We start from the raw sequence: 288,358 nt of genomic DNA, 5'->3' as shown, positions 1-288,358 counted from the left end.
CTGTCCCTATATACACAACACACAGCAACAACACAATGGTCCCTACAATACCGCATGGGACAGAAGCTAGACTCCATTTTGGGAAAAACTCCCATGATTCCAAAGTCTGTAACATATGATTTAAAAGGGAATGCTAGCAGCCATTTTAGATTTGCAAGTCCAAACACATGGCATTCTTTGCTTTACCATAATCACATAGCAGAAGACATAAGACTCCACTATATTCCAAAATGTCTAAGCTTCAATATAATGCATATGTTCTGATTTTACAATTCCAAACCATCTAAATCACCTTTCACAATTTCAAGCCAATACAGTATCTCAATAACCAGAGCATATGAGCCATCACAAGACCAGATCACCAGGTACCCACAAGTATCTGCCTGCTATTGCTACAAGCACATGACTACAGTAACAAAAGGAAGTATGTTTTGACTTCTAACCTTCAGCAAGATGTATCATGTAAAACTACTATAATCTGTTATAAATCACCATCCATAAATGTATACCAGAGATGCTATGCTACAGATTGTCTACTGTTCCAATTCATTACAGATTTCATAGAGTATCATCCCAAACACCCAACAATCACACAACTGCACAAGCATCATTAACCTTAAGCCATTTGTATCTCCAAACTAACTATTCTATGCCAATCATTTCACAACTACTTTACCACAAACACATATTTAAACTATTCTATGCCAATCAGCCATGTGCATACAATACTTAGCCTTTAGTAAGGAGGTCAGTCCTGGTGATGAGCCAGCCATGCTTCAGGGTGCTAGCTTGGTTCTGAGTGAGTGTGCCCTGTGATTTCCAGTGGATATATCATACCTGCATTCCAGCTGTGGGGGTGTGTCAACCACAGGAAGTGTGTGTCTTTCACAGCATGTGGGCTAGCTGTATCAGTGAGCTGAACTGGCCATGTGATCTTGGTTATGCAAAACGTTGGGTGATGACTAACACATTCCTGTCTTGTGGGAAGCTATTGTTTGGTGGATACTGTCTCACTGTCCACTTTCAGTTGAGACAATGACATCTCAGCAATCATTCCTCTGGAGAGAAACCCAGCCCCATTCGTATACACAGGTGTTGGCCCTCTTCATTGAATCTCAAAGCTTAGTGTAATTTATTCGGAATACAATTTAATCTTCAATTACTATTCCTGTGCTTAACTATGCATAAGAACATGTGAAGCCCTCCCAACATGAAAGCTATTGTTTGGGGAATCTCTAAGGTCAAAGAGCCATCTTGAGACCCACTGATACCTGTTGAACTCAGGGGAATATTAACTTATAAAATACATTATTTTGATTAAATATGCAGCGTGCACACGCATGAAGTGCATATATGGCAACGTGCAGCGTGATATTTTTCTGACTTTGACAGTCCACCCTTTGGCAGTCACCAATAACTGCCACTTCCTAAAACATTTCAAAAAGAGAAAAATATATGTCATATGTAAATACATTTCTATGATTGGGTAAGGGAGGAGAGAAGAAGGTGGGAAAAGGGTATGACCTAGTGAGATAGCAGAAGCATGTGTGTATGAATCCATGTTTGGGGGGTCATGTATCATCGTGCCGTACGTGTTTTAAAATCAAGCTTCGAGGTATTGCGAAGTATACATTTGAATTCCTTCTTATCCCGTATTAAGGGTCTGTGGATGGGCTGTCAAACTTTACCGAGCTCTTTTCGGCTTTTGGTTGCAACAAAATGGGGGAGCACATTTTAGTTGATGATACATGAATGGGGGGATGTGTGAGTGCTGATATCTGTGCCTGTATTCCCTATCGACTATGTGTGTCATTACCTGAAGGTTGTAGAAATGAAGATAAGGAGCAATTATGGTAAATGCAGTCATAAACTATGTGAGTTTAATATACATTTGTTGATTGAAGTCTTGTCTGGTGTCTTGTCTTGATGTACATGTTGACTGTAGTCTCTTTGGGCTTTTGCCAAAATGCAAGCAAAAAGCTTTCTCAATGTCCATAGACTTACAAAAAAGTGTTGGGCTAGCGTAAAATTAAAGTCACTAGGGATATGGGGGGTCTATGGCATAGTCCATCAGTTGTCTGTGTAAAAGGTTGTCAAATTCTTCTTCCAAGCGAGTCCTTGTACCTTGGAGGAAAACAAAGGAGAAACGGGTGAAAGAAACAGGTCGTGGAATCACCTTTTATCACAGCGTGGTTTCAATGGTTGGGTCGTAAGTCAAATCAATTTTGTTATGCGATACAGTCATTACTTCAGGCGGTACTTTTTCAATATAACATAATCCCTCTGAGTTTGGGGCAAGCCGCTCATACGCCTTTCTCCCGCATATGAAATATGCATCATCGGGGAGAACATATGGGACTGAATATGTCATTACCATGTTACACATTTTCCATGTGGACTCTCCTAACCCTAATTCTCCCATCTGTCTGGTACACGTATCCGATTGTATGATATGTGCACAGTATCCTGGTGATACTTCTCCAACTCTCATGATCCTACTTCCTAGGGTATACCTATATCGGAAATATTTTCCACTATCGGCTATGTGGCGTATGAGCTCTGTATCTGTAGGCATTCTATCAGCTCTATATGAAAAGGTCATGGTTTTGTTATTCCATGACACTTCCCAATTTCCCGGCTTTCGGGGATTGGAAATGTTAAAACACACTAAGGACCTATCCACATGATATTGGTGGAGCTTAAAACTAGGAGGACTAGAGATATTAAACCTCTTGTCCACCGGTCTCCCACCACTTAACTCAAGTACCTCTCCTATAGTTAAATGGAATGGTACTAATCCTGATTTGCTATGGCCTTGAGGTACTTGAGAGCATACCCAACAGTCTGTTTGGTTTAACACCTTACCCACTAATGAGTGATAGTCACCCAATGGATGCCGATCCATGTTAATGTTAAAACTGGACTGACATTTCTTGATGCACCCATCCTCAACTAAGTTATCACAATGCCTACAGATGCAATTTTCTTCAGCTAACAATCCTTCACAATTCCTTCTATGGTCAATGCTACCAGATTGTTTTCTGATACTCGCCTTTGCTTGGTGATTATGTTGTTCTTGGAAATCTATGCCTCCATCTTTGTCATCAGAACCTTTCTGGATCCTTTCTCGACCTCACTGGTACTCTCACCGAAACAGACTGCTCTGGTCAACATCAGGGTCGACATGAAAACACGGATCACAGTCTCTTGAGGCGAGTCCATCTTACAGGAGGAGAAAGGAGAAATTTGTAATGGGGGTACAGGAAAACAGTTTGAGGGGGAGAGAAACTTGTTATGATAATTAGTTCTCTAGTCTTGTTGTTCTTCTTGTTCTGCTGTCATCTCAAAGGTGCTGTCTCTCAGTCTTCCAACCGAACATTCTGGTGATACAATATTTCTTCCAAACCAGCGCTCTTTCTGTAAGGAGAATAAATCTTGCATCACCATTTGTCTAACTGATGTGTGACATACCATCTTTAAAACATGAAAACATGAGTGAGAAGAGAGAAAACAAAAAAAAAAAAAAAAGAGAGAGAGAACAATTCATATACATATATATTACATAAACCAACAATAAACAACAACAGGAAAAAAAAACATTTTTCAAACATTTTAGAACATTGTCAGATCTGCCGTTCATCATCAGGCTGTCATATCTACATGTCCAATGGTATCCTTGCTCAGTCCCTCCCACCAGCACCTCCATACTCCACCCTTTGTATCTGGCCAGGATACATTGATGCGGGTAGGTCATGCTGGGGTTTGGTAGACTTCTGCAAAGACCAAGTAGCTATGCAATGTTTGAGTCCTACCGATGACCGTCAGAGATGGGGAAAAAAAAACATTTCACAGATACATTACAAATTTTACCCGGTCATTCCTGTGTCTTCAGGGAATGACCTCCCAATTTATTAACCGTTACCTCAGGCTTACCATCAGTCCTAATGATCACCTTTCCTGACTACATATCATGGGTGTGGCCCAAACTCCTTCCTATGTGATCTCTGATTACAATTTGGTGTGTCATAACTTTGCTCATATCTTTGTCTAGGGGGTTTATATGAATTTGGTCTACTTCTTGATCTACAATCTCTTGCAAAATGACCTTCCTTCTGGCAATTATAACACCTTTTCACCTTTGACTTACCCACAGGGATCTGGGGCTTCTTTGTTTCCCTGTGCTTGATGATGTTTTGCTCATGCCCAACAGCGTAGTTCCTTAATGCAGTTACTGAGTTATTTCTCCAGTTAGGTAGAGAGGCTTGTATACTCGTTCTTAATACTTCCTTTAAACCATTTATTAACACCTAAACTGCTACTTTCCTGTAGTGTACATTTGTTTTAATATATTGTGTTCACCCTGACAGGATTTTGTTCCATTATGCTATTTTGTGTTAACTCTTTGGTGTAAGATGCATTTGTCTGTGAGTAACATACAATACCGTACTTACCTGTTGACACGACCTCACCTGACCCTCCGTTAGGGGGTTCTGCTATTGCCTTTACCAACTTGGCCGTGTCCCTCTGGGTGTCTCGTATGATGACTGCTGGGTAGAGTGTTGACATCGTGTTGGTTTCACCTTCTCGCTGGTAATCCTGAGGGGAGTTTAACATGGGGTGCGACTTGCACAGGTTAACATTTGTAATTTTGACACTTTCATTTTTATAAACATTATTACATTTGTTACTTTCATTCTTAATACAGTTACTAAGTGCATTTTTATCGTACACCATCGCGCCATTCTCTGCAGCCATAATCCTCTCCATTGCCATGTCTCTCTTCCCAAGATGAGAGTCAGATATGTAAGTTAAATTTCTTTGCATTTCACTTTCCTGTTGCCACAATTTTAAATAATCATAATGTCTAATACGCCTTTTTGAAGACTTAATCAGGCACACTCTTCTCCTTAAATTCTGTAACACTTCTGGGTTAAAAGTACCTACCCGGGAAAACTTTTCCCCGTCATGCACAGTCATCCTTTCCCATTCATTGCATAATATTTCTGTGTGATGACCATCTTGGTCTGATTTCTCACACATGACCTTGCCGACCTGATTGATCGGTTTCAAATCAACCTGAACCAGGGTTGATCGCCCCTTACCTGAACAAGTGGCCCCCATCTCTGCAGGCGTTGCTTTCACTACCTCTGACTTCCAATCAGGGTCTCCGGCAACCCTCACAGAAAACCAAAATGCTCGGGGTAAGGCTGCGGTGGGGGTTTTGCAACGAGGTCCGCCCACTTAACTCCGCCCACGCTGGCCAATACGGCGACCAAAGTTCCCAGAGGTTCCGTACCCAACCTAGGGCACCTAAGTACGTCTACTTGCTCGGGCGTGTGGGAGTGTCTTACCCTCCCCAGCAAGTGTCAGTCGCTGGAATGTCCCTGAGTGATCAGGCTACTTCCCTTAAAATAAAAAAAAATACACAAATCACGTTAACAATGTGCAAGTAGCGTTCTTCTGAATTCAAGACACGCTAATGCACACAATCACATGTGGTACAATCGTATCTGCACACAAGCAACTAATCTTATGTGCGGAACGATCAGTGGAATCGAAAATTTCTGCTGCAAATTCCTTCAGCGATGAGCTTTGTTGGCCTATATGGGTTTCGCACCAACCCTCTTCGGTTGTGCTCTCTACTTCTAGTCTGCTGTACCTGAACCTCTTGTTCTGTGACCTCCTGGTCCGTGACCTCCTGGTCTGTGCCTGGTCTGTGACCTCCTGGTCTGTGACCTCCTTGTCTGTGACCTCCTTGTCTGTTATGTACAGCAGACTCTACTGCTCATTAATGTGTCGAGTCTAACAAGGGACGCCTCCCAAGCCACCCCACGATATCACTCTCGCTGGTGTATCTCTTTCTACTGGCCTATGGTTCCCGCTTCCGTAATAAAAGAGAATTCTTATATATACACACACTCTTACCACATGTACACTTTAATTTTTATTTCTGCGCAGAAATCCTTTCATTCAGTATTAGCCTAACCCAGAAGAATTGCAATAGAGAAGGTTTTTTTTCCTTTTAACTTTAAACTTTTGGATTTGAGATAGATCTGTGTTATTATCGCGTTATTTCCTTATCACCTACTAGAACAATACTATCGTGCGGTTTGTATTATGTGGGCGTATCCGTACGCTCCGTGCGTCGACCCTTGCGTCGCGTACGCTCTGTCCTTGTAAGGACACGTGTACACAGACCAAGTACGTCCACAGTTACACACTACACGTTTATCAATGTGAATGATTTTTAACTGTAATCATTCACTATACACCACCCAAATCTCCCTTGTATTCTTAGGCGAGACTGTGTGCGTGCCTTTTACAATTATACCCTTAAATATTACTTTTTATCTTTTAACTATTAATAACAACAAATGTCTCAGCGCTTTACCAATGGTATGTGGCAATCAGGAGAATGAGATGTGAAAATACACAGATGAACACGCAATTCTAAATTAATCTAATAATCACTGCTTGCAATAGTATGATTCTTGTATAGCTATCCTGTAGAACATACATTGATGTCACACACATATAGATATTACATCTATGAGACCCATTCACTTCTCTAATTTGCATATGAATGTGCCCTTGACTGTGTGTGTGAGGGTGATTTTCTTTACTGCTTGGAGAAAAAAACAAACAAACAAACCAGTCACACAGGTTCATTTGCATTTCAATGGCCATCCTACAAGTAGCAGAGTTAAAACAGGTTCTTGAAGAGAGACAGTGACCAAAAAAAACAAAAAAAAAACCTACTTTGTTTTATTTGTGTATTTCTTAAATCAAATATTTAATGTATTATTAATTTTTTATTAAACTCTATCTGAACCACTTATGATTGACTATGATATGGACTAAACAAATGCATTAAAAAAAAACTAATTAAATGATGATTTCTTTTTGACAACGGATGGCTGATTATTTCCTGAAAATCAGCCATTTTAGAAATTTTTTTTTTGACCTTCCCAAAATGGCCGCTGCTCCTCCCCCTTCCACATCCATGAGGTTTACACAAAATGGGGGACAGACCTTTTGTCACAAAGAAAATCATCATGCCAGCTCCTTTTAGTTATCACACTATGCAGAGCGATTAAAAATAATTTTTAAACCTATTTAAACAGACACCATCCAATCTGCATGTGTAGTTGGAACCAAATAGAAATAAAAACCAGATTTACAAAGACAATAACGTACTGTTCCTACCTTCCGGTTCCAGATTCCCTCAGCACTCCTTACTAAGTGAAGCAGACGCTTATCTGGTCAGCACTGCGAGGGATAGCACCTTCCCGCCTTTTGCTGATCGATAATGTCTGCTAAAGTTACCTAGTGCAGATATGTGAAGACCGGAGGAGCCCTCAATTGACAAAGCCTATATGTTTATCCTATTTAAAACACTTTAAAGGGTTAAGAGACACAGTACGCAATTGGCGCAAAAGGTACCGCAAGGGTACGCCCTTAGTGTAGCAGACGCTGTGCACAGGGTGTGAGCACAGGCGTCGCAGACACTTACAGAATTAAACTTTTATAACTATACCATAAACAATGTACTTATACTGTAAACCCTTGTGCAGTGATAAGGTGTAAATGCAACACAGTGTAACCTTGTTAGTTTAAAAGCTGTATGAGCGTATGTGACGCTCTGAGAACCCCTTAGCAATATAATAAACACTCAAATACCGGTCTAAGGGTCTAACGCCTTTTAAGGAAATGAATGAACGTTCAATTGCAAAAGAATAATACAATACAAGTTATACACTACCAAGATAACATAAAATACCTAACCGAATCACTACACATAAAATACAATAAAGATACAAATACATTTAAGGGGGAAGGAGAGAGAGAATGGCTTATAACATTAAAATAAGAGACAATATGGTTGCAGAGAATTTACACATGTGGGAGCGATCGCTGCGCAGTTAGTCAATGTTGAGAACCCTTGTGTTGAGAAACTTGTGCTCACCCAGGCTGGCTGTCCCTATATACACAACACACAGCAACAACACAATGGTCCCTACAATACCGCATGGGACAGAAGCTAGACTCCATTTTGGGAAAAACTCCCATGATTCCAAAGTCTGTAACATATGATTTAAAAGGGAATGCTAGCAGCCATTTTAGATTTGCAAGTCCAAACACATGGCATTCTTTGCTTTACCATAATCACATAGCAGAAGACATAAGACTCCACTATATTCCAAAATGTCTAAGCTTCAATATAATGCATATGTTCTGATTTTACAATTCCAAACCATCTAAATCACCTTTCACAATTTCAAGCCAACACAGTATCTCAATAACCAGAGCATATGAGCCATCACAAGACCAGATCACCAGGTACCCACAAGTATCTGCCTGCTATTGCTACAAGCACATGACTACAGTAACAAAAGGAAGTATGTTTTGACTTCTAACCTTCAGCAAGATGTATCATGTAAAACTACTATAATCTGTTATAAATCACCATCCATAAATGTATACCAGAGATGCTATGCTACAGATTGTCTACTGTTCCAATTCATTACAGATTTCATAGAGTATCATCCCAAACACCCAACAATCACACAACTGCACAAGCATCATTAACCTTAAGCCATTTGTATCTCCAAACTAACTATTCTATGCCAATCATTTCACAACTACTTTACCACAAACACATATTTAAACTATTCTATGCCAATCAGCCATGTGCATACAATACTTAGCCTTTAGTAAGGAGGTCAGTCCTGGTGATGAGCCAGCCATGCTTCTGGGTGCTAGCTTGGTTCTGAGTGAGTGTGCCCTGTGATTTCCAGTGGATATATCATACCTGCATTCCAGCTGTGGGGGTGTGTCAACCACAGGAAGTGTGTGTCTTTCACAGCATGTGGGCTAGCTGTATCAGTGAGCTGAACTGGCCATGTGATCTTGGTTATGCAAAACGTTGGGTGATGACTAACACATTCCTGTCTTGTGGGAAGCTATTGTTTGGCGGATACTGTCTCACTGTCCACTTTCAGTTGAGACAATGACATCTCAGCAATCATTCCTCTGGAGAGAAACCCAGCCCCATTCGTATACACAGGTGTTGGCCCTCTTCATTGAATCTCAAAGCTTAGTGTAATTTATTCGGAATACAATTTAATCTTCAATTACTATTCCTGTGCTTAACTATGCATAAGAACATGTGAAGCCCTCCCAACATGAAAGCTATTGTTTGGGGAATCTCTAAGGTCAAAGAGCCATCTTGAGACCCACTGATACCTGTTGAACTCAGGGGAATATTAACTTATAAAATACATTATTTTGATTAAATATGCAGCGTGCACACGCATGAAGTGCATATATGGCAACGTGCAGCGTGATATTTTTCTGACTTTGACACGAGCTACTCAGAAACTGCTAAGAATTATTTATTCGCAATTCTGCTAATCTTTCATTCGCAATTCTGCTAAACGAAGATACACTCCCAGAGGTCGGCGGCCTAGCGTGTGCAATGCTGCTAAAAGCAGCTAGCGAGCGAACAACTCGGAATGACCCCCACTGTGTGAGGTAAAGTGCATGGCACACTGTGTGAAGTAAAGTGCATTGCAGATGGCATACTGTGAGGTAAAGTACATAGCACACTGAATTACAAAGGTTTTATGTAAAATGGATATAAGCAAATTCATCTGAGCTGTCTCCATCGTCTATAGAAGCTTCCATGTTATACATTCCTGAGTTGAAGCGCTGAAGCATATTGGTAGTTGGTTTAAAATCCTTGCAACAAATACCCAAGCGTCTTAAACCATATCTGACATAAAGAATACCACATAAAGTGGTCCTGAATTGCTTCACTGTTGTGTGTCTGGTCAGTGTCTTTGTTGTTGTCATTGTTAAAAACAAATTAGCCCTACTGAATACACACAACCGGCAGTCGGCAACAATAGACATAATGAATGACTCATCATCATTTCTTTAAGACTCTATTCATCCACAACGTCTCACCCACAGTATGTCTGTGTGAGGATCTGTGTTATATGGATGAATGACTAATTATCTCTGAAAGTCGGTGTCAGTGATACCTAAAAACAAAAGAAGCCCAAAAACAAGCAGCAAAAAAAATTATAAGCCCAAAAACAAGCAACAAGCAACCACCCAAAAAAATAAGCAACCAGAAGAAAAAACAAGCCCAATTCCGCTTGTTATAAGCTGAATTGGCAACTATGGTCACTGCTGTACAGAGGCAGCATGTATAGACTTCACCCACAGCTTAGCACAATGACATACCTCCCAATTTTGTGCTGCTCTCGAAAAAGGGGCGGGGCTATGGAAAAGGGGCGTGGCTTCGCGGGAGGACCCGCGATCGCGAGCCACGCCCCCCGATTTCGTCACTGAGGGGGCATGCCCAGCGCTCTGTGAGCCGCTGGCATGCCTCCTCTCCCCCTGTCTGCACTGAATAGACGCTGTGCGCATGCGCACAGCGTCTATTCACCGCTGCTCTGCTAAGCAGGGCAGCGAGAGACAGAGCCTCCCAACTGTCCCCCCCCACCGCGGGACACTGCGACCCGCGGGTGGGACAGCGGGACAGTCCCCAAAAAACGGGACTGTCCCGCGAAAATCGGGACAGTTGGGAGGTATGCAATGAGCAGAGAGACAGCTGCTGATCACAGGTGACTAATCAGGAGATTTCAGCAGTAACACAGACTGCAGCCTGTATGCTGGGTATCCGGTCTTAAGTCAACCACACTTAGGTCGACAGTCACTGGGTCAACATGTACTAGCAGGGCCGGTTCTAGTGATTTTAGCGCCCTGGGCGGGCAATAGGGGAGAGGCTTCATACAGGGGGCGTATGTACAGTAGTAGCGCCGCTGAAATGATGTGCGGTGCGCGATGACGTCATCGCGCACCGCACAGCAAAGGTCCTCTCCACGAAGGGAAACTAGATGCTACGCGTCTAGTTCCCTTCACAGTGGGGGGCAGCGGGACAGAGCGGGCAGCGGGGGGCACAGCAGCAGCGGATCTTGCCATGGTGCGGCGCCCTCCGGAGGGCGCCACACCATGGCAAGATCCGCTGCTGTGTACTAGGTTGACATGAGTTTTTCACATTTTCATTTTTTCCCCCCACTTTTCATACTTTACGATCCACGTGGACTACGATTGGGAATAGTAACCTGTGTCGAGCGCAGCGGTAGCGCGAGCCATGCGAGGGGACGCGGTGCACTAATTCAGGTTCCCGGTCACTTAACGAAGAAAACGACACCCAAATTGTTTTAAAAACTCATGTCGACCTTGTTCTTGTCAACCTAATGACTGCGTCGACCTCTTTCAGATGTTGACCTAGTCGCTGTCAACCAATAGTGGTCAACCTAATGACTGTTAACCTAAGTGTGGTCGACCCTATGATTCACAGCCTGGGGGTCATTCCGAGATGATCGTAGCTGTGCTAAATTTAGCACAGCTACGATCACTCACACAGACATGCGGGGGGACGCTCAGCACAGGGCTAGCCCGCCCCGCATGTCAGTGCCGCCCCCCCCTCGCAGAAGTGCAAAGGCATCGCACAGCGGCGATGCCTTTGCACTTCAAGAGTAGCTCCCGGCCAGTGCAGCTTTAGCGTGCTGGCTGGGAGCTACTCATTGCTCCCCGGCCTGCAGCGGCTGCGTGTTACCTCACGCAGCAGCTGCGGCCCGCCCCCCGTTCGATCCGGCCACTCCTGCGCTGTCCGGACTAAACCCACGAAATGGCCACGAAATGCCACGAAACCCACGAAATGGACTAAACCCACGAAATGCCAAACGCCGCTGTTCCGCCCCCTCCCGCCCATCGATAGCCTCTGCCTGTCAATCAGGCAGAGGCGATCGCATCCCTGCATGTGCCGGCCCATGTGCAGCAGTGACCCGTTCGCTCTGCTGCATTAAAACGCAGCGAGCGAATGGGTCAGAATGACCCCCTCCTGTATGCTGAACGGCAGGAGTGATGGCAGAGGTAAAACCATGGGAAATCTAGTCAGGACTGTGACACTTTCCGTGTGATAATCAGTGAACAGAAGGTGAGAGAACATCTGGCTGGTCTGATAGAGAAGACGATGAGAGTCAGAAAAAATAGTCCACAGGCGCTGACCGCTATTTATACTACAGAACACAGGCTGTAAACTATCACAGACAATTATTTTTGAAATCTACTTTTTGAGAGGGGGATTGATTTCTGACGTTGTGTAGATCCGTACCTAGAGATGTGCTCTTGTTTGGGTTTTGGTTCTAATTTCATTGTCATGTTTTGGTTTTGCAAAATCATCCTCAAGCGTTTTGGTTCAGAATTCGGATTTAAAATCCAAACCTTGGGTTTTGGATTTCTTGAAAATAGATAAAAACTTCTAAGACCTTGTAATTTTTTTGCAATCCAAAATTTGAAATTCGGATTTAAAATCTAAATTCCAAACTGAGGGAAGATCCCAACCAGGGCCAGTATTTACTAAAAATCCGAGTTTGGCCGATTTGTGTTTTTTTTTCTAAGTCCCAATCCGGGAATTCACTAAGCACCAATCTCGGCAGTGTCTGGTCTATTCGTAATGGTTTGAATGACAACGTTCCGAAATACGAATGAATAGACCATCGGTCAAACGCGGCTGTTATTTCATAGAATACGGGAATTCACTATTCATTCGTATTTGGGTGTTAGTCTCTGAGTGCTCAAATGCGGTCGTATTTTTTTGCGATTCGTTAAAAAAAGCGGCAAAAAAATAGACATGCTTTTTTCAGTAGTGTTTACATGTGTTGCAAATAAAAAATCACTCACACCTGAATTAGGATGCCTATAAAAGGATGTTAGGCCCATTTCAATACACCTACACTCAGAAATGGCAGCAGGACTGTGGGCCAGTGATCTTTTGTGTGCTGTGGGATTCCTCAGACTCAGACATCAGCCTGTAAGTAAACAGGGCCAAGAAACTGAACATGGTCAGCAGGTTGTACAGGTTCCGCGGAGGCTGCGCAGGCCTCGTTTTTTTAGGGGGCGTTTAAACTTGAACGCATTGTCCGATGATAAGGTCATACAGATGTTCCGTCTAAATCGTAACAACATTTTCCGTCTGTATGACCTTGTCAAACTGGGCCTAGACCCTGAGACAGCACGCTCTCGCCCTGTCTCAGGCCTGCACAAACTCCTGGCTGTGTTGCACTTTATGGCTACTGGCAGCTTTCAGGCTGTGTCTGGGGATGTCATAGGAATCTCACAGCCCTCATTTTCAAGAATCTTAACACAGGTGATGTATACCTAACGACCTCTTCTGTTTTGTGTTTGTTTTAATTTCTCGGTGGCCAGTTCTGTCCTAAAATCTCTTGTTTATTGTTCTTTAAAATGTTCACACAGGTGTTGGCTGTTTTGCAGCCCCACATCGAGGCCTCAATCTGCTTACCTACCCAGGAGTCTCAGTGGCATGCCGTCAGGGTAGATTTCTATGAGCTGGCTGGCATGCCCAATGTGCTTGGAGCCATAGATTGCACACACATTCAGCTGAGACCACCTAGGGGCAGGCAGCACATATATACAAACCGCCATTTCGAACACTCCACAAATGTGCAGGTGGTTTGTGATGCAAATCTCAAAATAATAAGTGTTGTTGCTGGTTACCCTGGGGGCTGCCATGACTCCTTCATCCTCAGTCAGTCATCCCTCTTTGATAAGTTTGAGGACGGACAAATGCCAGATGGATGGCCGCTGGGTATGTAATTTGATATGTGTAGGCCTGCGTATACTTTGTCCAAATACAGGTGCAGATGTATTAACCTGTAGAAGGCATAAGGAAGTGAGAAACCAGTGATCTGTGCAAGGTGATAAAGGCACCAGCCAATCTGCTCCAATATGTAAATTAACATTTAGGAACAGATTGTCTGCTGCCTTTATTACCTTGTACATATCACTGGTTTTTCACTTCCTTATGCCTTCTACAGGTTAATACATCTGCCCCACAGTGTGTTACTTATGTGTTGCTGTATCTTAACATGAATCACGTTACTATATCTGTCTTTTAGGTGATGGAGGATATGGCTGTTTCTCTTGGCTTCTAACTCCATTGTCCCGACCTGATACCCCTGCTGAACACAATTACAATAATGCACATAAGTCCACGCGGAATGTGATAGAAAGATGTTTTGGTGTGCTGAAATCTAGGTTTCGTGTCTGGATAAGTCTGGTGGCCTTTTGTTGTATAGTCCCTCCAAGGTGACTCAAATTGTGTTCTGCTGCTGCTTTCTTCATAACATGTGTTTGCAACAACATCTGCCACATGTTGAGGAGGAGGAGGAGGAAGAAAGCAGCCAGCAAGCAGAGGAATTAGAGACATCTGGTGATACTTGGAGTACTGATGTAGGGAGGCAGGTTAGGCAACAGATCATCAATCGCTATTTCTAAGGTAAGCTTGGTTTGCTTATTTCATTTGTTGTGTAATCATAAATAGATGTTTTGTCTTTTTTTCAAAAAACCATTACTCAGAATGTGTCTGTCTCCTTGACACATACAAACATACCCTCGCTACATGAAAAACAAATGTTGCATGTGTATTGTGTGTATTTTTAATCTCAAAACAACAGATTTTGAGTGGCATGCATTAAGTCTGGATAAGTGATCGTAAACTTGCAGTGCTAATTTCTTACAAGCCCACATCATCCATTTAGTATTTCACTTTATCATTGTGTGTAACGTCCTAATGCACAGGTTCATAAACTTGGCCCTCAGGACCACATACAGTGCATGTTTTTCTCGTAACCCAGTAGAAGCACAGGTGTATGAATTACTCACAGACATATGTTAAAAGGTTCACAGGTGGAGCTAATTATATCACTTGTGATTCTGTGAGTAGACCTGCAAAACATGCACTCTGTGGGTTCCTGAGGGCCGAGTTTGAGAACCTGTGTTTCAAAAAAACACTCCTCAACATATAATATGTTAGCCTTGAGGAATACATGTGTCCTTATGTGTGATGCACCATCATATTTAAAAATCACAAACTTACTGTAATCAGGAAAAATTTAATTCCTAATGTTTGATGCTGTAAACTTGGTGATGTGTAAGTAAATACACAGTTTGCCACACATATACATTATTATACACAGTTTTTGTTTTTTGATGGAAGAGTACATATTTGTTTGTTTCAGCATCATGTGTAAAAACATGCTTAATATTTTAAAACACACACAAACATGTCCCAACAATACTGACATTCATTTGGACAATCTTTATCAAACAAAACAAAGGCAACATATTACAAGCTTTTTACGCAACTCAATTGTGTTCTTCTTGTAATGTTCTATAGATAAGATAGCTAAGATATGTATCACTAACATTGTAATTTGGATTGTCTGCAGGCAAAGAGAATGATTTGAATCTAGAAAGAGTAATGATTAGAAAAAAATCAAGTGGTCAGTTTACTTCCTGCTAAAGACATTCTGCCTGGCTGGCAATTATTGTATCTGCAGGCAAAGAAAATGATTGGAATCTAGAAAGAGTAATGATTAGAAAAAAATCAAGTGATCAGTTTACTTCCTGCTAACATGTATGTGTGGCTCCATCAACATTTCCCTCCTCCAATACCAAAAAAAAATGTTAAGGAATAAATGTGCGTACTATTTTTTATTTTTATTTGGCCCACTTATAATTAATGATGTTGAAAAAAGGGTCAAGGAGCTAAGTGTTATATTTTTTTAAGCAACAAAAACACTTGCTAACTATTTTGAGTTACTTATCACAAATGTCTAACTTGTTTTTTTTTCACGTTTTTTTGGGTGGCTGCTTGTCCTGCCCTTTGCCTTTAGCACTGTCATGTTGGCGTGCTCTGGTGGACAATCTTGGTGGTGTTGAGACTGGCGTGATATTTGGAGTAGTCGTACCAGAACTGCTGCTTGTTTGCTGTTGGTGCATGCATCTGAGTGTTTCATTTAGGTTAGTGAAGGTGGCATTGAGTTCACGTGTAGCAGCATTTTGATTGTCTACTATTCGGAATAAACTTTCATTAATCTTTTGATTGTTTTGAAAAATGCTCATATAACTTTGCTGTTGTCTGTGCTGTTCTTCCATTATGCGCTGTAAGTTGCCCATGACCTGTGTAATGTCTGTACGCATGAGTTCCATGGTATTGCCTATTCTGGTTGTTTGCTCATTTTGTCTACTCAGATTTCTTGAAATTCTTCTGAGGTGAGATGGTAGGCTTGCAAACATTTGTGTCTGCTTACGCAGGCAATCTTCATTAGTGGCCTGCTGTCTAGCCCAAATAGTCCAAAACACCTGATCAGGGCCTTGTGTTCCTGGTGTTGTTGGGCTGTGTTGTGGTGGTGGTGTGCTTTGCTGTGGTGTTGTACTCACAGGTGCTGGGGGGCTCATTCCTTGCATTAATGGCTGCATTTCTAAGATGTTTGTCTCCTCCATGTCACTGTGTTGGTGTTGTTGCGGAGGGATGCTGTTCCCAGGACTCGAAGCTGAAATGTTAAACAAATTTCCGTTAGCTATCCATATGTTTGTGAAATGTTAAAAAATCACTACACATGGAACACATGTCATTCACTGTTGCTTTCAACTATTCTGGCTAGCAACATCATCACTCATAGCTTAAATACATACATATGCCTGTTTGAGGCAAATGTGTCTGGTTACTTAATTGTGAAAGCAAACACTTTAGTTTTATTGTAGCTCACACATACTCCACCATAAAAACACATTGGAATACATAATGATAAAGCTAAATATTTATCGTATATAAAACCCTTTATGAGGTCTAAGAACACTGTACGCTATTTATGTATGGAGTACCGTAAGGGTACGCACTTTGCGTAACAATCGCTTAGCCGTAGTCGAGACGCTCAAGCGTCACGTTCGCTCACGGCCAAGAGATTACAGGCAGGCACGCTATTGGCTGCCGACTAACGTAATGATTTGCTATAGCGTAGCAGACGCTCGGGACCACGAGGAGATCACCAGCGACGCTGACGCTCACAATGTTAAACCTTTATATCTAAACCATAAACGGTGTATTATGCAGTAAAACCTTAGTGTAATGATAGAGTGTAAATGCAACACAGTGTAACCTTATTAACTTCAAAGCTGTCTGAGCGTCACCGACGCTCCGAGAGTACCTAACACTATAAGAAATACACAGATACCTGCGCTTAGGGTCTAACGCCTTATATATATATTATGGATGGTATGCTTGCAAAAGAATAATACAATACAATTATACACTACAATATAACATAGACTACCTAACCAGATAACTACACAGGAAATACAATACAATACAATACTATTTAAGGGAAAATGAGAGAAAGAGGGGAAGAGAGAGAGAGAGAGAGAGAAATGGCTCACAATAACAAGAAGATCAATATGATTGCAGAGAAGCTTACACATGTGAGGAACAATCGCTGCGCAGTTATTCAATGCTGAGAATCTTTGTGGAGAAAATACTTGACCTTACCCATACTGGCTGTCCCTATATACACAACCCTACAATACCGCATGGGACAGAAGCTAGACTCCATTTTGAGAAAACTCCCATGAAGACTGCAACACATGGTTGAAAGGGGGAAGGGAAAACACCCGGCAGCAGCCATTTTAGATTTGCAGGTCCAAACACATGGCACTCTCTACTACACCACAATCACATAGCAGAAGACACAAGACTCCATTTTATTCCAAAATGTCCAAGCCTCAGAACAATGCATATGTTCTGATTTTACAATTCCAAACCATCTAAATCACCTTTCACAATTTCAATCCAACTTCCTAGAACCATCTTATTCACTTTCACATTCCAAACAACTTCCTAGAACCATCTTATTCACTTTCACATTCCAAACAACTTCCTAGAACCATCTTATTCACTTTCACATTCCAAACAACTTCAGTATCTCAATAACCAGAGCATATTCATCACAAGACCAGATCACAATGTAACCACACATCTCAGCCTGCCATTGCTACCAGCACATGTTCAAACGTAACTGCATGGTGGTATTTATGATTAACAAGATATATTATAACTAACCAGCACAATCTATTTTAAATCACCATAGGCAAACAAATACCACAAATACTATGCTACAGATTGTCTACTGTTCCAATTCATCACAGACTTCACAGAGTGTCAACACAAACACCCAACAATCACACAACCAAGTTACAATATCCTATTTAATCCAGCACCATTGACCTTAAAGCAATCTATCTAGATTTCCTTATCTAGCCATGTGAATTCAATACTTAGCCTTTAGTTTGTAGGTCAGTCCTGGGGATGTAGCCTCCATGCTGCTGGGTGCCAGGTAGCTGTGTGAGTGAGTGAGTGAGTGAGCCCTGTGATCTCCAGTGGGTATATCATACCCTCATTCCAGCTCTGGGGGTGTGTCAACAACAAGATGTGTGTGTGTCCCTCACAGCATGTGAGCCAGCTGCATCAGTGGCCTTGGTTATGCAAAACAATGGGTGATGACCAACACATTCCTGTCTTGTGGGAAGCTATTGTTTGGCGAATACTATCTCACTGTCTACTCTCAGTTGAGACAATGACATCTCAGCAATCATTCTTCTGGAGACAAATCCTAACCCATTGGTAAACACAGGTGTTGGCCCTCCTCATTGAGTCTCAAAGCTCAGTGTAATTAAAGGCTATTGTACTCCGTCTGCGGGAAAGATACTGATTTGGAATACAATTAATCTTTAATTACTATTCCTGTGCTTACCTATGCATAACACCATGTGAAGCCCTCACAACATGCAAACTATTGTTTGGGGGATCTCTAAGGTCAAAGAGCCATTTGAGACCCACTGATACCTGTTGGACTCAGGGGGATATTAACTTATAAAATACATTATATGGTTGAATTATGTAACGATTGAGTCGCACGCTGGGCACACAGAAACTCTACCGTAAATGCGCATACAGTGCGCCTGCGGGTGCACGTAACAGCGGGTATGCGCACGCACGGGAGAGCGCTCGCATGCGCAGCGCGGACATGTATGAGGTGCAAATATGGCAGTGTGCATAGTGATATTTTTCTGACTTTGACAGTCCACTCTTTGGCAGTCAACAATAACTGCCACTTCCTAAAACATTTCAAAAGGAGAAAAATATATGTCAAGTGTAAATACATTTCCATGGTTGGGTTGGGGAGGAGAAAGAGAAGGTGTGAAAAGGGTATGACCTAGTGAGATAGCAAAAGCATGTGTGTATGAATCCATGTTTGGGGGGTCATGTATCATCGTGCCGTACGTGTTTTAAATCAAGCTTCGAGGTATTGCGAAGTATACATTTGAATTCCTTCTTATCCCGTGGTACGGGTCTGTGGATGGGCTGTCAAACTTTACCGAGCTCTTTTCGGCTGTGGTTGTAACAAAATGGGGGAGCACATTTTAGTTGATGATACATGAATGGGGGAATATGTGATTGCTGATATCTGTGCCTGTATTCCCTATCGACTATGTGTATAATTACCTGAGGGTTGTAGAGATGAAGATAAGACATAATTACGGTAAATGCAGTGGTATTCTATGTCAGGTTAATGAACATTCGTCGATTGAGGTCTTGTTCGGTGTCTGTTGAATGCAGTCTTCTTTGTGCTTTTGCCCATTAGGTGCGAGCAAAAAGCTTTGTCAATGTCCATAGATTTACAAAAATGTTGGGCTAGCGTAATTTTAAAATTTCTAGGGAAACTGGGGATCTATGGCAAAGTTCATCAAATCTCTGGGTATAAGGTTGTCAAAACTTCTTCTTTAATCCATCCGTTGTCTGTATACAGGATCATCAAACTCCTCGTCAAAAGTGGGTCTTTTTACCTAGGAGAAACCGGAAAAACAGGTGAAAGAAACGGACCGTATAATCGCATTTTCATCACATCATTGTTTCTACCGTTGGGTCATAAATCAAATCCATTGGAATTACAATTTCCCCACTCCTTAGACTCATTACCTCAGGTAGTACTTTTCCAATATAACACAATCCTTCTGAGTTTGGGGCAAGCCGCTCATACGCCTTTCTCCCGCATGTGAAATATGCATCATCGGGGAGAACATATGGGACTGAATATGTCATTACCATGTTACACATTTTCCATGTGAACTCTCCTAACCCTAATTCTCCCATCTGTCTAGTACACCTATCAGTTTGTACGATCTGTGCACTGTATCCTAGTGATACCTCTCCAACTCTCGTGATCCTATTTCCTAGGGTATACCTATATCGGAAAGATTTTCCTCTACTGGCTATGTGGCATATAAGCCCTGTATCTGTGGGCATTCTATCTGCTCTATGCGAAAAGGTCATGGTTTGGTTACTCCATGACACTTCCCAATTTCCCGGCTTTCGGGGATTGGAGATGTTAAAACATAATAGGGACCTATCCACATGGTATTGGTGGAGCTTCAAACTAGGAGGGCTGGAGATATTAAACCTCCTGTCCACCGGTCTCCCACCACTTAACTCAAGTACCTCCCCTAACGTTAAAGGAAATGGTACTAGCCCTGGTTTGCTATGACCTTGAGGTACTTGAGAGCATACCCAACAATCTGTTTTATTTAACACACTACCCACTAAGGAGTGATAGTCACTCAATGGATGCCGGTCCATATGGATATTAAAACTGGATTGGCATTTCTTAATGCACCCATCCTCCACTACGTTGTCACAGAGCCTACAGATACAGTTTTCTTCAACTAACAATCCTTCACAATGTTTACAAATAACATGGCTGCTAGATTGTTTCCGGTACTCGCCTTTGCTTGGTGGTTGTGTTGCTATTGGAAATTTACACCTCCGTCTCAGTCATCGGAACCTTTCTGGATCCTTTCTCGACCTCACTGGTACTCTCGCCGGAACAGACTGTTCTGGTTAACATCATGGTCAACAGGAAAATCCGGGTCACAGTCTCTTGGGGCAAGTCCATCTTACAGGAGGAGAAAAGAAGAAATTTGTAATGGGGGTACAGGAAAACAGTTTGAGGGGGAGAGAAACTTGTCACGATAATTAAGTTCTCTAGTCTTGTTGTTCTTCTTGTTCTGCTGTCATCTCAAAGGTGCTGTCTCTCAGTCTTCCAAACGAACATTCCGATGATGCAATATTCCTTCCAAATCAGCGATCTCTCTGTAAGGAGCAAAAATCTTGCATTACCATTTGTCTAACTGATGTGTGACATACCATCTTTTAAACATGAAAACATGAGTGAGAAGAGAGAGGAAACAAAAAAAAAAACAAAAGAGAGAGAGAGAACAATTTATATGCATATATAACATAACACATCAATAAACAACAGAAAAAAAAAGAAACATTTTTCAAACATAAACATTTTCTAAAACATTGTCAGATCATCAGGCTGTCATATCTACATGTCCCATGGTTTCCTTGCGCAGTCCCTACCCCCAGCACTTCCATATTCCATTGTCTGTATCTGGCCAGAATACATTGGTGCGGATAGGTCATGCTGGGGTTTGGTAGACTTCTGCAAAGACCAAGTATATATGCAATGTTTGAATCCTACCAATAATCGTCAGAGGTGGGGAGAGAGAAAAAGAAAACATTTCACAGATACATTTACAACGTTTCACCCGGTCATTCCTGTGTCTTCAGGGAATGACCTCCCAATTTATTAACCGTTACCTCAGGCTTACCATCAGTCCTAATGATCACCTTTCCTGACTATATATTATGGGTGTGGCCCAAAATTCTTCCTATATGATCCCTGTTTATAACTTGGTGTGTCCTAACTTTTGCTCATTTTCATGTCTAGGGGGTCTGACTTTATGTGGGCTGTTGCAGTTACTGGCATAATGCCCTTCTCTTCTACAATGATAACAAACCCTGGGTTTCCTCCAAGTGTCAATGACCTGAGGTTTTGGTTGATTTGATGCCTCCTCAAACGCTCGGATGCTCATCGCCATCAACCGCTTTCCCTGTGCTTCCCTGCTTCCTTGGATATCATGGTTATGTCGTTGTCTAGGGCGTTGATATACCTTCTGTGAATCTTTGATCATACACTTAGATCTTTCCTAGGATCTGGGAAATCAGACATGATTGATCTCAATTCTGTCCGGGACCAGGGATGGCGCATTGCACTGTCCTTGACGGGAATGATTCCCTGATCGTCAGTCTTCCCATTGGGGACTGTGATCACCCTGACAGGACTAAACTCAATTACATCACCTTGTTTTGGTCTTACAATATGGGGTACATTTGTTTGTGCGTGATATAAAACATTGTACGTACCTGTGGACACGACCTCACCTGACCCTCCGTTAGGGGGTTTGATTATTGCCTTTACAGATTTGGTCGCGTCCACCTGGATGTCTTGTGTGATGGCTGCTGGAAGAGGTGCCGACATCGTGTTGGGTTCACTTTCTTGTTCGTATTCCTGAGGGAAGTTTGACATGGGGTGCGACTTGCACAGGTTAACATTTGTAATTTTTTTACACTTTCATTTTCATAAACATTGTTACATTTTACACTTTCATTCTTAAGACAGTTACTAAGTGCGTTTTTATCGTACAACCTTGTGCCTTTCTCCGCAACCACAATTCTCTCCATTGCCATGTCTCTCCTCCCAAGATGAAAGTCAGATATGTCAGTTACCTCTCTTTGAAATTCACTTTCCTGTTGCCACAGGTTTAAACAATCATAATGTTTGCTCCGTCTCTTTGCTGATTTGATGAGACATATCCTCCTCCTTAAATTTTGCAACACTTCTGGGCTGAAGCTACCTACTCTTGGGAATTTCTCCCCGTCATGTACCGTCATTCTCTCCCATTCATCACATAAAACCTCTGTGTGTGAACCATATTTTTCACACATTACATACCTTGCCGACCCGATTGGTCGGTTTACTAAATCAACCCGAACCGAGGTTGATCGCCCCCTACCTGAACAACTGGCCCCCATAACTTGCAGGTGTTGCTTTTCTTCAGCGAACCCTTACAAAAACCAAGATGTCCGGGGCAGGCTGGCGGTGAAGTTTACCGAGTACTCCACTCACTTCTCGCCCACGTTGGCCAGTAACACAATCACTGTATCCAGAGCTGTTGTACCCAACCTAGGGCCCCTGTGAACCTTTATTTACTGGGGCGCGTTCCCCAGCAAGTATCGGTTGTTGGATAGTTCCTGAGTGACCAGCGAACTTCCCTTAAAATAAAAAAATTTCACAAATCACGTTAAAATGTACAAATAGCGTTTATGACCTTCGTACACAAATAGTACCGGTCAGGTTTACTAATGCACACAATTACGTGCGGTACAATCGTTCAGCACATAAGCAACTAATCTTATGTGCGGAGCGACCAGTGGAATCGAAAATTTCGGCTGCGAATTCCTTCAGCCAGAGCTTAATGGCCTATATGGGTTCCGCACCAACCCTTCTTGGTGTTGTGCTACTTGTCTCTATAGCGGACTTCCTTGTCTGCTGTACCTGGACCTCCTGGTCTGTTATGCGACCTCCTGGTCTGTTACAGTATGACCTCCTGGTCTGCTACACTCTAATGCTCAAATTTTATGTTTAACCAGGGATGCCTCCCTAGCCACCATGCACGTCACTTACATGTATGTACCTTCACGAGAACTCGATACTTTTCTTGTGGTTCAACCTCAAAATTGTATATAACACACTCACTCACCACATGTACACTTTTGTTTCTATTTCTATTTCTGCGCAGAAATTTTCTTTAGACCAGATGTGTTGTGAATTTGGAGAAGGATCTGTTAATCTAAATTTCGGACACTAAAATAGACTTGCGCTACTTACCACGTTGCCACCTTTCCGCCTGTTGCAATAACACTATCGTGTGATTTGAGTTACGTGGGCGTACCCGGACGCTCCGTTGCGTAATATACGCTGCGTGCGTCGGCCTTTGAGTTGCGTACGCGAGTCTCAGCCCTTTGTTAGAGACACGTGCACGCAAAGCAAATATCCACCGTAACACAATGTACACTTTTATCAATGTAGATGATCCTCGATCATCTACCGCGCACCACACCAATCTCTCCTTATACCTTAGGTAGAGTTGCGTGTGGGCTTTTTACAATTATACCCTTAAATATTACTTTTTATCTTTTTAACTACTAATAGCAACAAATCTTTCTTAGCACGTTATCAATGCAAATGGCAAACAGGAAGGTGAGATGTGAAACTTACACAAATGAACATGCAATTCTAAATTAATCTAATAACATATATTGATGTAAGCACACGCATATAGATATTACATATATGAGACCCTATTAGTGCTTCTACTTTGCATATGAATGTGCAATTTCTTTCACTGCTGGGAGAGAGAAAAAAAAAACAACAACAAACCAGTCCCACAGGTCATTTGCATTTCAATGGCCATCCTACAAATAGCAGCGTTAAAACAGGTTCTTGAAGAGAGACAGTTACAAAAAAAAACAAAAAAAAAAACTACTTGTGTATTTCTTAAATCAAATATTTAATTATTAACTGTTATTAAACTCTATCTGAACTACTTATGATTGACTATGATATGGACTAAACAAATGCATAAAAAAAAACTCATTAAATGATGATTTCTTTTTGACAGTGGATGGCTGATTATTTCCTGAGTCAACTGAAAATCAGCCGTTCAAAAAAAATATATATTTTTTTTGACCTTCCCAAAATGGCCGCTGCTCCTCCCCCATCCATGAGGTTTACACAAAATGGGGGACAGACCTTTTGTCACAAAGAAAAATCATCATGCCAGCCCCTTTTAGTTATCACGCTATGCAGAGCGATTAAAAATAATTTTAAACCTATTTAAACAGACAAACCATCCAATCTGCGTGTGCAGTTGGCACCAAATAGAAATAAAAACCAGATTTACAAAGACAATAACGTACTGTTCTTACCTTCCAGTTCCCGAATTCCCTCAGCACTCCTTACCAAGTGAAGCAGGCGCTTATCTGGTCAGCACTGCAGTATCCCCGACCTCCAAACGGTTTAACGAGGGATACTACCTTCCACTCTTTGCTGACCGATAATGTCTGCTGAAGTTACCTAGTGCAGATATGTGAAGACCGGAGGAGCCGCCAATTGATAAAGCTAAATATTTATCGTATATAAAACCCTTTATGAGGTCTAAGAACACTGTACGCTATTTATGTATGGAGTACCGTAAGGGTACGCACTTTGCGTAACAATCGCTTAGCCGTAGTCGAGACGCTCAAGCGTCACGTTCGCTCACGGCCAAGAGATTACAGGCAGGCACGCTATTGGCTGCCGACTAACGTAATGATTCGCTATAGCGTAGCGGACGCTCGGGACCACGAGGAGATCACAAGCGGCGCTGAAGCTCACAATGTTAAACCTTTATATCTAAACCTTAAACGGTGTATTATGCAGTAAAACCTTAGTGTAATGATAGAGTGTAAATGCAACACAGTGTAACCTTATTAACTTCAAAGCTGTCTGAGCGTCACCGACGCTCCGAGAGTACCTAACACTATAAGAAATACACAGATACCTGGGCTTAGGGTCTAACGCCTTATATATATATTATGGATGGTATGCTTGCAAAAGAATAATACAATACAATTATACACTACAATATAACATAGACTACCTAACCAGATAACTACACAGGAAATACAATACAATACTATTTAAGGGAAAATAAGAGAGAAAGAGGGGAAGAGAGAGAGAGAGAGAGAGAAATGGCTCACAATAACAAGAAGATCAATATGATTGCAGAGAAGCTTACACATGTGAGGAACAATCGTTGCGCAGTTATTCAATGCTGAGAATCTTTGTGGAGAAAATACTTGACCTTACCCATACTGGCTGTCCCTATATACACAACCCTACAATACCGCATGGGACAGAAGCTAGACTCCATTTTGAGAAAACTCCCATGAAGACTGCAACACATGGTTGAAAGGGGGAGGGGAAAACACCCGGCAGCAGCCATTTTAGATTTGCAGGTCCAAACACATGGCACTCTCTACTACACCACAATCACATAGCAGAAGACACAAGACTCCATTTTATTCCAAAATGTCCAAGCCTCAGAACAATGCATATGTTCTGATTTTACAATTCCAAACCATCTAAATCACCTTTCACAATTTCAATCCAACTTCCTAGAACCATCTTATTCACTTTCACATTCCAAACAACTTCCTAGAACCATCTTATTCACTTTCACATTCCAAACAACTTCCTAGAACCATCTTATTCACTTTCACATTCCAAACAACTTCAGTATCTCAATAACCAGAGCATATTCATCACAAGACCAGATCACAATGTAACCACACATCTCAGCCTGCCATTGCTACCAGCACATGTTCAAACGTAACTGCATGGTGGTATTTATGATTAACAAGATATATTATAACTAACCAGCACAATCTATTTTAAATCACCATAGGCAAACAAATACCACAAATACTATGCTACAGATTGTCTACTGTTCCAATTCATCACAGACTTCACAGAGTGTCAACACAAACACCCAACAATCACACAACCAAGTTACAATATCCTATTTAATCCAGCACCATTGACCTTAAAGCAATCTAGATTTCCTTATCTAGCCATGTGAATTCAATACTTAGCCTTTAGTTTGTAGGTCAGTCCTGGGGATGTAGCCTCCATGCTGCTGGGTGCCAGGTAGCTGTGTGAGTGAGTGAGTGAGCCCTGTGATCTCCAGTGGGTATATCATACCCTCATTCCAGCTCTGGGGGTGTGTCAACAACAAGATGTGTGTGTGTCCCTCACAGCATGTGAGCCAGCTGCATCAGTGGCCTTGGTTATGCAAAACAATGGGCGATGACCAACACATTCCTGTCTTGTGGGAAGCTATTGTTTGGCGAATACTATCTCACTGTCTACTCTCAGTTGAGACAATGACATCTCAGCAATCATTCTTCTGGAGACAAATCCTAACCCATTGGTAAACACAGGTGTTGGCCCTCCTCATTGAGTCTCAAAGCTCAGTGTAATTAAAGGCTATTGTACTCCGTCTGCGGGAAAGATACTGATTTGGAATACAATTAATCTTCAATTACTATTCCTGTGCTTACCTATGCATAACACCATGTGAAGCCCTCACAACATGCAAACTATTGTTTGGGGGATCTCTAAGGTCAAAGAGCCATTTGAGACCCACTGATACCTGTTGGACTCAGGGGGATATTAACTTATAAAATACATTATATGGTTGAATTATGTAACGATTGAGTCGCACGCTGGGCACACAGAAACTCTACCGTAAATGCGCATACAGTGCGCCTGCGGGTGCACGTAACAGCGGGTATGTGCACGCACGGGAGAGCGCTCGCATGCGCAGCGCGGACATGTATGAGGTGCAAATATGGCAGTGTGCATAGTGATATTTTTCTGACTTTGACAGTAATGTGTTACCTTATAGCTTTGTTCAAACAAACATAGTAATGTTTTTATATGTATTTTGCAATGTTAACTCAAGCACACATGTGATTTTTGGAAAAACAAACTTACTTTTTGCAAACAAACCAACATGTTTTTTTGTTGCAGCATCTTATACCCAATGTCATACTGTGTGGCTCAAGTGGACATACATATCTTTACTGGATGTGGACAAGGCCATTCAGTTTGGATTCCATTTCTGCTTTTACTTACTGCAGTAAGTATTTTAGTTTTGGATGTGTTATGACTGATTTTGATTATGTTCTGACATTTTACACGTTTTTTTCAGTTTGATACTCACAATCAAGATGAGGGGAGTGTGGATGACGTCTTGGAGGTGTGTCCAAAATTTGGAGTGGGGGTACAGAACATACGGACGATAATCTTCGTGGCGGGGTAGCCTGCTGTGTTTGTGCTGGGACATACAACCTTGCTTTCTTTTCGGCCACAGGTTTCTTGTGGTGATGTCTTACAGAAGTGCCACTTCTGCTGCTCCATACTTCTTTTGATGGACCTTTTAATGAAAGTGCAATTTTGTTATGCCCATTCCTTTACAAGCATACCCTATACTACAATGGACACTTTACCTGCTTCCGCAGCGTCATCATCATCAGATGTGATAGGAGTTACTGGCCGACGAGTAGTACTGTTTTTTTCAGACACTGTATAAAATTAATTATAATAAAAAATCATGCTATTGTGTATACATCCACCCATTATGCTTATAAACATTTATTCTTTTAGAAATGCTTGGTTTTTATTAAAAACAAACATAAGGACCAGAAATTAAATTAAAAAAAAAAAAAAAAACACATGCACTATGGCAACATCAACACAGGAAAACATGTACAGGACACTGACATAGGCCACAAGTTCAAGGAAAGTTTTTTTTCTAAAAAAAAAAAACCACAACTTCATTTTGTATTGGAAGGAAAAATATTACAGATGCAATATCTAATTTGCTCTGTGATGTGGCACTCCAAAGACACATTACCACTATATGAGCAAAAACAAAATGCTGCAATTTATTAAAAAATTACACTGCAGTGTGGTGTCACGGTACAAATACAAGCAAAAAAAATAAATGTTCTTTAAATTAAATAAATAACATTATCTAAAGATGACATTACACATGTAAGTGGTTTACAAACCACTTTCCAGTACTCCAGCCTCTAACATGACAACTACTTTTTTCTAAAAAATCAACATGGCTCACTTATATATAAAACATAGTCACAATTTTTAAAAACAAAACGCCCAAAAGGAATACATTATTGCAGGACAATGCAGAGACACACCAAGTCCAAACTACACATGCAAAATATCTGTCTGAAAAATACATGACATACAATAAAGTGAGATGTTACATTGGCTTTTATATAAAACATTAACCAAAACAATTTATTTGCTGACACACACTTGAAGATGGGAGTAATATGCAACATCACATGACACACATTACAAAAAAAAAGTAAATGCAAATACACATGCTCACCATTCTTCCTGGGCCTATCTGAATCCCGGACATGGGTTGCAGAGACAACTTCTGGAGGGTGTAGTACTGGTGACCGCCGGTCACCTTACCGACGCCGGGATCCCGACAGCATACCGACGCCGGGATCCCGGCGGGGAGGGGCGAGTGCAGCAAGCCCCTTGCGGGCTCGCTGCGCTCGCCACGCTGCGGGCTCGGTGGCGACCTGCGGTCGCCACGGGTTCTATTCCCACTCTATGGGTGTCGTGGACACCCACGAGTGGAAATAGTCCCTGTTGGTCGGCATGCCGACCATCGGGATGGTGAGCCGTAGGGCTCACGGAGGAGGTCATGTGACTGTCGGTCAGCCGACCGGCGGTCACATGACTACCACCCCTTCTGGAGGTATTACACTCCGCATGGGCTCCTCATACTCCAGATAACTTGCAATATAGGGCTGCCCACCACCGGTTTTCCGAGCCGACTTGGCCTCCTTGGCCATTTTGAACTTGACACGTCGCTTTATGTCACAGTACCGTTTGCGGCACGTGTCCTCCGTCTGCTTGACCACCCCCTCACTATTGACAGCAGCAACTACTTTCGCCCACAACACCGTCTTCCTCCGTGTTGGCACCTTGGCGGACTCAGGACCAAATAGCTGCCTCTGATACTTCATCAGCTCACGCACCAATGCCACATTTTCAGCAAAACTAAACTTAACATTCCGCCCAGTCTTAGTAGTTGTGCATGGCTGCGGAGCACTCTGACTGTCACTATCACTTGAGGCTGCTGCAGCAACCTCACCCACCTCACTAACACTCACCTCCTCCACCTGACCAACCTCCTCCCCCTCACTCACACCCTCCACCTCTGAGTCACACATAATTGTGTGTCTAAACAGTAAACACAGGGAAAAAAAAGACAAACAACACACTCCTCCACTACCACTACACAACTCACACACACACACACACACACACACACACACACACACACACACACACACACACACACACACACACACACACTCTGACAAGGGACTATAAAGAAAAATAACTAGGACTAAAAATGAGACCAAACCACAAAATACAAGACAACAAGAATGACAAGACGACTTTCAAACACAATGCCACACTCAGAAATCGCTACCACCACTCCTCTTCAAACCACAAATTCACCTACCTCCACAGCACAACCTCCCTCCTCCTCACGACTAACTAAACCCACGAGGTGCGGACGGTTTGGGGCGTATTTATATGGTTGCGCACAGGCACTCCTACCATCTGAAACACAACCAATCACGAACGGGGATGAAAATCGAAACTGAAAGTGAAAATGCGGCCGCGGGAAAAAAAAAACCTGCCGCGTTTAACTTAGGAAAAAACCCAGCAAATACAACAAAAACACGTATGCAAACGACAATGACGGCCGTAAATGTGGCAAAAAAAACCCGACTGGTATCGACATCGGAAAACACGAAAACCATAAAGTCGACTGCTTCGTAACTTTGCGTATATGGATTCAAAAAGTTGCATGAAAATGCACCCGATACAAAACGAGTTTAAACACTACACAAACCGACTCAAACACGAATATTAGTAAATATTGCCCCAGGACTCCGTTCGGATCGGATCTCCTCAGGAGATCAACCTATATCTTATAGGGTTGTGGATTATTAGCTCTACAATAAAAAGGTCTACAGTCAATAAGTATAACACTAATGTTAGACATGCATTAGGTCTAAAGGGTCAAAAGGTCGACATAGAAATGGTCAACACAAAAAAAGTAGACACACATTTTTTTTGTGTGGTGTTTTGTCACTTTTCTGCCACAAACAAAGCCCATTGGTGTACTGCGTTCCCTCGCCATGCTTTGCGCAAGGTGCCTCGTTCCACTACCGCTGCACTCGCCACAGGTTACTATTCCCAATCGTAGTCCACGTGGATGGTAAAGAATGATAAAGTTGAAAAAATAAAAAATAAATAAAAGAACTTGTGTCTACCATATGTGTCGACAATTGTCACATCGACCCTTTAACCTTATCGACCTGTTGAACTGTCGACCTTTTACATGTCGACCTTTTGACCCTGTCGACCTAATGCATGTGTGCATTAGTGGTTAGTGGTAGACCTATTGCAGGGGCGTCTTAAGCCAGGAGGGCCCCATGGGCAGACTCCAGGTGGGCCCCCTCCTCTTCATGGTGCCATAGGCTCTGATGGCCAGAATCCCGACAGCATAATCCCGGTGAGTATTCTAACCCTAACCGTCCCCTCCCGCAGCTTAACCCTAACCCTTCTCCTAGTGTCTAACCCTAATACTTACCGTCGAGATACGTTGGCATTCTGACCATCGAGATTCTGCTGTTAGGACTGTGACTGTCAGGATCCTGATTGCCGGGATCTTTACTGCATCACATTTAGGGATATCATTTGCAAAGTGGGCACTTTGGAATCTTTATTCCTCTTCTTCAAACCATGGGAGCAGGCTATTTCTAGCTAGAGTAGAGGCAGATGCAAAGAAAACATACTTTCCCTGTAATGATTCGCTGCTGCGACTCATTCCTGCATATATTCCAGCAATTTCCTAACAACTAGGATGATGGCTGCTACGTGCAGCAGCACACCTGTTTGGAATTTCTCGTTAGCTGACTCCAGCCTGATATCTCTTGTGATTGGTCTAGCTCCCTTTCATTAAGGATTCTGGCCAGTTCCTGTTGCCAGTAATATTCCCTTGTTCCTGCACCTAGTGAGTTCCCAATATGCATTCCTGTATCTTGCTTCAGTCCTCTGTGTGTTGTCCCTGCCAGTCCTGCACCTGTGCCCTGTTAGATCCTGCCCTGTACATGCTATTCTGTGTCCATACCTGCTTAGTGACATTGTCTTGCTGTGGCCCTCCAGTTACTCTCATGTCTTGTCCTGATCCAAGTCCAGGCTCCTGACAAATCTCTGTGATTGTATCCTGCCAGCTCTGGTTCATCCACTCAAACGGTGTCTGTAGTCACAAGTCTGCAACAAACTACAGTATATCCGGAACATCTGAACCTGTATTCCAGCTACAGTCTAGCCTCAGAGTTTACATCCTGTCTGTTATTGAAGAATGCTAATCACATTATCTATTCAGCTAGTTTCTCTGCAACTAGGTCCATGCTGCCAGTAATCTGCTTTCAAGCACTACACAACCTGCACCCATGTGTTTCCTAAGCAGTTAACCATTGCTTGGCTGTGTTCACCTACAACAAACATCTAGTCCCTTCAGTTATCATTTCCTGTAACCAGTGCATATCCAGGTCTGCAATCTTCCATTACCATATCTTCTCAAGCCTGTCTGCATTTATAATTTCTGTATCCAGTCTGCCTGCAATTAACCCTTGTTTTGCCAGCTGCTACACTCCAGGTGTATTACCTTGTGGCCTCCAACCTATTGTGTGAGCCCCTACTGCTAGAGGTTTAAGTCCAGGCAGCATCTCAAGAACCGATGACTGCATACAGTTCTAAAGGAACAGGAATGGCTGTTATAAGCAGTAGACCCTCTTACCGGCTCTATAGGTCTCACACACATAGCGTTAGAACTCCATAACATTATAACTGCCCGCACATTACTGGAGAATAGCAAGATGGGTCCTGCTCCTCAAAATCCTGTCCGGTCTTCAACCTCAAAGCAGAATCCTGAAGAAGTTTCATTTCTAGACCTGTTCAGAAGACTGAAGACCTATGAGGACAAGCAAAATCTCACATCACAAGCCTTCTTAGGGCTTTCAATTCGTGCAGATGCTCTGCAGCAGCGGATTTCTGCACATACATTTTTTTCTGACAATTTTAACCTGTGCTATTCATGTGGGCAAAGAATTAATGGCACCTCTCAAAATGACTGCTCGCTGCCTTCTCAGTTTGCCAGCATTGGGAGTCCTGACAACTAAGGATTCTGCAGTCTCTGATTGAGGTTTCCTCAGATATCCCTAGAACCATAGCCAGAATAGGTGTGTGTGTGTGTGTGTGTGTGTGTGTGTGTGTGTGTGAGGGGGGGGGGGGGGGCGCAGGAGATACTGTACCCTGGACCCCATCTGTCAAGGGGCTCACCTGGCCGGGGCACATTGACATCGCTAGCTCTCCCTCTTGTGCAGCAGCAGAACCAGACATCCAGAATGCGAGGACAGTATGCAGTGCAAAGACACAGAAATATCAGCTTTCATGACCTACCAATTGAACTTCACAACCAGAGGAAAGATAGGAGGGGGAAGAGAGCTGTAAGTGACCAGGGATCCCAGCCTCTACTTACCTATGTTGAAATACCTTTCCTACAGTATCAAATAAATAGTTCAACAAAGGTCACGCCAATCATATATTAAGAGGGAAGTCCAGGAGCAGAGCATGTCCCTCCTGGAATGGGTCATGTTGGGAGGTATGCATAATATAACCCCCCCTCCTTCCCCTCAAGCACCCCTGTTTTAAGTGCTCCGGCCCCCCAAGGCTTAATCTGGCTCTGCGTGGAATGTCCCTCCTGTGGCACCAACTCTCCCAGCATTTCATGTGAACAGGGCAGAAAAGTCTGTAGATAAAGAAGGTAGAGCTGCAAAATTCTTCTCAATTTGACTCCTTTTGAAATATATTTTATTAAAACTGTACATGTCATATAAAACAGAGAATGTAAGTCACACAGAAAACATGACCAAGGAGAGTGCGATGTACAAATATGAACAATGGCCCTCATTCCGAGTTGTTCGCTCGCTAGCTGCTTTTAGCAGCCGTGCAAACGCTAGGCCGCCGCCCACTGGGAGTGTATCTTAGCTTAGCAGAATTGCGTACGAAAGGATCGCAGCGCTGCTACTAAAAAAGATTGTGCTGTTTCTGAGTAGCTCGAGACCTACTCCTAGCTAGCGATCACTGCAGACTATTTAGTTCCTGTTTTGACGTCACGAACACGCCCTGCGTTCGGCCAGCCACGCCTACATTTCACCAGTCACGCCTGCGTTTTTATCTGACACGCCTGCGTTTTTACACACACTCCCCAAAAACGCTCAGTTACCTCCTAGAAACACCCACTTCCTGTCAATCACTCTGCGGCCAGCAGTGCGACTGAAAAGCGTTGCTAGAGCTTGTGTAAAACTGCATCGGCTTTTGTGAAAGTACGTTGCGCATGCGCATTGAGCCGCATGCGCAGAAGTGCCGATTTTTAGCCTGATCGCTGTGCTGCGAACAACGGCAACTAGCGATCAACTCGGAATGACCCCCAATATGCATTACCAACAGCACAACTCATTTCACGGAGAGCATAAGCAAGAGTTCACTTGCGTAAAAGGATAAAAAGAAAAGAGGAGAAACAAAGACAGACCAGCAGGACAATAAACAATTTCATAATGAACATTTAATTAGAAGGGGGGACTACCTGAGGCGAGTATTTCCAAATTATACCAAGACGTTAATGAAATTGCTTTTCGCAATGAATCCTTGACAGGTAATGGGAGAGAACGAATATGATGTAACCAGACACTAAAAAAAATTTCAGCTCGCTTCTCTTTATTGATAGACATTTCGAGCCAATCCATTGAGAAGAGGTAAGACATTCTAGGCAGAAGTATAGATAACGTCAGTGGTTCTGGTGAAATCCATTGGGACAATATTGTCTTCTTTACAGCCGCTGCCAATTTGGCTAAAAACAACCTTTGTCCCAATGTAAGTCTATTCCTAGCAGAAGACGTATATATATCCCACAATGCCCATTCAGGGGTCAGTGTAATAATAATGTCATACGTATATTTAATATATTGACCCACCAGCACCCAAAATGTATACACTTCTGGGCAACTCCACATGCAGTGAAATAAATCTGCATCTGGTGCCGCACATTTGAAGCAGTTTGAATCAGTGGAAACGCCCATTAATTAGCGTAGTTTTGGGGTATAATATGCTCGGTGTAACAGTTTATAATGCATTTCCATGTAAGATGCAGACACTAAAGTCTTATTAAGACGTGTAGAAGCATTAAGAAGAGTCACAATGGGAACATCAGGTAGATCAACTACCCATTTCGCCATAACAGTCTGCAAACCATCCAGATTAAAGCACCATTTAATGTGCATATATAGCGAGGAGGTTGAGCACCCGTTATCAGTAGCATTTCTAACCATAGTATCAAACTCATTGAGAGTATCTTTATCTGTTAGTTTGGAAAGCACACTATGGGCGAAGCTGCAGAGTTGGTAATAAACAAACAATGGTATAGACAAATCTGGGTATTTATCACGTAGCAGATGAAGTGGTAGTAACGTCAAACAATCCCCCTGCAAGGCATGGAAAATTAAGCTAAGGCCCCTCTCATGCCAAGACAGTAATAATGAAGAACCCCACAACAAAGGAGTACTCAAAGTGTCAGTGGGAAAAAAGAGAGCAAAAAATAGGATTTTGGTACTTACCAGGTAAATCCTTTTCTTTGAATCCATAGGGGGCACTGGAGTACTCTTGAGATATGGACGGCTTCTGCAGGAACAAGGCACTGAATAATTAAATTTAGAACTCTCCTCCCCTCCATATCCCAGAGTACCTCAGTGTTTTTTACTGAGCCGAACAGGAGCGATAGAGAGGTTGACAATGGAGAATTACATATAACATAACGGACAACAATAAAGTTGACACATAACGTTACTGACAACTAAACAGTTGACACCATAACCGATAGAACTTGATCATTTTAACCAGTCGGTGAGAGTGTGTTACCATAAGATCCCCTGAACTTACCACAAACCAGGTAAAACTGCTCTGGGTGGGCGTCCAGTGCCCCCTATGGATTCAAAGAAAAGGATTTACCTGGTAAGTACCAAAATCCTATTTTCTTTTTCATCCACTAGGGGTCACTGGAGTACTCTTGGGACGTGCCAAAGCTTACCCCGTGGGCGGGAGAGCTGTTTGGCACCTGTAACACTAGGCGGCCAAAGGTAGATGCTGATGCCGCAAACGTATCAAACTTGTAAAAGCGCACAAACGTGTGCACTGAAGACCATGTAGCCGCATGGCAAAGCTGCGTCGTAGAAGCTCCACGACCAGCTGCCCATGAAGTTCCCACAGATTGTGTGGAATGAGCTGTTACTGATGTAGGCGGCTGTAACCTAGCATGAAGGTAAGCCTGACGTATGGTCAGTTTTATCCATCTGGATAAGGTCTGCTTAGAAGCTGGCCAACCCATCTTGGCAGCATCATAGAGAACAAACAACGTATCCGTCTTACGAACTGTAGACTTTCGGGATACATAAACGCGTAGTGCGCGTACCACATCCAAAGTTCCAGAATCTCCTGTTAACACAGGAACTACTATTGGTTGATTGATGTGAAAAGATGACACTACTTTTGGTAAGAAAGCGGGATTCGTCTGAAGTTCCGCTCTGTCATCATGAAACACCAAATACGGTGGCTTGCATGACAAGGCACCGAAATCTGAAACACGCCTTGCCGAACCTAAGGCTAGGAGAAAAATTGTTTTCCAAGTGAGAAACTTAATATCCACTTGTTATAAGGGTTCAAAATATAACGACTGTAAGAAATCTAAAACCAGATTCAAGTCCCATGGCGCTGTACGTGGAATGAATGGAGGCTGTACTCTGAGGACACCTTGCAGAAAAGTGTGTACCGACGGCAATAGAGCCAATCGTCTTTGAAAGTAAATTGACAACGCAGATACCTGCACTTTTAGTGTAGATAAACGCAGTCCTTCATCTAACCCCGTCTGTAGAAATAACAAAAGACGGGATAACTTGAAAGATGATGTTGGAAACTTCCGAGCTTCACACCAACCTATATAGGCACGCCAAATTCTGTAATAATGAGCTGCCGTAACCGGCTTCCTAGCTCGTAACATGGTTGGCATAACCGATTCTGGAATGCCCTCTCTTCTTAAGAGGGCGGTCTCAACAGCCACCCCGTCAAACGCAGCCGCGCTAAATCGGGGTAAAGGAATGGGCGTAGTGGGAGCAGCCAAGGATCGTCTGCGAGTAGTCCGCGGAGATCCGGTAACCAAGCTCTCCGAGGCCAATGAGGCGCCACTAGTATGACTGTGACGGACTCTCTTTTGATCCGTTTTAGCAACAGAGGGAGCAGCGGAAACGGTGAAAACAAATACACGAGGCTGTACGGCCACGCGATTGTGAGAGCATCCACCGCCACTGCCTTTGGATCTCTCGTTCTGGACACATACTGGGGCGTTTGATGATTGTGGCGAGATGCCATCAGGTCCACTTGAGGGTAACCCCACCTCTGGACCAACATGTGAAACACTTCTGGATTTAATGCCCATTCTCCTGGATGAAAATCCCGACGGCTGAGATAATCCGCCTCCCAGTTGTCCACTCCCGGAATGAACACTGCCGACAATATCACTTGGTGATGCTCGGCCCAACTGAGGATTCGAGCTACTTCCCGCATTGCCATGCGGCTTCTCGTTCCTCCTTGTTTGTTGATGTATGCGACCGCCATCGCATTGTCTGACTGCATCTGAACAGTCTGAGACCGAAGCATGTGCACTGCTTGTCGTAGCGCATTGTAAATTGCCCGGAGTTCCAGGACATTTATAGACAGCAATCTTTTGTGATCCGCCCAGTGACCCTACAGCTCCCCAACCTCTGAGACTCGCGTCCGTCGTTAGAATTATCCAATTCCAGGCGCCGAACCGTTTCCCTGCGGTTAGATTGTGTACTTTGAGCCACCAGAGTAGAGATACTCTGGCCCGTGTAGACAACCTCACCCTGTGGTGAATCTGCAGATGCGAGCCCGACCACTGTGCGAGCACATCCAGTTTAAAAGGACGTGAGTGAAATCTTCCGAACTGAAGAGCTTCGAAAGCCGCCACCATTGTGCCTAAGAGGCGAATGCACAAATGTACCGAGACTGTGCGTGGCTTGAGCACTAATTGTACCAGATGACGAATGACCTGTACTTTCTGTTCTGGTAGGTAAATTCTTTGATTTACCGTATCGAGAATCATACCTAGGAATTGAAGTCGTTGAGACGGAATCAGATGTGATTTCTTGAAGTTGACAATCCAACCGTGCTGAACCAGTACATTGTATGTTAGCAACGCATGTTGGAGGAGCATCTGTTGAGACGGAGCTTTGATGAGCAAATCGTCCAAGTACGGAACTATTATCACTCCCAGGGATCTGAGATGAGCTATCATCACAGACATCACCTTGGTGAATACCCGAGGCGCTGACGAGAGGCCAAACGGTAGTGCCTGAAACTGGTAATGGTTCTGCCGTATTGCAAACCGCAAGAACCTCTGATGAGGTGGCCAAATCGGAATGTGTAAGTACGCATCCTTGAGATCCAGTGCAATCATGAATTCCTGTGGCTCTAAACCTGCAATTACTGACCGCAGAGATTCCATCTTGAATCTGTAGTAAGTGACGTACTGATTGAGACCCTTTAAGTTCAATATTGGCCTGACCGAGCCATCCGGCTTTGGTACCACAAACAGACTGGAATAATAACCCTGACCTTGTTGGTGTACAGGGACCGGAATCAAAACTGCTGCATCCAGCAGAGACTGAATGGCAATTTGCAGAACCGCCTTCTTGTCGTCCGACACAGGCAGCCCTGTCTTGAAAAACCGCAGTGGCGGGAGACAGTCGAACTCTATTTTGTAACCTTTTAACACTAAATTGCGGATCCACCCATCTGTGGACGTCTGGAGCCACGCCAACTGGAACGTCTGAAGGCGTGCTCCCACAATTGGAGATCCGAGATGGGCTGGGAGCCCGTCATGCCACTGGCTTGTCGGTGACCTTAGCGTCCTGACGACTGGTGTTGGTTTGTTGGAAACCACGTCCTCGACCTCGTCTACCAGGCGTGGCTGTTCCTCTGCCACGCCCGCGAAAGGACTGTGGTCTAAAGGATTTGAACGCAGGTCCAGAGTATCTCCGTCTAGGTACTGTTGGAGGCAATGGTAAGAAAACAGACTTTCCTCCCGTGGCCTCAGAAATCCATTTGTCCAATTCAGGACCAAACAACTTCTCGCCACCGTAAGGTAACGCCCCTATACCTCTTTTGACCTCTGCCTCCGCTTGCCAAGAACGCAGCCAGAGTGCTCGTCGCGCTGTAACTATTGACGATGAAAGGCGAGAAGTGAGCTGACAGACGTCAGTAGAAGCTGTACATAGATAATCAGCAGCTTCCCAGATTTGATCAGCGAGAAGTATAAGGTGATCGTCATGTAGGGAAGACTTGAGTTCTGTTATCCATACCATTAGCGCCTTAGTTACCCAAATGCCAACCAACCCAGGTCTAAGCAACACTCCTGCTGCTATATACAAGGACTTTAGCATAGCTTCTATTTCACGGTCTGAAGGGTCCTTAAGCGTAGTAGCAGTTGGTACTGGTATGGTTAATTTCTTTGTAAGTTTAGACACAGACGAATCCACCAATGGCGGATTCTCCCATGTAGCTGTCACAGACTCTGGAAACGGGTAACTAGACAAATCTGCGAGGTATAGAAAACCGTTTATCTGGATTCTTTCGTGTTTCTAGTAACATCTTATTAAGAGATTCCAAAACAGGAAAACACATTGGAGTTCTCTGTCGTTTAGTAAAGACGACCTCATCATTTGTCAGAGGCTCCTCAGTTTCTGTAAACTTCAGAGACTGACGCACCGCTCTGATGAGATTATCAATGCCCGGGCTGTCAAAATCGTCACTATCTGACTGCTGGTCTACTTCGCCCTCCTCACCCTCATCCTGCGCAGTGAGGTCTGGCATAGAATCGTCAGAATGCAACATAGCAGAAACTGGTAAATCATAAGACAAATGAAACTTATCCCTTCTACCCAAAGTGGACTTGGACTTTTAGTAAGGCTGAGACCCCTCCGGTAGTTCTAGCGGTCTCACCCTAGACTCAGATCTTGCCGCTTCCCGCTCTTGTCGAGCGGCGGCCAATTCTAATTGTAATCCAGCCAGGATATCTGCTAGCATAGCCCATGGAGGGTCCAGGGACGAAACCGGCTTTGAAACCGGAGCCGAACTTGTATTCGTAGCTGAATCCACAAAACATACTATACATGTGGTAGATCCATCCGGTAACACACTCTTACAGACATGGCAGTGAAACTGCTTTTTTGTTTTTGCTGGTGCCTTACTCATTATGCAGACAGACAACACAAAATACAAAGACAGACAACTTGCACGACTCAGTAAAATAGTACTAAGGTGTCTCTCTATATATATATGTCTGGCCAAGTCAGTGCACGCCAGTCTATATGAAATCTGATCCCAAACTCCCCCTAACACCCCTGCGCCTTCGGTGGAGTAGAGATGTAGTACAGGAATTCTGGAATCACAACAGGAAGAAACAGGAAGCATGGTTAAAATGGCCCCCCACCATGCTTACAGTATAAAACAAAGTGCAGATTATAACTTTTCAAAACAGATATAACCAGTGAATAGTCCTGTTAAAAAAGGCTTAATAGCCTATCTATCTAATAACCCATGCAGCGTTCTGCTGCTGCTATGGGCACACTTCTCCCCCCTTGTGTGTGCTCCCCCCCCCTTCCCGTGCTCCGTGTACCGCTCTCTATTACATGGAGCCGGGGCTTACATGCGGGGAGCTGAGGTAGAGGGAGCCGGGAAGCGGTAGCTGGAGCCGGGGAGCGCGCTGCATAGAGCCTTGGAGCAGCGGCTATGTATGGTGAATGCGGCCGGCGCGGCTCTGTGAGCGGCGGGAGGCAGCATAGCGGCAATGACCAGGTAGCGGCGGCGGGCGCTCACATAGCGGCGGTGTCCTGGAAGCGGTGGCGGGCGGCTCTGCACTTCAACAACAATCTCCCCACACAGCGGGGTGGCAGCGTGAGCAGACCGCCCCGTCCCCAACATACCTGGACGCCTGTGGTGAGGGGCTATAACGGGGCTTCTTCTGTAAGCTCCGTCCAGCCTTCCCTGCAGGTAGTCCTGCACGTGGCTGTGAGGGAGCTCTTTTAGAGAGGACCGACACGCCACAGCTGCTTGTAGCAGCTTCCACTATCCTGGACCCACGCCTATTGGAAGGGGGGAAGGGATGTGGAAAATGTTGTAAAAATAAAAATATTCAAAATAAGTGTGGATAAGCTCCAAACAAGTCCTTGTTGCTACTATGAGCACAGAAAAAACACTGAGGTACTCTGGGATATGGAGGGGAGGAGAGTTCTAAATTTAATTATTCAGTGCCCTCTTCCTGCTAAAGCCGTCCATATCCCAAGAGTACTCCAGTGACCCCTAGTGGATGAAAAAGAAAATTGTGTTGTGAGCTGAAAGTTTTAGGCCTGATCTAGCCAGACGCCAGGCGGTACAAGTAGTAGTAAGTAAAAGGTTGTCAGATACATTAAGGGGTGGTCTGAAGGCTTCATATGTAACAAACTAGGCAGAGCAACATCCGAGCAGGAGGCTTGTTCCAAGGCAGTACAGGCATAATTACTAGTGTTATGAAGCCAGTCCACCGCAAAACGATAGTTAGCCGCCAAGGTGTAACTGCGTATACATGGAAGATTTATACCCCCTAAAGAGGGAGGTTGGCTCAATTTAAATAAGGACATTCTTGGCTTTTTCCCGGCCCAAATAAATGTACTAATAGCTTTATTTATAAGTTTTAAGTCTGAGTCTTTCAGTAAGACGGGGAGCATTTGTATGGCATATAACAGCCTAGGAAATGATACTGATAGAGTCCGTTATCTACCTTTTAACATTAGCTATATACTAATACCGTGTAGCCGTAATGGCCGCTAAACCTCGTGCACGTGCTATGCACTCCGTACGCTATTTGCGTATGAAGACCTCACACGTGGTACGCAAGTAACGTACACACACTGCGCTGGGTGTATGGAATACACACAGCGAGCGTACACACAGACAGTACTTTATAAACTTTAAACACAGAGCCTGATTATACTGTAAGTCTTAGTATTGAGATACTGCAATGATATACCACTGGTTAACCTATTTATTTAAGCAAGCTGTTTGAGTGATTGAGATACTCAGAAACCCTTTGTACTAGCTAGAGAAACACAGACACCTTGCTGAGGTTCCAACACCTTTACTAACGAGATTTAGCTATGTAAAAAGGGAAAAATACAGTTTACAGCTTATACATTACAGCACTAACATAAAACACCTACACAGAATACTAGACATAAATATACAATAGCGTCTTAATCCTAAACAATAACAGTGAGAGAGAGAGAGTATGGCAAATATAGACAGAGATTAAGTTGGTCACAGAGAAAAACTTACACACTGGGGAATGATCGCTGCACAGTCCTGGAACCAGCTCTCAAGTTAGTCAGTGATGAAAACCTTTTGTGGAGAGTAGACTGAGCTGGTCCAGCCTGGCTGTTTCTTATATACACAACATACAGTAGACTACAAAGGGCCCTACAATCTCATTGTTCATTGGACACAGTAATCTGTCTTCACATTATAACAAAAGGTCATAGGTTTGTTTGAACAGGTGGGCTGTGACTATTCCAGACTGCTCAGGTGGGAGGGAATCTCAGGTTTCCCCCCACATGTGTAATAAAACAGCAAATACTTTTAAAGTCCATAAACTACTTTTATATATAACTATACGCTGGAGCGACCGATCTCTTCCTAACCAACACCGGAATGTTTCTAATAAAATACTCTTCCGTTAGGTACTAAACACCACTGTTCAGACCCTGTCTGACCCTTCGTATCATGCAAAGAGGAATTCCTTTGTTCATGAACCAGTTACACTAAACATACTTACAGATATTATTAAAGGGACCATAACCTATAAAATATACTATTTGGATTAACTATGTAACGATCGAGTCGCCCGCCAGACGCACACAAACTCTACCGTAAATGCACATACCACGCGCCTGAGCGCACGACCGTGGAGGTGCCGTCACGCAACTGCGAATATGCGCACGCGCGGGAGAGAATGTGCACGTGCAGCGGGCAAGCGCATGGGGTTAATACAAGGCATCATAGGTCGCTATATTTTTCGACTTTGACAATACCATTTTAATCAAGTAGCATCTACTTATATAAGATAGCGGTAAATGACGCCAACGTTTGAAATCCAACATAATGCGTGTTATCAACCCAGGGAAGTTTGCCATATATAAATCAACTGGCTTTATCGTTATGTTTAAACCAAGATATTTAATGGAGGAGTCTGCCCATAAAAATGGGAAGCCTCCAGTCCAATGATCTCTTGCACCTGGCTGTAAGGCTAACACATGGGTTTTAGTTTTATTAATCATAAATCCTGAAATCTGTTCAAAATTATCCAATATGTGTAGGAAGCCTGGGAACACCTCCTGGGGATTCGTAAAGTATAGAAGAAGATCGTCAGCATAGGCTGAGACTTGTAGTGTTTGTGTGCCCACCTCAATCCCACGCCAGGGGGTGTGCATGTAAAATTGCCTAATCAAGGGATCTAATGCAAAATGAAATAACAGAGGGGATAGCGGGCAACCCTGTCGGGTGCCACGGGATAAATGAAAGTTTGAGGCGTTCAGGCCATTAATAGTCAGAAAAGCGGTAGGAGAGGCGTATAATTTACGGAATAAACTAATGAATCCCACCCCAAAATTTTGGAGATGCAACACTCGGAGTAGATGTGCCCAGGACACCCTATCAAAGGCTTTGTCCGCGTCACAACTAATCAATAATGAATTGTGTCCCGAACCATGTAAAGATTGGGTTAGCGCAGCCACCACCTGTCGAATATTATGTACTGATGATGAGCGGCCTTTGACTAAGCCATTTTGGGATGGATGTAATATGTTAGGCAATATACTTTGTAATCTTTGAGCTATTATGGTTGTTAAAAGCTTAAGGTCTTGATTTAAGAGAGATATAGGGTGATAGGATGTGACCAGTGTGGGGTCTTTATCCGGTTTAGGCAATAGAATTATTCTGGCTTGTGTGAAATCATGTGGAGGCTCTCCTCCTGAGAGGATCGAATTGAACAAATTTTGTAAGAATGGCAACAACTGCGGGGACAGCAATTTATAATAATCAGCATTGAGGCCATCGGGGCCCGGGGCTTTACCCTTGGACAGTTGACTAATGGCCACAAGAAGTTCTTGTTCTGAAATAATACTTACAAGTGCCTTACCTTCATCATCTATCAAGGATGGGGCTCCAGCTTTCCTAATAAAGTCCATACCCAGCAAAGGATTATCAGTGGGGGCTGTATATAAGCGTGTGTAATAATCTGGAAAAGACGCAGCAATATCAGGTGCAGACAGCAAAAAACCTGTGTCCGTGACTATCTTTGGTATATGTGTTGGTTGTCGCTGGCTTCGTATCACAGACGCTAGCAATTTTCCGGCTTTATTGCCCCATCTAAAGTAAAAAAAAAACTCTCTGACGTCCTAGTGGATGCTGGGTACTCCGTAAGGACCATGGGGTATAGACGGGCTCCGCAGGAGACTGGGCACTCATAAAAGAAAGATTAGGTACTATATCTGGTGTGCACTGGCTCCTCCCTCTATGCCCCTCCTCCAGACCTCAGTTAGTATCTGTGGCCGGCCAGAGCTGGATGCACCCTAGGGGCTTTCCTGAGCTTCCTAGAAAAGAAAGTATTTGTTAGGTTTTTTATTTTCAGTGAGATCTGCTGGCAACAGACTCACTGCTACGTGGGACTGAGGGGAGAGAAGCGAACCTACCTGCTTGCAGCTAGCTTGGGCTTCTAAGGCTACTGGACACCATTAGCTCCAGAGGGATCGAACACAGGCCCAGTCCTCGGTCGTCCGGTCCCGGAGCCGCGCCGCCGTCCCCCTTGCAGAGCCAGAAGAACGAAGAGAAGTTGAAAATCGGCGGCTGAAGACTCCGGTCTTCATTAAGGTAGCGCACAGCACTGCAGCTGTGCGCCATTGCTCCCTTAGCACACCACACACTCCGGTCACTGATGGGTGCAGGGCGCTGGGGGGGGGGGGCGCCCTGGGCAGCAATTAGATTACCTTACTTGGCGAAAAGCACATAATACAGTCTGATAAACTGTATATGTGCATTAACCCCCGCCATTAAAGTACATAAAAGGACAGAAGCCCGCCGCTGAGGGGGCCAGGCCTTCTTCCTCAGCACACCGGCGCCATTTTCTCTTCACAGCTCAGGTGGAATGGAAGCTCCCCAGGCTCTCCCCTGTAGTATCCTGGTACACAAAGGGTAAAAAAGAGAGGGGGGGAACATAAATTTAGGCGCAAAACTGTGTATATAAGCTGCTATAGGGGAAAAATCACTCAGTATAGTGTACATCCCTGTATTATATAGCGCTGTGGTGTGTGCTGGTATACTCTCTCTCTGTCTCTCCAAAGGGCCTGGTGGGGGAACTGTCTTCAAATAGAGCATCCCCTGTGTGTGTGGTGTGTCGGTACGCGTGTGTCGACATGTCTGAGATAAAAGGCTCCTCTAAGGAGGTGATAGAGCGGATATGTGTGTGGGAGGGTGTCTCCGTCAACAACGCCAACACCTGTTTGGATATGTGTAAGTGCTGAGGTAAAATTATTGCACAAAAGGTTAGGGAACAGAAAGGAAATCTACCCTGGTCTGTCCCTATGTCACAGAGTCCTTCAGAGTCTCTCTATGTTCACTATCCAAAATAACAAAGTATCGACACGGAGTTTAACTCCACTGTCGACTACGATAATGCAAAGTTACAGCCAAGATGGCTAGAAGGTATTCAATATATGATTATTGAAATAAAAGATGATTTGCATATCACTGATGACTCATCTGTCCCTGACACGAGAGTACACATGTTAAGGGGAAGAATGCTGAGGTAAATTTCCCTCCTCTCATGAGGAAAAAGAGCGGGAATCTCCAGACAAGAGACGGCAGCTTCCCACAAGAGAATTCTCAGGCTGTATCCTTTCCCCACTAGGGCCAGGATGTGTTGAGAATCTTCCCCTTGGGTGTCCTGTTTGCACTAGCTATTCTCAGGGATCCTGCAGATAGTGTGCACATTCTAGTATACTACCCAGACCGGCGATTGCGTCGGCATGGGTTTATAGCGCTGTGGTAGCGTGGACAGGTACCTTATCAGCAGACATTGAGACCCTAGTATGCATATAAATATTTCTCTGACGTCCTAGTGGATGCTGGGGACTCTGTAAGGACCATGGGGAATAGACGGGCTCCGCAGGAGACTGGGCACTCTATAAGAAAGATTTGGTACTATTTGGTGTGCACTGGCTCCTCCCTCTATGCCCCTCCTCCAGACCTCAGTTAGATTTCTGTGCCCGGCCGAGCTGGATGCACACTAGGGGCTCTTCTGAGCTCCTAGAAAGAAAGTATATGTTAGGTTTTTTATTTTACAGTGAGACCTGCTGGCAACAGGCTCACTGCAACGAGGGACTAAGGGGAGAAGAAGCGAACCTACCTGCTTGCAGCTAGCTTGGGCTTCTTAGGCTACTGGACACCATTAGCTCCAGAGGGATCGACCGCAGGACCCGTCCTTGGTGTTCGTTCCCGGAGCCGCGGCGCCGTCCCCCTTACAGAGCCAGAAGCATGAAGATGGTCCGGAAAATCGGCGGCAGAAGACTTCAGTCTTCACCAAGGTAGCGCACAGCACTGCAGCTGTGCGCCATTGCTCCTCATACACACTTCACACTCCGGTCACTGAGGGGTGCAGGGCGCTGGGGGGGGGGGGGGGCGCCCTGAGCAGCAATAAAAACACCTTGGCTGGCAAAATAACCACAATATATAGCCCCAGAGGCTATATATGTGGTAATTACCCCTGCCAGAATCCAGAAAAAAGCGGGAGAAAAGTCAGCCGAAAAAGGGGCAGAGCCATCTCCCTCAGCACACTGGCGCCATTTCTCCCTCACAGTTCCGCTGGAAGGAAGCTCCCTGACTCTCCCCTGCAGTCTACACTACAGAAAGGGTAAAAAAGAGAGGGGGGGCACTAAATTTAGGCGCAGTATAACTTATAGCAGCTATAAGGGGACATAGTTCAGTTAGTCCCTGCATTATATAGCGCTCTGGTGTGTGCTGGCATACTCTCTCTCTGTCTCCCCAAAGGGCTTTTGTGGGGTCCTGTCTCCTTTAAGAGCATTCCCTGTGTGTGTGCGGTGTGTCGGTACGGCTGTGTCAACATGTTTGATGAGGAGGCTTATGTGGAGGCGGAGCAGATGCCTATAAATGTGATGTCACCCCCTGCGGGGCAGACACCGGAGTGGATGGACTTATGGAAGGAATTACGTGCAAGTGTCGACTCCTTACATAAAAAATTTGACGACATGCCAAATGCGGGACAGCCGGCTTCTCAGCTCGTGCCTGCCCAGACAATTCAAAGGCCATCAGGGGCTCTGAAACGCCCACTACCTCAGATGGCAGACACAGATGTCGACACGGATACTGATACCAGTGTCGACGACGATGAGTCAAATTTAATGTCCACGAGGGCCATTCGTTGCATGATTGAGGCAATGAAAGAGGTATTACACATTTCTCTGACGTCCTAGTGGATGCTGGGAACTCCGTAAGGACCATGGGGAATAGCGGCTCCGCAGGAGACTGGGCACAAAAGTAAAGCTTTAGGACTACCTGGTGTGCACTGGCTCCTCCCCCTATGACCCTTTTCCAAGCCTCAGTTAGATTTTTGTGCCCGGCCGAGAAGGGTGCATTCTAGGAGGCTCTCCTGAGTTTCTTAGTAAAAGTTTAGTTTTAGGTTTTTTATTTTCAGTGAGACCTGCTGGCAACAGGCTCACTGCATCGAGGGACTAAGGGGAGAAGAAGCGAACCTGCCTGCTTGCAGCCAGCTTGGGCTTCTTGGCTACTGGACACCATTAGCTCCAGAGGGACCGAACACAGGCCCAGCCTCGGAGTCCGGTCCCAGAGCCGCGCCGCCGGCCCCCTTACAGAGCCAGAAGCAAGAAGAGGTCCGGAAAATCGGCGGCAGAAGACATCAGTCTTCACCAAGGTAGCGCACAGCACTGCAGCTGTGCGCCATTGCTCCTCAGGCACACTTCACACTCCGGTCACTGAGGGTGCAGGGCGCTGGGGGGGGGGGGGCGCCCTGAGCAGCAATAGAAATACCTTGGCTGGCGAAAATACATCACATATAACCCCCAGGGCTATATGGATGTACTTTAACCCCTGCCAGAATACAGCAAAAAGCGGGAGAAAAGTCAGCCGAGAAGGGGGCGGAGCCTATCTCCTCAGCACACGGGCGCCATTTTCCCTCACAGCTCCGCTGGAAGGACGTCTCCCTGACTCTCCCCTGCAGTCCTGCACTACAGAAAAGGGTAAAACAAGAGAGGGGGGCACTAATTAGGCGCAGTATAAATAAAACAGCAGCTATAAGGGGAAAAACACTTCTATAAGGTTATCCCTGTATATATATATAGCGCTCTGGTGTGTGCTGGCATACTCTCCCTCTGTCTCCCCAAAGGGCTAGTGGGGTCCTGTCCTCTATCAGAGCATTCCCTGTGTGTGTGCTGTGTGTCGGTACGATTGTGTCGACATGTATGAGGAGTAAAATGGTGTGGAGGCGGAGCAATTGCCTGTAATGGAGATGTCACCCCCTAGGGAGTCGACACCTGAGTGGCTGAGCTTATGGAAGGAATTACGTGACAGTGTCAGCTCTCTACAAAAGACGGTTGATGACATGAGACAGCCGGCTACTCAGCTCGTGCCTGTCTAGGCGTCTCAAAAGCCATCAGGGGCTCTAAAACGCCCGTTACCTCAGATGGCAGATACAGACGCCGACACGGATACTGACTCCAGTGTCGACGATGAAGAGACGAATGTGACTTCCAGTAGGGCCACACGTTACATGATTGATGCTATGAAAAATGTTTTACATATTTCTGATAATACAAGTACCACTAAAAAGGGTATTATGTTGGGTGAGAAAAAACTGCCTGTAGTTTTTCCTGCATCTGAGGAATTAAATGAGCGTGGGTTTCCCCCGATAAAAAACTGATAATTCCTAAAAGGTTATTAGCATCATACCCCTTCCCGCCAGAGGATAGGGCACGTTGGGAAACACCCCCTAAGGTGGATAAAGCGCTCACACGTTTGTCAAAACAGGTGGCACTTACCGTCTCCTGATACGGCCGCCCTTAAGGAACCTGCTGACAGAAGGCAGGAGAATATCCTAAAATGTATATACACTCACACGGTTGTTATACTGCGACCAGCAATCGCCTCAGCCTGGATGTGCAGTGCTGGGGTGGCTTGGTCGGATTCCCTGACTGACAATATTGATACCCTAGATAGGGACAGTATATTACTGACTATAGAGCATTTGAAAGATGCATTTCTATATATGCGTGATGCACAGAGGGATATTTGCCGACTGGCATCAAGAGTAAGTGCGCTGTCCATTTCTGCCAGAAGAGGGTTATGGACGAGGCAGTGGTCAGGTGATGCTGATTCCAAAAGGCATATGGAAGTATTGCCTTACAAAGGGGAGGCATTATTTGGGGTAGGTCTATCAGACCTGGTGGCCACGGCAACTGCTGGGAAATCCACATTTTTACCCCAGGTAGCCTCTCAACATAAGAAGACGCCGTATTATCAGGCGCAGTCCTTTCGGCCCCATAAGGGCAAGCGGGCAAAAGGCTCCTCATTTCTGCCCCGTGGCAGAGGGAGAGGAAAAAGGCTGCAGCAAACAGCCAGTTCCCGGGAACAGAAGCCCTCTCCCGTTTCTGCCAAGTCCTCAGCATGACGCTGGGGCTTTACAAGCGGACTCAGGCACTCCCCTAAAGTCTGCTTTACCGACGTCTCCCTCCGACAGGGAGGCGGTATTGGAAGCCATTCACAAGCTGTATTCCCAGCAGGTGATAATCAAGATACCCTTCCTGCAACAGGGACAGGGGTATTATTCCACGCTGTTTGTGGTACCGAAGCCGGACGGCTCGGTGAGACCTATTTTAAATCTGAAATCCTTGAACACTTACATACACAGGTTCAAATTCAAGATGGAGTCACTCAGAGCGGTGATTGCGAACTTGGAAGAAGGGGATTATATGGTGTCTTTGGACATCAAGGAGGCTTACCTCCATGTCCCAATTTACCCTTCTAACCAAGGATACCTCAGGTTTGTGGTACAGAACTGTCACTATCAGTTTCAGACGCTGCCGTTTGGTTTGTCCACGGCACCCCGGGTCTTTACCAAGGTAATGGCCGAAATTATGATACTCCTTCGAAGGAAGGGAGTTTTAGTTATCCCGTACTTGGACGATCTCCTGATAAGGGCAAGATCCAGGGAACAATTGGTAGTCGGGGTAGCACTATCTCAAGTAGTGTTGCGGCAGCACGGTTGGATTCTCAATATTCCAAAATCGCAGCTGATCCCGACGACACGTCTTCTATTCCTAGGGATGATCCTGGACACAGTCCAGAAAAAGGTGTTTCTCCCGGAGGAGAAAGCCAGGGAGTTATCCGAACTAGTCAGAAACCTCCTAAAACCAGGCCAAGTGTCAGTGCATCAATGCACAAGGGTCCTGGGAAAAATGGTGGCTTCCTACGAAGCAATCCCTTTCGGCAGATTCCACGCAAGAACTTTCCAGTGGGACCTGCTGGACAAATGGTCCGGATCGCATCTTCAGATACATCAGCGGATAACCCTGTCACCAAAGACAAGGGTGTCTCTCCTGTGGTGGTTGCAGAGTGCTCATCTTCTAGAGGGCCGCAGATTCGGCACTCAGGACTGGGTCCTGGTGACCACGGATGCCAGCCTGCGAGGCTGGGGAGCAGTCACACAGGGAAGAAATTTCCAGGGCTTGTGGTCAAGCCTGGAGACATCACTTCACATAAATATCCTGGAGCTGAGGGCCATTTACAATGCCCTAAGCCAAGCAAGACCTCTGCTTCAAGGTCAGCCGGTGCTGATCCAGTTGGACAACATCACGGCAGTCGCCCACGTGAACAGACAGGGCGGCACAAGAAGCAGGAGGGCAATGGCAGAAGCTGCAAGGATTCTTCGCTGGGCGGAAAATCATGTGATAGCACTGTCAGCAGTGTTCATTCCGGGAGTGGACAACTGGGAAGCAGACTTCCTCAGCAGGCACGACCTCCACCCGGGAGAGTGGGGACTTCACCCAGAAGTCTTCCACATGATTGTAAACCGTTGGAAAAAACCAAAGGTGGACATGATGGCGTCCCGCCTCAACAAAAAATTGGACAGGTATTGCGCCTGGTCAAGGGACCCTCAGGCAATAGCTGTGGACGCTCTGGTAACACCATGGGTGTACCAGTCAGTGTATGTGTTTCCCTCCTCTGCCTCTCATACCCAAGGTACTGAGAATTATAAGACGGAGAGGAGTAAGAACTATACTCGTGGCTCCGGATTGGCCAAAAAAGGACTTGGTACCCGGAACTTCAAGAGATGCTCACAGAGGACCCGTGGCCTCTACCTCTAAGAAGGGACCTGCTCCAGCAAGGACCCTGTCTGTTCCAAGACTTACCGCGGCTGCGTTTGACGGCATGGCGGTTGAACGCCGGATCCTGAAGGAAAAAGGCATTCCGGAAGAAGTCATTCCTACCCTGATCAAAGCCAGGAAGGATGTGACCGCAAAGCATTATCACCGCATTTGGCGAAAATATGTTGCGTGGTGCGAGGCCAGGAAGGCCCCAACGGAGGAATTTCAACTGGGTCGATTCCTGCATTTCCTGCAAACAGGAGTGTCTATGGGCCTAAAATTAGGATCCATTAAGGTTCAGATTTCGGCCCTGTCGATTTTCTTCCAGAAAGAACTGGCTTCAGTTCCTGAAGTTCAGACGTTTGTCAAGGGGGTGCTGCATATACAGCCTCCTTTTGTGCCTCCAGTGGCACCTTGGGATCTCAATGTAGTTTTGGGGTTCCTAAAATCACATTGGTTTGAACCGCTTAAATCTGTGGATTTGAAATATCTCACATGGAAAGTGGTCATGCTGTTGGCCCTGGCTTCGGACAGGCGCGTGTCAGAATTGGCGGCTTTATCTTATAAAAGCCCTTACCTGATTTTTCATACGGACAGGGCAGAATTGAGGACTCGTCCACAATTTCTCCCTAAGGTGGTTTCAGCATTTCACCTGAACCAGCCTATTGTGGTACCTGCGGCTACTAGGGACTTGGAGGACTCCAAGTTGCTGGACGTTGTCAGGGCCCTGAAAATATATGTTTCCAGGACGGCTGGAGTCAGAAAATCTGACTCCCTGTTTATCCTGTATGCACCCAACAAGCTGGGTGCTCCTGCTTCTAAGCAGACTATTGCTCGTTGGATTTGTAGTACAATTCAGCTTGTACATTCTGTGGCAGGCCTGCCACAGCAAAAATCTGTAAAAGCCCATTCCACAAGGAAGGTGGGCTCATCTTGGGCGGCTGCCCGAGGGGTCTCGGCTTTACAACTTTGCCGAGCAGCTACTTGGTCAGGGGCAAACACGTTTGCTAAATTCTAAAAATTTGATACCCTGGCTGAGGAGGACCTTGAGTTCTCTCATTCGGTGCTGCAGAGTCATCCGCACTCTCCCGCCCGTTTGGGAGCTTTGGTATAATCCCCATGGTCCTTACGGAGTTCCCAGCATCCACTAGGACGTCAGAGAAAATAAGAATTTACTTACCGATAATTCTATTTCTCGTAGTCCGTAGTGGATGCTGGGCGCCCATCCCAAGTGCGGATTGTCTGCAATACTTGTACATAGTTATTGTTAACTAAATCGGGTTATTGTTGTTGTGAGCCATCTTTCCAGAGGCTCCTCTGTTATCATGCTGTTAACTGGGTTCAGATCACAAGTTGTACGGTGTGATTGGTGTGGCTGGTATGAGTCTTACCCGGGATTCAAAATCCTTCCTTATTGTGTACGCTCGTCCGGGCACAGTATCCTAACTGAGGCTTGGAGGAGGGTCATAGGGGGAGGAGCCAGTGCACACCAGGTAGTCCTAAAGCTTTACTTTTGTGCCCAGTCTCCTGCGGAGCCGCTATTCCCCATGGTCCTTACGGAGTTCCCAGCATCCACTATGGACTACGAGAAATAGAATTATCGGTAAGTAAATTCTTATTTTCTGATATAAACCCAGGTACCTCAAAAAAGGGTATTATGTTTGGGGAGAAAAAACTACCAATAGTTTTTCCCCCATCTGAAGAATTAAATGAAGTGTGTGAAGAAGCGTGGGCTTTCCCCGATAAAAAATTGGTGATTTCAAAAAAATTACTAATGGCGTTCCCTTTCTCGCCAGAGGATAGGTCACGTTGGGAAACTCCCCCTAGGGTGGATAAAGCGCTCACACGTTTGTCTAAAAAGGTGGCACTACCGTCTCCGGATACGGCCGCCCTAAAGGAACCTGCTGATAGAAAGCAGGAGGCTATCCTAAAGTCTATATATACACACACTGGTGTTATACTGAGACCAGCTATTGCTTCAGCGTGGATGTGCAGTGCTGCTGCTGCTTGGTCAGATTCCCTGTCGGAAAATATTGACACCCTAGACAGGGACACTATATTGCTAACCGTAGAGCATATAAAAGACTCAGTCTTATACATGAGAGATGCACAGAGGGAGTTCTGCCGGCTGGCATCTAGAATAAGTGCATTGTCCATTCCTGCTAGGAGAGGCTTATGGACTCGGCAGTGGACAGGGGATGCAGATTCTAAAAGGCACATGGAAGTTTTGCCTTATAAGGGTGAGCAGTTATTCGGGGATGGTCTCTCAGACCTTGTTTCCACAGCAACAGCTGGGAAGTCAGCATTTTTGCCCCATGTCCCCTCACAGCCTAAGAAAGCGCCGTATTATCAGGTACAGTCCTTTCGACCCCAGAAAAACAGGCGGGGAAAAGGCGGGTCATTTCTGTCTAGAGGCAGAGGAAGGGGAAAAAAGCTGCAACACACAGCAGGTTCCCAGGAACAAAAGTCCTCCCCCGCTTCTTCCAAATCCGCCGCATGACGGTGGGGCTCCACAGGCGGAGCCAGGTATGGTGGGGGGCCGCCTCAAAAATTTCAGCGATCAGTGGGTTCGCTCACGGGTGGATCCCTGGATCCTTCAAGTAGTATCTCAGGGGTACAAGCTGGAATTCGAGGCGCCTCCCCCCCGCCGTTTCCTCAAATCGGCCTTACCGACAACTCCCTCGGGCAGGGAGGCTGTGCTAGAGGAAATTCACAAGCAGTATTCCCAGCAGGTGATAGTCAAGGTACCCCTACTTCAACAAGGACGGGGTTACTATTAGAGATGAGCGCCTGAAATTTTTCGGGTTTTGTGTTTTGGTTTTGGGTTCGGTTCCGCGGCCGTGTTTTGGGTTCGAACGCGTTTTGGCAAAACCTCACCGAATTTTTTTTGTCGGATTCGGGTGTGTTTTGGATTCGGGTGTTTTTTTCCAAAAACACTAAAAAACAGCTTAAATCATAGAATTTGGGGGTCATTTTGATCCCAAAGTATTATTAACCTCAAAAACCATAATTTACACTCATTTTCAGTCTATTCTGAATACCTCACACCTCACAATATTATTTTTAGTCCTAAAATTTGCACCGAGGTCGCTGTGTGAGTAAGATAAGCGACCCTAGTGGACGACACAAACACCGGGCCCATCTAGGAGTGGCACTGCAGTGTCACGCAGGATGTCCCTTCCAAAAAACTCTCCCCAAACAGCACATGACGCAAAGAAAAAAAGAGGCGCAATGAGGTAGCTGTGTGAGTAAGATTAGCGACCCTAGTGGCCGACACAAACACCGGGCCCATCTAGGAGTGGCACTGCAGTGTCACGCAGGATGGCCCTTCCAAAAAACCCTCCCCAAACAGCACATGACGCAAAGAAAAAAAGAGGCGCAATGAGGTAGCTGTGTGAGTAAGATTAGCGACCCTAGTGGCCGACACAAACACCGGGCCCATCTAGGAGTGGCACTGCAGTGTCACGCAGGATGGCCCTTCCAAAAAACCCTCCCCAAACAGCACATGACGCAAAGAAAAAAAGAGGCGCAATGAGGTAGCTGACTGTGTGAGTAAGATTAGCGACCCTAGTGGCCGACACAAACACCGGGCCCATCTAGGAGTGGCACTGCAGTGTCACGCAGGATGTCCCTTCCAAAAAACCCTCCCCAAACAGCACATGACGCAAAGAAAAAAAGAGGCGCAATGAGGTAGCTGTGTGAGTAAGATTAGCGACCCTAGTGGCCGACACAAACACCGGGCCCATCTAGGAGTGGCACTGCAGTGTCACGCAGGATGGCCCTTCCAAAAAACCCTCCCCAAACAGCACATGACGCAAAGAAAAAAAGAGGCGCAATGAGGTAGCTGTGTGAGTAAGATTAGCGACCCTAGTGGCCGACACAAACACCGGGCCCATCTAGGAGTGGCACTGCAGTGTCACGCAGGATGGCCCTTCCAAAAAACCCTCCCCAAACAGCACATGACGCAAAGAAAAAAAGAGGCGCAATGAGGTAGCTGACTGTGTGAGTAAGATTAGCGACCCTAGTGGCCGACACAAACACCGGGCCCATCTAGGAGTGGCACTGCAGTGTCACGCAGGATGTCCCTTCCAAAAAACCCTCCCCAAACAGCACATGACGCAAAGAAAAAAAGAGGCGCAATGAGGTAGCTGTGTGAGTAAGATTAGCGACCCTAGTGGCCGACACAAACACCGGGCCCATCTAGGAGTGGCACTGCAGTGTCACGCAGGATGGCCCTTCCAAAAAACCCTCCCCAAACAGCACATGACGCAAAGAAAAAAAGAGGCGCAATGAGGTAGCTGTGTGAGTAAGATTAGCGACCCTAGTGGCCGACACAAACACCGGGCCCATCTAGGAGTGGCACTGCAGTGTCACGCAGGATGTCCCTTCCAAAAAACCCTCCCCAAACAGCACATGACGCAAAGAAAAAAAAAGAGGCTTTTTACTGATATTTGGTGTTTTGGATTTGACATGCTCTGTACTATGACATTGGGCATCGGCCTTGGCAGACGACGTTGCTGGCATTTCATCGTCTCGGCCATGACTAGTGGCAGCAGCTTCAGCACGAGGTGGAAGTGGATCTTGATCTTTCCCTAATTTTGGAACCTCAACATTTTTGTTCTCCATATTTTAATAGGCACAACTAAAAGGCACCTCAGGTAAACAATGGAGATGGATGGATTGGATACTAGTATACAATTATGGACGGGCTGCCGAGTGCCGACACAGAGGTAGCCACAGCCGTGAACTACCGCACTGTACTGTGTCTGCTGCTAATATATAGACTGGTTGATAAAGAGATAGTATACTCGTAACTAGTATGTATGTATAAAGAAAGAAAAAAAACCACGGTTAGGTGGTATATACAAATATGGACGGGCTGCCGAGTGCCGACACAGAGGTAGCCACAGCCGTGAACTACCGCACTGTACTGTGTCTGCTGCTAATATATAGACTGGTTGATAAAGAGATAGTATACTCGTAACTAGTATGTATGTATAAAGAAAGAAAAAAAAACCACGGTTAGGTGGTATATACAATTATGGACGGGCTGCCGAGTGCCGACACAGAGGTAGCCACAGCCGTGAACTACCGCACTGTACTGTGTCTGCTGCTAATATATAGACTGGTTGATAAAGAGATAGTATACTCGTAACTAGTATGTATGTATAAAGAAAGAAAAAAAAACCACGGTTAGGTGGTATATACAATTATGGACGGGCTGCCGAGTGCCGACACAGAGGTAGCCACAGCCGTGAACTACCGCACTGTACTGTGTCTGCTGCTAATATATAGACTGGTTGATAAAGAGATAGTATACTCGTAACTAGTATGTATGTATAAAGAAAGAAAAAAAAACCACGGTTAGGTGGTATATACAATTATGGACGGGCTGCCGAGTGCCGACACAGAGGTAGCCACAGCCGTGAACTACCGCACTGTACTGTGTCTGCTGCTAATATATAGACTGGTTGATAAAGAGATAGTATACTCGTAACTAGTATGTATGTATAAAGAAAGAAAAAAAAAACACGGTTAGGTGGTATATACAATTATGGACGGGCTGCCGAGTGCCGACACAGAGGTAGCCACAGCCGTGAACTACCGCACTGTACTGTGTCTGCTGCTAATATATAGACTGGTTGATAAAGAGATAGTATACTCGTAACTAGTATGTATGTATAAAGAAAGAAAAAAAAACCACGGTTAGGTGGTATATACAATTATGGACGGGCTGCCGAGTGCCGACACAGAGGTAGCCACAGCCGTGAACTACCGCACTGTACTGTGTCTGCTGCTAATATATAGACTGGTTGATAAAGAGATAGTATACTCGTAACTAGTATGTATGTATAAAGAAAGAAAAAAAAACCACGGTTAGGTGGTATATACAATTATGGACGGGCTGCCGAGTGCCGACACAGAGGTAGCCACAGCCGTGAACTACCGCACTGTACTGTGTCTGCTGCTAATATATAGACTGGTTGATAAAGAGATAGTATACTCGTAACTAGTATGTATGTATAAAGAAAGAAAAAAAAACCACGGTTAGGTCACTGGTATATACAATTATGGACGGGCTGCCGAGTGCCGACACAGAGGTAGCCACAGCCGTGAACTACCGCACTGTACTGTGTCTGCTGCTAATATAGACTGGTTGATAAAGAGATAGTATACTACTAATATTATATACTGGTGGTCAGGTCACTGGTCACTAGTCACACTGGCAGTGGCACTCCTGCAGCAAAAGTGTGCACTGTTTAATTTTAATATAATATTATGTACTCCTGGCTCCTGCTATAACCTATAACTGGCACTGCAGTAGTGCTCCCCAGTCTCCCCCACAATTATAAGCTGTGTGAGCTGAGCAGTCAGACAGATATATAATATATATAGATGATGCAGCACACTGGCCTGAGCCTGAGCAGTGCACACAGATATGGTATGTGACTGAGTCACTGTGTGCTGTGTATCGCTTTTTTCAGGCAGAGAACGGATTATAAATAAAAGTGGTGGTCACTGGTCACTATCAGCAAAACTCTGCACTGTACACTACTGAGTACTCCTAATGCTCCCCAAAATTAGTAAATCAAGTGTCTCTCTAATCTATTCTAATTCTAAACGGAGAGGACGCCAGCCACGTCCTCTCCCTATCAATCTCAATGCTCGTGTGAAAATGGCGGCGACGCGCGGCTCCTTATATAGAATCCGAGTCTCGCGATAGAATCCGAGCCTCGCGAGAATCCGACAGCGTCATGATGACGTTCGGGCGCGCTCGGGTTAACCGAGCAAGGCGGGAAGATCCGAGTCGCTCGGACCCGTGAAAAAAAACATGAAGTTCTGGCGGGTTCGGATTCAGAGAAACCGAACCCGCTCATCTCTAGTTACTAGAGATGAGCGCCTGAAATTTTTCGGGTTTTGTGTTTTGGTTTTGGGTTCGGTTCCGCGGCCGTGTTTTGGGTTCGAACGCGTTTTGGCAAAACCTCACCGAATTTTTTTTGTCGGATTCGGGTGTGTTTTGGATTCGGGTGTTTTTTTCAAAAAACACTAAAAAACAGCTTAAATCATAGAATTTGGGGGTCATTTTGATCCCAAAGTATTATTAACCTCAAAAACAATAATTTACACTCATTTTCAGTCTATTCTGAATACCTCACACCTCACAATATTATTTTTAGTCCTAAAATTTGCACCGAGGTCGCTGTGTGAGTAAGATAAGCGACCCTAGTGGCCGACACAAACACCGGGCCCATCTAGGAGTGGCACTGCAGTGTCACGCAGGATGTCCCTTCCAAAAAACCCTCCCCAAACAGCACATGACGCAAAGAAAAAAAAAGAGGCTTTTTACTGATATTTGGTGTTTTGGATTTGACATGCTCTGTACTATGACATTGGGCATCGGCCTTGGCAGACGACGTTGCTGGCAGTTCATCGTCTCGGCCATGACTAGTGGCAGCAGCTTCAGCACGAGGTGGAAGTGGATCTTGATCTTTCCCTAATTTTGGAACCTCAACATTTTTGTTCTCCATATTTTAATAGGCACAACTAAAAGGCACCTCAGGTAAACAATGGAGATGGATGGATTGGATACTAGTATACAATTATGGACGGGCTGCCGAGTGCCGACACAGAGGTAGCCACAGCCGTGAACTACCGCACTGTACTGTGTCTGCTGCTAATATATAGACTGGTTGATAAAGAGATAGTATACTCGTAACTAGTATGTATGTATAAAGAAAGAAAAAAAACCACGGTTAGGTGGTATATACAAATATGGACGGGCTGCCGAGTGCCGACACAGAGGTAGCCACAGCCGTGAACTACCGCACTGTACTGTGTCTGCTGCTAATATATAGACTGGTTGATAAAGAGATAGTATACTCGTAACTAGTATGTATGTATAAAGAAAGAAAAAAAAACCACGGTTAGGTGGTATATACAATTATGGACGGGCTGCCGAGTGCCGACACAGAGGTAGCCACAGCCGTGAACTACCGCACTGTACTGTGTCTGCTGCTAATATATAGACTGGTTGATAAAGAGATAGTATACTCGTAACTAGTATGTATGTATAAAGAAAGAAAAAAAAACCACGGTTAGGTGGTATATACAATTATGGACGGGCTGCCGAGTGCCGACACAGAGGTAGCCACAGCCGTGAACTACCGCACTGTACTGTGTCTGCTGCTAATATATAGACTGGTTGATAAAGAGATAGTATACTCGTAACTAGTATGTATGTATAAAGAAAGAAAAAAAAACCACGGTTAGGTGGTATATACAATTATGGACGGGCTGCCGAGTGCCGACACAGAGGTAGCCACAGCCGTGAACTACCGCACTGTACTGTGTCTGCTGCTAATATATAGACTGGTTGATAAAGAGATAGTATACTCGTAACTAGTATGTATGTATAAAGAAAGAAAAAAAAAACACGGTTAGGTGGTATATACAATTATGGACGGGCTGCCGAGTGCCGACACAGAGGTAGCCACAGCCGTGAACTACCGCACTGTACTGTGTCTGCTGCTAATATATAGACTGGTTGATAAAGAGATAGTATACTCGTAACTAGTATGTATGTATAAAGAAAGAAAAAAAAACCACGGTTAGGTGGTATATACAATTATGGACGGGCTGCCGAGTGCCGACACAGAGGTAGCCACAGCCGTGAACTACCGCACTGTACTGTGTCTGCTGCTAATATATAGACTGGTTGATAAAGAGATAGTATACTCGTAACTAGTATGTATGTATAAAGAAAGAAAAAAAAACCACGGTTAGGTGGTATATACAATTATGGACGGGCTGCCGAGTGCCGACACAGAGGTAGCCACAGCCGTGAACTACCGCACTGTACTGTGTCTGCTGCTAATATATAGACTGGTTGATAAAGAGATAGTATACTCGTAACTAGTATGTATGTATAAAGAAAGAAAAAAAAACCACGGTTAGGTCACTGGTATATACAATTATGGACGGGCTGCCGAGTGCCGACACAGAGGTAGCCACAGCCGTGAACTACCGCACTGTACTGTGTCTGCTGCTAATATAGACTGGTTGATAAAGAGATAGTATACTACTAATATTATATACTGGTGGTCAGGTCACTGGTCACTAGTCACACTGGCAGTGGCACTCCTGCAGCAAAAGTGTGCACTGTTTAATTTTAATATAATATTATGTACTCCTGGCTCCTGCTATAACCTATAACTGGCACTGCAGTAGTGCTCCCCAGTCTCCCCCACAATTATAAGCTGTGTGAGCTGAGCAGTCAGACAGATATATAATATATATAGATGATGCAGCACACTGGCCTGAGCCTGAGCAGTGCACACAGATATGGTATGTGACTGAGTCACTGTGTGCTGTGTATCGCTTTTTTCAGGCAGAGAACGGATTATAAATAAAAGTGGTGGTCACTGGTCACTATCAGCAAAACTCTGCACTGTACACTACTGAGTACTCCTAATGCTCCCCAAAATTAGTAAATCAAGTGTCTCTCTAATCTATTCTAATTCTAAACGGAGAGGACGCCAGCCACGTCCTCTCCCTATCAATCTCAATGCTCGTGTGAAAATGGCGGCGACGCGCGGCTCTTTATATAGAATCCGAGTCTCGCGATAGAATCCGAGCCTCGCGAGAATCCGACAGCGTCATGATGACGTTCGGGCGCGCTCGGGTTAACCGAGCAAGGCGGGAAGATCCGAGTCGCTCGGACCCGTGAAAAAAAACATGAAGTTCTGGCGGGTTCGGATTCAGAGAAACCGAACCCGCTCATCTCTAGTTACTAGAGATGAGCGCCTGAAATTTTTCGGGTTTTGTGTTTTGGTTTTGGGTTCGGTTCCGCGGCCGTGTTTTGGGTTCGAACGCGTTTTGGCAAAACCTCACCGAATTTTTTTTGTCGGATTCGGGTGTGTTTTGGATTCGGGTGTTTTTTTCAAAAAACACTAAAAAACAGCTTAAATCATAGAATTTGGGGGTCATTTTGATCCCAAAGTATTATTAACCTCAAAAACAATAATTTACACTCATTTTCAGTCTATTCTGAATACCTCACACCTCACAATATTATTTTTAGTCCTAAAATTTGCACCGAGGTCGCTGTGTGAGTAAGATAAGCGACCCTAGTGGCCGACACAAACACCGGGCCCATCTAGGAGTGGCACTGCAGTGTCACGCAGGATGTCCCTTCCAAAAAACCCTCCCCAAACAGCACATGACGCAAAGAAAAAAAGAGGCGCAATGAGGTAGCTGTGTGAGTAAGATTAGCGACCCTAGTGGCCGACACAAACACCGGGCCCATCTAGGAGTGGCACTGCAGTGTCACGCAGGATGTCCCTTCCAAAAAACCCTCCCCAAACAGCACATGACGCAAAGAAAAAAAGAGGCGCAATGAGGTAGCTGTGTGAGTAAGATTAGCGACCCTAGTGGCCGACACAAACACCGGGCCCATCTAGGAGTGGCACTGCAGTGTCACGCAGGATGGCCCTTCCAAAAAACCCTCCCCAAACAGCACATGACGCAAAGAAAAAAAGAGGCGCAATGAGGTAGCTGTGTGAGTAAGATTAGCGACCCTAGTGGCCGACACAAACACCGGGCCCATCTAGGAGTGGCACTGCAGTGTCACGCAGGATGGCCCTTCCAAAAAACCCTCCCCAAACAGCACATGACGCAAAGAAAAAAAGAGGCGCAATGAGGTAGCTGTGTGAGTAAGATTAGCGACCCTAGTGGCCGACACAAACACCGGGCCCATCTAGGAGTGGCACTGCAGTGTCACGCAGGATGTCCCTTCCAAAAAACCCTCCCCAAACAGCACATGACGCAAAGAAAAAAAGAGGCGCAATGAGGTAGCTGTGTGAGTAAGATTAGCGACCCTAGTGGCCGACACAAACACCGGGCCCATCTAGGAGTGGCACTGCAGTGTCACGCAGGATGTCCCTTCCAAAAAACCCTCCCCAAACAGCACATGACGCAAAGAAAAAAAGAGGCTTTTTACTGATATTTGGTGTTTTGGATTTGACATGCTCTGTACTATGACATTGGGCATCGGCCTTGGCAGACGACGTTGCTGGCATTTCATCGTCTCGGCCATGACTAGTGGCAGCAGCTTCAGCACGAGGTGGAAGTGGATCTTGATCTTTCCCTAATTTTGGAACCTCAACATTTTTGTTCTCCATATTTTAATAGGCACAACTAAAAGGCACCTCAGGTAAACAATGGAGATGGATGGATTGGATACTAGTATACAATTATGGACGGGCTGCCGAGTGCCGACACAGAGGTAGCCACAGCCGTGAACTACCGCACTGTACTGTGTCTGCTGCTAATATATAGACTGGTTGATAAAGAGATAGTATACTCGTAACTAGTATGTATGTATAAAGAAAGAAAAAAAAACCACGGTTAGGTGGTATATACAATTATGGACGGGCTGCCGAGTGCCGACACAGAGGTAGCCACAGCCGTGAACTACCGCACTGTACTGTGTCTGCTGCTAATATATAGACTGGTTGATAAAGAGATAGTATACTCGTAACTAGTATGTATGTATAAAGAAAGAAAAAAAAACCACGGTTAGGTGGTATATACAATTATGGACGGGCTGCCGAGTGCCGACACAGAGGTAGCCACAGCCGTGAACTACCGCACTGTACTGTGTCTGCTGCTAATATATAGACTGGTTGATAAAGAGATAGTATACTCGTAACTAGTATGTATGTATAAAGAAAGAAAAAAAAACCACGGTTAGGTGGTATATACAATTATGGACGGGCTGCCGAGTGCTGACACAGAGGTAGCCACAGCCGTGAACTACCGCACTGTACTGTGTCTGCTGCTAATATATAGACTGGTTGATAAAGAGATAGTATACTCGTAACTAGTATGTATGTATAAAGAAAGAAAAAAACCCCACGGTTAGGTGGTATATACAATTATGGACGGGCTGCCGAGTGCCGACACAGAGGTAGCCACAGCCGTGAACTACCGCACTGTACTGTGTCTGCTGCTAATATAGACTGGTTGATAAAGAGATAGTATACTACTAATATTATATACTGGTGGTCAGGTCACTGGTCACTAGTCACACTGGCAGTGGCACTCCTGCAGCAAAAGTGTGCACTGTTTAATTTTAATATAATATTATGTACTCCTGGCTCCTGCTATAACCTATAACTGGCACTGCAGTAGTGCTCCCCAGTCTCCCCCACAATTATAAGCTGTGTGAGCTGAGCAGTCAGACAGATATATAATATATATATAGATGATGCAGCACACTGGCCTGAGCCTGAGCAGTGCACACAGATATGGTATGTGACTGACTGAGTCACTGTGTGTATCGCTTTTTTCAGGCAGAGAACGGATATATTAAATAAACTGCACTGTGTGTCTGGTGGTCACTCACTATATAATATATTATGTACTCCTGGCTCCTGCTATAACCTATAACTGGCACTGCAGTAGTGCTCCCCAGTCTCCCCCACAATTATAAGCTGTGTGAGCTGAGCAGTCAGACAGATATATATAATATTATATATAGATAATAGATGATGCAGCACACTGGCCTGAGCCTGAGCAGTGCACACAGATATGGTATGTGACTGAGTCACTGTGTGCTGTGTATCGCTTTTTTCAGGCAGAGAACGGATTATAAATAAAAGTGGTGGTCACTGGTCACTATCAGCAAAACTCTGCACTGTACACTACTGAGTACTCCTAATGCTCCCCAAAATTAGTAAATCAAGTGTCTCTCTAATCTATTCTAATTCTAAACGGAGAGGACGCCAGCCACGTCCTCTCCCTATCAATCTCAATGCACGTGTGAAAATGGCGGCGACGCGGGCTCCTTATATAGAATCCGAGTCTCGCGATAGAATCCGAGCCTCGCGAGAATCCGACAGCGTCATGATGACGTTCGGGCGCGCTCGGGTTAACCGAGCAAGGCGGGAAGATCCGAGTCGCTCGGACCCGTGAAAAAAAACATGAAGTTCTGGCGGGTTCGGATTCAGAGAAACCGAACCCGCTCATCTCTAGTTACTATTCCACACTGTTTGTGGTACCGAAACCGGACGGTTCGGTGAGACCCATTTTAAATTTGAAATCCTTGAACACATACATAAAAAAATTCAAGTTCAAGATGGAATCGCTCAGGGCGGTTATTGCAAGCCTGGAGGAGGGGGATTACATGGTATCCCTGGACACAGAGCCGGCTTTAGGCATAGGCAAACTAGGCAAATGCCTAGGGCATTTGGTATGCTTAGGGGCACCAGCAGCTTCTGCTGATTAAAATGATATGCGGCATGCCTATATTCTGTGTGTGACTGCGGCTATATCTGCATACAAAATGCTACGTTGCAGTGTATTCCTTGAAATCACTGTAATGTAGCCGCAGTCGCGGCAGAAGCTGCCTGTGCATCCTAGCCGCATAGTAATGCAAATAATATGATGCATTTTCATAAACAAAAGGCGCCCGACGTTAGCAGAGCTGCCAGCTTACTCATGCCAGGCATCTCCTGCAGAACTAGCGGCAGTGCTAGGGGGCACCAGCCAAAATCTTGCCTAGGGCATCATATTGGTTAGGGCCGGCTCTGCCTGGACATCAAGGATGCTTACCTACATGTCCCCATTTACCATCCTCACCAGGAGTACCTCAGATTTGTGGTACAGGATTGCCATTACCAATTCCAGACACTACCGTTTGGACTGTCCACGGCACCGAGGGTGTTTACCAAGGTAATGGCAGAAATGATGATACTCCTTCGAAAAAAGGGAGTTTTAATTATCCCGTACTTGGACGATCTCCTTATAAAGGCGAGGTCCAGGGAGCAGTTACTGGTCGGAGTAGCACTATCTCGGGAAGTGCTACAACAGCATGGCTGGATTCTAAACATTCCAAAATCACTAGAGATGAGCGGGTTCGGTTTCTCTGAATCCGAACCCGCCAGAACTTCATGTTTTTTTTCACGGGTCCGAGCGACTCGGATCTTCCCGCCTTGCTCGGTTAACCCGAGCGCGCCCGAACGTCATCATGACGCTGTCGGATTCTCGCGAGGCTCGGATTCTATCGCGAGACTCGGATTCTATATAAGGAGCCGCGCGTCGCCGCCATTTTCACACGTGCATTGAGATTGATAGGGAGAGGACGTGGCTGGCGTCCTCTCCATTTAGATTATAAGAGACTGAGAGAGATTTACTGGAGCTGACTAGGAGGAGTACTGTTACTGTAGAAGTGTAGAGACTGAGTGGAGAGAGTTTACTAGTGAGGACAGTGCAGTTTACTTTATAATCCGTTCTCTGCCTGAAAAAAGCGATACACAGCACACAGTGACTCAGTCACATACTAGAGATGAGCGGGTTCGGTTTCTCTGAATCCGAACCCGCCAGAACTTCATGTTTTTTTTCACGAGTCCGAGCGACTCGGATCTTCCCGCCTTGCTCGGTTAACCCGAGCGCGCCCGAACGTCATCATGACGCTGTCGGATTCTCGCGAGGCTCGGATTCTATCGCGAGACTCGGATTCTATATAAGGAGCCGCGCGTCGCCGCCATTTTCACACGTGCATTGAGATTGATAGGGAGAGGACGTGGCTGGCGTCCTCTCCGTTTAGACACTTGATTTACTAATTTTGGGGAGCATTAGGAGTACTCAGTAGTGTACAGTGCAGAGTTTTGCTGATAGTGACCAGTGACCACCACTTTTATTTATAATCCGTTCTCTGCCTGAAAAAAGCGATACACAGCACACAGTGACTCAGTCACATACATACCATATCTGTGTGCACTGCTCAGGCTCAGGCCAGTGTGCTGCATCATCTATATATATTATATATCTGTCTGACTGCTCAGCTCACACAGCTTATAATTGTGGGGGAGACTGGGGAGCACTACTGCAGTGCCAGTTATAGGTTATAGCAGGAGCCAGGAGTACATAATATTATATTAAAATTAAACAGTGCACACTTTTGCTGCAGGAGTGCCACTGCCAGTGTGACTAGTGACCAGTGACCTGACCACCAGTATATAATATTAGTAGTATACTATCTCTTTATCAACCAGTCTATATTAGCAGCAGACACAGTACAGTGCGGTAGTTCACGGCTGTGGCTACCTCTGTGTCGGCACTCGGCAGCCCGTCCATAATTGTATATACCAGTGACCTAACCGTGGTTTTTTTTTCTTTCTTTATACATACATACTAGTTACGAGTATACTATCTCTTTATCAACCAGTCTATATATTAGCAGCAGACACAGTACAGTGCGGTAGTTCACGGCTGTGGCTACCTCTGTGTCGGCACTCGGCAGCCCGTCCATAATTGTATATACCAGTGACCTAACCGTGGTTTTTTTTTCTTTCTTTATACATACATACTAGTTACGAGTATACTATCTCTTTATCAACCAGTCTATATATTAGCAGCAGACACAGTACAGTGCGGTAGTTCACGGCTGTGGCTACCTCTGTGTCGGCACTCGGCAGCCCGTCCATAATTGTATATACCAGTGACCTAACCGTGGTTTTTTTTTTTTCTTTCTTTATACATACATACTAGTTACGAGTATACTATCTCTTTATCAACCAGTCTATATATTAGCAGCAGACACAGTACAGTGCGGTAGTTCACGGCTGTGGCTACCTCTGTGTCGGCACTCGGCAGCCCGTCCATAATTGTATATACCACCTAACCGTGGTTTTTTTTTCTTTCTTTATACATACATACTAGTTACGAGTATACTATCTCTTTATCAACCAGTCTATATATTAGCAGCAGACACAGTACAGTGCGGTAGTTCACGGCTGTGGCTACCTCTGTGTCGGCACTCCGCAGCCCGTCCATAATTGTATATACCAGTGACCTAACCGTGGTTTTTTTTTCTTTCTTTATACATACATACTAGTTACGAGTATACTATCTCTTTATCAACCAGTCTATATATTAGCAGCAGACACAGTACAGTGCGGTAGTTCACGGCTGTGGCTACCTCTGTGTCGGCACTCGGCAGCCCGTCCATAATTGTATATACCAGTGACCTAACCGTGGTTTTTTTTTCTTTCTTTATACATACATACTAGTTACGAGTATACTATCTCTTTATCAACCAGTCTATATATTAGCAGCAGACACAGTACAGTGCGGTAGTTCACGGCTGTGGCTACCTCTGTGTCGGCACTCGGCAGCCCGTCCATAATTGTATATACCACCTAACCGTGGTTTTTTTTTCTTTCTTTATACATACATACTAGTTACGAGTATACTATCTCTTTATCAACCAGTCTATATATTAGCAGCAGACACAGAACAGTGCGGTAGTTCACGGCTGTGGCTACCTCTGTGTCGGCACTCGGCAGCCCGTCCATAATTGTATACTAGTATCCAATCCATCCATCTCCATTGTTTACCTGAGGTGCCTTTTAGTTGTGCCTATTAAAATATGGAGAACAAAAATGTTGAGGTTCCAAAATTAGGGAAAGATCAAGATCCACTTCCACCTCGTGCTGAAGCTGCTGCCACTAGTCATGGCCGAGACGATGAAATGCCAGCAACGTCGTCTGCCAAGGCCGATGCCCAATGGCATAGTACAGAGCATGTCAAAACCAAAACACCAAATATCAGTAAAAAAAGGACTCCAAAACCTAAAATAAAATTGTCGGAGGAGAAGCGTAAACTTGCCAATATGCCATTTACCACACGGAGTGGCAAGGAACGGCTGAGGCCCTGGCCTATGTTCATGGCTAGTGGTTCAGCTTCACATGAGGATGGAAGCACTCAGCCTCTCGCTAGAAAACTGAAAAGACTCAAGCTGGCAAAAGCACCGCAAAGAACTGTGCGTTCTTTGAAATCCCAAATCCACAAGGAGAGTCCAATTGTGTCGGTTGCGATGCCTGACCTTCCCAACACTGGACGTGAAGAGCATGCGCCTTCCACCATTTGCACGCCCCCTGCAAGTGCTGGAAGGAGCACCCGCAGTCCAGTTCCTGATAGTCAGATTGAAGATGTCAGTATTGAAGTACACCAGGATGAGGAGGATATGGGTGTTGCTGGCGCTGGGGAGGAAATTGACCAGGAGGATTCTGATGGTGAGGTGGTTTGTTTAAGTCAGGCACCCGGGGAGACACCTGTTGTCCGTGGGAGGAATATGGCCGTTGACATGCCAGGTGAAAATACCAAAAAAAATCAGCTCTTCGGTGTGGAGGTATTTCACCAGAAATGCGGACAACAGGTGTCAAGCCGTGTGTTCCCTTTGTCAAGCTGTAATAAGTAGGGGTAAGGACGTTAACCACCTCGGAACATCCTCCCTTATACGTCACCTGCAGCGCATTCATAATAAGTCAGTGACAAGTTCAAAAACTTTGGGTGACAGCGGAAGCAGTCCACTGACCAGTAAATCCCTTCCTCTTGTAACCAAGCTCACGCAAACCACCCCACCAACTCCCTCAGTGTCAATTTCCTCCTTCCCCAGGAATGCCAATAGTCCTGCAGGCCATGTCACTGGCAAGTCTGACGAGTCCTCTCCTGCCTGGGATTCCTCCGATGCATCCTTGCGTGTAACGCCTACTGCTGCTGGCGCTGCTGTTGTTGCCGCTGGGAGTCGATGGTCATCCCAGAGGGGAAGTCGTAAGCCCACTTGTACTACTTCCAGTAAGCAATTGACTGTTCAACAGTCCTTTGCGAGGAAGATGAAATATCACAGCAGTCATCCTACTGCAAAGCGGATAACTGAGTCCTTGACAACTATGTTGGTGTTAGACGTGCGTCCGGTATCCGCCGTTAGTTCACAGGGAACTAGACAATTTATTGAGGCAGTGTGCCCCCGTTACCAAATACCATCTAGGTTCCACTTCTCTAGGCAGGCGATACCGAGAATGTACACGGACGTCAGAAAAAGACTCACCAGTCTCCTAAAAAATGCAGTTGTACCCAATGTCCACTTAACCACGGACATGTGGACAAGTGGAGCAGGGCAGGGTCAGGACTATATGACTGTGACAGCCCACTGGGTAGATGTATGGACTCCCGCCGCAAGAACAGCAGCGGCGGCACCAGTAGCAGCATCTCGCAAACGCCAACTCTTTCCTAGGCAGGCTACGCTTTGTATCACCGCTTTCCAGAATACGCACACAGCTGAAAACCTCTTACGGCAACTGAGGAAGATCATCGCGGAATGGCTTACCCCAATTGGACTCTCCTGTGGATTTGTGGCATCGGACAACGCCAGCAATATTGTGTGTGCATTAAATATGGGCAAATTCCAGCACGTCCCATGTTTTGCACATACCTTGAATTTGGTGGTGCAGAATTTTTTAAAAAACGACAGGGGCGTGCAAGAGATGCTGTCGGTGGCCAGAAAAATTGCGGGACACTTTCGGCGTACAGGCACCACGTACAGAAGACTGGAGCACCACCAAAAACTACTGAACCTGCCCTGCCATCATCTGAAGCAAGAAGTGGTAACGAGGTGGAATTCAACCCTCTATATGCTTCAGAGGTTGGAGGAGCAGCAAAAGGCCATTCAAGCCTATACAATTGAGCACGATATAGGAGATGGAATGCACCTGTCTCAAGTGCAGTGGAGAATGATTTCAACGTTGTGCAAGGTTCTGATGCCCTTTGAACTTGCCACACGTGAAGTCAGTTCAGACACTGCCAGCCTGAGTCAGGTCATTCCCCTCATCAGGCTTTTGCAGAAGAAGCTGGAGGCATTGAAGAAGGAGCTAAAAGGGAGCGATTCCGCTAGGCATGTGGGACTTGTGGATGCAGCCCTTAATTCGCTTAACAAGGATTCACGGGTGGTCAATCTGTTGAAATCAGAGCACTACATTTTGGCCACCGTGCTCGATCCTAGATTTAAAGCCTACCTTGGATCTCTCTTTCCGGCAGACACAGGTCTGCTGGGGTTGAAAGACCTGCTGGTGACAAAATTGTCAAGTCAAGCGGAACGCGACCTGTCAACATCTCCTCCTTCACATTCTCCCGCAACTGGGGGTGCGAGGAAAAGGCTCAGAATTCCGAGCCCACCCGCTGGCGGTGATGCAGGGCAGTCTGGAGCGACTGCTGATGCTGACATCTGGTCCGGACTGAAGGACCTGACAACGATTACGGACATGTCGTCTACTGTCACTGCATATGATTCTCTCAACATTGATAGAATGGTGGAGGATTATATGAGTGACCGCATCCAAGTAGGCACGTCACACAGTCCGTACTTATACTGGCAGGAAAAAGAGGCAATTTGGAGGCCCTTGCACAAACTGGCTTTATTCTACCTAAGTTGCCCTCCCACAAGTGTGTACTCCGAAAGAGTGTTTAGTGCCGCCGCTCACCTTGTCAGCAATCGGCGTACGAGGTTACATCCAGAAAATGTGGAGAAGATGATGTTCATTAAAATGAATTATAATCAATTCCTCCGCGGAGACATTGACCAGCAGCAATTGCCTCCACAAAGTACACAGGGAGCTGAGATGGTGGATTCCAGTGGGGACGAATTGATAATCTGTGAGGAGGGGGATGTACACGGTGATATATCGGAGGGTGAAGATGAGGTGGACATCTTGCCTCTGTAGAGCCAGTTTGTGCAAGGAGAGATTAATTGCTTCTTTTTTGGGGGGGGTCCAAACCAACCCGTCATATCAGTCACAGTCGTGTGGCAGACCCTGTCACTGAAATGATGGGTTGGTTAAAGTGTGCATGTCCTGTTTTGTTTATACAACATAAGGGTGGGTGGGAGGGCCCAAGGATAATTCCATCTTGCACCTCTTTTTTCTTTTCTTTTTCTTTGCATCATGTGCTGATTGGGGAGGGTTTTTTGGAAGGGACATCCTGCGTGACACTGCAGTGCCACTCCTAGATGGGCCCGGTGTTTGTGTCGGCCACTAGGGTCGCTAATCTTACTCACACAGCTACCTCATTGCACCTCTTTTTTTCTTTGCGTCATGTGCTGTTTGGGGAGGGTTTTTTGGAAGGGACATCCTGCGTGACACTGCAGTGCCACTCCTAGATGTGCCCGGTGTTTGTGTCGGCCACTAGGGTCGCTAATCTTACTCACACAGCTACCTCATTGCGCCTCTTTTTTTCTTTGCGTCATGTGCTGTTTGGGGAGGGTTTTTTGGAAGGGACATCCTGCGTGACACTGCAGTGCCACTCCTAGATGGGCCCGGTGTTTGTGTCGGCCACTAGGGTCGCTAATCTTACTCACACAGTCAGCTACCTCATTGCGCCTCTTTTTTTCTTTGCGTCATGTGCTGTTTGGGGAGGGTTTTTTGGAAGGGCCATCCTGCGTGACACTGCAGTGCCACTCCTAGATGGGCCCGGTGTTTGTGTCGGCCACTAGGGTCGCTAATCTTACTCACACAGCTACCTCATTGCGCCTCTTTTTTTCTTTGCGTCATGTGCTGTTTGGGGAGGGTTTTTTGGAAGGGCCATCCTGCGTGACACTGCAGTGCCACTCCTAGATGGGCCCGGTGTTTGTGTCGGCCACTAGGGTCGCTAATCTTACTCACACAGCTACCTCATTGCGCCTCTTTTTTTCTTTGCGTCATGTGCTGTTTGGGGAGGGTTTTTTGGAAGGGACATCCTGCGCGACACTGCAGTGCCACTCCTAGATGGGCCCGGTGTTTGTCGGCCACTAGGGTCGCTTATCTTACTCACACAGCGACCTCGGTGCAAATTTTAGGACTAAAAATAATATTGTGAGGTGTGAGGTATTCAGAATAGACTGAAAATGAGTGTAAATTATGGTTTTTGAGGTTAATAATACTTTGGGATCAAAATGACCCCCAAATTCTATGATTTAAGCTGTTTTTTAGTGTTTTTGGAAAAAAACACCCGAATCCAAAACACACCCGAATCCGACAAAAATAATTCGGTGAGGTTTTGCCAAAACGCGTTCGAACCCAAAACACGGCCGCGGAACCGAACCCAAAACCAAAACACAAAACCCGAAAAATTTCAGGCGCTCATCTCTATCACATACCATATCTGTGTGCACTGCTCAGGCTCAGGCCAGTGTGCTGCATCATCTATTATCTATATATAATATTATATATATCTGTCTGACTGCTCAGCTCACACAGCTTATAATTGTGGGGGAGACTGGGGAGCACTACTGCAGTGCCAGTTATAGGTTATAGCAGGAGCCAGGAGTACATAATATATTATATAGTGAGTGACCACCAGACACACAGTGCAGTTTATTTAATATATCCGTTCTCTGCCTGAAAAAAGCGATACACACAGTGACTCAGTCAGTCACATACCATATCTGTGTGCACTGCTCAGGCTCAGGCCAGTGTGCTGCATCATCTATATATATTATATATCTGTCTGACTGCTCAGCTCACACAGCTTATAATTGTGGGGGAGACTGGGGAGCACTACTGCAGTGCCAGTTATAGGTTATAGCAGGAGCCAGGAGTACATAATATATTATATAGTGAGTGACCACCAGACACACAGTGCAGTTTATTTAATATATCCGTTCTCTGCCTGAAAAAAGCGATACACACAGTGACTCAGTCAGTCACATACCATATCTGTGTGCACTGCTCAGGCTCAGGCCAGTGTGCTGCATCATCTATATATATTATATATCTGTCTGACTGCTCAGCTCACACAGCTTATAATTGTGGGGGAGACTGGGGAGCACTACTGCAGTGCCAGTTATAGGTTATAGCAGGAGCCAGGAGTACATATTATATTAAAATTAAACAGTGCACACTTTTGCTGCAGGAGTGCCACTGCCAGTGTGACTGACCAGTGACCTGACCACACTGACCACCAGTATAGTTAGTAGTATACTTATATTGTGATTGCCTGAAAAAGTTAAACACTCGTCGTGTGACTTCACTTGTGTGTTTTTTTTTTTTTTATTCTATAAAAATAAAACTCATTCTGCTGACAGACAGTGTCCAGCAGGTCCGTCATTATATAATATATAATATATACCTGTCCGGCTGCAGTAGTGATATATATATATTTTTTATATCATTTATCATCCAGTCGCAGCAGACACAGTACGGTAGTTCACGGCTGTGGCTACCTCTGTGTCTCTGCACTCGGCAGGCAGTCCGTCCATAATTGTAATACCACCTAACCGTGGATTTTTTTCATTCTTCTTTATACATACATAGTTACATAGACATCTTCTCTTTATCAACCAGTCTATATTAGCTGCAGACACAGTACAGTACGGTAGTTCACGGCTGTGGCTACCTCTGTGTCTGCACTCGGCAGGCAGTCCGTCCATAATTGTATACCACCTAACCGTGGATTTTTTTCAGTCTTCTTTATACATACATAGTTACATAGACATCTTCTCTTTATCAACCAGTCTATATTAGCTGCAGACACAGTACAGTACGGTAGTTCACGGCTGTGGCTACCTCTGTGTCTGCAGTCGGCAGGCAGTCCATAATTGTATACTAGTATCCATCTCCATTGTTTACCTGAGGTGCCTTTTAGTTGTGCCTATTAAAATATGGAGAACAAAAATGTTGAGGTTCCAAAATTAGGGAAAGATCAAGATCCACTTCCACCTCGTGCTGAAGCTGCTGCCACTAGTCATGGCCGAGACGATGAAATGCCAGCAACGTCGTCTGCCAAGGCCGATGCCCAATGTCATAGTACAGAGCATGTCAAATCCAAAACACCAAATATCAGAAAAAAAAGGACTCCAAAACCTAAAATAAAATTGTCGGAGGAGAAGCGTAAACTTGCCAATATGCCATTTACCACACGGAGTGGCAAGGAACGGCTGAGGCCCTGGCCTATGTTCATGGCTAGTGGTTCAGCTTCACATGAGGATGGAAGCACTCAGCCTCTCGCTAGAAAAATGAAAAGACTCAAGCTGGCAAAAGCAGCACAGCAAAGAACTGTGCATTCTTCGAAATCCCAAATCCACAAGGAGAGTCCAATTGTGTCGGTTGCGATGCCTGACCTTCCCAACACTGGACGTGAAGAGCATGTGCCTTCCACCATTTGCACGCCCCCTGCAAGTGCTGGAAGGAGCACCCGCAGTCCAGTTCCTGATAGTCAGATTGAAGATGTCAGTGTTGAAGTACACCAGGATGAGGAGGATATGGGTGTTGCTGGCGCTGGGGAGGAAATTGACCAGGAGGATTCTGATGGTGAGGTGGTTTGTTTAAGTCAGGCACCCGGGGAGACACCTGTTGTCCGTGGGAGGAATATGGCCGTTGACATGCCAGGTGAAAATACCAAAAAAATCAGCTCTTCGGTGTGGAGGTATTTCACCAGAAATGCGGACAACAGGTGTCAAGCCGTGTGTTCCCTTTGTCAAGCTGTAATAAGTAGGGGTAAGGACGTTAACCACCTCGGAACATCCTCCCTTATACGTCACCTGCAGCGCATTCATAATAAGTCAGTGACAAGTTCAAAAACTTTGGGTGACAGCGGAAGCAGTCCACTGACCAGTAAATCCCTTCCTCTTGTAACCAAGCTCACGCAAACCACCCCACCAACTCCCTCAGTGTCAATTTCCTCCTTCCCCAGGAATGCCAATAGTCCTGCAGGCCATGTCACTGGCAATTCTGACGAGTCCTCTCCTGCCTGGGATTCCTCCGATGCATCCTTGCGTGTAACGCCTACTGCTGCTGGCGCTGCTGTTGTTGCCGCTGGGAGTCGATGGTCATCCCAGAGGGGAAGTCGTAAGCCCACTTGTACTACTTCCAGTAAGCAATTGACTGTTCAACAGTCCTTTGCGAGGAAGATGAAATATCACAGCAGTCATCCTACTGCAAAGCGGATAACTGAGGCCTTGACAACTATGTTGGTGTTAGACGTGCGTCCGGTATCCGCCGTTAGTTCACAGGGAACTAGACAATTTATTGAGGCAGTGTGCCCCCGTTACCAAATACCATCTAGGTTCCACTTCTCTAGGCAGGCGATACCGAGAATGTACACGGACGTCAGAAAAAGACTCACCAGTGTCCTAAAAAATGCAGTTGTACCCAATGTCCACTTAACCACGGACATGTGGACAAGTGGAGCAGGGCAGGGTCAGGACTATATGACTGACAGCCCACTGGGTAGATGTATGGACTCCCGCCGCAAGAACAGCAGCGGCGGCACCAGTAGCAGCATCTCGCAAACGCCAACTCTTTCCTAGGCAGGCTACGCTTTGTATCACCGCTTTCCAGAATACGCACACAGCTGAAAACCTCTTACGGCAACTGAGGAAGATCATCGCGGAATGGCTTACCCCAATTGGACTCTCCTGTGGATTTGTGGCATCGGACAACGCCAGCAATATTGTGTGTGCATTAAATATGGGCAAATTCCAGCACGTCCCATGTTTTGCACATACCTTGAATTTGGTGGTGCAGAATTTTTTAAAAAACGACAGGGGCGTGCAAGAGATGCTGTCGGTGGCCAGAAGAATTGCGGGACACTTTCGGCGTACAGGCACCACGTACAGAAGACTGGAGCACCACCAAAAACTACTGAACCTGCCCTGCCATCATCTGAAGCAAGAAGTGGTAACGAGGTGGAATTCAACCCTCTATATGCTTCAGAGGTTGGAGGAGCAGCAAAAGGCCATTCAAGCCTATACAATTGAGCACGATATAGGAGGTGGAATGCACCTGTCTCAAGTGCAGTGGAGAATGATTTCAACGTTGTGCAAGGTTCTGATGCCCTTTGAACTTGCCACACGTGAAGTCAGTTCAGACACTGCCAGCCTGAGTCAGGTCATTCCCCTCATCAGGCTTTTGCAGAAGAAGCTGGAGGCATTGAAGAAGGAGCTAAAAGGGAGCGATTCCCGCTAGGCATGTGGGACTTGTGGATGCTGCCCTTAATTCGCTTAACAAGGATTCACGGGTGGTCAATCTGTTGAAATCAGAGCACTACATTTTGGCCACCGTGCCCGATCCTAGATTTAAAGCCTACCTTGGATCTCTCTTTCCGGCAGACACAAGTCTGCTGGGGTTGAAAGACCTGCTGGTGACAAAATTGTCAAGTCAAGCGGAACGCGACCTGTCAACATCTCCTCCTTCACATTCTCCCGCAACTGGGGGTGCGAGGAAAAGGCTCAGAATTCCGAGCCCACCCGCTGGCGGTGATGCAGGGCAGTCTGGAGCGACTGCTGATGCTGACATCTGGTCCGGACTGAAGGACCTGACAACGATTACGGACATGTCGTCTACTGTCACTGCATATGATTCTCTCAACATTGATAGAATGGTGGAGGATTATATGAGTGACCGCATCCAAGTAGGCACGTCACACAGTCCGTACTTATACTGGCAGGAAAAAGAGGCAATTTGGAGGCCCTTGCACAAACTGGCTTTATTCTACCTAAGTTGCCCTCCCACAAGTGTGTACTCCGAAAGAGTGTTTAGTGCCGCCGCTCACCTTGTCAGCAATCGGCGTACGAGGTTACATCCAGAAAATGTGGAGAAGATGATGTTCATTAAAATGAATTATAATCAATTCCTCCGCGGAGACATTGACCAGCAGCAATTGCCTCCACAAAGTACACAGGGAGCTGAGATGGTGGATTCCAGTGGGGACGAATTGATAATCTGTGAGGAGGGGGATGTACACGGTGATATATCGGAGGGTGAAGATGAGGTGGACATCTTGCCTCTGTAGAGCCAGTTTGTGCAAGGAGAGATTAATTGCTTCTTTTTTGGGGGGGGTCCAAACCAACCCGTCATATCAGTCACAGTCGTGTGGCAGACCCTGTCACTGAAATGATGGGTTGGTTAAAGTGTGCATGTCCTGTTTTGTTTATACAACATACGGGTGGGTGGGAGGGCCCAAGGACAATTCCATCTTGCACCTCGTTTTTCTTTTCTTTTTCTTTGCATCATGTGCTGATTGGGGAGGGTTTTTTGGAAGGGACATCCTGCGTGACACTGCAGTGCCACTCCTAGATGGGCCCGGTGTTTGTGTCGGCCACTAGGGTCGCTAATCTTACTCACACAGTCAGCTACCTCATTGCGCCTCTTTTTTTCTTTGCGTCATGTGCTGTTTGGGGAGGGTTTTTTGGAAGGGACATCCTGCGTGACACTGCAGTGCCACTCCTAGATGGGCCCGGTGTTTGTGTCGGCCACTAGGGTCGCTAATCTTACTCACACAGCTACCTCATTGCGCCTCTTTTTTTCTTTGCGTCATGTGCTGTTTGGGGAGGGTTTTTTGGAAGGGACATCCTGCGTGACACTGCAGTGCCACTCCTAGATGGGCCCGGTGTTTGTGTCGGCCACTAGGGTCGCTAATCTTACTCACACAGCTACCTCATTGCGCCTCTTTTTTTCTTTGCGTCATGTGCTGTTTGGGGAGGGTTTTTTGGAAGGGCCATCCTGCGTGACACTGCAGTGCCACTCCTAGATGGGCCCGGTGTTTGTGTCGGCCACTAGGGTCGCTAATCTTACTCACACAGCTACCTCATTGCGCCTCTTTTTTTCTTTGCGTCATGTGCTGTTTGGGGAGGGTTTTTTGGAAGGGACATCCTGCGTGACACTGCAGTGCCACTCCTAGATGGGCCCGGTGTTTGTGTCGGCCACTAGGGTCGCTTATCTTACTCACACAGCGACCTCGGTGCAAATTTTAGGACTAAAAATAATATTGTGAGGTGTGAGGTATTCAGAATAGACTGAAAATGAGTGTAAATTATGGTTTTTGAGGTTAATAATACTTTGGGATCAAAATGACCCCCAAATTCTATGATTTAAGCTGTTTTTTAGTGTTTTTTGAAAAAAACACCCGAACCCAAAACACACCCGAATCCGACAAAAAAAATTCGGTGAGGTTTTGCCAAAACGCGTTCGAACCCAAAACACGGCCGCGGAACCGAACCCAAAACCAAAACACAAAACCCGAAAAATTTCAGGCGCTCATCTCTAAAAATCACAACTGGTTCCTTCCACACGCTTACTGTTCCTGGGGATGATTCTGGACACAGAACAGAAAAAAGTGTTTCTCCCGCAGGAGAAAGCCAAGGAGCTGTCATCTCTAGTCAGAGACCTCCTAAAACCAAAACGGGTATCGGTGCATCACTGCACACGAGTCCTGGGAAAAATGGTGGCTTCATACGAAGCAATTCCATTCGGCAGGTTCCATGCAAGGACCTTCCAGTGGGACCTCCTGGACAAGTGGTCTGGATCGCACCTTCAGATGCATCAACTGATAACCCTGTCTCCAAGGACCAGGGTGTCTCTACTGTGGTGGCTGCAGAGTGCTCATCTTCTAGAGGGCCGCAGATTCGGCATACAGGACTGGGTCCTGGTGACCACGGATGCCAGCCTTCGAGGCTGGGGCGCAGTCACACAGGGAAGAAATTTCCAGGGACTTTGGTCAAGTCAGGAGTCGTCCCTACACATAAATATTCTGGAACTGAGGGCCATTTACAATGCCCTAAGTCAGGCAAGGCCCCTGCTTCAAAACCAGCCGGTTCTGATCCAATCAGACAACATCACGGCAGTCGCCCATGTAAACCGACAGGGCGGCACAAGAAGCAGGATGGAGATGGCAGAAGCCACAAGGATTCTCCGATGGGCGGAAAATCACATACTAGCACTGTCAGCAGTGTTCATTCCGGGAGTGGACAACTGGGAAGCAGACTTCCTCAGCAGACACGACCTACACCCGGGAGAGTGGGGACTTCATCCAGAAGTCTTCCTACTGTTGGTAAACCGTTGGGAAAGGCCACAGGTGGACATGATGGCGTCCCGCCTCAACAAAAAGCTAAAGAGATATTGCGCCAGGTCAAGGGACCCTCAGGCGATAGCTGTGGACGCTCTAGTGACACCGTGGGTGTACCAGTCGGTTTATGTGTTCCCTCCTCTGCCTCTCATACCAAAGGTACTGAGAATAATAAGAAGGCGAGGAGTAAGAACGATACTCGTGGTTCCGGATTGGCCAAGAAGAGCTTGGTACCCAGAACTTCAAGAAATGATATCAGAGGACCCATGGCCTCTACCGCTCAGACAGGATCTGCTACAGCAGGGGCCCTGTCTGTTCCAAGACTTACCGCGGCTGCGTTTGACGGCATGGCGGTTGAATTCCGGATCCTAAAGGAAAAGGGCATTCCGGAGGAAGTCATTCCTACGCTGATAAAAGCCAGGAAAGAAGTAACCGCAAACCATTATCACCGTATTTGGCGAAAATATGTTGCGTGGTGTGAGGCCAGGAAGGCCCCTACAGAGGAATTTCAGCTGGGTCGTTTTCTGCACTTCCTACAGTCGGGAGTGACTATGGGCCTAAAATTGGGTTCCATTAAGGTCCAGATTTCGGCTCTGTCGATTTTCTTCCAGAAAGAACTGGCTTCACTGCCTGAAGTTCAGACTTTTGTAAAGGGAGTGCTTCATATTCAGCCCCCTTTTGTGCCTCCTGTGGCACCTTGGGATCTCAATGTGGTGTTGAATTTCCTAAAATCACATTGGTTTGAGCCACTTAAAACTGTGGATCTGAAATATCTCACGTGGAAAGTGGTCATGTTATTGGCCTTGGCTTCGGCCAGGCGTGTGTCAGAATTGGCGGCTTTGTCATGTAAAAGCCCTTATCTGATTTTCCATATGGATAGGGCAGAATTGAGGACTCGTCCCCAGTTTCTCCCTAAGGTGGTATCAGCTTTTCACTTGAACCAACCTATTGTAGTGCCTGCGGCTACTAGGGACTTGGAGGATTCCAAGTTACTGGACGTAGTCAGGGCCTTGAAAATTTATGTTTCCAGGACGGCTGGAGTCAGGAAAACTGACTCGCTTTTTATCCTGTATGCACCCAACAAAATAGGTGCTCCTGCTTCTAAGCAGACTATTGCTCGCTGGATTTGTAGCACAATTCAGCTGGCACATTCTGCGGCTAGATTGCCGCATCCTAAATCAGTGAAAGCCCATTCCACGAGGAAGGTGGGCTCATCTTGGGCGGCTGCCCGAGGGGTCTCGGCTTTACAACTTTGCCGAGCTGCAACTTGGTCAGGGGCAAGCACGTTTGCTAAATTCTACAAATTTGATACCCTGGCTGAGGAGGACCTTGAGTTCTCTCATTCGGTGCTGCAGAGTCATCCGCACTCTCCCGCCTGTTTGGGAGCTTTGGTATAATCCCCATGGTCCTTACGGAGTCCCCAGCATCCACTAGGACGTCAAAGAAAATAAGAATTTACTCACCGGTAATTCTATTTCTCGTAGTCCGTAGTGGATGCTGGGCGCCCATCCCAAGTGCGGATTGTCTGCAATACTTGTATATAGTTATTGCCTAACTAAAGGGTTATTGTTGAGCCATCTGTTGAGAGGCTCAGTTATATTTCATACTGTTAACTGGGTATAGTATCACGAGTTATACGGTGTGATTGGTATGGCTGGTATGAGTCTTACCCGGGATTCAAAATCCTTCCTTATTGTGTCAGCTCTTCCGGGCACAGTATCCTAACTGAGGTCTGGAGGAGGGGCATAGAGGGAGGAGCCAGTGCACACTGCACACCAGATAGTACCAAATCTTTCTTATAGAGTGCCCAGTCTCCTGCGGAGCCCGTCTATTCCCCATGGTCCTTACGGAGTCCCCAGCATCCACTACGGACTACGAGAAATAGAATTACCGGTGAGTAAATTCTTATTTTTAAGATGCTGTCTTAAGTGATAGATATATAATTATAAAGCATGCCCAAGGGGACATGAGTATACTGGGTCCTAGAGACAAAAGCTATGTCGATTTCTGCTTGACGTGTCCTGTAGAATATACATTGGACAGATGATGTCGACTTAAGAGGCATATGGAAGGCTGAGGATTGTGTGGAGAAAGGTTCTCGGGCCTGGTCTCCACAGCTATAGCTGGTAATTCTGATATTTTGCCTTATATTCCTTAGAGATGAGCGGGTTCGGTTTCTCTGAATCCGAACCCGCCAGAACTTCATGTTTTTTTTCACGGGTCCGAGCGACTCGGATCTTCCCGCCTTGCTCGGTTAACCCGAGCGCGCCCGAACGTCATCATGACGCTGTCGGATTCTCGCGAGGCTCGGATTCTATCGCGAGACTCGGATTCTATATAAGGAGCCGCGCGTCGCCGCCATTTTCACACGTGCATTGAGATTGATAGGGAGAGGACGTGGCTGGCGTCCTCTCCGTTTAGACACTTGATTTACTAATTTTGGGGAGCATTAGGAGTACTCAGTAGTGTACAGTGCAGAGTTTTGCTGATAGTGACCAGTGACCACCACTTTTATTTATAATCCGTTCTCTGCCTGAAAAAAGCGATACACAGCACACAGTGACTCAGTCACATACCATATCTGTGTGCACTGCTCAGGCTCAGGCCAGTGTGCTGCATCATCTATATATATTATATATCTGTCTGACTGCTCAGCTCACACAGCTTATAATTGTGGGGGAGACTGGGGAGCACTACTGCAGTGCCAGTTATAGGTTATAGCAGGAGCCAGGAGTACATAATATTATATTAAAATTAAACAGTGCACACTTTTGCTGCAGGAGTGCCACTGCCAGTGTGACTAGTGACCAGTGACCTGACCACCAGTATATAATATTAGTAGTATACTATCTCTTTATCAACCAGTCTATATTAGCAGCAGACACAGTACAGTGCGGTAGTTCACGGCTGTGGCTACCTCTGTGTCGGCACTCGGCAGCCCGTCCATAATTGTATATACCAGTGACCTAACCGTGGTTTTTTTTTCTTTCTTTATACATACATACTAGTTACGAGTATACTATCTCTTTATCAACCAGTCTATATATTAGCAGCAGACACAGTACAGTGCGGTAGTTCACGGCTGTGGCTACCTCTGTGTCGGCACTCGGCAGCCCGTCCATAATTGTATATACCAGTGACCTAACCGTGGTTTTTTTTTCTTTCTTTATACATACATACTAGTTACGAGTATACTATCTCTTTATCAACCAGTCTATATATTAGCAGCAGACACAGTACAGTGCGGTAGTTCACGGCTGTGGCTACCTCTGTGTCGGCACTCGGCAGCCCGTCCATAATTGTATATACCAGTGACCTAACCGTGGTTTTTTTTTCTTTCTTTATACATACATACTAGTTACGAGTATACTATCTCTTTATCAACCAGTCTATATATTAGCAGCAGACACAGTACAGTGCGGTAGTTCACGGCTGTGGCTACCTCTGTGTCGGCACTCGGCAGCCCGTCCATAATTGTATATACCAGTGACCTAACCGTGGTTTTTTTTTCTTTCTTTATACATACATACTAGTTACGAGTATACTATCTCTTTATCAACCAGTCTATATATTAGCAGCAGACACAGTACAGTGCGGTAGTTCACGGCTGTGGCTACCTCTGTGTCGGCACTCGGCAGCCCGTCCATAATTGTATATACCACCTAACCGTGGTTTTTTTTTCTTTCTTTATACATACATACTAGTTACGAGTATACTATCTCTTTATCAACCAGTCTATATATTAGCAGCAGACACAGTACAGTGCGGTAGTTCACGGCTGTGGCTACCTCTGTGTCGGCACTCGGCAGCCCGTCCATAATTGTATATACCACCTAACCGTGGTTTTTTTTTCTTTCTTTATACATACATACTAGTTACGAGTATACTATCTCTTTATCAACCAGTCTATATATTAGCAGCAGACACAGTACAGTGCGGTAGTTCACGGCTGTGGCTACCTCTGTGTCGGCACTCGGCAGCCCGTCCATAATTGTATATACCACCTAACCGTGGTTTTTTTTTTCTTTCTTTATACATACATACTAGTTACGAGTATACTATCTCTTTATCAACCAGTCTATATATTAGCAGCAGACACAGTACAGTGCGGTAGTTCACGGCTGTGGCTACCTCTGTGTCGGCACTCGGCAGCCCGTCCATAATTGTATATACCACCTAACCGTGTTTTTTTTTTCTTTCTTTATACATACATACTAGTTACGAGTATACTATCTCTTTATCAACCAGTCTATATATTAGCAGCAGACACAGTACAGTGCGGTAGTTCACGGCTGTGGCTACCTCTGTGTCGGCACTCGGCAGCCCGTCCATAATTGTATATACCACCTAACCGTGGTTTTTTTTTCTTTCTTTATACATACATACTAGTTACGAGTATACTATCTCTTTATCAACCAGTCTATATATTAGCAGCAGACACAGTACAGTGCGGTAGTTCACGGCTGTGGCTACCTCTGTGTCGGCACTCGGCAGCCCGTCCATAATTGTATACTAGTATCCAATCCATCCATCTCCATTGTTTACCTGAGGTGCCTTTTAGTTGTGCCTATTAAAATATGGAGAACAAAAATGTTGAGGTTCCAAAATTAGGGAAAGATCAAGATCCACTTCCACCTCGTGCTGAAGCTGCTGCCACTAGTCATGGCCGAGACGATGAAATGCCAGCAACGTCGTCTGCCAAGGCCGATGCCCAATGGCATAGTACAGAGCATGTCAAAACCAAAACACCAAATATCAGTAAAAAAAGGACTCCAAAACCTAAAATAAAATTGTCGGAGGAGAAGCGTAAACTTGCCAATATGCCATTTACCACACGGAGTGGCAAGGAACGGCTGAGGCCCTGGCCTATGTTCATGGCTAGTGGTTCAGCTTCACATGAGGATGGAAGCACTCAGCCTCTCGCTAGAAAACTGAAAAGACTCAAGCTGGCAAAAGCACCGCAAAGAACTGTGCGTTCTTTGAAATCCCAAATCCACAAGGAGAGTCCAATTGTGTCGGTTGCGATGCCTGACCTTCCCAACACTGGACGTGAAGAGCATGCGCCTTCCACCATTTGCACGCCCCCTGCAAGTGCTGGAAGGAGCACCCGCAGTCCAGTTCCTGATAGTCAGATTGAAGATGTCAGTGTTGAAGTACACCAGGATGAGGAGGATATGGGTGTTGCTGGCGCTGGGGAGGAAATTGACCAGGAGGATTCTGATGGTGAGGTGGTTTGTTTAAGTCAGGCACCCGGGGAGACACCTGTTGTCCGTGGGAGGAATATGGCCGTTGACATGCCAGGTGAAAATACCAAAAAAATCAGCTCTTCGGTGTGGAGGTATTTCACCAGAAATGCGGACAACAGGTGTCAAGCCGTGTGTTCCCTTTGTCAAGCTGTAATAAGTAGGGGTAAGGACGTTAACCACCTCGGAACATCCTCCCTTATACGTCACCTGCAGCGCATTCATAATAAGTCAGTGACAAGTTCAAAAACTTTGGGTGACAGCGGAAGCAGTCCACTGACCAGTAAATCCCTTCCTCTTGTAACCAAGCTCACGCAAACCACCCCACCAACTCCCTCAGTGTCAATTTCCTCCTTCCCCAGGAATGCCAATAGTCCTGCAGGCCATGTCACTGGCAAGTCTGACGAGTCCTCTCCTGCCTGGGATTCCTCCGATGCATCTTTGCGTGTAACGCCTACTGCTGCTGGCGCTGCTGTTGTTGCCGCTGGGAGTCGATGGTCATCCCAGAGGGGAAGTCGTAAGCCCACTTGTACTACTTCCAGTAAGCAATTGACTGTTCAACAGTCCTTTGCGAGGAAGATGAAATATCACAGCAGTCATCCTACTGCAAAGCGGATAACTGAGTCCTTGACAACTATGTTGGTGTTAGACGTGCGTCCGGTATCCGCCGTTAGTTCACAGGGAACTAGACAATTTATTGAGGCAGTGTGCCCCCGTTACCAAATACCATCTAGGTTCCACTTCTCTAGGCAGGCGATACCGAGAATGTACACGGACGTCAGAAAAAGACTCACCAGTCTCCTAAAAAATGCAGTTGTACCCAATGTCCACTTAACCACGGACATGTGGACAAGTGGAGCAGGGCAGGGTCAGGACTATATGACTGTGACAGCCCACTGGGTAGATGTATGGACTCCCGCCGCAAGAACAGCAGCGGCGGCACCAGTAGCAGCATCTCGCAAACGCCAACTCTTTCCTAGGCAGGCTACGCTTTGTATCACCGCTTTCCAGAATACGCACACAGCTGAAAACCTCTTACGGCAACTGAGGAAGATCATCGCGGAATGGCTTACCCCAATTGGACTCTCCTGTGGATTTGTGGCATCGGACAACGCCAGCAATATTTTGTGTGCATTAAATATGGGCAAATTCCAGCACGTCCCATGTTTTGCACATACCTTGAATTTGGTGGTGCAGAATTTTTAAAAAAACGACAGGGGCGTGCAAGAGATGCTGTCGGTGGCCAGAAAAATTGCGGGACACTTTCGGCGTACAGGCACCACGTACAGAAGACTGGAGCACCACCAAAAACTACTGAACCTGCCCTGCCATCATCTGAAGCAAGAAGTGGTAACGAGGTGGAATTCAACCCTCTATATGCTTCAGAGGTTGGAGGAGCAGCAAAAGGCCATTCAAGCCTATACAATTGAGCACGATATAGGAGATGGAATGCACCTGTCTCAAGTGCAGTGGAGAATGATTTCAACGTTGTGCAAGGTTCTGATGCCCTTTGAACTTGCCACACGTGAAGTCAGTTCAGACACTGCCAGCCTGAGTCAGGTCATTCCCCTCATCAGGCTTTTGCAGAAGAAGCTGGAGGCATTGAAGAAGGAGCTAAAAGGGAGCGATTCCGCTAGGCATGTGGGACTTGTGGATGCAGCCCTTAATTCGCTTAACAAGGATTCACGGGTGGTCAATCTGTTGAAATCAGAGCACTACATTTTGGCCACCGTGCTCGATCCTAGATTTAAAGCCTACCTTGGATCTCTCTTTCCGGCAGACACAGGTCTGCTGGGGTTGAAAGATCTGCTGGTGACAAAATTGTCAAGTCAAGCGGAACGCGACCTGTCAACATCTCCTCCTTCACATTCTCCCGCAACTGGGGGTGCGAGGAAAAGGCTCAGAATTCCGAGCCCACCCGCTGGCGGTGATGCAGGGCAGTCTGGAGCGACTGCTGATGCTGACATCTGGTCCGGACTGAAGGACCTGACAACGATTACGGACATGTCGTCTACTGTCACTGCATATGATTCTCTCAACATTGATAGAATGGTGGAGGATTATATGAGTGACCGCATCCAAGTAGGCACGTCACACAGTCCGTACTTATACTGGCAGGAAAAAGAGGCAATTTGGAGGCCCTTGCACAAACTGGCTTTATTCTACCTAAGTTGCCCTCCCACAAGTGTGTACTCCGAAAGAGTGTTTAGTGCCGCCGCTCACCTTGTCAGCAATCGGCGTACGAGGTTACATCCAGAAAATGTGGAGAAGATGATGTTCATTAAAATGAATTATAATCAATTCCTCCGCGGAGACATTGACCAGCAGCAATTGCCTCCACAAAGTACACAGGGAGCTGAGATGGTGGATTCCAGTGGGGACGAATTGATAATCTGTGAGGAGGGGGATGTACACGGTGATATATCGGAGGGTGAAGATGAGGTGGACATCTTGCCTCTGTAGAGCCAGTTTGTGCAAGGAGAGATTAATTGCTTCTTTTTTGGGGGGGGTCCAAACCAACCCGTCATATCAGTCACAGTCGTGTGGCAGACCCTGTCACTGAAATGATGGGTTGGTTAAAGTGTGCATGTCCTGTTTTGTTTATACAACATAAGGGTGGGTGGGAGGGCCCAAGGACAATTCCATCTTGCACCTCTTTTTTCTTTTCTTTTTCTTTGCATCATGTGCTGATTGGGGAGGTTTTTTTTGGAAGGGACATCCTGCGTGACACTGCAGTGCCACTCCTAGATGGGCCCGGTGTTTGTGACGGCCACTAGGGTCGCTAATCTTACTCACACAGTCAGCTACCTCATTGCGCCTCTTTTTTTCTTTGCGTCATGTGCTGTTTGGGGAGGGTTTTTTGGAAGGGACATCCTGCGTGACACTGCAGTGCCACTCCTAGATGGGCCCGGTGTTTGTGTCGGCCACTAGGGTCGCTAATCTTACTCACACAGCTACCTCATTGCGCCTCTTTTTTTCTTTGCGTCATGTGCTGTTTGGGGAGGGTTTTTTGGAAGGGACATCCTGCGTGACACTGCAGTGCCACTCCTAGATGGGCCCGGTGTTTGTGTCGGCCACTAGGGTCGCTAATCTTACTCACACAGCTACCTCATTGCGCCTCTTTTTTTCTTTGCGTCATGTGCTGTTTGGGGAGGGTTTTTTGGAAGGGACATCCTGCGTGACACTGCAGTGCCACTCCTAGATGGGCCCGGTGTTTGTGTCGGCCACTAGGGTCGCTTATCTTACTCACACAGCGACCTCGGTGCAAATTTTAGGACTAAAAATAATATTGTGAGGTGTGAGGTATTCAGAATAGACTGAAAATGAGTGGAAATTATGGTTTTTGAGGTTAATAATACTTTGGGATCAAAATGACCCCCAAATTCTATGATTTAAGCTGTTTTTTAGTGTTTTTGGAAAAAAACACCCGAATCCAAAACACACCCGAATCCGACAAAAAAAATTCGGTGAGGTTTTGCCAAAACGCGGTCGAACCCAAAACACGGCCGCGGAACCGAACCCAAAACCAAAACACAAAACCCGAAAAATTTCAGGCGCTCATCTCTAATATTCCTGCACAGCCTAGGAAAGCACGACATTATTAAATGCAGCTTTTCGAATAAAGAAACAAGAAAGTCTGAGGTGCGTCCTTTCTTGTCAGAGCCGGGGGCAGAGGAAACAAGCTGAACAACACAGCTAGTCCCCAGGAACAGAAGTCCTCCCCGGCCTCTACAAAAATCCACCGCATGTCGCTGGGGCTCCACAGGCGGAGCTAGGTCCGGTGGGGACACGTTCGTAAGTTCAGCCACAAGTGGGTTCACTCCCTGTTAGATCCCTGGGCAATAGAAATTGTATCGCAGGGATACAGGCTGGACTGTGAGAAGATGCCCCCTCACCGAGGACCCGGCGGGCTTCCCCCCAAGAGAGGGAGCCAGTGTTAACTGCAATTCGTAAATTGTATCTTCAACAGGTGGTGGTCAAGGGTCCCCTCCTTCAACAAGAGGGTGTTATTATTCGACCATGTTATAATCCCGAAACCAGACGGTTCGGTTAGACCCATATTGAATTAAAATCCCTGAACATATACCTGAAAAGGTTCAGGTTCAAGATGGAATCGCTAAGAGCGGTCATTGCAAGCCTGAAATGAATCGGGACATAAGGGATGCATACCTTCGTGTCCCCATTTATCCACCTCATCAGGCGTACCTCAGAATTGCAGTACGGGATTGTCATTACCAATTTCACCAAGGTAATGGCGGATATGATGGTGCTCCTGCGGAAGCAAGGTGTCACTATTATCACATACTTGGATGATCTCCTCATAAAAGCGAGATCAAGAGAGCAGTTGCTGGACAGCGTATCACCTTCTCTGGAAGTGAAACGGCAACACGACTGGATTCTATATATTCCGAAGTCGCAGTTGGTTCCTACAGCTCATCTGCCTTGCCTAGGCATGATCCTAGACACAGACCAGAAGAGGGTTTATCTCCCGATAGAGAGAGCTCAGGAGCTCATGACACTGGTCAGGAATCTATTGAAAACCAAAACAGGTGTCAGTGCATCACTGCACTCGAGTCCTGGGAAGGATGATGGCATCATACGAGGCCATCCCCTTCGGCTGGTTCCATGCAAGGACAATGGAACTTACTGGACAAGTGGTCCGGATCACATCTTCAGATGCATAGGTTAATCACCCTATCCCCCAGGGCCAGGGTGTCTCTCCTGTGGTGGCTGCGGAGTGCTCACCTTCTCGAGGGCCGCAGATTCGGCATTCAGGATTGGGTCCTGGTGACCACGGATGCAAGCCTCCGAGGGTGGGGGGCAGTTACACAGGGAAGAAAATTCTAAGGTTTGTGGTCAAGCCAACAGACTTGCATTCACATCAATATCCTGGAACTAAGGGCCATATACAACGCCCTAAGTCAAGCGGAGTTCCTGCTTCGCGACCAACCGGTTCTGATCCAGTCAGACCGCAGGGGCTCATGTAAACCGCCAGGGCGGCACAAGGAGCAGGGTGGCGAGGGTAGAAGCCACCAGAATTCTTCGCTGGGCGGAGAATCAAGTAAGCGCACTGTCAGCAGTGTTCATTCTGGGAGTGGACACGACCTCCACCCGGGAAAGTGGTGACTTCATCAGGAAGTCTTCACGCAGTTTTGCAAATTGATGGAAACTGCCTCAGGTGACTACATGGCGTCCCACCTCAATAAAAAGATAAAAAAGGTTTTACGCTGGGTCAAGGGACTCTCAGGCGATAGCTGTGGTCGCACTAGTAACACCGTGGTTGTTCCAGTCGGTCTATATATTCCCTCCTCTTCCTCTCAGACCCAAGGGCTGAGAATTGTAATAAACGGAGGAGTGTGAACAATATTCTTTGCTCTGGATTGGCAAAGAAGGACTCTGTACCCGGAACTGCAAGAAATGCTCTCAGAGGACCCATAGCCTCTGCCTCTCAGTCAGGACATGTTGCAACAGGGACCCTGTCTGATCCAAGACTTACCGCGGCTGCGTTGGACGGCATGGCGGTTGAACGCCGGATCCTAGCGGAAAAGGGCATTCCGGATGCAGTTATTCCTACGCTGATAAAGGCTAGGAAAGACGTGACAGCAAGACTTTTTCACTGTATATGGCGAAAATAGGTTGCTTGGTGTGTGGCCGGGAAGGCCCTACAGAGGAATTCCAGGGGGGTCGATTCCTGCACTTCCTACAGTCAGGAGTGACTATGGGCCTAAAATTAGGATCCATAAAGGCCAAGATTTCGGCCCTATCCCTTTTTCTCTCAAAAAAGAACTGGCTTCACTGCCTGAAGTTCGGACGTTGTTACAGGGGTGCTGCATATTCAGCCCCTTTTGTGCCTCCAGTGGCACCTTGGGATCTTAACGTGTGTTGGATTCCTAAAATCCCACTGGTTTGAGCCACTTAAGTCCGTGGAGCTAAAATATCTCACGTGGAAAGTGGTCATGCTTTTGGCCTTAGCTTGGACTAGGCGTGTGTCAGAATTGGCGGCTTTGTCATGTAAAAGCCCATATCTGATCTTCCATATGGAAAGGGCAGAATGGAGGACTCGTCCCCAATTTCTCCCTAAGGTGGTATCATCGTTTCATTTGAACCAACCTATGGTGGTGCCTGCGGCTACTAGGGACTTGGAGGATTCCAAGTTGCTGGACGTAGTCCGGGCCCTGAAACTTTGTTTCCAGGACGGCTAGAGTCAGAAAAACTGACTCGCTATATATCCTGCATGCACCCAACAAGCTGGGTGCTCCTGCTTCAAAGCAGACTATTGCTCGCTGGATCTGTAGCACGATTCAGCTTGCACATTCTGCGGTTGGACTGCCGCATCCTAAATCAGTAAAAGCCCATCCCACGAGGAAGGTGGGCTCTTCTTGGGCGGCTGCCCGAGGGGTCTCGGCTTTACAACTTTGCCGAGCTGCTACTTGGTCGGGTTCAAACACATTTGCTAAATTCTACAAGTTTGATACCCTGGCTGAGGAGGACCTTGAGTTTGCTCATTCGGTGCTGCAGAGTCATCCGCACTCTCTCGCCCATTTTGGGAGCTTTGGTATAATCCCCATGGTCCTTACGGAGTCCCCAGCATCCACTAGGACGTCAGAGAAAATAAGAATTTACTCACCGGTAATTCTATTTCTCGTAGTCCGTAGTGGATGCTGGGAGCCCGTCCCAAGTGCGGACTCTCTGCAATACATGTATATAGTTATTGCTTAACTAAAGGGTTATTGTATGAGCCATCTGTTGAGAGAGGCTCAGTTATTGTTCATACTGTTAACTGGGTATAGTTATCATGAGTTATACGGTGTGATTGGTGTGGCTGGTATGAGTCTTACCCTGGATTCCAAATCCTTTCCTAGTAATGTCAGCTCTTCCGGGCACAGTTTCCCTAACTGAGGTCTGGAGGAGGGGCATAGAGGGAGGAGCCAGTGCACACCAGATATAGTACCTAATCTTTCTTTTAAGAGTGCCCAGTCTCCTGCGGAGCCCGTCTATACCCCATGGTCTTTACGGAGTACCCAGCATCCACTACGGACTACGAGAAATAGAATTACCGGTGAGTAAATTCTTATTTTTGATAATCCAATGAGTATTGCGCCTTTTCGGTGCATAAGGAGTCATACAACGCCTTTGTGTCAATATATAGTTGACGAGTTTCTGGAGTAGTACTAGACAACATTGCAGCGTAAGAGTTGGAGACTGCTATACTAAGGTCCTGCAGCCGTTGGTTCAGAAACTTTCATTAAGCAGCGACATATGCGATTTCATGGCCCCTCATCACCGGTTTAGAAGCCGCCCATAATAGATTAACATCATCTATGTGCTGGGCGTTATCTTTAACGTAATTTGAAAAATGATGTTCCATGGACAACTTAAAATCTGGAGATTCCGATAAGTAGGAGGGAAATCTCAAATTAAAGGAGGATAATCTTGGGGAGGAGAGTGACAGAGTAAACCATGTTGGGGCATGATCCGAAACGGCAATATTTTCAATTCTGGTGCGGTGGACTCTAACTAACAAAGAGGTAGGGATGAGCCATAGATCAATCCTAGAAGAGGTATGGTGTGGATGGGAGTAGAAAGTGTATTCCCTACCCACCGGATTTTAAAACCTCCACGGGTCTGTAAGATCTAGGGAATCTATCAGTAAAGCAAGAGCGGTCGAAGGTGTGTTGCGGGTGGCATTAGCGGATTTGTCTAAGGACTGGTTAAGGGTGGTGTTGAAATCTCTGCCAAGGATTATGTGTCCTGTAGCCCAATCCTGCAATTTAACATAAATATCTGTGAAGAAAGCGTTGTTAGGAACTGTAGGGGCATATATCGTTGCTATGGTATAAACTCCACCCTCCAGACGTACTTTCACAAAAAGATAGCGCCGTTCAGGGTCACTTAGTGTATCTAAGACTGTATATTGTAAAGACGTATTAATAATAAGAACCACCCCCCGTTGCTTAGTAGTAAAAGAGGCTGAAATATAATCAGAGAACCAAGTATCCCTCAGAATGTTAGGGTCCCCATCCCGCCAATGTGTTTCCTGTAACACCGCCACATCTGGTTTAAGCCGCTTCAGATGTTGCAGCACTTTTTCTGTTTAAGCGGAGTGTTAAGGCCTTCTACATTCCATTTCAAGAACTTTATATGCTCCCGTTTCATGAGTAACGAAGTCAGTGCATGTGTCATATCAACCAATACCTAGCCTTGGAAAAAAATAAAAAAAATAAGATTTTAAACCTACCGGTAAATCTTTTTCTCGTAGTCCGTAGAGGATGCTGGGGACTCCGTAAGGACCATGGGGATAGACGGGCTCCGCAGGAGACATGGGCACTTTAAGAAAGACTTTAGATCCTGGTGTGCACTGGCTCCTCCCTCTATGCCCCTCCTCCAGACCTCAGTTAGAGAAACTGTGCCCACAGGAGACTGAAAGTACGAGGAAAGGATTTTTGTTAATCCAAGGGCAAGATTCATACCAGCCACACCAATCACACCGTATAACTTGTGATAAACTACCCAGTTAACAGTATGAATAACAACATAGCATCAGTTCAAGACCGATGAAAACTATAGCATAACCCTTATTCAAGCAATAACTATATACAAGTATTGCAGAAGTAGTCCGCACTTGGGACGGGCGCCCAGCATCCTCTACGGACTACGAGAAAAAGATTTACCGGTAGGTTTAAAATCTTATTTTCTCTTACGTCCTAGAGGATGCTGGAGACTCCGTAAGGACCATGGGGATTATACCAAAGCTCCCAAACGGGCGGGAGAGTGCGGATGACTCTGCAGCACCGATTGAGCAAACACAAGGTCCTCCTCAGCCAGGGTATCAAACTTATAGAACTTTGCAAAGGTGTTTGAACCCAACCAAGTAGCAGCTCGGCACAGCTGTAGTGCCAAGACCCCTCGGGCAGCCGCCCAAGAAGAGCCCACTTTCCTAGTGGAATGGGCCTTGACTGATTTAGGCAACGGCAAACCAGCCGTAGAATGCGCTTGCTGAATCGTGCTACAGATCCAGCGAGCAATAGTCTGCTTTGAAGCAGGGGCACCAATCTTGTTGGTCGCATACAGGATAAACAGTGCATCTGTTTTTCTGACTCTAGCCGTTCTGGCTACGTAAATTTTCAAAGCCCTGACCACATCAAGTGACTCGGAATCCTCCAAGTCACGCGTAGCCACAGGCACCCCAATAGGTTGGTTCATATGAAAGGATGAAACCACTTTTGGCAGGAATTGAGGACGGGTCCGCAATTCCGCTCTATCCATATGGAAAACCAGATAGGGGCTTTTATGTGACAAAGCCGCTAATTCCGACACTCGCCTAGCCGAACCCAAGGCTAATAACATGACCACCTTCCAAGTGAGATATTTCAACTCCACCGTTTTAAGTGGTACAAACCAGTGTGACTTAAGGAACTTAACACCACATTAAGGTCCCAAGGCTCCACCGGAGGTACAAAAGGAGGCTGAATATGCAGCACTCCCTTCACAAAAGTCTGAACTTCTGGGAGAGAAGCCAATTCTTTTTGAAAGAAAATGGATAGGGACGAAATCTGAACCTTAATGGAGTCTAATTTTAGGCCCAAATTCACTCCAGTTTGTAGGAAGTGAAGGAAACGACCCAGATGGAATTCTTCCGTAGGAGCATTCCTGGCCTCACACCAAGAAACATATTTTCGCCATATACGGTGATAATGTTTAGATGTCACGTCCTTCCTAGCCTTTATCAGCGTAGGAATGACCTCATCCGGAATGCCTCTCTCTGCTAGGATCCGGCGTTCAACCGCCACGCCGTCAAACGCAGCCGCGGTAAGTCTTGGAACAGACAGGGGCCCTGTTGCAACAGGTCCTGCCTTAGAGGAAGAGGCCACGGATCTTCTGTAAGCATTTCCTGCAGACCCGGATACCAGGTCCTTCGTGGCCAATCTGAAACAATGAGGATTGTTCTCACTCCTCTTTTTCTTATTATTCTCAACCCTTGGGTATGAGAGGAAGAGGAGGAAATACATAGACTGACTGGAACACCCACGGTGTCACTAGGGCGTCTACCGCTACTGCCTGAGGGTCTCTTGACCTGGCGCAATAACTCTGCAGTTTTTTGTTGAGGCGGGACGCCATCATGTCTATCTGTGGCAGTCCCCACCGCATTGCAATCTGTGCGAAGACTTCCTGATGAAGTCCCCACTCTCCAGGACGTAGGTCGTGTCTGCTGAGGAAGTCTGCTTCCCAGTTGTCCACTCCCGGAATGAACACTGCTGACAGTGCTCTTACATGATTCTCCGCCCAGCGAAGAATTCTGGTGGCTTCCGCCATCGCCACTCTGCTCCTTGTGCCGTCTTGGCGGTTTACATGAGCTACTGTGGTGACGTTGTCTGACTGGATCAGAACCGGTTGGTCGCAAAGTAAGGTCTCCGCTTGACGTAGGGCGTTGTATATGGCCCTTAGTTCCAAGATGTTGATGTGAAGACAAGTCTCTTGACTTGACCAAAGACCTTGGAAATTTCTTCCCTGTGTGACTGCTCCCCAACCTCGGAGGCTCGCGTCCGTGGTCACCAGGATCCAGTCCTGAATGCCGAACCTGCAGCCCTATAGAAGTTGAGCACCCTGCAGCCACCACAGGAGAGATACCCTGGCCCTGGGGGATAGGGTGATCAACTGATGAATCTGTAGATGTGACCCGGACCACTTGTCCAGTAGGTCCCATTTGAAGTCCTCACATGGAACCTGCCGAAGGGAATGTTTTTCCCAGGACTCGAGTGCAGTGATGCACTGACACCTGTCTTGGTTTCAATAGGTCCCTGACTAGAGTCATGAGTTCCTGGGCCTTCTCTATCTGAAGGTAAACCCATTTCTGGTCCGTATCCAGAATCATACCCAAGAAGGGCAGACGAGTTATAGGAACCAACTGTGACTTCGGGATATTGAGAATCCAGCCATGTTGCTGTGACACCTTCAGCGAAAGTGACACGCTGTACAACAACTGCTCTTTTGATCTCGCCCTTATTAGGAGATCGTCCAAGTATGGGATAACTGTGACTCCTTGCTTGCGTAGGAGCACCATCATTTCCGCCAATTACCCTGAAATTGGTAATGACAATACTGTACCGCAATTGTCAGGTACGCCTGATGGGTTGGACAAATGGGAACATGAAGGTATGCAGCCTTTATGTCTAGATACACCATCAAATCCCCCCCTTCCAGGCTGGCGATGATCGCTCTGAGCGATTCCACTTTAAATTTGAACCTTTTCCCGTATAGGTTCAGAGATTTTAATTTTAAAATAGGTCTGACCGAACCGTACGGTTTCGGGACCACAGCCAAGGTTGAGTCATATCCCCTTCCTTGTTGCAGGAGGGGAATCTTGAGCACCACCTGTTGGAGATACAATGTGTGAATTGTATTTAATATTATCTCCCTTTCTGGGGAAGAAGCCGGTAGGTCCGATAAGGAAAAACCGGTGAGGAGGCACCTTTCGAATTCCAGCTTATAACCCTGAGAAACAATTTTTATTGCGCCGGGATCCACCTGTGAGTGAACTCAGATGTGGCTGAAGAGTCGAAGACGTGCTCCCACTGGGACGAACTCCCTTAGCGGAGCTCCAGCGTCATGCGGTGGATGTAGTAGAGGCCGGGGAGGACTTCTGTTCCAGGGAACTAGCCGTGCCCTTACCTCTGGTAAGAAAGGACGCTCCTCGTACTTTCTTGTTATTCTGCGACCGAAAGGACTGCATTTGATAATGTCGTGCTTTCTTAGGCTGTGAGGGAATATAAGGCAAAAGATCAGAATTACCAGCTATAGCTGTGGAGACCAGGTCCGAGAACCCTTCTCCACACAATTTCTCAGCCTTGTAAGGTAAACCCTCCATATGCCTCTTTTAGTCGGCATCACCTGTCCATTGCATGTTCCACAGGACACGTCTAGCAGAAATCGACATAGCGTTGTCTCTAGAACCCAGTAGACTAATGTCTCTTTGGGCATGTCTTATATATATATATATATATATATATATATATATATATATATATATAAAAGACAGCATCTTTTATATATATATATATATATATACAAACAAATATAGAAAACCACAGCACTCGCCACCCCAGAAGCGGGGTGCAGTGTCTGCACTCTCCACTCATAGGGTGGGGTGCATGCAGCCCATGGCCACCTACCCAAATACATACAAAATAGAGAATTCAGCACTCACCATAGCAAGCTCACTTGTCCTCACAACATCAATAAATAAATAAATGATGGGGGTTTAGTTGGTGGATTGGCCAATGCACGGAAGCCTGCATACCGATTTTCAAGGTACCCCACCTTCATGCAGGTCCTACACTATCACAAAGCCTAAAGAATTAAAACCTGGCAACTGTATCACATATAATATAACTGCAAATATGCCCACTAGGTTTAATGTATGCCTGCCACATGTCTAGTGGCTTTTAAAGGCATACTAGTCACCTGACACAGCCGATAAATTACTAAGGAGCAGCTGACACAGGTTTAGAACAATTAAGATTACACAGGGGTGCATGAAAAGGCCTGTGACCATGGTTAATAAGAGTTAACCAAAGATTAACCCCAAAATATACAAACAAATATAGAAAACCACAGCACTCGCCACCCCAGAAGCGGGGTGCAGTGTCTGCACTCTCCACTCATAGGGTGGGGTGCATGCAGCCCATGGCCACCTACCCAAATACATACAAAATAGAGAATTCAGCACTCACCATAGCAAGCTCACTTGTCCTCACAACATCAATAAATAAATAAATGATGGGTGTTTAGTTGGTGGATTGGCCAATGCACGGAAGCCTGCATACCGATTTTCAAGGTACCCCACCTTCATGCAGGTCCTACACTATCACAAAGCCTAAAGAATTAAAACCTGGCAACTGTATCACATATAATATAACTGCAAATATGCCCACTAGGTTTAATGTATGCCTGCCACATGTCTAGTGGCTTTTAAAGGCATACTAGTCACCTGACACAGCCGATAAATTACTAAGGAGCAGCTGACACAGGTTTAGAACAATTAAGATTACACAGGGGTGCATGAAAAGGCCTGTGACCATGGTTAATAAGAGTTAACCAAAGATTAACCCCAAAATATACAAACAAATATAGAAAACCACAGCACTCGCCACCCCAGAAGCGGGGTGCAGTGTCTGCACTCTCCACTCATAGGGTGGGGTGCATGCAGCCCATGGCCACCTACCCAAATACATACAAAATAGAGAATTCAGCACTCACCATAGCAAGCTCACTTGTCCTCACAACATCAATAAATAAATAAATGATGGGGGTTTAGTTGGTGGATTGGCCAATGCACGGAAGCCTGCATACCGATTTTCAAGGTACCCCACCTTCATGCAGGTCCTACACTATCACAAAGCCTAAAGAATTAAAACCTGGCAACTGTATCACATATAATATAACTGCAAATATGCCCACTAGGTTTAATGTATGCCTGCCACATGTCTAGTGGCTTTTAAAGGCATACTAGTCACCTGACACAGCCGATAAATTACTAAGGAGCAGCTGACACAGGTTTAGAACAATTAAGATTACACAGGGGTGCATGAAAAGGCCTGTGACCATGGTTAATAAGAGTTAACCAAAGATTAACCCCAAAATATACAAACAAATATAGAAAACCACAGCACTCGCCACCCCAGAAGCGGGGTGCAGTGTCTGCACTCTCCACTCATAGGGTGGGGTGCATGCAGCCCATGGCCACCTACCCAAATTCATACAAAATAGAGAATTCAGCACTCACCATAGCAAGCTCACTTGTCCTCACAACATCAATAAATAAATAAATGATGGGTGTTTAGTTGGTGGATTGGCCAATGCACGGAAGCCTGCATACCGATTTTCAAGGTACCCCACCTTCATGCAGGTCCTACACTATCACAAAGCCTAAAGAATTAAAACCTGGCAACTGTATCACATATAATATAACTGCAAATATGCCCACTAGGTTTAATGTATGCCTGCCACATGTCTAGTGGCTTTTAAAGGCATACTAGTCACCTGACACAGCCGATAAATTACTAAGGAGCAGCTGACACAGGTTTAGAACAATTAAGATTACACAGGGGTGCATGAAAAGGCCTGTGACCATGGTTAATAAGAGTTAACCAAAGATTAACCCCAAAATATACAAACAAATATAGAAAACCACAGCACTCGCCACCCCAGAAGCGGGGTGCAGTGTCTGCACTCTCCACTCATAGGGTGGGGTGCATGCAGCCCATGGCCACCTACCCAAATACATACAAAATAGAGAATTCAGCACTCACCATAGCAAGCTCACTTGTCCTCACAACATCAATAAATAAATAAATGATGGGGGTTTAGTTGGTGGATTGGCCAATGCACGGAAGCCTGCATACCGATTTTCAAGGTACCCCACCTTCATGCAGGTCCTACACTATCACAAAGCCTAAAGAATTAAAACCTGGCAACTGTATCACATATAATATAACTGCAAATATGCCCACTAGGTTTAATGTATGCCTGCCACATGTCTAGTGGCTTTTAAAGGCATACTAGTCACCTGACACAGCCGATAAATTACTAAGGAGCAGCTGACACAGGTTTAGAACAATTAAGATTACACAGGGGTGCATGAAAAGGCCTGTGACCATGGTTAATAAGAGTTAACCAAAGATTAACCCCAAAATATACAAACAAATATAGAAAACCACAGCACTCGCCACCCCAGAAGCGGGGTGCAGTGTCTGCACTCTCCACTCATAGGGTGGGGTGCATGCAGCCCATGGCCACCTACCCAAATACATACAAAATAGAGAATTCAGCACTCACCATAGCAAGCTCACTTGTCCTCACAACATCAATAAATAAATAAATGATGGGGGTTTAGTTGGTGGATTGGCCAATGCACGGAAGCCTGCATACCGATTTTCAAGGTACCCCACCTTCATGCAGGTCCTACACTATCACAAAGCCTAAAGAATTAAAACCTGGCAACTGTATCACATATAATATAACTGCAAATATGCCCACTAGGTTTAATGTATGCCTGCCACATGTCTAGTGGCTTTTAAAGGCATACTAGTCACCTGACACAGCCGATAAATTACTAAGGAGCAGCTGACACAGGTTTAGAACAATTAAGATTACACAGGGGTGCATGAAAAGGCCTGTGACCATGGTTAATAAGAGTTAACCAAAGATTAACCCCAAAATATACAAACAAATATAGAAAACCACAGCACTCGCCACCCCAGAAGCGGGGTGCAGTGTCTGCACTCTCCACTCATAGGGTGGGGTGCATGCAGCCCATGGCCACCTACCCAAATACATACAAAATAGAGAATTCAGCACTCACCATAGCAAGCTCACTTGTCCTCACAACATCAATAAATAAATAAATGATGGGGGTTTAGTTGGTGGATTGGCCAATGCACGGAAGCCTGCATACCGATTTTCAAGGTACCCCACCTTCATGCAGGTCCTACACTATCACAAAGCCTAAAGAATTAAAACCTGGCAACTGTATCACATATAATATAACTGCAAATATGCCCACTAGGTTTAATGTATGCCTGCCACATGTCTAGTGGCTTTTAAAGGCATACTAGTCACCTGACACAGCCGATAAATTACTAAGGAGCAGCTGACACAGGTTTAGAACAATTAAGATTACACAGGGGTGCATGAAAAGGCCTGTGACCATGGTTAATAAGAGTTAACCAAAGATTAACCCCAAAATATACAAACAAATATAGAAAACCACAGCACTCGCCACCCCAGAAGCGGGGTGCAGTGTCTGCACTCTCCACTCATAGGGTGGGGTGCATGCAGCCCATGGCCACCTACCCAAATACATACAAAATAGAGAATTCAGCACTCACCATAGCAAGCTCACTTGTCCTCACAACATCAATAAATAAATAAATGATGGGGGTTTAGTTGGTGGATTGGCCAATGCACGGAAGCCTGCATACCGATTTTCAAGGTACCCCACCTTCATGCAGGTCCTACACTATCATCATTATTTATTTATTGATGTTGTGAGGACAAGTGAGCTTGCTATGGTGAGTGCTGAATTCTCTATTTTGTATATATATATATATATATATATATTTACTAGGGTCCATAACATGGTATCCTTATCTAGGGTTTCAATATCCGCTGATAAGGTAATCTGTCCACGCTGCTACAGCGCTATAAACCCATGCCGACACAATCGCCGGTCTGAGTAGTGTACCAGAATGTGTGTAAATGGACTTTAAAGTACTTTTACTGCATGCTATCTGTTAAGTCAGCGCTACCTTTTGGGTAAACGTGACAATGCCTTGTCCACCCTAGGGAAAGATTCCCATCGTATCCTGGCCCTAGCAGGGAAAGGATACGCCATGAGAATTCTTTTGGGAATCTGCAGTTTCTTGTCTGGAGATTCCCGCTCTTTTTCTTCATGAGAGGAGGGAAATTTACCTCAGCTTTCTTCCCCTTAAACATGTGTACCCTCGTGTCAGGGACAGATGAGTCATCAGTGATATGCAAAACATCTTTTATTACAATAATCATATATTGAATATTTTTCTGCCAGTTTTGGCTGTACCTTGCATTATCGTAGTCGACACTGGAGTCAGACTTCATGTCGATATCAGTGTCTATTATTTTGGATAGTGAGCGTTGTGAGACTCTGAAGGTCTCTGCGACATAGGGACAGACATGGGTAGATTCCCTGTCTGTTCTCTAATCTTTTGTGCAATAAATTTACCTTAGCACTTAATTTCACATATCCAATCAGGTGTCGGCGTTGTCGACGGAGACACCACACACACACACACACACACACACACACTTGCTCCATCTCCTCCTTAGGAGAGCCTTTTACCTCAGACATGTCGACACACACGTACCGACACACCACACACTCAGGGAATGCTCATCTGAAGATAATTCCCCCACAAGGCCCTTTGGAGAGACAGAGAGAGAGGATGCCAGCACACACCCCAGCGCTATATGACCCAGGAAAAAACACAGCAATTTAATGTTTACCCAGTAGCGCTGTTATTGTCTGCGCCAAATTATGTGCCCCCCCCTCTTCTTTAAAACCCTCTCTTCTACCATGGTATAAGCAGGGGAGAGTCCGGGGAGCTTCCTCTCAGCGGTGCTGTGGAGAAAAACATGGCGCTGGTGAGTGCTGAGGGAGAAGCCCCGCCCCCTCGGTGGCGGGCTTCAGTCCCGCTAAAAGTGTAAAATTGGCGGGGGCTCATGCATATATACATTGTCCAGCTGTATATATGCTCTCTTTTGCCAAATAAGAAGTTTATATTGCTGCCCAGCGCGCCCCCCCTGCGCCCTGCACCCTTACAGTGACCAGAGTATGTGAGGTGTATGGGAGCAATGGCGCACAGCTGCAGTGCTGTGCGTTACCTCAGTGAAGATCATGAAGTCTTCTACCGCCTCTGAAGTCTTCTTTTCTTCTCATACTCACCAGGCTTCTATCTTCCGGCTCTGCGAGGGGGACGGCGGCGCGGCTCTGGGACGGACGGCTAGGATTAGATCCTGCGTACCAATCCCTCTGGAGCTCATGGTGTCCAGTAGCCTAAGAAGCAGGACCTTGCACTCAGAGAGTAGGGCTGCTTCTCTCCCCTCAGTCCCTCGATGCAGGGAGTCTGTTGCCAGCAGTGCTCCCTGAAAATAAAAAAACAAAATACTTTCTGTCAGAAAGCTCAGGAGAGCTCCTGAAAAGCACCCAGTCTCCACTGGGCACAGTATCAAACTGAGGTCTGGAGTAGGGGTATAGAGGGAGGAGCCAGTGCACACCCAGGATCTAAAGTCTTTCTTAAAGAGCCCGTCTATCGCCATGGTCCTTACGGAGTCCCCAGCATCCTCTAGGACGTAAGAGAAATTAAAATAATGTGTTGGTGATCCCCCTCGTCCCAGCCAGCAGGGGTGCCACCAGTAAATGTCTCTTGCATAACACATTTAACAAAATCAATGTGCGATAAAATATACATGCCACAGTTCTAACTTTTTTCTTACATTTTTGAACCCAAACTATAGGCCGAAAAGGCCCAACAGGAACATCAGTAACACTATTGAAACGATAAGGGAGGGGACGGAACTGGGAACAGAGGATAAAACAATCGCCAGTCAGGCGATAAAAACAAGTGGGCCAAAAGAGCCCATATGACCATATTAACTTGCACCTATGGCACAGTAGCAATGATACCTTTGTTGGAAACAGTAAGCAAAAGGTAAACAACAAACCTAACCATAGTGACAATACAATTCACGGAAAAGACGTTATACTTGCGAACCAGTCCTGACTTCAGTCCGCGTCATCAGACAACACATGTGGGTGTGCAGAAAGTGAAGCCAGAAAAGATTTCACGGGTTGTACAGACTCAAAGAAATTATTTTTTCCATCCAGTTGCACCCTCAGCTTGGCCGGATATAGGAGTGCAAAACGGATACCAGCATCGAAGAGGGATTTACAAACAGGCGCAAATTCCTTTCTTTTCATCGCAACCTGGTAGGAGAAGTCCTGAAACAACAAAAGTCTATCACCATGATAGTCCAGAAGATGAGCTCTTCTATAGGCATTCAGCACACATACTTTATCAACGTAGTTCAAGAACTTGAAAATAACTGGCCTGGCCAGGTCTGCAACGATCATTTTGTCGGTCCGGACTGATGCAATGAACTCTCTCTATGAGCATGGCGCCCGATTTAGGTAAACAGCCCAATTCTGTAGGAAGCCACACTGACACCAACTCCATCAGGTCTTTTTGTTTGACAGATTCAGGTAGACCTATCAGGTGAAGGTTGTTTCGACGATTTCTATTTTCAAGATCTTCTAGCTTGTTGTGTATCGCGATTAAGGATGCTTCCTGAGAGGCGATAGTAGCTTTTGCAGTAATCAGGTCATCCTCTACATTAGAAATTCTTTGTTCAGCTTCATCGAAGCGAGCACTATGTTCTTTAAGTTGAGTGACAGTACATTCAATGGCCGCCTGTAGGCCAGCGAGCTTTTTGTCAAGGAGAGGGGACAACAAATCGGATATCTCTTGGGCTTTGGCTATAGATGCTGTGCTCTAAGCAGTGGGATCAGATACACCTTGTAACACATCAGCGCCGGGCGGTGAGGGTGGAGGGATCTGTGCCGGCATGGCGTTGGCTCTCGTTTCCCGAGCTTTGGTGTTCGTGCCGCCCCTGCAGCCTCTCTGGGATTTAGCAACAAATTTATTGATAGCAAAAAAAAAAAAAGGGAAACGGCACCAAGCCTGTTTAGATATATGTAGAGAAAATATAGGCCAGCAACACGACTCTTCCCAAACCTGTCACAACAGCCCGGCAGGAGGTGAGACGTCACACAAAGTCCTGCCCTTTAAGGTGTCCACTGAAGCAGGGGAGCACAAAGCAGCTCGGCACACTGGATGCCACATCCTGCTGCCACAGGATGTGGCAGCAGGGTTATATGCAGGGGAGAGTAAGAGGATGGTGCCTCCAAGTCACAGTGTGCCCTCCAAAAGGGTAATAATCACCAGACACAGCCGTGTCAATGCAAGGGGGAGGTAAGGATGCAGGGAGGAAACATCCAGCAGTATATACTGCTACACCTGTGTATAATGCTCACATGTATATATCGCTGCACCTGTGTATAATGCCCACATGTATATACTGCTGCACCTGTGTATAATGCTCACATGTATATATCGCTGCACCTGTGTATAATGCCCACATGTATATACTGCTGCACCGCACCGGTGTACAATGCCCACATGTATATACTGCTGCACCTGTGTATAATGTCCACATGTATATACTGCTGCACCGGTGTATAATGCCAAATGTTTATACTGCTGCACCTGTGTATAATGCCCACATGTATATACTGCTGCACCTGTGTATAATGCCCACATGTATATACTACTATCGTTTATTAAGAAAAATTGCAACATACATTACATAAATATGGTAAAACTCATAAAAATAGGACATACAATATACATTAAACTGTTGTCCAATAATCTAAACCAAAAAGCAACAAAGCTTATATAACTATACGCAGTGTCAGTATTGCTTAACATCTAAGCAAAAAACAACCTACTATATACAAACAACACATATCATAACCATAAGCAATGAAAAGATGAATGAAGCCTTTTAGTCACATGCAAACCGCTTTAATGAAAAACCAGAAAAAAGAAAATCTATGGGAAGGTGAAGGATAGGAAGCCATAAGATGAACAAGAAAAAGACTTCTGCTACCCACTCAAGGTGGTTTCTGGTGGCGCCAGAGCCTGGACCACCCGACAGCATATAACCTCTTCCTGTCCATATCCATCATCTTTTAACCTCGTGCAGAATATTTCCCACCACCTCCTCACAGGGGAGGACGTTTGCTCTGAGGGAAACCTGACACCGTGCACCCCATGTATGAAACCTAACTGCTAAACTAACTATAAAAATTGTGGTTAAATCAAACCTTCTATACCCTTTGAACGCTCCATAAACCCACTCAGGGTAACTAAGCCCCGAAAGGCACGGGATGCATAAGGCCCTTGATACCGCTCTGAAAACCTTTATATTGAAGGGACACTCAAGGAGGAAATGGTCCATTGTCTCCACCTCCCCTAGACATTCCTCACGTGGGCAACCACGATCATTGGCACTTCGACACTTGAGGTTACCCCGCACATAAAGCCTCCCTTGGAAGGAAAGCCAGGCAATATCTCTGAACTTCAGTGGGATTCTTTGAGAATTAATCAAAGACAAACCATCTGAGCAGACACTGCCTGGGCAATCCCTTAACGACAGCGGAGCATAAAAGTGAGTCTGCAAAACTCTTCTCTCCAACTCCCTTCTAGAGAACTTTTTGACTTCACCCACCTCCAGCCCCCAAAGCCTCGTCATCTTCAAGCACAGTATAACGTAGATCGGGAGGTAGTCATGTCAGACTCGAAAGCTTTTTACTTGGCCACCATCCAGCCATAACCTGAGGAAGGGAAACACCCAGGCCCTAAAACTCTCTACCCATCGAGGGGGAGTTTATAGAAACAAACTCCCTAGGTTCAGTTTTAAAAATGTTGTAGCAAAAAACACCACAGGGTTGACCATACTCAGCCCCCCCTGTTCCCTCGATCTGTAGGTGATCCCTCTCTTGACCAGATTTATTCTATTCCCCCATAACACCAGGAAGAATAAAGAATTCATCTTGGTCCACAAAGACTGTGGCAAGAAGCACACATAACTGATATATAGAAAAAGCGGAATCAGATAGGTTTTGCATAAGTCAACGCTCTCCCTGAGAGAAAGTTGCCACCTTCTCCAGGACTGCACCTTCCTGGTAGCATCTTCCAGCCTCTTCTCCCAATTCTGAGTGGCATAATCACCACGGCCAAATTTAATACCTAGAATTTTTATCTCTGGACTGGCGCGGGGAAGGCTATCCAGAAGGGTAAACTCATCACCTTCCTCCCCCAACCATAAAGCTTCACACTTATCCTGATTGATTCTGGAGCACAAAGCCTCAGAGTACTCACAGATAAGATGTTCCATGCCACGTGCCTCTGCCACAGATGACAGTATCATAGTAACATCATCTGCGTAGGCCACTACCCTCAGCGGCAACCCAGGGCCCAGCTGCACCACTGCCACAGCACCGCTCTCAATCCTCTGCACGAAAGGATCAATTGCAAATACATATAGAAGAGGGCTCAGGGAACACCCCTGACGGACACCCAAGTCGACCGCAAAAGCAGGGCCTACCCAGCTATTGACAAGTGGGAAGCTCTCAGCCTGATTGTAAATGACACGTAGCCAATCTACCACCCTCACTGGAAGACCATACCTCTCCAGCACAGCCCACAGGTACTGATGATTAACTCGGTCAAAAGCCTTGGACTGATTCAATGCCAGCAAATACTTACCCCACTTTTCAGCACGACATTGCTCCACAGCCTCCCGGATGCCAAGGACAGCACTAAAGGTGCTTCGACCTTTTACAGTGCAATGCGGAGATGGAGAAAGTAACAGCCCGGAAACTTTCATCAGCCGATTAAAAAGTACCTTTGCCAGAATCTTTCTGTCCATATTGAGAAGAGCGATGGGGCGCCAGTTCTCAACACTCACCGGGTCCCTACCTTTAGACAATAATATGAGAGCAGAGGATCTCATAGAGGGAGGGAGTGATCCCTTACCCAGGCTTTCATTAAATACCTCCATGAAATGAGGAGCCAAGATGTCTGAAAAATTCAGATTTTAACCCGTCTGGGCCTGGAGATTTTTTTATAGACAAACCGTCTATGGCTTTCTTGACATCCTCCACTGTCATATCACTCCCCAAAGAGTCAAAAGAAGGATCAAGTTGCTCAAGCCCAGGTGTCTTCCTCAGAAACTGATCCATCCTCTCTCTGATGAGTGGCTGCTTAGACAAAAGGCTGGAGTAATAGGACCTGATGAGTCCCAAAAGTCCCTCTCTGTCTTCATGAAGAGTAACCTGGTCATCAAACATGCCCAGGACCTCCCTCAAATCAACTGATTTTTTGCAACTCTGGTAGGGATCAGGCAAGTGGTACTTCCCATAATCCCTCTCCAGAATCAAAGAAGCCAGGCGATCGTACTGATATTCCTTCATCTGAGCCTTCACCTGGGAGATTTCCCCACTATCTCCACGCTCAGAGATCAAGAAATCCAGTTCTTTCTCAGGCTCTGGTAGATACATCTTTTTGTCAAGTTCTTCCTAGCAACCAGCCTTTGAAAAAGCTTTTGAGTCCTCTTTTTACACTCCTCCCACCACTCAGACCTACTCCAACCAGCCTCCAGAAGTGTTTCCTGTAGTTGAAGAAAGTCTCTAAAGGACTGTCTAACTCCCTCCTCCTTCAGGAGCTCGGAATTTAAACACCAAAGGCCCCGCCCTTTCTGAGGGGTTTCTGAGATGTTCAAAGCAACACACAGAAAAACGTGATCGGAGAACTCTACTGGCTATGTCTCAGGAGGCAAAGTTTTCGAGGACTCCTTAACAAAAAACCTATCTATCCTAGACCTACGACTACCACAATGATAGGTGAAACCTGTGAGGTCTGGGAAATGGCGAACGTGCACATCCACCACACCAGCCTCTCTAACCATGCTAACTAGAAAATTGGAATCATAGCTCAGGGTCACCTTTGTGTCTCCTCTGTCTTTTGGCCTAATAACAGTGTTAAAATCACCTCCAAAGACAATCTGCCGGGCCGTAAAAAGAAACGGTTTTATCTCCCTGAAAATACATTTCCTGTCCCACTTTGAATGGGGCCCATAGATGTTTATTAGCCTCAGGTCATGTCATCTCAGGTTGACATCTAAAACCATGCACCTACCTACCTGTTAATCTATAATCCTGTGCATGTTTACCATATCGGTAAAAAGCACTGCCAACCCACTGGACGCCTCGGCCGCAAGAGACCAGAAGGAAGGCCCCCGCTTCCACTGACACTTGGCCCGATGGAGTGTGGCCAAGTCACTTACCCTGGTCTCCTGCAAAAATAAAAAGTCAACATCAACCGTGTTGAAAAAATCGAAGGCCAAGAAACGAGCACGTTCAGAAAACACGGAAGCCACATTAATGGTGGCACATCGTATAGGTTGGGGATCCATGTTTCTTGGATTATAGAGGTAGGACCCAATTCACTTTTTCTTTGCTTGTCTTTTAGAATCCTCGTCCGAGGACCCTACTCTTTTACATGTAACCCCGAAGGGAAGAACATCCTCATCGGACAAAGAGATTTCTTCCACCTCCCCCTCCTCCACCCCACCAACAACTGAGAACGCAGTCTCAAAGAACAGACCCTTAGATCCCTCTACAACAACACCCTTCCTAATATCACACCCCTCCCAATTTGCAACCCTGTCTGGGGGAGGATCCAGATCAGGGGCTTTTGGGGCAATAATACAAGAACCGCCCCCAGGATCATCCTCACCAGAGGACTCTAAAGGAGAATAGGTAAGGCTCCCTCAAGGGCAGGAGTCTCCTCCACCACCATCACCTCTCCCGGAGATTGAGGGGACTTCTCCTCTGAACTCTGCACTACCCCAACATTATTTAATAGCGGTCCCAAGGCCTGACTTAACTCTGTCCCTGTAGGATTCCACTCTAGATACCTCTGAGAACTATCTAAGTGCTTGGTTTTGCTCTGAACTTTACCACATCCCCCCTTTTCCTGTTTAGCTTTGACCGTAACTGCCAGCCCATCAACAGACAGATTAGAGGCCTGTTTTGGCTTTTCACTTTTAGAAGTATTCGGAACAAACACTAGCTCTTTTCCCCCAACCATGACTACCTCCCCCTCATCCTCATCAGCAGCGTAGGACAAAACGTCAAACCTATTAGAGCATACAACGTCCATCCCCCTTTTTTTCAGCTTCTTCCTCCTGCCTTTACTAACTGCCTGAAAAGATGCTTCCCCCCTTTCGACCTGGACTTTCCCTACCCTGCCAGCTTCTAGTTTCCTCAACATATCCTGATGCTGTAAAGCAACCACCATGTTATCCTCACGACTGGGCCTGATTTCTAGTGCCTCCTCAACTACCCCTGCATCATGATTATGCAATGCTTTAGGGCACCGACTATAGGGATGGCCATCCGCTCCGCAGAGATTGCACCTCACCTTATTACACTCATGGGACCCATGCCCCATCTGGCCACACAGAGCACATTTAACAACCGTACAATCATTACTAAGGTGGCGAAAGTCACCACACTTGTGACAAGTTCTGGGCAGCCCAGGATAGAAACACTGAAGCCGGTCACGGCCAATATAAGCAGCAGATGGTATGTGCTTTGTCTCAGCCCCTACCTGGTGCAACCTCTCAAAGGCCAAATAGGCACCACCCCAGACCCCCTTAGTGTAATCAAATTTCTCAAGCGGGGACAACACTGTGCAGTACCTGGACAACCAATATACGATATCCACGGACGGTAGTGACTCATTGTGCACCAGAACAGTAATCTTTACCCTATCCTGCCTGGTGATGGTGTTGGTTTTAAAATGGCAGTACGGCTCCTTGGTCTTGTTCTTCTCCCATTGGGAGCCAAAAGCTTGCAAGCCATTGAGGGAGAGGAAGCTCAGATCAAAGTCGGGAGTTCTCACTGGATGGATGCACGCAAAAAGGTCTGCGGCCCTAAAACCCAGCGAGAATACTATATCCAAGAACTCCGACTTTGAAGGAGCCTGCCCCACCCCTACCCATGCAAACTGAACCACATTACACCTTTTTATAGGCTGATCCCCACTTACCCCAAGTTGAGGACCAGTACTAGTCCAACCAGAACCCTCCAAAGTTTTGGCATATGAACCAGATCCTGGTCTAACCACAGGAGAGATTACAGGGAGACCCTTGGGTGCCTGAACATTTACCTTCTTACTGACCTCTATACCCGCACTACCAGCCCCACCAGCAATCCTAGTTTGGTTTGCCTGGATCAAGCTTACGGCCGCTAAAGCCCTCACAGGCATATCCATACCTCCGTAAACTGTTTCTACTAGTGTAGTCTCCTCAGCGGTTAAGCTGCTCTTATCAACTGCCGGCAGTCCTTGGGCCAATCTTTGCCCAGTTTTTAATATGGCTTCATACTCTGGAATTCCCATTGATGCAGTTAATGATGTCACACATGATGCGTCTTTGGCCCTGCCCCCCTCAGCCACCACAGCGACTAAGCCGGAGCCAGTCGCCCCAGGCTTACAGGGTGAGCCTGCCTCAGCATCTACCACGGCCCGCGCCGTTCCCATGCCCGCAGCTTCAGAGACAAGTGTATCGGGAGTGAGTCCACAGGAAGCAGTAACAGCCACCAGAGCTCCGGCACCCGCCACCACCCCGGCAGCCACCATGCCCCCTGCACTGACACCACCCAGCACTCTCTCTGGGAGAGACGCCTCCCCCTCATGGAAAGCACAAGATGACATCATCGCAGGGTTCCCCTCGGTATCCACAGCACCAGACGTAATCCCAGAGGTTTCACCTCCATCATGGCCCACGATATCCACCACTTCTTCCGCAGTCTGGCTGCCCACCTCCATGTCTTCCACTGGAACTATGAGCCCAGATGCCGCCACAGAACCCGCCGGGACCGGGCCGCCATCACATCCGCCATCTTGTCCTGGTATGGACTCTAGCAGTGCTTTTTCCTTTTGCAATAGAGCCTGATCCTGCAACATTTTAATCCTATTTTTAACTGCAGCCAAACTGTCATTCAGCTCCCAAAGTTCATCTTTCAGGGCAACTCTCTCCCATCTGCTGCTACAGTTACGCCTTCTTTTTTTTATAAGTAATGCGGGAGTATATACGGTTCTGCTCCATTCTTAATTCCTCTAGACTCATATTCATGTATTTATCACTAGAGGATGATGAATCCTCCAGGCTGCAATCAGAAACCTCAGCATCTCCACCTCCAGAACTAACCCCCGCCCCACCACAGGCAAGCTCATTCACCTTATCACCTCCCTGGGTTACCTCACCCAGAGAGCCGGCATCCTGTGGTTTGGGGGTCTCCAGTTGGGGATCCTGTTTCATCACCGGGCCCACAATCACTGGAAACGCTGTACTGTCCAAATCCTCTAGCACTGAGGCTTCCACTGCAATCGGTAGGTCAGAATTCCCAGGGCCTCCCTCAGGCCTTGCAGCCTGGGACTCTCCGTCATCCTCCTCCCCAGGAGTATCCATCCTCCCCTGGGAGGCTCCCGGGGGAAACACTGCAGGCTTTTAAGAGGAACCAGGGCCTAGGAGCTATACACTGTGCACCTGTGTAGAATGTCCACATGTATATACTGCTGCACCTGTGTATAATGCTCATATGTATATACCGCTGCACCTGTATATAATGTCCACATGTATATACCGCTACATCTGTGTATAATACCCACATGTATATACTGCTGCACCTGTGTATAATGCCCACATGTATATACCGCTGCACCTGTGTATAATGCCCACATGTATTTACCGCTGCACCTGTGTATAACGCCCACAAGTATATACTGCTACATCTGTGTATAATGCCCACATGTATATACTGCTACATCTGTGTATAATGCCCACATGTATATACCGCTGCACCTGTGTATAACGCCCACATGTATATACTGCTACATCTGTGTATAATGCCCACATGTATATACAGCTACATCTGTGTATAATGCTCACATGTATATACTGTTGCACCTGTGTATAATGCCCACATGTATATACTGCTACACTTGTGTATAATGCCCACATGTATATACTGCTGCCCCTGTGTATAATGCCCACATGTATATACCGCTGCACCTGTGTATAATGCCCACATGTATATGTGGCTGCCCCTGTGTATAATGCCCACATGTATATACTGCTATCTTTTATTAAGAAAACTTGCAACATACATTACATAAATATGGTAAAACTCATAAAAATAGGACATACAATATACATTGAATTGTTGCCCAATAATCCAAACCAAAAAGCAACAAAGCTTGTATAACTATACGCAATGTCAATATTGCTTAACATCGAAGCAAAAAACAACCTACTGTATTTGAACAACACATCTCATAACCATAAGCAATGAAAAGATGAATGAAGTCTTTTAGTCACATGCAAACCGCTTTAATAAAAAAAAACAGAAAAAAGAAAATCTAAGGGAAGGTGAAGGATAGGAAGCCATAAGATGAACAAGAAAAGGACTTCTGCTTCCCACTCAAGGGGGTTTCAGGTTGCGCCAGAGCCTGGACCACCCGACAGCATCCAACCTCTTCCTATTTATATCCATCATCCTCTTAACCTCGTGCAGAATATTTCCCACCACCTCCTCACAGGGGAGGACCTTTGCTCTGAGGGAAACCTGACACCGTGCACCCCATGTGTGAAACCTAACTGCTAAACTAACTATAAAAATTGTGGTTAAATCAAACCTTCTATACCCTTTGAACGCCCCATAAACCCACTCAGGGTAACTAAGCCCCGAAAGGCACGGGATGCATAAGGCCCTTGATATCGCTCTGTAAACCTTTATATTGAAGGGACACTCAAGGAGGAAATGGTCCATTGTCTCCACCTCTCCTAGACATTCCTCAGGTGGGCAGCCACGATCATTGGCACTTCGACACTTGAGGTTACCCCGCACATAAAGCCTCCCTTGGAAAGAAAGCCAGGCAATATCTCTGAACTTCAGTGGGATTCTTTGAGAATTAATCAAAGACAACCCATCTGAGCAGACACTGCCTGGGCAGTCCCTCAACGACAGCGGAGCATAAAAGTGAGTCCGCGAAATTCTTCTCTCCAACTCCCTTCTAGAGAAGTTTTTGACTTCACCCACCTCCAGACCCCAAAGCCTCGTCATCTTCAAGCACAGTATAACGTAGGTCGGGAGGTAGCCATGCCGGACTCGAAAGGTTTTTACTTGGCCACCATCCATCCATAACCTGAGGAAGGGAAACACCCAGGCCCTAAAACTCTCTACCCATCGAGGGGGAGTTATTAGAAACAAACTCCCTAGATTCAGTTTTAAAAACGTTGTAGCAAAAAACACCACAGGGTTGACCATACTCAGCCCCCCCCTGTTCCCTCGATCTGTAGGTGATCCCTTTCTTGACCAGATTCATTCTATTCCCCATAACATCAGGAAGAATAAAGAATTCATCTGGGTCCACAAAGATTGTGGCAAGAAGCACACATAACTGACATACAAAAAAAGCGGAATAAGTCAACCCTCTCCCTGAGAGAAAGTTGCCACCTTCTCCAGGACTGCACCTTCCTGGTAGCATCTTCCAGCCTCTTCTCTCAATTCTGAGTGGCATAATCACCACGGCCAAATTTGATACCTAGAATTTTTATCTCTGGACTGGCGCGAGGGAGGCTATCCGGAAGGGTAAATTCATCACCTTCCTCCCCCATCCAGAAAGCTTCACACTTATCCTGATTGATTCTGGAGCACGAAGCCTCAGAGTACTCACAGATAAGATGTTCCATGCCACGTGCCTCTGCCACAGATGACAGGACCACAGTAACATCGTCTGCGTAGGCCACCACCCTCAGCGGCAACCCAGGGCCCAGCTGAACCCCTGCCACAGCACCGCTCTCAATCCTCCGCACAAAAGGATCAATTGCAAATACATATAGAAGGGGGCTCAGGGGACACCCCTGACGGACACCCGAGTCGACCGCAAAAGCAGGACCTACTGGAAGACCATACCTCTCCAGCACAGCCCACAGGTACTGATGATTAACTCGGTCAAAAGCCTTGGACTGATCCAATGCCAGCAAATACTTACCCCATTTTTCAGCACGACATTGCTCCACAGCCTCCCGGATGCCAAGGACAGCACTAAAGGTGCTTCGGCCCTTTACAGTGCAATGCTGAGACGGAGAAAGTAACAGCCTGGAAACTTCCATCAGCCGATTTAAAAGTACCTTTGCCCAGAATCTTTCTGTCCGTATTGAGAAGAGCGATGGGGCGCCAGTTCTCAACACGCACCGGGTCCCTACCTTTAGACAATAATATGAGAGCAGAGGATATCATAGAGGGAGTGATCCCTTACCCAGGCTTTCATTAAATACCTCTATGAGATGAGGAGCCAAGGTGTCTGAAAAAGCTTTAAAAAAATTCAGATGTTAACTCATCTGGGCCTGGAGATTTTTTTTATAGACAAACCGTCTATGGCTCTCTTGACCTCCTCCACTGTCACATCACTGCCCAAAGAATCAAAAGAAGGAATTAAGTTGCTCAAGCCCAGGTGTCTCCCTCAGAAACTGATCCATCCTCTCTCTGATGAGTGGCTGCTTAGACAAAAGGCTGGAGTAATAGGACCTGATGACTCCCAAAATACCCTCCCTGTCTTCATGAAGAGTACCCTGGTCATCAAACAGGCCCCGGACCTCCCTCAAATCAACTGAGTTTCTGCAACTCTGGTAGGGATCAGGCGAGTGGTACTTTCCATAATCCCTCTCCAGAATCAAAGAAGCCAGGCGATTGTACTGATATTCCTTTATCTGAGCCTTCACCCGGGAGATTTCCCCACTATCTCCACGCTCAGAGATCAAGAAATCCAGTTTCTTTCTCAGGCTCTGGTAGATACATCTTTTTGTCAAGTTTTTCCTGGCTACCAGCCTTTGAAAAAGCCTTCGAGTCCTCTTTTTACACTCCTCCCACCACTCAGACCTACTCCAACCAGCCTCCAGAAGTGTTTCCTGTAGTTGAAGAAAGTTTCTAAAGGACTGTCTAACTCCCTCCTCCTTTAGGAGCTCGGAATTCAAACGCCAAAGGCCCCGCCCTTTCTGAGGGGTTTCTGAGATGTTCAAAGCAACACACAGAAAAACGTGATCGGAGAACTCTACTGGCTTTGTCTCAGGAGGCAAAGTTTTCGAGGACTCCTTAACAAAAAACCTATCTATCCTAGACCTACAACTACCACAATGATAGGTGAAACCTGTGAGGTCTGGGACATGGCGAACGTGCACATCCACCAGACCAGCCTTTCTAACCATGCTAACTAGAAAATTGGAATCATAGCCCAGGGTCGCCTTTGTGTCCCCTCTGTCTTTTGGCCTAATGACGGTGTTAAAATCACCTCCAAAGACAATCTGCCGGGCCGTAAAAAGAAACGGTTTTATCTCCCTGAAAAGACATTTCCTGTCCCACTTTGAAATGGGCCCATAGATGTTTATTAGCCTCAGGTCATGTCCTCTCAGGTTGACATCTAAAACCATGCACCTACCTACCTGTAAATCTATAATCCTGTGCACGTTTACCATATCAGTAAAAAGCACTGCCAACCCACTGGACGCCTCGGCCGCAAGAGACCAGAAGGAAGGCCCCCGCTTCCACTGACACTTGGCCCGATGGAGTGTGGCCAAGTCACCTACCCTGGTCTCCTGCAAAAATAAAAAGTCAACATCAACCGGATCAGAGGCTTTTGGGGCAATAATACAAGAACCGTCCCCAGGATCATCCCCACCAGAGGACGCCAAAGGAGAATAGGTAAGGCTCCCCGCCTCAAGGCTAGGAGTCTCCTCCACCACCATCACCTCTCCCGGAGATTGAGGGGCCTTCCCCTCTGAACTCTGCACTACCTCAACCTTATTTAATAGCGGTCCCAAGGCCTGGCTTAACTCTGTCCCTGTAGGATTCCACTCTAGATCCCCCTGAGAACTATCTAAGTGCTTGGTTTTGCTCTGAACTTTACCACATCCCCCCTTTTCCTGTTTAGCTTTGACCGTAACTGCCACCCCATCAACAGACAGATTAGAGGCCTGTTTTGGCTTTTCACTTTTAGAAGTATTCGGAACAAACACTAGCTCTTTTCCCCCAACCATGACTACCTCCCCCTCATCCTCATCATCAGCGGAGGACAAAACGTCAAACCTATCAGAGCATACAACGTCCACCCCCCTCTTTTTCAGCTTCTTCCTCCTGCCTTTACTCACTGCCTGAAAAGATGCTTCCCCCCTTTCGACCTGGTCTTTCCCCACCAGCTTCTAGTTTCCTCAACATATCCTGATGCTGTAAAGCAACCACCATGTTATCCTCATGACTGAGCCTGATTTTTAGTGCCTCCTCAACCACCCCTGCATCATGATTATGCAATGCTTTAGGGTTACCGACTATAGGGATGGCCATCCGCTCCGCAGAGATTGCACCTCACCTTATTACACTCACGAGACCCATGCCCCATCTGGCCACACAAAGCACATTTAACAACCGTACAATCATTACTAAGGTGGCGAAAGTCACCACACTTGTGACAAGTTCTGGGCTGCCCAGGATAGAAGCACTGAAGCCGGTCACGGCCAATATAAGCAGCAGATGGTATGTGCTTAGTCTCAGCCCCTACCTGGTGCAGCCTCACAAAGGTCGAATAGGCACCACCCCAGACCCCCTTAGTGTAATCAAATTTCTCAAGCGGGGACAACACTGTGCAGGACCTGGACAACCAATATACGATATCTGCGGACGGTAGTGACTCATTGCGCACCAGAACAGTAATCTTTACCCTATCCTGCCTGGTGATGGTGTTGGTTTTAAAATGGCAGTACGGCTCCTTGGTCTTGTTCTTCTCCCTTTGGATGCCAAAAGCTTGCAAGCCATTCAGGGAGAGGAAGCTCAGATCAAAGTCGGGAGTTCTCACTGGATGGATGCACGCAAAAAGGTCTGCGGCCCTAAAACCCAGCGAGAATACTATATCCAAGAACTCCGACTTTTAAGGAGCCTCCCCCTCCCCTACCCATCTAAACTAAACCACATTACGCCTTTTTATAGGCTGACCCCCACTTACCCCAAGCTGAGGACCAGTACTAGTCCAACCAGAACCCTCCAAAGTTTTGGCATATGAACCAGATCCTGGTCTAACCACAGGAGAGATTACAGGGAGAGCCTTGGGTGCCTGAACATTTACCTTCTTACTGACCTCTATACCCGCACTACCAGCCCCACCAGCCATCCTAGTTTGGTTTGCCTGGATCAAGCTTACGGCCGCTAAAGCCCTCACAGGCATATCCATATCTCCGTAAACTGTTTCTACTAGTGTAGTCACCTCAGCGGTTAAGCTGCTCTTATCAACTGCCGGCAGTCCTTGGGCCAATCTTTGCCCAGTTTTTAATATGGCTTCATACTCCGGAATTCCCATTGATGCAGTTAATGATGTCACTCGCGATGTCACACATGATGCGTCTTTGGCCCTGCCCCCCTCAGCCACCACAGCGACTAAGCCGGAGCCAGTCGCCCCAGGCTTACAGGGTGAGCCAGCCTCAGCATCTACCACAGCCCGCGCCGTCCCCATACCCGCAGCTTCAGAGACAAGTGTATCGGGAGTGAGTCCACAGCAGCGGTGCAAGTATGCGGGTACGGGTGGGTACGGCGTACCCCTAAGAATTTTGCCGTGGGTACGCCGTACCCACACCGACGGGCCGCCGCTTGCTACCGCTGATGTGAGGAGAGCGCAGGCTGCGCCTCTCCTGCCCTCAGTGTCTTCGTTGAAATCAGCGCTGCCCGTGAGCCAATCAGAGCTCGTGGAGCTTTGATTGGCTCACGGATCGGCGCTGAATATTGAACTCACCCGCCGGAGACTGAGGGGAAGGAGAGGCGCAGGCTGCGCTCTCCTCCCCTCACACACGGGAGATAACACAACAGCAGCAGCGGTGAGCTGGGGAAAGGGGGGAGGCAGCACTGTGGGGGGCAATGTATACCTGGCACTGTGGGGGGCAATGTATACCTGGCACTGTGGGGGGCAATGTATACCTGGCACAGTGGGGGGCAATGTATACCTGGCACTGTGGGGGGCAATGCATACCTGGTGTATACCTGGCACTGTGGGGGGCAATGTATACCTGGCACTGTGGGGGGCAATGTATACCTGGCACTGTGGCGGGCAATGTATATCTGGCACTGTTGTGGGCAATGTATATCTGGCACTGTTGTGGGCAATGTATACCTGGCACTGTGGGGGGCAATGTATATCTGGCACTGTTGTGGGCAATGTATATCTGGCACTGTTGTGGGCAATGTATACCTGGCACTGTGGGGGGCAATGTATATCTGGCACTGTGTGGGGCAATGTATATCTGGCACTGTGGGGGGCATTCGTGTATCTGGCACTGTGGGGCATTCGTGTATCTGGCACTGTGGGGCAACGTGTATCTGGCACTGTGGGGCAACGTGTATCTGGCACTGTAGGGGTCATATCTGTATCTGCCCCTCCCCCATATGTGTATCACGCCCACATTTTCATTGGCCATGCCCCATATGGCATTTGGCCACACCCATTTTTGGCGCGCGCGCGCGCACACAGTACCTATAAGACATTTTTTCTACTTGCACCACTGGTCCACAGGAAGCAGTAGCAGCCACCAGAGCTCCGGCACCCGCCACCACCCCGGCAGCCACCATGCCCCCTGCACTGACACCACCCAGCACTCTCTCTGGGAGAGACGCCTCCCCCTCATGGAAAGCACAGGATGACGTCATCGCAGGGTTCCCCTCGGTATCCACGGCACCAGACGCAATCCCAGAGGTTTCACCTCCATCATGGACCACGATATCCACCACTTCTTCCGCAGTCTGGCTGCCCACCTCCATGTCTTCCACTGGAACTATGAGCCCAGATGCCGCCACAGAACCCGCCGGGACCGGGCCGCCATCACATCCGCCATCTTGTCCTGGTATGGACTCTAGCAGTGCTTTTTCCTTTTGCAATAGAGCCTGATCCTGCAACATTTTAATTTTAATCCTCTTTTTAACTGCAGCCAAAGTGTCATTCAGCTCCCAAAGTTCATCTTTCAGGGCAACTCTCTCCCATCTGCTGCTACAGTTACGCCTTCTTTTTTTTATAAGTAATGCGGGAGTATATACGGTTCTGCTCCATTCTTAATTCCTCTAGACTCATATTCATGTATTTATCACTAGAGGATGATGAATCCTCCAGGCTGCAATCAGAAACCTCAGCATCTCCACCTCCAGCACTAACCCCCGCCCCACCACAGGCAAGCTCATTCACCTTATCACCTCCCTGGGTTACCTCACCCAGAGAGCCGGCATCCTGTGGTTTGGGGGTCTCCAGTTGGGGATCCTGTTTCATCACCGGGCCCACAATCACTGGAAACGCTGTACTGTCCAAATCCTCCAGCACTGAGGCTTCCACTGCAATCGTTAGGTCAGAATTCCCAGGGCCTCCCTCAGGCCTTGCAGCCTGGGACTCTCCGTCATCCTCCTCCCCAGGAGGATCCATCCTCCCCTGGGAGGCTCCCAGGGGAAACACTGCAGGCTTTTAAGAAGAACCAGGGCCTAGGAGCTATACACTGTGCACCTGTGTAGAATGGCCACATGTATATACTGCTGCACCTGTGTATAATGCTCATATGTATATATCGCTGCACCTGTGTATAATGTCCACATGTATATACCGCTACATCTGTGTATAATGCCCACATGTATATACTGCTGCACCTGTGTATAATGCCCACATGTATATACCGCTGCACCTGTGTATAATGCCCACATGTATATACCGCTGCACCTGTGTATAACGCCCACATGTATATACTGCTACATCTGTGTATAATGCCCATATGTATATACTGTTGCACCTGTGTATAATGCCCATATGTATATACTGCTACACTTGTGTATAATGCCCACATGTATATACTGCTGCCCCTGTGTATAATGCCCACATGTATATACTGCTGCACCGGTGTATAATGCCCACATGTACATACCGCTGCACCTGTGTATAATGCCCACATGTATATACTGCTGCACCGGTGTATAATGCCCACATGTATATACCGCTGCACCTGTGTATAATGTCCACATGTATATACCGCTGCACCTTTGTATAATGCCCACATGTATATACCGCTGCACCTGTGTATAATGCCCACATGTATATACCGCTGCAACTGTGTATAATGCCCACATGTATATACCGCTGCACCTGTGTATAATGCTCACATGTATATACTGCTGCATCTGTGTATAATGCCCACATGTATATACTGCTGCATCTGTGTATAATGCCCACATGTATATACTGCTGCATCTGTGTATAATGCCCACATGTATATACTGCTGCATCTGTGTATAATGCCCACATGTATATACTGCTGCATCTGTGTATAATACCCACATGTATATACTGCTGCATCTGTGTATAATGCCCACATGTATATACCGCTGCACCTGTGTATAATGCCCACATGTATATACCGCTGCAACTGTGTATAATGCCCACATGTATATACCGCTGCAACTGTGTATAATGCCCACATGTATATACTGCTGCATCTGTGTATAATGCCCACATGTATATACTGCTGCATCTGTGTATAATGCCCACATGTATATACTGCTGCATCTGTGTATAATGCCCACATGTATATACTGCTGCATCTGTGTATAATGCCCACATGTATATACTGCTGCATCTGTGTATAATACCCACATGTATATACTGCTGCATCTGTGTATAATGCCCACATGTATATACTGCTTGTGACCGGAGAGACTAACCAGCCACACGTGAAATGGCCACCGCGGCACTGAAGAGGTTAACCCCTAGTGCCCGGCGCCCTTAACAGGACAATGGGTGCTTGGCGCCACTTTAAAACTGTGCACTGGTGCTAAGCGCCATCTTTAAATGTAGTGTGGGTGCTAGGCACCGGGTATTTAAAAATATATTTAATACTGTGTTTTCACCAATGTTATATTTAATGCAATAGGCACAGTTGTAAGATTGCACATTTACATTGCAGCAAATGCCAGCACCTAGAAGGAATGTGTAAGCTGTGTTGGTTTTAAAATGCATTACGTTTGTGGACAAATGGCTTGGAAGCTTCTCACCTAGGAATTGAGATGCTGATGACCCTGGCACCTGGAAAGGGGTGTATAGACAAGCCATTTCTTTGAGATTGAGATGTGTCTCTGTGTAACTTTATAGACACATGCAGGTGAAAGGATTTGTTGTTCTCTGAATATTGTGTGAACTGGGTTTGCATGGAGATGTTAGAGGAGACAGGAACATGTTAATCAGATTGTGTTTCACAAATGCAAACTAGTGGGTTTCATTCAACAACAGTTTGATGTAACATTTCTTAGGCTGCATTATGTGTGATGTGGTACTGTGTGTAGAACTGAGATAAAAAGAGGATGCCTGTGAGCCTCCAAGTGTAGTAGTACCATCTTATTCTGCTGGAACATCTTGCTGTATGCTGTTGCCCCTAGCAATAGGGAAGAGTTCTCTTTAGAACTATTGAGCCAATAAAACATCATTGCCTCAAGAAGATTGCTTCATCTTGTGACCTACAGGGTTAGGCCAAACCTAGCCCCGTCCTCCGGCTGTCCAGGGAAGCACCTAACGTCTCCAAGTTCCGCCTTCCGCCAGCTACCGGTAGAGGCCTAGCAAGTGGCTAGTGGGGATTCGTCAGCACCACACAGGTGTGGTAAGGCAGTGCGTCGGCACATACAGAGCAGAACCGTGGTTCCAAACACCACGGCAGGTTAGGAGTTTGGTGGTGGCAGCATAAACCCGCCCACAACGCAGTGGGTGGAGTCAGTAACAGGCGGTTACTGACGGTAAGCGGGAATCCCCTATGTGGTCAGGCCTCATGTGACTTGACCTTCCATTCTGTGCGCAGCCAACGGGACGCGAAAGCGGCGAGTGCTTTCGTACGGGACCATCCTGTCACAGAAATTGTTGGCATAGCAGTGGGATATTCCCAGGCGGCTTTTCATCACCCGATTGGAGAAGCCGAGTTACTCAGGAGAGGAGTAACTGCAGCGCAGGAGAACGCACAAGATGGCGGAATTCAGCGGAATGTCCAAGGATGATCTGGAGATCGTGTGCCAGGAGAAGGGTGTGGATATCCCTTCCAAGGCGTCCAGAAGCGTCATGAAGGCGGCGCTCAGGAGCTGGGAGGAGTCCCATCGGGCGGAGGTGGAAAGCACTGACAGCGTCAGCATCGCAGAGGACGGCCCAACAGTGGACCTTCGTAAGGAACCGGTGAGACCCACAAGCCCCGCCCTCTCTCACAGCAGCAATGTTTCCCAGCAATCCCTAGCAGGGCCAGGATCCCAACGTCCCAGGGGGGGCGGCCCGGATACCCTAGCAGATCGGCTAGCGGAATTGGGGGAAAGGGCAACGGAGCATGTCACCCGGATGTGGCATGCGAAGCGGGCATCACCAGCCATGGTACCCCGGGAGCCGTTGTCAGCTGTTGTACACAGATCAGGACGAGTTCAGTTTGCCAAGTTTGCAGACAGTGATGAGGACATTGATGGACATTTGCAAGTTTTTGAAAGGACTTGTAAACTACACGATCTACCCAAGTAAGAGTGGGTGAGACACCTTGTGCCCACTCTGCATGGAGAGGCATTGGAGGCCTATCGAGGAGTGGCCACTGAGGACTATGGGAACTACGACGAAGTTGCGAAGGCCCTCCTCCAGCGATTCTTCATCACTCCAGAGTCTTACAGGAAGAAGTTCAGAGACTTGCCCAAGAATCCTAGCAGCACCCATGGGCAGTTCGCCACCCAGCTGCGGCAGTACGTGGTGAAGTGGGTGAAAGATTCTGAAGCCACTACATGGGACGCACTGATCGACCTGATCTGCAGGGAGCAGTTCTACCGCAGGTGCGTCCCAGAAGTGAAGGAGTGGGTGCTAGATCGGGAGCCACCCAGCTTAAAGATGGCTGCCCAGTTAGCCGACAAGTATGTGGCAATTCGGCCACAGGGGCAGAAGCGCCCAGCCAGCAGCCAGCTCCAGAAGACTGCACCACCAAGGGGACCCCCCTCTTCAGCTCATCACCCCCAAAGACAAGCATCTTCCAACCCGGGTGCTCTTGGCCAGCAACCGCACCGCAGCGTCCCTGCAACTGATCAGAGATCATCGGTGCCACGACTGGAGAAGAAGTGTTACGGCTGTGGGAAAATCGGACATCTGAGGATGAACTGTCCTGCATCCCAAGCACCCCAGACTCGTGCCCCAAATCCGAGTGCTGGAGCCCGGATCGCTTGTTTGACGAGAGGAGATGAGCCTACAGAGACTGTTCCCCCTCCAGTCAGTCCGATGGAGTGTGGCGAGAGACAGGTGCACTCTGCGGGGAGAGTCACCTGCATGGCCAAACAGCCCCTACACAACATGTGGAGGCACCTGCAGCCGGTCCACGTGGGACCCCTGCAGGGGGAAGGCCTAAGAGACTCTGAGGCCTCAATCACTGTGGTGAGCCCCCACCTTATAGATCCTGCTGCAGTAGTGCAGGGTCGCACTGCCACGGTCACCCTGGCAGAAGGAACAGAGAAAGCGGTTCCCATGACAAGAGTCTACCTGGACTGGGGAGCTGGACCAGAGTTGCGAGAAGTAGCCGTCATGGATGGTCTCCCAACTGATGTGGTCCTAGGAAATGATCTGGGTGGTGGGATCGTCACTACATTTGTTGGCGCCATTCCCCGGAGTCAAGTTCCAAAAACACCGTTGACATCAGCTACTCCAGCACAGCCCAGCCCATAGGAAAAGACTACAGCTGCTAGACAACTGCCAGCACAGCCAACCACAGCATCAACCAGCCCAGAGGAAAAGATTACAGCGGCTAGATCAATACATCGACCCCGCATGCCTTTTGCCTCTGGTATGCCTACGTCCACTAGCAACGCAGAGGATGTCGGTTCCAGCTCGTTTGATCCTGTGGGGGTGCCCAATGATGCTCCTGACCCAAGTGGTTTGCCAACTCCGGGAGTATGAGAAACCACACTGACTTTTCCATGACTGACCCCTACCAGACTGACCCTAGTAGTCCCCACCTAGATCCCCCTGTAGAGTGTCCCAATTTAGGAGAGATTGAGGGCCACAGGCAGGAGTTTAGGGAGGCTCAACTCTCTGACCCATCCCCGAAAGGCATGAGGCGCCACTCTGGCAGCGGCCTTGACAGGGTTGGGGGCGGGAAGTTTGACCTGGCGGGAAGGGTTAAGGTACAGGGTAGCCAGGAAAGTGGGAGGGGATAGACCAGATAGGGAATGTGTCCAACTGGTCCCCCCAGGGGACGTTCCTGCGCAACCGGTGTCGGTTGCCAGCGAAACCCCTTTGGACAGTAACCCGGAGACAGACCGTACCCTGAAGTGCCTGACACAGTGCTTACCCTGGTCTGGAATGTCGGATGACGCCCAGACCAACTGTAAGGCTGGTGCCATGCGTTGGCAGCTGGGGCACTCCAGCGGTTGTGTTGTCTCTGGTCCTCTGCCCATAGGAGAACCCTTGCAGCAAGTTGCTGTGGACATAGCAGGTCCCCTGTCTGTGCGCAGTAGATCGGGGAAGACACGCAGCCTCCCTGTAGTGGATGCCACACAGGATCCAGAGGCTGGTGGTCTGGCCGCCATCACTGTGGCACAGGTAGCGGACGAGGAGGAAGGAGTAGGCCTAGGTGACAGGATAGGTTTCCCGAGTCATAGGTCGACGGAGGAGGATTGGAGGGCAGGTCTGACAGTTAGGGCAGACAGTTGCCAGATAGGTATGACGGAGGTGCAGTGCCTGGGGCACCATGTGGGAGGAGACAGGGGTAGGCCCAAACCCAGAGCCGGCCTTAGGCATAGGCAAACTAGGCAAATGCCTAGGGCATTTGGTATGCTTAGGGGCACCAGCAGCTCCTGCTGATTAAAATGATATGCGGCATGCCTATATTCTGTGTGTGACTGCGGCTGTATCTGCATACGAAATGCTACGTTGCGTGTATTCTTGGAATCACTGTAATGTAGCATTTCGTATGCAGATACAGCTGCAGTCGCACAGGCATGCTGGATATCATTTTAATCAGCAGAAGCTGCTTGTGCATCCTAGCCATATAGTAATGCAAATAAGATGCATTTTCATAAACAAAAGGTGCCAGACGTTAGCATAGCTGCCAGCTGACTCATGCCAGGCATCTCTTGCAGAACTAGCGGCGGTGCTGGGGGGCACCAGACAAAATCTTGCCTAGGGCATCATATTGGTTAGGCCGGCTCTGCCCAAACCAGAGGGGGTGGAGGCAACCAGAGGCTGTCCCCGACCCACATCACCCAGACCGGTACTGACCTTAGAACCTGTAAGGCCCTACGGACACGTTGTCATTGACTTTAGTCCTGTATTGAACCCCTTGACAGAGATGGCTAGGAAGGGCATTCCCAAGTCAGTGGATTTTGCACCCTCTTGCGAGTTGGCATTCCAGTCATTGAAGGAGGCTCGTGTACCCGCTCCAGTGCTGATGGCGCACATTCTTGACCAGGACTGTGCGTTACGAACTACTGCGCCACTGCACGGACTGGGAGCAGTACTGAGCCAGGAGGAGCCATATGGGCAGGAGCACCCTGTGGCCTGTTTGAGCAGAAAACTGCTATGGTGGGAGGTGGGGTATGCCACAATTGGGACACCTTGGGTGGCACTTGTTTGTAACCGGCCCCCCACCGTGGTGACTTACCACTCACCTGTTAGGTGGCTGCAACCTACCTTGGGGAAATTGGACAGACTTTTGTGGTGGAGCCTTGAACTTGGACTTCAGGTGGACTATTTGAACATTGTGCACCCACGAAGAGAGGCCCACTACACTATGGATGAACTGTCTAGGCCAGAGCCTACACCCCCCAGGTAGCGTCCCCTTCACCCCAACGGACTGCGGGACCAGGACCCAAATCGTTGGGACATGGGTCCCTGGTTGACCCGCTTGAATGGGGGGGGAGGAGTGTGACCGGAGAGACTAACCAGCCACACGTGAAATGGCCACCGCGGCACTGAAGGGGTTAACCCCTAGTGCCCGGCGCCCTTAACAGGACAATGGGCGCTTGGCGCCACTTTAAAACTGTGCACTGGTGCTAAGCGCCATCTTTAAATGTAGTGTGGGTGCTAGGCACCGGGTATTTAAAAATATATTTAATACTGTGTTTTCACCAATGTTATATTTAAGGCAATAGGCACAGTTGTAAGATTGCACATTTACATTGCATGCAAATGCCAGCACTTAGAAGGAATGTGTAAGCTGTGTTGGTTTTAAAATGCATTACGTTTGTGGACAAATGGCTTGGAAGCTTCTCACCTAGGAATTGAGATGCTGATGACCCTGGCACCTGGAAAGGGGTGTATGGACAAGCCATTTCTTTGAGATTGAGATGTGTCTCTGTGTAACTTTATAGACACATGCAGGTGAAAGGATTTGTTGCTGTCTTCTCTGAATATTGTGTGAACTGGGTTTGCATGGAGATGTTAGAGGAGACAGGAACATGTTAATCAGATTGTGTTTCACAAATGCAAACTAGTGGGTTTCATTCAACAACAGTTTGATGTAACATTTCTTAGGCTGCATTATGTGTGATGCAGATTATGTTTAATTTACAGTATAAGAACATTGTCTATGTGTGAGAGGGTGAATGCAATTGAAATGCAAGTTATATTTCCATTTGTGAAAGAGACAGGAACATGATAATCAGATTGTGTTTGGGAAAGCCACTGGTTTGGTTATATATGAAGAGGAGCAGGAATGTGCTTTATCTAATTCTTAACTTTTGAAATGTAACTTGTATTTCTTTATATTTTCTGCGATAACCTGATTGGTTGGAGAAGACAGGGAGGGCTTACCCCCCTGTGGTACTGTGTGTAGAACTGAGATAAAAAGAGGATGCCTGTGAGCCTCCAAGTGGTAGTAGTACCATCTTATTCTGCTGGAACATCTTGCTGTATGCTGTTGCCCCTAGCAATAGGGAAGAGTTCTCTTTAGAACTATTGAGCCAATAAAACATCATTGCCTCAAGAAGATTGCTTCATCTTGTGGCCTACAGGGTTAGGCCAAACCTAGCCCCGTCCTCCGGCTGTCCAGGGAAGCACCTAACGTCTCCAAGTTCCGCCTTCCGCCAGCTACCGGTAGAGGCCTAGCAAGTGGCTAGTGGGGATTTGTCAGCACCACACAGGTGTGGTAAGGCAGTGCGTCGGCACATACAGAGCAGAACCGTGGTTCCAAACGCCACGGCAGGTTAGGAGTTTGGTGGTGGCAGCATATACCCGCCCACAACGCAGTGGGTGGAGTCAGTAACAGGCGGTTACTGACGGTAAGCGGGAATCCCCTATGTGGTCAGGCCTCGTGTGACTTGACCTTCCATTCTGTGCGCAGCCAACGGGACGCGAAAGCGGCGAGTGCTTTCGTACGGGACCGTCCTGTCACACTGCTGCACCTGTGTATAATGACCACATGTATATACTGCTGCACCTGTGTATAATGACCACATGTATATACTGCTGCATCTGTATATATGAGTCAAACTGACTCATTACATGCCGCTGTGTGCTGCGGGCAACCGCCGCCCGCAGCACACAGCCGCCACTGTGGACAGGAGAGGAGTGCAGCGGCCACGGGGTGAAGGAGGAGGAGGGAGGTGTAGGAGGGAGCCGCAGCAGCGCACTGTAATTGGTGGAGGCACTGCTGCTGCTGTCCCTTTCCTTCCCCCATAGGCTGTCCTCTGCCGCTGTGAATGCTGGGAAGCGCATCCCAGCATTCACAGCGGCGGAGGACAGCCAATGGGGAAGGAAAGGGACAGCAGCAGCGCCTCCACCAATTACACAGCGCTGCTGCGGCTCCCTCCTCCACCTCCCTCCTCCTCCTTCTCCCCTGCCCGGGATCTCTGCCAGAAGCTGCACGAGGAGCCTGAGCCAGCGGAGACAGTAAGTATAATTCATTCTTTCCTTCCTTCTTTCTTTCTTTCTTTCTTTCTTTCTTTCTTTCTTTCTTTCTTTCTTTCTTTCTTTCTTTCTTTCTTTCTTTCTTTCTCTTCTTTCTTTCTTTCTTTCTTTCTTTCTTTCTTTCTTTCTTTCTTTCTTTCTTTCTTTCTTTCTTTCTTTCTTTCTTTCTTTCTTTCTTTCTTTCTTTCTTTCTTTCTTTCTTTCTTATATTCTGTTTGCCGTAATGTGTAAAAAGGGGGATGCTGTCTGCCGTAATGTGTAAAAAGGGGGACGCTGTCTGCCATAATGTGTAAAAAGGGGGACGCTGTCTGCCGTAATGTGTAAAAAGGGGGACGCTGTCTGCCGTAATGTGTAAAAAAAAGGACGCTGTCTGCCGTAATGTGTAAAAAGGGGGACGCTGTCCGCCGTAAGGTGTAAAAGGGTCTCTACCTGGTGTAGTGGTGCTACTGTGCGGCGTAATTTGAATAATGGTGACTACTGTGCACCGTTATATGAATTGGTATTATTTTGTGGCCACACCCCTTCCCCACGAAGCCATGCCCCTATATTTTTTGCTCATGCCTACGGCGCGCACTGCCCCTGTTTTACATGGAGGTGGGGGGGCTCCGATGCCGTTTCCTAAACACAGGGCTAAAATGTCTAGTTACGGCATTGTTGCTAGGTATCCATTTCTCTGGCCCTGAGCAGGTCCTCCTCACCAGATCCTCTCCAGGGGGTATATATACTAAGGTCCCGATTTTGACCGAGATGCCGTTTTTTCATCAAAGTGTCATCTCGGTAATTTACTAAGTAATAATCACGGCAGTGATGAGGGCATTCGTAATTTTTTGGAAGTCCAAGAAAAAAATTACGAATGAATACACTATCGGTCAAAACGCGGCTGTTTAAGTATGAATCTCGGTCATTTACTAAGAAGTGCAAAGCAAAAAAAAAATAAAACACTGCCGTGAAAAATTACAACTCGTAAAAAAGTGCTAATAAAAAACAGACCTGCTTTTTTTAATCCGTGATTGTATAGGCATGCAGGGATCCATGAGATCCGTGCATGTATATCAGTGGGAAGGGGTGGGAAAGTGGTTATTTTCTTTAAAAAAATTGCGTGGGGTCCCCCCTCCTAAGCATAACCAGCCTCGGGCTCTTTGAGCCGATCCTGGTTGCAGAAATATGGGGAAAAAATTGACAGGGGTTCCCCCATATTTAAGCAACCAGCATCGGGCTCTGCGCCTGGTCCTGGTTCCAAAAATACGGGGGACAAAAAGAGTAGGGGTCCCCCGTATTTTTAAAACCAGCACTGGGCTCCACTAGCTGGACAGATAATGGCACAGCCGGGGGTCACTTTTATATAGTGCCCTGCGGCCGTGGCATCAAAAATCCAACTAGTCACCCCTGGCCGGGGTACCCTGGGGGAGTGGGGACCCCTTCAATCAAGGGGTCCCCCCCCCAGCCACCCAAGGGCCAGGGGTGAAGCCCGAGGCTGTCCCCCCCATCCAATTGGCTGCGGATGGGGGGCTGATAGCCTTTTGTGAAAATGAAGGGTGCTACAACGTGGCGCTCCCTGATTGGCTGAAGAAACCCACTTAGACATCAGTCAGAGTGGGTTTCTGGCATTCGGGGAAAGGGGACCCATGTGAAAACATGGGTCCCCTTTCAGTGCGTGGCTCGGGTCTCCGTTTTTTTTTTTTAATCAAGTACGTGGATTACAAAAGGATTATCCGAGGAGCCTGGTACCCTGGATCTGGTGAGTAGAATTTATTCAACAGGTACCCCATGGATTCTACTGGAGAAGAGGACCGACCCTCGTGTGAACATAAGGTAAGTATGTATGTATGTTTGTGTGGATGCATGTAATAAAACTTTACTTTCAAGGTGTGTGTGTATTGTCTTTTTTTGGGTATTTTTTTAGTAGTAGTACTACAAGTACCAGCGAGCCCGTTTTTCCGCCGCATGCTGGTACTTGTGGTTCTCCAAGTACCAGCATGCGGGGGAGGCTTGCTGGGCCTTGTAGTACTGCTACTAAAAACAATATCTTTTCATTTTCACAAAAGGCTATCAGCCCCCCATCCGCAGCCAATTGGATGGGGGGGACAGCCTCGGGCTTCACCCCTGGCCCTTGGGTGGCTGGGGGGGGGGGGGACCCCTTGATTGAAGGGGTCCCCACTCCCCCAGGGTACCCCGGCCAGGGGTGACTAGTTGGATTTTTGATGCCACGGCCGCAGGGCACTATATAAAAGTGACCCCCGGCTGTGGCATTATCTGTCCAGCTAGTGGAGCCCGGTGCTGGTTTTAGAAATACGGGGGACCCCTACTCTTTTTGTCCCCCGTATTTTTGGAACCAGGACCAGGCGCAGAGCCCGATGCTGGTTGCTTAAATATGGGGGAACCCCTGTCATTTTCCCCCCCATATTTCTGCAACCAGGGTCGGCTCAAAGAGCCCGAGGCTGGTTATGCTTAGGAGGGGGGACCCCACGCATTTTTTTTCTCCGTTTTACAGTGTTTATTTAAAAAAAAAAAAAAAAAAAGGAACCCCAGCACGGATCACACAGATCCGGCCGAGATTCATTGTGATAAAGTCGGCAGTGTTTTGCTAATCACTGCCGTAAAAAACGGGAAAAAAACACGAATGACATCGACATCGGAACAAATGAAAAATCCGAATACGACAGCTTAGTAAATTAGGCGTAATAAATTCAAAAAGTTGCAGTTTTACACTTTCGATGTCATTCGTGATTGAACTTTGACCTTTTTCCGAAAATTACGAATGTTAGTAAATATATCCCCAGGGGTGAGGGGGTGAACTTGGATGGGATGAGGGGGGGGGCAAAGCATTTTGTCGCACCTGGGCCCACCGCTCGCTAGTTCCACCACTGGTCCATGTTATTGGGTATTATCTGTCATGGTTCTGGCTCTGTGTTATGATCAGTGTTCTGAATGGTTCTTGTAAAGCGTTTTCACCAAGGCCATTTTATCTCTCTTTAAAACCTTTCAATAAAATATTTTTCAAAAATAAAGACTATAGAAGTAACTACCATGTAACACACCCAGGCGCTCTGTGTGGCTGTATTATAGTAATGGTACGCTCTCTTTCATTATCTGGTATAAAACATGTGTAATGCCTCAGGTAATGCACAGGAATGTCGCTGAGTGGGCGGTTATGACTTCTGGGAACTGATTTCATCACTGGATTATTTTTAGTGACTGGAACGGGTTGGGTACAGCATCCCGGAGGTTAGGATGCCGGCGGTAATCCTGACTGGGGCCCTCCCACACCTTATTATATATAGAGTGACAGGGAGCCACAGTGGAGGCACAGACTGATAATACAACCATGGATTATCAAGCCGAGGATATCATGGAAATGTGGTCCGGGGGATACAATGAACTTCTTCCTGCAGACGAGTATACACAATCTATATGTGACCAGGTGAGTGGGGCGCGAGGGTATTTTATATATTTTTATCTATCATTCTCATACTGTATATATCTCCATCTATCTTTCTGTAAAGTTTTCTGTACTACGCATGCATATGACCTGTTTGCACATCTGCTAATCAGGAATCGAGTCCCCCGTAGTGCCAACTAAGTATTTGGGAGTGGGATGCTGCAACAGCAGGGGAGCCACATCCCACCACACCCCCAGGAACACTTTTAGCCCTGGATACACTGGCGCATGCAGGGGGGGGGTTTCAGAGTACCTTCAAACCCCCCCCCCCCCCCCGATGAGCAGGGTTTTCTGTTTTGAGGCGGAGACAGCCTTGTCTCTGTCTCAGAAAAAGCCGCGATTGCGATCGTGACCGCGGAGCTGCAGCAGCAACAGAGAGTTATGGAGCTCTCTGCTTACAGAATGTCCGGGGGAGCTGCTGGCTGCACATGCTCAGACGCAGCAGCTCCCTCCGTCCTCGCAATGCCGCCATTCTGCTCCCAGCGCCTGGTAGATTATGTAAGTTTCAAGTCTGTGTTGTCTGTGTTTATGTGTGTATTTGTATGTGTGTTTGTGCGCTGGAGTATGTACAGTATGTGTGTACTGTATGTATGTGGGATTGTGTATGTATATATGAATGTGTGCTATATATGTGTGTGTATACTGTATATATATATATATATATATATATACTGTATGTCTATATTTGCATATACATATGTATATATATATTATATATTAGAGAGATAGATAGATAGACAGACAGATATATCCCTGAAGCGCCTATACAGTGGGAAACGCAGGATCTCTAGACAGGGGTTTCCTACGGCATGATATCAGAGTGCGTGTGACCTGTCCATGAAGGGGGTATAATTAGCATGAACCAGCTATAACATGCATCATACAAAGTACAATGTCGAACCTCCCACATATACAGGGCCAGCGATCACAGTAAGCCATTACACAGTATGTGCCAGAGTCGGCCCTAGACATAGGCAAACTAGGCAAATGTCAAAGACATTTGCTATGTCTAGGGGCACAAGCAGCTTCTGCTGATTAAAATGATATGTGGCATGCCTATACAGTATTCTGTGTGTGACTGCGGCTGTATCTGCATACGAAATGCTACATTACAGTGTATTCCTGGAAATCACTGTAACATAGCATTTCGTATGCAGATACAGTCACACACAGAATATAGGCATGCTGCATATCGTTTTAATCAGCAGAATCTGCTTGTGCACCATAGTCACATAGTAATGCAAATAAGATGCATTTTCATAAAAAAAAAGATGCCCAACATTAGCAGAGCTGCCAGCTGACTCACACCAGGCATCTCCTGCTGTATGGTGCATTGAGGCAAGATGTATGAGGACACACCTGTATCAAAGCAGAGGCAGAGGTCACTGTGTTAGCGGCGCTATGAGTGCTGTGTGCGGGTGGGTTGGTTGTGCAGTAGTGTTCGACATATGTGTAAGGGGCATTTTGTGTGTAATGTGTATAAATGCATTAATAATGTGCGGGAATTGTGTAAGTGGGCACTGTGTGTGTCATTATGTGTATAAGTGCACTAATAATCTGCGGCATATGTGTAAGGGGTACTGTGTGTGTCATTATGTGTATAAGGGAATTAATAATGTGCAGCATACTGTATGTGTAAGGGACATTATGTGAATAAGGGTATTAATAAAGGTTGGCATAATGTGTAAGGTGCATTATGTTTATAAGGACATTAATAATGTGTGTCATATGTGTAAGGGGCATTACTAGGTGGTATTATGTGTATAAATGCATTACTAATGTGTGGCATTATGTGTATAAGGTGCTCTACTGTGTGGTGTAACTTATAGATAGGGCACTACTGTGTGGTCTAATGTGAATAAAGAGCAATATGGTGTGATGTAATGTGAATAAAGAGCAATATGGTGTGGTGTAATGTGAATAAAGAGCAATATGGTGTGGTGTAATGTGAATAAAGCAATATGATGTGGTGTAATGTGAATAAGGGGCACTGCTGTGAGGTGTAACATATATAAGGTAAAGTGGTACTATTGTGTGATGTAACGTGAATAAGGGACACTATCGCATGATAAAATGTGAATAAAGTTGCACTACCGTAATTTGAATTGGGGGTACTATTGTGTGGCCATGCCTCTTCCCAACAAGAACACGCCCCTTTTTGGGCTGTGCGCCGAATGTACGCACTGTTCCTATTTAAAATATAGGGGGTAGGAACACCATAATAAGGACTGCTATGGGTGAGGGGTGATGGTGCTGGGAAAGGGGCGCATGGTCAGAGGCGGAACTAGCGGTGGTGCTAGGGGGCACCAGACAAAATATTGCCTAGGGCATCATATTGATTAGGGCCGGCTCTGGATGTGGCAGCAGGGACATCCTACCTGAGCTGAATGCTTTACATCAGATGTGGCCACCAATCCAGAGCATTGGAGCAAAGCTGGAGGATCAGCAGAATAACCTAGAAGCTGTCCTGGACATATATGTACAGATTACAGTATTAATAACCATATAGATGGTCTATAGCACAGCATTCCTAACAGTACATGTTTTACAGATCTCCTGGTTGGTGCACACACAGGTGTATAATGTATTAAGTACTGGCTGACACATTTTAAAACATCCACCGCTGTTGCTAATTATTTTATTTGTAACACTGAGAAGATCTTTAAAACATGCAGTTCTAGTAAAATTGCATTATATACAATTGCTATAGTGGTGATGGTGTGGGCTAGAGGATGGGGTTTCCAGGCAACTGGAACCCCCCCCCCCCCCCCCCCTCATGTGTTCTATTGTTTTATTATTTGCTCATGGGATGGGGAAAACAGGAAGGGAAAAGCTGTACAATTCTAGGAGAATTACAGGACCACAAGTGTGGCCAGAGCCGGCCCTAACCAATATGATGCCCTAGGCAAGATTTTGGCTGGTGCCCCCTAGCACCCCTGCTGGTTCTGCCTCTGACCTTGCACCTCTTTCCCAGCACCATCACCCCTCACCCATAGCAGTCCTTGTACCCCCTATATTTTACATAGGAACAGTTCGCACATTTGACGCACAGCCCAAAAAGGGGTGTGTTTTTGCTGGCAAAGGGCATGGCCACACAATAGTAACCCCAATTCCAATTACGCCACACAGTACTGCAACTTTATTCACATTTTATCTTGCGATAATGTCCATAATTCATATTACATCCCACAGTAGTATCACTTTACCTTATAAACATTACTCCTCACAGTAGAGCCCCTTATTCACATTACATCACACTGAATTGCTCTTTATTCACATTAGACGACACAGTAGTGCCCTTTCTATATGCAACTCCACATAGTAGAGCACCTTATACACATAATGCCACACATTAGTAATGCATTTATACACAATTCCACACAGTAATGCCCCTTACACATATGAGACACATTAATGTCCTTATAAACATAATGCGCCTTACACATTATGACAACCTTTATAAATGCCCTTTTACACATAATGTCCCTTACACATATTGCACACATTATTAATGTCATTATACACATAATGACACACATAGTGCCCGCTACACATTTGCTGCACATTATTAGTGCCCCTATACACATAATGACACACATACAGTAGTACCCTGTTACACATATGCCGAACATTATTAATGCCCTTATACACATAATGACACACATAGTGCCCCCTACACATTTGCTGCACATTATTAGTGCCCCTATACACATAATCACACACATACAGTAGTACCCTGCTACACATATGCCGCACATTATTAATGCCCTTATACACATGACACACATAGTGGCCCTTTACACATATGTTGCACATTATTAATGCATTTTTACATGACACACATAATGCTCCTTACACATATTCCGAACACTACTGAACAACCAACCCACTCATATGCACACAGCACTCACACTGCCACTAACACTGTGACCTCTGCCTCTGCTTAGATACAGATGTGTCCTCACAAATCTTGCATCAATGCTAATGTCGGGCACCTTTTTTTAATGAAAATGCATCCTATTTGCATTGCTATGTGGCTAGGATGCACAAGCAGCTTCTGGTGATTAAACGGATATGCAGCATGCCTATATACTGTGTGAGACTGTGGCTGTATCTGCATATGAAATGCTACATACAGAATATAGGCATGCCGCATATCATTTTAATCAGCAGAAGCTGCTGATGCCCCTAGGCATATCAAATGCCCTAGGCAATTGCCTAGTTTGCCTATGCCTATGGCCGGCTCTGAGTGTGGCAGTGCTACATGTATAGGCAGTACAGTACGTCTTGTTAATGTCTCTGTAATGTTATAATCAACACTACATCACTTATATACATCACCTACACATACAGTGGTGAGGGCCATGCCGTGGGCTGAGCTGTCCATGACGTGTGTGTGTGTGCATGTGTGGTGTGGGTGTGTGCACAGTGTGTGTGCATGTGTGATGTGGGTTTGTGCATGTGTGGTGTGGGTGTGTGCGTAGTGTGTGTGCATGTGTAGTGTGCGTACATGTGTGGTGAGGGTGTATGCGTAGTGTGCATACATGTGTGGTGTGGGTGTGTGCATAGTGTGTGTGTATGTGTGGTGTGGGTGATTGTGTGTGTAGTGCATGTGTGGTGTGGGTGTGTGCATAGAGTGTATGCAGGTGGTGTGTGTATGTGTGGTGTGCATGTGTGCATAGTGTATGTGTGATGTGTGCGTAGTGTGTGTGCATGTGTGGTGTGTATGTGTGCATAGTGTGTGTGCATGTGGTATGGGTGTGTGCGTAGTGTGTGTGCATGTGTGATGTGTGTGTAGTGTGTATGCATGTGTGGTGTGGCTGTGTGTGTAGTGTGCATGCATGTGTGGTGTGCATGTCTGCATCGTGTGTGTGCTTGTGTGGTGTGGGTGTAGTGTGTGTGCATATGTGGTGTGGATACGTGCGTAGCGTGTATGCATGTGTGGTGTGGATGTGTGCGTAGTGTGTGCATGTGTGGTGTGGGTGTTTGTGTGTGTAGTGCATGTGTGGTGTGGGTGTGTGCGTAGTGTGTATGCATGTTTGGTGTTTGTGTGTGTAGTGCATGTGGGGTGTGCGTGTGTGCGCAGTGTTTGTGCATGTGGTGTGTGTATGTGTGATATGTGCATAGTGTGTATGCATGTGTGGTGTGGATGTGTGTGTAGTATGTGTGCATGTGTGGTGTGCTTGTCTGCATAGTGTGTGTGGTGTGGGTGTAGTTGGTGTGCATGTGTGGCGTGTGTGTGTGTGGTGTGTGTGTGTGTAGTGTGTGCATGTGTGGTGTGGTAATGTGGTGTGGTGTGTGGGGGGGGGGTGTTACCATGGCCTGATAATGGTTTTATCTCCTGACCTCCTCAGGTGAGAGTGGAGGTGGAGCAGAAGACTGGGGTGACCTTCCAAACTTTCCAAGCTCTTCAGTACAGGAATCAGCTTGTTTCTGGGACAATGATCCACGTAAAGGTAATGAGAGGAATTTGATAACTAACTATTGAGTCTGTTTGTACTTGTTTTCCGTGTTTGGGGAATTATGTGTGTCACGGACTTATTGGTGGCTTCTCTAGATATGCCAATCTGAGAATCGCTGTCTGTGACGTGGGGGTCATTTTGGACACACGGGGTTACATAAATACATTCGCTGCCACCAGCAAAAGACTAATCTAGAGCTGCGCGCACGGAAACCTTTGCTTTTACTTGTAAACACACTGCAATACTTAAAAAATAGGTAGACGTGGGCCACTCAGGTTTGGGTCTTAAGAGACACAGAATTAGGAACTAGAATTGTAATTTTAATTCCAAGAATACTTCAGAGCTTTAGTTACAAAAAGTGCTTCAAACATTATTAAGAATATTTTAAGAATACACACAGAGTACGGTACAATCTCAAACAAAAATAAAAGGAAAGTGGCAAATTATGCTTACCGATAATTTTGTTTCTTCAAGGTACTCCATGGCAGCCATTACTCTGGGATTTATCCCTACTCCAAGGATAAGACAGGAAGTTTTCTATATTAGGCTCCGCCCCTCTGGGAATATAGGTCCGCACTCCCCTGGCTTCCCCAGTCTTTGAGTGTCTTCTTCATGGAGCATATGAAAACAAAATATACTGAGGTGGGAAATTGTAGGCTGCCATGGAGTACCTTGAAGAAACGAAATTATCGGTAAGCATAATTTGCCACTTTCTTCAGTGCTACTCCATGGCAGCCATTACTCTGGGATATATCAAAGCATCAAAGTAGGGAGGTAAATAAATGACAAAGAGATCAATGATGCTTAAAGTGATAATTTTATGAAGTTGCTTCATTGAGTACAGCTTCTCCGAAGTGATCACCAGAAACATCTAACCCATAGTGCCTGGTGAATGTATGGATGGACGACCATGTAGCTGCCGCACATATCTCTTTTGCCGACACCTGCGCTCTTGCCCAGGACGTAGCCACAGCCCTTGTTGAGTGTGCCCTAATGTGTTCTGGAACTGGACGACCATTTTCTTGGTAGGCGAATGCAATCAGTTCTGTAATCCACCTAGCAATAGTAATCTTAGATGGGGTTTCACTCTTTTTGACTCCAGAGTGTAGAACAAATAGATTCTTAACTTTCCGGAAACCTTTCACTCTTTCTAAGTATATGGAGACTGCCCGCAAGACGTCCAGCATATGCAATCATTCTTCATAATCATCTGTCAGGTATGGGAAGAAGGATGGCAGAACGATCTCCTGATTTATATGGAAGGTTGAAACTACTTTCGGTAAAAATTCTGGATTATTTCTTAATATGATTTTATCTGGAAAGATATTTAAATAGGGCTCCTCAGCCCAGAGAGCCTGTAGTTCTCCAACCCTTCTCGCCGAAGTTATTGCACTGAGGAAAATTGCTTTCCAGGTTAACATTTTCAGAGAGATTTCTCGAAGGGGCTCAAAAGGAGAATCCATTAACATGTTTAGTACAAGGTTTAGGTCCCAGGGTGGTAGAATTGATCTGACCCTAGGACGTTCATTTTTGATAGCTTGACAGAAGCTCTGTACCAGATTATCTTCTGATAGCTTCCTATCTAACAAGACACTTAAGGCTGATATGTGTACCTTGATGGTTGATACTGCAAGACCCATCTGAAAGCCTTCACTTAGGAACTGCAGTACCTGCGGAATTTTAACCTTAGAAACTTCAGCGTCCTGCCCTAACCAATCACCAAACTTTTTCCACACTCTATAATAGGACTTTGAGGAAACCTTTTTCCTTGCCTTCATAAGTAAAGTAATAACTTGCTCTGAAAGTCCTTTATTTTTTAGAAGTGACCGTTCAACTTCCACACCGTCAAATGAAGACTCAGTGGGTTCGGATGACAAATTGGTCCCTGTCACAGTAACCCTGGTTTTGTTGGTAAGGTCCACGGACCATGTATCGCCATCCTCAGGACTGTGGAAACCATACCCTCTTTGGCCAAAGAGGTAGAACTACTATAACCACTGCTTTCTCCTTTCTGATTTTTCTTAGAACTCGAGGTATCATTGGTAGTGGTGGAAACACATAACTGAGGCTGAAGTTCCATCTCTGGGAGAGAGCATCTATCCCGCTGGAATTTGGAGACTGGTACCTTGAGAAAAACTGTTTCATATTCATGTTCTGAGATGTGGCCATCAGGTCTATTTGAGGGTAACCAAACCTCTGGACTATTAATTGGAATACGTGAGAGTCCAGTTCCCACTCTCCCGGTAGCACCTTGTGTCTGCTGAGGTAGTCCGCAACTAAGTTGGTTTCCCCTAGAATGTGAAGAGCTGTTATGGACCTTAGATTTTGTTCTGCCCAATTTAAGATCTTTGCTTCTTCCACCCAGAGGTCTCGACTTCTGGTACCTCCTTGTTGATTTAAGTATGCCGCAACGGTTACATTGTCTGAGAACACCCTCAGATGAGACTGTGCCAGCTGCAAATTATCGAGTTCCACACTACCCTCATTTCTTTCCTGTTTGAGGACATAAGTTTTTCCTGGGTGGACCACAACCCTTGACAGGTGTGATTTAACAGATGACCTCCCCGACCTGTGGCACTTCCATCTGTTGTTAAAACAGCGTATTTGGGCTGAATTAGGGACACTGAGCTTTGGCTCAAGCTCTGGTCCATCCACCAATTTAGGGACTCTTTTGCACTTTGAGTGAGAGTTATCTTGTGGTCCAGGGCTCTGCCTATCCGGACTGCCCTGATTATGTACCACTTAAACGTCCTCATTTTCCACCTGGCCCAGGGTACTACCTCTATTGTAGAAGACAGCATCCGTAGAAGACGAAGGCCTAGGCGGAGTGAAATGCTGTCCTCCATCTGAACCAGGGATGAGAGATCCTGGATTTTCCTGCACCTGTCTTCTGACAATGCAACATTGTATTCCTGTGAATTTATTAGAACTCCTAGGAACTGTATGTCCTGAGTTGGATTTAATTTGCTCTTCTTCCAGTTCACTAGTCAACCATGAGCTTGAAGACTCTGAAGAGTCTTCTGTACTGCTGCCACTAGTGTCGATTCCGTATTCGCACAGATCAGTAAATCATCCAGGTATGGCCACAATGCTATGCCTGTCACTCTCATGTGTGCTACTAGAGCTAGGAGAACTTTTGTGAAAATCCTCGGTGAGGAAGACAGGCCGAATGGCAGGCAGGTGAATTGCAGATGCTTCCCAAGAACGTAGAACCTCAGGAATTTTTGGTCGTCTGTGTGAATTGGCACATGGAAATAGTCGTCTTTCAGATCTATGGAGGCCATGAAGTCGCCCTGCTTTATTCCTAATAGTATAGTTTTCAGCGTCTTCATGTGAAAACGTTTCTTTATAAGAAACTTGATTAGTCTTCTTAAATCCAGAATTGCTCTGAATTCTCCTGATGGTTTTTGAATCAGGAACATCCTGGAATAAAAACCTCCTCTCTCTTCTAAAGCCGCTACTTGCTCGACCGCCTGTGCGTTGAGAAGATTTTGTATGATGTCCTGAAAAGCTGTTAGTTGTCCTTCTGTGAGTGGGGTCTTTGACTTCAGGAAATTCCGCCCCACTGGCCTCTTTATAAATTCTATATGAAAACCCTGGGAAATTATCGTCAACACCCAGGTGTCCTGAGTTGACTTTCGCCATTGATCCGCATATTTCATTAACCTGCCTCCTACAGGAGCAGTGTTCTGAGGTGTCATATAGTCAGAACTTTCGATTGCCTCTTCTGGCAGGTTGACAAAAGGACTGCCTCATAGTAGTTGGAGTATATCTCCCATACTGTCTTCCCGGCCTGTAAGACCTAGCCTCCCTAGACTGTTGTTTAGGAGAGGAAGCTCTAAATCTCGTCTTTTTATCATATGGTAATTTTGCCGACTTACCACCCGACAAGACAATTAATTATGGATTCTAATTTACTCCCAAAAAGGCGAGAGCCCTCATAAGGAAGAGCTATCAATCTGTTTTTAAAATGGACATCTGCAGTCCAAGTACGTAACCATAATGATCTTCTAGCCGCGACCCCTGCTGCCAGGGATTTTGCCGCATATTCAACCACCTCAAGAGAGGCTTTACACAGGTATTCCACCGCCTTCATTATCACTGCCAGATCTTTCTGTAGGTGGTGCCTGGATACCTGCTTTTCTATATCTCGATTCAAATTATTTCCCCACAGCCTTAAGGTTCTGGTTGTTGACGCCATTGCTACTGCAGCTTTCAGCGTCACTGCCGATGCATTATGGACTTTCTTTAATGAACTTTCAATCTTTTTGTCCATACTATCTTTAAGTACCGCACCGTCTTCCAATAGGATAGTGGTTTTGGAAACAACTTCTGCGACTGCAGCATCGATTTTAGGCAAATCACACCATTTAATAAACTCCTCATCCTGTACAGGAAACATACGATCTAATCTCTTCATATAATTGAGACGTTTATCCACATTCAGCCACTGTACTGACATAATGTCCTTAAATACTTTATGCACCGGAAAACATCTGCTTTTTTTAATCCTATCTTCAAATAAATGATCCTGAGTAGTATCATCTTGTGACTCATCCTTAAGATTTAAAACTTTATACATATTTTTAAGTAGACTATCTACTATATCTAGGTTAAACGACCTGTCCGACTCCTGGGCTTCTACAGACTCCGCCGTAGAGAGACTATCGGCATGATGCACAATAACCAGACCATCAGAATCATATGCAGTGTCCAGAGTCTGTGACCTGGATCTTTTAGACCCTTGTAACTCCTTAAATTCATCCTTTGTTACAAACAAGTTTTTCATCCATTCCATAAGATCTTCAATCTGTCTAGATTGTCCCTGGGATACATCACAATCAGCACATAGTTTGCTATGTTTATCCCCAGAAAATCCTTTCTTACATCCAGCACAAGATAAATGATGGTTCTTTTTCTTGGAACTTCAGATACACTGCAACCAAAATAGACAGCTCTCCTAAACACCCTAACTAAACATAAACAGAATAGGTGCCCTAAATGAGACTGAATCAGAATCAGCGTTATTGGCCAGGTATACTTGCGTATACTAGGAATTTGTCTTCGGTTTGCTATACAACAGCCAAATAGGTAACAGATAAGCAGGTGGGGGGGGGGGGAGTAAAGTCACACATATAGGTCATAGATGCCGACTTCTGGGCTGCTCTCTCCGGGAGAGAGCAGCCCGTCGGCTCAGCAGGGGGGGGGGCGGGCAGTGAAGTGACTAGACAAGGGGGCGGGCCAGAGGCGGAACGGGGGCGGGCCAGAGGCGGAACGAGGCGCGGCTTCATTTAAGCCCCCCCCGCTGTGTAATGCCGCGATTACCGGCATTATACAGCAGGGGGCGTGGTTACGATGACGCGATTCAACAAGAATCGCGTCATCGCCTGCCCGGACCGCCCACTTTACTCGTGGGCGGGCAGGGGTGACCACCGTAAGTCGGGAGACTTGCCTGCGCTTCCGGGGGGCCGGGAGGGTCACCCGTTTTTCGGGAGCCTCCCGGCCATTCCGGGAGGGTAGGCAAGTATGATATAGGTATACGGTAGGGACACAAGTTAGTTACATGTACGTCTAGTCAGGCAATGTTCAGTAGTTTAGCAGGCGGACCGCTTGGGGAAAGAAACTTTTGAGGCTTCTGGTGGACCTGGTGGGGACGGCCCTGTAACGCCTGCCTGAAGGAAGGACTGCTTACCATTCCTGGGCACATGCAGGCTTGGAGGGAGACAATTCTTCATCCATGACAGTAACTGTAGTATCCTAGCTTCTGAAATCCACTTTAGCAAGGAGAACACCGCTACAAACTCCAGCGATGGGCAGCTCCATTTTAACGCCCTCTGACCTCCCGGCCGGGCGGCGCATGCGCAGACCAATGCTGCAGTGTATACTGGGATTCGGTCGCGCACTTCCGCCCGCCGCGAGTAGCGCTACTTCCGCCCTCCAGGCTGCAGCGTCCAGCGGCACGATCAGCACACAGAAGCGGCGGCGGGTCGGGCATACTACTGACACAGGCAGCAATTTCATTTCTCCTCAGCGAGGGTCCTCTCTGGGTGCCAACCCCTTCCAGCCGCGGCTCACAGAGGCGCATTAGGCCGGGAATAAAACTGGTAAGCCTCATATTTGAAAACAAAACAAACAACTACTCTGTCCTACCTAAGGAGACAGGAAAAAGACTGGGGAAGCCAGGGGAGTATGGACCTATATTCCCAGAGGGGCGGAGCCTAATATAGAAAACTTCCTGTCTAATCCTTGGAGTAGGGATAAATCCCAGAGTAACGGCTGCCATGGAGTAGCGCTGAAGAAATAATAATTCAGAAGCCTAAGCTTACACACACATTTAGGATCCAGCAATGGGGATGACACAGGTGAGTTTAACGGTTCACTTCTAGCTGCAGCTACACCCCATGAGAACACAGTGAAGGGGATAGTTTTTCCCTCAGCTGCCCCCCCCCCCCCCCCCCTTGTGTTTTATTAACTAGCTCAATGCTGTCCTGCACAGTTTGTTTGAAGATGGGGACTGAATGATGCAGTCTTCCACCCCTCAAACATTTATGACTGGCACAGGATGAGAAATCATTGTTGCTGAACATAAATTTCTTCTTCCATTTTATTGTCCCTACTAAACACATTTATGGCTTCAGGACCTAGTGGCCTGGTGAAATGCACTCAGTGATAACCTCCTAGCCCCCCTGGGGTTATGTCCACAGTAGTTACAACCTAGCAGAGGGGAATGGCATGCAGTTCACAGAAAATAACATTTTACCATACATACGATATGGAAAATATTATATTCTGGGATCTGATCATGTGATGGATCCTGACATCTCCCCTTTCAAAATGGCGCACAAGGCCGGTGACCCATGTCACTGTCTCATCAGTGCACTACTGCCCACCTGTTCACCTTGCCGCAAGAGTCCATCCGCATTACTGTGGTGTGCACCCTTTCTGTGCTGAATGGTAAATGTGTACTGTTGCAACGTGAGACTCCATCTTAAGAGTTTCCCATTATCTCCTGAAACTCTATTAAGCCTTACAGATATGCCTGTAGTTTTTGGAGAGCACACACAATCGCCAAGCATTCCTTTTCAATGGTGGCATAGGCCACTTCCCGGGGAAGCAATTTCTTACTTAAGAATAAGACAGGATATTCTTCCCCCTGCTCCTTAACATGACTGAGCATAGCACCTAGCCCGTAGTTAGATGCATCAGTCTGTACCATGAACCTCTTTTCACATCTGGGGCCTGCAGCACAGGGGACTGGGCTAATGCAGACTTTAGCGTTCTAAGGGCCATCTTACAGTCCTCTGTCCAGCCAACCACCTGTGGCAATTTCTTTTTGATCCAATCTGTAAAGGGGATGGCTAGTTTGCTATAGTGCAGTGCAAATGGTTGGTAGTTCCCTGAAGTCCCTGAAAAAGACATTTGGCGGGATGTACTAAAGGAAAAATGCGATAAAACTCCCGAAAATGGGGGTTTTACCGCATTTTCAAATGTACTAAAACCCTACCGCCGGTATTTCGCTGTCCAGGGTATCGCCATCTCTGGATGGTGATACCCTATAGAAGCCGATGGGCTTCTTATCGCCGACTGCCACAACCTGCCACCTCCGCTGCAGATGCCTCATTCCCTCCCCCCCCGTCATACCTTCCTCCAGGCAGCCCTGGTACCAGAAGGTAATCTCCTCCTCCCCCTAGCAACGCCGCCAGAGGTCCTTCCTGCTGCAGGGGGAGGAGGAGGCGCCGGGGGCAGCCTGCTGCTGCTTCCCGGTGTGGGAGAAGTGTGGAGACCCCTGGGAGGTGACGGAGACCCCCCGCAGACCACCTCACAGGTATCGCGGGGGGCCTCCGTCACCGCATCGCGATATTGACCGCATATGTTAGCACATATGCGATCAACATCGCTGCAGTAGGTGGTGAGGGGCGGCGATGTATCGTAATACATCCCGCCCATTACCTGATTTTTAGTCCTAGAGGTAGTCCATGCAGCGATAGCCTCTACTTTGTCTGGTACTGAGTGGAGGGCACCCCCGCCTACACAGAGCCCTGGATATTGCACCTCTCCCATTCCAAACTGGCATTTCTATAGCTTCCCTGTGAAAGGTGCCTGATAGGGGTGCAGTGCTTCCGCTACCTGTACCCTCTGCACCTCCGTTACTTCCTGGCTATAGTGGGCATTGGTTAACGTCCCGCCTGTCAGGGCAATGTGTTTTGTGATGGGAACACTCTCCTTCGTACACGGTACTCCCTGTGTTGCTATCTCTGCTGCTAGTGTATGTGTTATAGCTGCGTCACAGCTAGGGCCTTTGTCACTCTGCCCCATCTCCACAAGGCTGGGGTCGCTCACCTCCATACACAACCTCTGTGATTAAACACTGTATACCTCTAGTCTCCTGTTACCTACATCCAGAGAGAGAGTACCATCAGACACCCTATTTTTAAAATTATGGTAATCATTCCAGGTCACCAGCGCAATGGGTGGGGCTTTCACCTGTGCAAGCTGAGACTCTGACACAGCCACTCTCCTTACAGCAGGACCTGATGCATGGTCATTAACCCCTGCAGCACAAGGCAACATCTGATCATCTGCGGTGTCTGACATCATACACATGTTCTACATGCCCCATCAGGAACATATTGGGGACATAACGAGTTCAGCATAGGGTCAGACATTATAACTTTGGGACCAGACCCCTCTGTCCCCATTTTTACACCTGTGATCTCCAAATATTCAATGGAAGATTCTGACCCAGGACCCACAGTACCCCTGGTAACCGGCCTATTGGGCTCTGCTCTGGGAGGTAGAGGGATGGAAAGGCCAGGCTGTTTCCTAACAGCTTGGGCCACTGCCCGCTGTCCCTCAGTAACCACAATTTTTGGTACCTCTGTGGCACATCTCTCCATGTAGACATTATTGGAGAGTGAAACATATTCCTTTCCTGGCTCAGCCTGAGGTAAAGGTTGATAGGCCGTCCCCCTCAAAGATTCTGCAGCATCAAACTGTGGCTCTCTCTGAAGGGCCCCACCCCTCCCTGGCTGCTCTCTGCCAGGGCAGATGGGGGTTTGCATGGCATGACTTTCATCACACTCCTGTCCAAACCTTTTGTTCATATTACCCCCTGGCACTTGTAAGTGGGGATTATCACCCTCCATTTTATCCACAGGTATCTCATCCTGAGTAAACACAACCTCACACTTTTTACATGGCTCTGGCTGAGCTCCTTGCAGCTTCCCAGGATCATGGTTCCTAATGGACAAATGAACCATATCACATATGTCAATGCCTGTAGCATGCCCATCAATTCTTGACCCTGACGGTTTCCACATTTTTTGCTAAATGAAAAGCAGACAGTCCACTTTGAACGGAAATACTTTCTGATTCATTTCCCAGGGTTGCCTCATTGGCTCGCTCCCTCATAGAGGCCAAGCTAGGATCAGTCTGTTGTTCTGCCTTGAATGCCTCACTTCTGAGTAGCTGATCAGTGTGGGAAAACAAGGCCGGTGATGGCCCCCCTCCCCCAGGACAGAGTCTGAGCTTGCACATTCTACAGGAAGCAAGATGGTGGAAGGGGATCTCTTGCTTGTGAGCCACCCTCCACACCTGCAGGGGTTAAATCACAGCTTCTCTGGGCTGATGCCCTCCGTGTCATGACTGCTAGCACAGGAGTTGCATGAGATACCTGGTTGCATACAGCATTCTCCCAAACCCCTGGTTACGGTACATTTGCAATATTATCTGGTAATGATACATCACACAACTCTACATTAGGACATGTACTGTGACACACTTCTGCCTGACTGGATTCCACCCTGTAAAAGTGCAAAGTGTTAGGTTCTGGTACACACAGGTCTGCAACACTCTTAGCATCACATACATAGGCAGTAATGTTGTGCGGATTAGCAGGGGTCACCTGAGGGAAAGAAGGGTTAGCTAGCAACACTGGATCATTACCAACATCTCTGTCATTTACATAGGCAGTGTACATTTTTCCAAGAACAGTCCCCAGAAGCACACTGGCAGGCAGATTGTCCAGCACCACAACATCCCAGATGCCTCTTCCAACCCCCCCAGTCAAGATATATTTTGGCCATAGGAACTTCTGGATTGATCCCTCCCACTCCCCGCACAACAATAGTCTTCCCCAGGATAATGACCTCCGGGTCCACCAAGAGTTAGATCTGCACCCAAATCTAATACCCCAAGCACCACCTTTTGTCCTACCTGGACTGCTTGTAAATTGTCGCGGGGTCTCTCTTGGGGTCCTTCTACACACAGGACGGCGGGAACAGGTTTCACGGCTGGGCCCCCCACAGGAGATTTCTTCTTTTTTGGGCAAGTAAAACTGATGCTCCCCACTTCACCACAATTAAAACACCCACGGCCAGTTGCCAAAACAGGTTCCCACACCCAAACAAATGCAGCAGCCACTGGTTTAGTTGAAAAGGACTGTATGGGTGATTCTCTGGGTCGCCATTCTCTCCAGCCGACTTGCCCTGGCGCTTCCCAGCTCTTCTTTGCCACAGAAGCCCTGGTATTGGTGTATTAATCTGCCAGGGTGGCAGCCTCTTCAGACGACTTGGGGTTCAGGTCCAGGACCCACTCTTTGACCTCAGCTGGGCAGAGTGCAATGAACTGCTCCTGGAGTATGAGATCTTTCAGTTTATCATAGTCCTTCACTTGCAAGCCCTCAGCCCATTGATGCAACAAGGTTGACAATTGCGCTAACAGTCCCGCATGGGTATCAGAGGGACTGCGATTTGAGTCTCTGAACTTCTGTCGGTAAGCCTCAGGGGTGATGTTGAAACGCTTTAGCAATGCTTTCTTAATTGCAGCATAATCACCATCCAACACCTGAGGAAAATCTGCAAACGCTTCCAAAGCTTTTCCCCTCAGCCCATGGGTAAAATAGCTTGCCCATTGACTGCAGTCCAGTGCAAACTGTCAGCAAGTTTTTTCAAAACTCCTGAAGAAAGTATCCAGGTCACCATCTTTCTCCAGCACCAGATATTGGCCCTCATTCCGAGTTGATCGCTCGTTATTTTTCATCGCATCGCAGTGAAATTTCGCTTAGTGCGCATGCGCAATAGTCGCACTGCGACTGCGCCAAGTAACTTTGCTATGAAGATAGGATTTTTACTCACGGCATTTTCTTCGCTCCGGCGATCGTAGTGTGATTGACAGGAAATGGGTGTTACTGGGCGGAAACACGGCGTTTTAGGGGCGTGTGGATGAAAACGCTACCGTTTCCGGAAAAAACGCAGGAGTGGCCGGAGAAACGGGGGAGTGTCTGAGCGAACGCTGGGTGTGTTTCTGACGTCAATCCAGGAACGACAAGCACTGAACTGATCGCACAGGCAGAGTAAGTGTGGAGCTACTCTAAAACTGCTAAGTAGTTTTTGATCGCAATAATGCGAATACATCGGTCGCAATTTTAGGATGCTAAGATACACTCCCAGTAGGCGTAGGCTTAGCGTGTGTAACTCTGCTAAATTCGCCTTGCGACCGATCAACTCGGAATGAGGGCCTTTGATCATGCCGGGGCATTTTCCTACTCGGGTCGCAAACAGCGGTCTGGCCTCTGAGCCTCGCCAGCTCCAGCTGGTACTCACGTTCAGCCTGACACTCTGCAGCCTCTCATATGGCTTTATGCTCTGCAGCCTCAGCCTCTCGTTCAGCTTTATGCTTGGCAGCTTCTCTGTCAGCTGTCACTTGGTAGTGCTGTACCAGCTGCGTAGTGGTTGCTGGATCCACTTCCTTCATATGCCTGACAGCAGTTTGAAGGTAACCCTCCAGGGTAGACTTACTGGGTCCAGCAGAAGTATCCGACCCTTGCTGGGCATTCGTTGTAATGTCCAGTGTAGGCTGAGCCTATGTAGCAGAATTGTCCAGTGACTGGCTTCCTCCAGTAGCTAGAGTCTGATCAGCATCCGTGAGTGCCTGAATCAGAATCTCTTTGCTCAGGCCAGCCCAAGCAATGTTTCTCTGACGTCCTAGTGGATGCTGGGGACTCCGTAAGGACCATGGGGAATAGACGGCTCCGCAGGAGACTGGGCACACTAAAAGAAAGATTTTGTACTACCTGGTGTGCACTGGCTCCTCCCTCTATGCCCCTCCTCCAGACCTCAGTTAGATTTCTGTGCCCGGCCGAGCTGGATGCACACTAGGGGCTCTCCTGAGCTCCTAGAAAGAAAGTATATATTAGGTTTTTTATTTTACAGTGAGACCTGCTGGCAACAGGCTCACTGCAACGAGGGACTAAGGGGAGAAGAAGCGAACCTACCTGCTTGCAGCTAGCTTGGGCTTCTTAGGCTACTGGACACCATTAGCTCCAGAGGGATCGACCGCAGGACCCGTCCTTGGTGTTCGTTCCCGAAGCCGCGCCGCCGTCCCCCTTACAGAGCCAGAAGCAAGAAGATGGTCCGGAAAATCGGCGGCAGAAGACTTCAGTCTTCACCAAGGTAGCGCACAGCACTGCAGCTGTGCGCCATTGCTCCTCATACACACTTCACACTCCGGTCACTGAGGGTGCAGGGCGCTGGGGGGGGGGCGCCCTGTGCAGCAATAATATCACCTTGGCTGGCAAAATAACCACAATATATAGCCCCAGAGGCTATATATGTGCTAATTACCCCTGCCAGAATACAGAAAAAAGCGGCAGAAAAGTCAGCCGACAAAGGGGCGGAGCCATCTCCCTCAGCACACTGGCGCCATTATTCCCTCACAGTTCCGCTGGAAGGAAGCTCCCTGACTCTCCCCTGCAGTCTACACTACAGAAAAGGGTAAAAAAGAGAGGGGGGGGGGCACAGATTTGAGGCGCAGTAAATATTATAGCAGCTATAGGGGACATAATTCAGTTAGTCCCTGCATTATATAGCGCTCTGGTGTGTGCTGGCATACTCTATCTCTGTCTCCCCAAAGGGCTTTTGTGGGGTCCTGTCTCCTTTAAGAGCATTCCCTGTGTGTGTGTGTGTGTGTGTGTGTGTGTGTGTGTGTGTGTGTGTGTGTGCGGTGTGTCGGTACGGCTGTGTCGACATGTTTGATGAGGAGACTTATGTGGAGGCGGAGCAGATGCCTATAAATGTGATGTCACCCCCTGCGGGGCAGACACCTGAGTGGATGGACTTATGGAAGAAATTACGTGCAAGTGTCGACTCCTTACATAAAAAATTTGACGACAGCCCAAATACGGGACAGCCGGCTTCTCAGCCCGTGCCTGCCCAGGCAATTCAATGGCCATCAGGGGCTCTAAAACGCCCACTACCTCAGATGGCAGACACAGATGTCGACACGGATACTGATACCAGTGTCGACGACGATGAGTCAAATTTAATGTCCACTAGGGCCATTCGTGGCATGATTGAGGCAATGAAAGAGGTTTTACACCTTTCTGATATAAACCCAGGTACCTCAAAAAAGGGTATTATGTTTGGGGAGAAAAAACTACCAATAGTTTTTCCCCCATCTGAAGAATTAAATGAAGTGTGTGAAGAAGCGTGGGCTTTCCCTGATAAGAAATTGGTGATTTCAAAAAAATTACTAATGGCGTTCCCTTTCTCGCCAGAGGATAGGTCACGTTGGGAAACTCCCCCTAGAGTGGATAAAGCGCTCACACGTTTGTCTAAAAAGGTGGCACTACCGTCTCCGGATACGGCCGCCCTAAAGGAACCTGCTGATAGAAAGCAGGAGGCTATCCTAAAGTCTATATACACACACACTGGTGTTATACTGAGACCAGCTATTGCTTCAGCGTGGATGTGCAGTGCTGCTGCTGCTTGGTCAGATTCCCTGTCAGAAAATATTGACACCCTGGACAGGGACACTATATTGCTTACCATAGAGCATATAAAAGACTCAGTCTTGTACATGAGAGATGCACAGAGGGAGATCTGCCGGCTGGCATCTAGAATAAGTGCATTGTCCATTTCTGCTAGGAGAGGCTTATGGACTCGGCAGTGGACAGGGGATGCAGATTCTAAAAGGCACATGGAAGTTTTGCCTTATAAGGGTGAGGAGTTATTCGGGGACGGTCTCTCAGACCTTGTTTCCACAGCAACAGCTGGGAAGTCAGCATTTTTACCCCATGTCCCCTCACAGCCTAAGAAAGCGCCGTACTATCAGGTGCAGTCCTTTCGAACCCAGAAAAACAGGCGGGGAAAAGGCGGGTCCTTTCTGTCTAGCGGCAGAGGAAGGGGGAAGAAACTGCACCACACAGCAGGTTCCCAGGAACAAAAGTCCTCCCCCGCTTCTTCCAAATCCGCCGCATGACGGTGGGGCTCCACAGGCGGAGCCAGGTACGGTGGGGGGCCGCCTCAAAAATTTCAGCGATCAGTGGGTTCGCTCACGGGTGGATCCCTGGATCCTTCAAGTAGTATCTCAGGGGTACAAGCTGGAATTCGAGGCGACTCCCCCCCGCCGTTTCCTCAAATCGGCCTTACCGACAATTCCCTCGAGCAGGGAGGCTGTGCTAGCGGCAATTCACAAGCTGTATTCCCAGCAGGTGATAGTAAAAGTGCCCCTACTTCAACAAGGGCGGGGTTACTATTCCACACTGTTTGTGGTACCGAAACCGGACGGTTCGGTGAGACCCATTTTAAATTTGAAATCCTTGAACACATACATAAAAAAAATCAAAGTTCAAGATGGAATCGCTCAGGGCGGTTATTGCAAGCCTGGACGAGGGGGATTACATGGTATCCCTGGACATCAAGGATGCTTACCTGCATGTCCCAATTTACCTTCCTCACCAGGAGTACCTCAGATTTGTGGTACAGGATTGTCATTACCAATTCCAGACACTACCGTTTGGTCTGTCCACGGCACCGAGGGTGTTTACCAAGGTAATGGCAGAAATGATGATACTCATTCGAAAAAAGGGAGTTTTAATTATCCCGTACTTGGACGATCTCCTAATAAAGGCGAGGTCCAGGGAGCAGTTACTGGTCGGAGTAGCACTATCTCGGGAAGTGCTACAACAGCATGGCTGGATTCTAAACATCCCAAAGTCACAACTGGTTCCTTCCACACGCTTACTGTTCCTGGGGATGATTCTGGACACAGAACAGAAAAAAGTGTTTCTCCCGCAGGAGAAAGCCAAGGAGCTGTCATCTCTAGTCAGAGACCTCCTAAAACCAAAACGGGTATCGGTGCATCACTGCACACGAGTCCTGGGAAAAATGGTGGCTTCATACGAAGCAATTCCATTCGGCAGGTTCCATGCAAGGACCTTCCACTGGGACCTCTTGGACAAGTGGTCGGGATCGCATCTTCAGATGCATCGTCTGATAAGCCTGTCTCCAAGGACCAGGGTGTCTCTACTGTGGTGGCTGCAGAGTGCTCATCTTCTAGAGGGCCGCAGATTCGGCATACAGGACTGGGTCCTGGTGACCACGGATGCCAGCCTTCGAGGCTGGGGAGCAGTCACACAGGGAAGAAACTTCCAAGGACTATGGTCAAGTCAGGAGACTTCCCTGCACATAAATATTCTGGAACTAAGGGCCATTTACAATGCCCTAAGTCAGGCAAAACCCCTGCTTCAAAACCAGCCGGTACTGATCCAGTCAGACAATATCACGGCAGTCGCCCATGTAAACCGACAGGGCGGCACAAGAAGCAGGATGGCGATGGCAGAAGCCGCAAGGATTCTCCGATGGGCGGAAAATCACATAATAGCACTGTCGGCAGTGTTCATTCCGGAAGTGGACAACTGGGAAGCAGACTTCCTCAGCAGACACGACCTACACCCGGGAGAGTGGGGACTTCATCCAGAAGTCTTCCTACTGTTGGTAAACCGCTGGGAAAGGCCACAGGTGGACATGATGGCGTCCCGCCTCAACAAAAAGCTAAAGAGATATTGCGCCAGGTCAAGGGACCCTCAGGCGATAGCTGTGGACGCGCTAGTGACACCGTGGGTGTACCAGTCGGTTTATGTGTTCCCTCCTCTGCCTCTCATACCAAAGGTACTGAGAATAATAAGAAGGCGAGGAGTAAGAACGATACTCGTGGTTCCGGATTGGCCAAGAAGAGCTTGGTATCCGGAACTTCAAGAAATGTTATCAGAGGACCCATGGCCTCTACCGCTCAGACAGGATCTGCTACAGCAGGGACCCTGTCTGTTCCAAGACTTACCGCGGCTGCGTTTGACGGCATGGCGGTTGAATTCCGGATCCTAAAGGAAAAGGGCATTCCAGAGGAAGTCATTCCTACGCTGATAAAAGCCAGGAAAGAAGTAACCGCAAACCATTATCACCGCATTTGGCGAAAATATGTTGCGTGGTGTGAGGCCAGGAAGGCCCCCACAGAGGAATTTCAGCTGGGTCGTTTTCTGCACTTCCTACAGTCAGGAGTGACTATGGGCCTAAAATTGGGTTCCATTAAGGTCCAGATTTCGGCTCTGTCGATTTTCTTCCAGAAAGAACTGGCTTCACTGCCTGAAGTTCAGACTTTTGTAAAGGGAGTGCTTCATATTCAGCCCCCTTTTGTGCCTCCTGTGGCACCTTGGGATCTCAATGTGGTGTTGAGTTTCCTAAAATCACATTGGTTTGAACCACTTAAAACCGTGGATCTCAAATATCTCACGTGGAAAGTGATCATGTTATTGGCCTTGGCTTCGGCCAGGCGTGTGTCAGAATTGGCGGCTTTGTCGTGTAAAAGCCCTTATCTGATTTTCCATATGGATAGGGCAGAATTGAGGACTCGTCCCCAGTTTCTCCCTAAGGTGGTATCAGCTTTTCACTTGAACCAACCTATTGTAGTGCCTGCGGCTACTAAGGACTTGGAGGATTCCAAGTTACTGGACGTAGTCAGGGCCTTGAAAATTTATGTTTCCAGGACGGCTGGAGTCAGGAAAACTGACTCGCTTTTTATCCTGTATGCACCCAACAAAATAGGTGCTCCTGCTTCTAAGCAGACTGTTGCTCGCTGGATTTGTAGCACAATTCAGCTGGCGCATTCTGCGGCTGGTTTGCCGCATCCTAAATCAGTAAAAGCCCATTCCACGAGGAAGGTGGGCTCATCTTGGGCGGCTGCCCGAGGGGTCTCGGCTTTACAACTTTGCCGAGCTGCTACTTGGTCAGGGGCAAACACGTTTGCTAAATTCTACAAATTTGATACCCTGGCTGAGGAGGACCTTGAGTTCTCTCATTCGGTGCTGCAGAGTCATCCGCACTCTCCCGCCCGTTTGGGAGCTCTGGTATAATCCCCATGGTCCTTACGGAGTCCCCAGCATCCACTAGGACGTCAGAGAAAATAAGAATTTACTCACCGGTAATTCTATTTCTCGTAGTCCGTAGTGGATGCTGGGCGCCCATCCCAAGTGCGGATTGTCTGCAATACTTGTATATAGTTATTGCCTAACTAAAGGGTTATATTGTTGAGCCATCTGTTGAGAGGCTCAGTTGTTATTCATACTGTTAACTGGGTAAAATATCACGAGTTATACGGTGTGATTGGTGTGGCTGGTATGAGTCTTACCCGGGATTCAAAATCCTTCCTTATTGTGTCAGCTCTTCCGGGCACAGTATCCTAACTGAGGTCTGGAGGAGGGGCATAGAGGGAGGAGCCAGTGCACACCAGGTAGTACCAAATCTTTCTTTTAGTGTGTTGTTATGCACACCAGTGCCTGCAGGAATGTACTGGTGTCAGAACTGTTATGCACTCCAGTGCCTGCAGGAATGTACTGGTGTTTGAACTGTTATGCACACCAGTGCCTGCAGGAATGTACTGGTGTCTGAACGGATAGGTATGCAAAGCAAATGAACTCACAGACAGACACAGAAGGTGATAGGGTAACAAAATACACACAAAGTGAACAGAGAAGCCCAGAGGCTAAGGAACTGGGTGTCTCCCTAGTATTAGTAATGCTCAGATGGGAAAAGCAAGATGTTGTGTTTTAATACGTAGAGAACCCGAAATGCTGTTGCTAAGGGCAACAGCAAAACCCTAAAGGGTTACCAACGGGTGTGGCAGTAAACTCCTTGGTCAGAGATGGAATGATAGACACAAGGAGAGTCTCCACAATCCTAATTCTCACTTGCAGTGCACAGGTTCAGCTTACTGCCACTAAACTGACACCTGACACCTTGCACAGTGAGACAGGATTTAGGCAGGCAAGTCTTAGAATACAGCCGCAAACTTGCTAAGTTCACAGAGTAGTAAAAGAACCCCAGCAAGCTAAACGACTGACTCCAGTCTTACTGCTAGGTCTGGATTGGCAGAGTGTAGTACCAAATCCCCAGGCCTATTTGCAGTAAGCAACAACAAATACAAAGCTACACAGTACTGGCTAACTTTCAGGAACTGACTAACCAACAAAGATTCAGCAGCATCTGCTTAACCTGAGAAGAGGCCTTATAAAGCAGGTGCTGTCCACGCCCCACTCAGACCTCACAGACTGTGGGCACAAAAACCAGCACCGGATCCCCTGCCGTGCACAGAGCCTGTAACCACTGCACAGCAAAAGACCCGAACCGGAGTATCAGCTGCGCTCAGGTTACTCCGCTAGCACTTGTCTCCCGGTTGCCATGACGACGTGGCAGCACAGGGCAGGAGACCCTAACATGTGCCCAGTCTCCTGCGGAGCCATCTATTCCCCATGGTCCTTACGGAGTCCCCAGCATCCACTACGGACTACGAGAAATAGAATTACCGGTGAGTAAATTCTTATTTTCTCTCCATACACATAGCCACCAGATCATCTCTACTCATCTGCTGGTACTCAGGGGTCATCCTAAATCTCACACTTGTTCCAAATAAAAGTGATAGAAAGAAGAAAGGGTGGGGGTGGGGGTGGGGGGGGGGGGCAGAGATTGTCACTCACTGTGTAAATGTTAAAATTATAGTAAAGTTCTGAGTTCTGATTCTGGTGAAGCGGGTGTTCTTATACCCACATTCACTTAAATTCTTATAAAGAAAACATTTCTCAATCCCTCCACTGCCACCAAATGTCACGGACTTGCCGGTCGCTTCTCCAGATACGCCAATCTGAGAATCACCGCCTGTGACGTGGGGGTCACTTTGGACACACGAGTTATATAAACACATATGCTGCCACCAGCAAAAGACTAATTTACCGCTGGGCGCACGGTAAGCTCTTGCTCTTACCTGCAAACACACTGCAATACGTAAAAAAAATAGGTAGACGTAGGTAACTCAGGCTTCGGTTTTAAGAAACACAGAATCAGGAACTAGAATTGTAATTTTAATTCCAAGAATACTTCAGAGCTTTAGTTACAAAAAGTGTTACAAAGATTAAGAATAGTTTAAGAATACGCACAGAGTATGGTACAATCTCAAACAAAAATAAAAGGAGATTATAATTCAGAAGCCAAAACTTACACACACATTTAGGATCCGGCTGTGGGGATGACACAGGTGAGTTTATCGGTTCACTTCTAGCCATAACTACACCCCATGAGAATGAACACACATATTACAGTGAAAGTAATAGTTATACCCTAGCTGCACTCATTTCCCCCAAACCCTTTTGTTTTTTAACTAGCCCAATGCTGTCTTGCACAGTTTGTTTGAAGATCAATGCTGTCCTGCACAGTTTGTTTGAAGATGGGGACTGAATGATGCAGTCTTCCACCCCTCAAACATTTATGACTGGCACAGGATGAGAAATCATTGTTGCTGAACATAAATTTCTTCTTCCATTTTATTGTCCCTACTAAACACATTTATGGCTTCAGGACCTAGTGGCCTGGTCAAATGTAATCAGTGATAACCTCCTAGCCCCCCTGGGGTTATGGCCACAGTATTTACAACCTAGCAGAGGGGAATGGCATGCAGTTCACAGAAAATAACATTTTACCACACATACGATATGAGAAATATTATAATCTTGGATCCGATCATGTGATGGATCCTGACAATGTGTAAGTGTAGGTGTTACGTAAAGGGAACTGTACACTATAGACAGCAGACAATTCATAGCATGAAGATCCGGCCACTAAAATCTCTGTACCGTATAAAGGACTAATCTGATCCAATATGGAGAAGACATTCATGGCTGTGACTGTTGTCATTATGGCAGGGGAGGTTTTAAGCTGGGTACATACCAGGTCGATATCGGGCATAACACTCAGGCCAGTATTTACTAAAAATCAGAGTTTTGCCGATTTGTGTTTTTTTTTCTAAGTCCCAATCCGGGAATTCACTAAGCATAAAACTCGGCAGTGTCTGGTCTATTCGTAATGGTTTGATTGGCAAAGTTCAGAAATACGAATGAATAGACCATCGGTCAAACGCGGCTGTTATTTCATACAATACGGGTATTCACTATTCATTCGTATTTGGGTGTTAGTCTCTGAGTGCTCAAGTGCGGGTCTGTTTTTTTTCGATTCGTTAAAAAAAGCAGCAAAAAAATAGACCTGCTTTTTCCAGTCGAGTTTGGATAACCATGCACGGATTAGTGAGATCTGTGCATGGTTATCTATGGGAAAGGGTCTGTTTAGTGTAAAAACAGAAAAAAAAATTGCGTGGGGTCCCCCCTCCTAAGCATAACCAGCCTCGGGCTCTTTGAGCCGGTCCTGGTTGAAAAAATATGGGGGGAAAAATGACAGGGGTTCCCCCATATTTGATCAACCAGCACCGGGCTCTGCACCTGGTCCTGGTTCCAAAAATACAGAGGACAAAAAGCGTAGGGGTCCCCCGTATTTTTGAAACCAGCACCGGGCTCCACTAGCCAGGTACATAATGCCACAGCCGGGGGACACTTTTATATTGGTCCCTGCGGCCCTGGCATTACATACCCAACTAGTCACCCCTGGCCGGGGTACCCTGGAGAAGTGGGAACCCCTTAAATCAAGGGGTCCCCCCCTCCAGCCACCCAAGGGCCAGGGGTGAAGCCCGAGGCTGTCCCCCCCATCCAAGGGCGGCGGATGGGGGGCTGATAGCCATGTGTAAAAAAAGTGAATATTGTTTTTAGTAGCAGTACTACAAGTCCCAGCAAGCCTCCCCCGCAAGCTGGTACTTGGAGAACCACAAGTACCAGCATGCGGTGGAAAACCTGGCCCGCTGGTACCTGTAGTACTACTACTAAAAAAATACCCCCAAAAAAACAGGACACACACACCGTGACAGTATAAGTTTATTACATACATGCACACCTCCATACATACATACTTACCTATGTTCCCACGAGGCTCGGTCCTCTTCTCCATGTAGAATCCTTGGGGGACCTGTAAAAAAAATTATACTCACATATTGCGGTTGACCGCAAAGTTCCCACCATTGGATACAATGGAGCGCATAGGCGCTACATTGTATCTCTGCCGTGTGCTGCCTCACAGACACTACAGGAGCACACAGACAATCAGGAGAGTGCCACAACGTGGCGCTCCCTGATTGGCTGAAGGGACCCTCTTTGACAGGAGTCAGGGGGGGTCCTGGCAGTCGGGGAAAGGGGTCCCAAATGTAAACATGGGACCCCTTTCAGTGCGTGGTCGGGTTTCCGTTTTTTTGTTTTGCCAAGTACTTGGATTATACATTGGACACAATCTACACTGGATTATGTGAGTATAATTTTTTTCACAGGTCCCCCAAGGATTCTACATGGAGAAGAGGACCGAGCCTCGTGGGAACATAGGTAAGTATGTATGTATGTATGTATGGAGGTGTGCATGTATGTAATAAACTTATACTTTCACGGTGTGTGTGTGTCCTGTTTTTTTTGGGGGTATTTTTTTAGTAGTAGTACTACAGGTACCAGCGGGCCAGGTTTTCCACCGCATGCTGGTACTTGTGGTTCTCCAAGTACCAGCTTGCGGGGGAGGCTTGCTGGGACTTGTAGTACTGCTACTAAAAACAATATTCACATTTTTTACACATGGCTATCAGCCCCCCATCCGCCGCCCTTGGATGGGGGGGGACAGCCTCGGGCTTCACCCCTGGCCCTTGGGTGGCTGGAGGGGGGGACCCCTTGATTTAAGGGGTTCCCACTCATCCAGGGTACCCCGGCCAGGGGTGACTACTAGTTGGGTATGTAATGCCAGGGCCGCAGGGACCAGTATAAAAGTGTCCCCCGGCTGTGGCATTGTGTACCTGGCTAGTGGAGCCCGGTGCTGGTTTCAAAAATACGGGGGACCCCTACGCTTTTTGTCCCCCGTATTTTTGGAACCAGGACCAGGCGCAGAGCCCGGTGCTGGTTGATGAAATATGGAGGAACCCCTGTCATATTTCCCCCCATATTTTGTCAACCAGGACCGGCTCAAAGAGCCCGAGGCTGGTTGTGCTTAGGAGGGGGGACCCCACGCAGTTTTTTTCTGCTTTTTTACGACTTTAAACACCTTTTTAAGGTACACAATGAAGCCCTGCACGGATCTCACAGATCCGGCCGGGATTCCTTGTGTTTTGTCAGGCAGTGTTTTACTCATCACTCCCGTAAAACACTGCCTGATATTACGAATCACATCGACATCGGAAAATACGAATTTGGAAAAGTCGGCAGCTTAGTGAATGATCGTATCAGGATTCAAATAGTTGCAGTAAAATGCACCCGATACCATTCGAGTTCAAACACCCTTCAAAACGGCAAAAACACGAATCTTAGTCAATATACCCCTCAGTGTGTATGCCCGATATGCGGGTGTCAGGTGTGACGTGCGATAAAGCTAGTGACCGCAGCATGTGTATTGTAATGTATATCACTCCGACCTTCATTATGTTGTGTACAATGTGTACCCAGGGTCCGATATGTCGCCCAAAGGACACAACATCCTAGTGTGTACCCAGCTTAAGAGAGATGACCTATTTGTAGGCTCCGTACAGGGCCCCTCGTCTCTGGCAGCTCATAGGACACAGACAGACACATATAGACGTGGCAAATGTATGAAGGGCCAATGTCTTAATGGCCAGTCTGCCCGTTCCGCCTCCCAGCGCTCTGCATGCCAGACAGGCTTCCTGTAATTCATGGACGCACTGTGACATCATAACTTTAGGTTGCACATCCACATACTGGGGGAGTTGCTGGAAGACCGGGTGTAATGTGAGGCCACACCATGTGACTTGCAGCAAAACCTCATGACTTGTGGCCTTAACCCATTCTTTCACGTGCACAGAATGAATGCCGGGACTGATTTCTAGTAGAGATGAGCGGGTTCGGTTCCTCTGAATCCGAACCCGCCCGAACTTCATGTTTTTTTACACGGGTCCGAGCGACTCGGATCTTCCCGCCTTGCTCGGTTAACCCGAGCGCGCCCGAACGTCATCATGACGCTGTCGGATTCTCGCGAGGCTCGGATTCTATCGCGAGACTCGGATTCTATATAAGGAGCCGCGCGTCGCCGCCATTTTACACGTGCATTGAGATTGATAGTGAGAGGACGTGGCTGGCGTCCTCTCCGTTTAGAGAAGAAATAGATACTTAGGAGAGTGAGAGTGAGATAGTGACACTTCATTTACTGGAGCTTAGGAGGAGTACTCAGACAGAGAGTGCAGAATTTTGCTGATAGTATTAGTTAGTTATACTAGTGACAGAGTGAGACAGTGACACTTCATTTACTGGAGCTTAGGAGGAGTACTCAGACAGAGAGTGCAGAATTTTGCTGATAGTATTAGTTAGTTATACTAGTGACTGACCAGTGACCACCAGTGCAGTTTTATATTATTTAATATAATCCGTTCTCTGCCTGAAAAAACGATACACAGTGACTCAGTCACATACCATATCTGTGCTCAGCCCAGTGTGCTGCTGCATCATCTATGTATAATATCTGACTGTGCTCACACAGCTTAATTGTGGGGGAGACTGGGGAGCAGTTAGGTTATAGCAGGAGCCAGGAGTACATATTAAAATTAAACAGTGCACACTTTTTTTCTGCAGGAGTGCCACTGCCAGTGTGACTGACCAGTGACCTGACCACCAGTATATAGTATACTATATTGTATTGTGAATGTCTGCCTGTAAAAGTTAAACACACGTCGTGTGACTTGTGTGGTGTTTTTTTATTCTATAAAATAAAAAACTCATTCTGCTGACAGACAGTGTCCAGCAGGTCCGTCATTATATAATATATACCTGTCCGGCTGCAGTAGTGATATATATATATTTTTTATATCATTATTTATCATCCAGTCGCAGCAGACACAGTACGGTAGTTCGGGGCTGTAGCTACCTCTGTGTCGGCACTCGGCAGTCCATCCATAATTGTATACCACCTACCCGTGTTTTTTTTTTTCTTTCTTCTTTATACATACTACATCTCATTATCATCCAGTCTATATTAGCAGCAGACACAGTACAGTACGGTAGTCCACGGCTGTAGCTACCTCTGTGTCGGCACTCGGCAGTCCGTCCATAATTGTATACCACCTACCCGTGGTTTTTTTTTTCTTTCTTCTTTATACATACTACATCTCATTATCAACCAGTCTATATTAGCAGCAGACACAGTACGGTAGTCCACGGCTGTAGCTACCTCTGTGTCGGCACTCGGCAGTCCATCCATAATTGTATACCACCTACCCGTGGTTTTTTTTTCTTTCTTCTTTATACATACTACATCTCATTATCATCCAGTCTATATTAGCAGCAGACACAGTACAGTACGGTAGTCCACGGCTGTAGCTACCTCTGTGTCGGCACTCGGCAGTCCATCCATAATTGTATACCACCTACCCGTGTTTTTTTTTTCTTTCTTCTTTATACATACTACATCTCATTATCATCCAGTCTATATTAGCAGCAGACACAGTACAGTACGGTAGTCCACGGCTGTAGCTACCTCTGTGTCGGCACTCGGCAGTCTGTCCATAATTGTATACCACCTACCCGTGTTTTTTTTTTCTTTCTTCTTTATACATACTACATCTCATTATCAACCAGTCTATATTAGCAGCAGACACAGTACGGTAGTCCACGGCTGTAGCTACCTCTGTGTCGGCACTCGGCAGTCCATCCATAATTGTATACCACCTACCCGTGGTTTTTTTTTCTTTCTTCTATATACATACTACATCTCATTATCATCCAGTCTATATTAGCAGCAGACACAGTACAGTACGGTAGTCCACGGCTGTAGCTACCTCTGTGTCGGCACTCGGCAGTCCATCCATAATTGTATACCACCTACCCGTGGTTTTTTTTTCTTTCTTCTTTATACATACATACTACATCTCTTTATCAACCAGTCTATATTAGCAGCAGACACAGTACGGTAGTCCACGGCTGTAGCTACCTCTGTGTCGGCACTCGGCAGTCCATCCATAATTGTATACCACCTACCCGTGTTTTTTTTTTCTTTCTTCTTTATACATACATACTACATCTCTTTATCAACCAGTCTATATTAGCAGCAGACACAGTACGGTAGTCCACGGCTGTAGCTACCTCTGTGTCGGCACTCGGCAGTCCGTCCATAATTGTATACCACCTACCCGTGGTTTTTTTTTCTTTCTTCTTTATACATACATACTACATCTCTTTATCAACCAGTCTATATTAGCAGCAGACACAGTACGGTAGTCCACGGCTGTAGCTACCTCTGTGTCGGCACTCGGCAGTCCATCTATAATTGTATACCACCTACCCGTGGTTTTTTTTTTCTTTCTTCTTTATACATACTACATCTCATTATCATCCAGTCTATATTAGCAGCAGACACAGTACAGTACGGTAGTCCACGGCTGTAGCTACCTCTGTGTCGGCACTCGGCAGTCCGTCCATAATTGTATACCACCTACCCGTGGTTTTTTTTTCTTTCTTCTTTATACATACATACTACATCTCATTATCATCCAGTCTATATTAGCAGCAGACATAGTACAGTACAATAGTCCACGGCTGTAGCTACCTCTGTGTCGGCACTCGGCAGTCCATCCATAATTGTATACTAGTATCCATCCATCTCCATTGTTTACCTGAGGTGCCTTTTAGTTGTGCCTATTAAAATATGGAGAACAAAAATGTTGAGGTTCCAAAATTAGGGAAAGATCAAGATCCACTTCCACCTCGTGCTGAAGCTGCTGCCACTAGTCATGGCCGAGACGATGAAATGCCAGCAACGTCGTCTGCCAAGGCCGATGCCCAATGGCATAGTACAGAGCATGTCAAATCCAAAACACCAAATATCAGTAAAAAAAGGACTCCAAAACCTAAAATAAAATTGTCGGAGGAGAAGCGTAAACTTGCCAATATGCCATTTACCACACGGAGTGGCAAGGAACGGCTGAGGCCCTGACCTATGTTCATGGCTAGTGGTTCAGCTTCACATGAGGATGGAGGCACTCAGCCTCTCGCTAGAAAAATGAAAAGACTCAAGCTGGCAAAAGCAGTAGCACCGCAAAGAACTGTGCGTTCTTCGAAATCCCAAATCCACAAGGAGAGTCCAATTGTGTCGGTTGCGATGCCTGACCTTCCCAACACTGGACGTGAAGAGCATGCGCCTTCCACCATTTGCACGCCCCCTGCAAGTGCTGGAAGGAGCACCCGCAGTCCAGTTCCTGATAGTCAGATTGAAGATGTCAGTGTTGAAGTACACCAGGATGAGGAGGATATGGGTGTTGCTGGCGCTGGGGAGGAAATTGACCAGGAGGATTCTGATGGTGAGGTGGTTTGTTTAAGTCAGGCACCCGGGGAGACACCTGTTGTAAATACCAAAAAAATCAGCTCTTCGGTGTGGAGGTATTTCACCAGAAATGCGGACAACAGGTGTCAAGCCGTGTGTTCCCTTTGTCAAGCTGTAATAAGTAGGGGTAAGGACGTTAACCACCTCGGAACATCCTCCCTTATACGTCACCTGCAGCGCATTCATAATAAGTCAGTGACAAGTTCAAAAACTTTGGCCGACAGCGGAAGCAGTCCACTGACCAGTAAATCCCTTCCTCTTGTAACCAAGCTCATGCAAACCACCCCACCAACTCCCTCAGTGTCAATTTCCTCCTTCCCCAGGAATGCCAATAGTCCTGCAGGCCATGTCACTGGCAATTCTGACGAGTCCTCTCCTGCCTGGGATTCCTCCGATGCATCCTTGCGTGTAACGCCTACTGCTGCTGGCGCTGCTGTTGTTGCTGCTGGGAGTCGATGGTCATCCCAGAGGGGAAGTCGTAAGCCCACTTGTACTACTTCCAGTAAGCAATTGACTGTCCAACAGTCCTTTGCGAGGAAGATGAAATATCACAGCAGTCATCCTGCTGCAAAGCGGATAACTGAGGCCTTGACAACTATGTTGGTGTTAGACGTGCGTCCGGTATCCGCCGTTAGTTCACAGGGAACTAGACAATTTATTGAGGCAGTGTGCCCCCGTTACCAAATACCATCTAGGTTCCACTTCTCTAGGCAGGCGATACCGAGAATGTACACGGACGTCAGAAAAAGACTCACCAGTGTCCTAAAAAATGCAGTTGTACCCAATGTCCACTTAACCATGGACATGTGGACAAGTGGAGCAGGGCAGGGTCAGGACTATATGACTGTGACAGCCCACTGGGTAGATGTATGGACTCCCGCCGCAAGAACAGCAGCGGCGGCACCAGTAGCAGCATCTCGCAAACGCCAACTCTTTCCTAGGCAGGCTACGCTTTGTATCACCGCTTTCCAGAATACGCACACAGCTGAAAACCTCTTACGGCAACTGAGGAAGATCATCGCGGAATGGCTTACCCCAATTGGATTCTCCTGTGGATTTGTGGCATCGGACAACGCCAGCAATATTGTGTGTGCATTAAATATGGGCAAATTCCAGCACGTCCCATGTTTTGCACATACCTTGAATTTGGTGGTGCAGAATTTTTTAAAAAACGACAGGGGCATGCAAGAGATGCTGTCGGTGGCCAGAAGAATTGCGGGACACTTTCGGCGTACAGGCACCACGTACAGAAGACTGGAGCACCACCAAAAACTACTGAACCTGCCCTGCCATCATCTGAAGCAAGAAGAAGAAGAAGCTGGAGACATTGAAGGAGGAGCTAACACGGAGCGATTCCGCTAGGCATGTGGGACTTGTGGATGGAGCCCTTAATTCGCTTAACAAGGATTCACGGGTGGTCAATCTGTTGAAATCAGAGCACTACATTTTGGCCACCGTGCTCGATCCTAGATTTAAAACCTACCTTGGATCTCTCTTTCCGGCAGACACAAGTCTGCTGGGGTTGAAAGACCTGCTGGTGAGAAAATTGTCAAGTCAAGCGGAACGCGACCTGTCAACATCTCCTCCTTCACATTCTCCCGCAACTGGGGGTGCGAGGAAAAGGCTCAGAATTCCGAGCCCACCCGCTGGCGGTGATGCAGGGCAGTCTGGAGCGACTGCTGATGCTGACATCTGGTCCGGACTGAAGGACCTGACAACGATTACGGAGATGTCGTCTACTGTCACTGCATATGATTCTCTCAACATTGAAAGAATGGTGGAGGATTATATGAGTGACCGCATCCAAGTAGGCACGTCACACAGTCCGTACTTATACTGGCAGGAAAAAGAGGCAATTTGGAGGCCCTTGCACAAACTGGCTTTATTCTACCTAAGTTGCCCTCCCACAAGTGTGTACTCCGAAAGAGTGTTTAGTGCCGCCGCTCACCTTGTCAGCAATCGGCGTACGAGGTTACATCCAGAAAATGTGGAGAAGATGATGTTCATTAAAATGAATTATAATCAATTCCTCCGCGGAGACATTGACCAGCAGCAATTGCCTCCACAAAGTACACAGGGAGCTGAGATGGTGGATTCCAGTGGGGACGAATTGATAATCTGTGAGGAGGGGGATGTACACGGTGATATATCGGAGGATGATGATGAGGTGGACATCTTGCCTCTGTAGAGCCAGTTTGTGCAAGGAGAGATTAATTGCTTCTTTTTTGGGGGGGGTCCAAACCAACCCGTCATATCAGTCACAGTCGTGTGGCAGACCCTGTCACTGAAATGATGGGTTGGTTAAAGTGTGCATGTCCTGTTTATACAACATAAGGGTGGGTGGGAGGGCCCAATGACAATTCCATCTTGCACCTCTTTTTTCTTTTCTTTTTCTTTGCGTCATGTGCTGTTTGGGGAGGTTTTTTTGGAAGGGCCATCCTGCGTGACACTGCAGTGCCACTCCTAGATGGGCCCGGTGTTTGTGTCGGCCACTAGGGTCGCTTATCTTACTCACACAGTCAGCTACCTCATTGCGCCTCTTTTTTTCTTTGCGTCATGTGCTGTTTGGGGAGGGTTTTTTGGAAGGGACATCCTGCGTGACACTGCAGTGCCACTCCTAGATGGGCCCGGTGTTTGTGTCGGCCACTAGGGTCGCTTATCTTACTCACACAGTCAGCTACCTCATTGCGCCTCTTTTTTTCTTTGCGTCATGTGCTGTTTGGGGAGGGTTTTTTGGAAGGGACATCCTGCGTGACACTGCAGTGCCACTCCTAGATGGGCCCGGTGTTTGTGTCGGCCACTAGGGTCGCTTATCTTACTCACACAGTCAGCTACCTCATTGCGCCTCTTTTTTTCTTTGCGTCATGTGCTGTTTGGGGAGGGTTTTTTGGAAGGGCCATCCTGCGTGACACTGCAGTGCCACTCCTAGATGGGCCCGGTGTTTGTGTCGGCCACTAGGGTCGCTTATCTTACTCACACAGTCAGCTACCTCATTGCGCCTCTTTTTTTCTTTGCGTCATGTGCTGTTTGGGGAGGGTTTTTTGGAAGGGACATCCTGCGTGACACTGCAGTGCCACTCCTAGATGGGCCCGGTGTTTGTGTCGGCCACTAGGGTCGCTTATCTTACTCACACAGCGACCTCGGTGCAAATTTTAGGACTAAAAATAATATTGTGAGGTGTGAGGTATTCAGAATAGACTGAAAATGAGTGTAAATTATGGTTTTTGAGGTTAATAATACTTTGGGATCAAAATGACCCCCAAATTCTATGATTTAAGCTGTTTTTTAGGGTTTTTTGAAAAAAACACCCGAATCCAAAACACACCCGAATCCGACAAAAAAAATTCGGTGAGGTTTTGCCAAAACGCGGTCGAACCCAAAACACGGCCGCGGAACCAAACCCAAAACTAAAACACAAAACCCGAAAAATTTCCGGTGCTCATCTCTAATTTCTAGTCCTACTCCGTCCATGCACAGACTGTCAGTAAAGTACCAGCAAAAATGGGAATGTCCAACTAAGGGGGTAATTCTGAGTTGATCGCAGCAGGATTTTTGTTAGCAGTTGGGCAAAACCATGTGCACTGCAGGGGAGGCAGATGTAACATGTGCAGAGAGAGTTAGATTTGGGTGTGGTGTGTCCAATCTGAAATCTAAATTGCAGTGTAAAAATAAAGCAGCCAGTATTTACCCTGCACACAAACAAAATAACCCACCAAAATCTATCTCTCTGCACATGTTATATCTGCCTCCCCTGCAGTGCACATGGTTTTACCCAACTGCTATCAAATTTGATGCTGCGATCAACTCGGAATTACCCCCTAAAGACAGTGATAATGAGCCTATAATCGCACATGTGATAAGGTCTTAGTGAGTCACTGACAATCTCGTCTCTGTAGGGTGTGAACGCGATATTTGCCTGCGCACATTGAGGCAAAAGCAGAGCTGAACGCAAGTCAGCCATGATGGCTCCCGCACTGCCCCTGACCTAACCTTGGTGCATTATGTCCGTATGAAAATGGGCGTATTTATGTTTCCGCAGACCTCTGCAGGGCCCGCAGATCCAGCACCACACCCTCTCTGACCTTAGCCTATGTGCAGACGCCCCATTACAGCCCACATATTCCGCTGGTGGAGATGCTACTGAGCTCAGTATGATTCAGCTTCATCTGTAGTTACTGTATGTGCCAGCCGCCTCGGAGAATGCACAGTAATAGCGCACACTCCATGCGTCCGCAGAACGTGTGCTCACACTGCATTAGTCCCATCATGGGCAAATAGACATCTCTGCTGCTCCGCAGTATTTCCCATCTTACCGGCTGGAAACAGATTACGCATTTCAGAGCTTCTATTTTGTAAAAGCAATTACCGTATATGAGGTTGGGTACAAAATCCCGGCAGATCTGGGATCTCAGCGGCCAGAATCCTGACACATCCCATTAAGTATTTTCACCCTAACCCTAACCCTCCACTCTAACAACCTAACCCTAAACCCCCCCACACAGACTTATCCTCACCTGCCCCTCACACAGACTAACTCTAAACCCCCCTCCCACAGACTTATCCTCCCCTGTCCCTCACACAGACTAACCCTAAACCTCCCCTTCCACAGACTTATCCTCACCTGCCCCTCACACAAACTAACCCTAACCCTCCCCTTCCACAGACTTATCCTCACCTGCCCCTCACACAGACTAACCCTAACCCTCCCCTTCCACAGACTTATCCTCACCTGCCTCTCACACAGACTAACCCTAACCCTCCCCTCCCACAGACTTATCCTCACCTGCCCCTCACACAGACTAACCCTAACCCCCCCTTCCACAGACTTATCCTCACCTGCCCCTCACACAGACTAACCCTAACCCTCCCCTTCCACAGACTTATCCTCACCTGCCTCTCACACAGACTAACCCTAAACCCCCCTCCCACAGACTTATCCTCATCTGCCCCTCACACAGACTAACCCTAACCCTCCCCTTCCACAGACTTATCCTCACCTGCCCCTCACACAGACTAACCCTAACCCCCCCCTTCCACAGACTTATCCTCACCTGCCCCTCACACAGACTAACCCTCCCCTTCCACCAGACTTATCCTCACCTGCCTCTCACACAGACTAACCCTAAACCCCCCTCCCACAGACTTATCCTCATCTGCCCCTCACACAGACTAACCCTAACCCTCCCCTTCCACAGACTTATCCTCACCTGACCCTCACACAGAATAACCCTAACCCTCCCCTTCCACAGACTTATCCTCACCTGCCCCTCACACAGACTAACCCTAAACCCCCCTCCCACAAACTTATCCTCACCTGCCCCTCACACAGACTAACCCTAACCCTCCCCTTCCACAGACTTATCCTCACCTGCCCCTCACACAGACTAACCCTAACCCTCCCCTTCCACAGACTTATCCTCACCTGCCCCTCACACAGACTAACCCTAACCCTCCCCTTCCACAAACTTATCCTCACCTGCCCCTCACACAGACTAACCCTAACCCTCCCCTTCCACAGACTTATCCTCACCTGCCCCTCACACAGACTAACCCTAAACCCCCCTCCCACAGACTTATCCTCACCTGCCCCTCACACAGACTAACCCTAACCCTCCCCTTCCACAGACTTATCCTCACCTGCCCCTCACACAGACTAACCCTAACCCTCCCCTTCCACAAACTTATCCTCACCTGCCCCTCACACAGACTAACCCTAACCCTCCCCTCCCACAGACTTATCCTCACCAGCCCCTCACACAGACTAACCCTAACCCTCCCCTTCCACAGACTTATCCTCACCTGCCCCTCACACAGACTAACCCTAACCCTCCCCTTCCACAGACTTATCCTCACCTGCCCCTCACACAGACTAACCCTAACCCTCCCCTTCCACAGACTTATCCTCACCTGCCCCTCACACAGACTAACCCTAACCCTCCCCTTCCACAGACTTATCCTCACCTGCCCCTCACACAGACTAACCCTCCCCTTCCACACTTATCCTCACCTGCCCCTCACACAGACTAACCCTCCCCTTCCACACTTATCCTCACCTGCCCCTCAGACAGACTAACCCTCCCCTTCCACACTTATCCTCACCTGCCCCTCACACAGACTAACCCTAACCCTCCCCTTCCACAGACTTATCCTCACCTGCCCCTCACACAGACTAACCCTAACCCTCCCCTCCCACAGAGTTATCCTCACCTGCCCCTCACACAGACTAACCCTAACCCTCCCCTTCCACAGACTTATCCTCACCTGCCCCTCACACAGACTAACCCTAACCCTCCCCTTCCACAAACTTATCCTCACCTGCCCCTCACACAGACTAACCCTAACCCTCCCCTCCCACAGACTTATCCTCACCTGCCCCTCACACAGACTAACCCTAACCCTCCCCTTCCACAGACTTATCCTCACCTGCCCCTCACACAGACTAACCCTAACCCTCCCCTTCCACAGACTTATCCTCACCTGCCCCTCACACAGACTAACCCTAACCCTCCCCTTCCACAGACTTATCCTCACCTGCCCCTCACACAGACTAACCCTCCCCTTCCACACTTATCCTCACCTGCCCCTCACACAGACTAACCCTCCCCTTCCACACTTATCCTCACCTGCCCCTCAGACAGATTAACCCTCCCCTTCCACACTTATCCTCACCTGCCCCTCACACAGACTAACCCTAAACCCCCCTCCCACAGACTTATCCTCACCTGCCCCTCACACAGACTAACCCTAACCCTCCCCTTCCACAGACTTATCCTCACCTGCCCCTCACACAGACTAACCCTAACCCTCCCCTTCCACAGACTTATCCTCACCTGCCCCTCACACAGACTAACCCTAACCCTCCCCTTCCACAGACTTATTCTCACCTGCCCCTCACACAGACTAACCCTCCCCTTCCACCAGAGCCGGCCTTAGGCATAGGCAAACTAGGCAAATGCCTAGGGCATTTGGTATGCTTAGGGGCACCAGCAGCTTCTGCTGATTAAAATGATATGCGGCATGCCTATATTCTGTGTGTGACTGTGGCTGTATCTGCATACAAAATGCTACGTTGCGTGTATTCCTGGAAATCACTGTAATGTAGCATTTCGTATGCAGATACAGCCGCAGTCGCACACAGAATATAGGCATGCTGCATATCATTTTAATCAGCAGAAGCTGCTTGTGCATCCTAGCCATATAGTAATGCAAATTATATGCATTTTCATAAACAAATGGTGCCCGATGTTAGCTGAGCTGCCAGCTGACTCATGCCATGCATCTCCTGCAGAACTAGCGGCGGTGCTAGAGGGCACCAGCCAAAATCTTGCCTAGGGCATCATATTGGTTAGGGCCGGCTCTGCCTTCCACACTTATCCTCACCTGCCCCTCACACAGACTAACCCTCCCCTTCCACACTTACCCTCACCTGCCCCTCAGACAGACTAACCCTCCCCTTCCACACTTATCCTCACCTGCCTCTCACACAGACTAACCCTAAACCCCCCTCCCACAGACTTATCCTCACCTGCCCCTCACACAGACTAACCCTAACCCTCCCCTTCCACAGACTTATCCTCACCTGCCCCTCACACAGACTAACCCTAACCCTCCCCTTCCACACTTATCCTCACCTGCCCCTCACACAGACTAACCCTCCCCTTCCTAAATGTTACTGCTGAATAGTTATATGGGATAAAATGATAGAAGTTGACCTCTGACCTGTTCCGTCTGTACTTGTCTCCCGCAGGTCTGTGTTGGAGGTGATCAGTACATACATCTGCGCATCCACAAAGCAGGCGACAGCCCGATAAGACTGTATGGAGTTAGACTGGGCAAAACCTATCAAGATCAACTGTATTAATTTGGACGCTTCCACTGAGCCGGAGCTGAGCGTCATCCCCTATATGAAGTAATATCAGTTACTGAGCTGAACGCCATGTCTGTAGTAACTGGAGTGTTTATAGTACTAATAAAATGTCTCCATCCTGCCCACTTGTGTGTCTCTGCAGTATGTGGGGAGGGAGGTGATTGTCTAACTGAGCAGAATGAGACCTGCTCTGCAATGATCCACAGTGGATTTGTGCACAGGGGCAGGGCCAGAGATGTCACAGCAGCTCAGATAACTGCAGTCTCAGATTTATGATGTATGGGGGGAAGATGCAGCTGACTGTAAAAATACAGGGGTGCTGTGAAAATACAGGTGTGCTGTGGCCCTGTCATGCATGCTGCAAAAATACAGGGGTGCTGTGGCCCTGTCCTGTGTGCTGTAAAAATACAGGGGTGCTGTGAAAATACAGGTGTGCTGTGGCCCTGTCATGCATGCTGCAAAAATACAGGGGTGCTGTGGCCCTGTCCTCTATGCTGTAAAAATACAGGGGTGCTGTGGCCCTGTCCTGTGTGCTGTAAAAATACAGGGGTGCTGTAAAAATAAAGGAACACCGTGGCCCTGTCCTGTATGCTGTAATAATACAGGGGTGCTGTAAAAATACAGAGATGCTGTGGCCATGTCCTGTATGCTGTAAAAATACAGGGGTGTTGTGGCACTGTCCTGTATGCTGTAAAAATACAGGGGTGCTTTGGCCCTGTCATGCATTCTGTAAAAATACAGGGGTGCTGTGGCCCTGTCCTCTATGCTGTAAAAATACAGGGGTGCTGTTGCCCTGTCCTGTATGCTGTAAAAATACAGGGGTGTTGAAAAAATACAGGGGTGCTGTAAAAATAAAGGAACACTGTGGCCCTGTCTTGTATACTGTAATAATACAGGGGTGCTGTGAAAATACAGAGATGCTGTGGCCCTGTCCTGTATGCTGTAAAAATACAGGGGTGCTGTGGCCCTGTCCTCTATGCTGTAAAAATACAGGGGTGCTTTGGCACTGTCCTGTATGCTGTAAAAATACAGGGGTGCTGTAAATATAAAGGTGCATTGTTCTGTTGGCTGTAAAATTAAGTGGCACTGTTCTGTGTGCTGTGATAATAAAGGGGGGCTGTCCTGTGAAATGGAGAACAAAAAATAAGAATTTACTCACCGGCAATTCTATTTCTCGTAGTCCGTAGTGGATGCTGGGTACTCCGTAAGGACCATGGGATATAGACGGGCTCCGCAGGAGACTGGGCACTCTTAAAAGAAAGATTAGGTACTATATCTGGTGTGCACTGGCTCCTCCCTCTATGCCCCTCCTCCAGACCTCAGTTAGGGAAACTGTGCCCGGAAGAGCTGACATTACTAGGAAGGAAAGGATTTGGAATCCAGGGTAAGACTCATACCAGCCACACCAATCACACCGTACAACTCGTGATAACTATACCCAGTTAACAGTATGAACAATAACTGAGCCTCTCTCAACAGATGGCTCATACAATAACCCTTTAGTTAAGCAATAACTATATACATGTATTGCAGAGAGTCCGCACTTGGGACGGGCTCCCAGCATCCACTACGGACTACGAGAAATAGAATTGCCGGTGAGTAAATTCTTATTTTCTCTGACGTCCTAGTGGATGCTGGGTACTCCGTAAGGACCATGGGGATTATACCAAAGCTCCCAAACGGGCGGGAGAGTGCGGATGACTCTGCAGCACCGAATGAGCAAACTCAAGGTCCTCCTCAGCCAGGGTATCAAACTTGTAGAATTTTGCAAAAGTGTTTGAACCCGACCAAGTAGCAGCTCGGCAAAGTTGTAAAGCCGAGACCCCTCGGGCAGCCACCCAAGAAGAGCCCACCTTCCTCATGGAATGGGCTTTTACTGATTTAGGATGCGGCAGTCCAGCCGCAGAATGTGCAAGCTGAATCGTGCTACAGATCCAGCGAGCAATAGTCTGCTTTGAAGCAGGAGCACCCAGCTTGTTGGGTGCATGCAGGATAAATAGCGAGTCAGTTTTTCTGACTCCAGCCGCCTGGAAACATATATTTTTCAGGGCCCGGACTACGTCCAGCAACTATGAATCCTCCAAGTCCCTAGTAGCCGCAGGCACCACAATAGGTTGGTTCAAATGAAACGATGATACTGTTAGGGTCTCCTGCCCTGTGCTGCCACGTCGTCATGGCAACCGGGAGACAAGTGCTAGCGGAGTAACCTGAGCGCAGCTGATACTCCGGTTCGGGTCTTTTGCTGTGCAGTGGTTACAGGCTTTGTGCACGGCAGGGGATCCGGTGCTGGTTTTTGTGCTCACAGTCTGTGAGGTCTGAGTGGGGCGTGGACAGCACCTGCTATATAAGGCCTCTTCTCAGGTTAAGCAGATGCTGCTGAATCTTTGTTGGTTAGTTAGTTCCTGAAAGTTAGCCAGTACTGTGTAGCTTTGTATTTGTTGTTGCTTACTGCATATAGGCCTTGGGATTTGGTACTACACTCTGCCAATCCAGACCTAGCAGTAAGACTGGAGTCAGTCGTTTAACTTGCTGGGATTCTTTTGCTACTCTGTAAACTTAGCAAGTTTGCGGCTGTATTCTCAGACTTGCCTGCCTAAATCCTGTCTCACTGTGCAAGGTGTTCAGGTGTCAGTTTAGTGGCAGTAAGCTGAACCTGTGCACTGCAAGTGAGGATTAGGATTGTGGAGACTCTCCCTGTGTCTATCATTCCATCTCTGACCAAGGAGTTTACTGCCACACCCGTTGGTAACCCTTTAGGGTTTTGCTGTTGCCCTTAGCAACAGCATTTCGGGTTCTCTACGTATTAAAACACAACATCTTGCTTTTTCCATCTGAGCATTCTTAATACTAGGGAGACACCCAGTTTCTTAGCCTCTGGGCTTCTCTGTTCACTTTGTGTTTATTTTGTTACCCTATCACCTTCTGTGTACGTAATGTTATATTCCCCAGTCTGTCTGTGAGTTCATTTGTTTTGCATCCCTATCTGTTCAGACACCAGTACATTCCTGCAGGCACTGGTGTGCATAACAGTTCAGACACCAGTACATTCCTGCAGGCACTGGTGTGCATAACAGTTCAGACACCAGTACATTCCTGCAGGCACTGGTGTGCATAACATATTCAGCAGCCTAATACTCCTGTTGAAATTTTGTGGGCATATGGAGCATACCCCTCAAATTACGTTGCAACAGGTGGTCGATCAGGTGCAGGTCCTGACTCGACAATTTAATGATTTGTCCATTAAAATGCACACCTCCCAGGCCGCTGGCGGAGCTCCCGCAGCAGCAGCACCTTCAGGGGTTAAGGAGCCGAAAGTAAATCTCCCGGATCGTTTTTCTGGAGATCGCTCGCAGTTCTTTTGTTTCAAGGAGAGCTGCAAGCTATACTTCCGGCTTAGGCCTCAGTCTTCTGGGTCGGAGATTCAGCGGGTGGGCATAGTGATTTCCTTGCTACAAGGAGACCCACAGGTCTGGGCATATGGGTTGCAGCCTGACTGTCCATCGCTTAAAAGTGTTGATGCTTTTTTTACGGCACTGGGCATGTTGTATGATGACCCTGACAAGACGGCCTCAGCCGAGGCTCAGATTTCGATCCTTAAGCAAGGGCGAAGGCCAGTTGAGGTTTACTGTACGGAGTTTCGGAGGTTGGCCCATGATACCCAGTGGAATGACCCAGCCCTGAGACACCAGTACCGAAGAGGTCTTTCTAACCAGATAAAAGACCAACTGGTACAATATCCCTTGCCTGATAGCTTGGATCAGCTCATGCAGTTATCCATCCGGGTGGATAGACGGCTGAGAGAGCGTAGGCTTGAAAGGGAGACCGAGGTTTCCTTCTTTCCCAAGGGAACCTCAGACTCTGAGGAATTTTCCGAGGAGCCTATGCAGATTGGTGCTACCCGCCTCTCCTCGCGTGAGAAGACGCGGAGGAGACAGCAGGGGTTGTGTTTGTACTGTGGGAATAAAGGTCATGTGGTAGTATCATGCCCAGAAAAGCCGGAAAACTTCAGGGCCTGAGGGTGATGGGAAATATCCTGTCAGGCCAGAAGTCAGAATTTCCCAAGAAGACTTTTATCATTCCGGTGACCTTGAAGATCCTCGGTCAAACTGTCAAGACTGAGGCCTTTGTGGACAGTGGGGCCGACGGGGTTTTTATGGACCGCCAATTCGCCCTGAAACACTCTGTTCCCTTAGTACCCTTGGCATCGGAAATTGAGATTTGTGGGTTAAACGGGGAACCATTATCCCAAGGTAAAATTACCTCTTGCACTAGCCAGATTTCTTTGTTTATTGGAGCCACACACTCTGAAAAATTGTCCTTTTATGTGACTGTCTGTACTTTTGCCCCATTGGTGTTGGGGTTACCCTGGTTAAGGGTCCACAATCCTCAATTTGACTGGGTCTCTGGGGAGATTCTTAGTTGGGGTACTGATTGTTTCAGGAGTTGCTTGAGCCTTCCAGTCAGGCTCTCGCAGCTAAGTTTGCCAGGATTACCAGGGTGTTATGCAGATTTTGCGGACGTGTTCTCCAAAAAAGTTGCAGAGGTACTACCTCCCCATCGCCCCTATGACTGTGCCATTGATTTGTTGCCAAATGCTAAGCTTCCCAAGAGCAGGTTGTACTCCCTGTCACGTCCTGAGACTCAGGCTATGGCAGAGTACATTCAGGAGAACTTGGCTAAGGGATTTATCAGACCTTCACAGTCTCCAGTTGGGTCGGGGTTCTTCTTCGTGGGTAAAAAGGACGGTTCATTGCGACCCTGCATCGACTTCAGGGAATTGAACCATATCACGATTAAAAACTCATACCCATTGCCTCTCATTTCGGTCTTGTTTGACCAGCTTCGTACTGCCACCATTTTTTCTAAGATTGACCTACGCGGGGCGTACAATCTAATCCGAATAAGAGAGGGGGATGAATGGAAGACTGCCTTTAATACCCACTCAGGGCATTATGAATATTTGGTGATGCCTTTTGGGCTCTGTAATGCCCCGGCAGTCTTCCAGGATTTCATGAACAATGTACTCAGGGAATATTTGGATAGATTCTTAGTTGTATACTTAGATGACATCCTAATCTTCTCCCATTCCCTGGAGGAACATCGGAAGCATGTACGCTTAGTCCTCCAGAAACTCAGAGACCACCGGCTTGGGGCGAAGCTGGAGAAGTGCGAATTTGAAGTTCAGCAAATCGCATTTCTAGGATATATTATCTCCCCAGAAGGTTTCCAAATGGAGGGTTCCAAGGTACAGGCAGTCCTGGATTGGGTGCAGCCCACTAGTTTGAAGGCGCTTCAGCGTTTCCTGGGCTTTGCAAATTTTTATAGACGATTTATCGCTGGATTTTCGTCTATAGTGGTGCCCTTGGTGGCACTCACTAAGAAAGGGGCGGATGTTGCTCACTGGTCTTGTGAGGCTAAAGCGGCTTTTGCCCGTCTCAAAAGGGCATTTGTATCGGCCAAGGTGCTGCGACACCCAGATCCAGAGCGTCCTTTTGTGGTGGAGGTGGATGCCTCTGAGATGGGTATTGGGGCAGTGCTCTCTCAGATGGGAGTGTCTGATAATCGCCTTCATCCCTGTGCTTACTTTTCCCGTAAATTTTCGCCTGCCGAGATGAATTATGACGTGGGTAACCGGGAATTGTTGGCTATTAAGGATGCACTCGAGGAGTGGAGACACTGGCTTGAGGGGGCTAAGTTTGTGGTCTCAATTCTCACCGACCATAAGAATCTGGCATATTTAGAGTCAGCGAAGCGTCTCAATGCCAGGCAGGCACGATGGGCTTTGTTTTTTGCTCGCTTTAATTTTTTGATAACATATCGCCCTGGGTCAAAAAACATCAAGGCTGATGCGCTCTCGCGGAGTTTTGCTCCAATCCAGGAGACCACCGAGGAGCCGTTGCCCATTGTGTCCCCATCATGTATTAAAGTGGGCATTACCCAGGACCTCTTATCATTAGTCCTTAGAGCACAGGAGCAGGCTCCTCCAGACCTTCCGGTAGGTCTTTTGTTTGTGCCTCCTAGGTTAAGACAGCGAGTGTTCCTGGAATTCCATGCCAAGAAGTCGGCAGGTCACCCGGGTATTGCCAGAACTCGGGAGTTGCTATCTAGGGCGGTGTGGTGGCCCTCGGTGGCTAAGGATGTGGATCAGTGGGTTCGGGCATGTGACATCTGTGCCCGAAATAAGACTCCTAGAGGGGTTCCTGTTGGCCCATTACATCCACTCTCTATCCCATCTAAGCCATGGACCCACATTTCAATGGATTTTGTGGTGGACTTGCCCAAATCCTCGGGGATGACAGCCATCTGGGTTGTCGTTGACAGGTTTTCGAAGATGGCGCACTTCGTTCCACTGGTTGGGCTGCCATCGGCCAGACGCCTGTCTGAATTATTTATGCTGCATGTTGTGCGTCTCCATGGGTTGCCACTTGATGTGGTCTCTGACCGCGGATCCCAGTTTGTGGCCAAATTCTGGAGGGCATTTTGTTCCGATCTCCAGATTTCTGTCAGCTTGTCGTCAGGCTACCATCCGCAGTCTAATGGGCAGACTGAAAGGGTGAACCAGTCCTTGGAGCAGTTCCTCAGGTGTTATGTCTCCAAGTGTCAGACTGACTGGGTTGCTCATCTGTCCATGGCGGAGTTTGCCTATAACAACGCGGCTCACTTTGCTACAGGGATCTCTCCCTTCCTTTGTGTGTATGGGCATCATCCTAAGGCCAATTCTTTTGACCCCCTGGACTCCACGCCTGGTGGTTCCTCTGTGGTTTCGGTCCTTAGAGGTATTTGGAGGAAAGTGAAGAAAGCCCTTGTGTCTGTGTCATTAGTGACCAAAAGGGTTTTTGATAAGCGGAAAAGACCCTGCAGCTTCAAATTAGGAGACTTCGTCTGATTGTCTACCAAGAATTTGAAGTTGAGACAGCCATCTCATAAGTTAGGCCCCCGGTTCATCGGCCCTTATAAGATCACCAGGGTTATCAATCCGGTGGCATTTCAGTTAGATCTGCCCCGTTCTTTGGGTATCAATAAAACATTTCATTGTTCCCTTTTAAAACGGGCGATTAGTAATCCTTCTTCCAGTGGAAGACCTTCCCCTCTTCTGATACATGGCCAGAGGGAGTTTGTTGTTGAAAGGATTCTTGACTCCAAGATGGTTCGGGGTCGGCTGTCATTTTTGGTGCACTGGAAGGGGTATGGCCCGGAGGAGCGGTCGTGGGTGCGCAGTTGTGATCTTCATGCCCCCAGACTGATACGCTCTTTCTTCTCGCAGTTCCCCGATAAACCCGGTGGTAGGGGTTCTTTGACCCCTCGTCAGAGGGGGGGTACTGTTAGGGTCTCCTGCCCTGTGCTGCCACGTCGTCATGGCAACCGGGAGACAAGTGCTAGCGGAGTAACCTGAGCGCAGCTGATACTCCGGTTCGGGTCTTTTGGTGTGCAGTGGTTACAGGCTTTGTGCACGGCAGGGGATCCGGTGCTGGTTTTTGTGCTCACAGTCTGTGAGGTCTGAGTGGGGCGTGGACAGCACCTGCTATATAAGGCCTCTTCTCAGGTTAAGCAGATGCTGCTGAATCTTTGTTGGTTAGTTAGTTCCTGAAAGTTAGCCAGTACTGTGTAGCTTTGTATTTGTTGTTGCTTACTGCATATAGGCCTTGGGATTTGGTACTACACTCTGCCAATCAAGACCTAGCAGTAAGACTGGAGTCAGTCGTTTAACTTGCTGGGGTTCTTTTGCTACTCTGTAAACTTAGCAAGTTTGCGGCTGTATTCTCAGACTTGCCTGCCTAAATCCTGTCTCACTGTGCAAGGTGTTCAGGTGTCAGTTTAGTGGCAGTAAGCTGAACCTGTGCACTGCAAGTGAGGATTAGGATTGTGGAGACTCTCCTTGTGTCTATCATTCCATCTCTGACCAAGGAGTTTACTGCCAGACCCGTTGGTAACCCTTTAGGGTTTTGCTGTTGCCCTTAGCAACAGCATTTCGGGTTCTCTACGTATTAAAACACAACATCTTGCTTTTTCCATCTGAGCATTCTTAATACTAGGGAGACACCCAGTTTCTTAGCCTCTGGGCTTCTCTGTTCACTTTGTGTTTATTTTGTTACCCTATCACCTTCTGTGTACGTAATGTCATATTCCCCAGTCTGTCTGTGAGTTCATTTGTTTTGCATCCCTATCTGTTCAGACACCAGTACATTCCTGCAGGCACTGGTGTGCATAACAGTTCAGACACCAGTACATTCCTGCAGGCACTGGTGTGCATAACAGTTCAGACACCAGTACATTCCTGCAGGCACTGGTGTGCATAACATATTCAGCAGCCTAATACTCCTGTTGAAATTTTGTGGGAATATGGAGCATACCCCTCAAAATACGTTGCAACAGGTGGTCGATCAGGTGCAGGTCCTGACTCGACAATTTAATGATTTGTCCATTAAAATGCACACCTCCCAGGCCGCTGGCGGAGCTCCCGCAGCAGCAGCACCTTCAGGGGTTAAGGAGCCGAAAGTAAATCTCCCGGATCGTTTTTCTGGAGATCGCTCGCAGTTCTTTTGTTTCAAGGAGAGCTGCAAGCTATACTTCCGGCTTAGGCCTCAGTCTTCTGGGTCGGAGATTCAGCGGGTGGGCATAGTGATTTCCTTGCTACAAGGAGACCCACAGGTCTGGGCATATGGGTTGCAGCCTGACTGTCCGTCGCTTAAAAGTGTTGATGCTTTTTTTACGGCACTGGGCATGTTGTATGATGACCCTGACAAGACGGCCTCAGCCGAGGCTCAGATTTCGATCCTTAAGCAAGGGCGAAGGCCAGTTGAGGTTTACTGTACGGAGTTTCGGAGGTTGGCCCATGATACCCAGTGGAATGACCCAGCCCTGAGACACCAGTACCGAAGAGGTCTTTCTAACCAGATAAAAGACCAACTGGTACAATATCCCTTGCCTGATAGCTTGGATCAGCTCATGCAGTTATCCATCCGGGTGGATAGACGGCTGAGAGAGCGTAGGCTTGAAAGGGAGACCGAGGTTTCCTTCTTTCCCAAGGGAACCTCAGACTCTGAGGAATTTTCCGAGGAGCCTATGCAGATTGGTGCTACCCGCCTCTCCTCGCGTGAGAAGACGCGGAGGAGACAGCAGGGGTTGTGTTTGTACTGTGGGAATAAAGGTCATGTGGTAGTATCATGCCCAGAAAAGCCGGAAAACTTCAGGGCCTGAGGGTGATGGGAAATATCCTGTCAGGCCAGAAGTCAGAATTTCCCAAGAAGACTTTTATCATTCCGGTGACCTTGAAGATCCTCGGTCAAACTGTCAAGACTGAGGCCTTTGTGGACAGTGGGGCCGACGGGGTTTTTATGGACCGCCAATTCGCCCTGAAACACTCTGTTCCCTTAGTACCCTTGGCATCGGAAATTGAGATTTGTGGGTTAAACGGGGAACCATTATCCCAAGGTAAAATTACCTCTTGCACTAGCCAGATTTCTTTGTTTATTGGAGCCACACACTCTGAAAAATTGTCCTTTTATGTGACTGTCTGTACTTTTGCCCCATTGGTGTTGGGGTTACCCTGGTTAAGGGTCCACAATCCTCAATTTGACTGGGTCTCTGGGGAGATTCTTAGTTGGGGTACTGATTGTTTCAGGAGTTGCTTGAGCCTTCCAGTCAGGCTCTCGCAGCTAAGTTTGCCAGGATTACCAGGGTGTTATGCAGATTTTGCGGACGTGTTCTCCAAAAAAGTTGCAGAGGTACTACCTCCCCATCGCCCCTATGACTGTGCCATTGATTTGTTGCCAAATGCTAAGCTTCCCAAGAGCAGGTTGTACTCCCTGTCACGTCCTGAGACTCAGGCTATGGCAGAGTACATTCAGGAGAACTTGGCTAAGGGATTTATCAAACCTTCACAGTCTCCAGTTGGGTCGGGGTTCTTCTTCGTGGGTAAAAAGGACGGTTCATTGCGACCCTGCATCGACTTCAGGGAATTGAACCATATCACGATTAAAAACTCATACCCATTGCCTCTCATTTCGGTCTTGTTTGACCAGCTTCGTACTGCCACCATTTTTTCTAAGATTGACCTACGCGGGGCGTACAATCTAATCCGAATAAGAGAGGGGGATGAATGGAAGACTGCCTTTAATACCCACTCAGGGCATTATGAATATTTGGTGATGCCTTTTGGGCTCTGTAATGCCCCGGCAGTCTTCCAGGATTTCATGAACAATGTACTCAGGGAATATTTGGATAGATTCTTAGTTGTATACTTAGATGACATCCTAATCTTCTCCCATTCCCTGGAGGAACATCGGAAGCATGTACGCTTAGTCCTCCAGAAACTCAGAGACCACCGGCTTGGGGCGAAGCTGGAGAAGTGCGAATTTGAAGTTCAGCAAATCGCATTTCTAGGATATATTATCTCCCCAGAAGGTTTCCAAATGGAGGGTTCCAAGGTACAGGCAGTCCTGGATTGGGTGCAGCCCACTAGTTTGAAGGCGCTTCAGCGTTTCCTGGGCTTTGCAAATTTTTATAGACGATTTATCGCTGGATTTTCGTCTATAGTGGCGCCCTTGGTGGCACTCACTAAGAAAGGGGCGGATGTTGCTCACTGGTCTTGTGAGGCTAAAGCGGCTTTTGCCCGTCTCAAAAGGGCATTTGTATCGGCCAAGGTGCTGCGACACCCAGATCCAGAGCGTCCTTTTGTGGTGGAGGTGGATGCCTCTGAGATGGGTATTGGGGCAGTGCTCTCTCAGATGGGAGTGTCTGATAATCGCCTTCATCCCTGTGCTTACTTTTCCCGTAAATTTTCGCCTGCCGAGATGAATTATGACGTGGGTAACCGGGAATTGTTGGCTATTAAGGATGCACTCGAGGAGTGGAGACACTGGCTTGAGGGGGCTAAGTTTGTGGTCTCAATTCTCACCGACCATAAGAATCTGGCATATTTAGAGTCAGCGAAGCGTCTCAATGCCAGGCAGGCACGATGGGCTTTGTTTTTTGCTCGCTTTAATTTTTTGATAACATATCGCCCTGGGTCAAAAAACATCAAGGCTGATGCGCTCTCGCGGAGTTTTGCTCCAATCCAGGAGACCACCGAGGAGCCGTTGCCCATTGTGTCCCCATCATGTATTAAAGTGGGCATTACCCAGGACCTCTTATCATTAGTCCTTAGAGCACAGGAGCAGGCTCCTCCAGACCTTCCGGTAGGTCTTTTGTTTGTGCCTCCTAGGTTAAGACAGCGAGTGTTCCTGGAATTCCATGCCAAGAAGTCGGCAGGTCACCCGGGTATTGCCAGAACTCGGGAGTTGCTATCTAGGGCGGTGTGGTGGCCCTCGGTGGCTAAGGATGTGGATCAGTGGGTTCGGGCATGTGACATCTGTGCCCGAAATAAGACTCCTAGAGGGGTTCCTGTTGGCCCATTACATCCACTCTCTATCCCATCTAAGCCATGGACCCACATTTCAATGGATTTTGTGGTGGACTTGCCCAAATCCTCGGGGATGACAGCCATCTGGGTTGTCGTTGACAGGTTTTCGAAGATGGCGCACTTCGTTCCACTGGTTGGGCTGCCATCGGCCAGACGCCTGTCTGAATTATTTATGCTGCATGTTGTGCGTCTCCATGGGTTGCCACTTGATGTGGTCTCTGACCGCGGATCCCAGTTTGTGGCCAAATTCTGGAGGGCATTTTGTTCCGATCTCCAGATTTCTGTCAGCTTGTCGTCAGGCTACCATCCGCAGTCTAATGGGCAGACTGAAAGGGTGAACCAGTCCTTGGAGCAGTTCCTCAGGTGTTATGTCTCCAAGTGTCAGACTGACTGGGTTGCTCATCTGTCCATGGCGGAGTTTGCCTATAACAACGCGGCTCACTTTGCTACAGGGATCTCTCCCTTCCTTTGTGTGTATGGGCATCATCCTAAGGCCAATTCTTTTGACCCCCTGGACTCCACGCCTGGTGGTTCCTCTGTGGTTTCGGTCCTTAGAGGTATTTGGAGGAAAGTGAAGAAAGCCCTTGTGTCTGTGTCATTAGTGACCAAAAGGGTTTTTGATAAGCGGAAAAGACCCTGCAGCTTCAAATTAGGAGACTTCGTCTGATTGTCTACCAAGAATTTGAAGTTGAGACAGCCATCTCATAAGTTAGGCCCCCGGTTCATCGGCCCTTATAAGATCACCAGGGTTATCAATCCGGTGGCATTTCAGTTAGATCTGCCCCGTTCTTTGGGTATCAATAAAACATTTCATTGTTCCCTTTTAAAACGGGCGATTAGTAATCCTTCTTCCAGTGGAAGACCTTCCCCTCTTCTGATACATGGCCAGAGGGAGTTTGTTGTTGAAAGGATTCTTGACTCCAAGATGGTTCGGGGTCGGCTGTCATTTTTGGTGCACTGGAAGGGGTATGGCCCGGAGGAGCGGTCGTGGGTGCGCAGTTGTGATCTTCATGCCCCCAGACTGATACGCTCTTTCTTCTCGCAGTTCCCCGATAAACCCGGTGGTAGGGGTTCTTTGACCCCTCGTCAGAGGGGGGGTACTGTTAGGGTCTCCTGCCCTGTGCTGCCACGTCGTCATGGCAACCGGGAGACAAGTGCTAGCGGAGTAACCTGAGCGCAGCTGATACTCCGGTTCGGGTCTTTTGGTGTGCAGTGGTTACAGGCTTTGTGCACGGCAGGGGATCCGGTGCTGGTTTTTGTGCTCACAGTCTGTGAGGTCTGAGTGGGGCGTGGACAGCACCTGCTATATAAGGCCTCTTCTCAGGTTAAGCAGATGCTGCTGAATCTTTGTTGGTTAGTTAGTTCCTGAAAGTTAGCCAGTACTGTGTAGCTTTGTATTTGTTGTTGCTTACTGCATATAGGCCTTGGGATTTGGTACTACACTCTGCCAATCAAGACCTAGCAGTAAGACTGGAGTCAGTCGTTTAACTTGCTGGGGTTCTTTTGCTACTCTGTAAACTTAGCAAGTTTGCGGCTGTATTCTCAGACTTGCCTGCCTAAATCCTGTCTCACTGTGCAAGGTGTTCAGGTGTCAGTTTAGTGGCAGTAAGCTGAACCTGTGCACTGCAAGTGAGGATTAGGATTGTGGAGACTCTCCTTGTGTCTATCATTCCATCTCTGACCAAGGAGTTTACTGCCACACCCGTTGGTAACCCTTTAGGGTTTTGCTGTTGCCCTTAGCAACAGCATTTCGGGTTCTCTACGTATTAAAACACAACATCTTGCTTTTTCCATCTGAGCATTCTTAATACTAGGGAGACACCCAGTTTCTTAGCCTCTGGGCTTCTCTGTTCACTTTGTGTTTATTTTGTTACCCTATCACCTTCTGTGTACGTAATGTCATATTCCCCAGTCTGTCTGTGAGTTCATTTGTTTTGCATCCCTATCTGTTCAGACACCAGTACATTCCTGCAGGCACTGGTGTGCATAACAGTTCAGTTACCAGTACATTCCTGCAGGCACTGGTGTGCATAACAGTTCAGACACCAGTACATTCCTGCAGGCACTGGTGTGCATAACATATTCAGCAGCCTAATACTCCTGTTGAAATTTTGTGGGAATATGGAGCATACCCCTCAAAATACGTTGCAACAGGTGGTCGATCAGGTGCAGGTCCTGACTCGACAATTTAATGATTTGTCCATTAAAATGCACACCTCCCAGGCCGCTGGCGGAGCTCCCGCAGCAGCAGCACCTTCAGGGGTTAAGGAGCCGAAAGTAAATCTCCCGGATCGTTTTTCTGGAGATCGCTCGCAGTTCTTTTGTTTCAAGGAGAGCTGCAAGCTATACTTCCGGCTTAGGCCTCAGTCTTCTGGGTCGGAGATTCAGCGGGTGGGCATAGTGATTTCCTTGCTACAAGGAGACCCACAGGTCTGGGCATATGGGTTGCAGCCTGACTGTCCGTCGCTTAAAAGTGTTGATGCTTTTTTTACGGCACTGGGCATGTTGTATGATGACCCTGACAAGACGGCCTCAGCCGAGGCTCAGATTTCGATCCTTAAGCAAGGGCGAAGGCCAGTTGAGGTTTACTGTACGGAGTTTCGGAGGTTGGCCCATGATACCCAGTGGAATGACCCAGCCCTGAGACACCAGTACCGAAGAGGTCTTTCTAACCAGATAAAAGACCAACTGGTACAATATCCCTTGCCTGATAGCTTGGATCAGCTCATGCAGTTATCCCTCCGGGTGGATAGACGGCTGAGAGAGCGTAGGCTTGAAAGGGAGACCGAGGTTTCCTTCTTTCCCAAGGGAACCTCAGACTCTGAGGAATTTTCCGAGGAGCCTATGCAGATTGGTGCTACCCGCCTCTCCTCGCGTGAGAAGACGCGGAGGAGACAGCAAGGGTTGTGTTTGTACTGTGGGAATAAAGGTCATGTGGTAGTATCATGCCCAGAAAAGCCGGAAAACTTCAGGGCCTGAGGGTGATGGGAAATATCCTGTCAGGCCAGAAGTCAGAATTTCCCAAGAAGACTTTTATCATTCCGGTGACCTTGAAGATCCTCGGTCAAACTGTCAAGACTGAGGCCTTTGTGGACAGTGGGGCCGACGGGGTTTTTATGGACCGCCAATTCGCCCTGAAACACTCTGTTCCCTTAGTACCCTTGGCATCGGAAATTGAGATTTGTGGGTTAAACGGGGAACCATTATCCCAAGGTAAAATTACCTCTTGCACTAGCCAGATTTCTTTGTTTATTGGAGCCACACACTCTGAAAAATTGTCCTTTTATGTGACTGTCTGTACTTTTGCCCCATTGGTGTTGGGGTTACCCTGGTTAAGGGTCCACAATCCTCAATTTGACTGGGTCTCTGGGGAGATTCTTAGTTGGGGTACTGATTGTTTCAGGAGTTGCTTGAGCCTTCCAGTCAGGCTCTCGCAGCTAAGTTTGCCAGGATTACCAGGGTGTTATGCAGATTTTGCGGACGTGTTCTCCAAAAAAGTTGCAGAGGTACTACCTCCCCATCGCCCCTATGACTGTGCCATTGATTTGTTGCCAAATGCTAAGCTTCCCAAGAGCAGGTTGTACTCCCTGTCACGTCCTGAGACTCAGGCTATGGCAGAGTACATTCAGGAGAACTTGGCTAAGGGATTTATCAGACCTTCACAGTCTCCAGTTGGGTCGGGGTTCTTCTTCGTGGGTAAAAAGGACGGTTCATTGCGACCCTGCATCGACTTCAGGGAATTGAACCGTATCACGATTAAAAACTCATACCCACTGCCTCTCATTTCGGTCTTGCTTGACCAGCTTCGTACTGCCACCATTTTTTCTAAGATTGACCTACGCGGGGCGTACAATCTAATCCGAATAAGAGAGGGGGATGAATGGAAGACTGCCTTTAATACCCACTCAGGGCATTATGTATATTTGGTGATGCCTTTTGGGCTCTGTAATGCCCCGGCAGTCTTCCAGGATTTCATGAACGATGTACTCAGGGAATATTTGGATAGATTCTTAGTTGTATACTTAGATGACATCCTAATCTTCTCCCATTCCCTGGAGGAACATCGGAAGCATGTACGCTTAGTCCTCCAGAAACTCAGAGACCACCGGCTTGGGGCGAAGCTGGAGAAGTGCGAATTTGAAGTTCAGCAAATCGCATTTCTAGGATATATTATCTCCCCAGAAGGTTTCCAAATGGAGGGTTCCAAGGTACAGGCAGTCCTGGATTGGGTGCAGCCCACTAGTTTGAAGGCGCTTCAGCGTTTCCTGGGCTTTGCGAATTTTTATAGACGATTTATCGCTGGATTTTCGTCTATAGTGGCGCCCTTGGTGGCACTCACTAAGAAAGGGGCGGATGTTGCTCACTGGTCTTGTGAGGCTAAAGCGGCTTTTGCCCGTCTCAAAAGGGCATTTGTATCGGCCAAGGTGCTGCGACACCCAGATCCAGAGCGTCCTTTTGTGGTGGAGGTAGATGCCTCTGAGATGGGTATTGGGGCAGTGCTCTCTCAGATGGGAGTGTCTGATAATCGCCTTCATCCCTGTGCTTACTTTTCCCGTAAATTTTCGCCTGCCGAGATGAATTATGACGTGGGTAACCGGGAATTGTTGGCTATTAAGGATGCACTCGAGGAGTGGAGACACTGGCTTGAGGGGGCTAAGTTTGTGGTCTCAATTCTCACCGACCATAAGAATCTGGCATATTTAGAGTCAGCGAAGCGTCTCAATGCCAGGCAGGCACGATGGGCTTTGTTTTTTGCTCGCTTTAATTTTTTGATAACATATCGCCCTGGGTCAAAAAACATCAAGGCTGATGCGCTCTCGCTGAGTTTTGCTCCAATCCAGGAGACCACCGAGGAGCCGTTGCCCATTGTGTCCCCATCATGTATTAAAGTGGGCATTACCCAGGACCTCTTATCATTAGTCCTTAGAGCACAGGAGCAGGCTCCTGCAGACCTTCCGGTAGGTCTTTTGTTTGTGCCTCCTAGGTTAAGACAGCGAGTGTTCCTGGAATTCCATGCCAAGAAGTCGGCAGGTCACCCGGGTATTGCCAGAACTCGGGAGTTGCTATCTAGGGCGGTGTGGTGGCCCTCGGTGGCTAAGGATGTGGATCAGTGGGTTCGGGCATGTGACATCTGTGCCCGAAATAAGACTCCTAGAGGGGTTCCTGTTGGCCCATTACATCCACTCTCTATCCCATCTAAGCCATGGACCCACATTTCAATGGATTTTGTGGTGGACTTGCCCAAATCCTCGGGGATGACAGCCATCTGGGTTGTCGTTGACAGGTTTTCGAAGATGGCGCACTTCGTTCCACTGGTTGGGCTGCCATCGGCCAGACGCCTGTCTGAATTATTTATGCTGCATGTTGTGCGTCTCCATGGGTTGCCACTTGATGTGGTCTCTGACCGCGGATCCCAGTTTGTGGCCAAATTCTGGAGGGCATTTTGTTCCGATCTCCAGATTTCTGTCAGCTTGTCGTCAGGCTACCATCCGCAGTCTAATGGGCAGACTGAAAGGGTGAACCAGTCCTTGGAGCAGTTCCTCAGGTGTTATGTCTCCAAGTGTCAGACTGACTGGGTTGCTCATCTGTCCATGGCGGAGTTTGCCTATAACAACGCGGCTCACTCTGCTACAGGGATCTCTCCCTTCCTTTGTGTGTATGGGCATCATCCTAAGGCCAATTCTTTTGACCCCCTGGACTCCACGCCTGGTGGTTCCTCTGTGGTTTCGGTCCTTAGAGGTATTTGGAGGAAAGTGAAGAAAGCCCTTGTGTCTGTGTCATTAGTGACCAAAAGGGTTTTTGATAAGCGGAAAAGACCCTGCAGCTTCAAATTAGGAGACTTCGTCTGATTGTCTACCAAGAATTTGAAGTTGAGACAGCCATCTCATAAGTTAGGCCCCCGGTTCATCGGCCCTTATAAGATCACCAGGGTTATCAATCCGGTGGCATTTCAGTTAGATCTGCCCCGTTCTTTGGGTATCAATAAAACATTTCATTGTTCCCTTTTAAAACGGGCGATTAGTAATCCTTCTTCCAGTGGAAGACCTTCCCCTCTTCTGATACGTGGCCAGAGGGAGTTTGTTGTTGAAAGGATTCTTGACTCCAAGATGGTTCGGGGTCGGCTGTCATTTTTGGTGCACTGGAAGGGGTATGGCCCGGAGGAGCGGTCGTGGGTGCGCAGTTGTGATCTTCATGCCCCCAGACTGATACGCTCTTTCTTCTCGCAGTTCCCCGATAAACCCGGTGGTAGGGGTTCTTTGACCCCTCGTCAGAGGGGGGGTACTGTTAGGGTCTCCTGCCCTGTGCTGCCACGTCGTCATGGCAACCGGGAGACAAGTGCTAGCGGAGTAACCTGAGCGCAGCTGATACTCCGGTTCGGGTCTTTTGGTGTGCAGTGGTTACAGGCTTTGTGCACGGCAGGGGATCCGGTGCTGGTTTTTGTGCTCACAGTCTGTGAGGTCTGAGTGGGGCGTGGACAGCACCTGCTATATAAGGCCTCTTTTCAGGTTAAGCAGATGCTGCTGAATCTTTGTTGGTTAGTTAGTTCCTGAAAGTTAGCCAGTACTGTGTAGCTTTGTATTTGTTGTTGCTTACTGCATATAGGCCTTGGGATTTGGTACTACACTCTGCCAATCCAGACCTATCAGTAAGACTGGAGTCAGTCGTTTAACTTGCTGGGGTTCTTTTGCTACTCTGTGAACTTAGCAAGTTTGCGGCTGTATTCTCAGACTTGCCTGCCTAAATCCTGTCTCACTGTGCAAGGTGTTCAGGTGTCAGTTTAGTGGCAGTAAGCTGAACCTGTGCACTGCAAGTGAGGATTAGGATTGTGGAGACTCTCCTTGTGTCTATCATTCCATCTCTGACCAAGGAGTTTACTGCCACACCCGTTGGTAACCCTTTAGGGTTTTGCTGTTGCCCTTAGCAACAGCATTTCGGGTTCTCTACGTATTAAAACACAACATCTTGCTTTTTCCATCTGAGCATTCTTAATACTAGGGAGACACCCAGTTTCTTAGCCTCTGGGCTTCTCTGTTCACTTTGTGTTCATTTTGTTACCCTATCACCTTCTGTGTACGTAATGTCATATTCCCCAGTCTGTCTGTGAGTTCATTTGTTTTGCATCCCTATCTGTTCAGACACCAGTACATTCCTGCAGGCACTGGTGTGCATAACAGTTCAGACACCAGTACATTCCTGCAGGCACTGGTGTGCATAACAGATACCACCTTAGGGAGAAATTGGGGACGAGTCCTCCATTCTGCCCTTTCCATATGGAAGATCAGATATGGGCTTTTACATGACAAAGCCGCCAATTCTGACACACGCCTAGTCAAAGCTAAGGCCAAAAGCCTGACCACTTTCCACGTGAGATATTTTAGCTCCACGGTCTTAAGTGGCTCAAACCAGTGGGATTTTAGGAATCCAACACACGTTAAGATCCCAAGGTGCCACTGGGGGCACAAAAGGGGCTGAATATGCAGCACCCCTGTAACAACGTCCGAACTTCAGGCAGTGAAGCCAGTTCTTTTTGAGAGAAAAAGGGATAGGGCCGAAATCTTGGCCTTTATGGATCCTAATTTTAGGCCCATAGTCACTCCTGACTGTAGGAAGTGCAGGAATCGACCCCCCTGGAATTCCTCTGTAGGGCCTTCCCGGCCACACACCAAGCAACCTATTTTCGCCATATACAGTGAAAAAGTCTTGCTGTCACGTCTTTCCTAGCCTTTATCAGCGTAGGAATAACTGCATCCGGAATGCCCTTTTCCGCTAGGATCTGGCGTTCAACCGCCATGCCGTCCAACGCAGCCGCGGTAAGTCTTGGATCAGACAGGGTCCCTGTTGCAACATGTCCTGACTGAGAGGCAGAGGCCATGGGTCCTCTGAGAGCATTTCTTGCAGATCCGGGTACCGAGTCCTTCTTGGCCAATCCGGAGCAAAGAATATTGTTCACACTCCTCCGTTTATTACAATTCTCAGCCCTTGGGTCTGAGAGGAAGAGGAGGGAATATATAGACCGACTGGAACACCCACGGTGTTACTAGTGCGACCACAGCTATCGCCTGAGAGTCCCTTGACCCAGTGTAAAACCTTTTTTATCTTTTTATTGAGGTGGGACGCCATGTAGTCCACCTGAGGCAGTTTCCATCAATTTGCAAAACTGCGTGAAGACTTCCTGATGAAGTCACCACTTTCCCGGGTGGAGGTCGTGTCCACTCCCGGAATGAACACTGCTGACAGTGCGCTTACTTGATTCTCCGCCCAGCGAAGAATTCTGGTGGCTTCTACCCTCGCCACCCTGCTCCTTGTGCCGCCCTGGCGGTTTACATGAGCCCCTGCGGTCTGACTGGATCAGAAACGGTTGGTCGCGAAGCAGGAACTCCGCTTGACTTAGGGCGTTGTATATGGCCCTTAGTTCCAGGATATTGATGTGAAGGCAAGTCTGTTGGCTTGACCACAAACCTTGGAATTTTCTTCCCTGTGTAACTGCCCCCCACCCTCGGAGGCTTCCATCCGTGGTCACCAGGACCCAGTCCTGAATGCCGAATCTGCGGCCCTCGAGAAGGTGAGCACTCCGCAGCCACCACAGGAGAGACACCCTGGCCCTGGGGGATAGGGTGATTAACCGATGCATCTGAAGATGTGATCCGGACCACTTGTCCAGTAAGTTCCATTGTCCTTGCATGGAACCAGCCGAAGGGGATGGCCTCGTATGATGCCATCATCCTTCCCAGGACTCGAGTGCAGTGATGCACTGACACCTGTTTTGGTTTTCAATAGATTCCTGACCAGTGTCATGAGCTCCTGAGCTCTCTCTATCGGGAGATAAACCCTCTTCTGGTCTGTGTCTAGGATCATGCCTAGGCGAGGCAGATGAGCTGTAGGAACCAACTGCGACTTCGGAATATATAGAATCCAGTCGTGTTGCCGTTTCACTTCCAGAGAAAGTGATACGCTGTCCAGCAACTGCTCTCTTGATCTCGCTTTTATGAGGAGATCATCCAAGTATGTGATAATAGTGACACCTTGCTTCCGCAGGAGCACCATCATATCCGCCATTACCTTGGTGAAATTGGTAATGACAATCCCGTACCGCAATTCTGAGGTACGCCTGATGAGGTGGATAAATGGGGACACGAAGGTATGCATCCCTTATGTCCCGATTCATTTCAGGCTTGCAATGACCGCTCTTAGCGATTCCATCTTGAACCTGAACCTTTTCAGGTATATGTTCAGGGATTTTAATTCAATATTGGTCTAACCGAACCGTCTGGTTTCGGGATTATAACATGGTCGAATAATAACACCCTCTTGTTGAAGGAGGGGACCCTTGACCACCACCTGTTGAAGATACAATTTACGAATTGCAGTTAACACTGGCTCCCTCTCTTGGGGGGAAGCCCGCCGGGTCCTCGGTGAGGGGGCATCTTCTCACAGTCCAGCCTGTATCCCTGCGATACAATTTCTATTGCCCAGGGATCTAACAGGGAGTGAACCCACTCGTGGCTGAACTTACGAAAGCGTGTCCCCACCAGGCCTAGCTCCGCCTGTGGAGCCCCAGCGACATGCGGTGGATTTTTGTAGAGGCCGGGGAGGACTTCTGTTCCTGGGGACTAGCTGTGTTGTACAGCTTCTTTCCTCTGCCCCCGGCTCTGACAAGAAAGGACGCACCTCAGACTTTCTTGTTTCTTTATTCGAAAAGCTGCATTTAATAATGTTGTGCTTTCCTAGGCTGTGCAGGAATATAAGGCAAAATATCAGAATTACCAGCTATAGCTGTGGAGACCAGGCCCGAGAACCTTTCTCCACGCAATCCTCAGCCTTCCATATGCCCCTTAAGTCGGCATCATCTGTCCAATGTATATTCTACAGGACACGTCAAGCAGAAATCGACATAGCTTTTGTCTCTAGGACCCAGTATACTCATGTCCCTTTGGGCATGCTTTATAATTATATATCTATCATTTAAGACAGCATCTTAAAATATTTATATGCATACTAGGGTCTCAATCTCTGCTGATAAGGTACCTGTCCACGCTGCCACAGCGCTATAAACCCATGCCGACACAATCGCCGGTCTGGGTAGTATACTAGAATGTGCACACTATCTGCAGGATCCCTGAGAATAGCTAGTGCAAACAGGACACCCAAGGGGAAGATTCTCAACACATCCTGGCCCTAGTGGGGAAAGGATACAGCCTGAGAATTCTCTTGTGGGAAGCTGCCGTCTCTTGTCTGGAGATTCCCGCTCTTTTTCCTCATGAGAGGAGGGAAATTTACCTCAGCTTTCTTCCCCTTAACATGTGTACTCTCGTGTCAGGGACAGATGAGTCATCAGTGATATGCAAATCATCTTTTATTCCAATAATCATATATTGAATATCTTTTAGCCCTCTTGGCTGTAACTTTGCATTATCATAGTCGACAGTGGAGTTAAACTCCGTGTCGATACCAGTGTTTGTTATTTTGGATAGTGAGCATAGAGAGACTCTGAAGGACTCTGTGACATAGGGACAGACAAGGGTAGATTTCCTTTCTGTTCCCTAACCTTTTGTGCAATAATTTTACCTCAGCACTTACACATATCCAAACGGGTGTCGGCGCTGTCGACGGAGACACCCTCCCACACACATATCCGCTCTATCACCTCCTTAGAGGAGCCTTTTACCTCAGACATGTCGACACACGCGTACCGACACACCACACACACAGGGGATGCTCTATTTGAAGACAGTTCCCCCACAAGGCCCTTTGGAGAGACAGAGAGAGAGTATGCCAGCACACACCACAGCGCTATATAATACAGGGATGTACACTATACTGAGTGATTTTTCCCCTATAGCAGCTTATATACAGTTTTGCGCCTAAATTTATGTGCCCCCCCTCTCTTTTTTACCCTTTGTGTACCAGGATACTGCAGGGGAGAGCCTGGGGAGCTTCCTTCCAGCTGAGCTGTGAAGAGAAAATGGCGCCGGTGTGCTGAGGAAGAAGGCCCGGCCCCCTCAGCGGCGGGCTTCTGTCCTTTTATGTACTTTAATGGCGGGGGTTAATGCACATATACAGTTTATCAGACTGTATTATGTGCTTTTCGCCAAGTAAGGTAATCTAATTGCTGCCCAGGGCCCCCCCCCCCCCCCCCCCCCCCAGCGCCCTGCACCCATCAGTGACCGGAGTGTGTGGTGTGCTAAGGGAGCAATGGCGCACAGCTGCAGTGCTGTGCGCTACCTTAATGAAGACCGGAGTCTTCAGCCGCCGATTTTCAACTTCTCTTCGTTCTTCTAGCTCTGCAAGGGGGACGGCGGCGCGGCTCCGGGACCGGACGACCGAGGACTGGGCCTGTGTTCGATCCCTCTGGAGCTAATGGTGTCCAGTAGCCTTAGAAGCCCAAGCTAGCTGCAAGCAGGTAGGTTCGCTTCTCTCCCCTCAGTCCCACGTAGCAGTGAGTCTGTTGCCAGCAGATCTCACTGAAAATAAAAAACCTAACAAATACTTTCTTTTCTAGGAAGCTCAGGAGAGCCCACTAGGTGCATCCAGCTCTGGCCGGGCACAGATTCTAACTGAGGTCTGGAGGAGGGGCATAGAGGGAGGAGCCAGTGCACACCAGATATAGTACCTAATCTTTCTTTTAAGAGTGCCCAGTCTCCTGCGGAGCCCGTCTATACCCCATGGTCCTTACGGAGTACCCAGCATCCACTAGGACGTCGGAGAAATTTGGAGGAAAAAAACAAAGAAAGATCAGTAACCACTTCCAGTTCCTAGTACTAGTGCTGAAGCTGCTGCTGCCACCAGTCATAACATTGATGATTTTCTAGGGAAAGACAAAAAGTCTAGAGGACAATGCACAGGTCTCAACGAAATTATCAGTATAATTGTAGGAAAACCAACCAATGAAAAAAATTATTAATCGGCCTTTCTTTTGTGAAGAAGCATGAAATTATGCTAGGTTGGAGGTGCGCCACTAAGCTGGAGTAATAGTATATTTTTCTAAGGGTAATTAGTGTAGACCACTAGTGGGTACTTCACTAAAAAAGAAGCTTAGTGTGTGGCGCACTCTTTTGTAATGATTGTAATTTAATAAGATTTAACTTTTATTTCATAATTTAAAATAAATCTCTATAGCCAGGCATGTAGGTATGTTTGATAGCCTGAGAGTAAAACCTTTATGTAATAATTGCCCAAAATTAAAGTATTAGGATAGTGGTTAACTTTCCAATGTGATAGGGGCAAAAGGAATTTTTTGGTGTCAAGCTTTGTGATATATTATTAAAGATTTTTTATGCTATAAAGGCTGTTCATATCGCCTATTTGCAAGACTTAACTGGTCTCGAGTCTCTGACATGAGTCTGACATTAACTGCTCTTTAAAGAAAATAAATTACTGTTTGTATAGAGAAGCCTTCAGCGCTGTAAGGCTAGAATAGTTAGTACAGATCACAGAAGTAGGTTTCAGAATTACCTCAAAGGGAACCCCTGCGTGGATCTTCCAGGTCATTCCTCATCCTTGTATATGCATGAAAGGACAGTATAGATATGTATTGTAACTAGTGATGAGCGGTGTAACATGTGTACACTTTGTCTACCAGTCTATTGTCCAGACTGCAGTAGCTGTGCAGATGTAATTTGATAAATTTTTTTGTATCCACAATAATAATAATAATAATAATAATAATTTTATTTATATAGCGCTCTTTCTCCAATAGGACTCAAGGCGCTTAACAGATACATAGCATAATATAGTAAAGAAAATAATGAAGTACATTTTCATAAAATACAGAAGCATGAAGATACTAAAGGGACATTATGGAAATGCTGAGTAAACAGTAAAGTCTTGAGTCTACTTTTGAAGGGTTCTATAGTTGGGGCCTCTCGCACTGTGCGGGAAACTGAGTTCCATAGAGTCGGAGCCGCATGACTAAAAGCTCGACCCCCAGATGAATTACGGGAGATTCTAGGTGCTGCTAAAATTCCTTCATCTACAGATCGCAGTAATCGAGTGGGGCAGTATGGGGTCAGAAGCTGCTTCAGGTACCTTGGGCCTTGGTCATGTAATGCTTTGAAACTCAGTAAGCCAATCTTGAAGATGATTCGCCATCGTACAGGCAGCCAGTGAAGGGAGTAGAGGATGGGTGTTATGTGGCTAGAACGGGGCTGGTTGGTTAATAGCCTGGCAGCTGTGTTTTGCACCAGCTGTAAGCGCTGCAATTCTTTTGCTGGTAGACCAAGGTAGAGGGCATTACAGTAGTCTAAACGAGATGATACAAATGCATGTATGACTTTTGGCTTATCATCTGAGGGAATTAAGTGCTTGATTCTGGCTATTTTATTTATTTATTAACAGTTTCTTATATAGCGCAGCATATTCCGTTGCGCTTCGTTCCGTTGGCTATGTTCCTCAGGTGAAAGAATGAGGATTTGATTGTGGCTGATATCTGATGTTTAAGTGTCAAGCCACCATCCAGGACAACGCCAAGATTCTGCACACGATCACTGGTCTGTAATTCTGAATCCCCGAGTGTAAGTCCAGTTGGCTGGCTACGCTGCAGTCTTGTCCTTTGATGTTGCGGTCATATCATAAGGACCTCTGCTTTATCCGGGTTCAGTCGTAGCCAGCTGGCGCTCATCCACTCCTGTAATTCAGCTAGACGGCCATTTAGGGTTGCTATTGGGTTTTCAGTGCCCGGAGCAAAGGACAAGTACAGTTGTGTATCATCTGCATAGCAGTGGTAGACCAGGCCATGGCGCCTGATTATTTCGCCCAATGGGAGCATGTATACTGCAAAAAGCATGGGGGATAGTATAGAACCTTGTGGGACACCACATGACAATGACACTGGTGGTGATGAGTATAATCCAGACGATACTCTCTGTGACCTGCCTGTGAGAAATGATTTGAACCAGCTTAGGACTGTGCCATCCAGACCACAGAAATGTATCAGTCGCTCAATCAGAAGCCCATGGTCCACGGTATCAAATGCTGCCGAGAGATCCAGAAGGATTAATATTGAACAGTCACCTCTGTCTTTTGCCATCAGAAGATCATTTAACGCACACACCAGGGCTGTTTCAGTGCTATGTCTTCTCCTGAACGATGAGATACAATTGTGGCCCAAGGAGCAATTCATGCAAGAGAACAGATAATAGATATACGGTCTCTAAACTTATTATAGAGAGTACTACTGATCGTATGCAGGGAGACAATACCCAAAAAATATGAATGATATAAATAAATGGTCCCTGTTCTCTCAAAGGAAGAGCATGAACAAGTATGTGGGGTATGCGTCCAAATATTCACTTATAAGCATTCAATGGTTCTCTCCATAATGGTACAATTTCTAATTCATATGGAAAGGTATACGTCATATTCAGAAAGCACATACTTCAATGGAGATCATGTCAAACGGTTATAATGCCGTAATGGATGAAAAAATCTCATCCCACCGGGCGCACACAGTAACAACAACCATATACTTTAAGCAGTCCTGCGCAAAAAGGTATAATGGCACTCCAACATGCAGATGCCAATAATTTAATTTCTAATTGATTTTATCAGCGCTGTGGCAATAGTTCTCAAACTGTCTCTAGTATTGAGACTGTTCCAGAATTAATATAGACACACCGGAATTCTTTTAAGACATGTAGCCTGTCGTTTATACATTTATCTCTTTGCTAAAAGAAGGCTTGGTAATCTTTCACGGGTTAATATAATATGTGGTAACATTTAGTGTTAATTGTAACAGCTTTGAGATATGCTGATACTATCACATCATGTGAAAAGATTTTTAAACAATTTATGGGTATAATAGCTGAGAGATACAGAGTCCCAGGTGGATGGTGACGGTTTCCCTTTCTACTGTTGTTCCATATGCCGAGGTTAATACCTGGGCAGTGATTGGAAACAATGAGAGCGGGGAAAGGCCGTCTACCTGGAGACAGAAAGGACAGAGCAGTGCGAGCCGCTTCTGCTGTCCACGCTCTACATCCCCCCTCCCCTGTTGTGGAAACACATTGCAGGGGGGCCCGTAGATGTGAAGCGATGGATGAGAGGGCGGCTCTGAATACCTATTATGTTCCACGTCAGGTGTGTCTCTGAGCGGGGTCAGATCTCCGTCAGTTTGCTGGAAGCCGCTGCGGGAGCCGGACGCCGGGTCGGGTATAATTCCCGCACCTCCGTGGATTCTACACGTCCCGCTGATAATCAGTTTGCTGAAAGCCGCTGCGGGAACCGGACGCCGGGTCGGGTGTAATTCCCGCACCTCCGTAGATTCTACACGTCCACGTCCCACTAATGATGACGTACGTTTCACATGTAGCTTGGTCACATCAGTAACGCCATGGGGAGGCGGGCAGTATTTAAAGCAGATGCTGTGCACTAATTGATTGGATTTAACATGGGATTGAGAGATGATCTTCAATTGATCATCACATAGGGTCATGGAGCAATGTTAGTATTATTAATTATAGACAATCACACCAAGGAAGTCTAAAAATCTGGTATACAGTCCAAGTTAATATATAATATATTATAACATAAAAAATTATGGCCCTCTATACACATATAGTTGAGCATGGCTAAAAGGTGGAATTAGGGTCATTATAGGGTTATTAATTAATCATCCCATTCAGCCGGCGAGCGGTTACCATTTATTAGTAAGTAGAATCACACTGTAGTGATTAATTAATTGTCCTATATAGAACATGTGTTTTTGCCATAAACACCCTTTTTCCTTTTGTTAATTAAACAACAGTAGCGTGCCGTAAAATGAAATAAAACGTTGAATCGAGAATAAACTAATCTAATCATTTGGCACTAATGTGGTAGCCAATTAGTGCACAAATTGTGAATATAATATAGAAAACAAGTTGATGGCCCGATATTAATTAAAAGAATACATTTGTGGTAATAAAATGTATACTAATTTGTGGAAAATAGAACCTTGCATATATTTAAGAGGGGGGTGGGCATGAGTCTCGCATAGATGGATCTTTACATTCATACCCTACTGGTATGTTTAGTATAAAGAAAAATAAATAAATAAATAATATTGATGATGCAATTCCATCAACGTCGTCTGCTAAGGCCGATGCCCAATGTCATAGAGGGCATGTAAAATCCAAGAAGCAAAAATGAATAACCAAAAATAAAAATAAAATATCTGATGGGAAACGTAAAATTGACAATATGCCATTCACGACACATAGTGGCAAGGAAAGGCTAAGGCCTAGGACTATGTTCATGACTGGTGGTTCAGCTTCTCATAAAGATGGAAGCCCTCCTCCCTCTCAAAAAATAAAAAAAATAAAGCTTGTTAAAGCACAGTAAAAAACAACTGTGCATTCAGACTCAGAGATATCACCAATCCCCAAGGAGAGTCCAAGTGTGTCCGCGGTTGCGATGTCTAGACCTGACCTTCCCAAGACTGTATGGAAAGAGGAGGCTCCTACCACCATTTGCACGTCCTCTGCAAGTGCTGGGAGAAGCACCACCAGTCCAGTTGCTGATATTGAGAATGTCACTGTAGAAGTACACCAGGATGAGAGGATATTGGTGTAGCTGGCGCTGAGGAGGAAGTTGATGATGAGGATTCTTATGGTGATGTGGTTTGTTTGAATAAGGCACCAGTGGAGACAGTTGTTGTCCATGGGATGAAAAAGCTCATTGTCATGCCTGGGCAAAATACCAAAAAATCCACCTCTTCGGTGTGGAATTATTTCTCCCCAAATCCAGACAACAGGTGTCAAGCCATGTGTTGCCTTTATCAATCCATAATAAGTAGGGGTAAGGACGTTAACCACCTAGGAACATCCTCCCTTATACGTCACCTGCAGCGCATTCATCATAAGTCATTGTCAAGTTCAGAAACTTTGGGTAAGAGCGTAAACAGTCCACTGATACCTAAATCTCTTTTTGCTGTTGTATCTAAGCTTCTGCAATCCGGCGATGATGTGGCGAGCCGTGATTGGCTCGCGGTGGCCATCTTGAATTTCAAAAATGATGCTGTGGCGCCATTTTTTAAATGGGTACCCGCTGCAAAGCTCTGCAAAATGGCTAGCAGGCACTGGATCCACCTGGATCCAGGCCTGCCGCCATCCACACTATATCCACCCGGTCCCACCATCATGAACCCGTCATGTCCCGTCACATATGCACGCTACCCAGCTGATCCAGCACTGGATCCCCTGGGCCAATCACATTTCCTGGACTGACAGGGGCGTGCTTTCATGTGAGTTATTGCACGCCCCTGTCATTGAGGCACCTGTACTGTTGCCGCTTCTGCATACATTTTCAATGGGCTTTTACAGCCCATAGCTTGGCCTCACCCCTTGCCCGCCCCCCCTTGCTGAAGTTTACTATTGTCAGTTGGAGGCACCTCTATTCTGCATCACCACCACAGGGGAAATGATTAGGCTAATTCAAAGAAGATAACTATAATGCAGACTCTGTTAATAAATATCTTCTTTGTTTTATTTTAATCATTATGACAGGGGAGGCACTGCCTCCAGGGCTGTCTTGACAGCAGTGTGGGCCCCTGGGCACAGCAATGCACTGAGGCCCCTACCCATCCTCCAGCAGTAGGGGTGGGGGGTGCTATCAGTGGCAGCTTTGATGTCCCACGGGCAGTAGGGGATGTTCTACCGCTCAGCATTTAGGACCTGGAGCAGTAATTTCTGCTAATTACTCCTTTACTGCACAGATGGTGGGAGATGGGGCAGGAGGAAGAACACTAAACTGTAGAAGGGGGCATTGGACTGAATGAAAGGGGCACAGTACATGACTTCCAGGGTGGTAGGGGGTGTTTAATACACAGGGGAGGGGTGGATGGTTGTGTGGGATTAATATTAATAATTTTCTGGTGGGAGGGCAGCTTCCCTGACTGGACTGCAGATATCTCAAGTTCCTGGAAATAAATTTCTTAGCTTTTAATAGGATAAAAAACTATAGAGACCCACCTTTCAGGAGGTACTGGGGGCACCTCTCAGGAGGTACTGGGGACACCTTTCAGGAGGTGCTGGGGACACCTTTCAGGAGGTGATGGGGACTTGTATATTAGAGTTCAGGAACCAGAGAAATCCTCCAATGAAAATATAAAACTGCATATTAGGTGTGTGGAGCTGGAGCAGGGACTGGCTGCTTGGAGGCTGATATCTCTGGTTCTGGGCATGGTAGAGACAAGGTCCCAGTGTGCACCAAAAGGGGAGAGTCCCAGATTTTGAAGTATATCCTAAGAAAAACTCTAAGTCAGACAGAACTTGAGATATCTGGCTGGGAAGAGCATCTGACAGGCTCTGATGGGGACCACTACTTTGAAGGCGGATATCTCCAGTTCCCCAGGGCCGATTTTCAAAAATCTGGTACCCCTGGAAAGAGGGGACCCTCAGCTATTAGCCTAGGACCCTTATACTCTTGGGGCCCTTGGGCAAGAGCCCATACTGTCAAAGTCAGAAAAATATCACGCTGCACATTGCCATATATGCACCTCATGCGTGTGCCCGCTGCACGTGCATGAGCCCTCCCGTGCGTGCGTATTGATAAAGCTAAATATTTATCTTATATAATACCCTTTATGAGGTCTAAGAACACTGTACGCTATCTACGTATGAAGTACCGTAAGGGTACGCTTGTTGCGTAACAATCGCTTAGCCGTAGTCGAGACGCTCAAGCGTCACGTTCGCTCACGGCCAAGAGATCACAGGCAGGCACGCTATTGGCTGCTGACTAACGTAATGATTCGCTATAGCGTAGCGGACGCTCGGGACCACGAGGAGATCACCAGCGGCGCTGACGCTAACAATGTTAAACCTTTATATCTAAACCATAAACAATGTAATATGCTGTAAAACCTTAGTGTAATGATAGAGTGTAAATGCAACACAGTGTAACCTTATTAACTTAAAAGCTGTTTGAGCGTCACCGACGCTCTGAGAATACTAAACACTATAAGAAATACACAGATACCTGGGCTTAGGGTCCAACGCCTAATATATATATTTTGAATGATATACTTGCAAAAGAATTAATACAAATACAAATCATACACTACAATATAACATAGACTACCTAACCAGATAACTACACAGGAAATATAATACAATTACTATTTAAGAGAAAATAAGAGAGAAAGAGGAGAAGAGAGAGAGAGAGAGAAATTGGCCCACAATAACGAGAAGATCAATATAGTTGCGGAGAAACACTTACGCACAAAGGAAACGATCGCATGCGCCTCTGGACATCCAGCTCCCGATTTTCAGCAATGATAACCGTTGAAGAGTGAGCTGGATGTGATCGGCCTGTCTATTTATGCCCCACACACAATGCAATTCAATGGTCCCTACAATCTCATTGTTCATTGGACACAGGAATTCGGCTTCGCATTATAACAAAAGGTCATAGGTTGATTCATACAGGTGGGCTGTGACTGCTTCCAACTGTTCAGGTGGGTGGGATACTGGGTTTCCCGCCGCATGACTAAATAAGAACAAATAATAGTAAATGGACATAAACTTCTTATGTCCATAACTATTCGCACAAGCGATTAATCCGCTCCAAACCAACACCGGAATATTGCTATTTAAATACTCTTCCGATGGGTACCAAACACCACTGTATGACCCCTGTTAGGCCCTTCGTACAATACAAAGAGGGATCTCTCTGTTCAGGAACATGCTATGTTAACTAAACTTTCAGAATCTATCAAAGGGACCATGATCTACAAAACACATTATATAGTGAAAATATGTAACGATTGAGTCGCACGCTACGATCACATAAACTCTACCGTAAATACGCATACCGTGCGCCCGCGGGTGCCCGCGACTGTGAGTATGCGCACGTACGGGAGAGCGTACGCATGCGCAGCACGGACCTGTGTGAGGTGCAAATATGGTAGTGTGCATAGAGATATTTTTCTGACTTTGACAGTCCACCCTTTGGCAGTCAACAATAACTGCCACCTTCTAAAACATTTCAAAAAGAGAAAAATATATGTCAGGGGTTAATACATTTCCATGGTTGGGTAAGGGAGGAGAGAGGAGAAGGTGTGAAGAGGGTATGACCTAGTGAGATAGCAGAAGCATGTGTGTATGAGTCCGTGCTTGGGGGTCATGTATCATCGTGCCGTACGTGTTTTAAATCAAGCTTCGAGGTATTGCGAAGTATACATTTGAATTCCTTCTTATCCCGTGGTACGGGTCTGTGGACGGGCTGTCAAACTTTACCGAGCTCTTTTCGGCTTTGGTTGTAACAAAATGGGGGAGCACATTTTAGTTGATGATACATGAATGGGGGAGATATGTGATTGCTGATATCTGTGCCTGTATTCCCTATCGACTATGTGTGTCATTACCTGAGGGTTGTAGAAATGAAGAAAAGACATAATTACGGTAAATGCGGTGGTATTCTATGTCGGGTAAATGTACATTCGTCGATTGAGGTCTTGTTTGGTGTCTGTTGAATGCAGTCTTCTTTGTGCTTTTGCCCATAAGGTGCGAGCAAAAGCTGTCAATGTCCATAGATTTACAAAAGTGTTGGGCTAGCGTAATTTTAAAATTTCTAGGGAAACTGGGGATCCATGGCATAGTTCATCAAAAATCTGTGTATCAGGTTGTCAAAACTTCTTCTTTAATCCATCTGTTGTCTGTATATCGGCTCATCAAACTCCTCGTCCAAGTGGGTCTTTTTACCTTGGAGAAAACGGAAAAACAGGTGAAAGAAACGGACCGTAGAAATCGCATTTTCATCACATCATTGTTTCTACCGTTGGGTCATAAATCAAGTCCATTGGAATTACAGTTTCCTCACTCCTTAAACTCATTACCCTAGTACGGCGATTGCACTTCATTAAAGCCTGAGCGCATCTAAATATCAAGCCAATCGTTATGATAACACCTAAAATACATAGGAGAAACTTCCCAACATCCATTATGACTCCTTGAGCCCAGTCTCCAAAACCAGAGAACCAATTTAGCGGGTTCAACCATGACACCCAACCAGTCAGCTCATTACCTACAGCAGCAAGAGTGAAATTGTGTCTCCTGCGAAATTCCCACTTCAGTTGGAGAATATCGTCCATCTTTTGGTCTATGACCTCGACCGGGTCCTCGGTGCTATTCGTAATATATGTGCAACATTTCACGCCGTATTGTGTTGCCAGTGTGACACAATATCCGCCTGTCACTGCTGTGAGGTAATTAAGAACCATTCTATGCTGTACCAGTTCTGTTTTATAAGCCTGAAGTTCTCTTCCAGTATACCTAAACGTGTCATCATACATTTCAGTGATATTATCTAACAAATTTGCAAGCGCAGATATGTATTTATAATTCAACACTCCTCTGGCGGTGCGAGTGATGTCTAACGCGATTAGAAACTGAATCCCGGTGGATTCATGGATCATGTCAGAGGCCGGATGCTCTGTTCTTTCTATCAGGTGCCGTTTAACTACGTGCTCGTAATGGGTGTGAGTATAAGGAGTTTGGGCAACACGGTGTATGTCTTTCATTTTGTCATGTGATACAGTCATTACTTCAGGCAGTACTTTTCCAATATAACACAATCCTTCAGAGTTTGGGGCAAGCCACTTATACGCCTTTCTCCCGCATATGAAATATGCATCATCGGGGAGAACATATGGGACGGAGTAGGACATAACCATATTACACACCTTCCATGTGAAATCTCCTAACCCTAATTCTTCCATCTGCTTAGTACACGTATCAGGTTGTACGATATGTGCACAGTATCCTGGTGATACCTCTCCAACTCTCGTAATCCTATTTCCTAAGGTATACCTATACCGGAAAGATTTTCCTCTACTGGCTATGTGGCGTATAAGCTCTGTATCTGTAGGCATTCTATCTGCTCTATGCGAAAAGGTCATGGTTTGATTACTCCATGACACTTCCCAATTTCCCGGCTTTCGGGGATTGGAGATGTTAAAACATAATAGGGACCTATCCACATGGTATTGGTGGAGCTTCAAACTAGGAGGGCTGGAGATATTAAACCTCCTGTCCACCGGTCTCCCACCACTTAACTCAAGTACCTCCCCTAACGTTAAAGGAAATGGTACTAGCCCTGATTTGCTATGACCTTGAGGTACTTGAGAGCATACCCAACAATCTGTTTTATTTAACACACTACCCACTAAGGAGTGATAGTCACTCAATGGATGCCGGTCCATATGGATATTAAAACTGGATTGGCATTTCTTTATGCACCCATCCTCAATGACATTGTTACAGAGCCGACAGATACAGTTTTCTTCAGCTAACAATCCTTCACAATTCCTTCTATGGTCAATGCTATCGGATCGTTTTCTGATACTCGCCTTTGCTTGTTGATTATGTTGTTCTTGGAAAACTACGCCTCCATCTCTGTCATCAGAACCCATTCCAGAACCTCTCTCGACCTCCATGGTACTCTCGCCGGAACAGACTGCTCTGGTCAACATCATGGTCAACAGGAAAATCCGGATCACAGTCTCTTGGGGCAAGTCCATCTTGTAGGAGGAAACGGAGAAGAATGAGAAGGGGGAAAAACTAATTTGAGGGAGAGGAGATGGGAAGTTGGAGAAAAACAATAAAAGGGAACAGGGGATCGACAACTGCTTTTGGTCTTGTGATTTTCAATGCTCAGGTGCCGCCTCAATCCTCCTGGAACAGACACTCCAGTGATACAACCTCTACCGTCTGTTCCTTATCACGGGGCCTCTCTGGATCAGCAACCTTTTTACAGTGGGACGAATGAACCCAAGTCTCTCTCTCAGCAACCTTCAATGCTGTAGTGCTAGTCAATAAGACCTGGTATGGTCCTTCCCATCTGTCAATAAGGCAACCTGAGCGTAGAAAATTCCGTATCATTACATAATCCCCAGGTTCAATGTCATGACAATTACTATCTGGTAAATCAGGAATCACTAACTTCAGATTATCATTTTGATTCCTTAACTGTTTACTCATGTTAATCAAGTATTTTACAGTCACTTCATTGTTACACTTCAAATCATCCTGAGGGTTAATCATAACATGCGGTTGTCGACCAAACAAGATTTCAAAGGGAGACAGATTAAGAGGGGACCTGGGAGTGGTTCTGATGCTGTACAGTACAATGGGTAAAGCTTCTGGCCATGTCAATCCTGTCTCTGCCATCACTTTACTCAGTTTATTTTTAATAGTGCTGTTCACTCTTTCCACTTTCGCACTCGCCTGTGGACGGTATGGAGTGTGCAGCTTGCTATCAATTCCCATCAATTTACACATTCCTTGAAAGACATCACCTGTAAAATGGGTACCCCTATCACTTTCGATAATTCTAGGGATACCATATCTACATACAAATTCCTGCACAATTTTCTTAGCAGTAAACATAGCGGTATTTGTGGCCGCCGGAAATGCTTCGACCCAATTTGAGAAAACATCTATACAAACAAGTACATATTTCAAATTTCGACAAGGGGGTAATTGAATAAAGTCAATCTGTATTACCTGGAAAGGGCCGCCGGCAGGTGGGATATGAGATGGTTCTGTAGGTATTGCCTTTCCGATGTTCTTTCTCAGACAGGTAAGGCATGACATTGCCCTTTTACTCGCATGAGATGAAAATCCTGGGGCACACCAATATGCTCTTACCAACTTGCACATCCCTTCCTTGCCCAGATGAGTCAGCCCGTGGGCTGCCTCAGCTAAACATGGAAGGTATGCTCTGGGGGCCACTGGTTTACCGTGTCCATCCGTCCAGAGTCCTGATGACTCCTGGCCATATCCTTTTGCCTTCCAGACTGCCTTTTCCTGTGTGGAACACAAATTTTGCATCTCACACAACTTCTGTGTGTTGATGGTATTAAATACCATCAGTTGTGTGGTGTCTGTCTGTCTGGGGGTAGCAGCTGCTAACTTAGCAGCTTCGTCTGCTCGGCTGTTACCAAGTGATACTGGGTCTTGGCTATATGTGTGTGCTTTACATTTGATAACAGCCACTCTGTCGGGTTCCTGTATCGCTGTTAGAAGCCTTTTTATGTGAGCTGCATGCGCTACCGGTGTACCAGCTGCCGTCATGAAATTTCTGAGGCGCCATAGGGCTCCGAAATCATGGACTACCCCGAATGCGTATCTAGAATCGGTGTAGATATTGGCTGATTTGCCCTTAGCCAATTCACATGCTCTGGTTAGGGCGACCAGTTCAGCAACCTGGGCTGAGTGAGGTGGGCCTAGCGGTTCCGCTTCTATGGTGCCTTGGTCATCTACGACTGCGTATCCAGTACACAAGTCTCCCGAGTCTGACTGTCTATGACAACTACCGTCCGTGTAGAACGTAAGTTCTACATCTTCCAGTGGGTTGTCACTGATGTCAGGCCTTGCGGTAAAATTTTGGGTCAAATATTCCATACAATCATGTGTGTCTTCCTTTGTATTAAATTCTCCTTCCCCACCACTCTCATCCTCCACCCTTTGTGCCTGTCCAGGCACACCTGGGAGATATGTTGCAGGATTTAATGCACTGCATCTCCTTATGGTGATGTTTACGGGGGCCATTAGTGCCAATTCCCATCTTGTAAACCGTGCTGATGAGACGTGTCTGGTTTGGGCAGAATTTAACAAGGCTGACACTGCATGTGGTGTATGAATTGTGAGGTTGTGACCTAGCACGACGTCTTCGCTTTTCGTTACTAGCAATGCTATCGCAGCAACGCTTCGCAAGCATGTGGGGAGGGATCGCGCTACCGTATCTAGCTGAGCGCTGTAATATGCTACCGGCCTGCTGGCATCACCGTGCTTTTGGGTTAGTACGCCTGCCGCGCAACCAGCACTTTCTGTTCCGTATAGTTCAAAGGGTTTCCCATAGTCTGGCATACCTAATGCTGGTGCCTGCGTTAGGCACTGTTTAAGTCTCTCGAATGCTGTCTCGGACTCGCCTGTATGCGAAATCCGATCAGGTTTGTTTGAGGAGACCATCTCCTGCAAGGGTAACGCTTGAATGGAAAACCCTGGGATCCAGTTACGGCAATACCCACACATTCCTAAAAATGTTCTGATCTGTTGCTGGGTTTGTGGCAAAGTCATGTCTCTAATTGCTTGAATTCTATCAGCGGTCAGGTGTCTCAGTCCTTGTGTTAGACAGTGTCCCAAATATTTTACCTTAGTTTGGCATAATTGCAACTTGTCTTTGGAAACCTTGTGTCCTGTGTCTGAAAGATGAAACAGGAGCTGTTTCGTATCCTTCAGGGATGCTTCCAATGAATCAGAACACAGTAGTAGATCATCCACGTACTGTATTAATACTGATCCACTCACTGGTTGGAAAGACTGTAAACAATCATGCAAAGCCTGAGAAAATATACTCGGGCTATCTATGAATCCTTGTGGTAATCGAGTCCATGTGTATTGGACTCCTCTGTATGTAAATGCAAACAAATATTGACTGTCAGGGTGCAGAGGTACCGAAAAGAAAGCGGAGCAGAGGTCAATAACAGTGAAAAATTTCGCAGTGGGAGGGATTTGCATTAGGATGACAGCTGGATTTGGCACTACGGGGAACTGACTCTCAACTATTTTGTTAATCCCCCTTAGATCCTGCACTAGCCGGTAACCCCTCCCCCCACTCTTTTTAACAGGGAAGATGGGACTATTGGCAGTGCTGGACGTTCTTACCAGAATGCCCTGTTGTAGCAAGCGCTCTATTACGGGATACACTCCTAACTCCACCTCTGGCTTCAGAGGGTACTGTGGGATTTTTGGAGCTATCCTACCATCTTTTACTTGTACAACTACCGGAGCTACGTTTGCCATTAATCCAGTGTCCTGTCCATCTTTAGTCCAAAGTGACTCTGGTATCTGAGATGTCATTTCTTCTACTTGGGAGGGAGTCCTATTTATCATAATGGTATGTGACATTAATTTTGACGGGGAGTCTAACATGTCTCGCACTTCCTGAGCGTGATTCTCAGGTATGTCCAAGAATACACCTTCAGGAGTACAATAAATGACGCACCCCATTTTACACAGTAAGTCTCTTCCCAGGAGATTAGTCGGTGCCGATGCAGCCAGCAAAAAGGAATGCTTGGTATGTAAAGGCCCTACTGTAATCTCGGCTGGTTTGCTAACAGGGTAGTGCTGGACTACTCCCGTTACCCCTATGGCTGGAATTGTCTTACCAGTGGTTCTCATGCCCACTGTCGAATTTATCACTGATTTGGCCGCCCCTGTGTCTACAAGAAAGTTTAATGATTTACCAGCTACATTGATTGCAATTTCTGGTTCACTTCCAAGGCTTGCAATCAATTTTACTGGCTGCAGATTACAGGTATGGCCACACCCCTATTGGGTATGGTGACCTCCCTGAATCCCGCTGGCAGCAACTACTTGTGATGGAGTTAATTGGGAGCTACCAGAGGCTTGCCAGTCTCTGTTCAGGGGATATCTTTTTGTTTCCCCTGTATGTGGCTCATAACTCCGTTTCTGCGGACCCTGATCCCAATGTCGTGTGTCGTGTCGTTGTCTAGGGGGTTGGTATGAGTTTCGTGAATTCTTTACTCTACAATCTCGTGCCATGTGTCCCTGTTTATGACAAGAATAACAAGTAACCACATTTGACTTACCCACAGGGTTTGGTGATATAAACAAAGGCTGCCTTGTGGTCAGGGCCTGTATACTTACTGCCATTAACTTATCACCTTGTTGTTCCCTGTGTCTGGTGATGTTCCTATCGTGATCAATAGCAGCCTCTCTCAAAGTAGCCACAGACAGACCTCGCCAACATGGTTGTGTGGTCTGTACCCTAGTCTTCAATGACTCTTTTAAACCATCCATCAGTACCGATACTGCTACTTCTCGATGGTTTATGTTTGTTTTAATGTCCTCTATGCCTGTGTATTTTGCCATTTCTGATAATGCTCTGTGAAAATACTCTGCAGCTGTTTCTGACTCCTTCTGTTTAATGGAGAATATTTTGTTCCATTTACCTACGGCTGGGAAATACTCCTTTAACTGTAAACTTATTCTTTTTACATTGTCTTTGTTGTACACTTCTGTAAGAGGTACATCCTGATCTAATCCACAGTCAGCTAAAAATTGAGCTGCGTCAACATTGGAGGGTAAACATGCTCTCAGCAATATCTGCCAGTCTTTGTTGTTGGGCTCTACAGTGTTACCTAGGTCTCTGATGTATTTTTGGCTGGCAACTAAGTCTTTTCTAGGGTCAGGGAATTCAGACACTATGGTCCTTAATTCCATTCGGGAAAATGGGCTGTACATGGCAATGTTCCTAACAGGAGTGACTCCTGAAGTGTCTGTTTTCCCATTTGGAACTACTATTACCTTAACAGGATTAACTCTAACAACCTCATTCTGTGTAGATTCTACAGGCTGTGGTGAAATAGTTTCAGCATAGTGTATGGTGCCGTACTTACCCGTTGATACGACCTCACCTATCCCTCCGCTAGGGGCTTTCGTTACTAATCTCGGGGGTGGAGCTGTGCCTACTGTGGTCTCTGCTATGGTGGCTGCTAGAGAGAGCGCTGAAATTGTTGCCGATTCGTCCTCTTGATCACACTCCTGAGGAAAGTTCAAAACAGGGTACAACTTGCACGGGTTAATACTTGCATTGGTTAATTGGTTAACATTATCTTTAACATTTACACAGTTGCTAAGTGTTTGTGTGTTACACCTTAGTGCGTCATTCTCCGCAACCAATTTCTCTCCTGATATGTATGGTGGCGGTGGGGCCGTGGCTATCAGTTTTCTGATCGAGCCAGATCCCGCCGCCTGAGCCAATCCTCTCTGTATGTCACCCTCTTGTTGCCACAACTGTAAATAATCGTAATGTTTGATTCGTCTCTTGGCTGATTTAATGAGACATATCCTTCTCCTTAAATTCGTTAACACTTCTGTGCTGAAGCTACCTACTCTTGGGAATTTCTCCCCGTCATGTACTGTCATTCTCTCCCATTCATCACATAAAGCTTCTGTGTGACTTCCGTATTTCTCACACAATACGTACCTTGCCGACCCGACTGGTCGGTTCACTGAATCAACCCGAACCGAGGTTGATCGCCCCCTACCTGAACAAGTGGCCCCCATAGTTCGAAGGTGTTGCTTTATTCAGCCAACCCTTACGCAAACCAAAATGTTCAAAATAGGCTGACGGTGGCGGTTTACCGAGTACCCCACTCACTCGCCCACGCCGACCAATACGACCTGATCACACCGATATGGTGCTGGCGTACTCGACCCAGGGCCCCTGCGACCTGAACCTCTATTTACTGGAACCTGCGAGGGTTATCCGAAGAACACTTACTCTTTCCAGTAACTATTGGTTGTTGGATAGTTCCTGAGTGAGCAGCGAACCTCCCTTAAAATAAAAAAAATTACACAAATTACGTTAGAATGTACAAATAGCGTTTATGACCTTCGTACACAAATAGTACCGGTCAGGTTTACTAATGTACACAATTACGTGCGGTACAATCGTTCAGCACATAAGCAACTAATCTTATGTACGGAGCGACCAGTGGAATCGAAAATTACGGCTGCGAATTCCTTCAGCCAGAGCTTGTATGGCCTATATGGGTGTTGCACCAACCCTTTCTTGGTGTTGTGCCTGTGGACTGTATAGCGGACTTCCTTGTCTGCTGTACCTGAACCTGCTGGTCTGCTATGACCTCCTGGTCTGTTACAGTAAGACCTCCTGGTCTGCTACACTCTAATGCTCAAATTGTATGTTTTAACCAGGGATGCCTCCCTAGCCACCATGTACGTCACTTACACGCATGTACCTCACGAGAACTCGACTTTTCTTGTGGTTCAACCTCAAAAATTGTAAAAACAAACACTCACTCACCACATATACACTTTTGTTTCTATTTCTATTTCTGCGCAGAAATTTTCTTTAGACCAGATGTGTTACCAATTAGGAGAAGGATCTGTTAATTTTAAATTTCGAATGTTAAAATAGATTTGCGCGATTTATCGCCTTGCGTTATTTACCGCGTTGCGCTACTTATCGCGTTGAAAAAAAATTAACACTTGTGATTTGAGTTACGTGGGCGTACCCGTACGCTCCGTTGCGTAATATACGCTGCGTGCGTCGGCCCTTGGGTTGCGTACGCAAGTCTCAGTCCTTTGTTAGAGACACGTGTACGCAAAGCAAAGATCCACCGTAACACAATTTATACGTTTATCAATGTAGATGATCCTTTATCATCTACCGCGCACCACACTGACTTCGCCTTGTCTCTCAGGCACAGCTGTGTTTGTCTATACTTTAACTATATTACCCTTTTTACTCTTAAACTATGAAATAGCGGCAAATCTCTCTTAGCACGTTTATCAACTATAAAACTGGCAAACAGGAGAGTGATATACGAAAATACACAAATGAAAAAAAGAAATGCAGATATATATGTGTGCGTGCGTGTGTACGCAAGACAGAAAAATAAACAGTTTTAAAAGAGACTAGCGTGTTGTTCTTACCTCCGGTTCCCGGATTCCTTCAGCACCCTTTACTAAGAGAAGCAGACGCTTATCCAAACAGCACTACGAGGAATATGATCTCCCGCCCTTTGCTGCTGGATAATGTCTGCTGAAATTACCTAGTGCAGATGTGTGAAGGACAGGACGAGCCCGCAATTGATAAAGCTAAATATTTATCTTATATAATACCCTTTATGAGGTCTAAGAACACTGTACGCTATCTACGTATGAAGTACCGTAAGGGTACGCTTGTTGCGTAACAATCGCTTAGCCGTAGTCGAGACGCTCAAGCGTCACGTTCGCTCACGGCCAAGAGATCACAGGCAGGCACGCTATTGGCTGCTGACTAACGTAATGATTCGCTATAGCGTAGCGGACGCTCGGGACCACGAGGAGATCACCAGCGGCGCTGACGCTAACAATGTTAAACCTTTATATCTAAACCATAAACAATGTAATATGCTGTAAAACCTTAGTGTAATGATAGAGTGTAAATGCAACACAGTGTAACCTTATTAACTTAAAAGCTGTTTGAGCGTCACCGACGCTCTGAGAATACTAAACACTATAAGAAATACACAGATACCTGGGCTTAGGGTCCAACGCCTAATATATATATTTTGAATGATATACTTGCAAAAGAATTAATACAAATACAAATCATACACTACAATATAACATAGACTACCTAACCAGATAACTACACAGGAAATATAATACAATTACTATTTAAGAGAAAATAAGAGAGAAAGAGGAGAAGAGAGAGAGAGAGAGAAATTGGCCCACAATAACGAGAAGATCAATATAGTTGCGGAGAAACACTTACGCACAAAGGAAACGATCGCATGCGCCTCTGGACATCCAGCTCCCGATTTTCAGCAATGATAACCGTTGAAGAGTGAGCTGGATGTGATCGGCCTGTCTATTTATGCCCCACACACAATGCAATTCAATGGTCCCTACAATCTCATTGTTCATTGGACACAGGAATTCGGCTTCGCATTATAACAAAAGGTCATAGGTTGATTCATACAGGTGGGCTGTGACTGCTTCCAACTGTTCAGGTGGGTGGGATACTGGGTTTCCCGCCGCATGACTAAATAAGAACAAATAATAGTAAATGGACATAAACTTCTTATGTCCATAACTATTCGCACGAGCGATTAATCCGCTCCAAACCAACACCGGAATATTGCTATTTAAATACTCTTCCGATGGGTACCAAACACCACTGTATGACCCCTGTTAGACCCTTCGTACAATACAAAGAGGGATCTCTCTGTTCAGAAACATGCTATGTTAACTAAACTTTCAGAATCTATCAAAGGGACCATGATCTACAAAATACATTATATATTGAAAATATGTAACGATTGAGTCGCACGCTACGATCACATAAACTCTACCGTAAATACGCATACCGTGCGCCTGCGGGTGCCCGCGACTGTGAGTATGCGCACGTACGGGAGAGCGTACACATGCGCAGCACGGACCTGTGTGAGGTGCAAATATGGTAGTGTGCATAGAGATATTTTTCTGACTTTGACAGTATACTCGCGGTCGCGTGCACTCGCGGACACGCGGTATGCGCATTTACGGTAGAGTTTGTGTTCGTCTAGCGGGCAACTCAATCGTAACATATTTTAGTCATATAATGTATTTTGTAGATTATGGTCCCTTTGATAGAATCTGAAAGTTTAGTTAATATAGCATGTTCGGGGACAGAGAGATTCCTCTTTGTTTGATACGAAGGGTCAGACAGGGGTTACACAGTGGTGTTTAGTATCCATCGGAAGAGAATATAATTAGCAATATTCCGGTGTTGGTTTGAAGCGGATTACTCGCTCGTGCGTATAGTTATGGACATAAGAAGTTTATGGACATTTACTATATTTGCACTTTATTATCCATGCGGCGGGAAACCCAGTTTCCCTCCCACCTGAGCAGTTTGAAATAGTCACAGCCCACCTGTATGAACCAACCTATGACCTTTTGTTATAATACAGAGACGGATTCCTGTGTCCAATGAACAATAAGAATGTAGGGACCATTGTATTGTACTATGTGTAAGTGTATATAAAGACAAGCCGACCTGGGCCAGCTCTCTATTCTCTTCTCAACGGTTCTCATCACTGATAATCGGGAGCTGGATATCCAGGAAGGCGCATGCGATTGTTCCCCTTTGTGCGTAAGTTCTCTGCAGCCATTTTACCTCATGTTTATTGTAAGCCACTCTCTCTCTCTCTCTCTCCTTTCCCTTAGATGTAATTGTGCCACAATTGTATATTTCTGTCTAGATAACCTGTTAGAATTATATGTTAGTGTGTAGTGTATGACTTGTTAACTGTTTCTCTTTTTAATATAACTTAAGACTCTAGTTAGTAAAGGCGTTGGAAACCTTAGCACGGTATTGTGTGTTCATTATATTGCAAAGGGTAATAAGAGCGTCTCGATCGCTCAAACAGCTTTAGTGTTATTAAGGTTAAGCAGCGTTATATCGCTACAGTGTTTCTGAACAAAGGTTTATAGCATAAGAGTGTCATTACTGTGTGGTACATTCAAGGTTTACTGATTGGTATATTGTGAGCATCTGCGCTGCTCGTGATCTCCTCGTGGTCTCGAGCGTCCGCTACGCTAGTAGCGTAACATTACGGTGATCAACCACCCATAGTGTGCCCGATATCAACAGCGTATTCTCGCGAGCGTTTGTGTCGCTCGGGCGGCTCGCTCCCGATACAGCGTCTGCTACGCTAAGGGCGTACCCTTACGGTATCTCATACGCCAATTGCGTATTTAGTCTCTTACCTATATAGTGAAGGTTATAAGGTAATCAATATCAGCATTATCAATTGGGAGCTCGTCCGTCCTCCACATATCCTCACGTACGAAAGCAGACGTGATCTGCCAGCAAGGGCGGGAAGGCAGTAGTGCTGGCTAGATAAGCGTCTGTTTCGCTACGTCGTAGGAGTGCTGGTGGAATCCGGACCCGGAGGTAAGAACGGTACGCTATTGTATTCTTTTAAACCTGTTTCATTTCTGTCTTGCGTACGCACGCACGCACGCATACATCTGCATTTCTTTTCATTCGTGTATTTTCACATCTCACTCTCCTGGTTGCCATTTCACAATTGATAACGTGCTAAGAAAGATTTGTTGCTATTGGTAGTTAAAGAGTAAAAGTAATACATTAAGGGGTAATTTGTAAAACACACACACAGCTTTGCCTAAAAGACAAGGAAAGACCTGTGTGGTGCTCGGTAGATGATTACAGTTATAGAACATCTACATTGATATAAACGTGTTAAGTGTATTTCTGTGGACATATCCGGCTGGCGTACACGTGTCTCTAACAAAAGGGTGAGACTAGTGTACGCAACACAAGGGCCGACGCACGGAGCGTATATTACGCAACGGAGCGTCTGGGTACGCCCACATAATACAAATCACACGATAGTATTATTTTAACAGGCGAAAAGGAGGCAACGCGATAAATAGCGCAAGTCAATTTTAGTGTCCAAAATTTTAAGCTAATAGATCCTTCTCTAATTTGCGACTCATCTGGTCTAGACTGTGGTACTGAGTGAAAGGGATTTCTGCGCAGAAATAAAAGTAAAAGTGTACATGTGGTGAGTGTGTGTGTATATATATATATATAAGTTTCTACAATTTTTTTTGGATTGAACCACAGGAAATCGAGTTCTCGTGAGGTACATACGTGTAAGTGACATGCATGGTGGCTTGGGAGGCATCCATTGTTAAACATTTAAAAAAGAGCATTAAAGTATAGCAGACCAGGAGGTCTACTGTAGCACAGACCAGGAGGTCTAGGTACAGCAGACTAAGAAGTTTGCTATAGATAAAAACAGCACAACACCAGAAAGGGTTGGTGCGGAACCCATATAGGCCATTAAAGCTCAGGCTGAAGGAATTCGCAGCCGTAATTTTCGATTCCACTGGTCGCTCCGCACATAAGATTAGTTGCTTATGTGCCGAACGATTGTACCGCACGTAATTGTGTGCATTAGTTAGTAATTTGACCCAGTACCATTTGCGTACGCTAAAGGGGTCATAAACGCTATTTGTACATTCTAACGTGATTTGTGTAATTTTTTTTATTTTAAGGGAGGTTCGCTGGTCACTCAGGAGCTATCCAACAACCAATAGTTACTGGAAAGGGTTAAGTGCTCTTCGGATCACACTCACATGTTCCAGTAAATAGAGGTTCAGGTCGCAGGGGCCCTAGGTCGAGTACGCCAGCACTAAGGCAGTGTGTGGGCGTATTGGTCGGCGTGGGCGAGTGAGTGGAGTACTCGGTAAACTGCCACCGCCGGCCTATCTCGAACATCTTGGTTTTTGTAAGGTTTAGCTGAAGACCCTGATTTGAAGGTCAGAGGTAGTGAAAGCAACACCTGCAAGAGATGGGGGCCAGTTGTTCAGGTAGGGGGCGATCAACCTCGGTTCGGGTTGATTTAGTAAACCGACCAATCGGGTCGGCAAGGTATGTAATGTGTGAGAAATACGGTTCACACACAGAGGTTTTATGTGATGAATGGGAAAGAATGACTGTGCATGACGGGGAGAAGTTCCCAAGAGTGGGCAGTTTTAGTTACAAAATCTAAGGAGAAGGATATGTCTCATAAAATCTACAAAGAGACGGATCCAACATTATGACTATTTACAGTTATGGCAGCAGGAGGGTGAAATACAGAGAGGATTGGCTCAGGCGGCCGGATCTAACCCTATCAGGAAACTGATAGCCACCGCGCCGCCGCCACCATACATAACAGGGGAAAGAGTGGTTGCAGAGAAAGACACACTGGGGTCTGATAAGCAGGCACTTAGTAACTGTGTAAATGTTAAGAATAATGTAACCAAGATTATAGATGCAAATACTAACCCGTGCAAGCTGTACCCTGTTTTAAACTTTCCCCAGGAGTGTGATCAAGAGGACGAATCAACGACAATATTGGTGCTCTCTCTAGCAGCCACCATAGCAGAAACAACAGTGGGCACGGCCCAACCCGTAAGATTAGCATCAAAGGCCCCTAGCGGAGGGACAGGTGAGGTCGTATCAACTGGTAAGTACGGCACCATACACTATGCTGAAACCATTTCACCACATGTTGCAGAATCTACTCAGAATAATGTTATTGAACTCAATCCCGTTAGGGTAATAGCAGTGCCAAATGGGAAAACTGACGCTTCAGGAACCACCCCTGTCAGAAACATCGCCATGCATTGTCCTTTTACCCGAATGGAATTAAGAGCAATAGTGTCTGAATTCCCTGATCCTAGAAAAGATCTAGTTGCTAGCCAGAAATACATTAGAGACCTAGGAAATACTGTAGAGCCCAATAACAAAGACTGGCAGATAGTACTGAGGGCATGTTTACCTTCCAATGTCGACTCAGCAAGATTTTTAGCCGACTGTAAATTAGATGAAGATGTACCCCTTACGGATGTGTACAACCAAGACAATGTAAAGAGGATAAATTTACAGTTAAAAGAGTATTTTCCAACTGTTGCCAAATGGAACAAAATTTTCTCCATTAAACAAAAAGAGACAGAAACAGCTGCTGATTATTTCCACCGGGCACTACAGGAAATGGCTAAATATACAGGTATAGAAGACATTAAGACAAATGTAAACCATAGAGAAGTAGCAGTATCTGTGTTAATGGATGGTTTAAAAGAAGTATTAAGGACAAGGGTACAGACCACGCAACCATGTTGGTGAGGTCTGTCGGTGGCTACTTTGAGAGAGGCCGCTCTTGATCATGATCGAAATATCACCAGACACAGGGAGTCACAAAGTGATAAGTTAATGGCCGTAAGTATACAGGCCCTGACCACAAGGCAACCTTTGTATAAATCTCCGACACCTGTGGGTAAGTCAAATGTGGTAACTTGTTATTCCTGTCATAAAGAGGGACATTTTGCACGAGACTGTAGAGTGAAAAATGCACAAAAATCATATCAACCCCCTAGACAACGGCATGACACACGAAATTGGGATCAGGGACCGCAGAAACGGAGTTATGAGCCACATGCAGGGGAAACTAGAAGGTATCCCCCAAAAAGAGACTGGCAAGTCTCTGGTATTTCCCATTTACCCCCTTCACAGGTAATAGCGGCCACTGCAACACAGGGAGGTAACCACACACCATAGGGGTGTGGCCATACCTGTAATCTGCAGCCAGTGAAATTAATTGCGAATCTTGCAAGTGAACCCGAGGTCACAATTGATGTAGCTGGTAAATCTTTAAATTTCCTTGTAGATACGGGGGCGGCCAAGTCAGTGATAAATTCGACCGTGGGCATGAGAACCACTGGTAAAACAATTCCAGCCATGGGAGTAACAGGAGTAGTACGACAATACCCTTTAAGCAAACCTACAGAGGTTACGATAGGGCCTTTGCATACCAAGCATTCTTTCCTGCTGGCTGCATCGGCTCCGACTAATCTCTTAGGGAGAGATTTACTGTGCAAAATGGGATGCGTCATATACTGTACTCCTGAAGGTGTGTTCTTGGACATACCCGAAAACCACGCTCAGGAGGCACAAGATATGCTAGACTCCCCAACAAGATTAATGTCACACACTGTTATTGTAAATAGGTGTCCGTCCAAGATTATCGAAATGATGTCCCAGATACCAGATTCACTGTGGACCAAGGACGGACAAGACACTGGATTGATGGCAAATGTAGCCCCAGTAATTGTGCAAGTAAAAGATGGTAGGATAGCTCCAAAAATCCCACAGTACCCTCTGAAGCCAGAGGTGGAATTAGGAGTTTACCCTGTAATAGAGCGCTTGCTACAACAGGGCATTCTGGTAAGGACGTCCAGCACTGCCAATAGCCCCATCTTCCCTGTTAAAAAGAGTGGGGGGAGGGGTTACAGATTAGTGCAAAATCTAAGGGGGGTCAACAAAATAGTTGAGAGTCAATTCCCCGTAGTGCCAAATCCAGCTGTTATCTTAATACAAATCCCTCCCACTGCCAAATTTTTCACTGTGATTGACCTCTGCTCCGCTTTCTTTTCGGTACCCCTGCACCCTGACAGTCAATACTTATTTGCATTCACATACAGAGGAGTCCAATATACATGGACTCGCTTACCACAAGGTTTCATAGACAGTCCAAGTATCTTCTCACAAGCTTTGCATGATTGTTTACAGTCTTTCCAACCAGAGAGTGGATCAATATTGATACAGTATGTGGATGATTTACTACTGTGTTCAGATTCACTGGAAGCATCCCAGAAAGATACGAAACAGCTCCTGTTTCATCTTTGAGACACGGGACACAAGGTTTCCAAGGACAAATTACAATTATGCCAGGCCCGGGTGAAGTATTTGGGACACTGTCTGACACAAGGACTGAGACACCTTACCGCTGATAGAATTCAAGCAATTCGTGACATGACACTGCCACAAACCCAGCAACAGATTAGAACGTTTTTAGGAATGTGTGGGTATTGCCGTAACTGGATCCAAGGGTTCTCCATACTAGCCCTACCTTTGCAGGAAATGGTCTCATCAAGTAAACCTGACCGGATTTCGCACACAGACGAATCTGAAATGGCATTTGAGAGACTAAAACAGTGCCTAACGCAGGCACCAGCATTAGGTATGCCTGACTATGGGAAACCCTTTGAGCTATACGGAACAGAGAGTGCTGGGTGCGCAGCAGGTGTCTTAACCCAGAAGCATGGTGATGCCAGCAGGCCGGTAGCTTACTACAGCGCTCAGCTAGATACAGTAGCGCGATCCCTCCCCACATGCTTGCGAAGTGTTGCAGCGATAGCATTGCTAGTTACAAAAAGCGAAGATGTAGTGCTAGGACACAACCTCACAATCCATACACCGCATGCAGTGTCAGCCTTGCTGAATTCTGCCCAAACCAGGCACGTCTCATCAGCGCGGTTTACAAGATGGGAATTGGCATTAATGGCCCCCGTAAACATCACCATAAAGAGATGCAGTGCATTAAATCCTGCAACGTATCTCCCAGGTGTGCCTGGACAGGCACAAAGGGTGGAGGATGAGAGTGATGGGGAAGGAGGATTTAATACAGGAGATGACATGCATGATTGTATGGAATATTTGACCCAAAATTTCACGGCAAGGCCTGACATCAGTGACAACCCACTGGAAGATGTAGATTTTACTTTCTACACTGACGGTAGTTGTCACAGACAGACGGACTCGGGAGACTTGTGTACTGGATACGCAGTCGTAGATGACCAAGGCACCATAGAAGCAGAACCCCTAGGCCCACCTCACTCAGCCCAGGTTGCTGAACTGGTTGCCCTAACCAGAGCATGTGAATTGGCTAAGGGCAAGTCAGCCAATATCTACACAGATTCTAGGTACGCCTTCGGAGTAGTCCATGATTTCGGAGCCCTATGGCGCCTCAGAAACTTCATGACGGCAGCTGGTACACCCGTAGCGCATGCAGCCCACATCAAAAGACTTCTAACAGCGATACAGGAACCCGACAGAGTGGCTGTTATCAAGTGTAAAGCACATACATATAGCCAAGACCCAGTATCGCTTGGTAACAGCCGAGCAGACGAAGCTGCTAAGTTAGCAGCCGGTACCCCCAGACAAACAGACATCACACAACTGATGGTATTCAATACTGTAAACACACAGAAATTGTGTGAAATGCAAAACTTGTGTTCCCCACAGGAAAAGGCAGTCTGGAGGTCAAAAGGATATAGCCAGGAGTCCTCAGGACTCTGGACAGATGGACAAGGTAAACCAGTGGCACCAAGAGCATACCTTCCAAGTCTAGCGGAAGCAGCACACGGGCTGACTCATCTGGGCAAAGAAGGGATGTGTAAGCTAGTAAGAGCTTACTGGTGCGCCCCAGGATTTTCCTCCCATGCGGGTAAAAGGGCAATGACATGTCTCATCTGCTTGAGGAAGAATATCGGAAAGGCAATACCGACAGAACCATCTCATATCCCTCCGACAGATGGCCCTTTCCAAGTAATACAAATTGATTTCATACAATTGCCACCTTATAGGAATTTGAAGTATGTACTAGTTTGTATAGATGTGTTCTCAAATTGGGTCGAAGCATTTCCCGCGGCCACAAATACCGCTGTATTTACTGCAAAGAAAATTGTGCAGGAATTTGTGTGTAGGTACGGTATCCCTAGAATAATTGAAAGTGATAGGGGTACCCACTTTACAGGTGAAGTTTTTCAAACAATGTGTAAGTTAATGGGAATTAATAGTAAGCTGCACACTCCGTACCGCCCCCAGGCGAGTGCGAAGGTGGAAAGAGTAAACAGCACTATTAAAAATAAATTGAGCAAGGTAATGACCGAGACAGGATTGTTGTGGCCTGAAGCTTTGCCAATTGTATTATACAGCATCAGAACCACTCCCAGGTCCCCTCTTAATCTGTCTCCTTTTGAAATTCTGTTTGGTCGACAACCGCATGTTATGATTAACCCTCAGGATGATTTGAAGTGTAACAATGAAGTAACTGAAAAGTACTTGGTTAAAATGAGTAAACAGCTAAGAAATCAGAATGACAATTTGAAGTTGGTGATTCCTGATATGCCAGATAGTAATTGTCATGACATTGAACCCGGGGATTATGTAATGATACGGAATTTTCTACGCTCAGGTTGCCTTATTGACAGATGGGAAGGACCATATCAAGTCTTATTGACCAGCACAACTGCTTTGAAGGTTGCCGAGAGAGAGACTTGGGTCCATACGTCTCATTGTAAAAAGGTTGCGGATCCAGAGAGGTCCCGTGACAAAGAACAGACGGTAGAGGTTGTATCACTAGAGTGTCTGTTCGGGGAAGATTGAGATGACACCTGAGCGTAGAGGATAAGACCTGAAGCTTGTCGAACCAGATTTCTTTCCCCCATTTCTTATTTTCTCCAGTTCCCACCTCCCTCATATTTCCCTTCCCCCTTCTTATTTTCTTTTTTTACTCCTCTAAGATGGACTTGCCCCAAGAGACTGTGATATGGATTTTCCTGTTAACCATGATGTTGACCAGAGCAGTCTGTTTCGGTGAGAGTACCATGGAGGTCGAGAGAGTTTCTGGAATGGGTTCTGATGACAAAGTTGGAGGCGTAGATTTCCAAGAACAACATAATCATCAAGCAAAGGCGAGTATCAGAAAACGATCCGATAGCATTGACAATAGGAGGAATTGTGAAGGATTGTTAGCTGAAGAGAACTGTATCTGTAGACTCTGTGACAGTATAGTTGAGGATGGGTGCATCAAGAAATGTCAGTCCAGTTTTAATATCCACATGGACCGGCATCCATTGAGTGACTATCACTCCTTAGTGGGTAAAGTGTTAAATCAGACAGATTGTTGGGTATGCTCTCAAGTACCTCAAGGCCATAGCAAATCAGGATTAGTGCCATTCCCTTTAACTATAGGGGAGGTACTTGAGCTAAGTGGTGGGAGGCCGGTGGACAGGAGGTTTAATATCTCCAGTCCTCCTAGTTTGAAGCTCCACCAATATCATGTGGATAGATCCCTAGTATGTTTTAACATTTCCAATCCCCGAAAGCCGGGAAATTGTGAAGTGTCATGGAATAACCAAACCATGACCTTTTCATACAGAGCCGATAGAATGCCTACAGATACAGAACTTATACGCCACATAGCCGGTAGTGGAAAATATTTCCGATATAGGTATACCATAGGAAATAGGATCATGAGAGTTGGAGAAGTATCACCAGGATACTGTGCACATGTCGTACAAACAGATACGTGTACTAAACAGATGGGAGAATTAGGGTTAGGAGATTTCATATGGAAAATTTGTAATATGGTTATGTCACACTCCGTCCCATATGTTCTCCCCAATGATGCATATTTCATATGCGGGAGGAAGGCGTATAAGTGGCTTGCCCCAAACTCAGAAGGGTTATGTTATATTGGAAAAGTACTGCCTGAGGTAATGACTGTATCCCACACCAAAATGAAAGATATTCACCGCAGTACCCAAGCTCCTTATACTCACACTCATTAGGAGCACATCGTTAAACGGCACCTGATAGAAAGAACAGAGCATCCGGCCTCTGACCTGATCCATGAATCCACCGGGATTCAATTCCTAATCGCGTTAGATATCACTCGTACCGCCAGAGGAGTGATAAATTATAAATATATATCTGCGCTTGCAAATTTATTAGACAACATCACTGAAATGTATGATGACACATTCAGGTATACCGGAAGGGAGCTCCAAGCTTATAAAACAGAACTGGTTCAGCATAGGATGATTCTCAATTATCTCACAGCTGTGACAGGCGGGTATTGTGTTACCCTAGCGACTCAGTATGGAATAAAGTGCTGCACATATATTACAAACAGCACCGAGGACCCGGCCGAGGTCATAGACCAAAAGATGGATGACATTTTGCAATTAAAATGGGAGTTCCGAAGGAAACACAATCTCACCCTTGCCGCTGTGGGTAATGAGCTGACCGGTTGGGTGTCATGGTTGAACCCACGAAATTGGTTCTCTGGTTTAGGAGAATGGACCCAAGGTATTATCATGGATGTAGGGAAATTTCTTTTGTGTATTCTGGGTGTCATCATATTGGTCGGTCTGATATTTAGATGCGTTCGGGTTTTAACAAAGTGTAAACGTAGCGCCCGAGTGATGAGTTTAAGAAGTGAAGATACTGTGATAACAACGACTGATTTGGTTTATGACCCAACAATAGAGACAATGTTGTGATGAAAATGTGATTCCACGGTCCGTTTCTTTCACCCGTTTCTCCTTTGTTTTCCTCCAAGGTACAAAGACATCCGCTTGGAAGAAGAATTTGACAACCTTTTACACAGACAACTGATGGACTATGCCATAGACCCCCCATATCCCTAGTACCTTTAATTTTACGCTAGCCCAACACTTTTTGTAAGTCTATGGACATTGAAAAAGCTTTTTGCACATCGTTTATAGCAAAAGCATCGGGAGACTACAGTCAACATGTACATCGAGACAAGACAAGACAAGACCTCAATCGGCAAATGTATATTAAACTCACATAGTTTATGACTGCATTTACCATAATTGCTCCTTATCTTCATCTCTACAACCTTCAGGTAATAACACACATAGTCGATAGGGAATATAGGCACAGATATCAGCACTCACATATCCCCCTATTCATGTATCATCAACTAAAATGTGCTCCCCCATTTTGTTACAACCAAAAGCCGAAAAGAGCTCGGTAAAGTTTGACAGCCCATCCACAGACCCGTACCACGGGATAAGAAGGAATTCAAATGTATACTTCGCAATACCTCGAAGCTTGATTTAAAACACGTACGGCACGATGATACATGACCCCCCAAACATGGATTCATACACACATGCTTCTGCTATCTCACTAGGTCATACCCTTTTCCTACCTTCTCCTCTCCTCCCCTACCCAATCATAGAAATGTATTATACATGACATATATTTTTCTCTTTTTGAACTGTTTTAGGAAGTGGCAGTTATTGGTGACTGCCAAAGGGTAGACTGTCAAAGTCAGAAAAATATCACGCTGCACATTGCCATATATGCACCTCATGCGTGTGTCCGCTGCACGTGCATGAGCCCTCCCGTGCGTGCGTATACTCGCGGTCGCGTGCACTCGCGGACGCGCGGTATGCGCATTTACGGTAGAGTTTGTGTTCGTCTAGCGGGCGACTCAATCGTAACATATTTTAGTCATATAATGTATTTTGTAGATTATGGTCCCTTTGATAGAATCTGAAAGTTTAGTTAATATAGCATGTTCGGGGACAGAGAGATTCCTCTTTGTTTGATACGAAGGGTCAGACAGGGGTTACACAGTGGTGTTTAGTATCCATCGGAAGAGAATATAATTAGCAATATTCCGGTGTTGGTTTGAAGCGGATTACTCGCTCGTGCGTATAGTTATGGACATAAGAAGTTTATGGACATTTACTATATTTGCACTTTATTATCCATGCGGTGGGAAACCCAGTTTCCCTCCCACCTGAGCAGTTTGAAATAGTCACAGCCCACCTGTATGAACCAACCTATGACCTTTTGTTATAATACAGAGACGGATTCCTGTGTCCAATGAACAATAAGAATGTAGGGACCATTGTATTGTACTATGTGTAAGTGTATATAAAGACAAGCCGACCTGGGCCAGCTCTCTATTCTCTTCTCAACGGTTCTCATCACTGATAATCGGGAGCTGGATATCCAGGAAGGCGCATGCGATTGTTCCCCTTTGTGCGTAAGTTCTCTGCAGCCATTTTACCTCATGTTTATTGTAAGCCACTCTCTCTCTCTCTCTCTCCTTTCCCTTAGATGTAATTGTGCCACAATTGTATATTTCTGTCTAGATAACCTGTTAGAATTATATGTTAGTGTGTAGTGTATGACTTGTTAACTGTTTCTCTTTTTAATATAACTTAAGACTCTAGTTAGTAAAGGCGTTGGAAACCTTAGCACGGTATTGTGTGTTCATTATATTGCAAAGGGTAATAAGAGCGTCTCGATCGCTCAAACAGCTTTAGTGTTATTAAGGTTAAGCAGCGTTATATCGCTACAGTGTTTCTGAACAAAGGTTTATAGCATAAGAGTGTCATTACTGTGTGGTACATTCAAGGTTTACTGATTGGTATATTGTGAGCGTCTGCGCCGCTCGTGATCTCCTCGTGGTCTCGAGCGTCCGCTACGCTAGTAGCGTAACATTACGGTGATCAACCGCCCATAGTGTGCCCGATATCAACAGCGTATTCTCGCAAGCGTTTGTGTCGCTCGGGCGGCTCGCTCCCGATACAGCGTCTGCTACGCTAAGGGCGTACCCTTACGGTATCTCATACGCCAATTGCGTATTTAGTCTCTTACCTATATAGTGAAGGTTATAAGGTAATCAATATCAGCATTATCAATACGAAAAGACGGCCTTGACTGCCTCGCCTGACTGCATGTCCTTGCTGTGATGGTGGATTCCAGTGGGGACGAATTAGTACTCTGTGAGGAGGAGGATGTACACAGTGAAAGGGGTGAGGAATCGGACGATGAGGAGAAGGTGGACATCTTGCCTCTGTAGAGCCAGTTTGTGCAAGGAGAGATTAATTGCTTCTCTTTTGGTGGGGGCCCAAACAAACCAATCATTTCAGCCACAGTCGTGTGGCAGACCCTGTTGCTGAAATGATTGGTTTGTTAAAGTGTGTATGTCCTGATTATACAACATAAGGGTGGGTGGGAGGGCCCAAGGACAATTCCATCTAGCACCTCTTTTTTTCCCTTGCATTATGTGCTCTTTGGGGCCTAGTTTTTAAAACTGCCATCCTGTCTGCCACTGCAGTGCCACTCCTAAATGGGCCAAATGTTTGTGCCGCACACTTGCGTCGCTTAGCTTAGTCATTCAGCCACCTCATTGCACCTCTTTTTCTTCTGTCAAAGTCAGAAAAATATCACGATGCACACTGCCATATTTGCACCTCATATGTGTCCCTGCTGCGCATGCGTGCGCTCTCCCGTACGTGCGCATACTCGCTGTTGCGGGCACCCGCGGGCGCACGGTATGCGCATTTACGGTAGAGATTGTATGCGTCTAGCGGGCGAATCTTTCGTTACATATTTTCACCATATAATGTATTTTGTAGATTATGGTCCCTTTGATAGAATCTGAAAGTTTGGTTAATGTAGCATGTTCATGGACAGAGAAATCCCTCTTTGTTTGATACGAAGGGTCAGACAGGAGTAATACAGTGGTGTTTAGTATCCATCGGAAGAATATTTAATTAGCAATATTCCGGTGTTGGTTTGAAACAGATTAATCGCTCGTGCGAATAGTTATGGACATAAGAAGTTTATGTCCATTTACTATTATTTGCACTTACTTATCCATGCGGCGGGAAACCTAGTTTCCCACCCACCTGAGCAGTTGGAAGTAGACACAGCCCACCTGTATGAATCAACCTATGACCTTTTGTTATAATACGAAGAGGAATTCCTGTGTCCAATAAACAATGAGATTGTAGGGACCATTGAATTGTATTGTGTGTGGGGCATAAATAGACAAGCCGATCACATCCAGCTCACTCTTCAACGGTTCTCATTGCTGATAATCGGGAGCTGGATGTCCAGAGGCACATGCGATCGTTCCCCTTTGTGCGTAAGTTTTTCTCCGCAATCATATTGTCTTTCTTGTTATTCTGAGCCATATCTCTCTCTCTCTCTTCTCTTTCTCTCTCGTTTCTCTTATATAGTTATTGTACTGATATTGTATTTCCTGTGTAGTTATCTGGTTAGGTAGTCTATGTTATATTGGTAGTGTATGACTTGTATTGTATTATTCTTTTCTCAAGTATAACAATCACATAAGGCGTTAGACCCTAAGTACGGTATCTGTGTATTTCTTATAGTGTTAAGTATTCTCAGAGCGTTTTTAAAGTTAATAAGGTTACTCTGTGTTGCATCCACACCCTATCTCTACATCAAGGTTTACTGCATAATACACTGTTTTATGGTATAGTTATAAAGGTTTAACATTGTGAGCGTCTGCGCCGCTGGTGATCTCCTCGTGGTCCCGAGCGTCCGCAACGCTATAGCGAATCATTACGTTAGTCGGCAGCCTATAGCGTGCCTGCCAGTGATCTCTTGGCCGTAAGCGAACGTGACGCTTGAGCGTCTCGACTACGGCTAAGCGATTGTTACGCAACGTGCGTACCCTTACGGTACTCCAGACGTAAACAGCGTACAGTGTTCTTAGGCCTCTTAAAGGGTTTTTAAGTAAGATAAATATTCAGCTTTATCAACTGGCGGCTCGTCCGTCCTTCACATATCTCTGCTAGGTAATTTCAGCAGACATTATCCATCAGCAAAGGGCGGGAGATCATATTCCTCGTAGTGCTGTCTGGATAAGCGTCTGCTTCGCTTAGTAAAGGGTGCTGAAGGAATCCGGAACCGGAGGTAAGAACAACACACTAGTGTCTTTTAAAAACTGTTTATTTCTGTCTTGCGTACGCACGCACATACCTGCATTTCTTTTTCATTCGTGTATTTTCATATCACTCTCCTGTTTACCATTTTATAATTGATAAAACGTGCTAAGAGAGATTTGTCGCTATTTTATAGTTAAAGTGTAAAAGTAATACATTAAGGGATAAAGTGAAAAGCACACACGCAGCTCTGCCTAAAGATACAAGGAGAGATTGGTGTGGGGTTCGGTAGATGATCGAGGATCATCTACATTGATAAACGTGTACATTGTGTTACGGTGGATATTTGCTTTGCGTACACGTGTCTCTAACAAAAGGTGAGACTCGCGTACGCAACTCAAAGGCCGACGCACGCAGCGTATATTACGCAACGGAGCGCCCGGGTACGCCCACGTAACTCAAATCACATGCTAGTGTTATTTTAACAGGCGAAAAGGTGGCAACGCGATAAATAGCGCAAGTTTATTTTAGTGTCCGAAATTTAGACTAACAGATCCTTCTCCAAATTTACAACACATCTGGTTTAAAGAAAATTTCTGCGCAGAAATAGAAATAGAAACAAAAGTATACATGTGGTAAGTGAGTGTTTTGTATATATAAGTTTCTACAATTTTTTTTGAGGTTTGAACCAAAGGAAAGTTGAGTTCTCGTGAGGTACATACATGTAAGTGACGTGCATGGTGGCTTGGGAGGCATCCCTTGTTAAACATAAAATTTGAGCAGTAGAGTGTAGTAGACCAGCAGGTCATACTGTAGCACAGACCAGGAGGTCCATAACAAGACCAGGAGGTCCAGGTACGGCAGACAAAGAAGTCCGCTATAGAGAAAAGGAGCACAACCCAGGGGGTTGGTGCAGAACCCATATAGGCCATTAAAGCTCTGGCTGAAGGAATTCGCAGCAGTAATTTTCGATTCCACTGGTCGCTCCGCACATAAGATTAGTTGCTTATGTGCTGAACGATTGTACCGCACGTAATTGTGTGCACTAGTTAATCTGACCAGTACCATTTGTGTACGAAACAGGTCATAAACGCTATTTGTACATTCTAACGTGATTTGTGTAATTTTTTTTTATTTTAAGGGAAGTTCGCTGGTCACTCGGGAACTATCCAACAACCGATACTTGCTGGGGAACGCGCCCCAGTAAATAAAGGTTCACAGGGGCCCTAGGTTGGGTACAACAGCTCTGGATACAGTGATTGCAGTACTGGCCAACGTGGGCGAGGAGTGAGTGGAGTACTCGGTAAACTTCGCCGCCAGCCTGCCCCGGACATCTTGGTTTTTGTAAGGGTTCGAAAGGCAACACCTGCAAGTTATGGGGGCCAGTTGTTCAGGTAGGGGGCGATCAACCTTGGTTCGGGTTGATTTAGTAAACCGACCAATCGGGTCGGCAAGGTATGTAATGTGTGAAAAATACGGTTCACACACACAGGTTTTATGTGATGAATGGGAAAGAATGACTGTACATGACGGGGAGAAGTTCCCAAGAGTAGGCAGCTTTAGCCCAGAAGTGTTACTAAATCTAAGGAGAAGGATAGGTCTTATTAAATCAGTAAAGAGACGGATCAAACATTATGATTGTTTAAAATTGTGGCAACAGGAAAGTGAAATGCAAAGAGAGTTAACTGACATATCTGACTCTCATCTTGGGAGGAGAGACATGGCAATGGAGAGGATTATGGTTGCGGAGAAAGGCACAATGTTGTACGATAAAAATGCACTTAGTAACTGTATTAAGAATGAAAGTGTGAAATGTAATAATGTTTATGAAAATGAAAATGTAAAAATTACAAATGTTAACCTGTGCAAGTCGCACCCCATGTCAAACTTCCCTCAGGAATACGAGCAAGAAAGTGAGCCCAACACGATGTCGGCACCTCTCCCAGCAGCTATCACACAAGACATCCAGGTGGACACGACCAAATCGGTAAAGGCAATAATCAAACCCCCTAACGGAGGGTCAGGTGAGGTCGTGTCCACAGGTACGTACAATGTTTTATATCACGCACAAACAAAAGTACCCCATATTGTAAGACCAAAACAAGGTGATGTAATTGAATTTAGTCCTGTCAGGGTGATCACAGTCCCCAATGGGAAGACTGACGATCAGGGAATCATTCCCGTCAAGGACAGTGCAATGCGCTGTCCCTGGTCCCGGACCGAATTGAGATCAATTATGTCTGAATTTCCTGATCCTAGGAAAAATCTAGTCGCATGTCAAAGGTTTATTAAAGAACTAGGAAACTCCACAGAACCCACCAACAAAGATTGGCGGACAGTGCTGAGGGCATGTTTGCCCTCCGGTGTTGACTCTGCAAAATTTATTACTGATTGTCAATTAGACACAGAATTACCTCAAACGGAGGAACACAATCAGGAATGTATTAAGCAGATTAACCGACAGTTGGAAGTATATTTCCCTGCCGTTGTCAAGTGGAATGAAATTTTCTCCATAAGACAAAACGAAAGGGAAAGTATTTCCAATTATTTCAATCGAGCACTGCAAGTATTAGGAACACTGGGATCACAGACATCAAAACATGCGCACAGCATAGAGAAATAGCGGTTAAGGTATTAATGAATGGTTTAAAGGAGGTATTGAGAACAAGGGTACAGACCACCAACCCAAACTGGAGAAATATCTCGGTGGCCGCATTAAGAGAGGCCGCTATTGATCATGATCGAAATATCACCCGACACAGGGAGTCACAAAGTGATAAATTAATGGCCGCAAGTATACAGGCCCTAACCACAAGACCACCCCAGCATAAGCCCCAAACCCCTGCGAGAAATTCAAATGTGGAAGTCTGTTACAATTGCCAGAAGGAAGGTCATTTTGCAAGAGATTGTAGATCAGAAGGTAGACAAAAGTCACATCAGCCCCCTAGACAACGACATAATCAGGGTATCCAAGGAATCAGGGAAGCACAGGGAAAACGGTTGATGGCGATGAGCATCCGAGCGTTTGAGGAGGCATCAAATCAACCAAGACCTCAGGTCATTGACACTTGGAGGAAACCCAGGGTTTGTTATCTTTGTAAAAGAGAAGGGCATTATGCCAGCAACTGCAACAGCCCACATAAAGTCAGACCCCCTAGACATGAAAATGAGCAAAAGTTAGGACACACCAAGTTATAATCAGGGATCAGATAGGAAAATTTTGGCCCACACTCATGATATGTAGTCAGGAAAGGTGATCATTAGGACTGATGGTAAGCCTGAGGTTATAGTTAATAAATTGGGAGGTCATTCCCTGAAGACACAGGAATGACCGGGTGAAACGTTGTAAATGTATCTGTGGAATGTTTCTTTTTCTCTCCCCATCTCTGACGATTATTGGTAGGACTCAAACATTGCATGTCTACTTGGTCTTTGCAGAAGTCTACCAAACCCCAGCATGACCTACCCACATCAATGTATCCTTGCCAGATACAGAGGGTGGAGTATGGAGGTGCTGGGGGGAGGGACTGCGCAAGGAAACCATTGGACATGTAGATATGACAGCCTGATGATCTGACAATGTTTTAAAATGTTTGAAAAATGTTTTTTTTCCTGTTGTTGTTTATTGATGTGTTATGTTATATATATATATATGAATTGTTCTCTCTCTCTTTTGTTTTTTTTTTGTTTTCTCTCTTCTCACTCATGTTTTCATGTTTTAAAGATGGTATGTCACACATCAGTTAGACAAATGGTAATGCAAGATTTTTGCTCCTTACAGAAAGATCGCTGGTTTGGAAGGAATATTGCATCACCGGAAGGTTCGTTTGGAAGACTGAGAGACAGCACCTTTGAGATGACAGCAGAACAAGAAGAACAACAAGACTAGAGAACTAATTATCGTAACAAGTTTCTCTCCCCCTCAAACTGTTTTCCTGTACCCCCATTACAAATTTCTCCTTTTCTCCTCCTGTAAGATGGACTTGCCTCAAGAGACTGTGATGCGGATTTCCCTGTTGACCATGATGTTGACCAGAGCAGTCTGTTCCGGCGAGAGTACCATGGAGGTCGAGAAAGGTTCTGGAATGGGTTCTGATGACAGAGATGGAGGCGTAATTTTCCGAGAACAACATAATCAACAAGCAAAGGCGAGTATCAGAAAACGATCCGATAACATAGACCATAGAAGGAATTGTGAAGGATTGTTAGCTGAAGAAAACTGCATCTGTAGGCTCTGTGACAATGTAGTTGAGGATGGGTGCATCAAGAAATGCCAATCCAGTTTTAATATCCACATGGACCGGCATCCCTTGAGTGACTATCACTCCTTAGTGGGTAGTGTGTTAAATCAAACAGATTGTTGGGTATGCTCTCAAGTACCTCAAGGTCATAGCAAATCAGGACTAGTACCATTTCCTTTAACGATAGGGGAGGTACTTGAGCTAAGTGGTGGGAGGCCGGTGGACAGGAGGTTTAATATCTCCAGTCCTTCTAGTTTGAAGCTCCACCAATATCATGTGGATAGGTCCCTAATATGTTTTAACATTTCCAATCCCCGAAAGCCGGGAAATTGGGAAGTGTCATGGAATAACAAAACCATGACCTTTTCACATAGAGCCGATAGAATGCCAACAGATACAGAGCTTATACGCCACATAGCCAGTAGAGGAAAATCTTTCCGATATAGGTATACCCTAGGAAGTAGGATTACGAGAGTTGGAGAGGTATCACCAGGATACCGTGCACATATCGTACAAGCTGATACGTGTACTAGACAGATGGGAGAATTAGGGTTAGGAGATTTCACATGGAAGATGTGTAATATGGTTATGTCCTACTCCGTCCCATATGTTCTCCCCGATGATGCATATTTCATATGCGGGAGGAAGGCGTATAAGTGGCTTGCCCCAAACTCTGAAGGATTGTGTTATATTGGAAAAGTACTGCCTGAGGTAATGACTGTATCACATGCCAAAATGAAAGATATACACCGTGTTGCCCAAGCTCCTTATACTCACACCCATTACGAGCACGTAGTTAAACGGCACCTGATAGAAAGAACAGAGCATCCGGCCTCTGACATGATCCATGAATCCACCGGGATTCAGTTTCTACTTGCGTTAGACATCACTCGCACCGCCAGAGGAGTGTTGAATTATAAATACATATCTGCGCTCGCAAATTTGTTAGACAATATCACAGAAATGTATGATGACACGTTTAGGTATACTGGAAGAGAACTTCAAGCTTATAAAACAGAACTGGTTCAGCATAGAATGATTCTCAATTATCTCACGGCAGTGACAGGTGGATATTGTGTCACACTGGCAACGCAGTACGGCGTGAAATGCTGCACATATATAACGAATAGTACCGAGGACCCGGTCGAGGTCATAGACCAAAAGATGGACGATATTCTCCAATTAAAGTGGGAATTTCGCAGGAGACACAATCTCACCCTTGCTGCTGTGAGTAATGAGCTGACTAGTTGGGTGTCATGGTTGAACCCGCGAAATTGGTTCTCTGGTTTAGGAGAATGGGCTCAAGGAGTCATAATGGATGTAGGGAAGTTTCTCCTATGTATCTTAGGTGTTATCATAACGATTGGCTTGATATTTAGATGCGGTCAGGCTTTAATGAAGTGCAAACGTAGTACCAGGGTAATGAGTCTAAGGAGTGAGGAAATTGTAATTCCAATGGATTTGATTTATGACCCAACTGTAGAAACAATGATGTGATGAAAATGCGATTCCTACGGTCCGTTTCTTTCACCTGTTTTTCCAGTTTTTCCAAGGTAAAAAGACCCACTTTTGACGAGGAATTTGATGATCCTGTATACAGACAACTGATGGATTAAAGAAGAAGTTTTGACAACCTTATACACAGATATTTGATGAACTATGCCATAGACCCCCAGTTTCCCTAGAAATTTTAAAATTACGCTAGCCCAACACTTTTGTAAGTCTATGGACATTGACAAAGCTTTTGCCCACACCTATTGGCAAAAGCCCAAAGAAGACTGCATTCAACAGACACCAGACAAGACTTCAACCAACAAATGTTCATTAACCTGACATAGAATACCACTGCATTTACCATAATTGTGTCTTATCTTCATCTCTACAACCTTCAGGTAAAGCACACACATAGGCGATAGGGAATACCGGCACAGATATCAGCATTCACATATTCCCCCATTCATGTATCATCAACTAAAATGTGCTCCCCCATTTTGTTGCAACCAAAAGCCGAAGACAACTCGGTAAAGTTTGACAGCCCATCCACAGACCCGTACCACGGGATAAGAAGGAATTCAAATGTATACTTCGCAATACCTCGAAGCTTGATTTAAAACACGTACGGCACGATGATACATGACCCCCAAACACGGATTCATACACACATGCTTCTGCTATCTCACTAGGTCATACCCTTTTCCTACCTTCTCCTCTCCTCCCCTACCCAACCATGGAAATGTATTTACACTTGACATATATTTTTCTCTTTTTGAAATGTTTTAGGAAGTGGCAGTTATTGTTGACTGCCAAAGGGTGGACTGTCAAAGTCAGAAAAATATCACGATGCACACTGCCATATTTGCACCTCATATGTGTCCCTGCTGCGCATGCGTGCGCTCTCCCGTACGTGCGCATACTCGCTGTTGCGGGCACCCGCGGGCGCACGGTATGCGCATTTATGGTAGAGATTGTATGCGTCTAGCGGGCGAATCTTTCGTTACATATTTTCACCATATAATGTATTTTGTAGATTATGGTCCCTTTGATAGAATCTGAAAGTTTGGTTAATGTAGCATGTTCATGGACAGAGAAATCCCTCTTTGTTTGATACGAAGGGTCAGACAGGAGTAATACAGTGGTGTTTAGTATCCATCGGAAGAATATTTAATTAGCAATATTCCGGTGTTGGTTTGAAACAGATTAATCGCTCGTGCGAATAGTTATGGACATAAGAAGTTTATGTCCATTTACTATTATTTGCACTTACTTATCCATGCGGCGGGAAACCTAGTTTCCCACCCACCTGAGCAGTTGGAAGTAGACACAGCCCACCTGTATGAATCAACCTATGACCTTTTGTTATAATACGAAGAGGAATTCCTGTGTCCAATAAACAATGAGATTGTAGGGACCATTGAATTGTATTGTGTGTGGGGCATAAATAGACAAGCCGATCACATCCAGCTCACTCTTCAACGGTTCTCATTGCTGATAATCGGGAGCTGGATGTCCAGAGGCGCATGCGATCGTTCCCCTTTGTGCGTAAGTTTTTCTCCGCAATCATATTGTCTTTCTTGTTATTCTGAGCCATATCTCTCTCTCTCTCTTCTCTTTCTCTCTCGTTTCTCTTATATAGTTATTGTACTGATATTGTATTTCCTGTGTAGTTATCTGGTTAGGTAGTCTATGTTATATTGGTAGTGTATGACTTGTATTGTATTATTCTTTTCTCAAGTATAACAATCACATAAGGCGTTAGACCCTAAGTACGGTATCTGTGTATTTCTTATAGTGTTAAGTATTCTCAGAGCGTTTTTAAAGTTAATAAGGTTACTCTGTGTTGCATCCACACCCTATCTCTACATCAAGGTTTACTGCATAATACACTGTTTTATGGTATAGTTATAAAGGTTTAACATTGTGAGCGTCTGCGCCGCTGGTGATCTCCTCGTGGTCCCGAGCGTCCGCAACGCTATAGCGAATCATTACGTTAGTCGGCAGCCTATAGCGTGCCTGCCAGTGATCTCTTGGCCGTAAGCGAACGTGACGCTTGAGCGTCTCGACTACGGCTAAGCGATTGTTACGCAACGTGCGTACCCTTACGGTACTCCAGACGTAAACAGCGTACAGTGTTCTTAGGCCTCTTAAAGGGTTTTTAAGTAAGATAAATATTCAGCTTTATCACTTCTTTGCATGATGTGCTGTTTGGGGCCTAGTTTTTAAAACTGCCATCCTGTCTGCCACTGCAGTGCCACTCCTAAATGGGCCACATGTTTGTGCCGCACACTTGTGTCGCTTAGCTTAGTCATTCAGCCACCTCGGTGCAACCTTTTGCCCTAAAAACAATATTGTGAGGTATGAGGTGTTCAGAATAGACTGGAAATGAGTGGAAATGAATATTATTGAGGTTAATAATACTGCAGAAACAGTAAAAAAAAAAAAACAAATTCTATGATTTTAGCTGTTTTTATGTTTTTTTTCAAAAAAATCCAGATCCAAAACCAAAACCGAACCCAAAATACGACTGGAGATCCAGATCCAAAACCAAAACATAAAACCCGAAAAGTGTCTGGTGCACATCTCTAATATATATATATATATATATATATATATATGTTACACATACTGGGCCACCTCAGTCTCCATCCCATGCTTGACTCCACCCCTTCTCTGATACCCAGCACCTACAAATCCTGTAAGGGCCACATAAGCCTGGGACCAGAAGTGATCAAGGGCTTATTGTGAGAAGAGAAGGAGGTGTGGTTAGTGTTGTGTGGGTGCGGCCAGTGTTGTGTGGGTGTTGCAAGTGCCATGTGGCTGTGTACGCCCACCGCTACACTATAAGCCCAAATGTCTCCCTAAATACATAAAAGAAACTAAATGTTATGAGGAAAATAGAAATACATTTTTTTAGAGATGTGCGCCGACGACTGTGTTTTGGTTTTGGCTCCAGTTTGTCATCGGGTTTTGGTTTTGGAGCTGTATTTTTTTTCTTTTTTCAAAAAATTATAATAACAGCTAAATCACACAATTTGGGCCAGTTTTAGTTACTAGAGTTTTATTAACCCCAATAGCATTCATTTCCAGTCATGTCCAGTCAATTTTGGCCACCTTACAGCTCACAATATTACTTTCACTAAAATTGGCCAAAGGCTGCAACAAACTGGCTGGTTACTCAGCAACAGAGCAGTGGCACAAACTGCAGTTTACAGCACATCTATGAAACAGTGGTGCAAGATGGAATTGTCCTTGATCCCTCCAAACCACTTTAATGTTGGATAATAAAAAGAACAGTATAGCAAACCAAGCACTTCAGCGATTGGGCTGCCACTTTTGAGGCTGAAGTGCTTGGTTTGTTTGGGACCCACAAAGCAGTTCTTGGGAAGGACTACCTCTGATCACTAATGAGGAGGTTATTAATGAGGATATTGCTGGTGGAGATTGCATGGGCTGGTCCAAACTGTTGGTAGCTGATACTGGACTGCTTGTTATTATGTAACCCACCCTAGGTTTGGGGAGAATGGCCACTAACTAGTTACTGTGCCTCCACCCAAGCTATTTCCTATAACTTACATAGGATGATATAGTAGGCTAGCTTGGGACAGTCTAGGTGCCAGTTTAATGATGAAGGATGTAACCAAAGTCCCATATTAGTACACACTTGAATTCAAACATACATTATACCATTGGTTCCACTCTGTAAAAATGCATTTAATGGACTGGGGAATCCCTCAGAGATGCTTTAGCCAGCAGGGTGTGGCTTGCCCTTTCTGTGACCCGGTTGTAAAGGCCAGGATATTTACACAGGCCTCATACTACAGCTGTAAATGAAGACATAAAAGATGAGAAAACCAGTCCAGGCTCCTGACCAGACCAATTCTCTAAGCATCAAAAAAGCAATAAAAGATATGAGCATCCACCCCTACCAGAATGGCTGAGCTGAAACTCAATACCTTCTGCTTTTGGAAGGGTTAATCAGGAATCCCAAAAGGGGGGGGGGGGGAGCTGGGGGGGAATTGGAGGGGGTTTACATGTGGGACACTCTTTCTACCATTCATTCATTAGCTTGAAGGGGTCTAGATGATCATAATGAAACATACCTACCAGAGGAGACTTCACCTCAATCAGCATTTAGCCCTGCCTAGGTGATATGAACATTGTACCTTTTTCCCCTATTTTCATTTCTTGAGGTTGTAATTACTTATTTGACTATTTAAACTATTATATTATTGTAAATTTCTTTTTTCTGTAACAATAAGCTTTGAAGTTTTGACTTGGATTAAATATCTAATCTTAGTTCTGGTTGTCTGTAATTTTACACCCAAACCTTAAGAGGCTCATGTTACCAAATTTTTACATATTAATAATTTTGTGTGCAGGTGAGAGCAGAAGCTTGCCCAAGGCGTGGCCCCTCAAAGGTCATTTAGCCTGGCTGGTGCAGTGACTGGTACTTCTGTTGGTGGTAGTTACCGTGTGGATTTACCACACGCATTGAGGTAATCAGTAAGATGTCACAGGCAGTGTTCTCAGATTGGCGTATCTGGAGAATCGCCACGCCAGAATTGTGACAAGGACTATCACTTGTGGCTGAAATTATTGGCTTGTTTGGGATCCCATAAAACAAGCTGGCAATGGGCAGGACTTGGGAGGACGGACCATGGACATAAATTGGAGACATGGAACAAGTTATTAAAAACAAGAATGTATTATTTTGATTGACCAAAAAAAGATCACCCCTAGGTCTAGATGGATGCAGCAGCAGGGACCATGGACATAAATTGGATACATGGAACAAGTTATTAAAAAATAAACAGAAACACCTGGCCCATCTTGGAGTGGCAATGCAGTGGCAGTTTTGTTTTATGCACTATTCCCCAAAAATGCTCCAAAGAGCACATAATGCAAAGAAATGAGGTGCAAGATGGAAATTGCCCCTGCCACCCACCCTCCTGTTGTATATTAAACAGGATATGCAAAGTTTAACAAACCAATCATTTCAGCAACAGGGACTGTCACTTGAGTTCTGGCTGAAATGATTGGTTTGTTTGGGCCCCCACAAAACAAGCTGGCAATTGACAGTCAGAAACTGGCATTAGTTTCTCTATCGTCCTAAGTGGATGCTGGGGTTCCTGAAAGGACCATGGGGAATAGCGGCTCCGCAGGAGACAGGGCACAAAAGTAAAGCTTTTACAGGTCAGGTGGTGTGTACTGGCTCCTCCCCCTATGACCCTCCTCCAGACTCCAGTTAGATTTTTGTGCCCGGCCGAGAAGGGTGCAATTCTAGGTGGCTCTCATAAAGAGCTGCTTAGAGAGTTTAGCTTAGGTTTTTTATTTTACAGTGATTCCTGCTGGCAACAGGATCACTGCAACGAGGGACAGAGGGGAGAAGAAGTGAACTCACCTGCGTGCAGGATGGATTGGCTTCTTGGCTACTGGACATGAAGCTCCAGAGGGACGATCACAGGTACAGCCTGGATGGTCACCGGAGCCACGCCGCCGGCCCCCTCACAGATGCTGAAGCAAGAAGAGGTCCAGAATCGGCGGCTGAAGACTCCTGCAGTCTTCTTAAGGTAGCGCACAGCACTGCAGCTGTGCGCCATTTTCCTCTCAGCACACTTCACACGGCAGTCACTGAGGGTGCAGGGCGCTGGGGGGGGGCGCCCTGGGAGGCAAATGAAAACCTTTAAAAAGGCTAAAAATACCTCACATATAGCCCCAGAGGCTATATGGAGATATTTACCCCTGCCTAAATGTACTAAATAGCGGGAGACGAGCCCGCCGAAAAAGGGGCGGGGCCTATCTCCTCAGCACACGGCGCCATTTTCTGTCACAGCTCCGCTGGTCAGGAAGGCTCCCAGGTCTCTCCCCTGCACTGCACTACAGAAACAGGGTATAACAGAGAGGGGGGGCAAAATAAATGGCAATATATTAATATAAAAGCAGCTATAAGGGAGCACTTAATCATAAGGCTATCCCTGTCATATATAGCGCTTTTTGGTGTGTGCTGGCAGACTCTCCCTCTGTCTCCCCAAAGGGCTAGTGGGTCCTGTCTTCGTATAGAGCATTCCCTGTGTGTCTGCTGTGTGTCGGTACGTGTGTGTCGACATGTATGAGGACGTTATTGGTGTGGAGGCGGAGCAATTGCCAAATATGAGGATGTCACCTCCTAGGGGGTCGACACCAGAATGGATGCCTTTGTGGAATTACGGGATAGCGTCAACTCGCTTAAGCAGTCGTTTGCCGACATGAGGCGGCTGGACACTCAATTAGTGCCTGTCCAGGCGCCTCAAATACCGTCAGGGGCTGTAAAACGCCCCTTGCCTCAGTCGGTCGACACAGACCCAGACACAGGCACTGATTCCGGTGGTGAAGGTGACGAATTAACCGTATTTTCCAGTAGGGCCACACGTTATATGATTTTGGCAATAAAGGAGATGTTACATTTAGCTGATACTACAGGTACCACTAAACAGGGTATTATGTGGGGTGTGAAAAAACTACCAGTAGTTTTTACCGAATCAGAAGAATTAAATGACGTGTGTGATGAAGCGTGGGGTGCCCCGATAAAAAAACTGCTAATTTCAAAGAAGTTATTGGCTTTATACCCTTTCCCGCCAGAGGTTAGGGAGCGCTGGGAAACACCTCCTAGGGTGGACAAAGCGCTAACACGCTTATCAAAACAAGTGGCGTTACCCTCTCCTGAGACGGCCGCACTTAAAGATCCATCAGATATGAGGATGGAAAATATCCAAAAAGGTATATACACACATGCAGGTGTTATACTACGACCAGATATTGCGACTGCCTGGATGTGCAGTGCTGGGGTAGTTTGGTCAGAGTCCCTGATCGAAAATATTGATACCCTGGACAGGGACAATATTTTACTGTCGTTAGAACAAATAAAGGATGCATTTCTTTATATGCGTGATGCACAGAGAGATATCTGCACACTGGCATCACGGGTAAGTGCTATGTCCATTTCGGCCAGAAGAGCTTTATGGACACGACAGTGGACAGGCGATGCGTAGAGGAGTTATTTGGGGTCGGTCTATCGGATTTGGTGGCCACGGCTACGGCCGGGAAATCCACCTTTCTACCTCAAGTCACTCCCCAACAGAAAAAGGCACCGACCTTTCAACCGCAGCCCTTTCGTTCCTTTAAAAATAAGAGAGCAAAGGGCTATTCATATCTGCCACGAGGCAGAGGACGAGGGAAGAGACAGCAACAGGCAGCTCCTTCCCAGGAACAGAAGCCCTCCCCGGCTTCTACAAAAGCCTCAGCATGACGCTGGGGCTTCGCAAGCGGACTCGGGGGCGGTAGGCGGTCGTCTCAAGAATTACAGCGCGCAGTGGGCTCACTCGCAGGTAAATCCCTGGATCCTGCAGATAATATCTCAGGGGTACAGGTTGAAATTAGAGACAGAGCCACCTCGCCGTTTCCTGAAGTCTGCTTTACCAACGTCCCCCTCAGAAAGGGAGACGGTTTTGGAAGCCATTCACAAGCTGTATTCTCAGCAGGTGATAGTCAAGGTACCTCTTCTACAACAAGGGAAGGGGTATTATTCCACTCTTTTTGTGGTACCGAAGCCGGATGGCTCGGTAAGGCCTATTCTAAATCTGAAGTCCTTGAACCTGTACATAAAGAAGTTCAAGTTCAAGATGGAGTCACTCAGAGCAGTGATAGCGAACCTGGAAGAAGGGGACTTTATGGTATCCTTGGACATCAAGGATGCGTATCTCCACGTTCCAATTACCCCTCACACCAGGGGTACCTCAGGTTCGTTGTACAAAACTGTCACTATCAGTTTCAGACGCTGCCGTTTGGTTTGTCCACGGCATCTCGGGTCTTTACAAAGGTAATGGCCGAGATAATATTTCTTCTTCGAAGAAAAGGCGTATTAATTATCCCATACTTGGACGATCTCCTAATAAGGGCAAGGTCCAGAGAACAGCTAGAGATGGGTTTAGCACTATCTCAAGAGGTGCTAAAGCAGCACGGATGGATTCTGAATATTCCAAAATCCCAATTAATGCCGACAACTCGTCTGCTGTTCCTGGGGATGATTCTGGACACAGTTCAGAAAAAGGTTTTTCTTCCCGAAGAAAAAGCCAAGGAGTTATCTGACCTGGTCAGGAACCTCCTAAAACCAGGAAAGGTGTCTGTACATCAATGCACAAGAGTCCTGGGAAAAAATGGTAGCTTCTTACGAAGCAATCCCTTTCGGCAGATTCCATGCAAAGGGATCTGTTGGACAAATGGTCAGGGTCGCATCTTCAGATGCACCTGCGGATAACCCTGTCGCCGAGGACAAGGGTATCCCTTCTGTGGTGGTTGCAGGAGGCTCATCTATTGGAGGGCCGCAGATTCGGCATGCAGGATTGGATCCTGGTGACCACGGATGCCAGCCTGAGAGGCTGGGGAGCAGTCACACAGGGAAGAAATTTCCAGGGAGTGTGGTCGAGCCTGAAAAAGTCTCTTCACATAAGCATTCTGGAACTAAGAGCAATCTACAATGCTCTAAGCCAGGCGAAACCTCTGCTTCAAGGAAGACCGGTGTTGATCCAGTCGGACAACATCACGGCAGTCGCCCATGTAAACAGACAGGGCGGCACAAGAAGCAGGAGGGCAATGGCAGAAGCTGCCAGGATCCTTCGCTGGGCGGAGAATCACGTGATAGCACTGTCAGCAGTATTCATCCCGGGCGTGGACAACTGGGAAGCAGACTTCCTCAGCAGACACGACCTTCACCCGGGAGAGTGGGGACTTCATCCAGAAGTTTTCCACATGCTATTAAACCGTTGGGTAAAACCAATGGTGGACATGATGGCGTCTCGCCTCAACAAGACACTGGACAGGTATTGCGCCAGGTCAAGAGATCCGCAGGCAATAGCTGTGGACGCGCTGGTAACACATTGGGTGTACCAGTCGGTATAGGTGTTTCCTCCTCTGCCTCTCATACCAAAGGTTTTGAGGATTATACGGCAAAGAGGAGTAAGACTAGTGGCTCCGGATTGGCCAAGAAGGACTTGGTACCCGGAACTTCAAGAGATGGTCACGGACGATCCGTGGCCTCTACTTCTGAGAAGGGACCTGCTTCAGCAGGGTCCTTGTCTTTTTCAAGACTTACCGCGGCTGCGTTTGACGGCATGGCGTTTGAATGCCAGATCCTAAAAGGAAAAGGCATTCCAGAAGAAGTCATTCCTACCTTGATAAAGGCAAGGAAGGAAGTCACCGCGAAGCATTATCGCCGTATTTGGCGAAAATATGTTGCGTGGTGCGAGCAGCGGAGTGCTCCGATGGAGGAATTTCAACTGGGTCGTTTTCCTACATTTCCTGCAATCAGGATTGTCTATGGGTCTCAAATTGGGATCTATTAAGGTTCAAATTTCGGCCCTATCAATATTCTTCCAAAAAGAATTGGCCTCAGTCCCTGAGGTCCAGATTTTTATCAAAGGAGTACTGCATATACAGCCTCCTGTGGTGCCTAAGGTGGCACCGTGGGATCTAAATGTAGTTTTAGATTTCCTCAAATCCAATTGGTTTGAACCACTAAAGAATGTGGATTTGAAATATCTCACATGGAAAGTGACTATGTTACTGGCCCTGGCTTCGGCCGGGAGAGTATCTGAACTGGCGGCTTTGTCTTATAAAAGCCCTTATTTAATTTTCCATTCGACATAGGGCAGAGCTGCGGACGCGTCCGCATTTTCTCCCTAAGGTGGTATCAGCGTTTCACCTGAACCAGCCTCTTGTAGTGCCTGCGGCTACAGACGACTTGAAGGACTCCAAGTTGTTGGACGTTGTCAGAGCCTTAAAAATATACATTTAAAGGACGGCTGGAGTCAGAAAATCTGACTCGCTGTTTATACTGTATGCACCCAACAAGTTGGGTGCACCTGCTTCTAAGCAGTCGATTGCTCGTTGGATTTGTAACAAAATTCAACTTGTACATTCTGTGGCAGGCCTGCCACAGCCTAAATCTGTTAAGGCCCATTCCGCAAGGAAGGTGGGCTCATCTTGGGCGGCTGCCCGAGGGGTCTCGGCATTACAACTCTGCCGAGCAGCTACGTGGTCAGGGGAGAACACGTTTGTAAATTTTTACAAATTTGATACCCTGGCAAAGGAGGACCTGGAGTTCTCTCATTCGGTGCTGCAGAGTCATCCGCACTCTCCCGCCCGTTTGGGAGCTTTGGTATAATCCCCATGGTCCTTTCAGGAACCCCAGCATCCACTTAGGACGATAGAGAAAATAAGAATTTACTTACCGATAATTCTATTTCTCGGAGTCCGTAGTGGATGCTGGGCGCCCATCCCAAGTGCGGATTATCTGCAATACTTGTACATAGTTATTGTTAACTAATTCGGGTTATTGTTTAGGAAGCCATCTTTCAGAGGCTCCTCTGTTATCATACTGTTAACTGGGTTTAGATCACAAGTTGTACGGTGTGATTGGTGTGGCTGGTATGAGTCTTACCCGGGATTCAAAATCCTCCCTTATTGTGTACGCTCGTCCGGGCACAGTACCTAACTGGAGTCTGGAGGAGGGTCATAGGGGGAGGAGCCAGTACACACCACCTGACCTGTAAAAGCTTTACTTTTGTGCCCTGTCTCCTGCGGAGCCGCTATTCCCCATGGTCCTTTCAGGAACCCCAGCATCCACTACGGACTCCGAGAAATAGAATTATCGGTAAGTAAATTCTTATTTTACAGCCACAGTGTTGTAGTTGTCATCATCATAATCTGATTCCTCACTCCCCATCAGTGTCTACATCCTCCTCTTCACAGACTATGAATTCGCCCCCACTGGAATCCACCATTACAGGTCCCTCTGTACCTTTTGGAGATAATTGCTGGTAAAAGACTTCCTTGTGGAATTTGTAATTCATTTTGATGAACATCATCCTTTCCTCATTATAGGAAAGTAACCTCCTAGCCGATCGCTGACAAGGTTCCCGGGTGCGCTAAAAACTCTTTCTGAGTACACGATGCGAAAAACAATAATTACCAAGGTAATAGTGCTAAAAAATTAGATGCTTTTACCATGAGCAGCTGACTACAGGGATAGTTAGTCCCTCTGAAACAGTATAGGAGACTATGGGGGTCATTCCGACCCGATTGCTTGCTGCAGTTTGTCACAGTGCAGTGATCGGGTCGGAAATGCGCATGTGCCGGCGCCGCAGTGCGATGGCGCATGGCAGCCGTCGTTGCCCAGCGATTGCCTCTGAGACAGAGGCGGTCATTGGGCGGGAGGGGGCTGGACGAGAGCGTTAAGCGCGGCTGGACCGCTGGGGGGGGTGGGCCGCGGCGGTTGCGTGACGTCTCACGCAGCCGCTGTAGCCAGTAGCAGTGACAATCAACTCCCGGCCAGCCGTAGAAGCTGCACTGGCCAGGAGTTACTCCACAAATACAAAAGCATCACCGCTGTGCGATGCTTTTGTATTTGTGCGGGGGGAGGGGGCCGGACTGACATGCGGGGCTGTAAAGCCACGGCATGCGCTGGTTTATCGGGCCCCCCCCCCAGCGATACTTTTACACCTACAGTCGGTACGGGTAATTGAATAGTCCCCTTGTTGCAACATATCAAATCACTTGGGCAAACAGCACTGCATAATTAAAAAGTTAATACCAAATGAATTCAGGCTGGGATTTACGGGCACGTTATGTTCATGGAGAGTACCCACAGTCCTGGGAATAGGCAAGGTAGCAATGTAGATTCTTGCCCACTGGCAGAGTAGACAGATGACCTCTTAGCATCTCGATTGTGGACCCAGTGTTAGTCCTATTTAAAAGCTTTGGTCTTTGTGCAAGATGGAAATCGCAATATAATTCCCCCTTGACTTCTAGGCATGCCTCCAGGTAGATTCCAGTGTGACGTAGTACCCAGCTCCTGCACCAACGCGTTTCGCTGTATGCCTCAACTTTGTCAAGGTAATTGTACCCAGTGCCTGAATGCCCTTATAAAGCAGTGCTAATTGCCCATGATTAACAGGTGACAGTAATTGTAAATCAGCAAATACAAAATCATACCATATCCAGTTTCAAATGTTAGTGACAGAGGGAGACTACTATCATGATTAAAAAGAAACTCTTTTTATCAATAAACATGTTAAAAGAAACCATTTACCTGAGAGATCTGACCGGCAGTCATGTGATTACCAGACATTACTTCCTGTATCTTAATTATGTGGGAAGAACCACAAGAATTCTTAAAGCTCGTTTTATGGAACATCGCAGAAACATTATCAATGGGGTAACTAAACACAGTATGTCCAGACACTTTTTGCAACACTATAACAAGAAATTTTCTGACATTCCTATTGAATTCACTTTTTCCAAGTGGTTTGAGTGAGGCCTTAGAGCAGGGGTGGGGAACCTTTTTTCTACCAAGGGCCATTTGGATATTTATAAAATCCTTCGGGGGCCATACAAAAATTATCAACTTAAAAATGAGCCTGCCCCCAGTATATATGCCCCCAGTCAGTAGTTATGCCCCCAGTAAATATACCCCCAGTCAGTTATTATGCCCCAATAGAAATGCCCCCAGTCACTTGTTATGCCCCATTAGATATGCCCCGTCACTTTTTAAGCCCCATTAGATATGCCACCAGTCAGTTGTTATGCCCCATTATATATGTCCCCAGTAAGTATTGCCCCAGTCACTTGTTATGCCCCATTAGATATGCCCCGTCACTTGTTAAGCCCCATTAGATATGCCACCAGTCAGTTGTTATGCCCCATTATATATGTCCCCAGTAAGTATTGCCCCAGTCACTTGTTATGCCCCATTAGATATGCTCCGTCACTTGTTATGCCCTATTAGATATGCCCCCAGTCACTTGTTATGACCCATTAGATATGCCCCCTAGTAGCGACGCTTACATACACACATTAACAGAAAAAAAACCCACAATACTCACCAGCCCCGCTCCTGCTTCCGGACCGTTGCCCTCCGCCTGGCCGCTCGCTCCTCAGAACTATGGGAGAGAAGTCATGACATCTCTCCCATAACACCGCACAGTAGCACACGCACACTGCCAAAACCAGAAGCCGGAGCTCAGGAGAGAGCTCCTGCCTCCGGCTGCTACTGAGGGTAAGAAGCCAGGCGCCCACTAGTAACAAAATCTCAGCGGGCGCCTGGCTAGGTGAGCCTGGCCGGGCCATATCAAGTGGCTCTGTGGGCCTTATACGGCCCTCGGGCCTGAGGTTCCCCACCCCTGCCTTAGAGCTTAATGCAGTAGTTTATAGTACAGGTTTTTATTTCCTCTTTCCTGTTTTTCTTTAACATTCAGTTTAGTACATCTATGGTTAGCTGTTTTGTGGCCAAATATTTGTTTACTCTGTGTTGGAGAGTGTTACATAGCAGCACAATTGCTCCATTTCAGATCCTCCTTCACTTTCTCCAGCTGCTTTTGCAAAAGCCTGATGAGGGGAATCACCTGACTCAAGCTGGCAGTGTCTGAACTAACTTCACATGTGGCACCTTCAAGGGGTTTAAGAACCTTGCACAACATGGAAATTATTCTCCACTGCGCTTGACTCAGATGCATTCCCACTCCTTTTTCTATGTCATAGGTGAACGTGTAGGTTTGAATGGCCTTTTGCTGCTCCTCCATCTGCTGAAACATATAAAGGGTAGAATTCCACCTCGTTACTACCTCTTGCTTCAGGTGATGGCAGGGCAGATTCAAGAGTGTTTGCTGGTGCTCCAGTATTTGACATGCAGTCGCTGAATGTCGAAAGTGGTCCGCAATTTTTCGGGCCACTGACAGCATCTCTTGCACGCCCCTGTCATTTTTAAAAAAATTCTGCACCTCCAAATTAATTGTGTGAGCAAAACATGGGAGAATCTAAGTATGGTAAGCCATTGTGCGATGATGTCCCTCAGTTTCTCTAAGAAGTTCTCAGCAGGGTGCCTCTTACGGAAACTGGTGATACACAGCGTAGGTGCTCCAGTCTTTGACATGTATGTGCCGAATGGCAAAAATGTCCACAAATTTTGCAGGCCACCGACAGCATCTCCTGCATGCTCCTGTCATTTAAAAAAAAAAAAATCAGCACTACCAATTTGATTGTGTGAGCAAAATATGGGACGTGTTGGTATTTGCCTAGATGTAATGTTTTCACAATATTGTTGGCATTGTCAAATATCACAAATCCCGGGGAGAGTCCAAGTGGGTTAAGCCATTGTGCAATGATTTCCCTGAGTTTTTGTAAGATGTTCTTAGCGGTGTGCCTCTTACTGAAACCGGTGATACACAGCGTAGCCTACCATTGAATGAGTTGGCATTTGTGAGATGCTGCTGGTGTTACTGCTGCTGTTGGTGCTGCTAATGGCAATACTTCTACCCAGTGGGCTGTCACAGTTATGTAGTCTTTAGTTTGCCTTGTTCCACTTATCCACATATCCATGGTTAAGTAGACAGTGGGTACAATGGCATTTCTGAGGACACTAACAACACTTTTTTAATGTCCATGTACAGACTGGGAATGGCTTGTCTAGAGAAGTGGAATCTAGATGGGCTTTGGTACCGGGGACACAGTATATCAACCAACTTTCTTAATCCCACTGCACTAATGGTGGATATTGGATGCACGTCCAACACCGGCATAGTTGTTATGGCCTCAGTATTCCGCTTTGCGACAAGGTGACTGCTGTCATACTTCATCTGCAAAGGATTGTTGAACAGTCAATTGTTTGTTTAAACTACAAGTAGTCTTCCTGGTCCCCTTCTGGGATGAAGGCGATCGACTCCAAGCAGCAACAGCAGCAGCAGTAGGCATAGCACTCAAGGATCCTTCGGTGGAATCCCAGATAGGAAAGTAGTCAGTCATGCCTATGAAATGGGATACAGGAGGACTACTTCTGATCCTGATTGAGATGGAAATTGGCAACGAGGAAGGTATTGGTGGTGGGGATTTCAGTCGCTTGGATCCTACAGAGAAAAAGGATCTAGGTGTTGCCAGACTGTTAATGTTCTTATCCGAAGTTTCGAAATTTGTCAACAACTTGTGATGGATGCGCTGCAAGTGGCGTAATAGGGAGGAGGTTCCTATGTGGTTACAGTCCCTGCGTCTACTTACAACGCCTTTACAAAGGCTACAGATAGCTATACAGTGATTGTCCGGGTTTGGGAAGAAATATTTCCACACAGAAGAGGTGGATCTTTTTGTCTTTTGCCCAGGCATGAAGACAATGGGCTTGTTTTTCATACCAAGGGCAACAACTGTCTCCACTGGGGCCTTATTTAAACAAACCAGATCCCAATCATCAAAATCCTCCTCATCATCAACATTCTCATTAGCGCCAGCTACACCACTATCCCCCTCTTCCTGGTGTACTTCCATGGTGACATCCTCGATCTCAACATGTGGACTTGTGCTGCTCCTCTCACCACTTGCAGAGGGCGTGCAAATGGTGGAAGGAGCCTCCTCTTCCAGTACAGTACGGTTCGACATGGCAACCGCGGACACACTTGGACTCTCCTCAGGAATTTGTGATATTTTTGAAGGCACACTTGGTTCCTGTGCCTTTACAAGCTTCCTTTTTTAGCTCTTCTACAGGGAGGAGGGCTTACATCATCATTATGAGATGCAGAACCACCAGTCATAAACACAGACCAAGGACTTAGCCTTTCCTTGTCACTTTGTGTAGTGAATGGCATATTGTCAATTTTATGTTTCTCTTCAGCTAACTTAATTTTTTTTTTATCACCTTAAAATATTGCTTCTTTACTTTACATGCCCTGTACACCAATTGCATTGACGGAAATTACATTGTTGTCATAACTAGCTGTAGCAGCTTCAGCACTAGTAGTAGGAAGTGGTTCCTGATCTTTCAATTGTTTGTCCTCCATTTCTATCAACACAAAGTGGGGTACAGCAACAGTATCGCACAAATGAGCCAGAAATGTATGTAATTAATTAAACACTGCAGTTGACTTCACTGACAGCGTCGCGCAAATGAGTCAGCAATGTATATAATAAGTACACACTGCGGTTGACTTCACCGTCAGCGTTGCATAAATCAGTCAGAAATGTATATAATAATTACACACTGCGGTTTACTTCACCGACAGCGTCTCACAATACGTGTATGAGTAGGAAATAATATGCTACGGTTTGACTGGCAGTGTCACAGTACTTATGAAAATAAAATAAAAATTGTATAGTACACTGGGGTACAGCACAAACAAAATTTATATATATATAATTTTATAATTTTAGGCTTTTTGTTTTAAGCTTTTATCATTTTAATTTTACACTGGGGTAGAGCCCCTGGATGGAAGGACAGATCACCCCTTTCAGATACAGCAGACAGAGAGAGCACTCCTTTCTGATACAGCAGACAGAGAGAGCACCCCTTTCATATACAGCAAACAGAGAGAGCACCCCTTTCATATACAGCAAACAGAGAGAGCACCCCTTTCAGATACAGCAGACAGAGAGAGCACCCCTTTCATATACAGCAGACAGAGAGAGCACTCCTTTCAGATACAGCAGACAGAGAGAGCACCCCTTTCAGATACAGCAGACAGAGAGAGCACCCCTTTCATATACAGCAGAGAGAGCACCCCTTTCATATACAGCAGACAGAGAGAGCACCCCTTTCAGATACAGCAGATAGAGAGAGCACCCCTTTCAGATACAGCAGACAGAGAGAGCGCCCCTTTCAGATACAGCAGAGAGAGCGCCCCTTTCAGATACAGCAGACAGAGAGAGCACCCCTTTCAGATACAGCAGAAAGAGAGAGCACCCCTGTCAGATACAGCAGACAGAGAGAGCACCCCTTTCATATACAGCAGACAGAGAGAGCACCCCATTCAGATACAGCAGTCATAGAGAGAGCATCCCTTTCAGATACAGCAGACAGAGAGAGCGCCCCTTTCAGATACAGCAGAGAGAGCGCCCCTTTCAGATACAGCAGACAGAGAGAGCACCCCTTTCAGATACAGCAGACAGAGAGAGAACCCCTTTCAGATACAGCAGACAGAGAGAGCACCCCTTTCATATACAGCAGACAGAGAGAACAGCCCTTTCAGATACAGCAGACAGAAAGAGCATCCCTCTACAGATACAGCAGACAGAGAGAGCACCCCTTTTAGATACAGCAGACAGAGAGAGCGCCCCTTTCAGATACAGCAGACAGAGAGAGCGCCCCTTTCAGATACAGCAGACAGAGAGAGCGCCCCTTTCAGATACAGCAGAGAGAGCGCCCCTTTCAGATACAGCAGACAGAGAGAGCACCCCTTTCAGATACAGCAGACAGAGAGAGCACCCCTTTCAGATACAGAAGACAGAGAGAGCACTCCTTTCAGATACAGCAGACAGAGACAGCACCCCTTTCAGATACAGCAGACAGAGAGAGCACCCCTTTCAGATACAGCAGACAGAGAGAGCACCCCTTTCAGATACAGCAGACAGAGAGAGCACCCCTCTACAGATACAGCAGAGAGAGCACCCCTTTCAGATACAGCAGACAGGGAGAGCACCCCTTTCAGATACAGCAGACAGAGAGAGCGCCCCTTTCAGATACAGCAGACAGAGAGAGCGCCCCTTTCAGATACAGCAGAGAGAGCGCCCCTTTCAGATACCGCAGACAGAGAGAGCACCCCTTTCAGATACAGCAGACAGAGAGAGCACCCCTTTCAGATACAGCAGACAGAGAGAGCACACCTTTCAGATACAGCAGACAGAGAGAGCACACCTTTCAGATACAGCAGACAGAGAGAGCACCCCTCTACAGATACAGCAGAGAGAGCACCCCTTTCAGATACAGCAGACAGGGAGAGCACCACTTTCAGATACAGCAGACAGAGAGAGCACCCCTTTCAGATACAGCAGACAGAGAGAGCACCCCTTTCAGATACAGCAGACAGAGAGAGCACCCCTTTCAGATACAGCAGACAGAGAGAGCACCCCTCTACAGATACAGCAGACAGAGAGAGCACCCATTTCAGATACAGCAGACAGAGAGAGCACCCCTCTGCAGATACAGCAGACAGAGAGAGCACTCCTTTCAGATACATCAGACAGAGAGAGCACCCATTTCATATACAGCAGACAGAGAGAGCACTCCTTTCAGATACAGCAGACAGAGAGAGCACCCCTATCAGATACAGCAGACAGAGAGAGCACCCCTTTCATATACAGCAGAGAGAGCACCCCTTTCATATACAGCAGACAGAGAGAGCACCCCTTTCAGATACAGCAGATAGAGAGAGCACCCCTTTCAGATACAGCAGATAGAGAGAGCACCCCTTTCAGATACAGCAGACAGAGAGAGCGCCCCTTTCAGATACAGCAGAGAGAGCGCCCCTTTCAGATACAGCAGACAGAGAGAGCACCCCTTTCAGATACAGCAGACAGAGAGCACCTCTTTCATTTACAGCAGACAGAGAGAGCACCCCTTTCAGATACAGCAGACAGAGAGCACCCCTATCAGATACAGCAGACAGAGAGAGCACCCCTTTCATATACAGCAGAGAGAGCACCCCTTTCATAAACAGCAGACAGAGAGAGCACCCCTTTCAGATACAGCAGATAGAGAGAGCACCCCTTTCAGATACAGCAGATAGAGAGAGCACCCCTTTCAGATACAGCAGACAGAGAGAGCGCCCCTTTCAGATACAGCAGAGAGAGCGCCCCTTTCAGATACAGCAGACAGAGAGAGCACCTCTTTCATTTACAGCAGAGAGAGAGAGAGACACCCCTTTCAGATACAGCAGACAGAGAGAGCACCCCTGTCAGATACAGCAGACAGAGAGAGAGAACCCCTTTCAGATACAGCAGACAGAGAGAGCACCCCTTTCAGATACAGCAGACAGAGAGAGCACCCCTTTCATATACAGCAGACAGAGAGAGCACCCCTCTACAGATACAGCAGAGAGAGCACCCCTTTTAGATACAGCAGACAGAGAGAGCACCCCTTTCAGATACAGCAGACAGAGAGAGAACCCCTTTCAGATACAGCAGACAGAGAGAGCGCCCCTTTCAGATACAGCAGAGAGAGCGACCTTTTCAGATACAGCAGACAGAGAGAGCGCCCCTTTCAGATACAGCAGACAGAGAGAGCACCCCTTTCAGATACAGCAGACAGAGAGAGCACCCCTTTCAGATACAGCAGACAGAGAGAGCGCCCCTTTCAGATACAGCAAACAGAGAGAGCACCCCTTTCATATACAGCAGACAGAGAGAGCACCCCTCTGCAGATACAGCAGACAGAGAGAGAACCCCTTTCAGATACAGCAGACAGAGAGAGCACCCCTTTCAGATACAGCAGACAGAGAGAGCACCCCTTTCAGATACAGCAGAGAGGGCACCCCTTTCAGATACAGCAGACAGAGAGAGCACCCCTCTACAGATACAGCAGACAGAGAGAGCACCCCTTTCAGATACAGCAGACAGAGAGAGCACCCCTCTACAGATACAGCAGACAGAGAGAGCACCCCTTTCAGATACAACAGTCATAGAGAGAGCACCCCTTTCAGATACAGCAGACAGAGAGAGCGCCCCTTTCAGATACAGCAGAGAGAGCGCCCCTTTCAGATACAGCAGACAGAGAGAGCACCCCTTTCAGATACAGCAGACAGAGAGAGCAACACTGTCAGATACAGCAGACAGAGAGAGAACCCCTTTCAGATACAGCAGACAGAGAGAGCACCCCTTTCATATACAGCAGACAGAGAGAGCAGCCCTTTCATATACAGCAGACAGAGAGAGCACCCCTCTACAGATACAGCAGACAGAGAGAGCACCCCTTTTAGATACAGCAGACAGAGAGAGCGCCCCTTTCAGATACAGCAGACAGAGAGAGCGCCCCTTTCAGATACAGCAGACAGAGAGAGCGCCCCTTTCAGATACAGCAGAGAGAGCGCCCCTTTCAGATACAGCAGATAGAGAGAGCACCCCTTTCAGATACAGCAGACAGAGAGAGCACCCCTTTCAGATACAGCAGACAGAGAGAGCACTCCTTTCAGATACAGCAGACAGAGAAAGCACCCCTTTCAGATACAGCAGACAGAGAGAGCACCCCTTTCAGATACAGCAGACAGAGAGAGCACCCCTTTCAGATACAGCAGACAGAGAGAGCACCCCTTTCAGATACAGCAGACAGAGAGAGCACCCCTCTACAGATACAGCAGAGAGAGCACCCCTTTCAGATACAGCAGACAGGGAGAGCACCCCTTTCAGATACAGCAGACAGAGAGAGCGCCCCTTTCAGATACAGCAGACAGAGAGAGCGCCCCTTTCAGATACAGCAGAGAGAGAGCCCCTTTCAGATACCGCAGACAGAGAGAGCACCCCTTTCAGATACAGCAGACAGAGAGAGCACCCCTTTCAGATACAGCAGACAGAGAGAGCACCCCTTTCAGATACAGCAGACAGAGAGAGCACCCATCTACAGATACAGCAGACAGAGAGCACCCCTTTCAGATACAGCATACAGGGAGAGCACCCCTTTTAGATACAGCAGACAGAGAGAGCACCCCTTTCAGATACAGCAGACAGAGAGAGCACCCCTTTCAGATACAGCAGACAGAGAGAGCACCCCTTTCAGATACAGCAGACAGAGAGAGCAGCTCTGTCAGATACAGCAGACAGAGAGAGAACCCCTTTCAGATACAGCAGACAGAGAAAGAACCCCTTTCAAATACAGCAGAGAGAGCGCCCCTTTCAGATACAGCAGACAGAGAGAGCACCCCTTTCAGATACAGCAGACAGAGAGAGCACTCCTTTCAGATACAGCAGACAGAGAAAGCACCCCTTTCAGATACAGCAGACAGAGAGAGCACCCCTTTCAGATACAGCAGACAGAGAGAGCACCCCTTTCAGATACAGCAGACAGAGAGAGCACCCCTTTCAGATACAGCAGACAGAGAGAGCACCCCTCTACAGATACAGCAGAGAGAGCACCACTTTCAGATACAGCAGACAGGGAGAGCACCCCTTTCAGATACAGCAGACAGAGAGAGCGCCCCTTTCAGATACAGCAGACAGAGAGAGCGCCCCTTTCAGATTCAGCAGAGAGAGCGCCCCTTTCAGACACCGCAGACAGAGAGAGCACCCCTTTCAGATACAGCAGACAGAGAGAGCACCCCTTTCAGATACAGCAGACAGAGAGAGCACCCCTCTACAGATACAGCAGAGAGAGCACCCCTTTCAGATACAGCAGACAGGGAGAGCACCCCTTTCAGATACAGCAGACAGAGAGAGCACCCCTTTCAGATACAGCAGACAGAGAGAGCACCCCTTTCAGATACAGCAGACAGAGAGAGCACCCCTTTCAGATACAGCAGACAGAGAGAGCACCCCTCTACAGATACAGCAGACAGAGAGAGAGCCCCTTTCAGATACAGCAGACAGAGAGAGCACCCCTTTCAGATACAGCAGACAGAGAGAGCACCCCTTTCAGATACATCAGACAGAGAGAGCACCCCTTTCAGATACAGCAGACAGAGAGAGCACCCCTTTCAGATACATCAGACAGAGAGAGCACCCCTTTCAGATACAGCAGACAGAGAGAGCACCCCTTTCAGATACAGCAGACAGAGAGAGCACCCCTCTGCAGATACAGCAGAGAGAGCACCCCTTTCAGATACAGCAGAGAGAGCACCCCTTTCATATACAGCAGACAGAGAGAGCACTACTTTCAGATACATCAGAGAGAGCACCCATTTCATATACAGCAGACAGAGAGAGCACTCCTTTCAGATACAGCAGACAGAGAGAGCACCCCTATCAGATACAGCAGACAGAGAGAGCACCCCTTTCATATACAGCAGAGAGAGCACCCCTTTCATAGACAGCAGACAGAGAGAGCACCCCTTTCAGATACAGCAGATAGAGAGAGCACCCCTTTCAGATACAGCAGATAGAGAGAGCACCCCTTTCAGATACAGCAGACAGAGAGAGCACCCCTTTCAGATACAGCAGACAGAGAGAGCACCCCTTTCAGATACAGCAGACAGAGAGAGCACCTCTTTCATTTACAGCAGACAGAGAGAGCACTCCTTTCAGATACAGCAGACAGAGAGAGCACCCCTATCAGATACAGCAGACAGAGAGAGCACCCCTTTCATATACAGCAGAGAGAGCACCCTTTCATATACAGCAGACAGAGAGAGCACCCCTTTCAGATACAGCAGACAGAGAGAGCGCCCCTTTCAGATACAGCAGAGAGAGCGCCCCTTTCAGATACAGCAGACAGAGAGAGCGCCCCTTTCAGATACAGCAGAGAGAGCGCCCCTTTCAGATACAGCAGACAGAGAGAGCACCCCTTTCAGATACAGCAGACAGAGAGAGCACCTCTTTCATTTACAGCAGAGAGAGAGAGCACCCCTTTCAGATACAGCAGACAGAGAGAGCACCCCTTTCATATACAGCAGACAGAGAGAGCACCCCTCTACAGATACAGCAGACAGAGAGAGCACCCCTTTTAGATACAGCAGACAGAGAGAGCACCCCTTTCAGATACAGCAGACAGAGAGAGAACCCCTTTCAGATACAGCAGACAGAGAGAGCGCCCCTTTCAGATACAGCAGAGAGAGAGCGCCCTTTTCAGATACAGCAGACAGAGAGAGCACCCCTTTCAGATACAGCAGACAGAGAGAGCACCCCTTTCACATACATCAGACAGAGAGAGCACCCCTTTCACATACATCAGACAGAGAGAGCACCCCTTTCAGATACAGCAGACAGAGAGAGCGCCCCTTTCAGATACAGCAAACAGAGAGAGCACCCCTTTCATATACAGCAGACAGAGAGAGCACCCCTCTACAGATACAGCAGACAGAGAGAGCACCCCTCTACAGATACAGCAGACAGAGAGAGAACCCCTTTCAGATACAGCAGACAGAGAGAGCACCCCTTTCAGATACAGCAGACAGAGAGAGCACCCCTTTCATATACAGCAGACAGAGAGAGCACCCCTTTCAGATACAGCAGACAGAGAGAGCACCCCTTTCAGATACAGCAGACAGAGAGAGAACCCCTTTCAAATACAGCAGAGAGAGCGCCCCTTTCAGATACAGCAGACAGAGAGAGCACCCCTTTCAGATACAGCAGACAGAGAGAGCACTCCTTTCAGATACAGCAGACAGAGAGAGCACTCCTTTCAGATACAGCAGACAGAGAAAGCACCCCTTTCAGATACAGCAGACAGAGAGAGCACCGCTTTCAGATACAGCAGACAGAGAGAGCACCCCTTTCAGATACAGCAGACAGAGAGAGCACCCCTTTCAGATACAGCAGACAGAGAGAGCACCCCTCTACAGATACAGCAGAGAGAGCACCACTTTCAGATACAGCAGACAGGGAGAGCACCCCTTTCAGATACAGCAGACAGAGAGAGCGCCCCTTTCAGATACAGCAGACAGAGAGAGCGCCCCTTTCAGATTCAGCAGAGAGAGCGCCCCTTTCAGATACCGCAGACAGAGAGAGCACCCCTTTCAGATACAGCAGACAGAGAGAGCACCCCTTTCAGATACAGCAGACAGAGAGAGCACCCCTTTCAGATACAGCAGACAGAGAGAGCACCCCTCTACAGATACAGCAGAGAGAGCATCCCTTTCAGATACAGCAGACAGGGAGAGCACCCCTTTCAGATACAGCAGACAGAGAGAGCACCCCTTTCAGATACAGCAGACAGAGAGAGCACCCCTTTCAGATACAGCAGACAGAGAGAGCACCCCTTTCAGATACAGCAGACAGAGAGAGCACCCCTCTACAGATACAGCAGACAGAGAGAGAGCCCCTTTCAGATACAGCAGACAGAGAGAGCACCCCTTTCAGATACAGCAGACAGAGAGAGCACCCCTTTCAGATACATCAGACAGAGAGAGCACCCCTTTCAGATACAGCAGACAGAGAGAGCACCCCTTTCAGATACATCAGACAGAGAGAGCACCCCTTTCAGATACAGCAGACAGAGAGAGCACCCCTTTCAGATACAGCAGACAGAGAGAGCACCCCTATGCAGATACAGCAGAGAGAGCACCCCTTTCAGATACAGCAGAGGGAGCACCCCTTTCATATACAGCAGACAGAGAGAGCACTACTTTCAGATACATCAGACAGAGAGAGCACCCAATTCATATACAGCAGACAGAGAGAGCACTCCTTTCAGATACAGCAGACAGAGAGAGCACCCCTATCAGATACAGCAGACAGAGAGAGCACCCCTTTCATATACAGCAGAGAGAGCACCCCTTTCATAGACAGCAGACAGAGAGAGCACCCCTTTCAGATACAGCAGACAGAGAGAGCACCCCTTTCAGATACAGCAGATAGAGAGAGCACCCCTTTCAGATACAGCAGACAGAGAGAGCACCCCTTTCAGATACAGCAGACAGAGAGAGCACCCCTTTCAGATACAGCAGACAGAGAGAGCACCCCTTTCAGATACAGCAGACAGAGAGAGCACCCCTTTCATATACAGCAGACAGAGAGAGCACCCCTCTACAGATACAGCAGACAGAGAGAGCACCCCTTTTAGATACAGCAGACAGAGAGAGCACCCCTTTCAGATACAGCAGACAGAGAGAGAACCCCTTTCAGATACAGCAGACAGAGAGAGCGCCCCTTTCAGATACAGCAGAGAGAGCGCCCTTTTCAGATACAGCAGACAGAGAGAGCACCCCTTTCAGATACAGCAGACAGAGAGAGCACCCCTTTCACATACATCAGACAGAGAGAGCACCCCTTTCAGATACAGCAGACAGAGAGAGCGCCCCTTTCAGATACAGCAAACAGAGAGAGCACCCCTTTCATATACAGCAGACAGAGAGAGCACCCCTCTACAGATACAGCAGACAGAGAGAGCACCCCTCTACAGATACAGCAGACAGAGAGAGAACCCCTTTCAGATACAGCAGACAGAGAGAGCACCCCTTTCAGATACAGCAGACAGAGAGAGCACCCCTTTCATATACAGCAGACAGAGAGAGCACCCCTTTCAGATACAGCAGACAGAGAGAGCACCCCTTTCAGATACAGCAGACAGAGAGAGAACCCCTTTCAAATACAGCAGAGAGAGCGCCCCTTTCAGATACAGCAGACAGAGAGAGCACCCCTTTCAGATACAGCAGACAGAGAGAGCACCCCTTTCAGATACAGCAGACAGAGAGAGCACTCCTTTCAGATACAGCAGACAGAGAAAGCACCCCTTTCAGATACAGCAGACAGAGAGAGCACCCCTTTCAGATACAGCAGACAGAGAGAGCACCCCTTTCAGATACAGCAGACAGAGAGAGCACCCCTTTCAGATACAGCAGACAGAGAGAGCACCCCTCTACAGATACAGCAGAGAGAGCACCACTTTCAGATACAGCAGACAGGGAGAGCACCCCTTTCAGATACAGCAGACAGAGAGAGCGCCCCTTTCAGATACAGCAGACAGAGAGAGCGCCCCTTTCAGATTCAGCAGAGAGAGCGCCCCTTTCAGATACCGCAGACAGAGAGAGCACCCCTTTCAGATACAGCAGACAGAGAGAGCACCCCTTTCAGATACAGCAGACAGAGAGAGCACCCCTTTCAGATACAGCAGACAGAGAGAGCACCCCTCTACAGATACAGCAGAGAGAGCACCCCTTTCAGATACAGCAGACAGGGAGAGCACCCCTTTCAGATACAGCAGACAGAGAGAGCACCCCTTTCAGATACAGCAGACAGAGAGAGCACCCCTTTCAGATACAGCAGACAGAGAGAGCACCCCTTTCAGATACAGCAGACAGAGAGAGCACCACTCTACAGATACAGCAGACAGAGAGAGAGCCCCTTTCAGATACAGCAGACAGAGAGAGCACCCCTTTCAGAAACAGCAGACAGAGAGAGCACCCCTTTCAGATACATCAGACAGAGAGAGCACCCCTTTCAGATACAGCAGACAGAGAGAGCACCCCTTTCAGATACATCAGACAGAGAGAGCACCCCTTTCAGATACAGCAGACAGAGAGAGCACCCCTTTCAGATACAGCAGACAGAGAGAGCACCCCTCTGCAGATACAGCAGAGAGAGCACCCCTTTCAGATACAGCAGAGAGAGCACCCCTTTCATATACAGCAGACAGAGAGAGCACTACTTTCAGATACATCAGACAGAGAGAGCACCCATTTCATATACAGCAGACAGAGAGAGCACTCCTTTCAGATACAGCAGACAGAGAGAGCACCCCTATCAGATACAGCAGACAGAGAGAGCACCCCTTTCATATACAGCAGAGAGAGCACCCCTTTCATAGACAGCAGACAGAGAGAGCACCCCTTTCAGATACAGCAGATAGAGAGAGCACCCCTTTCAGATACAGCAGATAGAGAGAGCACCCCTTTCAGATACAGCAGACAGAGAGAGCACCCCTTTCAGATACAGCAGACAGAGAGAGCACCCCTTTCAGATACAGCAGACAGAGAGAGCACCCCTTTCAGATACAGCAGACAGAGAGAGCACCCCTTTCAGATACAGCAGACAGAGAGAGCACCCCTCTACAGATACAGCAGAGAGAGCACCACTTTCAGATACAGCAGACAGGGAGAGCACCCCTTTCAGATACAGCAGACAGAGAGAGCGCCCCTTTCAGATACAGCAGACAGAGAGAGCGCCCCTTTCAGATTCAGCAGAGAGAGCGCCCCTTTCAGATACCGCAGACAGAGAGAGCACCCCTTTCAGATACAGCAGACAGAGAGAGCACCCCTTTCAGATACAGCAGACAGAGAGAGCACCCCTTTCAGATACAGCAGACAGAGAGAGCACCCCTCTACAGATACAGCAGAGAGAGCACCCCTTTCAGATACAGCAGACAGGGAGAGCACCCCTTTCAGATACAGCAGACAGAGAGAGCACCCCTTTCAGATACAGCAGACAGAGAGAGCACCCCTTTCAGATACAGCAGACAGAGAGAGCACCCCTTTCAGATACAGCAGACAGAGAGAGCACCCCTCTACAGATACAGCAGACAGAGAGAGAGCCCCTTTCAGATACAGCAGACAGAGAGAGCACCCCTTTCAGATACAGCAGACAGAGAGAGCACCCCTTTCAGATACATCAGACAGAGAGAGCACCCCTGTCAGATACAGCAGACAGAGAGAGCACCCCTTTCAGATACATCAGACAGAGAGAGCACCCCTTTCAGATACAGCAGACAGAGAGAGCACCCCTTTCAGATACAGCAGACAGAGAGAGCACCCCTCTGCAGATACAGCAGAGAGAGCACCCCTTTCAGATACAGCAGAGAGAGCACCCCTTTCATATACAGCAGACAGAGAGAGCACTACTTTCAGATACATCAGACAGAGAGAGCACCCATTTCATATACAGCAGACAGAGAGAGCACTCCTTTCAGATACAGCAGACAGAGAGAGCACCCCTATCAGATACAGCAGACAGAGAGAGCACCCCTTTCATATACAGCAGAGAGAGCACCCCTTTCATAGACAGCAGACAGAGAGAGCACCCCTTTCAGATACAGCAGATAGAGAGAGCACCCCTTTCAGATACAGCAGATAGAGAGAGCACCCCTTTCAGATACAGCAGACAGAGAGAGAGCACCCCTTTCAGATACAGCAGACAGAGAGAGCACCCCTTTCAGATACAGCAGACAGAGAGAGCACCTCTTTCATTTACAGCAGACAGAGAGAGCACTCCTTTCAGATACAGCAGACAGAGAGAGCACCCCTATCAGATACAGCAGACAGAGAGAGCACCCCTTTCATATACAGCAGAGAGAGCACCCTTTCATATACAGCAGACAGAGAGAGCACCCCTTTCAGATACAGCAGACAGAGAGAGCGCCCCTTTCAGATACAGCAGAGAGAGCGCCCCTTTCAGATACAGCAGACAGAGAGAGCGCTCCTTTCAGATACAGCAGAGAGAGCGCCCCTTTCAGATACAGCAGACAGAGAGAGCACCCCTTTCAGATACAGCAGACAGAGAGAGCACCTCTTTCATTTACAGCAGAGAGAGAGAGCACCCCTTTCAGATACAGCAGACAGAGAGAGCACCCCTTTCATATACAGCAGACAGAGAGAGCACCCCTCTACAGATACAGCAGACAGAGAGAGCACCCCTTTTAGATACAGCAGACAGAGAGAGCACCCCTTTCAGATACAGCAGACAGAGAGAGAACCCCTTTCAGATACAGCAGACAGAGAGAGCGCCCCTTTCAGATACAGCAGAGAGAGCGCCCTTTTCAGATACAGCAGACAGAGAGAGCACCCCTTTCAGATACAGCAGACAGAGAGAGCACCCCTTTCACATACATCAGACAGAGAGAGCACCCCTTTCAGATACAGCAGACAGAGAGAGCGCCCCTTTCAGATACAGCAAACAGAGAGAGCACCCCTTTCATATACAGCAGACAGAGAGAGCACCCCTCTACAGATACAGCAGACAGAGAGAGCACCCCTCTACAGATACAGCAGACAGAGAGAGAACCCCTTTCAGATACAGCAGACAGAGAGAGCACCCCTTTCAGATACAGCAGACAGAGAGAGCACCCCTTTCATATACAGCAAACAGAGAGAGCACCCCTTTCAGATACAGCAGACAGAGAGAGCACCCCTTTCATATACAGCAGACAGAGAGAGCACTCCTTTCAGATACAGCAGACAGAGAGAGCACCCCTTTCAGATACAGCAGACAGAGAGAGCACCCCTTTCATATACAGCAGAGAGAGCACCCCTTTCATATACAGCAGACAGAGAGAGCACCCCTTTCAGATACAGCAGATAGAGAGAGCACCCCTTTCAGATACAGCAGACAGAGAGAGCGCCCCTTTCAGATACAGCAGAGAGAGCGCCCCTTTCAGATACAGCAGACAGAGAGAGCACCCCTTTCAGATACAGCAGAAAGAGAGAGCACCCCTGTCAGATACAGCAGACAGAGAGAGCACCCCTTTCATATACAGCAGACAGAGAGAGCACCCCATTCAGATACAGCAGTCATAGAGAGAGCATCCCTTTCAGATACAGCAGACAGAGAGAGCGCCCCTTTCAGATACAGCAGAGAGAGCGCCCCTTTCAGATACAGCAGACAGAGAGAGCACCCCTTTCAGATACAGCAGACAGAGAGAGAACCCCTTTCAGATACAGCAGACAGAGAGAGCACCCCTTTCATATACAGCAGACAGAGAGAACAGCCCTTTCAGATACAGCAGACAGAAAGAGCATCCCTCTACAGATACAGCAGACAGAGAGAGCACCCCTTTTAGATACAGCAGACAGAGAGAGCGCCCCTTTCAGATACAGCAGACAGAGAGAGCGCCCCTTTCAGATACAGCAGACAGAGAGAGCGCCCCTTTCAGATACAGCAGAGAGAGCGCCCCTTTCAGATACAGCAGACAGAGAGAGCACCCCTTTCAGATACAGCAGACAGAGAGAGCACCCCTTTCAGATACAGAAGACAGAGAGAGCACTCCTTTCAGATACAGCAGACAGAGACAGCACCCCTTTCAGATACAGCAGACAGAGAGAGCACCCCTTTCAGATACAGCAGACAGAGAGAGCACCCCTTTCAGATACAGCAGACAGAGAGAGCACCCCTCTACAGATACAGCAGAGAGAGCACCCCTTTCAGATACAGCAGACAGGGAGAGCACCCCTTTCAGATACAGCAGACAGAGAGAGCGCCCCTTTCAGATACAGCAGACAGAGAGAGCGCCCCTTTCAGATACAGCAGAGAGAGCGCCCCTTTCAGATACCGCAGACAGAGAGAGCACCCCTTTCAGATACAGCAGACAGAGAGAGCACCCCTTTCAGATACAGCAGACAGAGAGAGCACACCTTTCAGATACAGCAGACAGAGAGAGCACACCTTTCAGATACAGCAGACAGAGAGAGCACCCCTCTACAGATACAGCAGAGAGAGCACCCCTTTCAGATACAGCAGACAGGGAGAGCACCACTTTCAGATACAGCAGACAGAGAGAGCACCCCTTTCAGATACAGCAGACAGAGAGAGCACCCCTTTCAGATACAGCAGACAGAGAGAGCACCCCTTTCAGATACAGCAGACAGAGAGAGCACCCCTCTACAGATACAGCAGACAGAGAGAGCACCCATTTCAGATACAGCAGACAGAGAGAGCACCCCTCTGCAGATACAGCAGACAGAGAGAGCACTCCTTTCAGATACATCAGACAGAGAGAGCACCCATTTCATATACAGCAGACAGAGAGAGCACTCCTTTCAGATACAGCAGACAGAGAGAGCACCCCTATCAGATACAGCAGACAGAGAGAGCACCCCTTTCATATACAGCAGAGAGAGCACCCCTTTCATATACAGCAGACAGAGAGAGCACCCCTTTCAGATACAGCAGATAGAGAGAGCACCCCTTTCAGATACAGCAGATAGAGAGAGCACCCCTTTCAGATACAGCAGACAGAGAGAGCGCCCCTTTCAGATACAGCAGAGAGAGCGCCCCTTTCAGATACAGCAGACAGAGAGAGCACCCCTTTCAGATACAGCAGACAGAGAGCACCTCTTTCATTTACAGCAGACAGAGAGAGCACCCCTTTCAGATACAGCAGACAGAGAGCACCCCTATCAGATACAGCAGACAGAGAGAGCACCCCTTTCATATACAGCAGAGAGAGCACCCCTTTCATAAACAGCAGACAGAGAGAGCACCCCTTTCAGATACAGCAGATAGAGAGAGCACCCCTTTCAGATACAGCAGATAGAGAGAGCACCCCTTTCAGATACAGCAGACAGAGAGAGCGCCCCTTTCAGATACAGCAGAGAGAGCGCCCCTTTCAGATACAGCAGACAGAGAGAGCACCTCTTTCATTTACAGCAGAGAGAGAGAGAGACACCCCTTTCAGATACAGCAGACAGAGAGAGCACCCCTGTCAGATACAGCAGACAGAGAGAGAGAACCCCTTTCAGATACAGCAGACAGAGAGAGCACCCCTTTCAGATACAGCAGACAGAGAGAGCACCCCTTTCATATACAGCAGACAGAGAGAGCACCCCTCTACAGATACAGCAGAGAGAGCACCCCTTTTAGATACAGCAGACAGAGAGAGCACCCCTTTCAGATACAGCAGACAGAGAGAGAACCCCTTTCAGATACAGCAGACAGAGAGAGCGCCCCTTTCAGATACAGCAGAGAGAGCGACCTTTTCAGATACAGCAGACAGAGAGAGCGCCCCTTTCAGATACAGCAGACAGAGAGAGCACCCCTTTCAGATACAGCAGACAGAGAGAGCACCCCTTTCAGATACAGCAGACAGAGAGAGCGCCCCTTTCAGATACAGCAAACAGAGAGAGCACCCCTTTCATATACAGCAGACAGAGAGAGCACCCCTCTGCAGATACAGCAGACAGAGAGAGAACCCCTTTCAGATACAGCAGACAGAGAGAGCACCCCTTTCAGATACAGCAGACAGAGAGAGCACCCCTTTCAGATACAGCAGAGAGGGCACCCCTTTCAGATACAGCAGACAGAGAGAGCACCCCTCTACAGATACAGCAGACAGAGAGAGCACCCCTTTCAGATACAGCAGACAGAGAGAGCACCCCTCTACAGATACAGCAGACAGAGAGAGCACCCCTTTCAGATACAACAGTCATAGAGAGAGCACCCCTTTCAGATACAGCAGACAGAGAGAGCGCCCCTTTCAGATACAGCAGAGAGAGCGCCCCTTTCAGATACAGCAGACAGAGAGAGCACCCCTTTCAGATACAGCAGACAGAGAGAGCAACACTGTCAGATACAGCAGACAGAGAGAGAACCCCTTTCAGATACAGCAGACAGAGAGAGCACCCCTTTCATATACAGCAGACAGAGAGAGCAGCCCTTTCATATACAGCAGACAGAGAGAGCACCCCTCTACAGATACAGCAGACAGAGAGAGCACCCCTTTTAGATACAGCAGACAGAGAGAGCGCCCCTTTCAGATACAGCAGACAGAGAGAGCGCCCCTTTCAGATACAGCAGACAGAGAGAGCGCCCCTTTCAGATACAGCAGAGAGAGCGCCCCTTTCAGATACAGCAGATAGAGAGAGCACCCCTTTCAGATACAGCAGACAGAGAGAGCACCCCTTTCAGATACAGCAGACAGAGAGAGCACTCCTTTCAGATACAGCAGACAGAGAAAGCACCCCTTTCAGATACAGCAGACAGAGAGAGCACCCCTTTCAGATACAGCAGACAGAGAGAGCACCCCTTTCAGATACAGCAGACAGAGAGAGCACCCCTTTCAGATACAGCAGACAGAGAGAGCACCCCTCTACAGATACAGCAGAGAGAGCACCCCTTTCAGATACAGCAGACAGGGAGAGCACCCCTTTCAGATACAGCAGACAGAGAGAGCGCCCCTTTCAGATACAGCAGACAGAGAGAGCGCCCCTTTCAGATACAGCAGAGAGAGAGCCCCTTTCAGATACCGCAGACAGAGAGAGCACCCCTTTCAGATACAGCAGACAGAGAGAGCACCCCTTTCAGATACAGCAGACAGAGAGAGCACCCCTTTCAGATACAGCAGACAGAGAGAGCACCCATCTACAGATACAGCAGACAGAGAGCACCCCTTTCAGATACAGCATACAGGGAGAGCACCCCTTTTAGATACAGCAGACAGAGAGAGCACCCCTTTCAGATACAGCAGACAGAGAGAGCACCCCTTTCAGATACAGCAGACAGAGAGAGCACCCCTTTCAGATACAGCAGACAGAGAGAGCAGCTCTGTCAGATACAGCAGACAGAGAGAGAACCCCTTTCAGATACAGCAGACAGAGAAAGAACCCCTTTCAAATACAGCAGAGAGAGCGCCCCTTTCAGATACAGCAGACAGAGAGAGCACCCCTTTCAGATACAGCAGACAGAGAGAGCACTCCTTTCAGATACAGCAGACAGAGAAAGCACCCCTTTCAGATACAGCAGACAGAGAGAGCACCCCTTTCAGATACAGCAGACAGAGAGAGCACCCCTTTCAGATACAGCAGACAGAGAGAGCACCCCTTTCAGATACAGCAGACAGAGAGAGCACCCCTCTACAGATACAGCAGAGAGAGCACCACTTTCAGATACAGCAGACAGGGAGAGCACCCCTTTCAGATACAGCAGACAGAGAGAGCGCCCCTTTCAGATACAGCAGACAGAGAGAGCGCCCCTTTCAGATTCAGCAGAGAGAGCGCCCCTTTCAGACACCGCAGACAGAGAGAGCACCCCTTTCAGATACAGCAGACAGAGAGAGCACCCCTTTCAGATACAGCAGACAGAGAGAGCACCCCTCTACAGATACAGCAGAGAGAGCACCCCTTTCAGATACAGCAGACAGGGAGAGCACCCCTTTCAGATACAGCAGACAGAGAGAGCACCCCTTTCAGATACAGCAGACAGAGAGAGCACCCCTTTCAGATACAGCAGACAGAGAGAGCACCCCTTTCAGATACAGCAGACAGAGAGAGCACCCCTCTACAGATACAGCAGACAGAGAGAGAGCCCCTTTCAGATACAGCAGACAGAGAGAGCACCCCTTTCAGATACAGCAGACAGAGAGAGCACCCCTTTCAGATACATCAGACAGAGAGAGCACCCCTTTCAGATACAGCAGACAGAGAGAGCACCCCTTTCAGATACATCAGACAGAGAGAGCACCCCTTTCAGATACAGCAGACAGAGAGAGCACCCCTTTCAGATACAGCAGACAGAGAGAGCACCCCTCTGCAGATACAGCAGAGAGAGCACCCCTTTCAGATACAGCAGAGAGAGCACCCCTTTCATATACAGCAGACAGAGAGAGCACTACTTTCAGATACATCAGAGAGAGCACCCATTTCATATACAGCAGACAGAGAGAGCACTCCTTTCAGATACAGCAGACAGAGAGAGCACCCCTATCAGATACAGCAGACAGAGAGAGCACCCCTTTCATATACAGCAGAGAGAGCACCCCTTTCATAGACAGCAGACAGAGAGAGCACCCCTTTCAGATACAGCAGATAGAGAGAGCACCCCTTTCAGATACAGCAGATAGAGAGAGCACCCCTTTCAGATACAGCAGACAGAGAGAGCACCCCTTTCAGATACAGCAGACAGAGAGAGCACCCCTTTCAGATACAGCAGACAGAGAGAGCACCTCTTTCATTTACAGCAGACAGAGAGAGCACTCCTTTCAGATACAGCAGACAGAGAGAGCACCCCTATCAGATACAGCAGACAGAGAGAGCACCCCTTTCATATACAGCAGAGAGAGCACCCTTTCATATACAGCAGACAGAGAGAGCACCCCTTTCAGATACAGCAGACAGAGAGAGCGCCCCTTTCAGATACAGCAGAGAGAGCGCCCCTTTCAGATACAGCAGACAGAGAGAGCACCCCTTTCAGATACAGCAGACAGAGAGAGCACCTCTTTCATTTACAGCAGAGAGAGAGAGCACCCCTTTCAGATACAGCAGACAGAGAGAGCACCCCTTTCATATACAGCAGACAGAGAGAGCACCCCTCTACAGATACAGCAGACAGAGAGAGCACCCCTTTTAGATACAGCAGACAGAGAGAGCACCCCTTTCAGATACAGCAGACAGAGAGAGAACCCCTTTCAGATACAGCAGACAGAGAGAGCGCCCCTTTCAGATACAGCAGAGAGAGAGCGCCCTTTTCAGATACAGCAGACAGAGAGAGCACCCCTTTCAGATACAGCAGACAGAGAGAGCACCCCTTTCACATACATCAGACAGAGAGAGCACCCCTTTCACATACATCAGACAGAGAGAGCACCCCTTTCAGATACAGCAGACAGAGAGAGCGCCCCTTTCAGATACAGCAAACAGAGAGAGCACCCCTTTCATATACAGCAGACAGAGAGAGCACCCCTCTACAGATACAGCAGACAGAGAGAGCACCCCTCTACAGATACAGCAGACAGAGAGAGAACCCCTTTCAGATACAGCAGACAGAGAGAGCACCCCTTTCAGATACAGCAGACAGAGAGAGCACCCCTTTCATATACAGCAGACAGAGAGAGCACCCCTTTCAGATACAGCAGACAGAGAGAGCACCCCTTTCAGATACAGCAGACAGAGAGAGAACCCCTTTCAAATACAGCAGAGAGAGCGCCCCTTTCAGATACAGCAGACAGAGAGAGCACCCCTTTCAGATACAGCAGACAGAGAGAGCACTCCTTTCAGATACAGCAGACAGAGAGAGCACTCCTTTCAGATACAGCAGACAGAGAAAGCACCCCTTTCAGATACAGCAGACAGAGAGAGCACCGCTTTCAGATACAGCAGACAGAGAGAGCACCCCTTTCAGATACAGCAGACAGAGAGAGCACCCCTTTCAGATACAGCAGACAGAGAGAGCACCCCTCTACAGATACAGCAGAGAGAGCACCACTTTCAGATACAGCAGACAGGGAGAGCACCCCTTTCAGATACAGCAGACAGAGAGAGCGCCCCTTTCAGATACAGCAGACAGAGAGAGCGCCCCTTTCAGATTCAGCAGAGAGAGCGCCCCTTTCAGATACCGCAGACAGAGAGAGCACCCCTTTCAGATACAGCAGACAGAGAGAGCACCCCTTTCAGATACAGCAGACAGAGAGAGCACCCCTTTCAGATACAGCAGACAGAGAGAGCACCCCTCTACAGATACAGCAGAGAGAGCATCCCTTTCAGATACAGCAGACAGGGAGAGCACCCCTTTCAGATACAGCAGACAGAGAGAGCACCCCTTTCAGATACAGCAGACAGAGAGAGCACCCCTTTCAGATACAGCAGACAGAGAGAGCACCCCTTTCAGATACAGCAGACAGAGAGAGCACCCCTCTACAGATACAGCAGACAGAGAGAGAGCCCCTTTCAGATACAGCAGACAGAGAGAGCACCCCTTTCAGATACAGCAGACAGAGAGAGCACCCCTTTCAGATACATCAGACAGAGAGAGCACCCCTTTCAGATACAGCAGACAGAGAGAGCACCCCTTTCAGATACATCAGACAGAGAGAGCACCCCTTTCAGATACAGCAGACAGAGAGAGCACCCCTTTCAGATACAGCAGACAGAGAGAGCACCCCTATGCAGATACAGCAGAGAGAGCACCCCTTTCAGATACAGCAGAGGGAGCACCCCTTTCATATACAGCAGACAGAGAGAGCACTACTTTCAGATACATCAGACAGAGAGAGCACCCAATTCATATACAGCAGACAGAGAGAGCACTCCTTTCAGATACAGCAGACAGAGAGAGCACCCCTATCAGATACAGCAGACAGAGAGAGCACCCCTTTCATATACAGCAGAGAGAGCACCCCTTTCATAGACAGCAGACAGAGAGAGCACCCCTTTCAGATACAGCAGACAGAGAGAGCACCCCTTTCAGATACAGCAGATAGAGAGAGCACCCCTTTCAGATACAGCAGACAGAGAGAGCACCCCTTTCAGATACAGCAGACAGAGAGAGCACCCCTTTCAGATACAGCAGACAGAGAGAGCACCCCTTTCAGATACAGCAGACAGAGAGAGCACCCCTTTCATATACAGCAGACAGAGAGAGCACCCCTCTACAGATACAGCAGACAGAGAGAGCACCCCTTTTAGATACAGCAGACAGAGAGAGCACCCCTTTCAGATACAGCAGACAGAGAGAGAACCCCTTTCAGATACAGCAGACAGAGAGAGCGCCCCTTTCAGATACAGCAGAGAGAGCGCCCTTTTCAGATACAGCAGACAGAGAGAGCACCCCTTTCAGATACAGCAGACAGAGAGAGCACCCCTTTCACATACATCAGACAGAGAGAGCACCCCTTTCAGATACAGCAGACAGAGAGAGCGCCCCTTTCAGATACAGCAAACAGAGAGAGCACCCCTTTCATATACAGCAGACAGAGAGAGCACCCCTCTACAGATACAGCAGACAGAGAGAGCACCCCTCTACAGATACAGCAGACAGAGAGAGAACCCCTTTCAGATACAGCAGACAGAGAGAGCACCCCTTTCAGATACAGCAGACAGAGAGAGCACCCCTTTCATATACAGCAGACAGAGAGAGCACCCCTTTCAGATACAGCAGACAGAGAGAGCACCCCTTTCAGATACAGCAGACAGAGAGAGAACCCCTTTCAAATACAGCAGAGAGAGCGCCCCTTTCAGATACAGCAGACAGAGAGAGCACCCCTTTCAGATACAGCAGACAGAGAGAGCACCCCTTTCAGATACAGCAGACAGAGAGAGCACTCCTTTCAGATACAGCAGACAGAGAAAGCACCCCTTTCAGATACAGCAGACAGAGAGAGCACCCCTTTCAGATACAGCAGACAGAGAGAGCACCCCTTTCAGATACAGCAGACAGAGAGAGCACCCCTTTCAGATACAGCAGACAGAGAGAGCACCCCTCTACAGATACAGCAGAGAGAGCACCACTTTCAGATACAGCAGACAGGGAGAGCACCCCTTTCAGATACAGCAGACAGAGAGAGCGCCCCTTTCAGATACAGCAGACAGAGAGAGCGCCCCTTTCAGATTCAGCAGAGAGAGCGCCCCTTTCAGATACCGCAGACAGAGAGAGCACCCCTTTCAGATACAGCAGACAGAGAGAGCACCCCTTTCAGATACAGCAGACAGAGAGAGCACCCCTTTCAGATACAGCAGACAGAGAGAGCACCCCTCTACAGATACAGCAGAGAGAGCACCCCTTTCAGATACAGCAGACAGGGAGAGCACCCCTTTCAGATACAGCAGACAGAGAGAGCACCCCTTTCAGATACAGCAGACAGAGAGAGCACCCCTTTCAGATACAGCAGACAGAGAGAGCACCCCTTTCAGATACAGCAGACAGAGAGAGCACCACTCTACAGATACAGCAGACAGAGAGAGAGCCCCTTTCAGATACAGCAGACAGAGAGAGCACCCCTTTCAGAAACAGCAGACAGAGAGAGCACCCCTTTCAGATACATCAGACAGAGAGAGCACCCCTTTCAGATACAGCAGACAGAGAGAGCACCCCTTTCAGATACATCAGACAGAGAGAGCACCCCTTTCAGATACAGCAGACAGAGAGAGCACCCCTTTCAGATACAGCAGACAGAGAGAGCACCCCTCTGCAGATACAGCAGAGAGAGCACCCCTTTCAGATACAGCAGAGAGAGCACCCCTTTCATATACAGCAGACAGAGAGAGCACTACTTTCAGATACATCAGACAGAGAGAGCACCCATTTCATATACAGCAGACAGAGAGAGCACTCCTTTCAGATACAGCAGACAGAGAGAGCACCCCTATCAGATACAGCAGACAGAGAGAGCACCCCTTTCATATACAGCAGAGAGAGCACCCCTTTCATAGACAGCAGACAGAGAGAGCACCCCTTTCAGATACAGCAGATAGAGAGAGCACCCCTTTCAGATACAGCAGATAGAGAGAGCACCCCTTTCAGATACAGCAGACAGAGAGAGCACCCCTTTCAGATACAGCAGACAGAGAGAGCACCCCTTTCAGATACAGCAGACAGAGAGAGCACCCCTTTCAGATACAGCAGACAGAGAGAGCACCCCTTTCAGATACAGCAGACAGAGAGAGCACCCCTCTACAGATACAGCAGAGAGAGCACCACTTTCAGATACAGCAGACAGGGAGAGCACCCCTTTCAGATACAGCAGACAGAGAGAGCGCCCCTTTCAGATACAGCAGACAGAGAGAGCGCCCCTTTCAGATTCAGCAGAGAGAGCGCCCCTTTCAGATACCGCAGACAGAGAGAGCACCCCTTTCAGATACAGCAGACAGAGAGAGCACCCCTTTCAGATACAGCAGACAGAGAGAGCACCCCTTTCAGATACAGCAGACAGAGAGAGCACCCCTCTACAGATACAGCAGAGAGAGCACCCCTTTCAGATACAGCAGACAGGGAGAGCACCCCTTTCAGATACAGCAGACAGAGAGAGCACCCCTTTCAGATACAGCAGACAGAGAGAGCACCCCTTTCAGATACAGCAGACAGAGAGAGCACCCCTTTCAGATACAGCAGACAGAGAGAGCACCCCTCTACAGATACAGCAGACAGAGAGAGAGCCCCTTTCAGATACAGCAGACAGAGAGAGCACCCCTTTCAGATACAGCAGACAGAGAGAGCACCCCTTTCAGATACACCAGACAGAGAGAGCACCCCTGTCAGATACAGCAGACAGAGAGAGCACCCCTTTCAGATACATCAGACAGAGAGAGCACCCCTTTCAGATACAGCAGACAGAGAGAGCACCCCTTTCAGATACAGCAGACAGAGAGAGCACCCCTCTGCAGATACAGCAGAGAGAGCACCCCTTTCAGATACAGCAGAGAGAGCACCCCTTTCATATACAGCAGACAGAGAGAGCACTACTTTCAGATACATCAGACAGAGAGAGCACCCATTTCATATACAGCAGACAGAGAGAGCACTCCTTTCAGATACAGCAGACAGAGAGAGCACCCCTATCAGATACAGCAGACAGAGAGAGCACCCCTTTCATATACAGCAGAGAGAGCACCCCTTTCATAGACAGCAGACAGAGAGAGCACCCCTTTCAGATACAGCAGATAGAGAGAGCACCCCTTTCAGATACAGCAGATAGAGAGAGCACCCCTTTCAGATACAGCAGACAGAGAGAGAGCACCCCTTTCAGATACAGCAGACAGAGAGAGCACCCCTTTCAGATACAGCAGACAGAGAGAGCACCTCTTTCATTTACAGCAGACAGAGAGAGCACTCCTTTCAGATACAGCAGACAGAGAGAGCACCCCTATCAGATACAGCAGACAGAGAGAGCACCCCTTTCATATACAGCAGAGAGAGCACCCTTTCATATACAGCAGACAGAGAGAGCACCCCTTTCAGATACAGCAGACAGAGAGAGCGCCCCTTTCAGATACAGCAGAGAGAGCGCCCCTTTCAGATACAGCAGACAGAGAGAGCGCTCCTTTCAGATACAGCAGAGAGAGCGCCCCTTTCAGATACAGCAGACAGAGAGAGCACCCCTTTCAGATACAGCAGACAGAGAGAGCACCTCTTTCATTTACAGCAGAGAGAGAGAGCACCCCTTTCAGATACAGCAGACAGAGAGAGCACCCCTTTCATATACAGCAGACAGAGAGAGCACCCCTCTACAGATACAGCAGACAGAGAGAGCACCCCTTTTAGATACAGCAGACAGAGAGAGCACCCCTTTCAGATACAGCAGACAGAGAGAGAACCCCTTTCAGATACAGCAGACAGAGAGAGCGCCCCTTTCAGATACAGCAGAGAGAGCGCCCTTTTCAGATACAGCAGACAGAGAGAGCACCCCTTTCAGATACAGCAGACAGAGAGAGCACCCCTTTCACATACATCAGACAGAGAGAGCACCCCTTTCAGATACAGCAGACAGAGAGAGCGCCCCTTTCAGATACAGCAAACAGAGAGAGCACCCCTTTCATATACAGCAGACAGAGAGAGCACCCCTCTACAGATACAGCAGACAGAGAGAGCACCCCTCTACAGATACAGCAGACAGAGAGAGAACCCCTTTCAGATACAGCAGACAGAGAGAGCACCCCTTTCAGATACAGCAGACAGAGAGAGCACCCCTTTCATATACAGCAGACAGAGAGAGCACCCCTTTCAGATACAGCAGACAGAGAGAGCACCCCTTTCAGATACAGCAGACAGAGAGAGCACCTCTTTCATTTACAGCAGAGAGAGAGAGCACCCCTTTCAGATACAGCAGACAGAGAGAGCACCCCTGTGAGATACAGCAGACAGAGAGAGAGAACCCCTTTCAGATACAGCAGACAGAGAGAGCACCCCTTTCATATACAGCAGACAGAGAGAGCACCCCTTTCATATACAGCAGACAGAGAGAGCACCCCTCTACAGATACAGCAGACAGAGAGAGCACCCCTTTTAGATACAGCAGACAGAGAGAGCACCCCTTTCAGATACAGCAGACAGAGAGAGCACCCCTTTCAGATACAGCAGACAGAGAGAGAACCCCTTTCAGATACAGCAGACAGAGAGAGCGCCCCTTTCAGATACAGCAGAGAGAACGCCCTTTTCAGATACAGCAGACAGAGAGAGCACCCCTTTCAGATACAGCAGACAGAGAGAGCACCCCTTTCAGATACAGCAAACAGAGAGAGCACCCCTTTCATATACAGCAGACAGAGAGAGCACCCCTCTACAGATAAAGCAGACAGAGAGCGCGCCCCTTTCAGATACAGCAGACAGAGAGAGCGCCCCTTTCAGATACAGCAGAGAGAGCGCCCCTTTCAGATACCGCAGACAGAGAGAGCACCCCTTTCAGATACAGCAGACAGAGAGAGCACACCTTTCAGATACAGCAGACAGAGAGAGCACCCCTTTCAGATACAGCAGACAGAGAGAGCACCCCTCTACAGATACAGCAGAGAGAGCACCCCTTTCGGATACAGCAGACAGGGAGAGCACCCCTTTCAGATACAGCAGACAGAGAGGGAGAGCACCCCTTTCAGATACAGCAGACAGAGAGAGCACCCCTTTCAGATACAGCAGACAGAGAGCACCCCTCTACAGATACAGCAGACAGAGAGAGAGCCCCTTTCAGATACAGCAGACAGAGAGAGCACCCCTTTCAGATACAGCAGACAGAGAGAGCACCCCTTTCAGATACATCAGACAGAGAGAGCACCCCTTTCAGATACAGCAGACAGAGAGAGCACCCCTTTCAGATACATCAGACAGAGAGAGCACCCCTTTCAGATACAGCAGACAGAGAGAGCACCCCTTTCAGATATAGCAGACAGAGAGGGCACCCCTCTGCAGATACAGCAGAGAGAGCACCCCTTTCAGATACAGCAGAGAGCGCACCCCTTTCATATACAGCAGACAGAGAGAGCACTCCTTTCAGATACATCAGACAGAGAGAGCACCCATTTCATATACAGCAGACAGAGAGAGCACTCCTTTCAGATACAGCAGACAGAGAGAGCACCCCTTTCATATACAGCAGAGAGAGCACCCCTTTCATAGACAGCAGACAGAGAGAGCACCCCTTTCAGATACAGCAGATAGAGAGAGCACCCCTTTCAGATACAGCAGATAGAGAGAGCACCCCTTTCAGATACAGCAGACAGAGAGAGCACCCCTTTCAGATACAGCAGACAGAGAGAGCACCACTTTCATTTACAGCAGACAGAGAGAGCACTCCTTTCAGATACAGCAGACAGAGAGAGCACCCCTATCAGATACAGCAGACAGAGAGAGCACCCCTTTCATATACAGCAGAGAGAGCACCCCTTTCATATACAGCAGACAGAGAGAGCACCCCTTTCAGATACAGAAGATAGAGCACCCCTTTCAGATACAGCAGATAGAGAGAGCACCCCTTTCAGATACAGCAGACAGAGAGAGCGCCCCTTTCAGATACAGCAGAGAGAGCGCCCCTTTCAGATACAGCAGACAGAGAGAGCACCCCTTTCAGATACAGCAGACAGAGAGAGCACCTCTTTCATTTACAGCAGAGAGAGAGAGCACCCCTTTCAGATACAGCAGACAGAGAGAGCACCCCTTTCATATACAGCAGACAGAGAGAGCACCCCTCTACAGATACAGCAGACAGAGAGAGCACCCCTTTTAGATACAGCAGACAGAGAGAGCACCCCTTTCAGATACAGCAGACAGAGAGAGAACCCCTTTCAGATACAGCAGACAGAGAGAGCGCCTCTTTCAGATACAGCAGAGAGAGCGCCCTTTTCAGATACAGCAGACAGAGAGAGCACCCCTTTCAGATACAGCAGACAGAGAGAGCACCCCTTTCACATACAGCAGACAGAGAGAGCACCCCTTTCACATACATCAGACAGAGAGAGCACCCCTTTCAGATACAGCAGACAGAGAGAGCGCCCCTTTCAGATACAGCAAATAGAGAGAGCACCCCTTTCAGATACAGCAGACAGAGAGAGCACCCCTTTCAGATACAGCAGACAGAGAGAGCACCCCTTTCAGATACAGCAGACAGAGAGAGCACCCCTTTCAGATACAGCAGACAGAGAGAGCACCCCTCTACAGATACAGCAGAGAGAGCACCACTTTCAGATACAGCAGACAGGGAGAGCACCCCTTTCAGATACAGCAGACAGAGAGAGCGCCCCTTTCAGATACAGCAGACAGAGAGAGCGCCCCTTTCAGATTCAGCAGAGAGAGCGCCCCTTTCAGATACCGCAGACAGAGAGAGCACCCCTTTCAGATACAGCAGACAGAGAGAGCACCCCTTTCAGATACAGCAGACAGAGAGAGCACCCCTCTACAGATACAGCAGAGAGAGCACCCCTTTCAGATACAGCAGACAGGGAGAGCACCCCTTTCAGATACAGCAGACAGAGAGAGCACCCCTTTCAGATACAGCAGACAGAGAGAGCACCCCTTTCAGATAGAGCAGACAGAGAGAGCACCCCTTTCAGATACAGCAGACAGAGAGAGCACCCCTCTACAGATACAGCAGACAGAGAGAGAGCCCCTTTCAGATACAGCAGACAGAGAGAGCACCCCTTTCAGATACAGCAGACAGAGAGAGCACCCCTTTCAGATACATCAGGCAGAGAGAGCACCCCTTTCAGATACAGCAGACAGAGAGAGCACCCCTCTGCAGATACAGCAGAGAGAGCACCCCTTTCAGATACAGCAGAGAGAGCACCCCTTTCATATACAGCAGACAGAGAGAGCACTACTTTCAGATACATCAGACAGAGAGAGCACCCATTTCATATACAGCAGACAGAGAGAGCACTCCTTTCAGATACAGCAGACAGAGAGAGCACCCCTATCAGATACAGCAGACAGAGAGAGCACCCCTTTCATATACAGCAGAGAGAGCACCCCTTTCATAGACAGCAGACAGAGAGAGCACCCCTTTCAGATACAGCAGATAGAGAGAGCACCCCTTTCAGATACAGCAGATAGAGAGAGCACCCCTTTCAGATACAGCAGACAGAGAGAGCACCCCTTTCAGATACAGCAGACAGAGAGAGCACCTCTTTCATTTACAGCAGACAGAGAGAGCACTCCTTTCAGATACAGCAGACAGAGAGAGCACCCCTATCAGATACAGCAGACAGAGAGAGCACCCCTTTCATATACAGCAGAGAGAGCACCCTTTCATATACAGCAGACAGAGAGAGCACCCCTTTCAGATACAGCAGACAGAGAGAGCGCCCCTTTCAGATACAGCAGAGAGAGCGCCCCTTTCAGATACAGCAGACAGAGAGAGCGCCCCTTTCAGATACAGCAGAGAGAGCACCCCTTTCAGATACAGCAGACAGAGAGAGCACCCCTTTCATATACAGCAGACAGAGAGAGCACCCCTCTACAGATACAGCAGACAGAGAGAGCACCCCTTTACAGATACAGCAGACAGAGAGAGCACCCCTTTTAGATACAGCAGACAGAGAGAGCACCCCTTTCAGATACAGCAGACAGAGAGAGAACCCCTTTCAGATACAGCAGACAGAGAGAGCGCCCCTTTCAGATACAGCAGAGAGAGCGCCCTTTTCAGATACAGCAGACAGAGAGAGCACCCCTTTCAGATACAGCAGACAGAGAGAGCACCCCTTTCACATACATCAGACAGAGAGAGCACCCCTTTCAGATACAGCAGACAGAGAGAGCGCCCCTTTCAGATACAGCAAACAGAGAGAGCACCCCTTTCATATACAGCAGACAGAGAGAGCACCCCTCTACAGATACAGCAGACAGACAGAGCACCCCTCTACAGATACAGCAGACAGAGAGAGAACCCCTTTCAGATACAGCAGACAGAGAGAGCACCCCTTTCAGATACAGCAGATAGAGAGAGCACCCCTTTCATATACAGCAGACAGAGAGAGCACCCCTTTCAGATACAGCAGACAGAGAGAGCACCCCTTTCAGATACAGCAGACAGAGAGAGAACCCCTTTCAAATACAGCAGAGAGAGCGCCCCTTTCAGATACAGCAGACAGAGAGAGCACCCCTTTCAGATACAGCAGACAGAGAGAGCACTCCTTTCAGATACAGCAGACAGAGAGAGCACTCCTTTCAGATACAGCAGACAGAGAAAGCACCCCTTTCAGATACAGCAGACAGAGAGAGCACCGCTTTCAGATACAGCAGACAGAGAGAGCACCCCTTTCAGATACAGCAGACAGAGAGAGCACCCATTTCAGATACAGCAGACAGAGAGAGCACCCCTCTACAGATACAGCAGAGAGAGCACCACTTTCAGATACAGCAGACAGGGAGAGCACCCCTTTCAGATACAGCAGACAGAGAGAGCGCCCCTTTCAGATACAGCAGACAGAGAGAGCGCCCCTTTCAGATTCAGCAGAGAGAGCGCCCCTTTCAGATACCGCAGACAGAGAGAGCACCCCTTTCAGATACAGCAGACAGAGAGAGCACCCCTTTCAGATACAGCAGACAGAGAGAGCACCCCTTTCAGATACAGCAGACAGAGAGAGCACCCCTCTACAGATACAGCAGAGAGAGCATCCCTTTCAGATACAGCAGACAGGGAGAGCACCCCTTTCAGATACAGCAGACAGAGAGAGCACCACTTTCAGATACAGCAGACAGAGAGAGCACCCCTTTCAGATACAGCAGACAGAGAGAGCACCCCTTTCAGATACAGCAGACAGAGAGAGCACCCCTCTACAGATACAGCAGACAGAGAGAGAGACCCTTTCAGATACAGCAGACAGAGAGAGCACCCCTTTCAGATACAGCAGACAGAGAGAGCACCCCTTTCAGATACATCAGACAGAGAGAGCACCCCTTTCAGATACAGCAGACAGAGAGAGCACCCCTTTCAGATACATCAGACAGAGAGAGCACCCCTTTCAGATACAGCAGACAGAGAGAGCACCCCTTTCAGATACAGCAGACAGAGAGAGCACCCCTATGCAGATACAGCAGAGAGAGCACCCCTTTCAGATACAGCAGAGGGAGCACCCCTTTCATATACAGCAGACAGAGAGAGCACTACTTTCAGATACATCAGACAGAGAGAGCACCCATTTCATATACAGCAGACAGAGAGAGCACTCCTTTCAGATACAGCAGACAGAGAGAGCACCCCTATCAGATACAGCAGACAGAGAGAGCACCCCTTTCATATACAGCAGAGAGAGCACCCCTTTCATAGACAGCAGACAGAGAGAGCACCCCTTTCAGATACAGCAGATAGAGAGAGCACCCCTTTCAGATACAGCAGATAGAGAGAGCACCCCTTTCAGATACAGCAGACAGAGAGAGCACCCCTTTCAGATATAGCAGACAGAGAGAGCACCCCTTTCAGATACAGCAGACAGAGAGAGCACCCCTTTCAGATACAGCAGACAGAGAGAGCACCCCTTTCATATACAGCAGACAGAGAGAGCACCCCTCTACAGATACAGCAGACAGAGAGAGCACCCCTTTTAGATACAGCAGACAGAGAGAGCACCCCTTTCAGATACAGCAGACAGAGAGAGAACCCCTTTCAGATACAGCAGACAGAGAGAGCGCCCCTTTCAGATACAGCAGAGAGAGCGCCCTTTTCAGATACAGCAGACAGAGAGAGCACCCCTTTCAGATACAGCAGACAGAGAGAGCACCCCTTTCACATACATCAGACAGAGAGAGCACCCCTTTCAGATACAGCAGACAGAGAGAGCGCCCCTTTCAGATACAGCAAACAGAGAGAGCACCCCTTTCATATACAGCAGACAGAGAGAGCACCCCTCTACAGATACAGCAGACAGACAGAGCACCCCTCTACAGATACAGCAGACAGAGAGAGAACCCCTTTCAGATACAGCAGACAGAGAGAGCACCCCTTTCAGATACAGCAGATAGAGAGAGCACCCCTTTCATATACAGCAGACAGAGAGAGCACCCCTTTCAGATACAGCAGACAGAGAGAGCACCCCTTTCAGATACAGCAGACAGAGAGAGAACCCCTTTCAAATACAGCAGAGAGAGCGCCCCTTTCAGATACAGCAGACAGAGAGAGCACCCCTTTCAGATACAGCAGACAGAGAGAGCACTCCTTTCAGATACAGCAGACAGAGAGAGCACTCCTTTCAGATACAGCAGACAGAGAAAGCACCCCTTTCAGATACAGCAGACAGAGAGAGCACCGCTTTCAGATACAGCAGACAGAGAGAGCACCCCTTTCAGATACAGCAGACAGAGAGAGCACCCATTTCAGATACAGCAGACAGAGAGAGCACCCCTCTACAGATACAGCAGAGAGAGCACCACTTTCAGATACAGCAGACAGGGAGAGCACCCCTTTCAGATACAGCAGACAGAGAGAGCGCCCCTTTCAGATACAGCAGACAGAGAGAGCGCCCCTTTCAGATTCAGCAGAGAGAGCGCCCCTTTCAGATACCGCAGACAGAGAGAGCACCCCTTTCAGATACAGCAGACAGAGAGAGCACCCCTTTCAGATACAGCAGACAGAGAGAGCACCCCTTTCAGATACAGCAGACAGAGAGAGCACCCCTCTACAGATACAGCAGAGAGAGCATCCCTTTCAGATACAGCAGACAGGGAGAGCACCCCTTTCAGATACAGCAGACAGAGAGAGCACCCCTTTCAGATACAGCAGACAGAGAGAGCACCCCTTTCAGATACAGCAGACAGAGAGAGCACCCCTCTACAGATACAGCAGACAGAGAGAGAGCCCCTTTCAGATACAGCAGACAGAGAGAGCACCCCTTTCAGATACAGCAGACAGAGAGAGCACCCCTTTCAGATACATCAGACAGAGAGAGCACCCCTTTCAGATACAGCAGACAGAGAGAGCACCCCTTTCAGATACATCAGACAGAGAGAGCACCCCTTTCAGATACAGCAGACAGAGAGAGCACCCCTTTCAGATACAGCAGACAGAGAGAGCACCCCTATGCAGATACAGCAGAGAGAGCACCCCTTTCAGATACAGCAGAGGGAGCACCCCTTTCATATACAGCAGACAGAGAGAGCACTACTTTCAGATACATCAGACAGAGAGAGCACCCATTTCATATACAGCAGACAGAGAGAGCACTCCTTTCAGATACAGCAGACAGAGAGAGCACCCCTATCAGATACAGCAGACAGAGAGAGCACCCCTTTCATATACAGCAGAGAGAGCACCCCTTTCATAGACAGCAGACAGAGAGAGCACCCCTTTCAGATACAGCAGATAGAGAGAGCACCCCTTTCAGATACAGCAGATAGAGAGAGCACCCCTTTCAGATACAGCAGACAGAGAGAGCACCCCTTTCAGATACAGCAGACAGAGAGAGCACCTCTTTCATTTACAGCAGAGAGAGAGAGCACCCCTTTCAGATACAGCAGACAGAGAGAGCACCCCTTTCATATACAGCAGACAGAGAGAGCACCCCTCTACAGATACAGCAGACAGAGAGAGCACCCCTTTTAGATACAGCAGACAGAGAGAGCACCCCTTTCAGATACAGCAGACAGAGAGAGAACCCCTTTCAGATACAGCAGACAGAGAGAGCGCCTCTTTCAGATACAGCAGAGAGAGCGCCCTTTTCAGATACAGCAGACAGAGAGAGCACCCCTTTCAGATACAGCAGACAGAGAGAGCACCCCTTTCACATACAGCAGACAGAGAGAGCACCCCTTTCACATACATCAGACAGAGAGAGCACCCCTTTCAGATACAGCAGACAGAGAGAGCGCCCCTTTCAGATACAGCAAATAGAGAGAGCACCCCTTTCAGATACAGCAGACAGAGAGAGCACCCCTTTCAGATACAGCAGACAGAGAGAGCACCCCTTTCAGATACAGCAGACAGAGAGAGCACCCCTTTCAGATACAGCAGACAGAGAGAGCACCCCTCTACAGATACAGCAGAGAGAGCACCACTTTCAGATACAGCAGACAGGGAGAGCACCCCTTTCAGATACAGCAGACAGAGAGAGCGCCCCTTTCAGATACAGCAGACAGAGAGAGCGCCCCTTTCAGATTCAGCAGAGAGAGCGCCCCTTTCAGATACCGCAGACAGAGAGAGCACCCCTTTCAGATACAGCAGACAGAGAGAGCACCCCTTTCAGATACAGCAGACAGAGAGAGCACCCCTCTACAGATACAGCAGAGAGAGCACCCCTTTCAGATACAGCAGACAGGGAGATCACCCCTTTCAGATACAGCAGACAGAGAGAGCACCCCTTTCAGATACAGCAGACAGAGAGAGCACCCCTTTCAGATAGAGCAGACAGAGAGAGCACCCCTTTCAGATACAGCAGACAGAGAGAGCACCCCTCTACAGATACAGCAGACAGAGAGAGAGCCCCTTTCAGATACAGCAGACAGAGAGAGCACCCCTTTCAGATACAGCAGACAGAGAGAGCACCCCTTTCAGATACATCAGGCAGAGAGAGCACCCCTTTCAGATACAGCAGACAGAGAGAGCACCCCTCTGCAGATACAGCAGAGAGAGCACCCCTTTCAGATACAGCAGAGAGAGCACCCCTTTCATATACAGCAGACAGAGAGAGCACTACTTTCAGATACATCAGACAGAGAGAGCACCCATTTCATATACAGCAGACAGAGAGAGCACTCCTTTCAGATACAGCAGACAGAGAGAGCACCCCTATCAGATACAGCAGACAGAGAGAGCACCCCTTTCATATACAGCAGAGAGAGCACCCCTTTCATAGACAGCAGACAGAGAGAGCACCCCTTTCAGATACAGCAGATAGAGAGAGCACCCCTTTCAGATACAGCAGATAGAGAGAGCACCCCTTTCAGATACAGCAGACAGAGAGAGCACCCCTCTACAGATACAGCAGACAGAGAGAGCACCCCTTTCAGATACAGCAGACAGAGAGAGCACCTCTTTCATTTACAGCAGACAGAGAGAGCACTCCTTTCAGATACAGCAGACAGAGAGAGCACCCCTATCAGATACAGCAGACAGAGAGAGCACCCCTTTCATATACAGCAGAGAGAGCACCCTTTCATATACAGCAGACAGAGAGAGCACCCCTTTCAGATACAGCAGACAGAGAGAGCGCCCCTTTCAGATACAGCAGAGAGAGCGCCCCTTTCAGATACAGCAGACAGAGAGAGCGCCCCTTTCAGATACAGCAGAGAGAGCACCCCTTTCAGATACAGCAGACAGAGAGAGCACCCCTTTCATATACAGCAGACAGAGAGAGCACCCCTCTACAGATACAGCAGACAGAGAGAGCACCCCTTTTAGATACAGCAGACAGAGAGAGCACCCCTTTCAGATACAGCAGACAGAGAGAGAACCCCTTTCAGATACAGCAGACAGAGAGAGCGCCCCTTTCAGATACAGCAGAGAGAGCGCCCTTTTCAGATACAGCAGACAGAGAGAGCACCCCTTTCAGATACAGCAGACAGAGAGAGCACCCCTTTCACATACATCAGACAGAGAGAGCACCCCTTTCAGATACAGCAGACAGAGAGAGCGCCCCTTTCAGATACAGCAAACAGAGAGAGCACCCCTTTCATATACAGCAGACAGAGAGAGCACCCCTCTACAGATACAGCAGACAGACAGAGCACCCCTCTACAGATACAGCAGACAGAGAGAGAACCCCTTTCAGATACAGCAGACAGAGAGAGCACCCCTTTCAGATACAGCAGATAGAGAGAGCACCCCTTTCATATACAGCAGACAGAGAGAGCACCCCTTTCAGATACAGCAGACAGAGAGAGCACCCCTTTCAGATACAGCAGACAGAGAGAGAACCCCTTTCAAATACAGCAGAGAGAGCGCCCCTTTCAGATACAGCAGACAGAGAGAGCACCCCTTTCAGATACAGCAGACAGAGAGAGCACTCCTTTCAGATACAGCAGACAGAGAGAGCACTCCTTTCAGATACAGCAGACAGAGAAAGCACCCCTTTCAGATACAGCAGACAGAGAGAGCACCGCTTTCAGATACAGCAGACAGAGAGAGCACCCCTTTCAGATACAGCAGACAGAGAGAGCACCCATTTCAGATACAGCAGACAGAGAGAGCACCCCTCTACAGATACAGCAGAGAGAGCACCACTTTCAGATACAGCAGACAGGGAGAGCACCCCTTTCAGATACAGCAGACAGAGAGAGCGCCCCTTTCAGATACAGCAGACAGAGAGAGCGCCCCTTTCAGATTCAGCAGAGAGAGCGCCCCTTTCAGATACCGCAGACAGAGAGAGCACCCCTTTCAGATACAGCAGACAGAGAGAGCACCCCTTTCAGATACAGCAGACAGAGAGAGCACCCCTTTCAGATACAGCAGACAGAGAGAGCACCCCTCTACAGATACAGCAGAGAGAGCATCCCTTTCAGATACAGCAGACAGGGAGAGCACCCCTTTCAGATACAGCAGACAGAGAGAGCACCACTTTCAGATACAGCAGACAGAGAGAGCACCCCTTTCAGATACAGCAGACAGAGAGAGCACCCCTTTCAGATACAGCAGACAGAGAGAGCACCCCTCTACAGATACAGCAGACAGAGAGAGAGACCCTTTCAGATACAGCAGACAGAGAGAGCACCCCTTTCAGATACAGCAGACAGAGAGAGCACCCCTTTCAGATACATCAGACAGAGAGAGCACCCCTTTCAGATACAGCAGACAGAGAGAGCACCCCTTTCAGATACATCAGACAGAGAGAGCACCCCTTTCAGATACAGCAGACAGAGAGAGCACCCCTTTCAGATACAGCAGACAGAGAGAGCACCCCTATGCAGATACAGCAGAGAGAGCACCCCTTTCAGATACAGCAGAGGGAGCACCCCTTTCATATACAGCAGACAGAGAGAGCACTACTTTCAGATACATCAGACAGAGAGAGCACCCATTTCATATACAGCAGACAGAGAGAGCACTCCTTTCAGATACAGCAGACAGAGAGAGCACCCCTATCAGATACAGCAGACAGAGAGAGCACCCCTTTCATATACAGCAGAGAGAGCACCCCTTTCATAGACAGCAGACAGAGAGAGCACCCCTTTCAGATACAGCAGATAGAGAGAGCACCCCTTTCAGATACAGCAGATAGAGAGAGCACCCCTTTCAGATACAGCAGACAGAGAGAGCACCCCTTTCAGATATAGCAGACAGAGAGAGCACCCCTTTCAGATACAGCAGACAGAGAGAGCACCCCTTTCAGATACAGCAGACAGAGAGAGCACCCCTTTCATATACAGCAGACAGAGAGAGCACCCCTCTACAGATACAGCAGACAGAGAGAGCACCCCTTTTAGATACAGCAGACAGAGAGAGCACCCCTTTCAGATACAGCAGACAGAGAGAGAACCCCTTTCAGATACAGCAGACAGAGAGAGCGCCCCTTTCAGATACAGCAGAGAGAGCGCCCTTTTCAGATACAGCAGACAGAGAGAGCACCCCTTTCAGATACAGCAGACAGAGAGAGCACCCCTTTCACATACATCAGACAGAGAGAGCACCCCTTTCAGATACAGCAGACAGAGAGAGCGCCCCTTTCAGATACAGCAAACAGAGAGAGCACCCCTTTCATATACAGCAGACAGAGAGAGCACCCCTCTACAGATACAGCAGACAGACAGAGCACCCCTCTACAGATACAGCAGACAGAGAGAGAACCCCTTTCAGATACAGCAGACAGAGAGAGCACCCCTTTCAGATACAGCAGATAGAGAGAGCACCCCTTTCATATACAGCAGACAGAGAGAGCACCCCTTTCAGATACAGCAGACAGAGAGAGCACCCCTTTCAGATACAGCAGACAGAGAGAGAACCCCTTTCAAATACAGCAGAGAGAGCGCCCCTTTCAGATACAGCAGACAGAGAGAGCACCCCTTTCAGATACAGCAGACAGAGAGAGCACTCCTTTCAGATACAGCAGACAGAGAGAGCACTCCTTTCAGATACAGCAGACAGAGAAAGCACCCCTTTCAGATACAGCAGACAGAGAGAGCACCGCTTTCAGATACAGCAGACAGAGAGAGCACCCCTTTCAGATACAGCAGACAGAGAGAGCACCCATTTCAGATACAGCAGACAGAGAGAGCACCCCTCTACAGATACAGCAGAGAGAGCACCACTTTCAGATACAGCAGACAGGGAGAGCACCCCTTTCAGATACAGCAGACAGAGAGAGCGCCCCTTTCAGATACAGCAGACAGAGAGAGCGCCCCTTTCAGATTCAGCAGAGAGAGCGCCCCTTTCAGATACCGCAGACAGAGAGAGCACCCCTTTCAGATACAGCAGACAGAGAGAGCACCCCTTTCAGATACAGCAGACAGAGAGAGCACCCCTTTCAGATACAGCAGACAGAGAGAGCACCCCTCTACAGATACAGCAGAGAGAGCATCCCTTTCAGATACAGCAGACAGGGAGAGCACCCCTTTCAGATACAGCAGACAGAGAGAGCACCCCTTTCAGATACAGCAGACAGAGAGAGCACCCCTTTCAGATACAGCAGACAGAGAGAGCACCCCTCTACAGATACAGCAGACAGAGAGAGAGCCCCTTTCAGATACAGCAGACAGAGAGAGCACCCCTTTCAGATACAGCAGACAGAGAGAGCACCCCTTTCAGATACATCAGACAGAGAGAGCACCCCTTTCAGATACAGCAGACAGAGAGAGCACCCCTTTCAGATACATCAGACAGAGAGAGCACCCCTTTCAGATACAGCAGACAGAGAGAGCACCCCTTTCAGATACAGCAGACAGAGAGAGCACCCCTATGCAGATACAGCAGAGAGAGCACCCCTTTCAGATACAGCAGAGGGAGCACCCCTTTCATATACAGCAGACAGAGAGAGCACTACTTTCAGATACATCAGACAGAGAGAGCACCCATTTCATATACAGCAGACAGAGAGAGCACTCCTTTCAGATACAGCAGACAGAGAGAGCACCCCTATCAGATACAGCAGACAGAGAGAGCACCCCTTTCATATACAGCAGAGAGAGCACCCCTTTCATAGACAGCAGACAGAGAGAGCACCCCTTTCAGATACAGCAGATAGAGAGAGCACCCCTTTCAGATACAGCAGATAGAGAGAGCACCCCTTTCAGATACAGCAGACAGAGAGAGCACCCCTTTCAGATATAGCAGACAGAGAGAGCACCCCTTTCAGATACAGCAGACAGAGAGAGCACCCCTTTCAGATACAGCAGACAGAGAGAGCACCCCTTTCATATACAGCAGACAGAGAGAGCACCCCTCTACAGATACAGCAGACAGAGAGAGCACCCCTTTTAGATACAGCAGACAGAGAGAGCACCCCTTTCAGATACAGCAGACAGAGAGAGAACCCCTTTCAGATACAGCAGACAGAGAGAGCGCCCCTTTCAGATACAGCAGAGAGAGCGCCCTTTTCAGATACAGCAGACAGAGAGAGCACCCCTTTCAGATACAGCAGACAGAGAGAGCACCCCTTTCACATACATCAGACAGAGAGAGCACCCCTTTCAGATACAGCAGACAGAGAGAGCGCCCCTTTCAGATACAGCAAACAGAGAGAGCACCCCTTTCATATACAGCAGACAGAGAGAGCACCCCTCTACAGATACAGCAGACAGAGAGAGCACCCCTCTACAGATACAGCAGACAGAGAGAGAACCCCTTTCAGATACAGCAGACAGAGAGAGCACCCCTTTCAGATACAGCAGACAGAGAGAGCACCCCTTTCATATACAGCAGACAGAGAGAGCACCCCTTTCAGATACAGCAGACAGAGAGAGCACCCCTTTCAGATACAGCAGACAGAGAGAGAACCCCTTTCAAATACAGCAGAGAGAGCGCCCCTTTCAGATACAGCAGACAGAGAGAGCACCCCTTTCAGATACAGCAGACAGAGAGAGCACCCCTTTCAGATACAGCAGACAGAGAGAGCACTCCTTTCAGATACAGCAGACAGAGAAAGCACCCCTTTCAGATACAGCAGACAGAGAGAGCACCCCTTTCAGATACAGCAGACAGAGAGAGCACCCCTTTCAGATACAGCAGACAGAGAGAGCACCCCTTTCAGATACAGCAGACAGAGACAGCACCCCTCTACAGATACAGCAGAGAGAGCACCACTTTCAGATACAGCAGACAGGGAGAGCACCCCTTTCAGATACAGCAGACAGAGAGAGCGCCCCTTTCAGATACAGCAGACAGAGAGAGCGCCCCTTTCAGATTCAGCAGAGAGAGCGCCCCTTTCAGATACCGCAGACAGAGAGAGCACCCCTTTCAGATACAGCAGACAGAGAGAGCACCCCTTTCAGATACAGCAGACAGAGAGAGCACCCCTTTCAGATACAGCAGACAGAGAGAGCACCCCTCTACAGATA

This window comes from Pseudophryne corroboree, chromosome 2 (assembly GCF_028390025.1).
Source record: "Pseudophryne corroboree isolate aPseCor3 chromosome 2, aPseCor3.hap2, whole genome shotgun sequence".
Classification (NCBI taxonomy): domain Eukaryota; kingdom Metazoa; phylum Chordata; class Amphibia; order Anura; family Myobatrachidae; genus Pseudophryne; species Pseudophryne corroboree.
The sequence above is the reverse complement of the archived record's forward strand: the minus strand, read 5'-3'. Positions refer to the sequence as shown.